Source organism: Serinus canaria, chromosome Z (genome assembly GCF_022539315.1).
Source record: "Serinus canaria isolate serCan28SL12 chromosome Z, serCan2020, whole genome shotgun sequence".
NCBI classification, from domain to species: Eukaryota; Metazoa; Chordata; class Aves; order Passeriformes; family Fringillidae; genus Serinus; species Serinus canaria.
In genome coordinates, this window is record NC_066343.1 from 33,929,892 (window position 1) to 34,218,249 (window position 288,358).

Below are 288,358 nucleotides of genomic sequence, written 5' to 3' on the forward strand. Positions count from 1 at the left end.
ACAGTTTATCCTTGAAACAAATTATAGAGTTCACATGCTGTCTAGACAGACATTATTAAACTGTATTTGCAGTAGGCTCAGCTGCAGGAACAGAGGCACCTCCTGTTCCCCACAATCAGCATTGTCCCCTGCCCTGCTGCTGGCTATGGTGACAGAGCAAAGTTTTGCTCTGTCAAAGTTTTGCAAAGTTTTGCTTCCTGGAGAAACTAAAGCCGGCAGCTCCTGTCTCCCTGCCCCTGGCATCTTCTCCCTGTCATGTCCTTCCCCAGTTTTGGTGGTTGTGAAGTTGGTGAGACTGCTTTTAAAGCCACAATTGACAAAACCAAGGAACTGACTAAGGTTAAAATTAGCTCTTAAATAAGCAAATAAAAACCAGTAGCTTTGCTCCGGAGTCAGCTATCCATGGACTCATCACTTCTACAGTGAGTATGGCATATTCTCTACAGTCCTACCACTGCTTCCAGTCTGATATGTATAAACTGCTGATGACCTTAGTTTATATTTTGAACTGAGGAGAATAGGGAGAAGATATATATCTTTGCACTGCATGCTCCTGCAGTGCTGGGATTAACAGTCTGTGGGGAAGGCTTGAGGAAGGAAGAGAAATCAACCACTGGAACTGAAGTTCCTTGTGATGGTGAGTCAGCATTCTTGAGCTTCAAGTAGCAGTGTGCCTCTGGTTCCATTTATTACATGTTTATTTTTCCTTTTCATAACTAGTAGTATGAAAATGAAATTTCAAATTCTGGAGGGCAGTTTTGTGGTAAGGGCTTGCCTAGAAGGCCAAGGAAAGTTGCTCAGTAAATTGAGTAGGAGTCTGTAGTTGGTTGGTTCTGCAAATATTTTATTTCCTATCACTTCAGAATAATTCTAACTTGGCACTGTGTAGTTTTTGCCAGACTTTTCCTTTAGAGCAATGAGATCAAATTTATCCTAAGCCACTTGGTTGTGGTTCTGTACTAGTTTCAATACAATCAATAATAATCAAGTAATTATTCTTTCTCACTCTCATGACTAATCAGTAATCTTTTTTTTCTCATTATTACCTTTACATGAGAAACTTCAGCCACTTATACATTTCTCAGGCATCAGAAGTTCCTGTTACTGTCCACAATAGGTAGGTCAGCAGAGTTTCCTTTTGGAGATACTATTATATTTTCTCTTGTTTCTGCCAAAGATGAAAACTTGAGAGAGAAAAAAAGGGAAAAAACCTACCTTTTTTTCCACAAAATAACTTTCTATTAAGCACCAGAGGAGTTTTCATCAAGTAATATATACCCTTTTCTATAAAACCTGATGCTTTTAATATACTTAAGTGTAACTTCTTTATTTTTTGGGAAGAACTGTTATCTACTTTTGGCACATGTGAAATATGTAAAGAGGAAGGAAAAAAAATCCCAAATACTATATCAGACTTCTATCAATAACTTAAAAGTTTTAATAACTTACAAAACCAGATGTAATTTTTATAGGTAGTCAAGTGACACCGCTAATGAATTTAAGGCTTCAGATACTACTCTTGGGAGTGCAGCATAAAAACGAACATTTCCTAATGAATACTAAGCAATAACATCAGCTAATCATTTTCTGCAGTCACATAATTGAAAAGGAAGGCATTCACTAGCTAATTCTGGTATATTTATGACATCGAGCTAGTTTTACTTCTGTAAAATTTGATCTGCTTTGACAATGTCTCCAGATTTCCCTCTGCTGGGATAATGAGATCATTGCTCACCACTAATAAATCACAGAAATAAACCACTGTGATCTGTTTGTCATACTTTGGTAGGGAACACTATTGGAAAGCTTATACACGTAGAAAGACAATAGAGCTTTCCTTATGCATGTGCAGAGAACTGCAAATAATCAGACTGATCAGGTATCATAGTCCTGTCTCTGCTAACAGCTTAGATGGAATCAGTCACTTTAGTCTTCCCGGATGTAGCTGTTTAGGAATTGAGAGCAGATGTAACAGATGAGGTGCTGGGAGAGACATCTCAATGCTGCTACTTCTTTGAGACTTTTAGCTTTATATATTCAAACAGGTGTAGCATTGGCTGCTACCCAGTAAAACATTAAATCCTTGCTGTCATGACCTTAGCGTCCAGCCTTCCCTATTTCCTGACCTCCCATGGGTAAACACTTGCTCTGAAGGCCCCTTATTCATATCTATGCCAGCAGAACTGGCACCAGCAGCTCTGTCTTTCTTCCCCACTGAAGCGATTCACTACTGGTACAAGAAGGTAACATTATGCATCAAAAGACTGATTGATCTGAAAAAAACCTTAACAGGCTAGGTCCTGTTCTGCTTACTGGGGTTAAAGAGAGAAGGGTAAAAAGACACAGTGTACATCTTTGAAACATGCATTTGTTTGCTATGTTTGCACACAGGGTAGTTGATTAATTCAGATGAGTGAGACTTTCAAACTTTTTTGGCTCAGCATGATTGTAGATGGTCTCATGTTTGAGGATATAACTGTGTGGGATAAGGAGTAGCTAACAGAGTTTATTAAGGCTTGTTTGACAGCTCCCAGTGAGAAAAATTCTCACTTAAAATTCTTTGTGCTGTCATGAGAGATCAAAATGAGTATGCTGTAGACACAAGATGAGAAGCTGCTATTAAAATTAAATATTAAATTGGGACCTCTACATATATTCTTTAGGTTACAAAATATTTTGCTTCACAATAATTTGCAGACTATTTCAGACACGTATTTTTTTTACACATACTCCAGCATTTTCTACAGGAAAACATGTAGATCACTGACAATCCCAAAGAAATCAGAATTTTTTATCTTGACCTCACTCATGTATCAGCTAGAAAGTTCCTCTACAGCTCTAGGTCCCCAGTGCATACTGTGGTCCTGCTCTGCTGAATGCAGACTGCATTTGCATTTCCTGGAGACTATTTCAGTGTTCAAGCATATGGACAGTATTAAGTTTGTACAGCTAGATAGCAATTTGGTCCAGATACCACCACATTACACAACATTTCTTTAGTTGCTTACCGCAGTAATTTTCCCATGTTCTTGGAGCTGCTCTCAAACAAATAACAGAGCTCACATGGTTACAGTGTGGTACGTTTGACTCCTGGATATGAATCTACTCATTCTTCCCTATACTGCAGCCTGTTACAGAGCCATGCTACTTCAAATAAAATATGTAGAAAACACTATTTACCGCTAGTTTCTCTCTCCTTTAAGGGTGTATTCATTTTATAGGCTTAGATTAATTTTTGGATTTTCTAGGAATCTACTTTGTCGGAACTGCAAGGGAGATTTCTTCTTTCACAAGGCTAGGAGAGTGGAAACTGAACCAAAACTAGTTCAAACAATACTTACATCACTAACTCATTGTGGTATCATGTCTGGTTTGTGTATTTGGTCTGTAGGGGGTGGACTTAATTTTCTCTACAGCAGTCCTGATAACGCTGTACTTTGTATTTGGAGCTAGAAGAGTGTTGATGACATACCAGTGTTTTGTCTGCAGGGCTCCCACAGCATCAAGGATGCCCTTCACTCAAGGCTGCCCTTTGCTCAAGGATGTCCTTCAACAAGGACAGCTGAGACAAACTGACCCAGGAATAATCCATAAACTAATACATCTGTTCAGAATAAAAGGTAAGAGAAATGGGTGGGAAGCATTAGTTCTTTGGATGTTTGTCATATGGACCAAGTACTATGTGTTCTGAAGCCCTACTTGACTGGACATAGCTGCTAATGAGATAGAGAGAATATATATTTTGTTCTCCTTTGCTGCCATGCATAGCCTTTGCTCCATGTTTATTAAACTACCTTTGTCTTGATCCACAAGACTTTTTGTCATCTGATTTTCTGACCCACTATCCTGCTGAGGAGGGGAAGTGATAGAGCATCTTCCTGGGTTATATTAATTTTCCTGACTTACTCACTCTTTCATCATTCTTCTTGGGTCATTCAGGAGGTTTTACAGCTCAGGTGTCTTGCTCAGGAGAACTGAGTTTGCTCAACCTATTCAATTCATATTGGTTGCAGGGTCACCCAATATCACTGGTTACACAACATCAACATCTACCCACCATAAACTCAGACAGACACATCCACAGAATCCTCACAACTGGCACTACATGGTCTCCTCTGGATCATTTTACACTGGTTCACAGTTCTGTGCTCAACAGACAGAATAGGAAATATATTTCTCTCAACAGAGAAATATATTTCCTATTTCTCAAAAACTCATTCTCTACAGACAAAGACTCACTATAGTTCAACAAAATTTCTTTCAAATTCTGTTGAAGTGTTTATTGAAAAGAATCCATACCACTGCAGTAGGCAATTAATTTCTGGTTGTAAGGCCTAAATGCATTCAAGAGAGTCTGAAGCTCTGTGCTCCAACCCACTAAGTGGATGTGCTTTGCCAAGAATGGAAATGTTCCACATTTTTATAATTGTATACCACATACAGCATAAGAAACAAAATCCCTGGTGTGATTCCTACCCATGTTGCTTAAATGTAATAACAGGTCTAAGGTGAGCAGGATATTTTTATGTATAGAAAGCCTAATTTTCCCCATTTAAAATGTATATACAAAGAACTACCTCTACTCTGCCATCATTCATAGAGGCTGCCTAATTTGTATAAGTATGGCTTACGAGAGCTTGTAGTAACAAATCCCTCTTGGTAAAGAATACTTTTGCTCCTGATCAGACTGAGGAATGGGGAAAGAGAGTTATTTTCCCCTGCAATGTTAAGAGATCTCCTATAGCACAACATCACCATGTGTGATCCTGAGGAACTGCCACCTGAGAACTGCCATCTGAAGAAACACTTGGCCAGGGTTATAAAAATTCAGCATTGTGTTGTAATATTTTCTTCTTCTGCTTCATTATTTGAAAAAAATCCCAAATGGCAGTCTAATTCACTGGAATAAGAAAGGAAGTTCATAACATTAATTAAAACGTTACAACATACCATTGTAAATGTCCAGCTCTTCACACAGATGCCTGAACACTTGAGTTACCTGGTATTTGATGGAAAATTAGTATCTTGAGTGAGAAGGGGGGGGGGGGGAGGGGCGGGGGTTTGGGTTTTCTGGTTGTTTTTTTTTGAATGTACCTGAAATATACAATTTTTCCTGCCTGTAGGGCATGCATCAGGTTTAGCATAAGATTGGTACTCCATATAACATATAGCAGTACATAGAAAATCAGTAGTGCTGCACAAGCACTCTTTGACGCATTTAGACTGATACTTACAATCAAGAAAGCTGTTATCTGAGCAACAATGGGAATGGCATGGGGCAGAGACAGAGGAGATCACCATTTCAGGTAGGGATTTTCCTGCCACAAATAGATTCAGGTAAAAGGCATTTCTTGCCTACTAGTTTCACTATTTAGTTACTTTTAAATGGTTTTAGTTCAAGGGCTTTTATTTGCTCTTCCCATTTCCTATTCCTAAAGCTTCTTTTTGGTCTACCTTCTGTGCACCAGCGAAAAGTCTAAAAAATCTGAGTATTAGAGTGCTTTCCAAACTGGCAATGCCAGGCTTCAGAGCTTAGTGCCAAGTAAGGGAAAGATGGAGACAGTACTCAGTTATGTAGTATCAAAGAATATTCTGAGTTGGAAGGGACTTCCAAGTCCAACCTCATATCCAGCTTAAATCTCCCCTGGCACAGCTTCAAGACATTTCCTTAAGCCCTGAAACTGTTCCTCACAGAAAAGAGATCAGTGCCTGCCTCTCCACCTACCCCCATGAGAATGTAGAAAACCCCAATGAGGTGTCCCCTCAGCCTTCTCTTCTTCAGGCTGAACAAACCAGGTGACCTCAGCCACTCCTCATATGGCTTCCCCTTGAAGCCCTTCACCATCCTTGTAGCCCTCCTTTGCCCCTAATTACTCCTTTATGTATTGGTACCCAAAACTGCCAAAATAGAAAGCCCCAGCACCTGAGGTGACGTGACCCCAGTGAAGAGCACAGCAGCACAATCCTCTCCATCACCCTGGCTGGCAATGCTGTGGCTGATGCACCCCAGGACAGGACAGGGTTGGCCCCCCAGGCCAACTAGGGTGCTGCTGACTCTTGTTCAAATTGCCCTCAACCAGGACCCTAACGTCCATTTCTGCAGCGCTGCTCTCCATCATGTCATTCCCCTTTCTGCCAGTTCATCCAGGGTTGCCCCCTCCCGGGGCAGAATCCAGAACTGGCCCTTGTTGAACTTCCAACAGCTGATCATTGTCAAGCCCTCTGATTTGTCAAGTCTGCCTTCTGCAGATTTATTTAGTATTCCTTCAAGTTCACATGTATTCTGTGTATTAAGAAGTATCTGAAGGTAAGGAGCACACAATTGTAACCCAACAGGTGCTATTGTCTTCATTTACATTAAGAAAGAACATTTGCAGATTTTAACAGACACCGGTTCCTGGTTTATGTGACCAGTAGGGAAAAACACTATGTACTATAAATAATGAAGCAGGACATGAATGCAGCAACTGAAATTGCTCTATGTAACACATTGTGAGCTACAGAGCTTGAGAAGACAGTAGAAATTGCCCAGATTTATTCTTAGAAAGCCAAAAGACACTTGTAAAAAAAATAAAGTGCTGTAAAAAAAAAGTCAAAATAAGTAAAATCTGCTTAAATCTGCTTCAAAATAGTGAAGACTGAAGAGCTGAGGCTGACAAGTTGCAGGACTCCCAGGCTTACATGTTGCAAAGTGGCATTAGAGGGGAACAGCATGGTGGTTGGGAATGCCTTGATGCTCCAAGGAAAGTAAATTTAGTGCAAAATGCAGCTTCAAGACGTACATAAATACTGGGAGTACCAGCTCTAAACTATGACAGACAGATACCTTGAAAGTCTATGTGGACATGTGTGTGTTGATACCTTTTTTGCAGGGAAAGGAAGAAATACATAAATTAAATTTAAGGATCAATCATTTTTGTCTGACCAAATAAAGTTCTTAGGTAAAATCTCTTTTTGGAAGAAAATAATTAGAATATTCTGTGAATAATTCTGTTGTTTTCCTGCATCAGGACATTGAGGTGCTGCACCTGAGGCAAAAAATGGGTCCTGTTATTTTACCTCCTTTATATATTTGTACTAGGCAACTGAGTAAACTCTTCTTGGACAAGAATTCTCTCATTTTCTCTTTCCACTTTCCACAAATACTACAGTAAAAGGAATTAGTATGCAGGCCAGATTCCAATCTATTAAAACATGGTCTACCTGGAATGGCTCCATTGTGGCTGACAAAATCCATCTGGGTTCGCACTTGTCACCAAGATCAGTAGTTGACTGTTGACCTCAGAGTTTTTGAGAAGTTGGACCCTGAAGTCAGTGGAGTGAGGTTTCCACACTGGTTTGCACACTGTTCAGCTAAACACCAGCTAAGTATCTGGTGTTTAGCTGAACAGAAACATCTTGGGAGACTGCCAAAACCAACCAAATAAAAAACCAGGGAGAAATCTAGAGAAGAAAAACAGTTGCATCACTTCTCTTGCCTTTTGTCTACCACTGTAATTTCTGGGCAATCTATGCCACATTCTATAGCTATGCTACAATTTAGGAAATTACTTCACCATTGAAGAGCTGAGTCATCTTTGCTGAGACAAGTCTGTAACAAAATGGTGGCATAATTTAGGGATATCTTGATTCAGCATTTTAATCCATCCTTGTATGTGGTTTGCCTAGAATAAGTAAGGTATAGAGAGGCAGCCTTGTTCCTTGCAGTATCATATGCGGTGGATTATGCATTAAACAGTAGTTACAGTATTGTGCCTGGTGGGAAAGGACATGAGTAGTTTAGCCAATAATCCTGACTTCATCCGGGGTAGGAAAAGAGCTTGAGTCATCAGTAGAAGCTGAACACACAATGTGAGACGGTTATGTTTGTTTTATCAGTTTCATCAGTTTTGCCTCTACAGACTTACTAGTATTGAAGAGTTCCTCGCAGATTGTTACCAAAATTGACAATGTTCTGATGGAGTATTTTGTCAGTAAAATTTAGCAATTACCTGTGGAAACTAAGATAGATAATAGACTTACTGACAGTTTTTAATCTTCGTCTCAGAGGGACAAAGGTTCATTAAATACTGCTGCAGGACAAAATTAAATTTCAGCCAAATAGACTTTCAAAACCTGCAGAGGATGAAAGGCTGCCAAAAAAACCCACATGTATTTGGAACTCAAGAAAGAAGAAGGGCCTCCAGGTCTGCAATGCAATAAAATCATACTTTTGATCATTTCTCAAAGGAGTAGGCCAGAGGATGCAAGGATGATCCCATCGGTTTTTCTGTAATAGATGAAAAACTACTAAAAAGTAGGATTTCAACTAAAACTCCTCTCAGTTCTTAGTTCCTCTGGAACCTATCAAGACTCTAGCATGTCTTCAAGCTTACTTTGTCCTTCATAGAACATTTTCACATTAAAATTTGCACAAAACTTCTAAAAACAAAATTAAAAGCAAACAAATAAAAAAATTCCACTCCCGCCCTGCCCACCCAAAACCCAAAGCAACAAGCCAAGAAAAATCCCAATCAAACCAAATAAAAAAATTCCCAGAGGTTGGAAACTGGAACCCTAATCCACAGCTTTTCACAATCAGGATTACACAATCAGCACCAGACACAGTGGAAGAAGAATGCTTCTGAATTCAGTTTGTCATGATTATTTTTATCTTCCAGTATCTACAGAAATTGATTTGGTCCTGTATCTCTTGCTTCTTGATGACAAAATTCACCAGCACCCAGTACACTAAGCACAAGCAGCACCAACAACCCATACAGGTTCACTGCTTTTGTGCTGGCAGAATCCTCTTCCCCACTGATGCCTGTAGTGTAGATCCTGGTTCGGTGGGTATTTCAGGGTATATTGCTATGCTGCACTTCACTCATTTGCTCTCTGTCCTTATCAGGGGAGGTAAATAGGACCAAGAACATATTTTTGTTATAATTCTAAAGTTCAGGACTTGGGAACAGTGGGGGGATGTGAAGGTGGACCTCCCTATCACAAAGGGTTTCAGATGAACTGACCCTGTAGTTTGCCATTAGCCCCAAATGCTGCATTCAATCTCCCCTTACCAGGCCAGGCTTTCCAGTTCATTTCAACACACAGCTGAGCCATTGGCACTGTGTGTTCCTTGAATGCACATTTTACTTTCAAAGTATTTAATTGTGAAAACGTCCAAGTGAGGTAGCTTTTTACTCACACAACATTCAGATAAAGAAGGCACTGGATTTTCATGCCGATTACATATGATGAAAAGCTAAAGCATGGGTTCTCCAAAAAGCTAAAATATTTGAGCTCTCTGGTTAAAGTGATCTCAATGGTAAGAGAATAAGCATTTATCTTCTCTTTTCTGGGTTTGCATAAAGAAATTATGATAATGAATCATTCACACTGCACAAATGTAAACCATTTAATTAGTAAAGGACATTACTGTCCATAAAGACTTTTTTTGGGCTTTCTTTGTTTGGTTGGGGTTTTTTTGTTGTTTGTTTGCTTGTTTGGGTTTTCGGTCTTTTTTTCGTTTGGTTTTTTTTTATATTTAGGGTCCTAAGCACAAGTTTTTATTGACTTTCCCAAAACTACCCATGTAGAGACTTGCCCTTCCTCATCTTCTGGAAGAAGTCAACTGGGCAAGACAAAGCAGAACTGACTCTGTGACACAGAAATTTTAAGAGGTGTCTAAAAGTAGAAAATTGTTTTCAACTTCGGTTCTGGTTATGAATGAACCTCAGGAGGCAGAGGGTCTTTTATTTTATGCAATCACTTTCAGAAATCTAATGCATTTCTTCAAAAGCAGCATTGCACAATAATAAGTATCGTAAATCATGTGTCTTTAACAAGTGATAAAAAGAACAGAAAAGTTATGTGATCAAATTAAACTGGAATCATTTGAAAGCAAGTTCACAGTGCTTTTTAATTATGTTACTGGTTTAAAAATAACTATTCCATTATCTTCAAAGGAAAAAGACCATGATATCTGAGGAGTTCATTAGCTCTACATCAAGAACCAAATAACTTCAAAACTATGCAACTGTTTAATTCTAAGACACAGGGCAAAACAATGGCCTTGATTCTATTTTCAGAGGAAAATGTATATAATTTAAACTTATAGAGGTAAGTGAATAAAGGTGAATAAACAGTGAATTCAAAGAACTTTGCTAGCAATATGACTGCTTGTAGTAGCAGAAAACACTACTTATTTATTTGAAATTGTCCTAGGATAGAAATGTTTCAGAAATACTTCTATTTTTTTTTCTATTAATATTTGAAAACATTGTGAAAATATACTGGTATGTCAGATAAACAAAACTATAATTTTCTTTTTGTATGCAATGAATACTAAGAAAGTTTGTAGGAAATATATAATGTGTGGGTATTTTTCTTCTCACATTGATATAGGAGGCTTATTTCACATCCTTGAACATCTGCAAGGTAAAGAGAGAATAATGATCCTCTGCTAGCTCTTCTGTGCAACTATTAAAATTTTGCATTCAATATTAAATATTTTTTGCTTCTTCTTTAGCATGTGAGTACTTTAAAATCCTATGATGTATCATACCAGAGAAATAAAATTTCTTCCACTTCTCAGAAAGAGAATTAAGATTGAGATACTTAGAAATATTCATTCATGCTTAGAGTCCACCTTTGTTCTCCTGAGTTCCAGGCTAATGCTGCACAGCAATGAAAAGCAGTATCACATACACAACAAACCTTCTTTCATCTAACATCAACATAAGGTTAAAAAAAGTCATCAGTGCTGTAAGAAAGTACTGCACTAGATAAACACATTTACTATGCTTGAAGTCAGAAGACCTTTAGAGAAGAGCAAAAATGTCTGGGATCCTTACTTAAGTTTCTGCTGGAGTCTTCCCTAGTTTAAGAAATTAACATACATTACAATCTTCAACCAGCATAAATAATCTGCATAAATACTATTAACTAAATTTTATCTATTCCAATTTAATTCGAACACCCACAACATATTTATATAATACACTCCAATATGTATACATCATTACATTTCACTGCCAGTGTATCTTTGCAGTTTGGCACCTTAACATTAGAAATACATCAAGATGCCTTAATATTAGCCACTCTTTGAAGGTGCTCTTGATGAGCACTACTCCACTAAAAAAAGACAGAGATATAATTTTTAAGTGCTATTATTCAGAGGCTGTTTCACATACTGTTTCACATACTCTTTCACATTGTGAAACCATATGTCTTAAGAGAGAAGCACAAAGTCAATACTATGGCATATTCCTAGAAATTTCTGGCACACAGGAGAAGCAGGGGTTTATTAGAAAGAATCAGAAATAAACTTTGATACTGTTCTCAGTTAGAAGTAGTTACTGGATGGTAGCTTTTGATTAACATTACAACGTTTAAAATAGCCCCTGCTATTTTCCCCCTGAATCTCAAAGATCGTTCTGGCACAGCAGGAGTTGACACTACAGGAAGAATCACACTTCCCTGCAATAAGCAGAAGCTTCTGACTAGTTACAGATCTATTTTTCAGAAATCTGTGGGTGTATGAGCTTGGTATTTCCATGCTAAACAGGAGGAAAACTATAGTAAGGAGGATAGAAGAAGTTGCATATGGATTAGAAGGAAGAGATGCAAGTACTCCAGTCAGCTTCAAAACCTACTGCATATGCTGGTCCACTCTCCATGATCCACTGCATCTCAGTGCTTAGCATCATCCTGTGCAACAACCTGCTTGTCTAGGCCGTTAATTTGAGTATCTAAGTAGTCAATTAATCTAACCTGAATTTTTTTCAATCAAATGGTAGAAGATCCATTCTGACTCCTATCAGCCTTAAAAAAAGTTGCTGTACTCTGTCAGCAGAAGTAAAACATAAGGTTTAGCATATTAGCTTCTGCAAAGCTGCCAATATTGGGAAATTCAGTTGGACAGACTAAGGCAGGAGGAAGTTGTGTTTTGCTTCCTTTTTTCCTTTCTGTGATATGAAAAATCAGAATTTCCCAAAGTGCTGATGGCAATAAATAGAATTGTAATTACAAAACCACTGATCAGAGAACACTTCATCTTGGTCCCACTTTCTTGTCATTTATGATAAAGTGGGCAAGAAGTGGTAGTTGCACATACTGTAATTACAATTAAGCCCAGTAATCCACTGCCTACTCAGCACTATAAATCTGACTTCATTAGTGCCCAAAGAAATACTGCTTACACCTAACACACTTTCATACTGTGATAAAGTATTTCAGGGCAACAGTTGTTTTCTGATCAGCTGGTTTCTGATGAGTTGGCTATGCTTAGGACCAGCTTCTGCCTTCCTTGTAGCTGGGCTGAATGCACGGCAATTAACAAAAGATATAATACTTAAACTATACCATGTACATCCAGTTGAGAGTTCCAGCATAGCTAAGTTAGATATAATAGCAGGCACAAATTCTGCAGAATCTTCTCTCCTTACTTAATGTTTATAATGATGTAGCTGCCTTAAAGGAATAGAAGCAGCCATGACCTGAGTTGCTGAGCTGGATTCTGCCAGCAGCTGTTGACAAGTCCAGTTTTTGTCTCAGAGAACCCTAGGGGACATCGTCAAGGTGACATCAGCAAGGGTTATGGTTGTGGTGCTGATTGTGGAATTCTCAGATTCCCATCATGGATAGAGAAATTGCTAGAAAAGGACAGTGACATCTCCTAGTGTATTTGAAACTCTAGGGAGATCTAGGGAAATAAACCACATGGAGTGACAAAGTGAACATACTGTTTGATTATTTAGGAAGAAAGTAAATGAGACATCATAATATCATTGCACCTCATATGACAAGACAGAGCCATAGCTGATCATTCTCATATCTCCTTTCTAAACGCTGAAGAGAACTGGATTTCACCATTCCAGAACTGGATTTCACCATTCTTCTCTTTTACTCATAGGAACCTTCAACCCTGCTTAAATGATGTTAGGTTATCATTAAGCTTAAATGATGTTAGGTTTTCATTAAACCGTAGTATTTAAAAAACAATTATATAATTTCTATGTACAGTACAGCAGCCAAGAAGTTGTACCTGTCTGGGTAGAGAGAAATATGTTTTCTGTTTCCCATCATCTTGTTCTCCAGCAGCAAGTAGATATCACAAAGGCAAAAATAGTGAGAGTATAGTTTGGAGAATGGATTCAGTGCAGAAGCATTTTAGAATATCTGAGTTACATAAGATTTTATGGTTGAAGTTTTCTGAGGACATGCATTTGAATTTCTCTTCCTATTCATGTTTTACACATCTCAGTTTAATTTGTTTTTCCGTAGTCAGTTAAGCCAAAACAGAGAACAAGCATATGGTAAAAATGTCCAAGAATATATTCAGCCATTTTTTGAGTATAACAAGATTAAGTGAAATAAATGTTTTTCTCAATCCCCTCACAGAACTCACTGTCCCCTCACATAACTCAGAGATGATTCAAATTTAATTTGAAATTTTTGTGGTTCTTAACATTCAAGCCACACCTCACAAGGCGATACACAACTGCTATATAGGCTAGATTCTCTGTACTTAGAACCTATAAGATAATCTTAAATGAGACCATAGGACACTTAAAACACTCTCTGCTTCTAATACAGATGTTTTTTCAAAACTTCAGAGCTATAATATCGCCTTTTATGAACAGATCCATTCGAGTTGACAGAACACAACAAAGGAAATTGAGTAGAAAAATAAGTTCTTCGAGCATCCTGCTGTAATCACAGGATATTGTATGTTTGGCCTCTAACTCGGCTAGCAAACTGCATGTGTAGAATATGTACTACCTAATACAGGAGTATGTACTACCACAATAATCTGTAAGGGATAAATCACTGTGTGCTCCTGAATCTTGGCTGTCACACCGACCATGTCAGTTTGTAACCTTGTTCAGTGGCACTTTTTCTCCATGGTGTGCTAGTGAAGCAATAAAAACATCTAAGGTGTTTAAAAATAAACATTTTTATAAAAAATATATGTCAAAATATATATCAAAATAGTGTCTCTAAGTATATACAAATTATATACCAAATACCACTTTTGATATCTATTAAGTGTCCTCAGTTGAAAGATGCAACATGTGTAAGGGTATCTGCCTGACTGTAAGTCTTGGGTTTACACCTTTTTTATCAAGGAATTAGCACAACTACTGATTTTAACAAACTTAGAATATTACAGCTCTGTGGTGTGTTTGGACACACAACAGGGTTCTGAGCTTTCCTGTTCTCCTTTTGACAAGTCCTTGCCCATTTCAGATGGTCAAAAAGCTTGAAAACAGAATGTGAAAGCCCTGCCCTGCCTCACCATAAATACTTTGCAATACCTCAAAAGCCAAAAGGTGTGTCTAAGTTGTTCCTAGATAAACCTGAAAAGAAAGTCCAAGTAAAGGATTTAAGAGAGTGAAATATTTAAGAATTAGTCATAAACTAATTTGAGCTAATTATTTTCCATCAGTTCATAAAATATCTACCAGGGTGTATACTTGAAACAATATTAATTAATGTTTTATTCCTTCCTGAATTTCAAGTTAATGTGAAGAGAATTGTAGAATTTTATTGAAGTGCTTGAACACATGTAACTTTTAACCACTATAAAGAGAAATTCTTTCTGAAAGAAACAATTTATAATAATTAAGAAGAAATCTAAAGTAGCTTTCAGAAGAAGATATTAATATATGCATATTACCAAGTTCTATTCACAGTATGCTGTTCCCTACCTTTTGAAATCTCAGGGAAGCATGCATTACTCTTTATAGTGCAAATCTGCTCTCTAGTGGCCAAAATTGCCAGAACAATTTTATAGAAAAATTCTTAGTTAATCCTGAGGGAATTAAGTAAATTCATTGTTGTTTTAAGGAGTGGGTAATAATTAAAAAAAAAAAAAAAAGAAAAAAAAAGAAATAGATATTTGAATGACTGAACTTGAGAGTATGTAATTCTGTTCTGATCTGATCATTCCAGTTAATTTTTCTATCAGTATTAGATCAATCTCTTTTAACATAGCTTAAAATACAATTGAGGAATGGTGGAAAATCATAAGAAGAAATATAACAAATTAAAAAAACCCCAAAAAGCTAATGTACTACTGGCATGAATGGTGAATGAGTTTAGCAGATTTGAATCAGCAAACTTGAAAGCTTGTAAGTTAGGAATGTCAACTGTCAATGCACATACAGGTTATTACCTGTCAGTAACATTTCTTCCTCTTCAAACTATGAAGTAACCATAGAAATAGGAGATAACAATGTCATTAGATAATTTCAATAATTTCCTAATTACTTCTTTCCTTGCAGAAGTTTCCAAGGGAGACTTTTAAAAGAAAGACTGTGAATATAACTGAATTTAGAGTCTGCTTATTTCACTATGCAGACTCTTACACCTTGTTATTAGCTCCTGATATCATGACTGTGTTTAGGTTAGACTGGGTAGCACAGCCCTTTACAGCTTGTCAGCTACTTCATTCTTCATTTCTGTAATTCATACATAGATTGTCATGGTTTGAGCCTGGCACAATGCCAGTGCCCCCACGAGATCACCTCCTTCCCTGGCACCTACTGTGAGATGTGATCAGAGACAGAGCAAAGCAGGCTCCAACTTAAGGTTAAAAGGAAAAAAAAAACATTTATTAACCTACAACTACAAAGGAAGACACACAAAACACATAGAACACAAGATGAAAACCTTCCAAATTCTTCCTCCTCCCCCCACCAAATTCCCAATTCCATTGCCACCCTTCAGACAATCAATTCTCAGTCTCTCGAGAAGAGAGGAGTCCCTCTTGCGCCACATGCCTTCCATGTCCAGTGCTCTCACCACTGCACATGGATCAGAGCTGCTTCTAGGGTTTTTCATTTTAAGGATACTTTGACCAGTTCCAAAGGGAGCACAGTCCTTCTCCTTTTGGGACACTTGTCCCCCCCAAATTTCACCCCCTGGGGCCGAGGGGTCTCTTGAACAGAGATCGTCTTCTTCTTCTTCTCTTCTTCGAAGCAGAGGGCACCACCACCACCCTCCTCGCCCATCGTCTCTGTTCACTCCTCCACATCACTGCACTCTCCTGGCTCTGAGCCATCGCCTCCCCCTAGAACGCAGTCTCTGTGTCACAGAAACACCCGCGGTTCTGCTGTGGCTACACAAAAAAAGTCCAGCCCAAAGCCACTCCATCATCTCCTCCCACCTAGAATTCTTCTCAACATCTCCTCAATCTCAACATCTTCTCAATCTCATCAACTTCAGGAAGACTCGGCTTTTGCAAGGTTCCCATCTTCCTCAGAGGGGTTAAAAGTCCCAAGCTCTCTGCCAGTTTACTTCGTCAACTCCCACGCCTGGCTGCCCTGCTGGGCACCCCCCCCTTCTCCTTCACGCCGGGCCACTATCACCGGCACCGGCTCTGTCTCTCTCCCTCACTCCGGGGTGGAGGGGGGGGGAAATGGAGGATGGCTGCCCGAAGCCCTTGCAATGTAATCTTCTCCTCCACCCTTGGGCCCAGGCCTGGCCTACCTCTCTCTCCGGCCACATGGCTCCCCTCCCCCCCCTGCCCAGCTCGGAGCCGGGCAGGGAGGGTTGAGGGTCTGCTCACTCTCAAGCGGGACTCCAAGAGGAAGCTCTCCTGGGCGATCACAGCCTTTAACCCCTGTGTTCTCAGAGGCCTATCCATGCCCTCAGTGGACAAACCAGGTGCCAATATTAAATCTGAACACCGATTGGCTTGCCCACACCATCACAAAAAAACTTCATTTCCTCTTAAACCACGACATCGATGAACACTGGTATGAACAATGGTAGATTAAACTGCAGCAGAATAACTAAATTTACCACTACTTCCACAGGTTAGTACCTGGCTGAAATAGATACATGGGTGAGGAATGAACCACTAGTTTCCAGTCCAGGAAGTAAAGGCTACCCAACACTGGCCATTTTAATATGCAGAAGTTCAGCAGGAGCTAGGTGTGCATTTTTCACTGGCACAGAAGAGAGGGTGATGACCAATTCTGCCCCAGCCATAGCCTCCAAAGCATCTGATATTTGAGAGCATATTGGCAGAATAAAACTAAGCATATTGCTAGGATAAAATTGAGTTTTATAAACAGTTAGGAGGATTTAAATGTCCTAGGAAATATTTGGAGTTCTCCTTATATCAATGAAGTTGTATGGTATTTGGTGGGTTTCTCAGATGTTCAGTAAAATGAAAATAAAAAAGAGTGAGAAAAAAGTGGGTGAATACAAAAAATGAGGCTGTACTTCATAACAAGCAGAGATTTAGTAGAGCATGCTGACTTTCTTAATTGCCAGCCCATACATTAGGGAAGATAAAGAAGACCAACAGCTTTTGGAAGTTCTCTTATTAAGCACTGCAGTAAAAGGTTAATATCATCTGAAGTCCTGAGTCTTGTTTTGCAAAAGAGAAACTAATTTCTCATCTACATGTGTAAAGGCACGCAGACGCCTAACCTGTGCAGCTGTCTACCAAGAACAGCTACAAATAGCTGATCCTTTAGCACTTTCTCTTTGATAAATTTCTGCACTGCAGTACTGCACACAGTCTTTTGCTGCACACTCCTTATAATACAATTAGAGAAGACACCCAAATAAAACCACCTGATCCCTGCCCCAAACAGGTAGCAGTGTCAAGCACTGAACATAATTACCAGGGTGAGGGAGACAGACAGAATAGTCTCTATAACCAAAATGATCACAGAGCAGCAGCTGCCTAACTACCAAAAACATGCTGCGCTGACACAGTGTAGAAGATGCTCTCCATGGAGACTTAGAGAGGGCAAAAAAATTGCTTCATGTTTGCATAAAACGCCTTGCATTTTGCAGTACTTGCAGATTTCTGCTGTGACAAGGCTGCTTTACAAAGCTAATCAAAGGCCTAGACACAGGTATTTTGTTTAGTGTTAAGAAAAAAAGTAATTACAACAAACTAGGTTCTGGAAAGCGAACTGTTCAACTGTGTAAGAACCAGACACCTTGCTGTTCTCCCCCAGATATATCTTAGATGGCCCCTGTCTAAGTGTCTGTTGCTATTTTCCAGAATATTACATTCCAGCATGAAAAAAAATACCAGCAGCACTAAATTCAAACTTATCTTGGCTCAAAGTTATACTATAATGCCAAAGGCTACCAATTAAATACAGAAATATTTACATGAGGATGGATGTTAAATTCAAAGACACAATCTTTTAATACAGTTTGAGACTTGAAATTTTAAAAAAATCTGGAGATTACTTCCTGTGGAATCACTGCTACAAAACAGTTCAGAAAAGTTACCTGAATTCTCTGATTATACTAGCCAGAACAGTTAAGTGGTAAGGAAACATATGTATCTGCAGTTTCCTGGCTGATCTGTGCACATACACATGGGAAGTGTACAAGGAAACCTCATGCTCTGCCCTCATAAGGTGACAGTGTAGCTCAGATCTGAGTTATACACATCACCTTTTGTAATTAACCAAGGATTTCCACCTCTACTCACAATCTTTGACAATGAGATATTACTTTGTAATTTTTCTTTTGTACAGTATTGTTTAAAAGCACTTGCACAGCAATAAAAAATTTGCATTAAGCATAAAAGGCTGCCCTTAGCTAACCAGTCCGAAGTTAATATATTTTTAAGTCACTGCTTTGCATATGTAGTATCCCATAACTGTAAGATTAGTACTAATATAACTTGATGCTTTTAGGAAGCATTGGGTCAGACATACTTGCACCACTTCCTAAGGACTTGAAAAATAGTCACAGCACTGTTGCTCACAGCCTAATTGAGTCCAAAAATTGCTGTCATCCTGGGCTAATGTTTTGCAGAAGATCAAAGAGAAGGAAGCTGGAAGACATACATACATACATGAGAACTAAGATTTTCAGCTTGGGAGTCAAGCTGTAGTAAGACATTTGTATCAAACCTGAGAGGGTGAGTGGTGATCACAAAAAGTAGAAACATTGCACATCGAACAGTGGAGGAGTGAGGGGAGACCTCATGGTTAAGATAACATTCTTCACAGGGGGACAGTCAGGAATAAGTGACTAGCCACAGGAAGAATCTAGGATAGTGTATCCTATACAGGAATGATAATTTTTCCAGTGAAGTAGTGTCAACATTTAAACCTTTCTGGCTTGATATTTTTCCATAAATTAGTTGGTTTTTGTTATTAAACTCTGATAGAAAAATTGATCAGCAGCATATTATAATTGCAAGTTTGAGCAATAACAAGAGAGAATCTTTTGAGGGGTATTCATTGCTTTAGGACTTGCATGTTTACTGACTCATAAGAAAATATAAAGCATGTTTCATAAGAATGCAAAACTGTCTTTACTGTCTAAACCCCTAAAACTGGGCCCAGAATGATAATCTGGCTTTCCTTCTGGCATCCACTCAAAATATTAAAAATGAAATTTGACAAATGCAATCTTTTCCTCACTAGCTAAAATATTTACTAATCCCTTGACTTGAACATAGATCTATAATGCTAAAAGCGAAAACATCCAACCTCTTCTGTTCCTGCAAAAACTCACAAACTTCTCCCTCAAAAAGCCCAACAATGAAAACCGAGAAAAACCTTTCATTTATATTAAATTTAACTGCATTAAACAGCTAATAAACATTTGAGGGCCAACTGCTGTAACTTGAATAATAAAAACCAAGTAATGGATTATTCACCACATGTTAAGCTCCCCATTCAACAGCCTGTTTCCCTAAAATCCTAGCAAAAAATGTTTTCTGCAACATCAGTGTGTCTTTCCATTTCAACACTTGCAGCCCCCCTCAGAAATTACCTAAAGATCACTGTTCTACTGTTCGTTCTCACTCAGCACCTATTCCCATGCTATCTGAGCTTCTGCTAGGGCTTCAAACAGCATGGCTAACATCAACCATATGTTGTTTGTACTTTCATCTTTCCCCCAGGGAGGAAATGGGTTGTAAAGAGTTCTGTTTTCAAGGTGGTTTGCTTTTATTGTTGGGGTGGGTTTTTTGTGGCCCAGGTGAAAAATTATCTTAGCCAAGATTTGGTCCAAAAAAATGGAAATTTGTTCAGACTCATCCTGACAAACTGCGTCAGGAGTGTTCCCTGGTGGGTGGCAGAGCACATCTCAAGGGTCTTCCAGGTGCAACTGCAGTATTACCTTGTAGGTGGGAAATGGTCTAACCCCTTTCACAGCACTGTCAGGATCAGAGATAAAGGTCCAATAGCCAGTTTCAGGTGGAAACCAGAGACATCAACTGTGGACTTGGTGCAAGGCACCAAGAAGAGAAATGTTAGATTGCTGAGCACTATTAAGATTAAGATCTATGTACTGCCATATAGTTCAGAACTCTGGTATATTTTTCACTTTTTTTTCTGATCCCCATAATTATTTAGATTTGCCTTCTCTGAAATTGCTTTAACTAGCTGAGCTTGAGCAGCTCCCGACTGCTACAATATTTTAATCAACAAAGCACATGAGATAGTGTTTATAGTTGTTTATAGTGAACACACTGACAATGTGCTGCACTCAGAAGTCAAAAGATGTTTGAAAAATCCTTTTGACAGACATGAGCAACACAATTATATTTAACATTTCAGTTTTTTCTTTACAGTACATTGTCTGTTTCTTGACTTTTAGGCTAAATGTCCCAAATTAATAGGAATACTCTTACTGATCAGAAATGCATTTTCTTAGCCTCCTAAAGAATAAAACACCATAAAAATAGATAAATGTATGTTTGGAAGAAGCTTCAGCAGCTGTTTAATATGTGGTACAGATTTTCCAAATGGAAAACCAGCATACAGTGTTTCATTAAAATTACACAACTAAAAATAGACACAATATCAAGAATAAATAGTAAATAAATTTTTTCCAGTGAAATATCACTGTGCCCCAATCTAAAATTTCCCTGAAAATTGCTCTGACACACTTTCCATATTTTTAAGAATTATGTTAGTATTGCTCTTGCCTTTTATCCATTGATGTATTTTCTAGGTACTGGATCAAATCTGCTAACCAATCCTACACAAGTTCCTTATACTTGAAAAATAATTTAGTAGCAATGGTTGATGACATCTGTAACTTTTACATTCCTTCAACATTATTGTATGAACTCAATGTCCAAATGCCCTCAGTGCACTCCCTCTTGCTGGCAGTAGATGTCCCCTGTGCCCAACATTTTGCATTTGTAAAAAAGGCTAGTTGCAAAATGGCACGAACAGTTTTCATCGGCTGTGCAACATGTTTTTACCTCACTCATTTCCACAAAGGTCTGGGAATAGGCAAAATGTGTTCCTTCTATGTTTGTGTAAATGTAAGACTGAAGGATTGGGAGAAAATACCAAAATTCTGCAAATCTCGATTCAGTTTTCACTTCATGCTTTCAAACAAACATACAAACAAACAAAAAAGGAGGAGGATTATTCTTAGATAACTTTTCCAATTTGCCACAAAAATAACAAGTCAGTCTTCTTCCCTGGAATTCCTTGGTTGGTATATTTCATCTCTAACAAAGAACCTGAATTTTTGTATTTGATCCCCTAGATACCCATCCTTACATCCTGGTTTTGGCAGATTAGGGATCCAAATCAGAAAGCAAGTCCAAAGATTGGAAAAGTTTGAATTTTACGTCTTTTACTTAACCTTGAGTTTTTGAGAATAGCTAAATTTCCAAGAGTGCTCCACTTAAGTAAGCATAAGCTTGCTGCTTTGGATACCAGGACACTATGGCTTTTCTAAGATAGTGAGAGCAAGAGTAATCCTCCTGAGTCAGTGATTGCAGACAATTGGCTGCTAGAGCTACTGCTAGCTGCTAGAGCTACTTCAGTGAGGTTATAGAAGTCTGTAGCACTCATCACTTCGTTGGTGAGATCTCAGGATCTACCTAGCAATGCTATTCTTTTAAACCCTTAAACATATGTGTGGTTAAGGGCAGAGAAGGGGGGCAGTGACAAGCCTTGTTTCTGTAGCTAGCCATATAAGTCTGATTTTGGTTAAAATATTTAACAGAAAAATCACTTGGAAAATATACTGAAATTTTGCAAACATTTTAAAGCATTTTTTTCTCCATATGGAATAAAGAAATGTGTCTGGGAATGCTGGTGCCACAATTCCCAATTCTTATTGTCTCATTCACTTCCTGATGAGATCCATATACAAAAAGCCTTGAAATATGAAATGACTGTAAAAGCTCCTATTGCAAAAGCCACCCATTTCATGATAAGACTATTGACAATTAAACAATGTGTTATTCTTCTTTCACCAGCTGTGCTTAGAGCAGAAAGAAACATGGGTAATGTTACAGCATCGCAAAACTGAACACAGAATCTTCAGCCACTACTTAAATGCCACAGAATTTAACAAGTGGCTTTCTTTTCTTTCTACATAACTACAAACACATTCCAATGAATCATGTCAAGACTTTTTACCTACTAGGTACAGAGGGAACTAAGATTTGCTTAGAAGTACCCCTAAATGTTATCAATTGTTTTCTGGCTTTGATTAAATGTAAATGTTTTATAATTGGAAAATGTGGCAAGCCTAGGAAGACAGAAAGTGATTGGGTTACTTTACTTCCTGGTTTCGATAGCAATTAACAGAGATGGTAGAGTTGATCAGCTTCTTTGTATGGAAATTTAGTAAAAAGTATCTTTTCCAAGGGTAAATAATTTACCAGACTTTTCTCCAAATTTTTTGGCCCTCTCAAAGGATTAACTATTTGCATTTGGATCAGTCAGTGGTCTCTGTTACAGATACTAGTTGAAGAAAGTAACCTCTCATCTCACACTCTTTTCTACTTGTGAACTGCCCTGAGAGTGAACATGTTCGTCCTTTCCTGTCCTCTGGAAAAATCAATCATTATAATTGGAGTTGTTCCATTTACTATGTTTAAGCAAAGACCAACTGATTATAAGCTCCTTTTTCATCTTACATATTAATTGAGACCACTGTTGTCTTTTAAAATAATCACTAGGAATCTAACTCAGCAGTACAGAAATAAAATTTGCAAAGAAGAATTAGCAACTGAAAATCAGCTTGCTTGTTTTCAAAACCAAAAAGGCACAAGCTAGGTGAGCTCCAGTTCACTGCATTTCTCAGAACTATTCTAAGACATCAGCAGTCCTATTTGTAGTGTGAATTTTAAAGTGAAACAGTGGTATAAATGGGAATTTATATTAAAAATATTCTACCATTAGAACAACAAAATTGAAGCCATTTTCTTCAAGAGAAGGAGTAAAATTATCTGTTAGTGTAATTCAGGAATAATTACGAGAATATTCAGATGGAGCACAAGCTATGTTGTGGCAATTTTTTCACTTGAAATTGTTTACTAGCTTCAGCTACTGGCATTAATAATTGCATACAGCAAACTATTTTCCAAATATCTTAGAGAAGCGAAGACGTAAACCCACTGTTTTGTGATGCACTTTGAAATTCTGAAAAGCTTCAAAAAACAAGATATTCTTCTTTGATTTCGGCAGACTTAGGTTTTCAGAGGTGCCAGAAAGGTAAGATTCTGTCTTATAAGGGCACCAACATTCACCTATTAACAAGGACTTCATTGTGTTCTCAATACCCTGTCCAGGTCTCCCTGAAAGCTGTATTTCAACAATTACCCTATGTTTGGGGAGTCTTTGGAGGGGTTCTCAGTCACTTTATTCCCCAACATTAAAATTTTCTCTAGTTTATTTTATCTTTTAGTTGTTAACTGCTTACAATAACTTAGTTTTGTGAAATACCTGGGATGACTATAGAGAACAGAGATTGTATTCCACTAATTTGCTACGAAACAGTTGAATGCAGAACTGTGCTCAGGCCTTTCTCAGGTAAAATCTTATGATTTAAAAAACAGGTAAGAATTTCAGTGCTTGAGAGGGCATTAGTCTATCAATTAAAAAATGTTTTTAGCCACACCTGATCTGAATTTGTAGATGTGGCAACTCTCTGAGTAACAAATATATGAAAGGTGTTGCCTGTCAGACTAGACTAGCTCTGCCAACACACGCACACACGTTTTACCTATAACCTCAAAGAATTTCAACTAGTGCTCTGGTATGCATTACGTGGATCTGCAAACAATACAGTGCTTTTCTGTGCTTCAGTATATTGGCAAGAATGATGATCTGGCAAAGGAGTTCTTTGTATTTTTCTGGATGAAATTTACTTGCCTCTTCCACAGGCATTTTTACATATGTACCTTCAGGGAAATAAACTCTGTGGTGGAAAACTGTGCATTAAAAAGTTGAAGTTTCCATGACTTTTCAAACTTCTCTCTCTTCTGATAACATCACCAGAATGCTGTTATTTCTAAAATCAAGTATACTAGTAAGACACGCTGCAGACATCAATTTGACCATTAAAATACAGAGCCACCTAAACAGCAAAGGAGCTGAACTGAAGAAGACACAAAGACAAGAAGTCCCGCCACTGTAGAAGGTGTCAGGGAATGCACTAGTAATCAATGCTTGCCTTAGTCAGCACAGTGGTGTTACTGAGAGCATGTTATTCTGCCTACCTCAGAGGCAAAACCCAGTCATTATGGAGAAAAAGATTGCATTATCATAGACAGCTTTATCTACTCTAAAGCTCCTGGAAAGAGTTTGTGAAGATTTACAGTTTGCTTAAATGCTTAACTTCAAACAAACATTTAGACTGAGGTGATTAAGAGAAAATGGGATTCTAAAATGCTTCAATGCCCTGCAGTGTTACATGGATGTAAGAAACTACCAGATATTGAGCCATGTGAGCCATAGTGAAGGTATGATCAAAAGCTGGTTTTGCTTTCAGCAAAGTCTGCAACTATCTGCCATCTTTATATTTTTTCCCAAGGCTGACAAAAATAGTCACTACACAGAGCACAATTTCATCCTGGTTTTGATCCGAGTTCTGCAATATGGTAGGCCTCAAGAAGTTCAATAGTTCTTTTCCTATTTTTCATCACAAAGATTTGCTGTCAACTAACTGCGGCAGAATGAGAAGGCTAAATCTGTTGCTAATATTTAAATATGATCAGCTTACTGAATGAATTTAACATGCATGTCTGCGGTTCCTGAGCCAAACCAATTCACTAAGATTGGTTCTGGAAGATAGGTATCTATTGCATTTCTGTGTATCAAGAGGACAAAATCACCACTTTAATCTTAAAAATTCAGCTTTAAATCCACACACAGTTCCCATGAGATTTGCTACATCTGAACCACACTCAAAACCTAATTTTGGGGAACACTTACAATCACAGTCCAGTACAGGAAAGAGCTTGTCTCTGATATGGATACCACCTTTCACATCCTGTAACCTTAGTAGGATGCAGGCACTACCTATAATATTACGATTGTATAGTCAACTATTCATCTTCCTATTATTTGCAGGCAAATGAAATCTACAATACACACTGCAGCATTTTTGGAAAAAAAAAATCTTGCTTCAAAAGATACCTGTATCTGACAACAACAATGAAATTCTCACTTCATCTCACCTTATTTTTATTGTATCCTTCTCTGAGGCATCTAGCTGCAACTATGTGAAGACTGCATGCATCACATTTTCATGTTTCTCAGTACAGAGATTACAGGGTCTATGCCTCATAAAACCTTCAAGTAATGGTTCCACTGTTTGTTGTTGCAGGAGAAGTCATTAGAGACCCCACTTTTATACCTGACAACTAGTGGATAGCAGTGCTGTAAAAGTAGAGGGGTTTTGTATAAAACCAGTGTGACTTTAATGTAAACACACAGAGGCTAAAGGTCATTTTGGATTCCATTAGCACATGGCCTTTATCTGGTCAGAGCATCAACCTCCTTGAAATTTCTACATCAAAACAGTAAGTACGGAAAACACTGGTGACAAGACAGTTTCTAAGACACTTTGTATGAGGCTGGAGTCTAACTCTTCAGGTAAATAAATGTAATTGACACAGGATTGCTATTCCTTTGCTTCTCTTCCAGTTTCATTCTTATGAGAGGAGGCCTGCATGACAATAACTAGAAGATATGTAGAATATGAACCTTTGGAGCCAAACCTCATAAGCTTCTGTTGGACACCTTACTGACCGAATTTATGCCAATTGTGTTTTTATTTCTTATCTTGCAGGCCTCAAGCTCTACCTTGCCTACAGCGCATATTATATGTGTTATCCAAAATTAATATCCGATTAGTCCATTATACCACTTCAAAATAGCATATGAAAATCACTTTTCAGCCTATAATATCATGTGTCTCATGCAGACACATGATATTATTACTTATCACTCTGCATATTGAAGTTTGGACATTTTGTATTTGGTGAGATGACAGCATTTCAAAACATGCTGCACTATTTATTTTGGCTGAATTACTTTTGCTGTGGTGATCTTGACTTCATTATGGTCATCCTGTTTTAACTCCATCAAAGTGATTTTGAGTACAAGTCTGCTCATAATGTCTGCTATATTTCTAATTCAAATATGCTAAGAGAAACAACAATTAGTCAATTCAGTAAAAGCAAAAAGTGGGACAAGAAGAAAAGAACACAAATTGTAAATGTTCTATTAATACAATGCTTATGTTTCTAAAATAAAAGAGATTTAGACTGACACAATTTGGAATAAAAATGTGCTGTTTGGACTAAGGTTTTGAAGTAGAGGGTGGACAGCAGTTCAGTTGCATATTGAAGTGAGAGAGAGAAACAAATGAGTCACACATCACATAGTTTGTTCTGCAGCAGGGACAACCAACCCAGGTGGAAGTTCTGGCTGCAAATACCCAATCTGAATATGTCTGAAGAGAGATATGTGAGATCTAACCACACAGGATACAAAACATATCTCTGCAATAGAAATACTGCAACACCACACATGGTAATCAGTTCTCTGCAAGGGAAATACTCTCATTTAAATAGTGTATGTTCTGTCAGTGGCCACCACAGCTCTTCCAAGTTCCTAACACAAGTTTTCTTTAGTTATCACAGAACTAGGCCTACCTGGTGTCAATTCCATTTTAAGATGGTTAGTTCAGCCACAAACTGGAAATTTCAATGCTTAGTCCAGTGCCGCCAAGCCCACATGGGGAACAAGCATTGAGAAGAGAGAAGACAGACTGCTATGCCTATATCCATCTTTCTGACAAGTGAGCTTTTCATTGCAAAGGTCCACCTTTGGCTGAAAATACTTTAAAAAAGGAAGATTCTGGTCACTCTTACATGGTTCCAGTAGTCGTTAAGTCCAAACAGTTGAGGTTAAATTTGGTCCTCAAGGTATGCCAGGAAAACATTACAGCAGTTCCACTTTATGCCACTTAGTCACTACAGCTGTTCAAGGTGCCATGGAAGACTTAAGAACAGCTAGAATGCACCAGTGCATTGACCACTAGGCACTCTTTTTCTTTCACAAATCTTGTGTCAAAGGTTGAGATCTCCAGATGTTTCCTGTGCAGACCTGAGACAGGTTTCTGCTTTCTAATTTAATAATTAATTCAGAGCTAATTCACTATAGAACTTGGATTAAGCACATTTCTGAAATGCAATGATGCACAGATTTAGATAACAAAATTTATCCTGTGCTCTGCTTGCCTTGTGCACAATTGCTCCTCCACATATTGGGTAAATGACAGAACCTGATATTCCAGTTCTTCTTGGCACTTGCACAGTACTCTTGCAACATCTTTGGGCTTCCCATTAGGAGCTGGGACACAATTTCTGGCTTAACAGACAGCTTTCAACTGACTTTGAAAGTTTTCTGTGCTTGCTGCCAGCATCATCTCAATGGAGAATCAAGTTTCAAAGACTAAAAAAGACTAACTAGTATTATCCTGCTATTCCCCTTGCCATTTTGAGATTGCTTTCCCAACACTTTATTTATTTTTTCTATAATTTTTTCAGGGTAGTCAACATGTTACAACAAGGAACACTAAAACCACAATACTCTAAACTAAGTTTTCATCACCTAGAATGTGTGAGAATAGCAGCAAACACTCCCTTGTGTCCTTAATCTCCAACACCATCATCCATCTTCTGTGTGTGTGGTTGGAGAAGGCAGGGGAGAAGTAAATGACCCTCAGGAACTTTTTCCACCAGTTCCCTGCCACATTTCTCTGCCTACTGTACACATATCTCCAACACAGCAATACAACTAAGATTTCAGCAAGTACCATCATCCCTTCACAGTTATGTGCCACTTCCCAATGCCATTCTCCCCTTCTCAGTTAATACCAGCTCAATAAAAGCTCTGACTGTTTATCTCATACTTGACAAAGCAAAAATGAAGAAGCCAGAGGAAGAACTATTAGAGCAAAGAGGACAGAAAAATAACTGGCACTGGCTACATCTATGATATGAAAAAAGTAAAATTCTTAGCCATACTAAGTCCTATTTTTCAGTTTTTGGAGTGACCAGAGAACTACAGCAGATAGCTGGAATTCCAGTGTTGACCCAGGGGAACTGAGCTGGGGATTCAAAGCAGCGTGTGAGAAATGAGTGGGTTGGTGAGGAAGATCCAGAACAAGAGTGGTTTAGAAATACTGTGCAAATGGAGAATATGGGGGGAATACAAAATTTGAAACATACAGACCAGGAATTCTTACAGGGCAGTATCTCAGTAGCTTCCATCAGGTCTTTAATTTCAGAGATATTTTTCCTCTCCCCTTTCTTTCCAGTCATAAACTGCCATTGTGAAGGACTTATCCCTTTACCTCCCTTGCTTTGTTACTGTTAGAAGTAAAGCAGCCTTAAGCCATGAGCAGCAGTGGCCCTGTGTTGAAACAATGAAACTGCTGAGCAATAGGGATAGGCTCATTGTTATGAGAGACTCAGCACTATGATATTCCAGACCAGGATCTCTGAATCCACTGCCAGAAGAATTACTGGTTAGTATGTTATTAACTTCACTGCATTTCATGCTGGAAACGATTCATCCAGTGTTTCACAAAATCAATTTCTTAGTCTCCCAATGGTACATATTTATGTCAAATACTGAAAGTCCCAATCTGATGAGAGCAGAGATGTGACTCAATCTGCTGCCCACCAAAACAACTCGTGGCCCACTCTTCTGAGGGCAATTTGGGTCTGCATACCAGACACATTTTCTGAGGCTGGTACTAGCAGCCATCTCCCAAGAGTCCAAGACTCCAGCATGACACAATGGCTACAGAAGGATTAAACAGTGAAGACAAGAGTCTTCATGCAGCTAAAAGCCAAAAGACATATTTATTGTCTCCCTTGACTTTTCAGATAGCCTCAAACCATATGTTTCTCTTTATTGTGCAGAGATTGGAATTTGACAAGTATATCACTAAGTTCAGAAATCAGGGAGATTAACTACTATGCATTTCAAGTAGTGTGAAAGTGAAGTTCACTGATTTTAACTACCCACTACTGTAAAATTGTAAGCTACTGTTTGTCTGTAGTTAGCAACAGCGAAAGGTTTTTGCTGTCACCTGTTTCATTAACTGTTGCTCCAGGTTTCTCTCACCCAACCACAGTGAAGACTAGTGAGTGAAAACCCAAGGGGTGTGCTTTCATCGTGTTGTCCAAGATGACCACCAGAGACACTCCACAGTTGTGTAGCCCCACAGAAACCATTCTCAAACATTGCCTTTAATAGCTACTTCACTTCCCAATAAGTCTTCTTTCCAGTTGCCCCTCTTCTCCACTGACTTTTAGCCAGTTGTGCAGGTCCTGCACAGCTATGCACAGTGACTAACTCATCTCCCCACACTCAGGTGCATCTGTGGGGAGAGTTCAACACTACTCTTTTTCTTCATGACATTTATCTCTCCCCAACAGTCTTTGGCTTTTAGGGCTGCTCACTCTGGTAAGATTCTTAATGTAGTAATTTCTGCTCGTATTTGAACTTATCCATTATTTCCACTATAGGTTTCACCTTTGCTTAGCCAAGTATCTGAGCAATTGGTCCTTCCAGCAATGAATTTACCAGTTACAGATTCAGAGGTGACAAGTGTAATAGTTGTGTATGAGACACGAAAGCACAGGATCTGCCCCTTACCCCATTCCACCTAGGGCAGCATGGGGCTGAAGAAGCCTGTGTGTGTGGAGGGATCAACACCAAGCTAACTCCAGCAAGTTCAACAAATGGGACCAAGTTTGAAATGTGGTGAGGAAGTGCGTATTAATACATACATGTTTATCTTCTCAGGCAAGTCCAGTTTGTAGATAACTTTGCTTAGTCAACACTGAAGGGTGCACCTATATATATAAGTGTTTAAAAAGGGTGACAGCAAGAGAATGGAGTCAGGCTGTTCTGAGAGGTGCTGAGCAATAGGACAAGAGGCAATGGGTGGAAACTGAAGCACACACAGGTAGTTCAACCTGAACATGGAAAGGAAACTTTACTGTGCAGGTGACTGCACACTGGAACAGATTGCACAAAGAAGTTGTGGAGCTTCCCTTATTGGAGAGATCCAAGAACTGTCTGACATAACCCTATGCCAGGTGCTACAGGTGGCCCAGCTTGAACAGGGAGGTTGGAGCAGACGCCGGCTGTGGTCCCTACCAATCAGACCGATTCTAAGAGTCAGTGATTCTCTGATCTTGCCAGTCTAGCCTCGCTCCCTGACGAAGCTCGCCACAGGACACAGCAGGTCGGAGCGATGACGGCCCGGCACGGCCAAGGGAAGGCCGCGCACGGAGCCCACAGACACCGCCTCCCTGAAGGCAGCAGGGGCCGCGCCACCCGCAAGGGGGCGCTCTGTGCCGCGCCGGGCCCGCCCCGGCGCGCGTGGGCGGAGAGGCGGAAGCGGCGGCGCGGCCATGGCGGCGGTGGCGGCGGGCGTGGGGCAGCAGTGGGTGCTGGTGGAGATGGTCCAGGCCTTCTACGAGGTGCGGTCGGGCAGGCACCCCGAGCGGGGCGGCCTGACAGTGGCTTGGGGCGCGGGGAGCGGGGAGGTGTCGTGGGGAACGGCGGCGGTGGGCGGTGCTGGGTGGTGAAGCGGAGCCGGGTGCGGGTCGGTGCTGCGGGGTCGGGCTGCGCTCGCTGAATCGTGAGTACGTGTGAGTGCGCCGCGGCTGTATCTTGAAAATATACACGCACGTCTTATTTCTCCAGGCTTATAAAACGACATTTAGGGCGTGTAGCAGAGCATTAAGCTTTAAGGGTTTTAAGGATTTTACTGGGGTCAAGGTTTTTAACTTAGGAATGTCGTTTGCAAAGGAAGAAACGGCGTTTAAATGTTTGGGCTTGAGTTCCCTTCTGGAAGACATCAGCTGTGCGTGTTTGTTCTCAGGCTTTGTTTCGTGGTGTTAAAAAGGATGTCCTGATGATAGGCGGTGTTTTTGTGTCCCTTCCTTTGGCAAAGGGTGGTAACTTTTAAAGAATGTGTGCAAGATTTGCAATCCAAATACAGAAGTGCTTAGCTAATGAAGCAGGTAGCACGGTCTAGTGCACTGAATCCAGGATAACTGTAGGCACTGAAAAGCAGTGTACTCTGTGTTCTTTAGGTGTCGTGTCAAACGTGTCGTGTGCGTATTCTTAATATGTTTGGTAAACAGAAAACTACTCTGCAATAGGTAACATCTGTTATTTGCAGTTTGATCAGGTATAAACCATAGGTTTGATCCTATGGTTTGATATGCCATAGGACTCTTTACTGGTTTTAAAAGCTTGCATCCAATTTACTTTAGTTTCTGAATGTATGGTAAGTTCTGTTTTGTTGGCAGGTCAGATACCACCAAGAATGTTGATATGTGGGAGCAATTCCCCTGTCTTGAAGAGGGAGTGTGCTCGTTTGTGTGCACTTTTATTTTTTTAAAAATAATAGACAGGAGCCTTTCTAAAATGGAATAACTAAACTCATCATTAATACTAGGTGTCCAATAATTCCACATCTACTTCAAACTAGCTGTGGTGCCAGAGCAAACTGATTTTCATCCCCCAAGCACCCAAAGAGGATAACTTTGACTTACACAAAGCAAATCAGAGTTAATGTATTCCCACACTTTTTGTCCACACAAGAGAGTAAAGGACACAGGGACAAAACTAGTGGAGCTGACTCAGTTGTTTTATACCTGATCAAAGTGCCTGTAAAATGGACAGAAGCTGCCTATAAGAACAGAATTGTCTTTTCTTGTAAATACTGCTAGCAGACTGTGGGTTACAAAAATGAAAAGTTGAAGTGGCTTTGTATGGATGACACAGACATTCAGGCTCTCAGGATACTTCCACTTGTTTTGAAGGCTGCTTGTCTTCACAGGTGCTGACTGGTGCAACCTGTATGACTTAATGGCCTTTACTCTTGGTATTCAAATTATGTGTATGAACCACAGAATCAATCCATTTAAACTTAATAGCTACAAGTAATAGCTGAAAAACATTCCACTTTCCTACAGTTAAAATTTTTACTGATTTAGAAATATATCAGCTGATGATCAGCTTTGGGTTTTTTCTGGGTGTGCCAATAGGGACAAAATGGTTGTGTTGTGTCACACGGCTTCAAATAGAATTGTCTCTAGACTAATTTTTGTACTTTTGTTTTCAGGCTCCAGCTTACCATCTCATTTTAGAAGGAATTCTGATACTATGGATAATCAGACTTCTTTTCTCCAAGACATATAAGCTTCAAGAGAGATCTGATCTAACACTTAAGGTATGATGAAAAAATATTTCTCTTTAGAGAAACAGTTTATACCAATCAATGTATTGAGTGTTGAACCACTGCTACATTATAAATGGTCCTGCTTTTTTTCTTTAACTTTCAAGGGTAAGCTTACTTTGGACTCAGAAACTGCTTGTTGCTTAAACATGTCAGTTTGTGCCTTAAAAGTAGCGCTGTGTTTGAGAGTCTGAGAAATAAGAAAACTGATATGACAATGACTGTTTAGCTGTGAAAAGCTGTCATTACCTCTACTCAATGGAGGGCTTTATTTTAAAAATGAAACTGCTATATTAAAAACGCCCACCAAGTCAAATGAACTGTAAAATTGTAGATGGTAGGAAAATGCTCAAGCTATATTCGTGGTGCCTGTGAGTAATAACACTGAGAGTTTACAATGGGTTTCACAAAAATTGTAGTTTAGCAACAGTTTTCTTCTTTTGCAATGTCATCCCTAGAAAATAAAAAAGCCATACTGGTGAAGACTGGAGTTTCTTCCTGACTTCTGGCTGTAGGCTATCACAAATGAATAAGATTTGTTTTGAAGATGTCCCTGGACTAGTTTCAGAGTACTGATATCCCTTATAAATAGGATAAAACACTGAAATTTCTTCATGGTCCTAAGAAAGAGATTTATGGGTATTTGTCATAGGTATATGTAATTCCCATCTATGTCATGTATTTGCATGCTTTTTGATCTTATTCTCACTAATGATGCACATTAAGGATTCGTACTTAGTGTCATTCATCAATGAACAGGATGCAAGGACTGTAGGCACAAGTCTGTAGTTGTGAGCAAAACTGCAGGCAGTGTCCTTGTTTGGGGAGCACTTATTAAACGAGCTTAGAGTGTTCTAGAAAGCACTTCAGAGGTATTTATTGAGACAGCTGGCATGGCTTCACCGAATGCAAGTCCTGCCTGACCAACCTAGTAGCCTTCGGTGATGGAGTGACTCCACTGGTTGACAAGGAAAGGGCTACAGGTGTAATTTACCTGGACTTGTGTAAAGCTTTTGACCTGGCCCTCTGCAACATCCTTCTCTCTAAATTGGAGAGAAATGGATGTGGTGGTAGGTAGATAAGAAAGCAGTTGAACTGTCTCACTCAAAGGGTAGTGGCCATTGTCTCTGACTCCCAGTGGACGGGTGGTGTCTCTCAGGAATCTATACTGACATCACTGTTATTTAATATCTCAATTAATATTTTAATTTAATATCTTAATTAATGGCTTAGACGATGGGATCAAGTGCACCCTCTGCAAATTTGCATGTGACACCAAGCTGAGTTTGTGGCTGACACATTTGAGGGAACAAGGCAAAAAAGTGAGTCCATGGGAATCTCATGAGGTTTAACAAGGCAAAGTGCAAGGTGCTGCACCTGGGTCAGAGCAACCTCTGGTACCAGCACAGGCTGGGGATGAACAGATGGAGAGTAGGGGAGAAGGACTTGGGGCTGCTGGTGGATGAGAGGCTGCACATGACCCAGAAAGCCAAATGTGTCCTGGGCTGCATCCAGAGCAGCATGGGCAGCAGGGCCAGGGAGGGGATTCTGCCCCACTGCTCTGCTCTGCTGAGACCCCACCTGGAAGCCTGCATCCAGCGCTGGGGTTCCAGCACAGCGAGGACATGGAACTGTTAGAGGTGGTCCAGAGGAGGCCACCAAGGTGATGAGAGGGATGAAGCACGTCTATTATGAGAAAATGCTGAGAGAATTACTTGGGATTGATTAGCCTGCAAAAGAGAAGTCTAAGGGGTGACCTAAGTGCAGCCTTCCAGCACCTGAAGGGAACCTGCAAGAAAGATGGAGGGACACTGTTTAGAAGAGTGTGTAGCGACAGTGCAAGGGGGAATGACTTCAAAAGTGGCAGGTTTAAGTTAGATACTAGGAAGGAAGTCTTTACTGTGGGCATGGTGAGGCACTGGCACAGATTGCCCAAAGAAGTGTTGGATGCCCTATCTTTGGAAGGTGTTTAAAGCTGAATTGCATGGGGCTCTGAGCAACCTGGTCTAGTGGAAATTGTCCCTGCCAATGGCAAGGATATTGGAATTAGATGTCCTTTCCAACCCAAATGCTTCTATGACTGGAGGCAGGAAGTGAACTAAGCAGGAATCAAGAATGGCTGGTTCAGTTTTGTGCATGGAAGAGTTTGAATTGATTGTGGGATACTCAAAGTTTACCACCTTAGATAAGAATACAGAGGAGGAATGAATGCAAAAGGAGCTCCAGTGTGGTGCAACACTAAATGCTCTGCCTCAAAGTAGGCCCAGATTGTCCATCCAGAAACTAGTACAGATCATCTACTGCATCAGGTAGTTTTAATTTCTAGGATTTTGGAGGATATGGTTTTTTTTTTTTTTGTTTTAAGGGTCATTCTCTCTGCAGTAGAAGGCAGGAAAATCTCTTTGCAGGTCTCGGATAATTGGTGAGCCAAAACCTGTCTTTTCCTTGCAAAGTAAGAAATTGGCTCATATAATTGGTGAGCCAAAACCTGTCTTTTCCTTGCAAAGTAAGAAATTGGCTCATATATCTCTATGTGCGTCTTGGATTTTATCATGCAGTTGCAGGTCATCATCTTAATTTGTGACTGACCATTTTGCTGAAGCTGAGGAAAGTATGCAGACAAATCTCTAATAATGCTGTGTGGGGAAGAAAATTGTTCTGTGTCTGTTTAACTGAAAGCAGTAAACAACTGGGAGATTGCACATGTAGCCAGTCCGCTAGAGTGGAAGAAAGGGTTTAGAAGGGTGTCAGGAAGAAAAATGTGTAAATGGCTTAGGCTTAAATAACCTTACTTTTGCAGGTTGACATTTATCCATAGTATTAGTATTAAAATTCACTGTCAGGACTGCTGTTAACAGGCTTTTTGAAAAATAGAAGCATGCAAATATGTTATTGTTGTGATACTTTTGTTGAGATTTATAAAAACTTTTCTGAGGTTGAAGGGTGAAAAGAAATGTGAATACTAGCAAAAATGCAACCGGGCATCAAGAACTACCTTGTATATAGATTAGATACATTGATTCACACTGCAGGTCACAGACACAAAAAGTTACAGGGTGCTGTGAGCCTGTGAGCTTGCAGCAGAGGGTTTGGCTGTTAAAGACACCACTGGCTTGTTACCTTTATCTTGATGGCAAAAAAAAAATATAAATAGCATGGGTGAAATGCTTTTTGTTCTGATCCTGTGTTCAAATTGGCTAACCTTGAAGATGGTGTAAGTTAGAGTAGCTGAGTGTCATTGAGTTAGAGTAGCTGACTGTATCATTGACCTTTGAAGACGGAAGTAGTGGTTGCTTTAGGAAGAACTGCATTTGGAAGGGAAAGTCTCACTGAAAGTAAACATAATTGCAGCAGTGTGAATAGTGTGAATACATCTTCTACTGTTAGAGCAGTTAAGCAAACTGATATATCAGAGTCACGGAATGATTCCATTTCTCTTTCTACAGTGTAGATAATTCTTGTGAAGAGAGCTCATGTATTTTGTGTAGGGGAATAGCTGTGAACACAGAGAGACATGCCTTCTTAAATGTCATGAAAAATCTGCACCTAATTGGCACTAAATTTGCACTAGTCTGTCTTGTGGATTAACCCCAGTGGGCTTGAACTCAGCTGCTCACAAAGCAGAGGAAGAATAAAAGCAAGAAAACTTGTGAGTGAATGTAGAATTATTTAAAAACTTGTGAGTGAATGTAGAATTATTTAATAAGCAAAGTGTAAGAAGACAGAAAACAAGACAAGTAATATTGCACTCACCACCTCCAGTGGATGGACCAATATCAGACAGTTCCCAAACAAAAGGTGGCTGAATTCCTTAAAGTCCCTCTTCTTCTTTTTATTGCTTCATTCATATTGTATGATGTGTGACATCATACAATATGAAATCTATTTTTCATTAGTACAAGCCTGATTTTTGTTCTTTCTCAATCTCTTGGGCATGCACCATTCTATTCACTGTAGGAACAGAGTGTGAACTGTGCAAAGGCTGTTCAGCAAGAGATACAACTTTAGTGTTTTACCAACATTGTTTTGGCCACAGCACTGTGTGAGCTGCTATGAAGGAAATTCCCACCATCACAGCCAGACCCAGTACAGTCTGGTTCATCCAGTACAGGATCCCATACAGCCAGACTTCCATGTGTGTGTGTGTGAGTTCGTCTACATGTAGAAACACGCCAGCTGTTCAGCAAGGAGAGTGCTGCTGGTTTGCTTTCTGTATTGTTCTAGTTTGAGTCATGCTGTGGTGTCCAGTCTTTACCACACCAGGAAGAAATACTGCCTTATTCAGGTACAGCCACTGGAGACAGGCCTGCTCAGGTGGTAGAGCACACACTACTTTTGTGCCAGCCACTCATGTAATGGTACTGGGAGTTTTTTTGTGAGCTATTGCTGGGAATGCTGCCACAGCAGAGCTGGCTCCATGTGATAAATATTAATGAAGAATACAATTACTGCACAGCCATCTTAGTGATCTGTTAGAACAAGTCAGTCCTGGGAAACAAGAAGGAAATTACATATTGTGCAATGTAGTGCACTTAGGAGTCATGCTTCTAAAAGCATGAAGAAATCCACCCTGAAGGTGGATTCTAGGTTCATTTAAATGTGTAGCAAGAGTACTGTGAAATCCAGTGCAGAAATCACCTTTCAACTGTCTAACTCTTATGCTTTGGCAATAGTGTTTGTAAGTATTACTACTGCTTCTTTTAGAAAGTAGTATCTCCCAAATCTTTAACTAAAAGGGTGTAGTGTTTCTTTGATACTGTAAGTTCCTGATAGTTCAGTGTTTTAGGAAACATAAAAAAGTGTGTGGCCATACAGGGTGCTAGACATAGATTCTTATGGGCTTTCACACAAAGTAAAATGTGTGGAAAGTGACAGAGTGACAATGAGGACTGGAGTGGGCTGTAGAAGTTTGCATGGCAGCATTGGAAGGAAGGTGCCCTACAGGTCTGTTTGTCTTTTACTTTGCAGTAAATGGTAATGATACTGAGCTTTCCTTTCAAAATCTGTGAAGAACTAACAGTCACATTTTCCTATTTGCAAATGGGAGGAATAGTTTTTTTCTTTGGTTTTAGAATTTCCACTAAATTGCTGTAGTAGTATGGGATGCATTTTATTTGAGTGATACAAGTCAGGAGGCTGGAAAATTCGTATTGGAGACAAATCTTTAATGCGTGGCTGAGAAATACATCGACCTTGAGAGCTGTTTTGCAGGAACAGCATAGACTAATCAGATATTGTTCTGTAGGGAATAGCAGAGGTAGTCTGCTCTTGTTAAGGTTTTCAGTAATTCTGAGCCAAGAGTCCCTAGGTAGGTACAATTTCTCTTATGTATGGCATACATACCTACTTTGAAAGAAAGAAATTTCTAACTGGCATGCCCATTATTTGCACCAGTTACATGGGTCTAGAAATACTGTGAAATTAAATACTTATTTGAGGACCAGTAAATAAAAAGCTTTATTAATATTTTGATATTAATGTAGAATATGTATGCATGACATCATTTCAGAACACTAGTGCTAGCTAAGAACTGTTTTCTGTTATGAACAGAATTGCTACCTTTTCTTAAGAACCTGGGCAAACAAGGCAACTTTTTTAATAATTTGGGCTGAATGTGTTTACACCCAAATAATTTCCTTACCCAAGGTATATGGCAATTAAAAAGTAAAATCCACAATAGAATGCAACCACCCAAACCCATTGTACATGTATGTGAGGGTATCTGTGTGTATTTAGATAAACAGATTTTTGATGTTTTTATGTATAAATGTGCACAAATGAATTCAAGATTCTACTGCATGTAGGGTTAGGCTTCAGAGAGCCAGAAAGTTCAGAGTCCAAGGGATACTGAGGCTGGAAAAGTCATGCCTAGGAGATCACAGCAAGGTACCAACATTGCTGCCTCCACACCTGTCTAATATGGGACCACCCATGGAGGTGGGGACTTCAGCCTCTGCACCAAGCTTCCATTACGTTTAGGGTTCAGAGAGCCAGAAAACATAAAGTTAAATGCATAAAAAGGTATGTATATTGTAATTTATAAAATATAGTTATAAATATTTTACAGATTATATTTTCATGCTTATTATGTATTAGCCATAAAATAAAAGAGATACACTTTATAATGTTATATATATTTTATTTATTGGTTATATAAATAAAAAGTAATTATAGAAGGGCAAGAGGAAAAGCTGAGGGATGAGTTCATGTACACTGCAGTCCAAGAAAGTGGAAATGGAAAGTTTTGAGTTCATTCGCTTCATCAGGTAAATGTTTTCAGTGCAGCAAACTAAGTAGAAATATGCAAATCAAGTATGTATTGAGGATGTTACAATGTGAATTAAAAAGATGGTTTCTCTGTGTGTTTGAAAATTAACTTTTTTTTTAATATTGATGTGAAATTTTATTTCTTTAGGGGTTGATGTTGGGTTACTGCATGAAAGTCTGCTTCTGCCCTGTCTTTTTGTTGGGAGGAAGATGGTCATGTTTACCCTCAGAAGGGCGGGCCAGTGTACTGAGGTATTTGGTGAATGGAAGGAGGTGTTGGAACCCAGAAAATTCCTCTAACTGCCCTGGAGACTCGAGACCCTGACAGGGGGCTCAGAGACCTCGGCGCTGAGCCCAAGACCCCTGTGCCTTTGATTTTGACCCATGGAGCAAATTACCATCTTTATATGAAGAATTACAAGTCAAGAGCGTTTAAGTAGAATAATAGTTAGTTTGTCACGGGGTGAAAAATAGATTTTTGGGGTTTTTATAATGGGGGTTCAGGAGGCAAGATGGAGGAATCTGGGCGTGTCCAGTCTTTCTTCTTGTTCTTCTTGGCCTTCATCTTCTGCTGTGATGTTGGCACTTTTAGATTGGTTTAGAGTAGAAGCTCACTGTCTAACATATGTGATGGGTATTGGAAAGTTATGGTGAATAATGTACACGTAGTTTTTAGTATAAAAAAGACTACACCACCCCAGGGCAGCCAGTGTGCCTCAACCCAACCTGACAAACAGACCTCAGGGGGTCAGAAAAAGAATGTTATAGATAAGAAATAATAAATAACCTTGAGACCGAGAACTGAAGAGCTCTGACTCCTTTGCCTGCCGGGCTGGGAAAAGAGACTTTCTAACATATCTCGGGGTCACTCTGACCAGCAGAAATCCTAAGAAGGAGGAAAGGGTTTGCAGTGTCTAGTCTGCAGTGGTGGGTGGATGGTTTGGATTGAGATTGGTGCTTGTTTTAATCATCAATATCTCCAGTCCCCTCCTCTGCTAAGAGCTGGTGGAAACAAATGACATAAGATATGAGTATGTAAATATTTGTCTATGTCCATGAAAAAGCAAAATGCTGTGTAATGGATGAGGAGAATGAATGTGAACTATAATTAATGAAATGGTGTTGTTTGAAAGACAATTACACTTCTCCTGTATATTCTCAGAGAATATACAGGAGAAGAGAAAAATTAGGATGTTGCCATGTCTCATCTGTGGCTTGTAACCTATGCTGTTCAGTTTGTGTGCAGCAAAGGTTTTAAAGGGAAGAGTAGAAACTTCTTAGAAATGAATGTGAGGGGGGGATAGGAATACTAATTAGGAATTGCTTGTTATCTTTGTGTTCATAGATCTTAACTGTAATTGGAATGTGCTAATTTACTGTACTTACAGTGTCCATCTATACATACTTTTTTCCTTTCTGCTAAACTCCTTGACAAAAGTATTTTAATTGAGCTTGTGTCCTCAGTAGCTAAGCTGTTTGATGATATTTTGCACACTTATTTCAGAAATTTGACTTTAATGAAGAAGCTAGGTACATGCTTACACACTTTTAATTCTGCTCTCTTTGAAGAAAATGAATTTTATGTTGCCTCCTCTGCCTTAAAGCTGTTAAAATGTTCTGTGTTCAGGTCCCAAACAGAAGCAATACCATGGAGTTCTGAAGGACCTGAAGTCTTTCCCTCTAAGGCATTTGATGTAAAAGCTTTTCTTATTTATTCTTCCATAACTGAAAGGGTGCACCCACTTCTCACCTGATTTATTCTGCTGCCTAATAAAACAAAACCCAATAAACCTCCCCTGCTAAAACCCCAAACCAAAATGAAGCACAACGCCAGCCAAAAGCCCTGTGCTCCAAAATGAATGCAAAACTCTTGATTGTAGATACATTATACATTAGGGATTTGGGGCCTTTCAATAGCTATTGCAGGAGTAGAGTGAAGGCTGCATGAGCATTTGTCCTGCTTTATGATTGTCAGAGGTCTTTTTTGGACTCTTTTGGAAAGGTGTAAGATACTACTGGGCAACTGTAACACAAGGATGTGTTTTCCCAGTAGCATCAGCCAGTCTAGGTTGGGATTGAGACTCTTGTGGGTTCTGGTTTAGATATATATCCCATCCTGCTTTTGCTGACTTAGTTTTCATCTGAATGAGGTTTTGTCTGGTTTTTTAATTGATTCTGCTAGCACCAGAAACAGGAATGTTTGGGTGGGAGAGGACTGCGCAGTAACAGTTGCTGGCTTGCAGTGTGGTGGATCAGCACCCTTAGTGTAAAATTATGTGTTTGATTTTTTATTTTTCACCCAGATAGTAATATGGTATAGAGAAGCCCATTAATGCTGTGAGGATGGAATTTTCTTTCTTGGGCTATGGTTGTGGTTCCACTCTGAGATTAACCTGAATTTAGGTGCTATTTTGAAAATCAATGTGACCTCAGTATTCCTCCATGGTTAGGTGTTTAATATGTGATTTAGTAGTTGTTGTTACCTTTTCTTGAGCATTTTACAGTTTTTGTCCAGTGTATCCTTCTCACATTTTTGTTACTTTGTTAAATATTTTTATGCCAGTGTTCTTGAAACAGCACTGTTGAAGACTTGAGAATGTAAATTGAGGCAATCTGTATAAAATTTTTATGTAATTCATATTCAGTTGCATAAACTGTAGAGGAGAATTTTCATATTTAACAGGTTGAAGGAAACAGTATTGATTAAAATTTGGCAGGGACGTCATGTTGGTATCTCATCTCTTGATTATAGTGTAAGATCTTTACAGACACATCTGGTCTGTGTTTCTTTATATCTTATTCCCATTCTGATTTCATAATTTTGAGCCTCACATTTAAAGATCCTGAGATAATACCAATTTTAAGTGTCTCAGAAAGGTGACATGTACTAGTATACATGGTTTTTAATATAATTGTTTTCAACTGTTTATTAATGCATAATGTATTTTCTAGAGGAATTCCCCTCTTAAACTGTATTTCTTTTCTCCTGATTAGGAAAAAGAAGAGTTGATTGAAGAATGGCAGCCAGAGCCTCTTGTACCTCCTGTGCCAAAAGATCACCCAGCTCTCAATTACAACATTGTTTCTGGGTAAATGTAACCAAAATAAATTCTGTTTATTTATTTTGACTCAAATACTTGATATCCATATTCAGCAGCATATTGCTCATTAAGCATTTCCATGTCCTTAATACCTTTGATAAATGAATTGCGCTTGGAGAGAGCAGGCCTCTGGAGATGTATTGGTTTTTAACATTATCAGGAGTATGTTACTAAGAAAATCTTTCTTACTTTAAATGTTGTCTTTGGTTTGCTTTTTTTTTTTTTTTTTTTTTTTTTTTTCCCCATATTGGGGGTGGGAGAAGGAATGTTGTATCTTTGCCTTCATTGTGGTTCTCTATTGTTTGGTATTAATTTGTTTCACATTTCCTGAAAGTGTAGACTTAGACCTCCAAAAGTGGATACTATCTTCTTACATCATCACTAATCACTGTGCAGCCAGTGATTACATCATCATCACTCATCACTGTGTAGCCACTAGGCACTTTTCTGTGGTTTAACCCCAGCCAACAGCCAAAACCCATGCAGCCACTCGCATCAGTGGGACTGGGTAGAGAATTTGAAGGGTCATGGGTTGAGATGAAAAGTTTTATAGGGAAAGCAAAAGCCTTGCAAACCACCAAAGCTAAGCAAGGAATTCATTCAGTGCTTCCCATGGGCAGGCAGGTGTTCAGCCATCTCCAGGACAGCAGGGCCCCGTCACATATAACAGTTACTTGGGAACACAAATGACATCACTCTAAATGTGCCCTCCTTGCTCCTTCTTTCTCCCACTTTATATGCTGGGCATGTCATGTGGATGGACCCTTTGGTCAGTTTGGGTCACCTGTCCTGGCTCTCTCCTCCCAACCTCCCATAACCTCTAACTTCCATGGCAGTATGAATAGTAAAATAGGCCTTGGCTCTGTGTAAGCCCTGCTCAGCAATAGCAAAGTAATCTCTGCATTCAGCACAAATCCAAAACATCCCTATACCAGCAGTCATTGTAAGAAAATTGACTCTACCCCAAGCCCAGCATACACTTCATGAAAAGCTGTTTTTCCTTGGACAATCAGAATTGGAAATGCTGTGTGACAAAGCTATTTTGTCAGAAAATTTATGGCTCAGTGTTGCTTTCTTCTGTTGCAAGGCTTTTAAAATGTCTGATGACTTAAGCAAGTCATACTATTTCAGAAATTGCTTTGAAGCTTCTTTTTACAATCTTCAGATTTGCACATCACTAGCTTTTACTTTGTAAGTATTCATAATGTCTTTTTATTGACAGTAATGATTTGAAATAATTTAGTGTCATAGTGAGGTCCATTTTGATGGTTCCACTACCACAGAAAAGTGCCATGTAAAAGTGATGTCTGTTCTAATTAACTGTGATGTGAACAATTCTTCTGTTATTCTTCAGAATTTTGAAACAAGCTGTACCATAGAGTTAAAGGAAGTGTTGACTGTTTAAAAAAATGGAACAAATATGTCTTTTAGAGTGATTCAGAAAGTGTTAAAATTATTAGAACTTTCTAGTGCTTATAGCTAGGAAATGTATTGTGACAGAATGATAATGTGTTGTGGCTATTAAACTCCAACAGTGGCTGTGAGGAAAACTTGACACTTGTCTTGTAATATTTAAGCTGCCAGCTGACTACTTCCCCACAAGTTGTTCAACAGCTGTAACTTTGACTGTAAACTTAAAACATTTTTCAGAGTTAATACAGGAAGAAAAATGTTTGCATCCTGATTTCAGCTCAAGAGCATTTCCCCTTTTTAACCAGTATTTTAGGGAGACCCTATCTATTGAGATGGTCTTATTCCAGTTATTTTCATGTCTTAATGTCTATCATGAGTGATGATTTACAAAAATCCTAATCATAAACTAGTTTATATTTGAAGGAACCTTTAAAGGTTATTTCATTTCTACTGTTGGCACTAGACCAGGTTGTTCCAAGCCCCAGCCTGCCTGGTCTTGAACACTTTCAGGCATGGAGCATCCACAGCTTCTCTGGGAAGCCTCTTCTAGTGCCTCAGAACTCTTATTTATCTTTATAATACTGTGTGTTTACAGTAATATGTGGGGATTATAAAAGCTCATAACCACTACAGAAAAATGAAGTACTTCAGTAAAAATTTTGACTTACTGTCTGGGTGAGGCAGATTTTCTCCTATCTCAGCAGGCTGTGCATTTTGTATCCTGAGTTCATATTCTCCTTTCTGCATAGTCAAATAATGTTGCCAGATGAAGAGGAAAGCCAAAACCTCAGACATGTCCTAATCAAAAAAGTGATCCATCTTGAACCAATGCTGAAGAAGGTACCCACAACAGCTTTCAGCAGTTCAGAAATTAGTTACTCCTTGTGGTAGCCTTTTTGTGAACTAATCTGTGCAAAATAGCTTAGTTGTATGAGATCTCACTCAGAAAATGTAAATCTGTTTCGTAGAACAATACATCTGAAAAATTGTCATGCTAATTCTTCTTCTGCTTTAAAGTAGAAGTCACATCATCGGTACCTTCTTAACTTTGTTTTCTTCTGTGACTGATTTTTTCAGTATATGAAACACTTAAGTGAGAGGCCCAAGAACAGGAGGCATGCTCTCAGTCCTGAAGGATTTGCTTGCGTGTTCTTTGAATATAGCTTGAAATGATATTTTAATTTACTGTTTAAGCTGGATCATTCATATCTCATAACTGTTGTTCCTAACTATGATACCTAATGAGCTTACATTAGGGGAAGGGAGATACATGAAAAGATAAAAAAATTAAATGGTTCAGGGTTGGTTTTCCTTTTCCAAAGACTTACTCTTGTAAAGCAGGGTTTGTGATGTGGTCAATATCAATGCTTTATATATTATTATATATTATATAAATTATTCACTGAAATACCCTTTTCCATTTATGTTCTTGTTATTGTTTCTTTAGGAGTTGGAGTAAAATTCTGATAGCAAAGGATGGCCAAGTTTTCATGCAGCCTACAGCTTTATAATGACCAAGTTACTGGTGAACATTGGTGTGTTTTCTAGGTTTGAGAGATGGAGCTGTGAGAGAAATTGTTGTAAATTTACCAGAATGACAGTGTGCTGGGAATATACTGAATCTTATATTAGTGACAAAATGTATATATATGTAGAGGTCTGCTCTGGTGAATATCTGTGAAACTAAGTAATTATTTCACATATTAGGACATCCGGACTTTGGTACAGCTCATTGATAATCTAGACAGAGGAACAGATACAGGTGTATTTTTAATGGCAGTCAGTTCCTCAAGACAGTTTGCTGCGCATTTCTATAATGCTACTACTGTGCAGAAGGTGCACCACTGTAATACAGAACAGCTCCTTTGTGGGGACAGGTTCAGCATTCAAAAGATGAACATGTAAAAGATGAACTGTGGTAGTAGAAGGCTTTGCAAAGCTGTTTAGTAAAATTTTGCAGTTGTTTAGTTGAAGCAACATGTGCTGAGTTTTGTCAAGTGAACAGATATAACACAAAATCATGGAATTTTTTAAGTGAAATTCTGGCAGTTCGGAGTTTTTCTTAACTTCAGTGAATAGCTTGGACTTAAAATTTATTTGCTCTGCACACCAAATGTACCCATTGAAATATTTTCAACCACCAGATTTGGAACAGCTGTGCACAGACATTTGACATTTGAGCAGCCCTGTTTAATTTTGGTGAAGAAAATTGCCCAGTGCTAGTTTTCCACATGGGAAAAGCTTGTGGAAATTGCTGTGTCTGAAGAATAGCATAGAATCTCATCTGTAATATTTGACAGCAGATATAGAAATGGGCAGACATAGGGTTTTGTATTTCACTTAGATTTGAGACTTCTTAACACTCCAAGTGATTAATGAAATTTTTGAACTTATTTGATTGATGTGTATAATTGCCAAAACAGGTTTGCTTATAGAACACAGTATACAGATACGATGCTTGTATTTAAAGGGATAATATTTTACTTATAACAGTTTTTTTTTCTTTGTTTTTGTTTACCTAAATCACAATTTTTTTAGGGCAGGGAGTTTTTGCCCTTTGCTTCATGTGTACTATACTCTTGTTCATTTCATTGTAGTGTGTGTTTTCAGACTTTCTCTGTTTCCTGATTACACAAATTACTCAGACCATTACAGATCAAACTGAATTGGAAGCTTAAGATGATAGCTAATACAATAGTTTCATCTGCTTACATCTACTACCTATATTTCAATAGCTATATCAGTAGAAGATAGGTATTCTGGGGTTGCTTTATGACAAAAACATTGATTTTGAATTCATTTTTCATTTGGAAGTAAGAGCAATGAGGTTTCCTTTTCATTTTTAGTACTTCTTGAAAATAGATACCATTTTGCTTTTAGAAGAGAAGTTTTATGTATCTCTTAAGGGGTCATCTTTCTATGAATTAAGTTTTCAACAAGGAATCATTAAATATCTCAAGGAACTATTTACAGTTTCCTTATTAAATTACAGGAATATAGGTTTTGTTGAATATATTTGTGTCTTGACCTTGAACTTAAATACTGTTTGGCAGCTGCAACAGAAGTAGTAGAAACAGGGTATCTTGGAAAATTTGTGTGCCTTCTGTTGTTGAAAAACAGAACTCCTGTATTAACTGTTTATGAAAATGACAACTCTTCATTCATAACAATAGGTCTGTAATTTTTTTCAGTCCTCCCACCCATATAATCACTGTTAATGGCAAGGAATGTATAAACTTTGCATCATTTAACTTCCTTGGACTTTTGAATAATGAAAAAGTTAAGGTGAGTTCTTCCAGTTATTCTATTTGTGTGACTATTGCTCTTTTACTTTGTATGTTATCTCTGGGAAAAGAATACTGAAAGCTTGAACTTCATCAATAACATACTGCTAAAGCAGGAAGTAAGATTATAAATCTCATAATGTGCTAGTGAAATCTTGTTTTTACTGAAATTTAATCCAGTGTACTTACTGCACACCTAGTTGATTATCAAGTTAGATTAGTATTTAATGTCCTTAAATATTAGAATAAAATGAGTGGTGCTTAAACAGTTGTCAAAAGTAGTTTTGAGGTGAAATTAGTTATAGAATTCAGTACATTATTATACTTCCTGTGAAGCAGGTCATTTTACATGATGATAAAAGTCATCTGTGTACTACATTGGTGTAAAATTGTCAATGTGAAATGTGTAGTAAAACTAATGTAGAAATATTTAATGTAATTCTTTCCTATTAAAGAGTGCAGCACAGGCTTCTCTGAAGAAATATGGTGTTGGCACTTGTGGACCCAGAGGATTCTATGGTACTTTTGGTGAGTAACTTTCTTTGATCTGCCTTTAAAGATGTTCAGACTAGTTTGTTATGCCAGCCAAAATAGTCCAATATATAAGCAAAAAGTTATTTCTGTTGCTCTGAAGGACAGTTATCTTCTAACACACTTTTTACTGCAATTGTTGAGGATTGGCAGTGTTTATTCTTTCTGGCTTTGTTTCTTACTATTTTATCTCTTTTCTTACTCTTCCTAATGCTGGTCTTTGAAAAGATTTGCAAAGATTACAATCTGTTCTAGTTCTGGTAACCACAGTAGAAAGAGAAAATAAACCTATTAGAATTTAATAGTTCACGGTGACTGAAGTGTAAATCTAAGTGTGAATTAAACTTTCTACGCGCACCACAAGGGGGCAGTCTGACTTCTGTGAAAAGTAATGTGACTGCTTCTGTGACTATGAATGCTGTAGCCTGGATGAAGTTTTCCACTACTGATAACTTTAATGTTGTAATTGAGAAATTTTATTACCAGCGCAGGTGTTACTAAGGAAAGGGGTTTTTTTTTCATTCTTTTTAAGAAGCAGTAAGTTCTTAAATATTGGGTTCTGGACATAGTTCTTTATAGGCATTTATATTTTGAAATATTGCATGTAAACCAAAGAGTTATAGATTAATTGCTGCACAATTACAGGCTAAAACCATCAATGCATTTTGTGAACTTTCCAGTCTCTCCCCAGAGATGATAGAATTCTGAGGGGGTGTGTACTCAAATAATTTCATCGAGTTAGCTTCCTGTAGCCTTGATTTGAATTCAAGACAAGCTTGAGCTTTTCTTGGTTAGTCAAACTAGTTCCATAAGTGATCATAACTAATTTCTATACCTAATTTGATTTGATATAAGCCTATCTATCAGAACAGGGTTGAATCTTGATCTCAATCTAAGAATTAGTTCATTAGCTTAGAACCGTAATTTGTTTCTAATTAATGTACTGGTGGCCCACTGATTAGTACAGAGAGAGCTTATAGGCAACTAGATTCTCTCAGTGATCAGCAGTGGTCTGTTGGAATTCATATAGGCTTTTCCCCTCCCTCCAAAACAGTGAAGTGCTCAAAAAACCTTGTGGAATAATAATCACCTTTTGAATCCAAGCTGATTTTAAATTTTATGAAGTCTTTTACTTGGTTTGTTTCTAGTAATTGTTTGAAACAGACAGGTTAAATTTGATTATTTTTTTTTGGTAAGTAAGAGATTCTTTGGGTTGTTTCCTGCCCTCTTTGGAGGGCTAATCCTAAGATGCAAACTATAGCTTTTGCTATTCATTGGCTCCTGAATTTTTTCAGTAAGCTCTCCATTTCACAAAGCAAGGAATCTAATCTATGGCATTGCTACTTGACATCAGTAGAGAAGAAGTGATATTGTACTCTCCCATTTGAGGTATCATCTTTTACACATAAAATAATGGAGGCTTCATTTTAAATGGTAGACTGACTTTTGCTTTGCTTGTTGAATCTGAAATTGTCTTCCCGTTTTCACCTAACTTTAAACATTTGAGTGTGGCAGGATTATGAATCTATGAGAAGAAACACTTTTTGCATCATTGTGTGCCTTAAACATTTCACACAATTTTTCATGTACTGGGACTTTGGTAAATGAGTCATATCCTGTGCAAAACTGCATACAGTTTCCTCTTACATTCCTGTGTGGAATTTAACTGATTGTTGTTTGTTGTTACTGCTCAGATTTATCCCCTCTTAGGAGCTGATATTTCATATCAATATCAGAAATCTCTATGTGAAATGTAGATACTGTGTTATAATTTATTTTGAATGGAGATTTGGTTCTTCATATCTATGCCACTTTGAAGGTAATGAATAGATTTAGTGAGTCCCTTGTAAGACATTTTTTATTTTTTCATGTATCCCTGAAATATGTATGTGTGCCTTTATCCTGTAAGGAGCATGAAGTATTTGTATGTTTACATATACCTACCATATAATACCTGGGTATTATCTCCATAATTCTCATTTCTTTTTGACTTCCATGTGAGCAAACACTAGGCATTAAACAGGCATTTCATAACAGTTACTAACAATATTAGCTTTATTAATGTTTCATAATTGCACAAAAAGCTGTTTCAGTTTTGTCTTTCTCTGTACAAATGTACTTCAAGTGGTGTTTGCAGTTTCATTTAAGCTAGGCTAATCAAAGTGGAGTAACCAGACTAAAGCAAATCATTGCAATAAAGGAGACTCAGATAGTATTTGGGTTTTATCGCAATGAAACCTTAATATTGTCTTAGCACTTTTCAACCTCATGATTAAACAAAGCATTCATATCCTTATGTAATAATAGGCCAAGTGCATGTAATTTTGAATTTACGTGTTCTTGCCCTTGACAAAATTTACTTAGGCTTGCAAAACTTTTTTCAGTAGCACAAACCTGAATATATTTGTTGGCTGCCCTTCCTGACAATACTTGTTTTGCCCACTGTTTTTTATCTAGACCTTGCTTAGTGTAATGGTGGTTGTTCCTGAATAAGGCTTAGTGAGAAGGATGCAAGTTCTGATTTTGAACAGTGGTGGTCTTGTCTTCTCTTTCACTTAAATTGTGTAAGTGGTCACTTAAAACATTTTTCTTCACTAGGTATCCATAGCTGACCACTCAAAAATAGTAGTTCAGTTCTCTTATTTCCCTAATTATTTTTTCTCTACTGATGAGGCTTCAAAAATAAACATTTTGGACTGAGTGTTGTTTATATTGCATGTTTTAAATGCTGTGTGGCCAGTCTGTTTTTAAAATTTTGTTATTGCTGATTTTTGTTGGGCTTTTCTTTCAATAAACCAAATGTCATCCCACCTGTTTGGAAGCCTGATTGAAGATTGTTTATTGATTCTGAAGTCCATGTAGCAATGACACAAGAAAAAGACACAAATATTCTGGAAATGGACTATTTGCAATCTCTGTCAGAAAGTAGATGAGAATTCCAGTCAGTATCCTCCCTTCTGAAGTCTTTGGAGGGGAAAGGCTATTCTAGATATCCCTGAACATTTGGTGTATCTAGTGCAGCTGGATCAGAATAATAGCGTGCAAAAGAATAGTTCGAAATAATGAATGATTAACTGTTTGTTTTCATTTAAAAGCAATGGGAAAACCAAATTCTTTCTGGTCTATTTTTTAATGCCCAGGTAAACATCAGGAAAGGATTGTTGAGGATTTATATGTTGCGTGCTATGGATAAAATTGTTCTTGCTGTGATTGGCAGGCTGTTATTTGAATAAATACCCTTTCCTTTAATTAATAAAAACGTCATACGGCTGTGTCCTTTAGGGGAAAGATTATGTTAGATATGTTTAGTGTGGCAAAATTGGGATTTATACAATTTCCTTCCTTTTGCACCCTTTCTGTTGGTGTCTGGTCAGAAAGAGCAGCACATATAACCATGCCCCACAGACTATTGGAAGAATCTGTACATATAACTGATGTTGCTTTATTTTATTTTATTTTCAGTGAACTTCCAGTAATTGCAAAAAGGTAACACTTGGCCACTGGTGGTCTTTCAAATCACACAGTAATGATCTCTATTTGCATTTTGATCTTACTTATTTCCAGTTGACAAGAGGCATAATTATCTGTCAATTGCTAGCAGAAGCAGATAGTGGCAAGAGTGTTAGACAATGAAAATATTTTGCTTAGGCAGTATACTTAATGCTGTGGTTACTTTTCTGCAGCAACAATCCAATTACTATGTGGTATTACAATTTTTAGTATTTTGATTTAACATGGGTCACTTTGACCAAATTGGTTTGGGACATGCTGTGTATTTGATTGGGTCAATATATCTTAAGGGTGAATAATCTCTGGCTTGGAGGTTTGACCTTTTCAATGGGCTAGAGTGTGTTCAGGAAATTATTTATGACTTGTAGTCTGTCAAGACCAGTGTTCTGTTATAATGATAGCTATGTTTATGTAGGGGAAGCATCAGCTTGGAAGGACTGATGGTCTGCCAACAGGATCTCATTAATTGCTATAAATGACATAATTTGTTTTCTGACTGTAGTAACTGTGCTTCCTAGTCTCAGTCCAAGAACGCCGCATCATTTGTGGTCTAGTCACAAGTAGATTTTAAAAACTTTTGTGTAAGAGTATTAGAGAAACATGTTGCATAAACATTTTCAGATCTGCCAAAACTTGTGATTACTAACAGGTTACTTCTCAGTTTAAGTGAAGCTGGACTGGTTGCAACTGGGTTTTGGGAAGTTACTTGTTTTAATACTATTGCTACATATAAATGTTCTGTTTGCTTCAATTAGATGATTTCTAAAAGTAATGACAGATTTTTTTATATGAAAACAAGCTAGCTAATAGATTTTTGATTTTTCTCTCAAATAGATGTGCACTTAGAATTAGAAGAACGGCTAGCAAAATTCATGAGGACAGAGGAAGCCATTATATACTCATATGGATTTGCAACAATTGCCAGTGCTATCCCTGCATATTCAAAGAGAGGAGACATCGTGTTTGTGTAAGTACTGTTTTCTAATTGCTTTCTTCTTATTTTAATGATTGCTAAATGTATTGTTGGACGTTTTAAAATATTACTGGTTTTGATCAAGTAGTACATTTTGTAGTACAAAGTTCAAATATTTTTTCCATGCCAAATATTACAAATGACTTACTGCATTCATTGTGAAAGCTTAGATGTGGGGACTCAGCTGCAAAAAAAGCAAAATAACTGGTGCATTCAAGTAATGTAATTCTAATAATTCATTTTTTTCTTTAATGATACAGTAACATGCTTTTCTCCTGTATACTTCTGGCTTTTCACCTTTCTTCCAGGAGACTTGTTCCCCTCATGTCCATTGGCAATGAAGTAGTTGGATAAATATTGTTGCATATTAAAATAACAGAAGCAGAAGCAAATAAATTATTTGGCAGGTCCAGTATCTGGTACCTAAGAATAGCCAGTCATGATTTGTCTGGGGAAGATTCAATAGCTGGGAGAAACAATGTAACAATATTCAATTTGTGCCAAGAAAGAGGGTTTGGATTTAGTAAGAGCTGATGGATTTTTCTTGTCTTCTGGTTCTTTCAGACCTCAGATCTTTAATATCCTCACTGTTTCTATGACATGCAAATAGTTAACTTGAACATTTTATGAAAAATATGAAGAAATACCTGTTTCAAATATAATATCTACTAGTTTCTGTCAATGCATTTGCTTTTTAGACAGGGATTTTCCCCATGCATTTTTGCCCTGGAAGTAGGGAGTGTCAATGTGGGGCTCAGCTGCCTGCTGTGGTTAAATTAAAACACAATGGTACTTTTGTATTTGTCTGCCAAAATCTCTGGTGCTCTCTTTTCTAAGTGCAAGGCAGGCAGCCTATTTGACCTCCTTACAGAAGTTCTTTCATAATTTAATAATGTTTTTGATTGTTTTTCACTGTCTTTTGGATCAGTGTTTTTGAGACAAATGCCCAGGATTGTGCATACACTACTCAAGGATGCCACTGTACCCGGGATTCAGTTATCTCATACTGTTTCAGCTTCTCATTGACAAAAGATCTAACTGTATTTAAAAGCAGTTAAAATTACTGCATTTAGCATGTACAGATTTGGTTTAGTTGCCACTTATGCAAGATTAATTCACCTAAGCAGCTGTGAAATTGCATACCCCAGCATAGTTGGAAATTTGCTGTTCCAGCACTTAAAAATGGGAGTTAGTTCTTTGGATATATTATTTCTCAAAGGATATTAAAATAGACATTTTGAGTATTTGGAGGACTACAGTAAATGTTACAGGCACATCTTTGCACTTTATTTCTAAGACACAAAGAAGTGAGAGGTTTCTAGGATGATTACTGGGGTACTCTACGTGGTCCATAGAATGCCGTGCTCAAACTGCTGTCACGTACAAACAAAAGGATGAGAGTAGATTAAAAAAAAAATACTAGAAACCTGCTGGCTTGCTTTTAGTGTCTGTAATTCATATAAAATTGAGAAGCTTTGAAATGAGTTTTCAAAATGTCAATAAAATATACAGTGCTTTAAAACATCTGGTTTTGTCTACACCTAGGTACAAATATCTGCTCAAAAGAAAGATAAGTCCTAATAGTCAGCTTTTTTTGAATAACTGCACCATGTGTAACAAACTTAGAAGGGTTTGCTGTATTTACAGAGATGAAGCTGCCTGCTTTGCTATTCAGAAGGGATTACAAGCATCTCGTAGTAACATCAAGTTATTTAAGCATAATGATATGGCTGACCTTGAACGACTGTTGAAAGAACAAGAGAGTGAAGATCAAAAGGTACCATTCCTTTGAAGAAATATTTGTACTCTTTTGTGCCACCTCCCCCACGTTTTTTTACTGAATTGTGTAATTGAATGGGTGCAGTGCTTAAAGGCAGTTACTTGGTTTTCATAAGTCTCTATTGAGCAGTTAATGTTGCTTATTTAATTAAAAAATTTTTTTTTAAGAAAAATATTTATTTATTTGCATTTTTCTTCTTAACTCTTAGATCTAAGTTCACAGGCACTAGTAGCATGGGAATATCTTTACAGGCAGATGACTGACATGAGATAATGTCAGTCATCTGCCTGTAAAGGCAGGTCTTTCTTTAAAAACTATTGAAGAGCTTTTTTTTTTTTTTTATCTCTGAGAAATTTATGTAACTGTATTTACCTAATACATCATGCAAGTTAACTGTCACTTTGAATGCCACACTGTAAAATCAGCACAAAATGGCTAGTTCTTTATAGAATCAATATGGTTGACTTTTTTCCTCAGTCTTCCTCTATCATGCATTCAACTCTTAAGATGTTCTCTTGTGAAAAATTTGAATCAGTTTGGTGGCTTGCTTCTCATTCTGACAGTAAAGCAAAAGGATGTCCAAAAGCAGTTACTAAGATCAGGATCAGAAAGTACAGATAACTTGATGAAATGAGTTTTAAAAGAATTAATTGAGTAGCTATCATGATTGTATGGTTTGTTCGCAGAATGCTGGCAAGTTACAGACAATTGAAAGAATGCTGATTTTGTGATAAGACCTAGAAAAATTAAAGTAGATACACTGTCAATAAACAACATCAGTGTAAATCAGTAAAGGATCTGATTAACAGCAGATTTATAGATAACATACTAGTTAATGTACCTTCATGGAAAATACATTTTGTCAGATAATCTTTACATGAGTTTTTAGATGTGGTTTTCAGATAGATTTGTGTAACACATTTGGTTTGTTAAAGTAGAGTGCTTTGAGTTAGCTATATGGTTAACTTTTCTTACTGTAATTAACTGAATGTGAACACGTAATTGGTAGGCATGAGCTTAATACAGACCATGTGTGTATAACTAAGGCATACTGACTAGAAAAGGCTAGGTCATATCATTAGAGTTGGTAAAGCCAGTAGAGCCTACTGTGACTAGTTTGGTACCTACCACATAGAAGAGTTAAATAGATGTTTCTGAATCTTTTTACAAGAACGGAAAAATGAAAGAAGTGTGACTAAATATCCTTGATCAGAAAATACCAATAAGGTTCAAAGTAAATAACAGAGGAATGACATTTTAAAATAGCAAAAGTGAAATTATACCAATTGAAATTTAGCAGAAACAAGTGAGAGATATTTTAATGGTCTGTATTGTATCCAGAGATCAGACAAGGACTTTGTAACATGAGTGTTATGAATACTTTTACATTGTGTTTTACAAAGGCACTACTTGTAAGAGGTTTGTGCTGCATTGTGAATCCTGGTGCTCAAAACACTTGTTGAAAAGTCTTCCAAATGCTTAGAATGATGATGAGAGTAATAGGGACCAAGATTTGTAGTATTTGTTCTGTAATTACATTGGTTGAATTTTATTCATAAAGTTCAAATGGATTGGTTATGATTTGTTGCAAAACAAGTCCTCTTAAATCATGTGTAGAAATCAAAAGCTTTGAAATTATTACACAATAAATAAAATAAAAGACAAACGTAGTCCAGTGAGTAATTTCAACTTCTGTTACAGATGAAAAATATTAAGTTTAAGTTACAGCTTGTTTGAAAAAGTGGCCATTCCCTTCAGAAAAATCTTCTGTATAGAAAAAGTGTTTAGAGCTTTGCTTGTTTAGTAACAATATAAACTAAAACCATATCTTTCCCTGAAGAATCCTCGCAAAGCCCGTGTAACTCGAAGGTTTATTGTAGTGGAAGGATTGTATATGAACACAGGAGACATTTGCCCTCTTCCAGAGTTGGTAAGTGGTTTTAGTTTGCCTTTTGAACCTCACAAGAAAGCATGTGGCTCATGAAATAGTAGTGTTGCCTACACAGAAAAGTTCTGCATGATTTTTTTTGTTTACCTTCCTGCTTTCTCACATGTTCATGAAATGGTAATTCCAAAGCTTAACCTTGTTTTGAAACTTCTGATTGGATATTGAAGCTATTGAGATTTAAAAATAGTGTATGGCTGTGGTCTTAATTTTTATCCTGTAAAAAATAATGTGTTTTCAGCTACACTGTATGATACTAGACAGTTAAATTGGTTATATCTAAAAAATTTAAAAAAAAATTCAAAGAAACCTTCATCGAATTGTCAGAAATAGACTTCAAGAAAAATATTTGCTATTCAGCATAAGACGGCTTTTTATGCAGGCTCTATTCTTGTAGATGATGGAAGAAATGGTGTAAAAATGCATTTACTTGAAAGTACTTGAGAACCTATTAAAAAGGATTTTTAATATGTGAACATTTATGAAATTTTAGTATTACATGGTGGAATAATTTTGAAGGTTTTTAAAATGTCATAATCACAGAACAGAACTCTAGAACTTTTATGCAGTATTCAGAATGCTGTCCTTGTCTTTATCTCCCCCGAGCATTTTGCCACCATGTGCTGACTTATATTTTATAAAATTTCTTTTGTTTTAGATAAAATTGAAGTACAAATACAAAGTTAGAATATTTTGGAGGAAAGCCTTTCCTTTGGAGTCCTTGGAGCACATGGAAGAGGAATTACTGAGCACTTTGGAATAAATGTATGTACTTTTTTGTTGTGAATGAGAGATTTGTACAGAAGCAAGTTGTGCAATTTTTTCTTAATATCTGTACTGTTAACAGATATTTTTGTAGTGTACAGTAAACATTTAAATATAGGAGTTTTAAAAATGTGTATATATATTTAAATGTAGTATTTTTTAGCAGTCCTAGAGCTTTCAGGTCTTGGCAGTCTTTTATGTGCTTACTTGAAATAGTTTTACTTATCTTTAGTGATGAAGATAACATAAGAATTTTTACAATGCATAATTCTATCCTTTTTTTGGACACTCCATGAGATAATGAATACTGTCTTTTCCGGCTATTTACACTTAAAAGTGTCATGCTGTCACAGAAATATTTGAGGTCTTGGTGTAAATAAGAAAAATCCTTGCAGTACATAGCCATCCTCTTTTGCTCTATTGCCTTTTATTCCCGTGGGGAAAAATAATATAAAGCTTCATATGGTTCTTTGAAAGGTGTTATTGTAGTACTGTACCAGCAGATTCAGCCAAACTATTTTTCCAAGGGTCTACTTTTCATGGTGTTTATGCAGCTGAGGAGGACTTTGGAAATCCAAAATGGTATCCTTGCAGCTGCTTACTACCACAGTCCCCTGGGCTGGGGGGAAGGGAGAAATGCTTTTTGTTTGCCAGTGTTTTTGTGGAGCATCTTTCACTTCATTTTCACAGTCTGTATTCAGCTTGGAAGTGAAACAACAAATTCAGAAAATTCATTTTGTCTTTCCCTTTGTCCTGTTGTTTTCACTTAATACCAAACTTGGAAAAGAGACCTTAATTTAGAAAAGGAAACAGTGTTACTGTGAAACATGCCAACTACTATCTGATTAGCTGATAGCAGCTAATTAGCTACGTTAAATCCTTTCCAATTAATTGACTTTTAAATTAAATTCATTTACAGACAAAACCTTTTGAAGCCTGGCAAAAGAAAATATTTGCAAATAACAAATGAAATAACACAATTTGGTCTCTAATATTCAGACTATTTTAATTAGATTTATGCCTAATTTTTATCACATTCTACCTCCTAACGACTACAGTGGGGCTACTTATACTCTTAAAGGACACTGACACACTGACTGCATTGTGGAATTGTCAGCAGCATCTAAATAATTTATTTTATCTGTTTGTGTTCTTCACATTGCAGTGCCTGGAAGAGAAAGATCATATGCAATTTATTTACAGATCCATAAATCTCAATTTCTCAAATGTCCTTTCTGTATCAATTAAAAATGATTATTTCAGTTGTACTTTCATTTTATTATGTCATAGTTTGGTAAATCTGCTCTAATATTCATGGTAATATGAAACAAGATGTATCTTTAATAAATTAACTTATAGTCTTGATGCAGTTAAAAGCATCTTTTAATAATTTGTTAATTTAACTGACAGATTGATGATATAGATCTTATTAGTGCAAACATGGAAAATTCACTGGCTTCTATTGGTGGATTTTGCTGTGGAAGATCCTTTATTATTGACCATCAGGTAAGACAGATCTCTTTATAAATAGTCTCGCACTATTAGTTACTTATATGTGAGAGATAATTATTAATATCCATTTGCAAGTATGATATAGATGATTATGCTCTATTTGATTCTACACAGAAACTGTCAGGTTCCTGTGAAATATTGTAGAAAAATTGGGGACCTAGTTTTATATCCTTATATGTAGTTGTAGGTGCGTAGGAGAGGTTTTTAATATGTACATGAATTAACTTTTAAAACATTGTTTACATTATTATAATTTTTTTTTTCCTTTTCTCCCGTAGCGATTGTCTGGTCAAGGCTATTGCTTTTCTGCCTCCCTACCTCCTTTGTTAGCTGCTGCTGCTATTGAGGCTCTGAATATTATGGAGGATAATCCAGGTACTTCAGGAAAATGTTATGCTTCAGCCTTTCTTTACCCCAAACTAACTTGTCCTTCTCCCTACTTTGATGCCTCACCATTTTATTCTGATGTCCTCTTTTTTTTTTTTTGTTAATTAATTTTACCTGCATGTTTTTTCTTAATGGTATTTCCCACTCTGATTTTCTTCTTCAGTGTTTCCATCTCTTTCCGTCTTCTAGCTGAAAATAAACAAGTTATTTGAAGCTAAGAGGGACACAGATGGTTTTTAAAAAGCAAATAAGACATTTTTATTCTGCTGTTTAGATCAGTGATATGCCTCTTTGCTTCTTCCTTAAAAACATATTCCTTCAGCACAAATGAAGGAAGGGAAGGTTAAATAGAAACAAATGATAATGTATTTCTTCAGGACAGAGCAACCCTCTCCTTTCCATTTGCACTATATAATTATGGTTTTTTCCTTCTCTAGATAAGTATTCAGGCAAGAATCTCAGGAATCATCAGGGTACAAACTGCCTTTGAATTAAAGGACCAGATACAGGATATTTCTATAAAGTTAGCAGACAGAAGATTCTGCTCTGGGAGTCAACTAGAAAAGCCCTTAAAGATCATTTAGTTCCAACACCCTTGCCATTGGCAGGCATACCTAGACCACGAGCTCCATCCAACCCAGCCTTGAAAAATCTTTTTTGCTGACCAGGAGTTGAGGCCAGACCACAACAGTGCCAAATCCCAGCCACTGGAACACTTACTGGGAAAGAAGTTTTTTGGTTTTTGTTGTTTTTTTTAAGGAACTGGGGAGAGACGCATGAGGACAAAATTGGCCAAATTGTGAAATTGTGTGAATTTGGTTTTAACCCTCATTTGCATCAACAGATTGAAGGACATCTGCAGAGATAAACTATTTAATTTTTGACAAATAAATGAAAATTGCTGGGTAGCCCATGATCAGTTGTCTGAAGTGAAATAGAATCAAGAAGAAATTAAGAGTAAGTTAAAAGACTGTTAGGTGTAGTGGAGGGTTAGCCTTCACCAAGGAAAAGAGCCACAGTTTGCAAATCCAGGAGTCAGCTTTCTCTTAAAGAATGGCAGTGAACTGGGAAAAGGCTCAACGAGCGGAGTCTGCATGGCAATAGATATCTATGGATATTTATAAATTGGACCTGCCATTTCAGTCCCATTACTAAGTGTTTATGTCATGCCTTCCATATGGTCATGAACAGCAGCAGTTCCATATGCAGCTGGAGTAATGAGATAAAGGGAAAGAGTGCATTTGTCAGGACTTAAAAGCTTGTTATTTCCTGGCAGAAATAGGAATAGGGAACATTAAGAAGAGTAGTAAAGAGACTTATTAAGTTCAATGGATATACATACCTTAGTTTGATTCCAAATGCTATATTTGAAATCTTAGAGAAATGTAAAGTAGAAAAAGGAAATCTAAGCTTTTTTTTTTCTGTTTTGTTTTGGGGTTTTTTATGATGGTTTTTTATGATGGTTTTTTTTGTGAACAGACATTTTTCAGACTCTCCGGGCTAAATGTGAACGGATTCACAAAGCTTTACAGGGGTAAGTATGGGATTTGGGGCTTTTTGGCTTTTATTTGGCTATGCCTTTATAATGTGGTTTTTAAAGAAACTCTTCTTGCCCAAATCTGTTTCTGGTTTTACAGATGCTTAGACTGAGATATGCACGCTCAATTGTGTATGTATTAAAGGAGAAAAATTATTCTTTCCCAACTGTCCCTGTTGTGCTACTAAAAAGAGTCCAAGTTTTTTAAATTCTTTACAAGTTTTGAAAAGAGATTATACCTTAAGGCTATTGAAGAAGGCTGCAATTTCTTGCACATTAAAATCGTTAGGAAAGTGTGATAGCTCTCCATGACACAAAGTATTGATAAGCATTTTGAAAATAAAATAAACAAATAAAAGCATTTGGGATGAAGCTTAGCAGATACTCTTTCAGACAACTCAATGCACCTTTCAATCACCGTGAATACAATACTGTTCTTACATATTTGACTTAAGTGTTAAAATGAAACAAAGTGCCCATTGTTTTGGAGGCAGAGAGAAAATGGCTAGAATTCATCTGAAAAATAAGGTTTAAAATTTCCTAATACTATGATGTTTTAAAAGATGGCTGTCATGATTTGATCCTGGCGCAATGCCAGTGCCCCCATGAAAATACTTCTTCCCTGGTATGTACTGTGAGATGTGATCAGAAACAGAGCAGAGCAGGCTCCAGCTTAAGAATGAAAAGGAAAAAAAAACTTTACAACCCAGGACAACAAGAAAAACACACAGAACGCAGGATGAAAACCTCCCAAATATTCTCCTCCTCCCCCCACCAGATTTCCAACACATCACAATAAGACAAAACCTTGTATTTTCAATTCAGTTCCCACCCCTCAGATCACCCACTGTCAGTCCATCACCACCCTTTAGATAATCAATTCTCAATTCCTCGAGAAGAGAGGCGTCCCTCCTGCACCACAGACTTCCCCAGGAAACAGCTGAAACCTCTCATGTTTCCATGTCATGTGTGGCACCGCCCGGAGAACATTTGCCATCGTGACCTCTTCTTTCCATGTCCAGTGCTCTCACTGCTGCACATGGACCAAAGCTGTTTCTAGGGTTTTTCCCTTTAAAGATGCTTTGTCCAGTTCCAAAAAGAGCACAGTCCCTCTCCTTTTGGGACACCTGTCCCCCCCACATTTCACCCCCTGGGGCCAAGGGGTCTTAAGAACAGAGATCATCTTCCTCTTCTTCTTCCCTGAAGATGGAGGGCATCCACCCACCTCACCCGTCGTCTCTGTTCATGCACTCCTTCAGATCACCGCACTCTCCTGGCTCTGAGCCATCGCCTCCCCCTAGAAGGCAGTCTCTGTGTCACAGGAACACAAGGGGTTCTGCCCATGGCTATACAAGAAAAGTCCAACCAAAGGCCACTCCATCATCTCCTCCCACCTAGGATTCTTATCAGCTTCTCTCAACGTCTTTCACTTGCACCAACTTCGATCACACTTGCCTGTTTCCTGCTATCCCAAACTCTATCTCATCAACTCCAGGATGATCAGCATTTGCAAGGTTTCTATCATCCACAAGAAAAGGGTTAAAAAAAGGGTCCATGAACTCCCACGGCTGGCTGCCCTGCCAGGCACCCCCCTTCTCCTTCACTTCTCCTTCACGCCGGCGGCCGTGCTATCGCAGGCACAGGTTCTCTCCCTCTCTCGTAGGCACTCTCCAGGAGGTGGTGGGGGGGGGGTGGGATGGCTGTCCGAAGCCTCGCAGTGCTCCCCCACCCTTCCATCTCACAGGGGCCTCCTCCCTCCTGGCCTACCTCCTCCAGCCGCATGGCCTCCCCTCTCACCCCAGCTCGAAGCCAGGCAAAGGAAGGTCTGTTCTCTTCACCAACCAGAACCCAAGAGAGTTTCCCCCGGGCGTTCACAGCTTTTAACCCCCTGTGTTCTCAGAGGCGTATCCATGCCCTCAGTGGACAAACCAGGTGCCAATATTAAATTCTGAGCACCTATTGGTTTGACCACAGCATCCCAAAAACTCACTTCCTCTTAATCAAACCACGACAGTGGCTATACCAACAATTTTGTGTTGCATATTACAGAAGTTAATAACTTTTAAAAACACACAAATCTTTAATGCATGATTGATTATATTAGTTTCTTTGGAATGATACTACCATAAAATGAGCCTGATATTTTTAAAATGTGTATTATGCAAGCTTATCAAAATCCGGAAGTCAAAATTACACCTGATAGTTGATATGCATTTATGTGACCTGTTAATTTTGGGGACCAGAGGTCTTGCTTGGATATTGAATACAGATTTTTGGATGGGAATAACTCAATCCTAAGTGTGTGTGATGTTTAGATCAGTGTGATGTTTAGAGCAGTGATCAGGACCATGACAATCAAATGTCAGTCGTTCAGTCAAATTCTAGAAACCCAGTTAACAACTGTTCCTATGTACAGATGAGGGAACAATTGTAGGCCTATAACTAAGTTAAGAGAACCTTCTGACTGACACATGATGCTGTAAAGAGTTTCTACAGGAAATAATTTAAAATCATAAATCTTGACAAATCTTGCAAAACCCCCAGCAGAACATTTGTTCTTTGTTATATCTTAAGTGATAAAAAGGTGACTTGACCCAGCTAGCTGGGTTTTTATCAGCAAATTACAGGCCTAAGAGACATTTCTCTTACATCTTCATAAGGACTCTTTAAGAATTTCTGGGTTATTAATCTTTTTTGCAAAAGTATGAGTAACTATTGTTATATAAACTTACTGAAACTCCTTAGAAAAACATTTGCTTGATAACTTTGATATCTTTATGTAATGCAAGCTGAAATACACGTGTTTTGTCTGCATTAGTATCAGTCAAGTGAAAAATCCATCTTTTATCAGCACCTAGAAAGGAGAAACGCTTATCTAGAATTTCAAAATATCTCCAAGTAGGATGTACATCAAAGACTTTTTATTTGTTTTAGGATTTCTGGTTTAAAAGTAGTGGGAGAATCTTTTTCTCCAGCGTTGCACTTACAGTTGGAAGAGAGCTGGGGATCCCGAGAAAATGATGTGAAGTTACTCAAAAGAGTTGTGGATTATGTAAGTATCACCATAGTAATTAAAATATATCATTGCCTTGGAATGTTAATAATGAAGAAAAGGTAGGGAGGCTTATTGGGTTACTTGTTGAGAGATCTTGCAGGAATGCTGCAAGAAACTTAGTTTCTGTGCTGATTATATGGCTCTGTTAAAAATCGCCTTCTAACCATTTCTTGCTGCCTATAGTTAGGTCTGTAGCTCTGGATTAAAAAATATATATTCGACTATTTACTTCAGGAAATAGTAATTTCCTGCTGTCTGTTTTAATGCTCAAATCTGCATATAAAGTTGTTGGTTAGACAACTTTTATGTTAATAAGAAGAGTGTTCTGGAGGTGCATTTTAACCATTTAAGGTCAATTTGTTCTTCTTTGAGTCCATGAATTTGCTTTTTTTATGTGTGAACAATCTCATATTCTATATACAGTATTTTTCCCTTCTTTAATACACATTGGGTTTTTTTTGTCCTGCATGAAAAAGGAAGGTTGGATATATCTTTATATATACGATGGCAGGTAAACAAGACTACACTACAAAAAGAAATTCTGAAGCTAACTTCCTTGAAAATATGTTTAAATAGGATTTAAATGCCTGATAAATCTGGTATGTTTGCCTGATTACATGGAGGTGAAAACTGAAGGCACTGCATCCTAAACTGTTTTATGTGTAAAAGCTGTATTGAAATTAAGAGATGATTTTGCACACCCTTCACAACCTCCATTTGGGAAATAACTTGCAATTATCTTGACACCAGATTAATAGAAGTTAGTTATATGTACTTGGTGATCAAAAGGATATGCTATCAGAAATTTCCAGGTTGACTTGCTGTATTTTTTTTATTTGTAGTGCATGAATAGTGGTATCGCATTAACACAGGCTCGCTATTTGGAGAAAGAAGAAAAATGTCTTCCTCCACCCAGGTCAGCAGAAAGTTAACTTGTTACTTGATTTTTTTTTGGCTATGGCCATCTCTTTTCCATACAACGATGGAGTTCTGTTCAGTAGATTGGATCAATAGTTGGTTCTTGGAAAAATGGGAGAGGCTCCAGTTTTGAGTTATATTTTCAGTGAGTGTAACAAGATGCTAGTACCATGAAATAACTGTATCAAAACTACCTGTATCTTGGGGATCAGCATGTAGCCTGTTAGCAGGCACATTTCCATGAGGAAAATTGCTCTTACTCTGTAGGTAAAAAAAGATGACAGTTTTCTGCAGTGTGTATGGTGGGGCGGCAGAGCAGGGGCAAAGAGTAGTCCAATCACATCTATTTTGTCATATGTCTTGTTCCTGGTTGAATTTGAATTAGTAATAATTTCCCTACATAATAATCTTAATGTGTTGAAATTAGTACAATACAATTCTACATGGAAGGCTAGGAGGAAAGTTTACTCTCTGTGTTCTGGTTTTCTTTTTCTAGTATTCGAGTAGTGATAACAGTGGAACAAACAGAACAAGAACTGGACAGAGCTGCATCACTTCTTAAGGAAGCTGCACAGTCCGTGTTGAATTAGACTGCTGTTTTTGGATTTCTCTTTTCCCACATTATCAGGATAAGTGTATTACACTGTACAGTGACTTCCAGATTCTTCCACTGATGGCATTTAAAGCTGACTAACAAAATTGTTCTAGAGTGGTTCTAATGCAGTCAGGGAAAGAATGCTGAATTTTGGAGTTAGTGAATGATACAGTGTTGTTCCAGTTCAAACTCTACCATTTACTCGCATTACTTAAAATGGGATTTCACTATTGAATTCATGACTCGTTCATAAGTTAGTATAAAAAGTTTTAAATGTATTTCTTCAAAACCTTAAACATTCTCAAAAATGAGTGTAAACATTCAGTTTCACCCCAAACCATGTAAAATGTGTTGTTTTCTCTCCATTTACTCAGAATGTGGGAACTTAATTTCCATTATCCCTCTCACCTTCCGAATGAAAGTACACTGTTCCTAATATTACCAAAAGGATAACACATTAAGAGATAATTTTGTGCTGTATTATGTCATTTATTATTGAGTTACAGGAGGGATGACCTTCAATTCTTTTTGTTTATATATCTTTCTCTTAACCATTTTGGCAGCCTGGTTTTAAGAAAGCCTGGCCAGAGAGTAAATTCATATCAAATACTATTTAATTTTTGCATTCCGTATGTAATTATATGCATGTTTGATATTATGGGTGAGGTTTTTCATACTATTATCTTTAAAATATCTGAACTCAAACCTCTGAATTGTGAAACTGGTGTAATTCCAGTATAGTATGTTCAGATAAGCTTTGTACCAATCTTAAAGAGGAGTAATAGGCAACATGGAAAAGGAACCATGGCTTTGAAACTGCAACTAAATACTGGCTTAGTCAAACTACTTTTAAGCACAAAAATGATGTGTCCTTAGTTTTCTGCAAACATCTATAGAAGGGAAGACTCACAGATAGCTACTAAGAGTTTAGATGGTACAAATACTACTGAAACATAAGTCAATCTGTGCTCATAAAATTCCCAAGTAACTTGAAAGTAATGTTTCAAGATTGTGCTGTCAGGATTTTAAGTAAGCACAGATGGACATTACATATATGGACACTTTACTTCAATCAGGAAACTGGTAAGGAATTACGCATCTTTTTATAAAACAGAAAATACAGCTTTTTATTTCACAATTTTGCTTTAAGAATGCCTGTCTGAAATTTTTGTATTCTGCCTAATATGTGTTGAGTTGTTTTGTACTTATGTGCCTTTTTGGTTGCTACTACAAGGATTACAGGATGATTTTTGAGAAACATCATTGTAAAATATAAAGTTAATCATGTTTGATTCAGATTTTTACTTACACAATTGGATTTTTTAGAATGGTCGACCATATATTGTTAAATATTCTGCTTTAGGTAAGCAGTAGTCTATGCTTCCTCCAGGTCACAGGGACTGTTTCTGTGCTGGCTTTCAAAAGTTTCATCTGTGTACGTTCAGATAGAGCACCTAAAGTTGTGTAGGAGCACTTCTGTGATTGCTGTTTGACATTTGAAATAGTCAAATCATTATCTGTGCAATGTAGTAAAAGAAATCCCAGTGTGAAAGAGAATCCCTATTTCAATGGCATTTATGTTTTCTCTGTTAACTGTGAGTAAAAGCCAGTGAGAAGCAAACAGTTTAGAAGAGAAAAAAGTGCAGAATGAGACTGACTCCCATTTTACAGACTGGAACTGAAGTGCAGAGTAGTCATCTTGAAGACCCTCAGAGACTGCGAGAAATGGAAATTTAATTTTATGGCTCTGCTTTGAGCTTTTGAGCCATTTTAGGCTGGATAATTGAAAACTGCAAATTCGAGTGAAGTCAAGCCTTTGATGCATAAATTTTGAACAAATGAGGTACTTTGATTCCAGTGCAGCATATTAAATGGTTTTGGAGTTAAGATAAGCCTGGGAAGGTAAGCAAATAACCTTTGGCATTGAAATCCTATGTTGCAGAATCTGTATTCAATTCTCTCATTTTATTTTAGGTTGTCTGCAAATGGGGTGGAATTTTTGTTGTGCTTAGAGAACTAGCAATAATTTTTAGATACATGGATTTGTATTGCTACTTTTGTTCTTGGTTTTTTGGGTATTTTTGCTTTTAAATGAAGTGATGGTAGAAGCAGAGTGAAATGTCTAGCAATTTCAAATCTGTGACTAAGTAGTTCTGATGAAATAAAAGTTAAAAAATGTTGCTAAGAGATGCCATAATCTGAGTCATTTGACAAACACATACCCACCATTAAAACATTGGTAAAACTGCCTTTGTCCTTTGTTGTTGTTTACCAGTATATAGGAAAGAAGCATTTAGATCACAGTAAAGTGAATACCTTGCTTGATAGCAGCTGAAGTGCTCTTGTAATATGTATTTTACTGAGAGGTTATATGCATGGTCTATTTAAGAAATTAAGACACTTGTGAGATGTAACTGATGGAGAGGGAAATCCCTGATCAGTTTAAGCATATCTGGCTCCTCTTCATTTTGACTTTTTTGATAAATGTCTCTGTTATGGCAAGCAGATGAAGAAATGGATGGCTCTGGAGAAAAATGTTGATTGGGGTTAGGGAGACAGCAGGTGATTCTGATTAAACTTCTGACATTTGAAAAATCAGAAGCTTGTTAAGGTCCTTAACTGCCCAGTGCTCTTGGCTGATAAATATATTAACAAATCTGTGTTAGTTGCTTTGTAGTTACATTTGGATGAATTGGTATTTTTTCCATCCATTTCTTCAGATGTGGGCGTGAGACTGGAGTTCAGTGTGAACCGATTAGGTAGGATACTGTGAGATGAATCAAACACAAGGGACCTTATCCCAAACATCAAAGTATCTTTTGAAAATAAATTTTGTTTCAATTAATTTATGTATTTCACTTTGCCACATACTTGGAGCAGAGTTGCAGCTAAGTGGATAATAAATCCAGTATTTTAAATAGTGAAGAAGAATAAATGTTGGTAATTTTTTAAATTGACTATTAATATCTGACAGTTGAGAAGGAGGGCATTTTAACTGTAAAGCTGTTGTTAAAATGACTGTTCGTCATTTATTGAAATAGTCTTGATGAAACAAATTTTTACAATATATGAGGACTGGGATGGACTGGAAAGAATTTATACTTTCAAAATATTTTATCTTGAAGAAACATGTCTACATGGTATATATATATATATTCATATTTTAAAGAGATTTATTTTCCTTGAATATTTAAAAATAATTGATTGCTATTTGTGTAGTTTCATGGTTTTTATAGGAAAAACTACAGATGCCTTTTCTGTTTATTATAGTAATCATTATTTTTGGAGAGGAGGTGAAGTGCATAAGGAGGGTATTAAGAAAGAAAGAGACGTATGGCTGAATAACTTTGATTTTATTTTTTTTCACTTTTGAAATATGAATCCAGTGAATGCACAGAATGGTGTACTGTCTCCTTTCTGTCACTCCATCTGGACTTTATTATTTTAAACAGTGTTGTGGAGTGTTGGCATTCACTGATCTATGAAGTTGCTACCACAAAAGTGTCTTGCATCTTAAGATGACTAGAGAAGTGCACATGTAAATGTACAGAGCTGTAAATGCTGCTTTAACAGAGGAAATATTTACAACTAACACAAAGCCATTTGTACATTAAACTGTTTCAGTGTCCTAATAAAAGGAAATGTCTGGATAACATTTCTTCTAGTGTTTTTATGTTCTTTGGCAGTTTTCATGGTAAAAAGGTAAAAGACTTACTCTGTCTTGCTGTTGATAGATTTTCCAGATTCTAGTTTCTTGTCCATTATGTACTAGGTAATTGCAAAATATGTGTAGTAGAAGTCACAGAAGCTACTAAATCTGCTGAAGAGTACCTATCAGGGAAGGACAGTTTATACATGTCTAATTTCTGATACTTCGGTGGCACACACTTGCTGAAAACAGCTATTGGAAGCTAGGCACTGGACCGGATACAGTTTTGTTGTGACTCAGAATAAAATTTCTGGTGTATCAACAAACTTGAGTTTGGATGACATATGCCCCAACTTTGAGACACCGTTACAGAATAAAGTGCTGCAATTTTGCCTACCATATTTTATGGATAAGATTTCTCTATTTTCCTCTGCTATTAGAGGTGTTACCACTTAGCTCAGAATGCTATTTGTATAATGGAGTTGTATCTTCCAGCAGAGGATTCTGAACTGGCAAAAACCAGTAAATATTGGAGTCGAAGGAACAGCTTAAGTAGAATTGGAAATACACAATCCACTGTTTAACTTACATTTTACATAGGCCAAAAAAAAGTGATTGTTTCACTCTAATCAGCATTTTTCAGACTGTGCTTCTGTTCTGGTAACTATAATTCAAGGAGAACAAGGACAGATTGGAGAACGTCCAAAGGAGGACCATAAAGATGACATGGAGAACATGCCCTGTGAAGAAAGAAAAACTGGAGGACAATTTTCTAGTTCTTGCAGTGTCTACACAGATGGCAGAAGCTTTCTTTACAAAAATCCACATGAAGAATGGCAGTTGAATCATAAAATGAGTTGGGTTGAAAGGGACCTTGAAGATAATTTTAGTATTAGCTGTCATGAGCAGGGATGCCTTCTGCTAAACGAGGTTGCTCCAGCCCCGATCCATCCTGGCCCTGAACAGAGCCAGGGATGGGGCATCTACAGATTACATGGTCAGTATAATGGAATAGAATCATTAAGGTTGTAAAAGGACCTCTGAGATCAAGTACATCCTTTGACCAAACGCCACCATGTCAGCTAGACCATGGCTTTAAGAGCCATATCCAGTCATTTCTTGAATGCCCCCAGGGATGGTGACTCCACCACCTCCCTGAGCAGTCTGTTCCAATGTTTGGCAACCCTTTTCATGAAGACATTTGTGCTGATATCCAACCTGAACCTCCCTTGCCACAGCTCTTCACCAACTTGGCAAGCTAATGAGCAAAGAAAGATGCTTTTCTTCTTGTCTGACAGATGGACCCCGTGAACCTCTGGTAGACGTGGTTTCTCAAGGTGAGTCACATGGAACCTGATATGTACAAGTTGCATAGGGAAAGGTTTCATCTGTTATGGTGAGGAGAATAGTCAATTACTGGAAAACCACCTCCTTGTGGATTATGGGAGATTTTCAAGATGTGGGTGGGCAGGGTGCTGGATAATTTCATCTAGGCTTCCCTTCTCAGAAAAGGTTGGACCTGATGATCTTTTGAGGCCCCTTCCAACTTGGCCTGTTCTGGGATTCTGTAGTTCTGTGTCTGTAATTCTGATTCCTGTTCTGTGACACTCGGAACAGGAAGTGGAAACAATTTTTCACCTTTGGTCTAATTAAAATTGGATTTTTGTTGGAGCAAGCCTGTTGTTGATCACCAGTGTCACAGGCAGTGTTGGGAGAGTGCATGAGCAAGACAGTAAATACAAGTTAGGCTGATGACTGAGAGGATAAAAAAGGTAATGGAACACCAGTACTTCCTGATAACCTGAGTGGTAACTTAGAATTCCTCTCATAACTTTTAGTAGTTTGGACTTTTTCTGTTCTTTCACATAATGAGGGAAATGGCTGTTTTCAACAGGTAATTAATGAAAGATCAAAGATTATTTGTTTTGTTTTGTTGTAACTTTGTCCAGGATTATATTTTTTAATAAACTAGCCTCAGTTCTTTGTATCATGTTTGTACTGAGTTAAGATTTGCCTGAGTGTCAATAGTGAATTCACATTCCCTTTAGTTACAGATCTAAACAGGCAACAATACTCCTTTACCTTTGTATTCAACCTCTAGGCTTGAAACATGGGAGTATTTAAGTGGCCTTTAAAGCAGCTGATAGTAAGGAATACTCAGTGATAATGAAATCCCTACCTATGACAGTTCTGATCGAATATTTTATTGGTGAAATACTATAGGTCTTTTTTTTAATCCAGCTTTAGATTTTCAAAGACAGGCTAAATACAAAGAGTCGCTACTAAACAGTAATCAGCATTTGCAAGAATAAATCTCCAGACTTATGTATGGATAAGAGAACTTGGCATGATAGTTTTACTAAAATTTGCTTATTAAAATTTTTAATAAACAAATTTTAAATCCATTACCTGCTCAACTTTAAAAACTGCTTAACCTTGATTACTATTTTGAGAATAAGAATTTTAATGTTTAAGGATTTTAAAATATTAGAACTTTTAAATAGGTTGCTTTCTTGTTTCTTTAACCTTTTTGATTTCCTGCATTTTTGTTTTCCAGTCATCTTCCTGCTTTATTTCCTTCATTTTTCAGGACAGACACCAACACTAAATGTATTGCTAGATGCTTGAAAATAACCCAAGTAGTGAGTGTTTGCTTTAATATGATTGTACAAATTAATTTTATTTATTTGATGATGCCAATGAAAATATAGTGACCTGTTTTCATGGTGCATAGTGCTGGTGACTGCTAAGTGTAAGTTGAAGTCTGTGGAAACAAATACTCAAGGTGTCAATGATCACTTCTAGGTACAGAATATTTTAGTATTTTTTCCCAATTTGAAACCATAGAGTGTGGTTCTCAGCTGTATTGTCAGTTATGCTGGAATTACAGGTCAAAAATGGAAACAATTTTTAAGTACTATAAGGTGAGTATGATGGAAGATGGTGTTTTTTACAAAGATGGAATTTAGAAGTATTTGAGGAGCCTTCAATTTGAACACAAAATACAAGTGCTTATTAGATGCTGGTTAAGAGTAGTAAGTTGACTGCAAGGTGCTGCAGTAGAGCTGCAGCAGATTCTGTCTGCAGAAGTGCAATTCTGTCTGCAATTTTCCTCCAGAATTGTTGCTCACCCATTGTTGGTCCCTTCAAAGTCTAGGCAGTAACAATGTACATTGGAGAATGCTGAGCTTGTACTGAGAATTGTCGCATAATCAGAAGCTGTTTGCAAGATAAAATAGTGTCTCACTTCACAGCAAAATTAGATCCAGATGCATCACAAAGAAACCAGCAAATTAGTGACATTATATATATGTTTTGCAACCTGGGGGAAGAATTTGGTGTGTGATATCAAGGGGAATTTATTAAGTATTCATATATCTTTCTATAAATACATTTTCTCTGCTGGGTTAATAAAAGAGACTACAGAATCGTAGAATACCCTGAGTTGGACGAGACCCACAAAGATCATCTAAGTCCAGCTCTTTAACTTGCACAGGACAGCCCCAAGAATCACACCATATGCCTGAGAGCGTTGCCCAGATATTTTCTGAGCTTTTGCCAGGCTGGTGCTGTGGCCACTTCCTTGGGGAGCCTGTTCACCAGCCACCCTCTCAGGGAAGAACCTTTTCCTAATACCCAGCCTAAACCTCCCCTGATACAATTTCAGGCCATTCCTTCAGGTCCTGTCACTCGTCACCACAGAGAAGAGATCAGTCTTCCCCTGCTCCTCCACTTACAAGTCTCCCCTCAGTCTTCTCTTCTCCAGGCTGAACAGACCAAGGGACCTCAGCTGCATTTCGTATGGCTTTTGCTCTAGATTCTTCACCTTCTCCATTACTCTTCTGTAGACACTCTCTAATAGCTTTGTATTCTTTTTTATATTGTGACACCCAAAACTGCCTCCAGCACTCAAGGTGAGGCTGAGCAGAGCAGAGCGGGACAATCCCTTCCCTTGCCAGGCTGGTGATGCTGTGCCGGACTCAACTGGTCCTCCTGGCTGCCTGGCTGCAAGTTGACTTAAATTCAACTTGCCCTCAACAAGGACACCTATGTGGCTTCCTGTGGCACTCCTTTCCAGCATCCTGTTCTCCAGTTTGTACATCCTGGGCTGACCTCTCCCTGGAGCAGAATCCAGCACCTTTCCTTGTTAAATGCCATACAGCTGATGATTGCTCAGTCCTCTGATTGGTCAAGGTCTCTGCAGGGTCTCTCTGCCTTCAAGGGAGTTGGCAGCTCCTCCCACTGGCAGACTTAGTGTATCTTTGAATCCTGAATGCAAGTTGTTCATGGAGATACTGAAGAGAGCTGGGCCTAAGGTGGAACCTTGAGAAACTGCAGAGGCAACCAGTCATCAGCCTGGTGTAAGCCCACAAAAACTGTTGAAAACTAGACAAAAGTATCTCCATAACCTCCTAACAGTTTTGCCCAGAGATAAAAATTGGTATCAGCACGGCAGGGTTTGAACAAGTTTTGGCCGCTTCAAGCCTTAAAATGGAAAAACCCTAAAAGTTCAGTGCATGTGTACTGCTTTAGCCAAACAGATTCTTTTTGCAGCCAGCAGGACAGAAAAAATATTTAGTGACCTAACTCAAGGAGGAAAGAGTTTTTGTTGTAACAGGTGATAAAATAGCAGCAATTAATGTGGAACTGTTCTTGAGCAGCATGAAATTTGCACAATGCCCAAGCTCTGAGTATGTTACTGGATGACTGAAGGGACTGACGGACACAGCCCTTTACTCTCAGTGAACAAGAGTAGTCCCAGCAGAATCTTAGACTGCTAGAACACAATGTTCTCTGTTTGTCTATCACCACTTAAAGGGAGTATTGATGGATTTCAGGAGACAACTGGAGGAAGAGGACATAATGCATCCATGAGGACAGGCTACATGAATTCACACAGAAGTACTTAAATTAACAAGCTGGATTTTTTTGGCTGCTGATTGATTGTGTTGATGGTGTTTCCCATTTGTCTGCACTCAAATGTCTAAGCAATATACTCAGCACCTAGTATAGATATTTTGGTCAGTTAAATTTACTTATTTTTATAAATCCTGCCTCTACTTGAAATGTCTCAGCTACATAGAGGTGACTGGAATGGAAATATATATTATTTCTTTGAAGTGGCAATTGTTATCCTCTCCAAAGCACAGCCTATTAGGAAGAGTGCTCTGCAGCAGAAATAATATCTTTTTTGTGTTAAAGGAAAAGAATCCACTGCTTGTGTTAAGTAAAAATAAATAGAAATGCATATTTTTGTGATATGAGAGAGAAAATACACCTTTTTTCCCCTCTTACTGCATCTCAAGTTTTTTTTTATACCAGCAAAGATTTCTTATGTGAATGACACCACATGCAGATATATGTTTAGCATTGAAGCAAATGCAGTCAAACACCTGCAACTGCTTTTTTGAAGACACATGTCTTTAGAAGTCTTATGTGTATTTTGTATATTCAGAAGGCATTTGTATATTTTGCTTATGGATCTGCAAAAAGAAGCACATAGTCTTGTGTATTATCAACAGTTAAAATTTGTGATATTGAATTTGTGTTATTGAACCTACATCAGGGATGTAGGTTTGCCAGAGAAGTCCTCATTGAGTGATTATACCGATCTAGCAGGCTGTTACTTCAGTCATATAGGGGAAAAGAAATTTTAAAGTTTGTAATGAGATCACATGTTATTTTCTTTGTATTTATGATCAGTTAAAATAATAGGTATGTGTTTAAATTTTGAAAATATCCATGTCTATTTAATATTAGCTTTTGATTTGTGTTGAAGCATATTTTAAAGTACAAATATTGACCAAGTTTATCATTAGCGTGGGAGAATCCTTAAAACAGAATATAAGCAAATATTTTAACATTCTGAAAGAGTTTGACTTTACTGCTTTTTTATGTGTTAGCACATAAATGTGATAAATGAAATAATTTTACTCATGCTTGTGTCATTATCTTTAAAATTTAGATCCTGGATGGGTTTCTGTCTAGCACAGGGGTACTGCTGTCCAGAGTTTGTGAAGACTCATATGATTCCCTGTGGCAGAACTTCCTGAAACTAGTAACTTGCCAGATGTTTTTTTAATTAGAAGAAATATTTTGCTCATTTTTGGTGTTATCCAGGTAAACACTCTGGCACCAGCTCTATAGAGAACAACTGAATTAGGAGGTACGCCAGGCAAGTTTGGTGCACTGTGTAATAATTCTGAGTATATAGATTCCCTGCTTCATGGAAGTGACAGTATTGGTTTCCAGTGAAGCTGCAGTTTCACTGGTTTTGTGTATTTATTACTGCTGAGACTCACCCCATAAGGGAAGTAAACTGATGATCTCATTGTGTGCATAAATTACTATGTTTGATCTGTCTGTACACCCTTTAGGTAAACCACATACAAACTTAACACTGTAAGATTGGAACATTTTTTAGTATTTTAATCCATAAACTGTAGCTAAGACCAATTGTGCTGAGCACTGATGTTGCATTTTACCATCAGTGGATCTTAATTCTGACTGGGAGGTGTGAGCCCTCTTGGCCAACTGAACAATGCTGAATCTCTCAAGGTCTATCCAGTCTACTTGCTTCCTTTTCCTTGGGTTTTGGTCCTTTACAATTATTTATTATCCTGAGTTAGAATAGCTTTTCACTCACGTAAACAAGACAAGACTTACTTTTATGAGATTTGTCAAAAGATCCTGAGAAACTCGAAGGATAGGAGCAAATTGGTGTTGAATATTTTGTGCAGTCCTGTTATTAACTGCTGCAGTGGTTGGCTTGAAAACTGTAGTATGGGAGGCAACTGTAGTATAACAGCTAGATCAAGAAAGCAATTCTTTTACCCTCAGGCAGGTGGTTGTGTCTTTGACCCAATATAGCTTCTTTAATCATTGGGCTACACAGCAGATCTGAGAAGGCTCCAGATGGAGACTGAACCTACGACCCCCTGACATAAAAACATCTATGATACCAATTACACCATCTGTTGGTCATAAAACCACATTCTCTATCTTTTCTTGGCTCTTGTGTTATACAAAAGCTGAAGGGTGATATTTGGAGCTGTTTGAGTTTATCCATGCAATTTAATGCAGAACACATTTTTTCACAGAGAGGGAGAACAAAGCACAATAGCACTAAAGTTCAATTTACATTCTCAGTCAGTGAAAACAAAAATGAAAATAAAAAACAGTTGTCTGAGTCATTATTTATACCCAAACTATGGCTTCAATTGTAGTCTTTTCACAGTTCTTGTGATTTAAAAAAACCTACAGAATAACTTCGACCACCATTGTCCCAGCTTCTGAGGGCCCTGATTTGAAACAAGACCTTTAATTGTAAATAGGAGATTATGGCAAGACTGAGGAATATGCAGATCACATTATTTGCCAATATAAGCCTAATAGTATACTTAGGGATTTGGTGTTGGGTGGTAGTGTTTAGAAATGTGTATTATCTGAGTGTGGAGTACTGGAAAGTGGGAAATTTAACCAGTACCCACACACCACATACCCCACAGAATCCCACTGGATATAAGTCCTGCCTGAACTTTATGCTCTGGCTCATCAAACTGTTATTCTGAAATATTTCAGAGACTTTGAAACCTCAATTTTTATCCTTTTATCAGTATAATAGTTAGCTCTAGGTGATTTATTGTGGCCTCAGAGCAAGAAGTGAGATACTGAAATACAAGGTGCCATGTATTAGGGATAAAACTGGTGCCATAGGTCCATCAAAGCAAGGAAATGAGAGGAAGTTTGTTACTGGTGCAAAATGGGTAACTGTGATGAGGTAGGATTAACAGCTTTAGAAAGAATAGGAAGCTAAATCCAGAAATACATGGCCTATGCATTCTGATAGCATGTCTGACAGATGGTTCTGTGCTTCAGTGGTCACTGAAGTCCCTGCAACCTTGCTCTTTAAGAAACTTTGTGCTCTAATACCATCATTTATCTGTCTAACACAAAAATAAATGTTTGCTATATTATATCAGTAGTCTAGCTGCACAGTAGGCAGGAAAAATAATTCTTAAAAGAAAGCCTAAAATCCCCACACCTGGCCAGCCCTTTGATGCTATGGAAGCTGGCTTCTGAAAATGAAGCAGTGAATAAAGGACAGTGGACTTTACTCTTACTACATTGCTGTTTTCCTATTATTGCACATCATTACTTTTTAATAAACCATTATTTTTTCTTTAAGAAAAAATAAGTAAGCCATACAAATAGAAGGGCAAGAGTTGAGAACTGTAGAATCTTTGCCACTGGTTAAATTGATGAAAATATTTTAGTTTTCTATGTGGAGATATTCTTTTTGTGGACATCTCCATAAGGATATATCACCACCTTGGCAAATAGAATTGGCTGTGTTGAGGCCAAAAAGAAGAGGTGAAAAAGGGACAAAAGCACAGTTCAGATGTATTTTTCTTCTGCCATCAGAATAATTGGTCATCCTCTCATCAGAACCTTTATCCTTGGTTAATTCTGACATGTCCCTTAAAAGTTATTTTCATGATTTGTGATAGAATCTATATTTGATGGTGACATTTAATGAAATAAAATAAAAATAATGATTGTCATCAGTTCAGACTCAACTTCATTGTATTCATCTTCATAAACAAACTTTGATTCTTCACTGTTTATTTATGTGAGTGAAAAATACTTTTCTGGTGGTAGAATTTAGCATTTTAATGTGGTCACAGAGTGATTTTGTATTTTTTTATATATTAACAATTAGATCCATCTTGCTGTTTTTATAAAAATTATCTTGGAAAGGATCTCAAGAGGCCCTGTAATCTGTTTTGAAGCTGAATCAAATTGAATCGAATACATATTAATAGTTTTCAGGAAAGTCTAGTCTTAATCTGATACTAAAATACTTCTGCTGAACATAGTTAATTAAAGACTAACCATACTGGATCCTGGTCTGTCTGCCTAGGAACTTAACAGTTTGCTGTCTACAGCAGACCAAGGAACACCTATAAAAAAGATGACTTTAACCTCATCTTAAGAATATCCTTTCTGCTTCCTAAAATAATAATCTTAAATAATCTTAAATAATCTTAATCTCAGATCTTTAATAATCTTAAATGTGCAAAACAACATTTTTATTAGTAAAATCCCGCAGTGCTGGTCTCATTTCCTTTAATTAGTATCACTATAAATAATGCAAAATATCTTTTACTATCTCAAATACCCTTCTGGGAGTTCTTTCCATGTTTATAAATATTGTCTGCTATGCATTTAGGTGTTCCCTTATGCTTCCACATTACTTTTTAATCCTCAATATGTTAAAATTAATGTAACTGGAGCTTGGCAGAGGAGACTTCACTACTTGAGTGGGAAAGGAAGGATTTTTTTGAGTGGAGATGAAGACCAGTCTTCTGAAGCACCGACTGAATGTCAAAGTAGTATGCATTTTAATATCCTGATCAGAGACACAGGTGTTATTTCTATTATTGTCACATTTTCTCTAAAATGTTGATCAATGTTCCAAAGGATCCTTCATCTCTAAAAAGTTGTTAACACAGCTTCTTTAATTTTGCCTTGTAAATAGTCATGTTTTCATAAGACTTTGAAAACCTCTGGACCAATAAATTACGTAGTATAAAATATTTAATATGACACAGTTGTCTATTTCAAGTTCTGTATCAGCTGTGTAATTCATCTTTAGATCTCTTTTGGAAAGAACTGTTTCATCTGAACTCCTTCATAACTTCTCATAGACCTGTCTAAATATCAAATTAGAGCAACATCAATAGTTAAACTTTAAATAAATTTAAATATTGCAGGTTGTGGTGGTTATGCTTTTCAGTGTACGTATTTTAGAGAGAAGAGTTTCTCATAAGGTTTAAGAAGACCAAATAAAGGTAGATGGAATAAAGCTGTTAGAATGACATTGTGTGAATGTCAATGTGAATACAGATTAGAGAGTGGAAAATAGTGAAAAAAGACCTGATAAAGAGATATATGTCGGAAACCATTTTGCTGATTGGCTGTACATTTTTTTCTAAGTTTAATGCCATCAGATTTACCAAGTATTCCTATATATGGTAGCTGCAAAAAATGTAAACTGCAGTATTTAATCCCTTTGTTGTAAGGTAGGAATGTTTTTGTTTATATAGAAGTTGGTTGTATTACTTTGTTAGGCGTGTCTGATTAAAATATGCTAAGAAGGTTTTAGAATAGTTCCCATGTGGATACTAAGTTTCTTTTTATAACATTTCAGATTTTATTGTTTCCATAAGTTTTCAACTTCATTCAAACCTTTGTTTCATGTCTTCCCAACAAATTTTAGTTATGATTGTTCAAATCTTCTTTGTAATATATTGCATCAGATTTTAAAGCAAATGCTGACAGCAGCAGTATTTATGCCCTGCATACCAAGCAGATACCACATGGTTTGAATAACGGGCACCCCTGCTGAGTGTGGATGAAATCAAAATCTTTCATAGTCATGTAAAATGCACTGATAGAAATCTCTCTTTAAATGTGCCTTTTTATTTAAAGATTAATTCTTTTCAAGTTTGTCTTGACACTGATGCATGTATGTTACTCCCACGAATGCTAACGAAAACTGAAAAAGTTGTAGGAAGTCATCCCAGAAGTCACCCCAACCTTACATATCACTGAATAAATAAAATAAACTCAGTGGAGTTTATTGTAGGTAATAGGAAGGCTAACTTTAAAGCCTTAAACATTACACTTCTTTGGCTATTATCAATGCTAAGGGCAGCAGTTTTTTGATTAGGCTTTGCCCCAGAATTCTTAACATCTTCTTTTGTTTTATTTAAAATATTTGAAATTGTAGCTAAAAGTAAACAGAAAAAGTTAAATTTCCAAGAGTAGGAATAACTCAGTCATATTGTAGATGAGGAAAATACTTGTGTTCCAGCTAAATTTTTTTAATAAGAATTTTATTGCCTAGGAATACAATAACAAAATTTTATAAAATTCCAAATGTAAACAGAAACTGGTTGTAGAACAAATATATGCAAACTCTGTTTTAAGTTATCTTCTCCTTTCTGCACTGTTAATGCTGTCTTCTTCCTTTTGATTTAATGGCATTGTTTCCAAAGAATTTAAACAAAAAGGGGGAAAAAAAAGTGAGTTTAGGATACTGGTGGTTAGTTGCATTAGAAGGTATTGTAAGATTCTTTATTTCAATAATATACAGATCAGTATAAGACCATGCCTCTGGTACATCATTAATAAATACCCAGTATAAGGTCTGTGTGTCCTAGGAACTCAAGCTCTTGTTCACACAGAAAATTCATCAATGAGGTTGATATCCAAGGAAAGCTGTCAGTTTCTTACTCATCTCCACTGGCTGCAGTTTTGCTGAAAAATACTGAAGCTACACACACATGGGCACACATTTTACAGTGGAAAAAAAATATTTCTCATTATTCCTTACACCCAGATATATTTATTTAGTTCTTTTTACTTCTGAGCCATGTGTGGCTCAGAAGCCCTCTGCTCCATTGAGGTTCTTTTCAGTATGAGCAGCCCTGTGAGTCACAAAAGAACAAAATCTTCTCCTACCCTTTTAAAAGTGTGTGTGTGTGTGTGTATATATATATATATATATATAATCTATATCATCTACATCATCTACATCATCTATCTATCTATATCTATATCATCATCTATATCTATATCATCATCTATATCTATATCTATATCTGCTGTCTTTCCCTACTTCCTGTTGAATTAAAAGCTGTGCAAGGGTAGAAGTGCAGAGGTTAAATAGATCACCTTCATATGTTTTATGTTACGTACTAGAGCAAACTTTCTGCCAAACCAGTCTACGCCTTCTTGCCTGATTTAGCTGCTATTAAATACCAAGTACTTCAGAACAAACCACACAGAGAACTAATATTACCCTCCATTGTCTTTTGCTTTTCCTATTATCCACAACTTGCAGGCAACAGAAAAAGTGCTATTCAGATTCTTTACATTTATTTTTGACATTCTCAGAGGACTTTAGAGCTGGAAATGAGCTGTCCTCTTTCTCCACTCGGTATTTTTCTTAGGTGGGTTGATTCTCACACTGCTTGGTAGGTACTGAGAACCTGAGACAGGGGACAGTGTTGCACAGGGTCTAATTTTTGCTGGGCCAGCATTGCCTAATGTTAGCTGTTGCACAAGACAGAGACTGGCACATGCTGGGGACTTTTAGATGAACTCTTCTCCACAAAAATTACAGTGGTGTCTTAGAAATATCATCAAGTCTATGCAATAGCTCAGAGCATCTGAGTCTAATTTAACTGTGCTATTTAAAATAATTACAGATTTTTTGCAAGAAGTTGGCGGCTGCTGCTGCTGTGGTTGGTTGAGAAAGAAAGATATTAAGAAGTGTTCATTTGAGAGGCTTTCTGATAAGGCAGATAGACACTTGTGTAGCACAGCTGCTAAAGTGGGGCAAGTAAGATAAGCCTCTATCAATATCTATGATATAGGAATTTCTGAACAACATAGAAACCAAAGTATGTTTTCTTTCCTGCTTGATCTTGGTAAAATTATAGCTGCTTGGGACAACAGTAGTGACTGAACTGATAATCCATCCTTGCCTGTTTGCTTAAAGTGGGGATGTTGACTGATGCCAGATGAGGGGTACTGATCCCTGTAAGCAGACCCTCAGATTAGAAGAAATTCAGTTTCATAACTGTGACTTGGACTCCAAAATGTATTCTCACAAGTCTGGAAGTGAAACAGAACATGGTGTCATCAAAGCAGCAGACCAGCGACAAAAATATTGATTCCCTAATAAAAGGTGAAAAAACTTACTGACTGAAATCCCTTTGCCTCTTGTGTATGGGGATAATCTGCCCTTAGGCTGAGGCAATTGCCTATCTCCCTTGGTAGGTCAGACTGAGTTTGCAATCAAATGTAAAACAAAACGTGAATCATTTTTCTAACCATTACTTGTCTTTAGTCTTGTTGTGTCTCTTTTGTGTATGAAGGATACAGAATGTAAAAGGTATGATGATAAGATCATGAAGGAAAAACATATTTAGATAAAGTTTCTATCCTTTTACACAGAAGAGATGGGACAATTAGATATTAAAAAATCACTTCAAAGAAAACAGGCAGTTCTAAAAGAGGGCCAGAAAAGGAACAAACTCCTTTTTGAAGTTGTTTAGCAACTAACTATTCAGTTTGCTTTAATGCCAATAAAAGGAATGAGAAGAGGTAGCAAGCCTCTTTAAGTAAACAGAAATACCTCACTTTACTGTTCTGTTTTGGTGGATTTTTTTCTTGTAAAGTCTTTATATTTATGGGATTGCTGCACAGACAAAAAAGAAGGAAAAAATACTCTATAGAAGGTAGTAACACTGCAAAATCAAAGTGATTTTAGACACAATTGAGACACAAGTAAACCTTGCAATTGGATATAATGAAAAAGTGTATTTTAAAATAACTTTACTTGTTAGCACTATACTGCTTTTAATAGAAGTGAACCTCAATGATTCACGTAGTAGCTGGGAATACAATATTTGGTTTTGTTCCAGGTGATTGGCTTTGCAAATCTCTCTGAGGAGGAAAGTTGTCTTTAAAATGTTTTAAAAGTACTATCCAATATAATCACATATGCTTTAGTGTACTTCAGTGTGAAGTCTTTATTGTCTATATTGTTAACTAGTTGTGTGTGAAGCAGTTTTATTCAAGCTTGTAAATCTGTTAGAGCCCAAGTCACTCTCACAGGTTCCTATTCTTTAGGCATAATGTTATGTGAACGCTGTGGAATACATTATTAGCTTATGGTATTCCAAATATTTTAATATTCATCAATATACTGAATGTTCTTTCCACATGTTTCAGAATTCATACTGTAGGTAAAAGAAGGGAAAAATGTTGCAGACTGTCTTCGTCAGGATTACAAGCCAAAGGGAAAAACCTGGGGAATGTGTACTGAGAGCCAGCAGCACTCACCTGCTCCATGCCACAGAACACAGCAGCACAGAAGGGATTTTAGCTGTATTCACGTTCCTGTTACTGTTTGTGTGCTGTCTTTTTAAAGCTCTTTCTGTGGCTGCCCTTGCTCCCTTGTGTGTGCATGCAATATGTGCCCCCAAGTCTGGGGGAGAAGAGGGAAGGTTTTTGTTTTACCACATGGCTGATCCCTGCTGCAGTATTGTAGCTTGCCTCTGCTAGACTGTTTGTTGTCTCTCTGGGGGCCTTTTGGGATTCCAAAGGCAGAGGAGTTGCCAGAAACTTCATATCTAAAATATAAGAGAAAATAAATTGTGATGACTGCTTTTGGTTTCCTTACAAATTTCACCTCTTTCCCAAGCATATCCATCTGTCTGTGGGCCTGAACCTCCATGTTCCACTCCTGAAGATTGCCTGTTCCCTAGCTAAGGCTACCTTTAAAAAGCAAAACAATAACAACAACAAAACCAAAACCAACCAAACAAAACAGAAGCCACACAAAAAAAACCCCTAAACCTGAAAAAACACCAAAACCAACAAAATGCCCCCAAACCCAGATGACATGGAATAGGGAAAAAAAAATCCTCGTCTTTTATTATCTGCTCTCTCCCAACTTCCCCCATAACTGTCTTTTAGAAAGTGACAGGCATGTCCAGGCTCTCAAAAGAACATTCTCCATAGTCAGTACCCCTTGGATGCTGATTAAAATTCTTGGTTCAGTTCAGGTTTGTTTGATACTTTCACATCTGGATGATCTTTCAAAATGAAATAATATATAGCTTTGTAATGACTTGCAAAAATCGGATGCATTTTTAAATTGAACTGTATTTTTATCCTGCAGGGTGTATGAATCTTTGGTGTAGGATCCACTGACATGGTTGTGTCTGTCTCACTGACATAATGATGTATTTTTGCTCTTGCCTTGTAAACTGCAGCACTCAGCATTTTATTCCAGCACTTGAGCTTGGGTGGTACATTTATAGTTCTTTATGAACTATGGAAGTAACTTAGGGTGTCAGGGATGACTAGACAGCCTTTTTTTTACTTTGCAGTCAGTCAAATGTCTGATGGTTGGTGCCCCAGTCTGACAGCTAGAACTTGCCTTGAAGTTTACATAAGTTAAATAGCTACAATTTTAATTGTTCACATGCTATTTACAACACTGTAGCATGCTAGTGACATGGGATGGCTGACATAAATGACTAAAATAAATATACATAAGTAATTCAGTACACCCAACAAGATGATAATGAAAACTGCATGATAAAAGAACATTGGTTTTATTTTTTTGAGCATAAGACTAAATGCCAAGATTGCCCTTTACTGTAATCATAACAATTTCAAGGAGTATTTGAGTCCTAAATTAAATTAAATCGGACACTTGTGTTCTTGTTTAATTTATATAATGAAAACCTAAGCCCCAGTCATTATTCAGATTTTTATCTTCAATCAGTTATTCACATGTCGGAATAATGGATACAGAAGAGAGATGCAGCTTTTTCCCCCTTTCAGTTTTTATGACTCAAGAGGTTTGGGGGTGCACCACTCTGAAGATAATGCAGGATGCTCAAACCATTGGGTGAGTGTGATTTTACAAGTTAGGGCAATTGGCTCGGTTTTGGGGTGTGTTGTCTGCATCCTAACTTATGAATCAAATGAGAAACTTTGTTTATTGTTTCCTGTGGTTCTAGACATGAGAAATATCCATGGTGATCTTCTTTTAATAAGACTGTTAATGGTGTGAATGCTTCCAGGTTTGTTATTCTGGTGTGTTGGCTCCTATAGCAGTACTACTTAACATGTTTGTGTATCTTGACCTGGAAACAAAAGCAATGACACGGCTCCTAAGAAATGGGTGAGATACCTTTCTCATGGTAGAAATGTTCTGGGGTTTTTTTGGTAGGAAAACATTTTCTAATTAGTGTTAAAAAAAAAAAAAAGGCAACAAAACAACAAACCACAGAAATATGCAGGTAGACTCTAAACATGCAGTTCTTTTTTTGAATAGCTGCTCCAAACTATTTGCTTTTTATTTTACTAACTGTAACATTTATCAGGTGACCAACAGTCTCATCGAATTCCTACATTATGCTGAGCAATGTCTGAGCAATCCAGCTTTCCTTTGTGCCTTCCCACTTCCATCCCAAACTCCAGTTTGTTTGCATACACTGGCAGAGCTCCAGTTAGTGGAGTAGAATGTGTCCCACTCTTCTGCACAGTGTATTGTGACCAAGTCATTCCCTGAGGACCTAGATGTCAAGAAAGGTCAAGAGCCCAGCTCTCCATGGGTTAGGCTGGTATTTGCTGGGCTGATACATAACACTGAGCACGATCACCTCAGTTTTCTTCCAAAATATGCTCTTCAGAAGATAGTGACTAAAACTGTATGTGCGGTCAGAATCAGGCACAGTTTGTCAAGAATCTCAGGTGCTGTAGCAGGAATGTTTCTGGATCTCTGAGCAACTCTGTCGCTCAGTTGCTGTGGCTGGGGCAGTTCTGAACATGTATAACTGATCACATAAGAAATGTTTACACTTAACAGGATTTAGCTAAGAATTAAAGACTAAATAGGTGCATTTTTGCACTAAAAATTTGGATTTTAGTGTCTAAAAATCCTTTGTTTTATGCCCAAATCCTTTTTTTTTATTTTTGGCCAATGTTGGGAATCTATGTAATGTATTTTAATACTGAAGAATAAAGCCCAAGAGTTGATCCTGAAAATGTGAAACATGTAGGTAATGTTTTCTGTGCTGCTTTCATCACAAGAGTAAAAGGACCAGGTGAGGAATTAATTTTTTACTAAAGATAGTGTACCAATTAAAGTTTATCTAAGCTTGCAGGATGTTTATAGACACACTGAGACCTTCAAGTTGTAACCACATTTAATCTTACACTTTCTTTAAAGTCATATTTTGTCATATTTATTATTAAAGCAGACAAAAATGGCATAGGAAATCCACCCAAATTCTGTCAGGGATTCCCCAGGAAGGTTGTGCTGAATTCCAGCTTTGCCCATTGCTTTTAACTGCTCCTATCAGGCACATACCATATGGTCATGCAAACAAATACGTGCACAGCTTTTTTTTTTTCTCAGCTAGTGACAAAACAGTTTGAGACCATATGCTGCACAACACATGTGATCTCTCTAATGGCTTATGTGAATTGGGGAAACCAGCTCGGAATGTGCAGTTGTTCCATGTGTCTTTGCTGTACATGTTTTTCTACAATACAGAGTGAGAATTCGTGCTGTGGTTTCTTCACTGTAGTGACTTTACTTGCAATGTGAAATATGAATAGCAGTTTTTGTGGTTAGTGGCAAAATAATTTGTGGGACTGAAGATGACTTAAATTCTCAGTAGCAAACTTGGCCAAGTCATTTAACCTTCATGAAACAACTAGTTTCCCCTCCCAAGTCAGAAAAATTATTCTCAACCAAAGTTTCTATCAAATGCTAATTTATTCCCAAATGCAAAAAGTGGCTCTATATCCTAGTTATTTTGTGAGATATTTGAGACCGCAAGAGAAAAACCCAAAATATTATTTGTTGGGATGATTATGCAAAATGTAGACAAATTTATGTAGACTTTTTTATTTCCTATTAAGGCTGGAAGGTAAGTAAGACATATGTACAATCACAAATTTCAGAGGAATGTAGAGTTTGAATTTGTAAAACTTTAAACAAGTAATTGTTACAGTTTTTTAACCACCTAAACTTTGTTTTAAAAATCATAGCACTGTCTCTGCTTTAGTTTCTTGGGGACACTTCTTCACACTGGTTTTATTTATCAATGTCCAACAAAATTTTTTTGTTGATGCAGAGCTAATAGGTGTTCTTAATAAAAGAAGGTGCAGAAGGAACTTCTCTTGATGAACTGAGCTACAAAAAAGGGGGGGTGGGTGTGGGGTGGATTAGTGAGATCAGAATTTTGATGCAGGTCTCTGCTGTTAGTTACACACTGGAAATTATAAAGAAAGAGGGAAGTAGATTTTCTAACACATCATAGTATACCTATAACTGGCAAGGTGCTGTAAATCACTGTTATGCATCAGTCTTTTCACCACAGAATGGAAATTAAAAGTGCTCTAATAGAAAAAGCATCTCCAGCACTCTGTCGACCTTAAGCTGCTAATCATTAGAAAGATTAAATCAGAATCCCAAAATTTTGGAGAAATAGGGCATATTCAGTTAGGTGGGAAAAATAATTAGGGCGATCAGGGAACACATAACTGATCATTTCAAAGGGAATTAAAATATTTAGTTTTTTTAAGTGTAACAACATAAAGGTTGAGGCATGAATCTGTCATTTTATGTCATAAAGAGGGGAAGTGGGAAGGGTAATAATAGTGGCACATGAGAGAAGGAATATAAACTGATCTGAATATATACAGTCTGGAAGTAAGGAGCATGCTTCTAACTATCAAAGAAGCAAAGTCTGGAGCAGCCTTTAATCCAAGGAATGGAGTTTATTAAAAGGATCATCCCTACTTTTCCCTTAGGTTTCATAAGTTTATGAAAGGGATTTTAAAATGTGTTGTTGTGATGGCAAGAGCCTGAATCAGTCAGTCCTACATTCCTGCCAAAGAGGGATCAGGACCTCCCTTTGTCATTCTTAGGTGCCAGAAGAATTTTCAAGATGGAACTGAAAACCTGAGAGGAAAGAAGTCGGGTGCAAAAGGAGAAAGAGAGAATATGTTGTAAAGTTTGCATTTGTTTCCGTTAAAAAGTAAATTTCATGGAAAATTAATTTCACTAAAATTATTGTGAATTTAGAGCTTGATTTGGAGAAGAACTTAAAGGGATTTGTATGTATTCAGCATCACTCCGCATCAAATCTTTAGAATTGAAATCTAAAACAATAGAAATGTATTTGCAGAGAAGACATCTAATTAAATATGTTGTTTAATTATAACTTTAAAAGTGCAGCAATTAATTGGCTGAACTGTATTCTTGGAGCTTATATGAGGCAGTTAAAAGAAGCCTGCTGACAGTTCTGCATTATCTTGGAATACTGATATCTTTGGACTGCAAATGCAAACCAGGACAACTCCTTCTTCCCTCTTTCCCCCCATCACTAAAACATCAGCTCGAAAAGCTTACTTAAATTATGCTCAGAATGCTCATATTTCTGGTAATAAATAACTTGGAAATATTTTGAAACTACTGGCAATAGAATATTTTCTGCCTGCTGAACATAGAAAGCAAACTTTGCTTTTGACACCCCATCATGAGAGAACCGGTAGAGCACAAAGAAGATCTCAGCTGCACTGGTTCTTGCCTCCCGGAGTACGTGCGGCGGGGCAGATGCCCCTGGGCGTTTTGGGGGCAGGAGAAACTGTGTTCGTAACTGTTTTTAACGCTGCAGGGGTGCAAAAACTCTTCAATTGTGCAGCGAGGAGGAAGAATGAAAAGGAGAAAAGCCGTAGCGGTTTTGGCCGATGTGCCTTTCGCCAGCTCCTTTTTGTTTTACTAGGGATTTTTGTGAGGAAGGTTGCAGGCTCCTGAGGATTCTGGGATCAGGACTCGCCTTTCAGCGGGGGCCCAGCTCCTGCTGGCACCTGGTGATCGTCGAGTGAGGAGGGAAAAGTGTGCGCGGACCCGCCCGGGGCCGGGGCTGGGGCCGGAGGCTGCTCCCGGCAGAGGGTGCCGGAGCGATGGGACTGTCCCTGACCCGTCCGCGCCCCGCCGCCGCTCCCCTCCCCTGCGTCGAGTCCCGGGTGACGTTCGGATGCTGGGGAAGGAGGAGGCGGAGGAGGAGGCGGAGGAGGAGGAGGGGAAAGGAGCGCAGCTTCCTCCGCCCCCAGTCGGGGACGGTCCGTTAGCGGGAGCGGAGGGCCGGGGCGGCGGAGCCCGGGACGAGTTTGCGGCAGCGCCACCGGACCCCTGTGCGCCCGCAGGCGCTGCTCCCTGCTGCTCCCTGCGGGATCTGTGCGCGGCTGCCGGGAGGGCAGCATGGACCCCGCGGCGGCGGCGGCTGCGGGACGGCGGGGGGCGGCAGGCCGCCTCCTGCTCCTGCTGGCGGCAGCCTCGCTCCTTCGCCTCCGCGCCGCAGGTAAGGAGCGGGACTCCCGGCTGGAGGGGAGGATGCTTCTGCTCTTCGAGTAGGGGTGTATGGGGAGAGGGGAGGCAGGGAAAGCTGCTCTTGTTCCTAGGAGAATTGCGCGTATCCATTTGGGACCCGCCAGCATCCCCAGGTGGTGATTCGTTGGCTACTTTTCCTTCTTTTATTACCTTTTTCCTTTTTTTCTTTTCTTCTTTTTTTTCTTTTTTCTCTTTCTTTTATTTTTTTGTCTTTCTTCCTTTCTCGCTTTCTTTCCGCCATCCTTTTTTTCTTTCTTTTTTTTTTAAATTTCCTTTCTTTTTTTTTTTTTTTCCCCTCGGTTCTTCTTGGCACAATGGAAACCTGATGTTGTGTTCTTTACGAGGGGGCGGGGGTTGGCAGGAGGCGAGGGTAGCTACAATTTTTACCCCGAGCGCATCTTCGCGCCCCTGCCCCGCTCGAGGGACAGGAGCTTCGTGCCTCTTATCGGCCGGCTCAGCGCTCCGAGGCTGGTTGGTAGCCACTGAGGGGGGGCAGGGTGGAGGGCGAAAGAAGGAGAAAACAAAGGAAAAGTTCGGGGTTTTGTTATTGCCGAGGGTGGATAGCAATGAGCGGAGCTTCCTCCTTCACTCTGCCCGCCCTTCAGCCTCTCCTCGGAATGGTTATAGTAATGCGTTATTATTTGGGACGTTAAATGTTGCCGGAATCTCAGCGGGAACCAGGAGGGGATTAAACTTGAGTGGGCGAGGGGGCAGCCGCCGTGCTTGCAGCTCACGGAGGCTCGGCGGGGTTTCTTTCTGTGTCTTTTTGGGCTTCAGAGGGTCCCATTTTCTCTGTGTACCTGGCCGACCCTCAGGGACTGAGGAGGTCAGACTCTGGGCTCAGGAAACACTAGGACGCGCGGTTCAGTGAGCTCCGCCGTTGCTTTTAGGGCTGAATAAACTGTTCCTATTAACATCTGACCTTGCTCCGTGGCAGCAGCGGCGCGGCTGCTGAAAAGATGCCAGTTTGTCCGGCATCTCCGAGGGTAGCGCCGTGATTTAGAGGCCTTAAGGGAACGTGTGGGGTTGGAGAGCCACGATGGTGTAAGACAGTTCCTGTAAAAAAAGCCGCATAAACTTTTCTTTTTTTCTTTTTAAATTTTTCCCTCCCCCACTCGCGCCTAAGTTCTGTGGAGCTTTCAGAACAGGAAAGGGGAGGCTTAACGTTTTCGTTTTCTCTGGGATGTGAAATGCACCGTCGAGGTAGGAGCTGCCGGATCCAGCTCTTTGATCTTTCATGAAGCCATTCTCTGGAAAATTGCCCTCTCCCCCTCTGCAGCAGATAAACTTTACTCTCAAAGTCCTTCCCGCGAGTCTTTGCCCAGGCACTGAGGAAGCAGATGACAAGGCTGCACCATTTCCATGCCAGGTTTGTAAACCTCCCGTTCTGTCCTCACCGGGCAGCACGGGAGCTCGGCGGGCTAGCAGTGCCTTCCTCCCCCGTTTTCCTGGCTTTAACTTAATTGCACCGACGTGCTGGAGAAGACCGATGATGTCTTTAAGGAAAAACAGTGATGCTGCAGATTAGAGGGGACTTGTTAATCAATTGCACGTTTGAAAGAGCTTTTCTTCCCTTTGTTGCTTTCGCTAATCCATTTAGCTCTCCCCGGGAGGTGACAGATGCCTATATTTCCTGTTATTCAACTCCGGGGACCGAGGTCTTGCCATTTGTTGCCTTGCCGTGAAGGGAGAGGGTCAGCAGAAAGCTAGAGGTCTGGGAGCTTTCCGGGGCGAGAGCAGGAGGCGGGCATGTTAGAGCTCGCGGATTTGGGGTCAGTTCCCGTCGCCTTTATTTTTCCTAGAGCCTTTATTGCTCCCTTTGAAGAGGCTGCCCCGCTGCTCTGCCCCTCCTGCGGGGTCCCGGGCTCTGGGGATCCCCCGGGGCCGCAGGGAGGATGGCGGTGGTCCTTCGACGGTTGCGAGAGGAGATGCCGGATTGTCTGTCCCGTCCCCGTTTTATCCCCTTTACCCTGAGCAGCTCGCTGTGTTTTCCGAATGCAGCGGCAGGGAGGTGTGCACAGGCGTCCCGTGAGCTTCTTTCCTTTCTTCCTTCCTTCGTTCTCTTGCCCCCCGCTGGAGCTCGAGAGCACCGATACTGCTGCCTCTTCACGGCCAGACTCTGCTTTCCCTCAGCCTCCCCAGGACTTCCCGGAGGGTGGAGGGGAGCGGGCTCCCGGGAACCTCTGGCCGGGCGCGGAGCTGCCCCCGGGTGGAGCGCCCGGCGATGGGAAAACGGGCCGGAAAGCTGCTGGGAGTGTGGCAGCGTACCTTCGTCCTCTATGGTGGGCAGTGTGCTGCCCCGTTCCATGTATTGCCATGCTCTCGGGAGACATGTCAGGTTTCAACCTTCTCGGAGGCAGTATAAAATCATAAATTACCATTAAAAGTGTATTTGGGATTTATCTTTTTTTTTTTTTTTTTTTTTTAGCGCTACCTCATAAACGGGCTTGTGATAATCGTCTCAACCACCTGTGGAAAGTGTGGATTCACTCTAGGCGATAGGCATGAAGTTTGAGACTCCATTTTCTTCTCTGAATAAGCAGCACAGTGGTTGAGAGCCCATAATCACAGCAATAAATTCTTGTGTACTTCTATTGTTGTGGGGTATTCTTCTGTTTAATTAGATTTGCTTAATGGTAAACAGAGTATTTGTTAATCTACATTTCATTTAAAGGTTTATTTTTGAAAATGTTATTTCAGCCTTTACATTGGTCACTTTTAAAATATGGCCAGGTGAGAGGCAACGTTGAAAATGGTGATGCACAACGGACCAGGCTTACAGACTTTTGCCCCCTTGCCATTAAATAGGAAAGGACGTTCAATTAGCTGGAAGTTAGTACTCATGTGACTTGAGAAATATGCAGAATGCAGCGTTAAAAAAAAAAAATCAAACAAACAAACAACCCCCCCCAAAAAACACCAAAACTCTGTCAACAGAATGTCTAGGAATGAAAACATAATGGTGACTCATGCCTATGATTTTGAAAGCCCTGAAGTTTGTAAACTTCTACCTAACTTCATAAAGCAAAAAACCCCTCTAATTTCAACATTTTTACAGTGTTTGTGTAGAAATTAATACAAGTGTGGATTACTTCTGAATGCCTTTAAATGCTGAACTAGGAAAAAGTTGTAAAATACTTAAATCTTGAAAGTTGCATAAGATTCGGCTATAGTTCTATCCTGACTTTAGTGCAAGAGATTCAGCTCTGGAAACTGAACACAAGTCATCTGGTAAAAGTCAGTACATCTTTGAGTACAAGGAGTTTGCAGATAGTTTTTAATAAATTATATTTTCTACATTAACTATTTTCAGGTCAAATCTTGATCAAACCTTTCTAGCATTAATTAAGTTGTTAGTTTAGTGATGAAGTTTATCTTTGGGTCAAGAGCTGGCGCTGATTTTTTTTTTTTTCCCTTGAGTGTCTCGATTAAATTAAGCATTTGTAGTGGAATTGGACTTTATCCCTTAATCTCTTTGTTGCTATAAACAGCACACAAATGCAAGATGCTGGAAGAAAAGGATGAGATGAGAGACAAGGCAAATTAATCCTGTTTACTGAGTTTTCAGTTGTTTGCAGAAAAGCTGATCTTTTTTTAAACTCACTGCACTTTGTCTAAGGTGTGAATAGCTTTCAGGCATTGGCCTGGAAATATGTTTGATCACTAATTAGGAAACTGACAGTTTTAGTCCACCAACCAGTGAGAAGGAAGAGTAAAAGGAAAGAATGGTAAAAAATACTGCATTTTGTTAGATAGCTGCGAGAATCTTCTTTATAGAAGACTTGTGGAGTTCTTTTCATAGCATATTCTCAGAGTCTTAAATTCGTATTTTAGATTCAATAAAATATCTTTTAGAAGTAGTCAGCATCTCAAGCTTTTAATCATAATTCTGATTGAGACAATTTATTTTAAAGGTCTTTTTGTATTTAATTTTTTAACATGCAGAAGAAGAAAAAATATTAGGCAAACTTTTTCTTTTTTTCAAAAATAATAGCTCTTTCTATAGATGTTCTCTGTTGCCTTGTGTGGTTGCTCAGAAGGAAGAAATGCTACTTACAGTATTCCATCTAATTTATAGCATCTGTCACTATGTTCTCTTTGCAAAGAATGGTTTGCTATTTAAGTTTGTTTATTCATTGTGAGGCTGTTGCTTTATAAAGGAAGTTGTCATTAGGCTCAGCATGTCTGGAAAGCATGCAAGCACTCAAGTCTTCTAATCCAGTGACTACAAAGTAGTTAACGCTTCAAAGAAAAGGAACGACAGGATTTTGTTGCACTGAAAGAAGATGCATTGTTTGTTAATCCTACTTTTAGTCCTTACTCTACTAAAGACTGCTACAGCCTTGCTAGTAATCATTTGAGACAAACATGGATTTTGCTTGAATTACTGTCTTTTCTCTTGGTTTTGTCTAAACGTAAGTAGTGACATGTCTTTTACCAGCTTTTTGCATTTACTTTTTCTGGGCCTTTGCCATACACAATATTCACTTGCAGCATCCTGCTAGATAGTTTTGCTGATGTTTTCCACAGACTTGACTCACAAACAAGCTTTTTCTCTTGACATCTGTTGGTCCTCCTTGGCCAGCTTGGGAAAGGACTTCCTCTTCCAAGTGATGCCAGCTGGTGATCATTTTTTAAAACTAAAAATGTGTGTACATGACTTTCCAGGCCATACGGTGTACTTTTCAAAACCACAAAAGGTGATCTCTTAGCTGTAAATTGTGACTTTGTCTTTTAGATGGCAATGGGGAAAAACTTTCATTTAAGAACACTAACAAATCTGCACTGTACTATCACTGAGAACAAGAAATCGCAATAGAAATGCATTTCACTAAGTGGTGCACTGTTTTTGTGATGGGCACAAGTTAATTAATTCCACCAGTGCTGAAGAACCTGTGTGGGTATCCTATGGACAGTTCCATCCTTCTGAGCAGGTGTTAAATCAGTCTGTGTGTATCTCCTTGAGCCATTGGGCACAAGCATCAGTAGTAGTGTGTTCTTCCTCATGAAGCACTGGGAACATACTCCTCTGTGCTAATTGAATTAGCTCTCATGTACACTGGTGCCTTCCAGTTTTGCTGTAATGTGTGCCTGTGTTTGATGGGGCAGAAGGGTGGTATAGCAACTGAGGGAGAGTAGGGGTATCACAGTATTACTCGTTCTGTAGAAAGTATTTAAAGAATGAGTGTGCCTGTCCCTCCGAGTCTAGATCAGAGTTCACTGACATCTCCTAAAGAGAAGGCTGTGTGATTGGTGAGGGCATAGTTTCACAGACACCTGAAGCTCTTGGTTTATTTAGTTAAATCAGCAAGCTGGCTCCATTGGAAAGTAGCCATAGAGAAGTGGAAGAACACACGGACAGAGAATTAGCACAAGAGATAAGGCACTTTTTCCTTCCACTGTAATGGTTTTTGTTGAAGCAACAGAAAGGTGTTTTGTCTGGGTACAGTTTGCAGAAACAGTGAAGTGAAATTATTGGGGAACTGTTTGGGGTCACAATTTTCCAGAGTTTGGTTTGAAAGTGTGAGTAGCTGAATCAGGAAATTAGATTGGATCCCCAATTTGCCATTTTTCCTCTGAGCAATCTGTCAATATCACATGGGAGAAACATCTAATGTACCTTTTGGATCTGAAATTTTTCTTCAGATGTGATTTTAAGACAACAACAAATAGAATCAATATTCCTTCTTGACCAAAAAGCACCATGTGTATATTGTCATACCTATGAAACCTCTACTGAACTTAGGTCTCTGTCTTGCACTTCCTTTGTTAGACTTCCTTTTATATGAATGGCATAAACATTCAATTCTGTAAATTCAGGTTACCTGTCTTCACCCCTTGCCACTTGTCTTCATCAGAACTGCTCTTGGGTTCAGTTTAACAGTTCATCTGGTAAGTATGTTTTCAAGGTGAAGTAGTTTCTGTAAATTATTTTCCTTGGTTTTCACAGTTTAATACCTTAGTATTATTTTTTTCCCTTGTGATGTTGTCTCTATAAGAAGAATGACTTGACTGCTTGTATAAAGAAGAGGTAAATTCTGTAAGAGTTCTAAAATTCTGAAGGCTTTACTTTTCAAAACAATCTGCACAACTGTCTAGTTGAATCACGCATGAAACTAACAATGGATTATTCTTTACCAGACTAGTAACACAGTCACATATTCAGTTATTGTGTAGATAGAGAAAACAGAAAATGTACCACAAAAGACAGGAGGAATTTTATTGATGTGTCTTTAAGTAAAAAAATTATGGTTTGAAAATAATAAACTTGATTTCTACTGGTCAGAAACACTCTCTTAAGTCATATGAATAAAGAAAAACCCAAAAATTATAGTATATGAGTCTAAAAGAGGAATCACAGAGCTCTACTAAAGGCAGGCTAGTGAGAGTGGCAGGCTGCTGCACAAATGGAGGAGATTGGTTTCTTCAGTGTCTGCAACAGGATAGATGGATGTCATATCTCTAACTTGGTTCTAGAGGAGACACAAAAGATTTTTTTGAAGAACAAAGTTCAGGGGCAGAAATAAGCAGCCTAGGGAAATCCTAGGAGCCGGCTAAGTCCGAGTACATGCACCTCAGGTGTTGGAGCCATGTTTCACAGGAAGATCTTAACATTGCACATTGAGGGTCAGGAGGTCTGAGATGCAGCAGTGCCACCTCAGATTGGATTAAGATGTTGTGGGACCTTGCTTGTTTGTTCTTCTTCTCTTTGGAAGCAGAACAAACAAAGGTCTGATTGTATCAGAATGTCTCTGGAGGAAAAAAGCCAAGAGGAACTGTTCTAGAAACATTAATTCAGTTTGCTTGGATTTGCATGAGAAATTATTCAAATGAGTATATCAAAAGTATTGTTGAATAGAGCAAGGTCATAAAGTGAGAAAATGGGGAAAAAAAAGAAATATGGTGTTTCTTGGCAGTCTTGGACTACAGCAGCTAAGTAACTTTAAAGTAAGTTCTGTCAATCTCTTGTATGAACCAATAATAAATAAAACTGCTTGAAAGCTTAAGATGCCCTAACAATGTATAAAATTTTCTGTGTCATTCATCTTCTGAAAGTTTAGGAAGAAGTTATAGGATGTAAAGAGAATGCTGAGATTTCTTAAAATGAGAGAGCATATACTCTGGGTGATAACTTAACAAATGGTTTTGCTGTGCTTGTTTCTAGTTTGGAAAAGTGACACAGCAGAACTGTGTTATAGAAAAAGCCAAATAACGCCGGAGCTACTCATGTTGCAGCAGTGTTTCTGTATATAATAAAATGTGTCCCTTCTTAAAAATCCAAAGGTATGAATAGGCAAGTGAAGGCGGTAGTCAGAGAACCCAGATATCATATTATATATCTAATATGATATATGATGTACCCTTTTATTTCAGGCAAGAACAATTCTGTTCTGGTCCTAAATATGTGTTGATTTCCACATTTTGCTGATAAACTAGTAGAGCATTTTTTAAATACAATATCCTTTTGACATGTGCTGCCCTGATGTATATTTGTCAAGTAATACAAAACCATGGAAGCTGCATATCAGAGAGCTAACTGGAAAAAAATTAACCCTGCAGGATTCAACCCAGTTCTGGCCAGGCTCCGTGAATTGGCTTCCGTCCAGTCCCATGGATCCCATATCCACCAGCATTGGTGTGGAGGATGGTGGGAGGGTGAGCACATGGCAGACCTGGCAGAGCAGCTTAAATTGCCATGGAACTTTTTTCTTGGAGACAGAAAATTAGATATGCAAAAGTACCAACATTGTTGTGTGAGCTAGAAATTTTAGAGACACTTGCACAATATTATTGTAATTGAAGGCTGTCCAAGGTAAGGATTGTGCAGAGTGAAGCTGAACCTGTGCATTTTAAATAAGAAAATTCTCACCCATGTCAAAAATCTAGTCTGCAAACAGGTGTTAGATTGGTTGTCAGATTCTCACCACAAACCACCTTAGCCGTTTGTCTTTGTGTTAGAACTCTTGAATCTTCAGCAGTTGTTGCTTAAGCTGCATTTTAGGAGTCCACTAAGTTTTTCATTGCATTATAGGTAAGAATAGATGAGCTTTGAAATTAAAGATCTTAATAAAACAACAGAGTTTTTTCAGTACAATAAAGAAGGAAATGGAATCTAAGTTTTGTGAAAATTCAAAAGACCTGTTAAATCTTCTTGAATATTCTGTAAGTTGAAAATGCCAAGAATCTTGTAGCATCTACCTGTAATTACTTCTTTAGATCTTACAACTTCCTGTGCAGAAATACAGATCATGCTTCTTTTGAGTAGATGTGAAACATTTCTTTCAGCAAGCTGAAAAGAAGAAAGGGGAAGAGTCTATGGCAGAAAAAGCAGAGAATTCCATTCATATAAGAATTTTCTTTACTGGGGAGTGGGAAATTAAAATAATTTATGATGCTCTAGGAATTCAGTAGTTGAAGGATGAGCTTAAACATAAACATACAGTGGTGGTTAATGATGACTCCTTCCATGGTAGACCAGAATACCTTACAAAGGGAAAAGTGGTAGTATGTAGATAAAATTGCAAGCTTGAATAGGATCTGAACCAAACCTACATGAGAAAAACATATCTGCTGTTGTTTAAATTTTAAAAATAACTGTGCTTCATAGCTCTGCCTGGAAACAATTTAATACAACAAATTGGGTTTTTTTTTAAAGTATTTCCAGCCAGACCAGAAGCAGTACTTAATAAATACCTTGAAAGGGTGAGTCTGTTCTTTGGACTTGGTTTTGCAAACTCAGTGAATTTGGAGGTTTATATCTGAAATTACGGATAGTAATCCAACCCATTTTTTTCTAAAGCTGATCTCACATTTATCTTTTTCTCTCTGGGTCAGTGTTGAAATATGATTCAGAAACCTGTTCTCCAATAGAGGTAATAGAGAAACTGTTACAATGTTCATGGTACTGTGGTTTTCAAAGCAACAGAGAAAACCCAACCCAATTTGTGGTTCATTCAAATGTTTTGTGTAGAGAGGTTTTTATCAAGAGCAACAGATAATGTTGCTCTTGACAAAAATACACTTATTTTTGTTAGTGTTTTATTTAAGAACATATCACATGTAGAAAATGTTTTGAAGAAGATCATGCTAGTCAAACACAAGGGCATAAAGAGTTAGGAAAGACAGGTTTCAGAAGTTAGGCTGGTGTCTAATCCAAAAGCCAAATAAAAAGTCAGGAGCAACTTTGATTCTGGAACTTGAGGATGATGTGTTTACACAGGTAAGACCTGCAGAAACAAAGGTGTTGATTTATTTTTTCATATTTTCAGAATTACAAAACCCAAAAAATGTTTTCTCACATTTACTGAACACTTACTGTGTCCATAGAGGCAATTAGTAAAAAGTCTTAGTTCAGTGTGAAACCAAAGAGTAGATGCAGTTTTCTTCCTGCAGACAAGGCCTTATTGATCAGTGGAATACTTATAATGTCGCCTTTACTGGTACTAAAGCATGCTGGTGTGGGATTTATCATTTCTAGAAGTACAGAGAAATCAAACCTCAATACTGTGGCATTAGGCTCTGTTGAAATTTTTCTAGTGCCTTTACCTCTGTTACATTTTCTAGGAAGTTCAAGGTCTTCTGCAACCACAGTATGACGGGGGGAAAGGATCTAGAAGGACTTTGAGAGGTTGGATTGTTTATTCTTCAGGACAGAATCAACTTCAGCCACCATAGCCTATTCTCCAGAGGTGCCGAGAGCAGAGATTCAGTGACTTCCACAGGCAGTCATGCAGGATTAGGGATTACTTACACTTGTTTGCAATCCAAGTGCATTTCTTCCTGTTACAATTTATTCCTCTACTTTTTGTCATTGTAGTTGATTTTATTTTTGTGGTTTCTGAAATAGCTCCTCAAACTTTTACAGAAATTCTTCCCCAAAATTTTCTTGTCTCCTTGTACATATCTCTCTCAACATCCTCCTCGCCACTCCTGTGTTCTCAGCCTCTCCTCTTACGTCATATTTTTTGAATCTCTTTGTTGTGCTCATTCTTCTCTACTGAACCTTCTCCAAAACATATTTCTTGAAGGATGCTAACCAAAACTGGTATATTCTAGCTCATGCTGTACCAGGACCAGCTGAAGAAAGATGATTGTTTCCTATATTTACTGGATGACGTTTTATTTCCCAGGTTGAAGCCTGACTGTTTTGTGGCAGGGTGGCCTTGCTCAAGCTCTGATCCACTCCAGATCTTGCACAAAGAATTGTTGCTAAGTCCCTGTTTGGTACCAGTGAAATGGTTTAAGCAGGAAACTTTCTGCCTATCTTCACTCTATTGCCTGTCTTTATTCCCACCCTCTCCATACCATTTTTTTTGCTGGTGTTTTATTCCGTTTACTAAGACCAGAATGTTGGCAGCACGTAGCAGCTTGGTGTTGCCTGTGGAGTTCTGTAAGGCAGATATCCATAGCACTGAAACTTGCGAAGCTCCATTGTTTCAGTTAACCACTGAGACTTAACTCCAATGGTTTTCTGAGGAGCTGTCATTTCCCTCTATATAAAATTTCATGTTTCACCTCTGAGAGTATTTTAGGGAACAGCTCCCTCCCCACTAGCACCTTCAGGATATCATTCCATGGAGCATAATAAATGCCATATTTTGGTCCTCAGGAGTTAAACTGCAAGCAGCAGAAGCTCTTGTAACATGTGTAGGTCTCTGCTTCCGTGGTTTGGTTTCTTCTGAAGTAACTTGCCTTTTTGTAACTTTAATTTCTATAACTCTGGTAACGTACATCTTCATATTGTACCAGATTCATCAGTTTGAAAGGTGTAGAGTTCAAACCTGCCTATTTTCAGAAACTGATTTTTTTTTTTTTCAGAGTTTGGATAAAGCCCATAGAAGATTTTGCAAATGACAGTTTTCTCTCTCTCACTCTTTATATCATGGCTGCATCAATTTCATGGATTAAAATTGTACCCTTTAATCTCACACTGGGTCATGTTTTCCTACTTCTTTTACTCTTCAAAGTCCCATGTTGGGTAAGCAGTTGCATATTTCAAGACCAAGGCAATTAACTAAAACTACTCTAGCTTTGGAAGCATATGATATAAATTAATTTTTAAGCATTAATACTTGCATGAAATAAGTTATGGGTTTAAACTTCTGGAACTGATGTAAGAATAAATAGGTGTAGTTGTCATTGTCTCTACAGGGTTCTCCCCATTTCCTCTGCATCATCCAATCCTCTTCCTTCATCTTATTTTTCTGTTCTTAGATTTAATAATTTTGTCTATAGCATGCTTCCTTCTGACATTTGGGTGTTTTGTTGTTTGAATATTTTCTTTCTGACTAATTCTTTGCCCATTAAATAGTACTTTGGATCTTAGGAATTCACAGATGTGCTGTGGTTGCCACTAAGTACTTCAGTGATCCACAGTGGCTGTTCCTAGCTGTCTGGGAAAAAAGTCCCTGGTCAGCAGGTAGGAAAAATGCCTCCAAAGAGATGATTTTCTGTGACTGAACGATTAGCATGCTCCTTTGTAACTCTTGTAGCTTGAGAAGCTGCTGGTATCAGCACCTGTACTTAATTTAACATGAAATAGAAGGCTAAAGTTAGGAAAGAGTGGAATGGGAGCCGGTGGTGTGGATGGACATGTCTGAGCAGAGCGTCTGGACTGTGATCCAGTTTGTGAGGAAGATAGATGTCTGTGGGGTGTAGAAATGGAGTTAGGATTGTGAGAATGTGTGACAGCAAATTCAGGGGAGTTTAATGTGCTCCTGACTGTGGAGTGGCAGGGAATTGGAAACTTTAGCTGCGGCACCGCCACCATGGCTGCAGTGCAGACTTCGGGAAAGCCCTACCTTTACTGTGGTTACTTTTTCCTTCTTCAGGAAAAACAGTGTAACAATGGCTGCATCTGTCACCCTGTTTGTATAGTAAGCTTAGCTTAGGAAAAAGAAAGGAAGTTAAATTGAGCTTGCTGTGATGGCCAGGCTGTATTTCAAATACCATTTTGAATTTGACACACTCAAAGTGAATAGAAGTACAAAGGAAGATTTTTACCATCTACAGGTTCTGGCCCTTTGAGAACCTTAATAGTGTAGGAAAAACAATGGGCTCTGCTTATTTAGAAAAAAAAATGCTTTGTTTTTCTGCGTGTCAAAACCATAGTTTTGAAATAGTGAAAATCATTACATCCTTTATTATTGTACATGTCTAATGTATAAAACTGTTTGTGGGGTCCCCCCCCCCCTTTGCTGCTTTTCCTAGTGTAGGGATTAATTTCCCCTCACCCTTTAATTTTTTTTCTCCCCCCCTTTCCTTTCTTTTCCTCTCCCTTCCTTTCTTTTCCTCTCCTTTCCTTTCTTTTCCCTCCCTTTCCTTTCTTTTCCCTCCCTTTCCTTTCTTTTCCCCCTTACCATTCTTTCCTGCTTTCCTTTCTTTTTCCCATTTCCTTTCTTTTTTTCCATATCCTTTCTTTCCTTCCTTTCTTTCTTTCTCCCTTTGAACTGATGGAACCACTCTCATTGGTAATTCTGAGTCAGTTGGGTCAGTTCTGGGCTTTTCTGTGCAGAGACTGCCAAGATTTTAGAAAATATATGGTGGTTTGGGGATTTAGTTATATGTCCAGAAGGGACAAGATTTGAGACCTCCAAATGTCTTTAATTTAAAACCATAATTTGGAAGGGATCTTTCCTGAGTCCCAAGAGAAAAAAGCCAATACTTTCATTTATACAATTAGTCATCATTCTCTTCACCATTAGGGTTGTCCTCCCTCCTGAAATGGCTACAGTTTGTTTTGCTGCCTTTACAAAAATGAGTTCAGTTGATTAAATGTTCTGTTTCATGATGAAGTGTCTTATCTAGGTCATAGTTTAGCTGTTAACAAGATATTTATGAAGTGGTAAGAATTCTCTGCTCTGTTGTGAATTTAGTCTCTAGAGTGAGGCAAAATGCTATTTAACTAGCAAATAAAGCAGTTCAACTTCAAATTATGTCAAAGTTGACTGCAACAATTTTAATCTTTTAGTAACCCCCTAAATATGTAGAATGTCTGGAACTGCTCAAAACTTCTGTAATTTGACCTCTGCTGTAGAAAAAGCATTTCATATAAATTAATATTGTAAGTAGCTATCCAAGGAAGGGATTTTTTTTTTTATTTAGAAACCAAGTGAATACTTTTATAGTATGCAGACTGTAAAACACAGCTAAAGACTAAGAACATACTCCTAGGCTCACTTTTTTGGTACCCAAGACTTGTTTTACTGGCTTATCAATTACTGTGATAAATCCTTGTAGGTATTTGAAGCTGGTATTTGTGACACTCACTTGGGATTGTTTTGTGTGCCATGTAACAATGTTGTCAGCAGATATTTCCCTAATTTCTGCATAGTTTTTATTGGTGTTTAACGTGATTACAGCCATATTGGTGAAGGCACAGGCAGTAGAAGTATTCGTGTTCTGTGTGTTTCCCAGACATGCAGTGTAAATAGAGTGTTTTTAAAAGGAATTCTGCATGAGCCACTGCTTCATCATAAAAAGTTTTGAAAGTAACATTGTTTGGTATTTCATTTATTCATTCTACTGAAGCAGTTGTGGTTTGTTTCTGCGTCTCTCATGTTTACTAAAATAATTGTGTGTGAGCCCTTCTCTCTTCAGTTGTGTATCAGTAGACCTTATGTCAGGCATGATTTTTGATGTATTGAATTCTGCAATAAATACAGACTAGCACTTACATGATAAGTGAATAATTAGTGACTCTGATTACATCACTAATTCATTGGCCATGTTTCATTAGCTCTAGAATGCCACCCCAACTCTGTGGAAATAGTTCTGATTAGATTCTCAGAACTTAATTTGCCTTGTATTTAATTTACATGAACAGCCATTTCTATGGAGTCCATTTTCCTAGCTTCATCTAGACAGGCAGATCTTTGTAGAGTGTAACAGAATAGAATGGAATAGGATAGTTGCTTTAATCTCCTATCTATATGTTTTCATTTGTATAATTATACATATGAATGAAAATAAGTCTTCATGAAGATTTGATTTCCTGAATAATGTGGGTTTTTGCATTAAGATGGTTTATAGTTCACTGTAAGTTTTTGTTGAACTGGACAACAGTGAGTGAACCTGAACCATCTAAAGCCAAACTTGACTATGACTCCATGAGACTGCTCAGTTAAGGAAGAATGTGAACCATGAGTTGTTCATACCTAAGATCCCACAAAACTGTTTTTGCAAAAACCTATAGACTGTTCTGCTGTTTCTCCCCCAAGCAGCTCTCTGGAGGGATGAAAGGGATGATCTTTAAAAGATTTGGTTTCATGAGCATATTTTCCATTTTATTTCACTTCTACAACAGTTATCTTCTAGAAGGATGCAGACATTTATTTGTCTCTCATGTAGTGACATTATAGATTGCATAAGGAGCAGTGCTGCTCTGGAAGCAGTCTCTGCCTTTTCTATAAGATAGAAAATTAAACTTTATTAATTAATGTAGCATTTATACCTCTTTGATAAAGGTAATAATGAGTTTTTAACTCTGAAGAAACCATATTCTCTTCTGAACATGAAGTGGTTTTTTTACCCGAATAAAAGATTTCTAAATGATTTATAAATTAATAAAATCTTTTAAATAAAAGATTTTAAATTATTTTAAATTACCTAAATGATCACAGTATATCTTTAAAAAATTTGAACTGAAAAACATTTCACTTGCCAGACATGCCTTTTTGTGTTACTTCTGCACCCATTAGTGTTCAGCATCTAAAACGGAACAGGGAGTCTCATTTCACTGACACAGACATAGCTGTTGGTGGTATCTTGTTTTGTAGAGTCAGTAACACCTTCTGAAACTCCTGTTGCCAGCAGGAGTTGACGGCAAACAAAATAACAAAGGCTATTTAATTTTAAAATTATACGAGAAAGTGAGATAGTCTTGTTTATGAGAAAAATGGGGCAGGAGGAATTGTGACATGTGAATTGTGTTGGGGGCAGAGAAGGTTTGGTGTGAGCAAGAGTTTCTGTACAGCGTGTCCATGCACACTTGGCAAAAGTCTGTGAAGAGAAAATGAAAGATCAAAATGCTAAAATAAAAGCTGTATGTCAGACTACTTGATTTAGATTCAAGTAGACAAGTAACTAGCTTGCTTGCATTTCTATCCAAGGAAATATAAAATTTAAGCTCTTACTGTGTTTACATATCATGGAATACACATACCCTACTGCATTTAAGTAACTTTGACTAATTTCTGTGGTTCATTCAAAATGATTACTTGTTAAAGGGAGGGAACAGATAACACAGCAGAAATGGCAAAAACCTGACAGCATTTTATGAACAAGCAATGTCATGAACCAGTTATTATCAATCAGAATTGTAAAGAGACATATAAAAGTCTGTTTTTAAAACAGAAAGGATAAAATAAAACTAATTTTGAAACTAAAATTTCCTGATTGGATGGAAACCAACAGCTGTTTTAAAGTGACTGCATCTGACATCATCTCTTGCTAAAATCTGACATCATCTCTTTATTAAAAGATAGGGAAGTGTACATGAACAGTTCTATCAGTGAATAGAAAGTTAAAATACTTTATCTACTTGATTTCCATTAGTAATTATTCTATACTCCCTCATTAACTCAAGCAGGTAGCAAGCTTTTAAAGTCTTTTTGTGAAGGACAGACTTCCAGGCTTCAGAAGACACCGACATTTTTTATAGTCATAGGAGAAGTGATTTGGTCTGCAGGAAGAAATTGAAATAGTGGAGAGTTTTTTAGGAACCAGAAAGCCAAAATGTCATCCAGACACTGCTGCTGTAGAAAGAGCTTGCTTACCATAATTGTGTATAGGGTTTTTGGGGTTTGTTCATTGTCATTATTTTTTGGACTTTTTTTTTTTTTTTGCTTTAGTTTGGTTTGGTTTGGTTTTTATTTTTTTCAGTTTAGTTTTTTGGGCTTTTGTTTTGTTTTGTTTTGTTTTGGTTTTTTTTTTTTTGTTTTTAGTTTGGTTTGGTTTGGGTTTTTTTTCCCCATTTTCTTTTACAGGAGACACGGCACATCTTTCTCAAAATGAATCTTGAGATACTGCTGACCCCAGGAGTACAAAACACTGCCAGGGCATTTTGTCTGCGGTTACTTTTTTCCCCCTCATCCTTTATCCTTTTTTATATGATTGTACAATGCAAAGGCTGATGCTGACTGTAAGGTAATACTACAAAAAGTGTAATGCTCATCCTCAGGTCTTATAAAATGGCAGGATTCTGTGGCAGGTAAACTACAGGGAGGGTGTTAATAAACAATTTAGACCATTTTAGACTTGACTGATGATGTTTCTGTGTATTGAAGATAGCTTAGAAAGCCTGTGTTCAGGCAAACTGGCCTTCCCTAGAAATATTATAGTTGTTGTAAATAGCAACATTCCTCTTGCTTCTTGTTAAAATACAGGAAAGTATTTAGTCTTGCACTTTTGCATGTCTTTGCGATTGCTTCCTGCTGGATTTCAAGATATACGTTGGTTTTTGTTTCTTTTGTTTTTCCCTTTTTATTTAGCTAAATGATGGCCGAATGATATTGTTTGGATTGACTATAGTTTATAGCCATTCACTATTTGGTTTGGTTTTGTTCCACCCCCCCCCCCCCACCCCACCAAGGGCAAATCAGAAAGGTGGGATATTTTAGACTACTAGTAGGCTAGGGATTCTTTCTAAAGGCAAAGGCAAACTGGTTAAAATGAAAGAAATATTAAAAATTTTGCCATGTGTGTCTAATTTATACTACCTTGATAGAAATTTTAATGGATGTGTATATTTTTATATATGTAGAAGTGTGTATAAACTAAGTGTAGTCTTCTCTGAAGTTTGAAAATTTTCATTTGTCTAAGTGATTTTTTTTCTGGCTTAGTTCAGTAGTGTATTGTCCTATCCTATTGATATAACCTGATTTTGCTTTTTATTTCACTGGAATGAGTGTCCTTGGAAATTTTACTCATAAATCTGCTTTAATTTACAGCAGTTTGCTTATCTTCAGGTGGATCTTGGCATTTTTACTGAGGGAAGGCTTTCTGAGAGTACTGGAGCAGTCAAATACACTGCCCAGCCAATGGTCATTTGTGTGGTTTTGCTTGAAAGACTGAATTTACAGTGTGGCCATCCTGAAGAGACTCATGTTCAGCTGTGAGATGGATAATGGGGCAAGGAATGACAGAAAAGGAAAAGAATCGAACATTAGTTAGGCTAGACACTGAATAGGAAAATGAAGTGGAAATACACAGCATTTGGGGAAAATTGGGGTTGGAAGGGACTTAAATTCCTCGTGGGATCCAGGCCTCAAAGCAGGGCTAACATTTCTGTGGCTAGTCTGCCTTTTAAGTTAAATCACCAAAGAAAACCCGATATCACTAAGGCATTTTTCATTTCTGTTGGCAGTCATGCTTTACAGCGTCTTTCACATCTCCTTTTTTCTGACTCTGCAAGAATTGCATCTTGAATTAAAAGAAGTATGAGTCAGATTTCAACCTGTAATGCTTGATTGCATGAGGACTGATTTGACAGCCTGAGGTTGCCATCAGCATTTAATTTCTCTCTCTATGCATAATAGGAACGATACTCTGAGTCAGTGGGGAGTGGAGATCTTAATTGTTTAGTGCTTTGAAGATGAGGTTTAATTGCTGATAATACCCCACCCAAGCCCTTTCCCTTTAGCAGGCAATGCATCATTTTTGTGATTTCTTTCATTTGCATTGTATACTTTACATTTGAAAAAGAGTTGTTTAAAGTGTTGTCTGGCCTCAAGAGCTCTTGCTCTGTTTGAACAACAGCTCTTTTTGATTGCCCTTGACCAGCAGAATCTGAGCTGTCATCATATTTTCCTAATATAATTTAGGTAAATGCCCTAGCTCCTAGCTCCTGTGTTTCTCTGACAAATTTGAAAATGTTTTCAGGTTTATTACTCTACTCTTCAGCCTTTCAGAAGAGTTTTCTTCTCCCTTTTTCTGTGATCAGCAGACAGTGTGTAAAGTTGTGCAGTTCAGACTGTAAGGACAAAAGGGTATAATGACTTCTTTGCATTTCATTAAATGTGTGGTGTTGTGATTTGTGTTGCATTTTGTAACAATTTGACAAGCAACATTTGCAAATTTGGGAAACATTTGCATTGTAGGCAGTAGTGAAATTTGGCCAAAATTTTCTAACTCGGATGTTTGAAGCTGCTTGTAAAATTTAAGTAACTCCAGAAATACAGAGTATTTGTGGATTTCTTCAGAAAAAAACACATGCTTTTTAAATTTTAAAGTATTTTTTATGGCTTTTTTATTGTGACATACCATGCACAAGAAGAATATTTCTGGTAGAGGATTGTAGTCTGCATAGGAGTCAGCACTCATATTCTCCCTTCAGAAAGATGGCTCAGTTCCAATAAACTGTTGCAACTGTGACAAGGACGTAAATGTAACACAAAATATTCCTTTTTCTTGTGTATTTACAGTACAGACGTATATACGGTATTGTTTTGATATTGATTTTTCAGCTATCTTTTGCAGCAAGGCCCTGGGTTTTAGCCTTGAGTATTAAGGCTCATTTGGAAACCTGTCTTGTGGATTCTTGGCCAGTTAATAGTTCCAAGTGGATGCAATTTAATAACCCTTGTGCTGTTTTGATTTGCCTCTCACACCATCTGGTCTATGTCTTTCTCCTGTTCTTTTTTTTTTTTCTGTCTTAAAGGATAGTATTTTTTCAATAATTCAAACTTTCAAGCGTGTCATCTGAAAGTGCAGCTTGCTCTGAAACTTCCCTGTGCAATGTGTATTCCCAGAAAGAAGGCTTTCTGTATATACAGGAAAAAGAACATGAACAGGAACCTGTGGACAGGTTGGAATGGCAGGAATGTAGTGCACACTAAAGATGTCTGTTTCTTCACACTGAAATATTGTTTAAACACATTTCAAGAGTTAAATTATTTCATGGCTCCAAGGTCTCCTGGATGGCTCTCTGTATTTCTCTCTAGTGGCCTCCACATTTAATTATTAGAGAGTGGCAAGAGATGTCTTCAAAATACAAAATCACTCAGCCTTTGCTGAGATGAAAGTTGTGTTGTGATGAAGCTTGTAGTCTACTAACTGGGCTTATTTGTACTTGATTTAGTAAAAATAACTTAGAGTAGTGCTAATTAAGCTTAGCTATGTTTGTCATAATGTTTTGAAAATACTGCGTGAAAAAATTGTTCATGTTGTGTGAAGGCATAAATTCTTGACAACATTTTTTCAAATTTTGGATGATCATTTGTCTGGATGCTCGTCCTTTAGCCTTTATGTTTAAAGAAGTTCCTTTAGCCAGTGTTCAGTTTATTTCTGATTTATGCATGTTTTTTATTAATCTGATGTCTTTGTTGTGTGGACTGGATAGACTGAAGGGGTGGGTTTTGCTCTGCCCCCCGCTGTGGGTGTTGGCTGGGAGAAGTACTGGAGAAGCACCAGGTGGCCAAGCAGTGGCACCGGCTGTCTGTGTGCAAAGGGAGAAGGGAGGGCTGAAGGTGTCCATCTCAGGTTTGGCTGGGTTTGTGTTGCTGTCTTCACAGCAATTCAAGTTCAAATTGCACCCTTCCTCAAACAGGTGACGGTGGTGTCTGGCTCTGGGGTGGCGTGGGGGCTGCCCACAGCCCCGTGCCCAGCTGTGCCTGCTTGGTCTGTGCCTGCACGGGTGCCTGATTCCCCTACAGAGAAAGCGAGCTAGCTGGGTCCGGGTGACTGCGGGGCACTGACTCCTGCTTCCTCAAGGGTTTCACTAACCTGTTGTTCCTTTTTGCACCTCTTTACCTTATTGTCAGGTCTGTATTTCAGTACTGTGACATGAACTCTGACCTTACACTTTCCAGCCTTGCTCCCCTTCTCTCAGAGGAGGAAATGGCTGTTCTGCAGTAAGGTGCCCAGCAACTCCTTGTCATAGATGCTGATATTTGTGAGACAAATGTTCAAGCAGTGCTTAATATTTTCTTCTTTCCTAATCCTGGGTGCTGTTCATATTTCAGAGTTCTATGTGAAGATTTTGTTCCTTCTTCCAGAGTTGTCCCTGTGATGATGGATGGGTGATCTTGGGGCAGGAAGCCAATGTATTTACAATCTCCATTTCACCTAGCAGAATGGCATTTTCACGCAGTCCCTTCTACTTTTCCCCACCTTCTTCTTCTCCAGCAGCCTGGTTTTCCTCATAAAAAGTCAGTTTTTTGGTTTGCCTGACTGGTGTGTCTGTCTCTTCAATCACCTAGTGCAAGATAAAGCTTGGCTACCCACTTCGGCTTCAGTGAAGTTAGTTTATCCCAAAACCAGATCTATAGATACCAAAAACTGCATCTGAGCATGTGCCATTTCTCTAATTTCACTGAGACTTAGCACAAATTATTTTGCCATTAAAATAAGTTAAGGATTTTATTTAACCTTTTGTATATTCAAGAGTTTTTAGCATGTTACTCTTATTAAAAAGAATTAATGATGCAAGGTTACATATATGTATGCCTTACATTTTATCAATCAATTTTGCAATCTCTTGTAGATACCACACTTGTATCCAAAAGAATAAAAAAAACCCCAAAACCTACGTAAGTAATGGAATTTTTGAAAGACTGTGCTATGTATTATTTCGAACCATTTTCTTCAGTACTGAGTATGATAATTTCAGCTTAGCTGGGTAAAGAACCCTAGTAAATATTCCCCAAAAGAGGTTTGCTAATTGATTTGTCTTGATAGAATTCAATAATTACTTGGTCTTAAGGAAAAGGAGTGTTTAGTTTTCATTTTAGAGAGAGTGAAGAGTGAGTTAGGATCTTGCTATTTTTTTTTTTCTGGTGATTTTTACACTTCTGGTTATCAGAATGGTGGTTTGATTGACATTTAGTCCATATATGTGACCTTTGGAAAGAATTTAAGAGATTCTTTTTCCCTAGTTCTGTCGCTGTTTCATTCCTCTCAGTTGGGTAGTAAATGTTTAACTTCAGGTGTATGGGAACAGTGTGTTCATGCAAAATAGCATTTCAGGAGAATCTCCATTCCAGAAAGCTTTGCAGTCTCACCTTAAATTTTGACATCCCATTTTCCATAAGTAGAAATAGACCACAGCCTAGTTAAGGTTATCTGAATTTTCAGCAGTCAAATGATTTTGTTGCCTTTTCCTTTTGCGTTGTTGCCTTCAATGGTTGTTTATTGTACATGGCAGCAAACACATTTCAGGACATCTGTGCTCCTTCTGGTCTCCTGATGTGCCTCTCAGGGTGCTATTCAATGTCAGGATCAGACTATGCGCTGGTCCTGTGCATATCTTTTGGAGAGGTTCTTGGGCAGGGAAGAAATGAAGATGTACATCAAATGTTGTGCTCATACTCAAGGTGCTCACAGCCAGAGAGAGTTCTGCAGAGCCTTCATTCCCCATGGTGCAGGGAGATCACGCCTCCCTCCTGCGAATTGGGGCTGGGGCATTTGCATCGCCCCAGTGAGCCACATAAACATTTCAGGACCAGCTAAAATAAGGACATACTGTGTCTGTGGCACTGACACATGTGTGACTGTGGCACTGTTTCTCATAATTTCTGTGGATGAAGCTCCTGCAGCAGTGGTCTGTCTTTAGAGCTGGGAAGGAAAGGGATGAAAGTGAGCAAAGGAGCCCTTGACAATGGATGCTGATTTTAAATCATCTGGTTTTCTTGTTCCATGAACTTCATTAGAAAAATTGTGACTGACCATTTATTAATACTCCATTTTCCACCATCTTCTCTGTGACGGAGTTACTGTCAGTTTTTTATCACCACGATAATCAGATTTCTTTTCTCCTAATGAACTTCTAGCTGCAACTTGTAGTTTCAGTGGAGTGTATTACATAGCAATAGATCAAGTTGTCCATCACCATAACAGTGAGACAATCTGAAAAGAAGATTAATTTTGTGTATTCTGAAGAACTTGGCTTGCTGGGACATGCAGTACTCTACAGAAGACAAAATATGTTGCTGTGGTGTTTTTGCGGTGAAGTCCTGATTCTACTCCCCAGAGACTGTCAGGCTCTCCTGTTAGTAGTGCAGGAGATGGAAGAGTGCCCTTCTCTCTTGTTTGACAGGCCATCATTTGAGGCTGGGAGTTTTGCCAGCTAGTGACCTAGTGTATCCAGTTTCTAATTTGGGTGAACTGTTACTGAGAAGGTGGTGGCCTGACAACTCTGGCATTTCCTGAGGTTCTCAGATGACTGTGACACCATGTGATTGGTTTTTCAGGCTGAGTCTTACTTGAGGTGAACCATTTTTACTTCTTGTTCTGCTAGGAGTTTACCTGTGACCTGCAGACTGAATTATTTTTTTTTAAATTGTTACTTACCAGTTATTAGTTTTGTTGTTGAAGTTTTTGGGAGCTCAAGAGTCTTTATGTGTAGATACCTTACATTCTAAAGAAAGCCTTAGAGGAAGACTTTAGCACTGCTTGCCATCTGGGAGCTCAGACTTTTCTTCCTCTCTTTTTTGGTTTGAGCAGTACGTATGGTGAGCTAGATCCTTTTGAAGCATGATATTCTTCCATCACCTTTTGGAACATTGTTGATGAGTTATATAGGATCATGATGGAATGAAATAGATTAATGTTTCTCTAAGATTAGGTCTAAATGAATCCAGTTGTTTTGTTTTGGCTTACTTTTCCTGAGGATCACTTGAAAATGGAAAAAGAATGTAGGTGGCCATGCAAACTTACTGCAAGGATGTTCCATGGTATTCCTGTGGCATCTTCTCTGGTTCTACCTAAGCCTTCAGATGATAAGCATCACCCTTCAAAACAGTCTATAAAATAAGGAAAAAGCTTGTTTTAAAAATCTGGAAACAAAGTTTTTTTCAAGAGAAGTGTTTAGAATTGGTGGTGATTCTTGCTGACTGTCGGTCTGAGTCCAGACTCTCTTCCTGGGTTTTAAACATGTTACAGGGAAGAGGACCTTGTGTTCATAACCTGCTTATTGCATTCCTGACTGTAGTACAGAAAATATTTAACAGAAAAACAAAACATTTTTTAGCTTAATGTAGGTAGCTTTTCTAATTTTTTTAATTCCATGATCATTACCTGTTGTATTACCTATCTAGTTTCTTTTATATTTCACATTCTTATGTGTTAAAAGTTTTACTATTCTGCTTTGAAGGTATTTTAAAAAGAATTCTTAGCAAGTTTCATTTAGTTCAGAGCAAATATAATGGACCTTTTATTGCCTTTATTGACCTTTGCTTTTATATAAATCCTGTAGCAAAAGTTAGCATAAATTGGCTCAATAAAGTTAGATATCTAAGTCACTTGGCTGGTCCTCCTGATTAGGGTCAAACATCAGGTTTGGAATTCTGATAATTTATCTGAACAAGAGCCATAAGGTTTATCTTTAACCTGAGTGAAAAAATGTTATCTTTGACAAAAAAGCAAATTAAATATTAAAGATTTTCCTAAACAAAAAGTATTGATGTGTGCATTGATCTGTTTATATAATCAAATGAAAATAAATTAGTCTCCATTTTCTTATGTTTCTAAGTATTTACAGTTGCTTAACAGCATTAGAAGTAGGTTTGTTTTTATTGACTTGTCAAGGCAAAGAGCAGTTTTCTTATTCTTTTTGTTTTTCTAAGGACAACCTTAAGAAGTGAAAAGGCTGTGATCAAAAGAGATTTCCATTCAGCACCAGACTAAAGTTTGGCTTGCCAAATATTGAAGTTACTTAGTCTTGGAAAGCATTGCAAGTAATGCTGCACATATAAGGAATGGTGAGCCATGTCTTCTATTCTTTACTTGGATACAAAATCTGTGAGAGGAAATGGATGTGTCCCAACCTGACCAGTCTGTATGACATGACTCTGTGTTGCTGTTTGTTCGGCTAGCTGCTCTGTCAAGTGTGCAAATGAGGCACCACCTATACAGGACATGTGTGGCTTACCATCTTTTATCCAGGAGGAAGAAGACCTTTAGAGAGGACATGTGCAACTCATAAACAGGAGATCCTTGTTTCCATCCCTGTTGCCTGGAGGGGGTTTCTGCCTCCCCTGTCAACGGGTGTGTAGTGTCAGTTCTGCCTGTTGCATTATTCATAAGATGTGCATGCTCCTTCCTGTTGTTGATGCATTTCACCTTTTGTTGCAGAGGCAACATACAGCTCTAAACACATTAGCCACATGCTTTAAGGACTTAAGGCTCTAGAGCCTTAGAAAAAGGATTTCATTTTCTCTAATGATTCACATGTATTTTGTTGGGAAAACACTACTCAAAATATAAGAGACATTCAATTTATTGGTTTGTACAAATTCTTAGGGAATTATTAAATTTCTTCCTCTGGCCCTGAATCACAGGATGAAAGTGTTATATAAGTGTAAGCACGAGTAGACTCTCAACCCACTTTTTTCTAAGCACAAAAATACTTCATGAGCATTGCTTCTGAGATGGATCAAGAAGTTATGAATATTTCTAAACGACATTTTTAAAATTATTGTTATGCAGAAATAGAATTATGGATGCTTTGTTTGTAAAAATCAGAGTTCCTGTGTAAATCTCATGTCTAATATAACCATGCAAACATTCTGGTGTAGAGCAAAAAAGGATTAGTAACACTGTGTATTCATGACTATGAGCATCCATCACATTTTCAGCATGTGACTTGCTGAAGGTGTGGATTGTTTATGTGCTCCAGACTGCAGCATTTTTGTGGAATGATGTGAAGGATTATTATAAAGGCAGGATCACATCATAGTCTGCTCCTATTCAAGTTCATAAAGAACTGGTAAATTTAAGTCTCAGTTCCATTGTGTTGTGTTTTGGTGTTTTAGGTTTGTTTTTGGGTTTGTTTTTGGCTGATTGTTTTTTCAGCCACCAAGGCAGTTGTTAAAGACTGTTCTGACTTTGATTAGGTATTTTCAGAATTTCTTCCTTAGAGCCTTTCTGTGAGTCTTGTAGCTATTGTGATGTACTTTTATCTATGTGCCTTGGTCTAATCTGAGTATGAAAGAGCACAATATCATTAAATTAGAACTAGGGGATGCTGTTAGCATGTTACAGTTTCAAGTTCAGGGTTTCAGCTTGGAGGATGAAAAACAGAGCCCTGAAATTTCACATAATTTAATATGTTGCTGTGACTAGTGGCACTTCATTTAAAGTTAGAGGAAGGGTGACTCCTTTTAATGGATTTTGGTTCAAGCCCATTGGTGTAGGAAAGATATACATAGGTTTAAGTATCCCTATTCTCTGAAATGAGATTTCTTTATTTTTTTGTTTTTCCCTTTTTTCCCCCCTTCAGTGTTAGAAGACTTGCCTTCTGAAAGGATGTGCTTCTGCACAGTAATTCATCATCCCTGGGGGTATTTGAAAGACATGTAGATGTGGCACTTGGGGACACAGTTTAGTGGTGGACTTCACAGTGCTCAGTTAACAGTTGGACTCAATGACCTTGAAGGTGTCTTCCTACTTTAGTGATTCAGTGATTCCATGATATATTGGCATTACTAGAAAAGTATATGTGAATCTTTTGATTTGCCAGTGGTGTGGTGCTGGAAAATTACCTATGTTTTCTACCCGTGGTGTTGAGCTGACATCTCAAATGGTCATACTTGCAGCAGAAGTAATATTTAGACTTGTATTTTATCTATTTATTTTGTAATATTTTTTGTTAAATACCACATGAGAGTTGATGATCCTCAAAAATAATTGATCCTGGAACATACTCTTGAGTTTAGGTATTTTAAAAAACAACAAGATTTCAGTAACAGCCTATAGCAACTGATTAGGCAGACTAAAGCTTGGTTTTGCAGCTGGTTTGGCCAAAATTCAGATTGAATGAGAGCAGTATTTCTGAATGAAACCAGAATTCTGCTTATGCATTAGTTATCCAATCTCTAATTTAAGCCTTATGGAATAGTGAAGGTTTGAAATGAAGTATGTTACCCAAAGGAAAACAGGTTATGGAGAGAAATGATGTGTAGTAGAGCACAACTGTGTTTTCTGGGGCTGGGCCAATAAAAAGTAGATACATGTCAGGGCTGATTAAAGAATTCCATATTGGAAGAGAATGGTATTTTAGGATGACAATGGAAGGATGAGAAAATAATGAAAAGAATGCAGATGGACACAGCATTATTTTGTTTTAATCAATTCTAAGTCTAAAGAAAAACAAAATTGCAGCAGGATTAAAATAACTTTTTTTTTTCCTTTTTGCAAAAGACATTCTTTCAAGTATAATTTAAACTTGAACTATTTAAAATTATATGGTATAGTATTTATTTTCCTCTTACACGAAAATAACATGGTAGTGGAGATGATGGGGGTGGAGGGAGGAAATCTGGGGACCATCTGAAAGCAAATGCTAATTTTTTTTTTTTTTGTAATTATGCGTTCTCTGTAATAATAAAAGACTTTAATATTCCTGTATGTAAAATGAAAGCAGCTGTCAGAAACAAATATCTCTTTAAAAGAAGCCATGAGTAGTATTATTCAAAACATACTTTTCGTAGGAAAATTAGAAGAACTAGACCTGTGATTACAATAGAGGTGTTACCTTTGATTTGACATCTGCACTCAATTCTTTAACCATCTTGGGGGATTTTTTTCCTAGCAAATTACTCCTTTTTTAATATTTGTTCCTTAAATACAGGCAACAGCTAACATAAAGCAAAACAAAACAACAAAAATAGCCAAAACCAAATGATTAAAAAATGGAAGCATTTTTATTTATTGCTTAAAAGGCCAGTCATTCCAAAGGGTTGCAACCAAACTGCAGCCCTAAGTTCAGAAGTAAAAGTGTCTACAGGTGTTTTTTGCGGAATAGGGAAGCATAGTTAACCATCCTAGGAAGAGCATGTTTCTGTGTAAATTAGAATACTATGGAAAACAGCAAACCAGAAAATAAATAAGTTTCTCTTAAATGTATTTTTGAATATTTTTTTATTAGCTAAGACAACCAGCATATGCAATTCTGTCAAGTTTAATGCTTTCAGAATGCCTGTGCATGTAATTTTTTCTTCTATTTTTGTATATTTTGAAAAGTTTGGTCTGTGTCTGTTCCTCTGTAACAGAACAGCTTCTTACATTCACTCATTTGCTGCACTGTTTTTCTTACTATCAGTAGTATCTCAGTGAATCCAATATCTAAATGCAACTTTCTGCTCATGATCACTTGGAAAAAAGATTTTCCAAATACGACCCATTTGTGTTCCCTCTCACTGTAAGCTTGAGGGTTTCAGAAGGAAATTGAATTGGCAGTACAAGGACACAGAGGGTTTTACTTTCCTTGCTGTATAGATCCACATGGTTTTTCATTTTATGAGGTAAGGAATCTCCAGCCTGTTGAAGGGTGGCAATGTCAATCCTTTTGAGCTCTGCTCCTAGGTTGCCATGCTGAGAGAAAGTGCTGTCGGTTTCAGAAGCTGTTGCTGGGAGCTGTGTGCCAGGCACAGGTACTGCTCACTGCTCGTGTGTAGCTGAAAGCTCGCTCTCTTTTCACCTAGGATGATTACATTTCTAATAATACAGCTGCTGCTGCTGCTGGGGGAGAATGGCTAGCACATCTTCCCACTCAATACATACCTTCAGATACCTTCTTCAGGTAATTCATCAAGTGGTGCTGCTGAAATACATTTTTCAGTTGTTCTCAGGGCTGCTTCTTTAATGCCCTGCACAAACCAGGCAGATTGATCCACTGTGGTGTTGTTGCTGTACGTTGTGATTTACAGCACCGGTCGAATACAGCTCTGCCCAAAGTCTGCAGAAAGCAGTGTTTTAAAGGTGATTTCTTTGAAACTTGTTTCACTCCAGATATTATAGGGGGCAGAGCAATGGGAAGAAAACAATGTCGGGAACATTTATCCTTTATTTCATTAACAATATTTTATGTAAAATCAAAACCAAATCTGTAGGGGCTGAAGAGCTGTAAGCATTATTTCTTAGACCTACTTGAATATCATACTCCATGTTTCTTTAATGGAGAACTTTGCATCTCACTTTTAAATTAGTATGACTTCTTCTGTGATTTTGGAAACCATCAGCAAACTTTCCGTCATACACTTACATCCTGCATTCTGCTTTGAAATGTTCCTTTGGCAGGATTCTAAATACAACAGGAAATAGAGTTAGAAGGTACATTCCTGGATAACTCTATTACAGTTTGCAAGCTATTTCAGAAAGTTAACTGGGTCTGGGAAAAGGGATTTATAAAACTCCTCCAGCTTGCAGGCAGTTGTCAGTATCAACTGAGAAGTGAACAACTCAGTATTCTTGGGATATAGGAGTTGAAGTATGGTGTGGAAACTTGATAGTATACAATATGTACATATGATAGTCTATTTCATATATATGTATATATGATATCCTAATGTATATATGATAGTGTACAGACATTGGTGTCTTTGTTTTAAATGCTATCTGAGGTGGAGGTAAAAACACATTTATGATCCTCCACGTCTACAGCAATTTTAAAATATGTTGAAAACTTTAATTGAAACTGAAGTGCCACGGACTTCCTGATATATTAATAATAAATCATGCTATATTAACTTATTTTCTTAACTGAAATTATCAACCTGATTTTGAGCCCATTTTGTGAAAACAATGTGCATTGTTCTTTCATACAGTGTTCATTTACATAATTTTCTCTTTGGTGGTTTAAAACCAATTAGATATGTTTGGTTTACGTAGTTGACAAAAATTGTTTACTTTCATGATGTAACTTCTTGTTTCAAGTAGAGATTCTGTCCTTGTAAAAGCTTCAATAAGATTTTTGCACGCAGAGTATTTACATTTTTAGAATTTTAAGATTTTTCTCAATTTTGCAGATTCTTCTTTTCAACGTGTCAAACTGCTTTCTTCTAAGCATGTCTACCTATCACATTTTTCCATGTAATCATGGAAGACCATAAGGATATTTTTACCTTCACATTGTTCATAGTTAAGAAGATATGTCAACATGACACAAGGATTTAATAATATATTTAATGAAATCAATATGTAATAGAACCCCTCCAACCCCTCTTCTGTTTTTGATATGAACATTTCGTTCTGAATATCTGTGGACTAAGAACGATAAATACCAAAAGCTTGCTTGTCTGAGTTGATTGCCATAGAGTTGATCATTCCTGCACCTAGTAAAAATCATACAAATTTTTGCCAGTTTGTTTGTGGGGTGTGGTTTGTGGGTATTAGCTTTTTAAGATTTTTTGGGTTTTTTCCCCCAACCCAGAAGACCAGCTTAGTCTTGAAGTGCTAAGAGCTACAGAGAATTGAAACCTACAGCATATACTTCTAACTCATTTTCTTTTCAGTTTAAAAGAAACCTTAAACTGTAGTTGTGAAAAGCTGAATGGGTTAAGTTTGATCAAGAATTAACTGTATATGTCTGAAGGTAGAGAAAACATTTTTGGAGGTGGGTTGTGGGAAATGGTGATTTTGTCTTTTCTCAGTCTCATCCCTTTCTATTCCATGAACGTGGGCACTTCTGTTGGATGATGGTATCCTATTAAAATTGTAAACATCATTTTTGTCTGCAGGATTTGCAGGAGAAAGAGAGTATCTGTGTGGGTGAGCTAGAAGTTGTACAGCTCAATACATGTCGGATTGCTGGCACATGTAGGATATTGATAGGCTCACACAGATAAAAAATTGCTGCCCCCAGCCTGTATCTCTTGGGTGTTTCTTCTTAGACAGCAACTTGGACTCCCTGTTTCACATCTTTGCACAGCTTTTGTAAACTATGGGACATTGACTTGGCTCATGTTGGTTTATGTAACCACTTAAACTTTTTAAGACTCTAACTGATATAACTGTGTTATTGCAGCTGTGAATTTGGGGTGCAAGTACGGCTTTTTTTTTTTTTTTTTTTTTTTTTTTTGAAATATTACCTTTGCTACCATACGACTGTAATTTTGCAAGCAGAAGATGAACAGAGAAGGAAAGGCCAGTACACTTTAAAATGAAAGCACAAAACTTTCAGGAAAAAAGAAATACAATAGGACACCCTCCCCTCCCCCCACAACAAAATACCCCAAACCCACAAAACATCCCAACCATATTTTATGGACTTAGATAGGATGTTGGTTTCTCTTCATTTATAATTGATGTAAAGAATTTCTGAAAAAGAAGATAATGGAAGTGAGGCTTGTTTGGATTTTTTTCCTTTGGTTGCTTTTTTTCTCAACAATGTACTTATGTTTTCCATTATTGCACTAGAAGTGACTTCTTTGGACCATTCATCAGATTTCTAAGTGTGTTCCTCACTGCCAACATTCAAGGCTTCTTTCTTCTGCTAAATGAATCATTAAGGCAGTAAAAAGAACCCCAACCAACCTTTCTTTGCTTCTAATCCAACAATTTCTCGACAAATAAAGGTGATAACAGATTCAAATGTAATTTTAATATTTCTTTCCCAGTTGACCAAGGATTTGAAAAGGCAGCAGACAGAAATTTATAATAAGAAATAGCAAACCAGACTGTTAATACTGGACAGTTCTTTTTTCAGAAACTGTTATGGTAATATGTAAGAAGTAGGATGGGAGAATTAAAAACAATAGGGATGTTCAAGAACATTTCTGTCCTGATTATTTTTGATAATAACTTGTCAGCAACTTTTGGTTCAGACTTGCCAGTGTTAGCCATTGCTCCCTCTTGCTTTAAATCCAGCATTTCATCTGTCTGTTGTAAACAGTATTTTTTGTGCATCTGGTCCGGTGGGGTGATGTTTCAAACACACATTTGATGGTTGTTGATGCATCTGGTCAGGGATAAGTGTCAGCCTTTAAGCAAAACTGAGAGATGAAATAAGGCAGTGAAATAGTGGAGATAATGGTCACCCTCACTTTGTAGCTCTCATAATTTCTGTAGAGTTTCTGCTGAATGTTTTTTAGAACATTACCATAAAAGATAAAATTATATATGTATGCAACAGTTTCTACTCATGGGTGAGAGAGGGTGAAATCTGAGTTTTCCATATCTTGGGATGTGTTGATCTGCTAATGCTTGGTCAGCCTAGTGAGTTATCAAAGCGTGCTCACTGGCATCTCCTCACTTTTTCTAACTTTACACTTCTGGACTGTGTAATAGCACTTTTATGCAAGTAGCCAACATAAGAATCCTTCTTCTGCTGACATACTCTAAAATTAAAGGAGACTAAAGAGCAGAAGCTGTAAGTTGGTGCTTTGCATTTTGGACCTAGCATGTACTGAACACAGTGTGTTCTGCACATAATAAAGGATGAAAAGATTAATGGAATTCTGCTCAGCAGCAAAACCTTCATTAGTGATCCTGTGATGAAAATTCACTGGACAGAGGAGGAAAAGTCATACTTCTCACTGTGTTGTCCAGCCCTGCACCTCCCTCAACTTGAAAAATATCAGTTGGTAAAGCATTGTCACTTTGGAAAAATGAACCAATATTTCAAGCGTCCACTTTGTCTTATTTTTAGGCTTCTATAAATTACTGTGGCTGTATAAAATGGATAAAAAACTTTGAGATGAATTGGTCTAAAAGGATTTTCATACATTTAGTAGTGCTTACAAATTTTTGTAGATTAGAACTGAAATTTGAAAGAAATATTCTTGCTTAGAATTTTCTAATCTCATTTTGCAGTGTTAATTTCTGGAACTAAAGACATGTTTCAGTTAACAGTGTAAATGGTAGAATTAAAAAAGATTTTCATTTTTGACATTGCATGTTCTGGAAAATTATATTGGTTTGGATGATCTCAGAATAGACCTGCTGCTGCACCAAGTTTCCTCAGAGTAATTATGACTTTCATTTTTGTATTTGTCCCCTAAAACTTTAGTATGTTTTTAGTGGGCTTTTTTGATGGTTTTCAGAGTAGAACTGTTATTGGCCCTCCTTTTCAAGTGTCCATTGCAATTTTCTTCTGCGTCAGCTTGGGTTACCTGTGGATGTAAAATAAATTGCATGTCAGAAAGTAGGAGAAGATGGCTTGTATACTGCATTTGGCATAGTCCAGGTAATGTGGTCCCTTGGGAACAAGAAATAATCTATTTAATGTAATTTTAAGTGGCATCTCTGGTCTTACTACTTTGGGAGACAAAATGAAAGTCAATTTGTCAGAGGTGATTTATAGTCTTAGCTCTTTCAAAAAGCTATTACTCCAAGGAGCATGTGGCTAAAAAGCAGTGCAGTGCTGATGATGTGCTGAGGATGCTTTTTGACGTGGCTTGAGGCAGCTGTGCTCTAGTGCATAAATCATGGTTCCATTGGCAATTCCACTTTTGCTCTTGTTGAGAAGAAGTACTTTTATTTGATTGGGAAAAAACTCTGTGAATGACGATGGAAACTTTGTAGATGCTGTTCAGAATGCAGAGGGCATGTCCCCAAGAAACTGATTACAGACTTAGTACCTTATTATGTTAGCAGATTTTAATTTTCTCAGGATTAGGAAGGTAACTAAATGCATTTGTGCAACAGACGATTTCTTCAGGAGAGTTCTTTTACAAAGAGAGCTCTTTCAACATGTAGGGAGAGGGACAACATAAATTGTAATTTAGCTCTGGATGTATTTGAAATGGGGGTCATATTTTATTTTATTCCAGGAAAAAAAAAATAGATGGTGAACTGTACTTGAAATGGTTCAGATTAAGTTCGTATTAACTAAAACTTCCCCAGTGCCTCAAATAATGTAATAGTTAGGGGCAGGAGCACACTAATGCTAACAGGGAGATGTTGGGACTGCGTGGAAGCAGTAGGAATGTATGTTAGTTTATATATTAATCTTTCTGTATAAACAAAGAATGTTGGTATTTTAAAGTGTCTGCTTTCCTGATAAGGAAGTATGCTGATTCTGTTCTTGATTCTGTACAACATCACACAACCAAAAAGTTCAGTATTTGGATGCTGAGTTATTGCAAAGCTGGTATGCTTTATCATGAATACTTGCACTAGAAAAAAACCCACTGGTATGCTTGAGTAAGTCTGTATAGGACTTTTAAAAAGAGTAGATTTACACCAAGATATGAAAACCCTAAATCCATGTTCACATTTTTAAATGTACTAAATGCCTAATAGGGTAAAACTAATTATATATGTGATGTTAGTAAACCTAAATTCTAATTGTAAAAGCCATACTGCAAATGCATACTATGAGAGTGACTGCATAGTAAATTTGATTGCATTGTGTGATATCCTAATTGTTAGTTCAGTGTGATATTTCTTTTGCCAATTTTTGTTCCTGTATTTCAAAGGTAAGAAACCTGCTTAAATGCAACAAGTGCCTGTTGGTGTGTTTAAGGATTCCATTGAGAATAACACAAGTGAGTCCTCAACAAGTTTGGTGGCCACAGATCTGACTGTTGCTTGGATAAATATTTTTCTCTAGATGCACCAAATACTATGCACACCAACACCAGCTTTCATTTAAAATCTACTCTGTAACTATAGCCAGAGGCAGTTCCATGGTGCCTGAAATAATGCACTCCAGATTGGTCAGGGAAAAAAAACCCAGACCAACCAACCAACCAACCCCCAAAACTCAACCAACCAAAAAAACCCACCACAACATAAAGAACACCAAACAAATAAAAACCCCAAAAAAACAAACAAAAAAACCCCTAAAAACTCACCCACCCCCAACCAAAGGGTTTATCCAATCTGTAATTTGAATCTGGAATGTTTCATTCAGAAATGTTTTTAACTCAATAATTAAACCTATTTTTTAATCGAGAGATTGAAGTCTCAGAAACTGTCTCCCTGCTAGTTAAGCAAAGAAGCTACTAGCTACAAACCAGACATAAGAGATTAGAGAAACTAAGAATGAAATCTCACTGTGGTGATTGTGGATGTTCATTGGTGATAGCAGTTACTGCTCCTTGCAGGAGGAATGAAGCACTTATGTGTTTTGCAGGGTCTGCCCAGTGTCCTTGGTGTGTAAATCTATGCAAATCCACTTATTCTGCCCACCAAGGCCTTTGTGTCTGATCCTCCCATTCTACCATATTTAGGGAGCTCCTGTGCTCTTAGATTATTCTCAATGGGGAGATTTTGTCCCTGATTCCTTTCCCTAGCATCGACCACTTTTGAACAGCAGCTTGGCTACCTTCTTACCATAAACTAGAGAGGATCTGTTTGAATCTTGGACACCAGTCTGCAGTTTACTGGGGAGATTTTTGCCATGGTTCTGGCCTGTGGCTCTTGCTGAGGTGCCGCAGTTGCATGATGGGGAGGAGGAACATGTGGCATGCTGTGTTCCCAGGCTTAGCTTTGATGTGGCCAGCCTTTTTGGGGGTGAGAAGGGAGGTTGCAGATACATAGATGTTGAGATAAGGCACGAAATGATGACACAGACACTGCTGCTCTCGAGGGGAACAAAAAAGAAAGAGGACCTTTATTTTCTGACTCCAACATTTATAGTTTTCCAAAGGTGACAGTGGATTGGAGGGTGACAGTGCCACCTCTCCAATGCCACTGGACAGACCAAGGGTCCATCAATTCTCTCCACCTCCATGAAAGAATGCAAAACATAGGTTATTTACAGAATTGTGTGTGAGAAAGTTTGTTGAGAGAATATAAACATCAGAAGGCTTTACAAAGTTTTACAAAATCAGGGCGACACATAGACATGACCACTGCTGTTCCATTTGTCCTCAGGGCCAGCAAACTGTCTCTGGCCTTTTCTGCCTAGAAAGATCCAACCTCTGTTCAGTTAGAATACATTGGGTACACACTATCCATGTTTCCAGTGGCTTCCAAATTTCAGCTCTCAAATTTCTTTCCTGTTCTGTCTCCTCTTTGTGTAACACTTTGTGCCTTCCTCCCAAAAATGTCCTAATGCCCTAGTTTGTCACACTGTCTCAACATGTCTTTCTAATACCTCCTGTTCACCTGTCCCTACTTCCAAGCTTCCTTGTACACCAAGTCTGTTGGTGTATCCTCTCACTTTGTCCTGCTGAAACCATGCTTTCCCTTTTCCACCATGTTCAGAATCCTAAGAGGCGAGTCATTTGGGTTATTGCAATATCTGGTTCCTCAAGAACATGGGTGGACGTGGACTTCTGCTTCAAGCTGCTTCATTGTCGTGAGTTAAAATACAGGCTGCCTGTTCACATCTTGAGAAGTAGCTGTGTCAGTACAGAACAGTCCTGCTGCAGTTGAGCTGTGTTTTGCTTCCAACAAGGCTGGGATTTGCTTCCAAGTTAAGGCTGCAGTTTACTGTGCCAGTCCTTGGACTTGATAACGGGTGACAATAGTGGCTGTACTCTGAGGATGCTGATCCTTCACGTGCATCTGTATTACATGTGTCAGACAAGGAATGAAGGCAGTATCTTTCCTTCCTGGTATCAGTCCCAACATCTTAATTTGTAGCCAATTTATTTGGCACATTGAGGTGCTGGTCTCCAGAGTTTCTGAAATAGCATATTAAAATGAAAATGTTTTTCTTTGGGAGCAACTGTGTGTATAGTTATGCTGTTGGAGTAAAAGTCAAGATAATTTTAAAACTGAATAGGTATATATTGTAGGCAATCCCTGTTAAACGAAATGAACATGATTGTGGGTTTCTTTAATTATTTTTTCTAGCAATACTAGTGCAAATCTGAGAAAAAAACCAAATTTTCACTTGTCAGTGCTTTAGTGGTTCATTATCTACATTTGTGATTGAGAAGTCACATGTCTAGCATTTTGCCTCCAAAGTTAACCCCTTTATTTTCATGTGTTTGCTTGAACAGGATTTATGCCTGATTAAGTTACTGTCTTTTATCATAATTAAAGAAAAATGTTGTGGAGGGAGAACTAAAACCTCTGTTCAATGGAAAACAGATTGTTGTGCCTGTAGTGAAACAAAAGGGACCCTGTCACACAAAGTGGCTTTTTTTCCCCCCCGTCAGAATAATCAGCAGTCAGAAAGATTTATCTGCTGTGAGAATGATTCAACTGTCCAGACTAAGGGTGTGTGGGGGGAGGAAACATGTTTAAGCTTTTCAGAAAGGAAGCAACATGCTTCAGAGTCTGCCTGAGATCACAAGAATGGCAGCTTTAGCAACAGTGCTTATAATCTGTATTTGTAAACTATATCGCCTGTTTGCAGTTCATGCCAAAAATGGATTAGTACATTTTAACAATCTCTCTCTTCAGGACTGTATGTGAATTAGTGTATACAGTGTGCCCTTGATTTATAAAAGGTTTCTTCTTGTGGTGCCTTAGAGTCTCATTTTAAACAGCATAGCGTGCTTGCAGAAATTTTTTTTTTTTTCAATGTATACTCCTGGCAGAGAAAACTCCACTGTTGCTGTCAGCTTTCACCTATTTGAAGTTACTCTCAGGCAGTAACACACTGGATAAAAAATTTTAAGAGAACAGTAAAAAGGGAAGAGAAAATGTAAGCCAATAATGGCTGGATTATTCTGTCCTTATAGCAAAATGGTGTATTCTGACAAACTGTAATAGAACTTCCGTGTCTGATCACTTTTTTTTTTTTTGGTAATTCAGAAAAATCTTGTGTTCTGCTGATTTTAAAAGTTTGAAATAAGTTTCTAATTTAAAGTTTGATATAATTCCTTTCAAATAATAACTGTTTCAAAGTATAAAATCAATGAAGAGCTGAGCAAATAACAGATTCTAAAGTCTTTTTGTAGGCAGATTTGGCTTCATTGTTTGTACTTGCACTACCTGGAAATTTAAAAAGAGATAAATACATCTCTTACACATTTTCTCTCTTTATATATATCAACAGTGTTTGACAGAGGTACAGTAGGGCCCAGACCATAGAGGATGGGTAGTCTCTGTCAGGGCTTTATCAGCTCCTGACACTGAGGACAGCTACACAGTATTTCTCAACACAGTATGACCTAATCTATCATTAGAAATTATAGACTGAGTCCAACTGAGCAACAAAATTACCTTAAAATTCCTCTAAGATATAATAACCTCTCTTTCTACTCATGAATGTGCAAATCTGGATTGCCACATGCGCATTTTTGAAACTCTGAAGTACAAGCAGTACAAGGTTAATTGAGAGGACCACTGTTGATAGTTTTTTCATGGATATTCCCCTTTGCACTCTGTCATAGGTGTTTGGTACATATCTGACAGCAGGATATTCCAGTTCATAACTCATTTAGAGATGAGAAAGTTTTTCCAAAAAAAAGCATGGGGGAGACAGATTAGATTGTGTTTTTTCAGTATTTTTGATGATTTATCTTTGGCTTCAGAGGAAAGATTTTGGTACCTTCAATCTTTTCTTCCTGTAGCAAAAGTAACAAATTATTAGTAGTTTATATTCAATTTGTTCCTAAGAATTTATATGGCTGAGTCTTTTTTGGATGCAAGATGGACTGATGTGGTAGAACATGTAATGATTTAACTCATCTACTGTCTTACCTCCTGGAATCTTAACATCAGAGATGGTTCTTTCTTCTCGAGCAGTAACACCCTACACTTGCAATTCTGTCATTCACTCATTTACCTCAGCTGATTTTATCTTCTTTTTGGTTCATCTTTCACCTGGCTTCCTGACAAGGCAGCAATTACAGTATCTGCTGTGCTGATGGTGGTGGTAGGTTTTCTGTCACTACAGCAGCATCTTGCTCATCTTTGTTCTTGATTTTTATACAGGGATGAAGTACTTCAGTTTTATGATTGGGTTCCAATTCAAGTTTACAGAGCAGGAAAGTAAACTGAATAGACTGCTTTGGAAATCATTAAGGCAATAACTCTGGAATGAAATAATGCCTCTCATGAAGTTGCCCAGAACGGAGCCATAATTAGTATCAAAATGAGAAGATTTAAACCACCTGTACTTATGTTCCAACATTTTAAAATGTTGTTGCATTTATTGTTTTTCTTGTTAACTCGTTCTTTAAGGATTTACAAATCTGAATTGTCATTTGATTATTGTAAGAGTTCTATGATTAAAAAATATTCCTTTCCCCATCACAACCACAGTTTTAATATCCATACTCAGCTTTCATTAATGGAGAGTGACAGGTGATAAGTCAACATTAGTTCTCAATTTGACTGAAAGACTCACTGATATTGATAGCATAGCTATTCAGTGATACCAATAACATTCTTTTAAAGCTCATCTGTTTCACATTTACCAGAGAGTGTATGTGCTATTTATGAGATATTAAAAGTAGGAGTTGCAGTGGAAAGACATGTGCTTCTCCTCTTATGAATTAATTGAAAAGCAGATCTCCACCAACATCAAAGGAGCTCTGAGCCATAGAGGGCTACTCTGATAGTATTGGGATATAACTGGTAGTAATTGTTCAGCAGTGAAAGATAATATCCTGCTGGTGGTGTTTATCATGATGTTTTTGAATTAAGGGTGTTCAGGTTTTCTTTCTAATTGTGTTTGCACAGTCACTGTTATGTTCCAAAGCAATAAAATAAATCGGTTTTGGGAGAAGAAACCTTTTCTGGCTTATCTTTGGCTCAATGTGTAAACAGAGATATTGCCTAAATAAAAAAAGAGAAAAAAAAAGAAAAGGAGGGAGCCTGATTTTGTTCTGGCATGGGTAGGAAGATAACTGGCCTCTTTCCCCTGCAGTTCAGGAGTATTTGACTTAGAATTGAGGTAACTGTAATTTTATTTGCACTTGCCATAATAAGCATGAAAAAATTGGTATCCTGTTAAACCTTTTGCTTGGAGGTGAATAAGTTTCTGGAAGGAGGTGGATAGAAAATTAAGTCTTATTTCTTCTTTTCCTCCTCCTGTGTCCCTTGTTAACTGGTTCCCAGTCTCAAGCAGATTGATTCCCTTGTGAACAAAGGGAATAAGGATGTCTTCTTCCCCAAGATGCCCTGCTAGTGACTTTGGGGAATGTTTACTCTCCCATGGGCTGTGGGATTCTACAGCTCATTATTAACCTAAGTTTCAGCTGCTCATCTCCAGAAGCAGAAAAACTGCACTATGGCTTACTCAACTGCTCAATGTCTTCACTGGCTCTTTGCTGTAGGGAGGGGAATTGCTTCTGGTGAGACATAATCAGCTTCAGCCCCTGCCCAACTTTGAGGGGCTACAGAAGCCCAGGTCAGACAAGCCTGAGTGGTAGAAGTGTGGCACAGCTTTAGCATTGGTGGCCATGCACAGCAGCATCGCTGCTTGACAGCAGCGCTAATGTGGTTGTACACGGCTCTAGAATTGGACAGAGTTTGGCTGAAGAATGTGGGGGTTTAAGGTTGGATTTCTTTTGTGTGTTCTTACACTGGCATCATTCTTTTATGGTATAGCTACTATAATGGTAGTGGCTCAGTAACCTTCATCTTCACCACATTAGAAGATGAGACATCTCCATACGTATGGGCAACAAATAGAGAAATTACTTAAAAAAACCCAACTTCGCTGATTTTTGCAATTCATAGCCAACCTGCAGCGTTAGTTTTTTTTATTAAGAAGGGAATTGTGCTTTTAAACTGTCTAGCACAGAGTGTGGTTTGGAGATTTGTAGTTTGAACTACATGGTGTTATCAGATGTTAGCAGACAAATGGTAAGTAATAGATTAATCTTGGGGGAGGAAAGAGAGTATGTCATCATTTCAGGGTTACCCACTCTGCAGAGAGCAATTATTCTAATGTTTATTAAGTGCTCATGACAGTGAGATAATTAGCCACTTTGACAAATTAGATGGGTAGAAAATCTGGGCTAAAAGCCAGTAACTTGAAACAAAGCAAAGCATAATGATTACTACCATGTAATACCCACACATTTATGGACACCCCTTCCTTCTGGGTGAATAGTAGAATTTCCCTTCTGAATATGTTCTTAGTGATGAATTAGATATGTACTGAAAGTCTTCTACTGGCAGTAATTTTAGAGTGGATGAATGTGGGTAGATCATCATATGAGAACAATAAGTTTTTTGAGAGGGAAAGGTTTCCTGTCCTCAGATTCATGGAAGTTTTGTATTTCAATCTACATGTCTTAGAAATAGATATGCTTCAGTGAAGTGTTTTCAGATTGGGATCCATGTCCTTTTAAAAAATCTCACTAGTTTACAAAGAAAACTCTTGGAAAACATTATAAGAGATATGTCAGCAACTGAGAGAAATTAACTGTATAAAAAACAGTGAATGGTAGGTGTCAGGTCACATGCTTCCTGTTCTGTCTGTCCGCCAGACTGTTGTGGAATGTGCCATCATGTAGCTAGACCACCCATTGATCAATTAGACATTAATAAAGTGTGCTTGGGAGTAAAATAGCATATGGGATTCTTCGTGTTTGGATCACTTAGAAGAAGTTTCCTCAGCTTAAGAGCAGCATAGCAGAAACACCAACTTTTTTGTGACTGCAGTTGTATTTTGTTGTTAGTATGGAAAATATAGAAGTATTAACTAGGTTGTGGAGGAACCTGATGTACCAACCAGGTAGTTTTGACAGACTAATCTTGTGGAAAGAGAACTGGTAACAGAAAGATAGGACAGAACTTAAACAGACTCAGGTTTAACTTATTTTCTTTGGGGATAATGCCTCTGTAATAATCATAGAATCTCTATTATGGTAGGGAAAGTTAATTTTAAAGGTTTTCAAGGTTTTTGGAGAGGCAACCAAAATACTAGAGTGATGCTTATTGATGTAAGTGCAGGTTAAGTACCTTTAGATATTATTATTTTCCTATTTAATTATATGACTTAATGTTGCAAATGTATAGCCACTTATATAGAAGACAATCACAGTTATTTATTTTCTGTTGTACTACTGTTGGTTGTATTATCTTGGTGTATAATTTAATTTGTCAGTGGAGGAATTCTGCATTAAAGACACTAATATTCCACCTTTGCATTTTCAGATAAGAACAGACTTAGTGTGTTTTCACTTCTCCCTAGTCTGTGCAAGCCTGCATTTTAAGACTGAATGCTTTTTTCTGAAAATTGATTCATGTGCTTAAACATTTTTTGCAGTTTATTCACCCATGTTCTTCCAGCTTCGCCTCTTTTCTGCTGCAAAGATGAACAGAGAAAACTAAATTCTGGAATTAACATGCTCATTTAGCTCTGCTCTCTTCTTCCAGATTAAATCAGCCTCTGGACTGTGACCAGAATTTACTTTCATCTCCTGCCAGTAAGACTTCAGGCCTAATCTAGGCTCAGTGGGTGTCTACAGGCGACAAATGCATATTAATTTTGCTCTTTTAGGTAGGGATAGGAAATGGAAGAGACAACAGATTATTGCTTATTGGAAAAGACACCTCTTGACAGCACCTCTTTAACAGCTATTGAAGCTGAATTCAAGCATGATAATTCAAGAAAGTCTATACAAGAAGGTCACTATCTTCAAACATAAGAAGGAGACATTCCAGGTTGTGGCTTTTGTTTTAAACTGCTTCGCGTCTCTTCAGGCAGCACAAAGACTCTTTTATTGATTGCTTTGCTTATGTCCTTTGAATGAAAGTGATCTGTCAGAGTGCTTTTCTTCACGACCTGGGAAATGGTACCTCAGACCTGTCAGTTCCACAGGTCCCTCAGATTATCCATAGTTGAGCCCTACTCTTTCTGTTACCTTCCTTTTCCTGCCTTTTCCCTTGTCCATGAGATGGCTACTTTGTATCCAGCAATTTTTGCCTATATCTTTTCTATTTCTTCCTTCAACTTCAAGAAAAACATAAGTAGCTGTTTGATTTCTTTCAAGCTGTTACCTGGAAAGAGAAGGTTGAATAAGAGAATAATAATTAGCTAGGATTTTTCTTAGAAGGAACTTTAAAAATATTAGGAACTTAAACACCTTATTTTAAAATAAAATTTTAAAAATATTGTCAGTTCTTCACAGAAATTTCAGTAGTAGGATAAAAACTACAAGAAGTAATTAAAGGTTTAGGAAAAATGAAAATGTAAAAGAGACAAGAAGCGATGCTGTTCAGGCTTACGTTCTGCTCAGTCTTTGTGTACTGCAAAAGCAAGCCCTCACAATCCCCAGTGAAGAAACTGTGTGTTCCTTTGCTCACCTGTCCTCAGAATAGCATATCGTCTCCTGGTTTCTAAGCCAAATCCTCTAGGCTGCAAATTGCTTTGATTTCACCTTCTTGTTAATACAGAAGAAATTAAAATACATACTCTCTTGTATTCTTTACATCAACCTTTTGTACATTGGACAAATGCTTACCTGTGTCTTTTTTATGCTTAGACTTGGTCATGAGTTTTCTTTTAAGACTCATGTTTCTTGTTTGCTTTTGGGGCTGTCAGGTGATCACAGTTTTTCAGCGATGCCCAAAGTCGGACAAGGACTTGGCACTTAATCAGGGGAGTAACTATTTCCAATTCTCATAAGCAATTAGTAGAACAAAGTAATCCACCCAGATACCTCATTATGATATCTTAGTAAAATTTATTGGGTTTTAAGGTCTTATTTACAGCCTACCTTTCTGCAGTAGCCAGAATGACTCTTTGGGCAGACAGTTTTTCAATTTGCTGTGAGTCCCCCCAACTTACCTACTTGCTTGTGCTCCTGTTGCCTGTTTTGAAGAGAAGGTCAGAAGCTGTGCTACTAAAGGTACATTGCATGACTGCCATTCAGACATGCCTTCTGTATTCTGACATCCCCATAACCCTGTAAAGAGGCAGCTGCTGCTCTTCTCACCTTGTATGCACACATGTAGTCCTGCCTTGTGAGGTCATACCCATTGTATGAGGTGGGAACCTGGGGACACTGTCCTCATCTGATGGGCCCTTAAGAAAGAATCTGGTGGGATAGGACATGACAGATCAGATAGAGATGAAGACTTGACAGAAACTTCAGTTTGTATAGCATTTGCTTATTCAAGCACTTGATCACGTTCCTTAGTTCAAAACACAGCTCACAATCAGTTGTTATAAACTGATTAAGAAATCTGCTGTTTGAGAAAGCGATTTCTGCCTCTTTATTCTTATGTTTGTTTTCTTTCCCACTTAATTAAGGACCTTAATTTTTATGTTTTCTTTAAACATACAGTTTATAGAGAACATGTTTTTACTGTCTTTTTGTATCCATGCTAACTCTAACTCATTGTATGCTTTGGCGTTTCTGATTCTACCCATATGTGTTTATGTAATTCCTCTATACTATGACTAATCATTCATCATAGGCCCTTTTTTTTGAACTTTATAAAGAATATTCCTTTTATATTTCCTTGTTCTAAAGAGGCCCTTACATGGCTGCATTGGTCCCATCAACTGTGCTTCTCGTTTCTTCCATTTTGGGACAAATTCTGTCTTCTTTTTGTTCAAAATTCTCATCACCAGGCACTTACTAGTATCCTTAGAATGCTGTTCAATGTGTTTCTGAATACAACATTCCTTATTGTACCAGTTTTGGAGCTTGTTTTGGGGTTTGGGTTATTTAATTTTTTTTTTAATTTTTAAGGAAGGTTTAATATATCTGTCAATCTTGGGGTTTTTTTGCCGCTACAGAATAAGGAATTTGTCATTTTATGACAACTAGTTTGACTTCTGTTTCTTGATTAATCTCTCTTTTACTCATATTTATGTCAACCTCATGTAAGAAACCTTCTCAAATATAATATTGGATTATCTGTATATTCTTTTTTGTCTGTTTTCCTCATCCATGGATTTCTCAGTGAAGACCCCACACTGTCATCTCTTTTATTCTGGATACTGCTTCTAGTTACTTAAAGGGTAGGCACAATGCATTCCGGTCTCTGATTAGTGATATATAGTGATATATAGCAGATATATAGTGATTAGTGATATATAGTGATATATAGCAGATTTTCAAGAGCATGTTCAAGTTTTCACTCTTTTCACACTTCGCATTTGTTCAGAGATACTCAGTAATCTGCTTCTCAACTTCTGAACTTCAGAGCAAAGTCGTCTTATATCGTCTTGATTAACAATATAAGACCTTCTCTCTATTTATTCGCAAGTTCATTCAACCCATCCACACCAACTCCAGCTTTGTGATTTATCTTCAGTCTTTGTGGGGTGGATTAAGTGGCAATTTCTGTTGATTCTAAAGAGCTTAATGTTCTTCCTGTATATTCTCCTTATTACTGATGTTTCTGTTTAAACATCTCAAGTGTTTAACATGCTGCCCTGTTACTCTCCCAGTTGTCTCTCCTGTGATTCTCAGACAATATTTTGTCTGAAGAATCTAGTTACTTTTTTTACTCAGTAGGAGTACTTAATAGTATTAGTATCCATTTTCATGAAGTAGCTTTTACAAAACTAAGCTTTCCTTAGAATGTGTCCCACTGATTATTCAAATGTGGAGGTGTGCAACATCATTAGATTTGAATTGCCATCTACAAATCTGAAGTGAACTCTAGTTAATTTTTTTAATGTTAGCTTTGTTTTCTGCAAACGACTTATAGTTTGGGAATCCAGTGGTTTAATTTAGTGTATGTCAGCTCAGAGGCAGAAGCTGGAGCTTTGATAGTAATTTATTTTGATGATTATTGGCTCTTGAATGTCTGCTGTGGTTCAGAGTGTATGATTTGTGTTCAATGATGAGTTTTCAGTTACTGTATTATGATTTGCAGTTTTCTGGGTTATGGTTTTAAACGTTCCCGTGAAATGCTCATGGTGACTTGCCAGCCAAGGAGAATTAGCTAAGCCAGAGCAGCATAGGTGGAGCTCCATTGGGTGTAGCTTCCCTTCTGGGTAGAAGATAGAACACTTCCAGGGGATGAATAGTAATACGCCTACTGTTTTCTGCTGACTTAATGTTCTTTTGTGGCTTGTTTGTTACAGATTATTGGAAAGCAAAGTTGATTGGTTTTTTTTTACCCCTTTTTCTTTCCCCTGATGTAGTCTTTGCTGGGAGGTTGCTTGGCAGTGCAAGTTAAAGGTCCGGTAAGCAAGTAGGGATGGGTGGAAGAATGAAAGCCAACAAAGGGAAGTGGTAGAAATCCAAAAGACTTAACTACATGAAAATAATACTTCTGCCAAAGGGCAGTTTTATCCTTTTCGTTCATAATAGCAGACTTTAAGTCTTACTCATGTGGATGGATCTGTATGGAACCTGGAAGTGATTACTTAAATGGGAACATAAAAGGACTATATTTGTGCTTTTTTTCTAAATAAAAAGAAATGGAAACTTCGCAATATTTATAGTAGCTCCTGCCAAGTGGGCTTGTCATGAGCCTAAGCCTTTTAGCTTTTTTCTTTTCTTTATTTTTTTTTTCAACTCAAGAAGATTTATGAAAACAGGGATTTAAGGATAAATACTATATGGAGTAGCTGTACGAACACAGTTGTCTCTCTAGCCTGAGAGACTTAATGTGTATTAATTCCTTTATAATAAACATAACTTTTAAGGTTTTTTCCCTTTTTGATTTTTTTTGATTGTGGCAGTAGTTTTTCAGAATGTTATTTACTAACACCTTACCTCAATTTCCATATGAGTGATTCTGTCTTAGTGTCAGGGTACATAGGGATATACCTTTGTGGCTGTCAAAGACAACTCAGGATGTCTGACTTGATTTTCAAACATGTGATACTTACCAAAATTTGGTTGTATATGGATTTCCTCTTACAGCTATACTTTCATGAGGATCATGCATACCCATATTTCATCACTCAGAAATGCCTTCTGAAATATGATTGCCTTCTCTTAAACACCATCATGTACCATTTTGGGATGAATTCTGGGATGAAAAAGCCCAAAAATATATCTGCTAACCAGGCTTGTACAGGAATCAGTGATACATTATTTTACTTCTCTGTTCTTTGCATCTCTAGTGAAAAATATTCCCACTTTTCTTCGTTGATCTCTGAGCTGTATCACTTTACTTCTTTTTATGGCAGTTTTATGACCAGTTTAGGGGATTTTACAAAGAGGAAATTAATACAGAGTAATATAAACAATGTAATGAGAAAAATAAAGATGTGAATGTGAAGCTTTATTAAAGGTATATAGCTGCAGTATGCAGTGTGTGGGGTAGATTGAAGCCTCAATTTAAAGAAAAGGTTCTTGGCTCTTGCAATGCAATTGGGAAAGCTTGCTGTAAATATGCTGTGCTTGTGGTTCCTTGTTCAACCAGTGGCGCCAGGAATCAGACCGAAGGCGGGGGGAGGGAGATTTTTTTTTTGTTTTGTTTTGTATTTTTCACTAAAAGTTGCTTGATATTTTATTACATTCAAGTTTTCAGTGTTACTGTTCCATATTTGAATCATTTTGGACTTTGAGATATGCCTTGCTTGTGAGGAGTATGGATATCACCAGGATCCTGCAGAGTGTGATTTCTGTATCTGTATTCTAATGTATTTTTTGACTCTTTGCCTGTGATTTACTTACAAGGTTTTCCTCTCATATTGAAACAGAAGTTAATCTAGTTTCCACTTCAGATCACACAAAGATACATCACCTCCTGTAGTTTTAGTGAAGTGCTGTAAAGGATATAGCTGTAGTTGAGTGGCTTTCATTTATACACACTTCTTTTGTTTGAGAACATGATATCTGTAAATATTTCATTTGCAAAAGTGGCTTACAGATATGGTGTCTGTAATTATGCTATCAAAATTGCATTGATCATATATCCACTTCATGAATTTTGAGGTGTTTCTCTATCTGAAATGTAATTTTTGTTCTACATTTCACACTTTAAAGAAATGTGACGTTGTGTTGTTCATTCTAGGCTCAGAATATCTGAGGCATAAAATAAGCTGTCAGGAACCATCTCCTACCAAGCAGGAGATGTATTGTCACACATCTGGCAGTAGAGGTTGAACCTCTGCTGAAAACTGCTGCCAAGGGATGTTGGGAATGTTATTTGCCAAAACGTAGTTACAAGTGAAGCTTTGGTCAAGGTTATGGATGAGAAATCCCTTGAGGGTTACTGAGAATGCTTCCACCTCAGGAAGCTTCTGAGACTGAAAAGAGTTTGAAGGTGGAAGACTTAAGGAAAAGTGTCATATATGAACATATGAACCTGATTTTGCCTATTTTTAGGCACAGGGCTAAATGTTCATTTGATCTAAGGTAATGTGGCCAGTTGTATGCCTTCATTCTTTGTTAGAGATTTTCTTTCATAGATGTAAACTGGAATAAGTTTTACCTTTTGCTCCAGGTCTGCACATCAAGGGGTCTCCAGAATTTCCAGAAGCTATTAAACAAGAAACCATATTTAGCTCAGAAGCTTTTCAGCTGTAGGCAGCTAATCGGTGTGAGAATGTACTGGAGATGTCATTATAAACTGCCTTTTATTTTTTAATGCTCCTTTCAAAGTAACTGCTGTAGACCACTGAGGGAGAGAGGGTATTCTAGGACATGGATCCTTTGTCTGACATGGCCTGGCCCTTCATGTACCAGAGTCTACCTGGGCAGTGCCTCAGTAGTGATAACTGTGTGGTTTTCAAGCGTGTTCAGCAGTCCCTCTTCTTTGTATTGCATAGGACAAAAATCTGAATTTTTTTTTTTTTTTTTTATGACTGAAGATCATCTTCAGACAAGTTTTAGGATCTTCTGCAAAAAAGATCAGTGTGTCAGAAACTGCATGTTGTGTACCAGAGTGATAAATTGCAAAAGTTGATGGAGCAAGCGCTTTCAGAAAGAGAGCAGTTTATGTTGCATTGTAAGAACCTTGTCTTACGTTGGATTAATTTTCACTTTCTGATGAAAAAATTTCTGCCCTCCATGTGAAAGAAGCTGCACTATTATCTAGTGATATTCTTTTTGTAGTGATGAATCTCATATTCTTCACTGTAAATAATTCATCTGTTAACACCAGTCATGAATGCTCATGCATGGGCTGAAGGAGAAGAGCATTCTAGCAAGAAGAAAAAACATTTATTTGTATTCCTGGTGAAAGTATTATTTCTTTCCCCTAAACATGGGGACTTACCTCACAAACAACCTCAAAAATGGTTGTCTAGGGAAAAAACTGTAGCAAAAGGGAGGAGTGATGTTTCCCTACCCTTTTCATCTTTCTTATTGAGTAACGGGGTCTGGAATGTTATTAACTTCTTATCTAGCTCTTTTTTTTTTTTTTTTCCTCCCGCCAAAATTGCTTTATGGCTCTTTCATTGCTTCACGCCTTGTTCATCATCAAAAAAACCCTTCTGAATGTTCTGAATATTAAGCCTTTGCTCAAAGCCAGGATATAAGAGCCATGACCCCTCAATATAAGGCAAAATATTGTAAGAAAACAGTATTTACTTTGCAATACTTGCCACAACTCAGTAGTGAGAAAATCAGCAACACAGGAAGAGAAGAATGGCTCCTGAGTATCTCTTATTTTTAACATGTCTAAAATGTGTCCCATTCCCTTGTCTTTATGGGAGAGCTGTTGGAGTTGGTATGTAGTGTGGAGGTTTCATAGCACTGCACTTTTGGCAGAGGAGTTCTTTGTGTCCCTTGAGCTCCTGGAGATAATGATGTGAAGTAACCCTAGCTGAAACGGTGAGGTGTGTTCTGTGGGAAACATCCTGTCCTTGTCCTTAGGACTTACCAGGAACTGCCTGACAACTGGAAGTAGGATAGAGTAAATTTTCTGCTTTGTCACTCAGGTCAGTAATTCCTTGCACAATTTGGTTCAGATGTGTATATTTTCATAGTTACCAAAACAATGCAAGTAGAATTAGCTACTGTATAGTAAAGTTTCTATGCTCACCTCTTATACCACACTGAGGGATTTACATCTCTATTTCCAGAAATGGATCTCGAGTTTCAGGTGCTATGATTTTTTTTTTCTTTTGAAAATACTGGCCTTGGGAGCACTGCCTTCAACATTGTCTTCACTTTTTCAATTTTTTTCAAAATTTTTATGTCTTTTTAATTTTCTCTTTGAGTATACAGATAAGCTCTTTTATTTAAAGTCCTGTTGTCATAGAGTTATTTCCCTTCTGTGCTGAAACACTGTAGTTTCTTTCTGAACAGGGAGGGCTTTTGAATGGGTGATTTTGGTCTTTTTAAATATGATATGTTTAAAGCCTAGAAATTAAGTTGTAACATCAAGTGAGTTCAAAACCAGATACTGCTTTTCATATAATCAGGTTTGGGTTGGGAGGAACCTTAAAGATCATCTAATTCCAACCTCCCTGCTATTGACAGGGACATATTCTGTTAAAGTGGGTGACTTGAAGCCCCACCAAACCTGACCTTGAACACTTCAGGGAGGAAGCATTCACAAATGGGCAACCTGTTCCAGTATCTCATCACCCCCCTAGTAAAGGATTTATTCCAAATTCATGGTCTAAACCTACTCTCTTTCAGTGTAGTGCATAATATAGAGAATAAAATCTTCAGTTTATTTATGGTAAATTCTCAGTTGCATGATGGATGGCAGTCTGATAAATCAAACTAGAAGGCACAAACTTACAGCTTCTCAGAAGACAGTCCTCACTTAAATGTGGTGGTATATTATAAAATTCTGTGTTATAAAGTGACATTGTGCTGGAGAATACAGAGACTCTCCTTTCTGGGTAAATCCAAGGCTAACACAAGACAGTAAAGTAGGCACATCATGACTATGAAGACTCTAAGAAATTGACTGCTCACAGTTTCCATGTGAAATCATATAAATCAGTGTCATGAGATAATCTCTGAAAACCCAGCCGTGTGCACTCATTGTTTCTCCAAATGCATACTAAATTCTTTAGTTGTGATAAAAGTCACAGAAATTACAGTAATAAATTAGCCTTAAGTGTAAGTCAGTACAAGACAGTATTAAATTCTGTCAAAAATGTTTGGTTGGAAATGAACTTCTGCATTGAAAATCTGTGCTTTGTAAAATGCTGTTGCATACGCTTATGCTGTGTGCGCACACATGCCCACACCTCTGCCATCTTCGTACCTGCAGACACAACAGCACTGACCCCCTGATGCTTTCCCATCTGCACGCACACCTTTGCACCTTCCTGTGATACCCACACCTGTAAATGCACACTGAATTCCTGGGTGCTGCACCGCACATCCCCGGCTGGATGGGGATCCATCCCCTCTGTGTATCTCCCCCATACTCACTACACATACATGCAGCTGCACGTCTGTGTACACCAGTCCCCTCACACACTCGCACAAAGAATTCCACAGTCTCGCCTTCAAACACGTAGCTCTACATCCCCCCACTGACTCCTGAACCTCCACGCAGTGTTGCAGACATGGACACCCCTATACCCACACATACTTGCACACACACCTACAAAAACTCACCCATATATACTCCCTCCTACACATAAACACACTCCACCTCCCCAGCTGTGTGAATACAAAAAAACCCCAACCAAAACATGTGTGAGCATCCCACCACACTCATGTGTATGGGTCCAAGCAAAGACACACAAACATTTATGAGATCTGTGAGTTTGGCTCGGGTTTAGACTGAAGCATAGGCTTTACATTTCAAATGCTGTTGAGAACAGTGTGTTATGCTACAGCTATATCTGCCTTTAAAGTTTGATGCAGCATTTACTTATAACCAGGTACTCAATAAATATTTGGTGGGCATTGAGGAAAAAAAAAATCCATCTTTTGGCTTGGTTTTGGGGGACAGCTTGAACTCAAAATGAGAGCTTTTGTGTTCTTCAGCAGTGTGAGGGGACAAGTCTGTGATTACATGCCTACAAAACACAGCCTGAGATGATGCCGTAGAGAAACACCTCCGGCAGCCCTGATGTCTTTCCCTGCCCTCTGCCAAAGTGAGTGATGCAGTGCTGGGCTGTGTGGTTTTTATACTGGCCACTGTGTTGTGTTGTCTCATAGGTATGTCTTTGATCACCCGGGGAACTAAACTGCTGAACTGAAATGTCCTCTGTGCTGTGGGGGAAAACACAGACGCTTCTCTGTTAAGGTTAGAGCAGAGCCATGCTTCAATCCTTTCTGATAAGAGACTGTAATCAAGGGTGTTCATCATCACACATAAAGAGTCAGACAGAAGTTTTACAAGCAGCACTGGAAAAAAGAGAACAGGGTGCAGTGAAATTACCTACCTGAGGAATTTCAGTAAAATTTTAATGCTTATCACTGAATAACTTATTTTTTTCTTACATTACAGACGAATATAGTTCAGCTTTCCAGAGCACTGTGCAATTTAAAAGATAAGTATTTATATCTTGAGTCCAGAAATTTTCCCTGCTCCTTCATGGGTGCAAATGAAGACTGCAAAGCAGAGGAATAAGTCCATGTATTCTGAAAGTCCTGAATGCTGTGACTTCCTCCCCCAGTTCTCTGAAGTGTAGCAACCTATTTTAGGGGAAAAAGAGGAATTAAAGTGTTTCTTCAGTTCTTAGTGGTGTTTTATAGATGGTAGTTGCCTTTCAGAGGAGAGAAGCCTATAACTCACTGTAGGCTTTTCATTAAGAAAATTAAAAAAACATGGAAAACTCCAGAAATATCCAAGGTGTGTTCACATAAGGAGTTCACATAAGTAATGTGAGGAGGATGAAGGGAATTTTCAATTAAGAAAGCTACATTTTTCTTTAAGCAAAGAAATGTTCTTAATAAAATAGATATAACTCAAGAGGCAGCCCTTCTTCAGTGCATTCTGCTCAGTTATGCATGAATTTTGCCAGTAACACAACTGCTTTCTTCAGGATTACTTATGCTTTTAATTTTTGCTAGGATAGTTGGAAGTTATCAATATACAGTTAAATTTAACATCTTTTGTTATGGTGTGCAAAAATGGCCATTTTGTGTGCATTTGTTCTCTTTTACTGATGTTTTTTTTCTTGCTGCTAGGTTCTGAACATCTTCATGATATAAAGATGTAAACATGAATGCAACTAAAAGTACAAAAATTTATTGGAAGAATTTAGGTCCCAATTCTTCAAACCATTTCTTCTGTTAGCTTTGCATTGTGAACATGATATTGCAGGAGAAAGGCCTTATTATGGAGTATACACTGAAAATGAAAATAAGCAGTTTAAACTTAAAAAGAAGTACTTGGAATCCAGCTCTAAATTTATCATTTATCTTCCTTTCAGTTCCTGGCCTGTTCTGTCACCAAAATAAGAAGAAAATTGTTTATGAATATGAGCTTTATTTCCAAAGCCAAAGTGTGACTGAAATTTTTATTGAAGAATTTTGCTTTTCTTTCAAAAAATAATTTTCTTGGTCCCAAATTATGATGTTCATGATTTCCAAAGAAAGAAAAATGAAGTGAGATTAGGAAAGACTACTTGTATTCTTTTCCACTCTGATTTGCCTAAAGTTATATATATTTTTTTAAAAGGAACTGCTTTCTAAATTTTTGTGTTTGTTTTTTGGAGACCTGATTATATAAGAAAAATCTAACTCAGGGAACAGGAAAAACTGTAGAACAGATATTGGGGGAAGACTAAATAATTCAAATGGGGAAAACCCCACATATTTCTGTGTTAAATTTTCCCTGTAAGTTTGTGTATTGTGGAATAGTTGAAGTGCTCTTTAAAGACCTACAAATTGCAACCATTTAAATTATTTGAACGTTCAAATGGTTTACCATTGTTAGGAACTAATCTTGTATTAGTTCTCATTTTAAATTTTTTGAAATTATACCCTTTACAAACATAAGTCTCAAGGAGATTTTTAAGTTTCTTTTTCTAGGCATCAGCATTTCAGAACTCTGCAGGAAGAATTCAGCTGCTGTAGTACAAATAATAGCCTTTTGTAGGAAGTTTCCATGAAGTTCTTATCTGTTACATCACCTGGGATTTAAGAAATCTGTTTCTGTAAGAAATGCAAAAATCATCTTTTGTTTCAGTGCTTCTTTATTGTGTGTTCAAATAACTTAATTAATCAAATTAATTGGTGATTCCATCTGCTGTGAAATTGTCTTCAAGGTCACCCAGTGTCACAGTTTAGCAGTAAGACTCTTTGGCTGGGGAGATTATTGAGGAGGGGCAGGTTATATGAATTTGGCATAAGCCCTGCTGAAGTCAGTAGCCAAGTGTTAATACACACTATCCAAAATGTGGAAGGCATCTCTGTATCTTATACTTCCAAAGAAGTTCACTGATACAAATGCAATTCACCACACAAAAAAGCCAGGTGGCATTGACAATGTATTTATTAGATGCCCAAAAGGTGCACTGCATCTTTTATCTTATCGTAGTCCTACAGGTAAAGTTAATATGAGTTGTGTCAAGTAGTCCTTCCTTCAGCACTCCCTGCTGTCTCGATCCTTCTTTCTTTTTCTCTTTTCTTTTTTATGGTCAGATGCCATTATAAGGGGAGATTTTAAGAAAGAGTATTTACATCTGAATACGATGTAACTGTATGATCTGCTGTGATAGAGAGATTTAGAAGTAGCGTTTAATATTTGACAAAAGATCTGATGAATTTCTGTTGTGTGTGTTGAGCTCTCTATTGAGAGAGGCATAAGTTAGAACTTTAACTTAATCCCAAAATGAATAAGCAGGCAATGAAGGCTCAAGCTGCTTTGATCTCGTAGGCATCCTTGCTGATTCATGAATGTGGTTAATGAGTTTCACTGGTACATATCCTTAGCTAAAGAGAATGAAATAGTACATAATAGAAATGAAATGTAAGATAATTTTAAAGACAGTTTCTTAATTTCAGAACTCAGTTAAATTTTTTTTCCCTGTCAGAAAAGAAAAAGAAAATGTACCTTTGCTCTCTATGGTGTTTGTGTATGTTGTATAGCAAGACTTAACAAGAGCTTAATCAGAGGATCACAGATTGTTTTAGGTTGGAAAAACCCTTTAGGATCATCAAGTACTATTTTAAACCTAACCAAAATAAATCCACCATCGTGGATTTACACCATATTTATGTAGATTTTATCTACATCTACTACATGTCTTTTAAATACCTCCATGGATGGGGCGACCCCTGTGCAGCCTGTTCCAGCACCTGTCAACCTTTTTAGTGAGGAAATTTTCTCTAATGTCCAATCTAAACCTCCCCTGGTGTAATTTAAGGCTCTTTCTTCTCATTCTGTGTCTTGTTACCTGGGAGGAGTGACCAGCTCCCTCCTTTCAGGCAGTTGTGGTCACCCACAAAGTCACCCCTCAGTCTCCTTTTCTCCAGGCTAAACCCAGCTCCTCAGGTGCTCTTCATAGGATTTGTGCTCCAGATCCTTCACCAGCTTTGTTGCTTTTTGGACACACTCCAGCACCTCTCAAATGAACAAGCACTACCTTAGTAAATTTACTGAGTATTTTTTCCGTCCAAGCAGTTATTTTTCTACTGTCTTTCCTAAGTTTTTAGTAGCTGCCCTTAGGCTAGTATTTATGGACTCTGTAACATAGACTGCTCATAGTGGATACTGGGTTGATGACTGAATTATAAACCTGAACATCATCTGGATATTCCTCATACCAAGCGAAAATTCTCACCTTGGGCATATTTCCACACTCATTAATCACAGAAATGATAAACTGCTGTCATTAAGTGTTACATTTGAGCAACCTTCAGCTGGGAGGAATATTTGAATGTGATGTGTCCCTATGTAATACAGACATTAAAACAAAATATTTATATATATATATATATATATATATATATATATATATATATATATATATATATATATATATGTTGTTACAGAAGTTAGTTTTCTTACAAAGATTGTTATTCCATCCACTCGGGAAGTCTTTCAGGTGTACAGCAATATCCTGACACAATTGCTTGCTGCAGGAATCTGATCAGAGCTCTGTACTTGGGAATGTCAGTACTTGACTGGAATAACCAGCAAGCTCTTACAATATATCAGAAAGAAGCTGAGATTAAAAATGTAGGATGCCTATAACCACAGGTTTCTCTAGGGACTCTGACTTTACTAAAGTTGCCTGAAGAGCAACTAAGGAGTGAGAAGACCTAGAACAGTATTGTCCAGTTTTTCAACAGCAAACATTGTCACATTAATGTCAATAGCATCTAATAAAAATAAACTAAAAATCCTCATGCTTCCCAAGGCTCTGTTCAAATACTTTTGAAACATTTGATTATTTTCCTAGTTAATTTCTAAATATTTCTATTTGGTAGTACTGTTAGTGTGGTCATTAGATCAGATTACCACTGTTTACTGAATGGAGCTTCTGACATCTCTTATGGCTAATCTGCTGCCCTTTAGAATGGTCTAAAAAAAGGCCTTATTTTCTTCCTTAAATCCTTATAATTTCTCTTCACAGCCCTCCTTCTTGTCCCCTTCTCTTCAGTTTTGTCTTTCTTTCTTGATCCTCCTCTGCATCACATTCCAGATACATTGTTACATTATCTTCTTAAAAGGTGCTGAATTTTGAGATTATAAAGTGTGAACCTGTTTCCTGAGCCCATTAAGAGTCTTTACAAAATAGATTGATTATTCTCTTTACCTTGAAAGCTCTTCATACACTAGAGATGCCCTATTTTTTCAGTCTTTATTGTCATGTCTTGGAAATTTATTATATTACTTCTGTGGTGGTTTCCTTTCCCTCACAAGTATATATTTTTATATATTTTTGTCCCTGTGCTTGAAAAAGTCTCATTTCACTTTGCCTAGTTATTCTAGATGTAAACCCTCATGGTTAATGTATTAATTTCTTTGAAAGTTGGGTCTCCTTTTAGTCTCTACATCTTCCTTTCTCAGAAGATACTTGCGTCTTCTGCTATTAAACCCTAAATTCCTTAGGCTAAGACTATAATATGTCTTTCTTCTACTAACAGTCTTTGTACTCAATGCTATTTTTCCCTGTTATTCATTTTCAATAACAAGATTTCTGTTGCAAACAATTAAAAAAATTCTAGCGGCAACTGAGGCAAGATACTGTCAGATGTGTGCCCAAGCAAGGCTTGATTTAAAGAAAGTCCTTCTTCTGTATGAGAGCAGCTTCCCAAGGGTAGTCTGTGTTACCAAGTTGAATAATGCGGAAGAGCTTGTAAGTAAACTGTTTAAACTAAATAAACACCTCCCAGTATGAGTTCAAGAAGGCTGGTGTGTGCTTGAATGGCAAGATACATCTCTCTTTAGATACATCTCTCATCTCTCAAATGTCTTTTATGTCTTTGTGTTACTTCAAGAATCTGGGATTTTTTTAAATTTATAAAATTTTTTAATTTTTAAATTTTTAAAATTTTTAAATTTTTTTTTATTGGTGCTATGTCCTTGTAAACACAGTTGTTATAAATCAGGTCAATTCTGTGATTTGATACAGATTGGCATAAAGATATTCTGATCCTTTTTGCTTTAATGCATCTCTGGACTATTTCTAATAGTGTTCTCAATTCTGAATAAATTGTTAATGAGGCATACTTTCACATGTCTTCCTGCAGCTGTAATAAATTGTAGGAAGTATTTCTTTCCGGGGTAGACTTGCACATCTGCTTCATTTGTGAGCAGTCAAAAGCAGAGATCTCAAGAGTTGTGAGGATGGAAAGATCGCTCCTGCTTTCCCCGGTGAAACTACTGAAATTGCTGAAAGATCTCTCATTAAGTTTATTTGCTTGGGTTTTTTGGTCAGAATATGAAGGTAAGCCTCGCTACCCTGGAATTATTTTAGAAGTTGATTCTGATATAAAAAAATGATAAATTCTTTTTCTGATAGATAGCTATTGACATGTTTAGATTCATATGTCCAAATCTTGTCTTTCTTTGTAGAAGTTAATTCGAGCTGTTTTCCTCTCCTCTGTTGGTCTTGCTTAGACATTTCTGTGTGTATTTCCCAAGCTGTACTTTTTATTATTATTTCTGTTATCTATCACTCTTCTTGCAACTGTTCTGGCAGTTCTGCCCAAAATAATTCTGCTCCAAAAAATACCTAATAAAAATGTGTCCAGGCTCTTAGGATGTTGACTCCTGTTACCAAAGGTTGAAGATGTTCTTGGCAGTGGTGGGGGTGGTAGGTTGGACACAAATGTGTCGCAGGCTGAAATAAGAGGGGATGGTAGTGGTGCAAGATCACTCCTGGGGAGCCCATGGGTGGCCCCATGGAGCAGGACACCCCTAAAAGACTGCAGCCCACAGCCAGACCAGGACAACCCATGGTGGGGCAGGGGCACTGAGGAACAGAAGGGTAGACACAATAATGGTGAAACAAACTATTTAGCATCTGGCAGCAGAAATCCTAAGAGCACAGAAGCAGACTAAATCTGTCATGTGCACCCCTTCAACCTCTTAAACTGCTTTTTGCTTCACTAGATCCATGTGAATGGGTCGAACTTAATCTCTGGTGAAAGTCAGGTAAGTTGGGACTGGGGAAGGAAGAAGTTATTTCTTTATGTAAATGTAGTAGTTTATGTTGGTTTTCTCAGACTTGAAGTCAGTGATGAGAGATTTGTGTTGCATGGCAATAAATTAATTAAAGTACACTTCCTCAACTGCAGACAGTTTTGCCTGTAAGAGAATTTTTTTATTTACCTACTATTTTTTTTTCTCCAGGTGAAGAAGTCAGGGTACAGGTAGAACAATAAATGAGGTGTGGCTGTGTAGCACAATTTCTTTTTTATCCTAGCTGATAATTACATGAATCTTTCAAGCAGGGAAGTATAACTTTTAACTCTTTGTCTTACATTAAATTTTCTTTATAGTTCCTCAAACCTGGACAATTCCTATGAATGCACTTAAAGTATGCAACTTAATGTTGAGGCGCTATGCTTTTGGGTGCACAATTTTAGTATTCACTCCCTTTGTTAGGGGTGTGGGGACGACTGGCAGCATGTTCCACCACCCATCTATGCCATGGGTGGAGTACTGCAGCAGTACTGCTTAAGTAAATCCTTTTGGGAGGAACTGATTTCCCTCTCCTCATTGCAGTGCCATGGTGCACTGCAATACTTCTGCCAGTTACAGTGGTGGTTTTGAATTGCAAATCAGGAAGAATCTTCTGCAGTAACGTACAAGGATTTTAGTTAAAAGAAAGTCGGTGACTTTGACAGAAAAAAAAATGTGCTAGTGCTAATACAGTGTAGGAAAATCAAATCTGCTAGCGGTTTAATTCGTATCGTAGATCTGATTTTTATTTCTATGGAGATGTACTGAAGTAAGTGTAAGGAGAAGAAAAACAGAAGGATAGTGAACTATGCTTTATGTTACTGTAACTTTCTTGTTTGTCTGCATGTCCTCCCAAACCAGCATGTTAGGTATGGTAAAATATAGGACCAAATCTTAATCATAGCACCATTAGCTGAGGCCTAAACTTAGTCTTTGAATCCTCCTTTTTTAGCCCACCCATAAACAGAGAAGTTGTTGCCAGCAGACATAAGGCAGAGCAGCATTCTTGGGTTGAACTGGAAAAGCAATCATTTCCTGGCAGAGAACAAACTTGGTCAAGTTATAAAGTGGTTTCACTTGAACAGAGCCCGTGCTATCAACTTTTATTAGGGTACTGTTTATCTTGGGCCTTGTGGGAGTAAAGAGAAATGGAAATTTTAGGTAAACGCTTGTGCTGCATCTAAAGGTTTTGCCTTTATGAAGTATGGGACTGGGGAGAAATGTTTCATTTAATTTTGAAATCTCTTTCTTGTCAATTCAGAAATTCACTCTTGACAAAAAAATGTGTTAAAAATATAGAAAATAAAGAAGAGTAAATCCATTTCAGAATCCCACTGCTGCTTTGATAGATGGGCTTAAGAATTATGTGATGCATTTTTCTGAAAGTTAAGCTGCACACTTTTGGAAAGAGAAAGGCCTGTGTACAGATTTTATTACAACACTAAAACCAGTGACCTATGTGCTCTACAGCAGTGCTTGCTCTGGCCTAGCTGAGGAAAACACTGGTGCTTGAGATTCACAGAATCGAACCCTTTTTTTTTTAGCCTCTTCACTCCCAGGCCCAAAAGTCATTACATCCAGCCAAGGTTTTTATGCCCAGATGTGCTGCATAGATCTGCACCAGGAGTGCTGAAATCAGCTGGTAGACTCAGCCAGACTGAGCTGTGACTTCCCAGGGAAGTGTTTGGGTGTCTCCAGATGCCACGCCCCAGAGCACCAGTGCTATAAGCATGGAGCAGAGACGCCCAAGCTGGTCTTGCCCTGAATTAGCCCACAATCAGCACAACTTTAGATCTGATGTCGCAGTTAAGCTGATCTAACATTGCTGCTGCTAGAACAGGCAGTCATATTCCCTCTGACCCCAGCTGTCTTGCTCCGGTGCGTGTTTCAGAGCAGCCTTTTTCTAGAGTCTCATATGAAACAGGACCCTGTGGCTGGGGTGACACACTTGTCACCCTCTCGGTCAGGAAAGATCTATCTGGGGAATATCCTGCTTGGGTCAGCCCACATCTGCAGGATGAAGTGTGAAGCGTATTGCTGGCTTCTTATTTCCGCCTCATTCTGGCTTTAATCATTCTGGTTCTTGGTGGCCATACTCTGTACTGTCTCAGGAACTCCTTTTTCACAGCCAATAAGTTGTAACAGGGATCAGCTGGAAGGGAAAGAGTAGAAGTCCAAATTCTTTATGAGCTGTTGAATCCAAGGGGAAAAAGAGCAAGTTTCCTAGCACTATAAGGAACCCTTTGCATCACTGAGCCGTTTTCTGCTGTTGAAGGCACTGTGCCATATAGTCCCTTCCTTAAACTTATCAAAGTCAGTATGAAAACCAGCTAGTGTTTTCTTGCCTCTGTTACTCCCATTGTAAAGGCTGTCCTAGGTTTTGATTGCTTTAACAGGTAAGAACCTTCACTTTTGAGCAGAAGTTTATCCACTCCTCATTTTATCTATTTATTTTTGTGCAAGCAGTTATTTTTCATCCTGTGCTTACTTTCCCTGAACTTCCCGTGAAGACCAGACATGAGTTCTCTTTGGTTTTGTTTTGCTGTGGGAAACAAGCAAATCTGGTCTTCATGTACTCCGTAAGTTCTGTCTCTCAATTCCTTTTTCTCCATCATTCTATTTTCGGTTTCATTCTTTAATATATGTGATAAATTCAAGGATCTATACAGAACTTCATCTTATTCTGTAGTGAAGCAGTGTTTCACCTGATACGTTTAAGAATTTTATTTTTCTGTTTTACATCAGTGTTACTAGAGCATTTAGACCAGTCCTTAATTAGATTAAATGATGAACTCCCAATAAACTGTTAAATTTTATGCTATTCCCTAATTCATTGATCTCATTATTTTGGTACTGATTCATTCACTTCGTCTGATCCAGACCTCAGGGCCATTCTTCTTAGGCATTTTGTGTATCCATCACTGTGCACTGTGATTAAGTGATTTCGCATCAGTAATGATATTTCTTCTAGCTTGGTCACTAAAAATATTAAGCAAGGATTGACCAAGCACCAGTGAGTGCTGGATCTCTCTAATGATCTCCTGCCAGTCATTTTATCTGTTACTTGTCTTGCTCCTGTAGTACCTATCGTTCATCTGACACTGAATATAAATTTCCATATATCAAATGTTTTACTTAAGCAAAACTAGGATATTGTCTATAAAATATAGTGCTTTTATTAGGAAAGGCTACGCAGTAAAGCAGATAGAATGATTATAGATCCTGTTATAACTTGTAGTTATAATTTATTTTGTTTGCAATTGATCTGCATAATAATTATTCTTTCCTTAAAAGTCTTTTCTGAAGTCTTGCCTGTTAATGAAACCCAGGTCTGGAAATTCTTTGATCACATTTTGGTTACTTCTGATTGTTTACACCCTAAATCCTAGCTATATAAAACACAGCCCTCTGAATTACTTCTTGTGCATACCTGATTGCTTTTCTCACGCGTATTAGGACTTGCTTTCTCTTCTCTACTTATTATTTTTTATTTATTATTGCTGTTCTCTTGTCTGCCAGATTTACCATTTATTGTGTAATAGGTGTAGAAATCACAGATATATCTCAATCTTTCCCCCTTTTCTTAGTGCAAAGCTCCTCATGTCAGCCATGCCAGCCTTACTTAGTGAAGACTGTATCCCCAGGCTGAGCTGAGCCTCTTGTTCTGCTCATGTTTATGTAGGGCCTCGCTTTCCAAGGCTGGCTTCCTGTAAACACAGAGGTTATCCAAATTGCACCAAAAAAATGTAACTTCTCTTCCTATAGTATTCAAGCCTCTATAACAGGAGAATTGCAGAGCCTCTCTGCTGTTCACCCTGTTCAGAAAAGAAAGGGTAGGAGTACCAAAATAAATTTGATCAGAGCAAGGGTTTTGTTGTACTGTGGCATTGTCTGTGTTTTGTCTTTTGAACCAGTCCTTTGAAGACTCAGCCTGCTATTTCTTGAATTGCTGTTTTCCTTTCCCCATGTCCTTCAGGAAGGGAAAGAAGGTGCCTGAAATGCAGGTAATGCTGTGAAAACTGCAGAGCAGATTTTCACTTTCTGTGTTAAGGTAAATGTAAAAATAGAGGCGGCAGAATTTTGTAGTGCACAAGTAAGAAGCCACATGCAGTGAGAATTTCAGGTTTTCTAAAGGATATTGTCAAAACATGGAACAAGGAGCATAAAGGGAAGTGAAGAAGCTACCTCTGCAGGGTCAGCAATGATGCCTTGGCAATATTTTTTTAATCCAGATTTGTCAGCAGTAGGATGTGTTAGATCTTTACTAGATGATTCCTCCTGCACATCATTAAGTTCATAGCATTTGCTTTCCACATAATACAGATGAAGGTTTGCAACAAGAACCGGCAGATTTTTATGGCATAGTTTACCTTGTACTCAATAATCACAAAGCCCTTTGCATAATGTTCTGTCTCCTTTGGGTGGGTGAGGCTATGTCATGTCTCTACTCCCTGTCAGGTAAGATATTGCTGTGTGCTGTGCTTGGATCAAAACTGATGGTTGTTTCAGCTGGTGCAGAATGGATATCTGTCTTTCATTTATGTTTGATCAAGTTGTGGTTTTTTTTTTGTTTTTTTTTTTTTTTTTTTATACAGGCTGTGAGTTCCTGTAGTGCTGTCCTTTATTTTTTAACTTTTTAATCTCTGATTTGGACATCATTGGATGGGGCATCTGACTAAAGCAAGGCTTTTGATCCCACTGCAGATTTGAAATCAGTATTTGTTCAAATTTACTTATAATTGTGTACTTTAAAATTGCTTCAAATTCTCTTCCTTACAAATATATATTCTTTCAAAAATCCTGTTGAGAAAGTCAGATGTCCTTGAATGAGTGTGTAATAAAGTTCCCTTAGTCACAGTAGAATTTTGGTAGTTTTCAACTGCAGAAAGTAAAATGCTTTGTCACAGTAGTGAAATGAATATTAAAACTTATGGTAGCAGAACTAAAAATCAGTCACTACCTTTTGGGGGTCTGAAGTGGAGAGATTAAATTGTCCTTGTCTAAGTGAAAGGATGCTTAACAATAACATTCTGTTACAAATAAAATTGCTAATTTGCATGGTGTGGACTTAAAAAATATTCAGCTTTCCACATAAAGATGATACTTCCTATCTTGGTCATGTTTTCTGGTGGGAAGGGTGAAGGACAGTCAATAAGTTCAATCACATTGAGAATTTGGGTGGTTAAGTAGGCTCTGAGCATTGATCTTCATTTGGAAGGCTGTGCAGGAAGGGCCACAGAAGGAATTCTCATGAGGGCCCTGTAGTGAGAGTTTATGAGAGTACAGAACAATATATTGTAAAGAGTGAAAGAAAAGCAGAAAGAAACAGAAACTGTGATGTAAATGGAGAATATAGTGTCTAGAGACCTCTGAAGAGAGGAGAGGAATCTGGCAAAAGGAATGAGAGGCATGGCAGGAAGTGTGAACAGGGTAGCTGCCTTCCTGCCAGATGAGGGCATGAGGTAGAAAGGGCACTGGCACCTGGCCACTTCCTGAAAGACAGCCTGTGCAGGTGACTTTTCCTTCCGACAGTAAATCTGTACTTTGTGTAACTTCAGGGTCCATTTTTAACCTTAAGGCAATGAGAGGAAAGTGAAGACCTCTAGGTTCTCAGGTCTTTCTCAGATCAGGTTCTAATAACTGAAATTAATTAATCCAGTGTGAATTATTATAGTTTTGGTGTCCTGTCACTGGAAGAACAATCTCCATCAAAGTTTTGCTGTATCCAGTACAGTCCATAGACACTTGGATCACAAATTACATATAAATATATAACTATGTTAATGAAACCATGGGAAATAGTGGGGTTGGTTTTTTTTGTTTTTTTTTTTTCTCAAGGTTTTTGGGGTTTTTTGAAGGTTATTAAAATAGTTATTAAAAGATTTTTAAAAGAGGTTAAAACCTAAAGAGGTTTTAAGCGAACAATGTCTTTTCTCAAAGTTGGGATGCTTCTAAGCCATTGTTTCAGTGATCCAGCTTGCATGAGCATAGCTGAAATGCCTGGAAAATATTCTGTGGAGAGAAAGAAGAGAAATTCTTACACTAACTTTACTGGCGGTGAAAATATACTGCCTTATTCTACTTTTGAAGATATACATTTCTTTATTTGGAATGTAGAATAAAAATAGACCTGATTTCGCCAGTATCTCGCTCACACCAATGAGTGTTTCTTTGCACTTCATCACAGCACAGGACTCACTGGGCAGGCGATGATGTGCAGCTCCAGGCACGCCCTGGCAAGAGGTTCTTCACGGGAAGGCTGTGTAGTTTCATGGCTATATCCTTTTCTGGCAGTGCTGTTCTGCACTACAGCCACTGCTTTCCGCTGCTTATTCCCGTCTCCAGAGATCACATCATCAACTGGCACAACAGGGTGTGCGGCCATGTAGCGAACTGGACTGGGAGACGGATTTGCGTTAAAAATAACTTTTTAATCTTTTACTGAGTTATTTTTAGACTGGTTAGTCGCTTGACCTAAGTCACAGCATGGCTGCATAAACTGATACACTGTTGCCATAGTCCTACTGGGAAAAGGAGTTAGGATAGGGGAGATAAAGACTCCCCTGAGAAGGGCTGGGCTGGCAAGCAGACTGCACAGGAGTGTTGTAGGTTGTTGCAGATGTGAATCTGCCATTAATAGAGAGATCTTAATATGGATTCAAAGAAGCTTGTAGAAAAGCAGGAAAAATAATCAGATCTGTGGTTTTGTGTACAAATGCATGAAGAGGATTGGTCTGGTGTGAGCAGCTGGAGGAAGTGAGGGTGGCCTAGGAAGGTGTAAGTGCAGAAATACTTCAATGGTGTAAGCATCACTGATGACAAGGGCTATAGTAAAATAATGGAAAATAACAATAAACTTACCTGAGTTTGGGTTTGGTTGGTTTGGTGTTTCTGGGCATTTTTTGTGTTTTTACTGACAATGAAATTTATTGTAGCATTGAAGGTTTCTGTTTCTGTCAGGAATAGTTTATTAAAGGAGGTTCAGTTTCTTGGAACTCATGAAGCTGAGTTGGATAAATACTAGAAAACGTACTGTATGAAGTAATTCCCCATTGGCAGAGAGATGAATGACTGTGATCTGTTACACATTTACATCTCAGCAAGTGTGAATCAAACTGTTGAAGACCACAACTATATCTCAGATGGGAAATTCAAGAAGCAGAGTGTGTTGTGCAATCATATTTTTGGCCATACCTACTACCTTTTATCTGCTTGCTTGCTCTTACTCCTTCATATTGCTAGCATTCCTTCACAACAGTCAATTATGAATGAGATGCTGGGCTGGATTCCAGTGAGGGTTGTTGAATTGACTTCAGAGGTCAGAGTGTTGTAGTGAAGCTGCACTATCTGTTTATAAAGCAGTCCTCCTTGTGTAGACAGAGTTGCTGTAATTGGAGTATTTTGAGACAGGAATTTTCAACTAGTTTCCTGCACAGTGCTGAAATTGTTTCTAGCCTTTTATAAAAGAGTGGACACAGAAAAGTTTAGTCCTGTACTGACCCAGGAATACAGATTTTCTCTTCTCTGTGGAGTACTTTCAGTCTTGGTAGTCTAGGACTGTAAATGTCTTGTACGTATTGACTGATCTTTTTGTACATGAGGGGCATACTTTGATTTTCTCTTTTTTCCCCTTCCTTATGTAATTAAAGCATTTTTTAAAAAAAATCACAGCTGTAAATACTACTAAAAATACAATTCCATGTAATGTCCTTATATTTCCAGTCAGGTTTATTCCTGTCATGTACTTAATAATATAAATATTGGAGATGAAATTGAAGGGACAAATGGAGTGATACTTCACCTGTGGTCTGTTCTCTAGCAAGCCCAAATCCTGATTTTGGTTGTGCCTGGCTTTAATTATGCTGAATTCCTGGAAGCTGCTATCAGACTATTCCATTCCCCAATGGTAAAAGTATCTTGAAACCGAAATATCTCATAAGGTTATGTCTGTATTTGAGTTGGTACTAGAAGAATTAGATTGCATTTGGTCTCTAGATCAAACTTTTATTTCCTTCCAGGCACTGAAGAGGACTAGGTGGTAGGCTTGCTTTTTAACACATCTCTATTAAATATAATAATATGGAGATATGGTTTAAATGTAATTGGTTATGGTTTATGTATAGCTATGGAATTTGAGAATCATCTAATGATCTTCTCTTTAACAGACTTCTCTTTAAGCAGACTTTTTACTGTACCAGTGTGATGTGCTTGAGGATTTCATCATTTTAGAGTCCTCCCTTTCATCCAGCCTATTTCTCATCCTTTTTGTGTGTTAGCTAATTCTGACATTTTCTTGATTTAAAACAAAACCATGACATAAGTTTTAAGTAGTTGTGTGAGTAATTCTACTGATTGCAACTCAATGTTAGAGGCCTTTTCAGAGCCAACTCTTTTGACTCTGTTCTCTCACGATAATCTTCTCTAAAATGGATATGGATCAGTGATGCTGTACAATAACAACCTGTTTTATTCTTCTTGTGATTACTTGTTTCTGGCCTAGCTTGTAAGCATGAGTATGAAAGGAGAAACATGTTGGACTTGTCCTGACTTTCATAGCTCCAGCAGCACAGGTATTCCTAGTCTCATATATTTTAAATTCCTTCTGATTTCTATAAAAACTGAAAATTGTGGGGCTTATTAGATATTTAAATAGTTCCTGTAACAGGTAAAACCACATGAGTTAATTCTGCTACTTCTGGTTGTATGTATTATTGACTTTCTTTGTTCTGCATTTAAGAGGCAGACTCCAATGATAGGATGATGTGGACGAGAAATAGTGGTTTATATTAGCTGTTAAGTTAGGTTTATTCTAATTCTCTTTGGATGCTCTTAGCCATTTTGGGACTGTGCTCTCTGATATGAGAGAATCAGTCACATGGTTATGCTACATCTTCAGTTCTTACTGTACTGAATTCATGAGCCACACAGACTGCAAAGGGTGGTTTGGATGGTAAATCAGTAATCCCATAAGACCTTTCTCTTAGACTGTAGCCCTTTACTCTGCAGTTTGTTTATTTTACCTTTTGTATCCAAGGATTTTAAAGTAAGCACTATGGTTTTAATTTCACTGAGGAATAGAATCAGCCTGCTGAAATGCAAACATTGTTTACAAAGGTACTTAATCTTGTTATATTTCTTTATTCAGTGCTAGTTCTGAATTCAACATATTCCCTAGTATTATAGTGGTGTTTTATGAATAATCCTGAATGCTGTATGTGGTTGAGGATATTTTCTACATATTATTCCACTGTTATTCATGAAAGAAGCAATTAATGGGACACAAGCTGACAGATAAGTTAACATCTAATGTAGAACAACATCAGTATCTTGATGTATGTGTGGTATGTCATGCCATGTGCTTCTGAAGGCTGTGTTGATTTACTCCAGGAGGATGTGGTTCTGTAGCACTTCTGTCAGGCACAAAAGAATGTTTTTCTGAGATGTGACTTCAAATGTATAATTAGCTGGGCAAATGCATGTCTTGGAGGGCAATACTTAAATAACTAAATTTCTTAATGAAACTATTAATGCAATGAAATTTCAGATCAGCAGGGGTCAAGTCCTTCCCCCTGTTCAGTGCTCTCCAAACATTATGGCAGCTCAAACCATGTTCCAGAAATCTTTCCCCTTTGTGAGGCTTCCTTTTCACAGGTTGCTAAAAGCTTCACAATTGCATTCTGCAGCCCTCTGGATCTAAAGCACATCCAGTTTTTGCAAGAGAAGGCAGATAAACTCTTCCATGTAAGGGTTTTTTTTTTTATATATATGTACAGGAGCCTACTGTTTGGCTGGGTTGTTATTAAACATGCTAAGGTTTAGTTTTAGTTGTACAGACCGGGAAAAAAGAAACAACCCACTTCTGGAAAACAGCCTTCAATAACCTTTGCTGCCAGAATAGCCCACTAACTAATTGCAAACACATGGAAATATTTATAAAGAGCAGGGCATGGACTCAAAAATGACTGATCTGCTGCTCGGGTTTAGCATATATGAATGACAGCCCTTAGTAACCCTGCTCTCTGTCAAAGCAGGTCTGCTTTATCACACTGTGACAAAGTACAGCTGCTCTGCAGGCAGTGGGCACCCCAAAATATTTCAATGAAAATAGCTCATGCTAAGAGGAAAAAGATTTTGAGAAGCAGTTGCCTTGCTAAGAATTAAAAAGGACAGTTTACTTTTGCTTTCTACCAGTGCATTGTCTGTGTTTGAGGAAATTTGAGGAGAATTCAAAAATCTTGTGCATTTCTGTTATCTTTTCAGTGTTACTTGAGTAAGTAATGGCTGTAATACAAATGTTGGCCTATGCACAGCAGGGCCCTGACATCACAGCCTTAAAGCACGGAACACATAGCTCATTTTCTCTTCCCCTGTGAACTGTTCTCCTGCAGAAGGGTCATGTTTGTATAAACAGAACATGGGGGGGAAAAAAAAGGGACTGTCAAGTTTCTAGTAATTTTCATATAAATATCAGTTTATTCACTGTTCAGTGGCTGGGGGTTTTGTTGTTTGTTTCTTTGTAGTTTTTTTTGTTTTTTCATGTGAGATGATGAGCAAAATATAGATGTATAGGCACTATTCCTTTGCCACAATGCTGCTGAAAAGTGAACACAATTTCCATTTTTATTAATCTCCAGTATATTCTGAGGACTATTTTCATTAACTCTTGGAAAAAATATAATTGTTTATTACCAGTAATTTCTCTTGTAGCCAAGTGCTCAGAATTTGGGTTGTTGTCATGAGCAGCCATCCAGGCCCCTTTTGGTGTCTGTGGAACCAGTTTTGAAATCTCCGGAGGATTAGAGATTTTGAAACAACTCTTAATGGTATTTGGCATTTGTTCAGCTACCTCTCTCATCACCAGAAAGTACAAAGTTCCTTACACATGTTTAACAGGAAAAAGAGTTTTGAGAGTTTCAAGCTGTCGTTTTAGTGAGGGTCATTTTATTTTATGCTTGATGAAAAATCTTGACTATCTGGGCTGAATTTCCTTACAGTTAAAAGGCAAGTGGTATGTCTCCTGTTTTACAGAAGATGTGAGTGTATGCTTTCAATCAGAAATATGAGTGACTTATGAATCAGCTTGTGTTTTGGGTATTACTTTTTTCCTGGCTGTTATTTTTCATCATGTGTGATGCATATGAAGAAGCAAAGCCCACATGTCCTTCAGGTCTGAGGTACTGACAGAAAAATGGCATGCAAGAGCTTGGGAAGAAGGGAGTATAACTGTCTCTTTTCTGAGTCCCAGAAATTCTGGCTTTGAGCTGCCAGTTTTCCTGAGAATTGGATGTTAAAGATTCCCTGTTGTGAGGATGGATCGAGCTCTATCTGACTTCAGGCTTGGTACTTTCATTATGATGAAATAGCTTCTGTTTCCAGAGTATGCTACTTATGTTTCTAGAAAGTACATAATTTTAATGCAAATCTGACACTGAGGACCTAGCTTAATCACTGTCTGCCCAATCTGTGTCACGTACTTGTTTTTCTTGTAGTGTCTGAAGTAGCACTACAGTATCAGGAACTTTGGTGTCCCATATACTGCCAAGTCAGTAGCAATTATTTTAATTTATTTTAATTTATTTCATAATATTGTTGATTTAAATTAATAATATAATTTATTATATTAAGTATTTTCTGCATACAACCAGGAAGTTCCTCACTGCCTTCAATGCCTTGGTTTCTGATCTGATGCATTAAAAGAAAGCTGGAATTTGTGGTAGTTCAGAGCATTTATTTGAGTGCTGGACTATGTAGCATTCGAAAACCACAATTTACTCTCAATTTACTGGGAGTCTCGTAATTTTTCTGTTTATTTTGACTTTTGCTATTGGATATACAGTGACTAAATAAATCAAGTATATAGACAGAGAAAGAGAAATAAATGCTCTTTACTCTTTACCTTGTAGAAGAGAGAAAATACTTCATTTGTTGGAGGAGAAGCTTGGGGCACAAATCAATTCCCAACACACAGCAAACTGATTAAGGGAGACGAAAGCATTGTTTCTAGACAAATTAATAAGGAAAAATAACAAACAACAAATTTAATTCCATTAATGTTTTGGAATTAATTAAAAAGAAATGTGTCTGAAAAGGGTTGACCGCTGCATTACGCAGAGTAGAAGAAGAATTCCTGTTTGTTTTCCAGGATGTGTGCCTTTTCTGTGTTAAAAAAAAAAAGTGATGTGGTGGCTCCTGCTCTATGCGTGGGATCTGCTTTGGGAATCCCCACTTATGTGAGGGTCCTCACCAACATGGAATGGGAATTTTCTAATGCTGTTTTAATTTTGGTTGTTTAGAACATATAATTCCAGAGTATTTGACTAATTTATCTGTTTTTCTCCTACATTGCGGTCCTGTTCACCACCATTAATTTACTACTATTAATTTACAAAAGGTTGTTTCTATAGTGAACACTTTCAACATACACATAAATGTGGGGCTCTGCCTAGCAAGATTTTTTTATCACATCATTCATAATTTATCAGTGTTGTTTTCATTTACCACCTGCCTCCCATTATGCCTGTTAAAATGGGCTAATGTTTTTCAGAATTCGTCTTCTCATGTGTAAAAGGCATAAGGTTGGAGATGAGAAAGCAGAACATGGAAAATGCCATCAATGTGTAATGTACATACATCATTTATATTTGTTTTGAATTTTTTCTCTTCTAACTTGTGTCATTTGTCTCATTCAGCAAATGTATAACTCTCACAATAAATAAGAAACTTCTCCCATAACAAGAGTCTCTGTGACTTGGGAAATAACAGTATTCTGATTTTTAAACATTTTAAACATATTTAACATTTTTAAGTTCTGTTTTTTAAAAATATATTATAGCTCTTCAGGAGTGAAAGAGATATTTAATTAGGGAGTCTACTTTCCTGAACCATTTTTACTTCATATAGGGACTTAAAGGAAGAGGAAGGTCTATCAAACATCTGTGTTGTCAGAAAACTGGATCAGAGTTTGGAAATATGATCAAGTTTTAAATTATTCATTAAGTAAAATGCTCCCAAATGCAGATGAATAAAGTTTTAAAATAGGATTCTGTACTCTTAAGTTACATTTGAATTTCAGAATGGACAGCTGTATTAGCATTGCTTGATATTATCTTTAGCAAATTAAAATAATCAGCCAACCCAACCCAGTTAAAAACCCCAAGTAATGAATCGAAACAAACCAGCCAACAAACAACAACAACAAAAAAAATACTCCTAAACAATAAAGAAATTTCCAAATTATTAAGTAAAATGAATTTATTTATATGTGGAAGTTTTAAGAATTGTAACACTAAGTTACTGTTGTAACAGTGTTACACACCTGAATACTTAAGAATTCATAGTTGAGAGAGAAAAATTCATACACATTTCTGGTGGCATTCTTGGATAAAAACTCAGACTTCAAGTATGGCTGAGGAAACTACGATTTCTTTTTTTTTTTTTTAAGGGGCTTTCAAAGACTGGATTCATTTAGTTTGGCAAAAGCTACAAAATTAATATGTATTTAAAAAAGCAAAGTCTTAAGTGATCACAGCTTTTGGCTCTTACAGAGAAGGAAATGCCTTTAAAAATTCCATATTGCGCCAAAGTTCATTCTCTGCCTCCCCCCTCTTTTCAGCCTCTGCTTAATGTTGTGTGGAACATCTGTTTGGGGAAAGTAAGGCTAGCAACAGATTTGTTAACCCTTCATGTCATAGATGTCCAGGTTTATTGTGAGTGGGTTATTTTCTTACCAGACTACTGTCTGTTGGGTACTTTTTATTACATTTATTTTTTTCTGCCTCTTTCTCACCGCCTTGTTGTTTGTTTTTGTTTAATATGGAAAACAAAACAAATAAGAGCAGAAAAGCAAACACGGTTTTTCACTGTCTATTAGAAAACAGAACAGACCATAAAGCCAGTGAGAAGTAGGTGCAATGATAGCTATCCTGCACCTTATTGTCTTCATTTGGATATAAAGGTCTAAAGAAACTTTTCTGCATCTCTGAATGACATTTTTGTGAAGAGGTGCCTCGTGCCTGCATTACAAGCATGCCCTGGATTTCAGTGGACGTGTAAGGGCAGAGGCACTTAACAGGGAACTGAAAAATGAGGCTGTGACTTTGTTTACAGAAGCAAATTCATTATAGGAGCAGAACATGTCCAGCGGGTAAGCATGAGGCAGCTCTTGAGTCTTCTAGGTTGTTTCACAAATTAAAGGGGTGATCTGGATCTGCAGTCTCAATCTGTTTTTCTACGCCAAGTGTCTTCACAGCCCTTGCACAGTTTCAGTTACACAATTGTCTTTAACCCCGGTCCTTTCGTAGAAGAGCTGGCTCCAGTATTTCTTTCATCAGTTTCTGATGCCTGGGACTTGACAACCTTTTGCTGGGTGTCCGTGCAATGTCTTTTGCTGCCGCTCAGGAGATAAGCCTGAGCTGTCCAGGGCCTCCCCTGCCTCAGACACAGGGTTTTCTTTTTGATCCCTACAGATGTTAGCAGCTGAGTGCTGCTGTTCTCTCCGCTCCAGGGACTGAGGTCCTCTCATCAAATATCCCCAGCTGAATTTGGGGAGCAGAGGTGTCTCTGAGTCACCAAAGATGTCACTTTCCCAGAAGGCTTCTCTTAAAGCACCTTCTCTTTATTCACCCAAAACAGCTGAAATCCCCACCACTTGTGTAGTGCTTCAAGTTTTGTTTGTTTCAGATGGTTCTGCTGACAGAGTTGTGGAACAGAACAGAAAGTCTTCAATATCAAGATAGATGCCTTAAGTTTTCTTTAACTCAAGGTCACTTTTCCACCCAAGTTTATAGCTACTGTTGATTGTCGCTGAAGGTTTAATTAAGTTAATCTTTCTGAGGCATAACTAATGACATAAGGAGAAAGAGGTGGATAAATGGCATGAAAACTCACTCTTTCCTGATATTAGTCTAGGGTCTTGCCTTTGGCTTGTGAAGAACATTTCTAATATATATTTGGGATGGGTTCTCTGAAAATGTCTGCCTAGCAGCATAAGGGTTAGCTGGTTTGTTTCTTTCATTTCACAGAGGTAGTGTAGCACAAAATTCATAATGTTTTGTTTGGTCTTTAGAGAATAGATGAGCAAAAATATGCTTAAAATTCTCATTTAAAATGCAAAGTAGCAGAATCAATATTTAATAATGATGTTGCTGATTAGCCTGGTCAAAACATTTAAGAATCTATTTATCTAATAGATTATGAGATCTTTCTAAAAAGATCTCTAATAAATTTTCTAAAATTGTTGAGCATCAGTTAAAACACATTTCAAACACCAAAACTCTGTTTCTGTCTATTGAGATTTCTTGAGGTGGTAGTGTGTTACAGATTCCAAAGCTTGTCACTACCACGTATCTGTGCTAAAGACAGCATTCAAGAATTTCGAAGAAGTTTTGCTCAGAATATAGAAACATAAATCAAAAGTATAAATGAGAGCAAAATTAGGGGCACTGTTGAATAGAAAATCTCCAAGAAACTTGGTTTAGCATCAGTTTGAGCCAATAAATCTTTATTACACAGCATCATTAGATCCTCCTGCTTTTATTTTGAATACAGATGCAGATGCAGTGCTTAATTTTACAATTGGAAATAAAAGCCCTGTGGTAAGACTGCCATATTCTCAATTCCCAGCAGCTGTAAAAATGGAGTTTAGTGAGGCTGACTTATTTTTAAAGTCCAGCCTTTAGCGTCTGCAGTGTTTACCAAGGATCAAGTTTTCATTTGTGTTTTGAAACATTCTTTTTAAATAGAGAAAGAGAAATTAAGTCTGAATAACTAGATACTCTGAAATCTGCATTAAATACAGTGAACCGAGTATATTGAAAGTGAGTTCTAGTCACGTCTTCTGGATTGCTATGGCATGTTCTGCTTGAATGATAGAAGATAGATACAACACTTACGTTGTTGGATCCTGTATTTACCATTTTGTTACATAAGGATGGTTCTTTGCCATTTCTTTTCTTCCCCAGAACTGCCCCTGCTTGGTTAGTGCAATTATAATTATATTGTTGCTACTGCATAATTACTGTGCCGCAGGGTTTGTATGCCTAGAACCTACATGCTTGGCAAAACACTGAGAACTGAAGTGTGATGGTTCACTGACTGTTAGACCAGTGTGACATCATCGTGGACCCTGTCCATATCTTAAGTCATGGGTAGTGGTCACTGGAAGAAAGTATCACATTTAAAAAATAAAAAACAACACATGAATAAAGACATTAGTTAGTAGAATGTGTCACAGACATTTCTATTTCAGCTCAAGCATGGCGTGAATTTTTTTTAATGTGAAGGTGGTGGAAGAATGCATCCTGCCTCAGCTGCAGGCCATGTAACCACAGTAACCTGGCTTTAGTGGTCTGTATCTGAGCCACATAGGGTCTGGGACTAAGCAAATACTGCTATCACTTCTGATTTGTGTTTAACAAACATGGCTGCATTTCTCAACTGAGTGTGTAGGGTTTATTTCATTTGTACCCAGCTGGAGATGACTTTAACCTTCCCATCCCAAGCAGCTCTCGGCTATTGCAGGATCCATGTTTCCAGATACTTCTGCTCCTTGTCTACTTTTTTCAGTACAACGGAAGACTGTTTATGTTATTATTGTTCTATGCTGGATACTGGAGAATAAGGATGTGTCTCTGGGTACCAGAAAAGATGGCTGTTCTCCCTTGCATCTGGCTCCAACCAGTTGTAGCCGTGATCACTATTAGGTCAGATGCTGTGTCACCACTTTTCACTGCTGTGACCATCATGGTTTTCCCAGGAAAGACTATGACTTGCCTAGCAAGCTGAGTGGGTGCCCAACTCCCTGCAATATGTTCCTGTCAGCTTCTGGAACCCCAAGGTGCAGATGGCCACCTTGCACGATACTGATGGTGAGTGGGAGAGTGAGGCTCCTGTGTTGCCTACAGTTACTGCTGCATGAATTTTAGTAAGCCAGAGTTTCCTGACTTAGATGTTTCATCTGCTCAGCCTTGAGTCTGAGGATGGCCAATGCATTGGTCTCTGAAAAAGAAGATGAAGGGAAAGATGATTATGAGTGGAAAGCAAGCTTAGGGGCAGGGGAAAAGGTGAACAGGCAGAGTTCACAGAGAGCATCACTCAGGGCCTTGCTAAGCTCTTCTGTTCCTGCATCCTCTGCCCCAAAATGCCAGTTCTAATGCTGAGCCATCTCCTGTCCTAGTGGAGATTAATGCCTGGTATTGTGCAGTATCTGCAAAATGCCTATTGCTGGGAGCAGCCAGACTCCTTTGAGGTCAGTTCAATTCATTAGAACATGGTGCTAACAATGCCAAGGTCACAGCCTCAATCTGTGTATGAGTCTTTGACTTAAGAGCTGGACTCAATGATCCTTGTGGGTCCCTTCTAACTCGGACTATTCCGTGGTTATTGTTCTGTGATTTTAGTATGTACTTGGGTCTCATGGTGGAGCCGAGAGGAAAAGCTTAGAAAGCCAAAAATATAAGAACTTTTACTGCTGCCATACTGCATCTATCTTTGGTGCAGTTTCATGTGTCCTCAGTTTCATCTTTTGCTGATCCTGTGAGCAAATAGCTGGAAGACAGGGGTGGCTACGTACAGGCCACTAGAATATCTACAGGGCCACTGGTACCTGAGGAGGTCGGGGCTACAAATGTACACTCTTATCCATTTTGAAACATTTTTACTACCTAATATGGTATCAGAGCTCAAGCAACTGTAGCTAATTATATCAGCAGAGCCAAACAGGATAAGTTTCATACCTTTCAGGTAGCTCATTCTGGTTTGTGAGCAAATTAGGCTTTATAAGTTATTTGCTTCTCCCTGATAACTTAGAATTGTTAAAGTTTATTAATATATGATTGTAATAAACAATTATAGATGGTACATACCTATATTTGTGGCTCAACAACGTATTTAGAGAGCACATCTGCAGTAAAAGCTTTGGTATTTTTTATTCTGCTGTCTGTATGGACTTTTTTCATTTGAATAGAAATAACTTTTTAAAAAGATACTGAATATTTTCAGTGGAACTGGTGGAACTGTACATAAATTGTATGATAGATATCACATGCTATCACAGATCAAAACTGTGAGGAAAACCTCTTGTTAAATAAGTGCCAGTAAACAGTACAACAGAATAATATGTTCAAATTTGCTACCAAGCAGTATTAACACAGAAGTGAATTTTGGAGGGGGAAAGTTTGATTGAACTGACAGAGTAGCTGGGAAAAAGTTACTGCCTTTATCTTCATACTGTGGTTTTGGTCAAGAACACCTACATTGCATTACAACATGCTATTTCCATTCTTGAGCAACTTACATTTTGCTAAAATGATGTAACTGCCTGGTTAAAATATAGACCTTCAGACTGGGATGAGGTGTGTGTCAAATTAACTAAGCCAGTGATATGGGTTTTTACATAATTACAAAGGTGGCTAAGCTAGGTCTGCTTCTGCTGATAAACACAGCTGTAGCAGTTTGTTAGGTGTTTGTACAAAAAAAGAAAAACAAAAAAGAAAACATTAGTTTCTGCCATTATTTTACATTAAATTGTTCTCCTAACATGTTTTCTTACATTGGTTGATATCAAACTCTTTGAATCCAAGTGCCAGCTAGGCATCTGGCCCATAACATCAATTTGAAGTATTCTGACTTCACCTGGACAACTTGATTGCTGCAGAAAGCATCTCCTTGTAGCCCAAATCAACCCTTTCAACTCCCTCTTCATTTCTCTTAGGGAAAGAGAAAATGAATCCCTAACAGTAAATTACTTAATTGAAAGCTACTTGATGAAGTCTTTTCACTATACAATCTTTGTAGTTAGGGAGGTGTTGCTTTATATAAAAGCAATTATTATGCTCCTACCCCAGGGCTTTAGAGCAAGTGGATTCTGTGGCCTCAGATGGAGTAGGTAGGCTAGCACCTCTCTTGTCACTTTTATTGATGTATTTCAGTTTTGGGGAAACTCCCTCTTATCGTCCTGCCTGTACAGCATGCCTTGCTGTTGAAAGATAAAGTGAAAATACTTCTCCTATACCATGAGAAAGGGAACAAATTTGTCTTAAACCAGAAATGAACTCTTTTTATTTTATTTTTTTTTCAATTTGAGATAATGGGGAGGGTGGTGCCGACTTGCAAATTGCGCTGTCAGCTCCATGCCACCATATTTCATTAAAAGAAGAAAATGAAATCCTGTGCCCTTCAGTTCTAAGCAGTGTAACACATTCCCTTTTCCTCCAGGTACTAGATAATGAAAAACAGGGTGGAAAAAATTTAATATAAATGCTTCTGACTATAATTGAAATTGGAAGGTTGGAAAACTTACTTTCTGTCTTCTTTTTTTTTTTGGTTTGTTTTTGTTAGGGTAATATTTGTTGTCTTTGGTAATTAAAACAGCTTAAAGGTTTATGAGTATGTTATTAGTATCCCTTTTTTCTGATGGAGCAGGGCACTTCATCAGTAGTATGGTTTAATATACATTTATTATGTTTTCTCATTTCCCAAGACTTAAACACTGTTAGTGTAAGCATTTATTATCCATGGCTGTGCTATTTGTGTATAAAACAAGGCTTGGAAAAAAAACGCAGTAAAATAAAATCTTTTTAACATTCATATGAAAGAGAAAATTGCTTTCCTAAAATATCTTTTTAATTTGAAACATATTGACTTAGTAAATACAGTTTTATCTGTAGTGGTGAATTGAACTGATTGTTTCTTGTTACCATGGACTTTGAGATTTTAAATCTGCATCTCAGCCGCTCACCTCGTTTTTATTCATGGATTGTAAGAGAAAAATAAGGTTTTCAGGCTTTTAAAATCCCAGTTGGTTTTTCAGCTTTGAATGAAGTAGTTGAAATTTGGAATGAAGCAAAAACACTCAATGCACCTGTGGAATAGTCTGTTTCTGTCAGAAGCTGGTTTAGCATTTCAGCTTATTCTAGCTCCAGTTCCTTTGTCTTTGGCTTCTGCTTCTTCAGAGATCTGTTTTTTCTTGAACTATAAAATACTGCTGAATATTTTTGTAGCTCAAATTAATTGTTTGTACTAGGTCACTGCTTTGCACAGAATAAAATATTTTAATATTTAAATAGAAATAGCATGCTTGAAAACAAAATGCTTTAAAATAAAGATCTGAAAAGTAGCTGTTTAAAAAAAAAAACCAACAAACTGTCCTGCCCAGACCCCTCAGAGATCTGAGAAAGTGTCATTTTGTAGGAAATAAATTTAATAGAAAGGACTGATAGATTTTTTTCTGCTTCAGTAAACATAGTTCTGCTCATCACTTTGAAAGAAGACAGATGTGGGATGGAATGTAGTTTTATACTGCCAAAGTACCATTTATACAAGAGAATTATTTTGTATGAAAGATAAAATAGATGTTCTACTTGAGATTATTTTGTGAATGACTCCTGCCATGGCAAACTTTCACTTGAAAGCACAGAGCACTAAATACACCATGTTTTTGCTCCAGATACATGTTTGAAAGAGACATGCTTCATCAAAGAATATGTGATCTTGGCCTTGTACAGAAATAAACAAGCTTTGCCATATACTGCAGGTGGTACTGCTTCCCTGCCAAACATCTAGGGAGCTTACCATTGCAAGGGCAGGTCTTATTCCAAATACCATGCAGAACTCTAACCTCTTATGAGTGAGACACCAGTTTCAGTGTTAGGCATCTTTACAGCCTGTTAGAACAGGATGACAGGCTTCATTTCTTCTGCAAAATAATTACAGCTTTACATAATCTTTCTTCCTTCCTTCACTGTGTATTTATGAAAGTATTTTTCTCCTTTGATCCAGAGTATAGAAAACTCTTTCAAGATCTACATTGCTAGGTAGGGTCTTTGTATGTTTATGACTTCTATCACATAATTTTTCTTTGAAACTCTGTGCTTACAGAGAGGCAAGCTGGAAAATTGAGTGTTCCTAGAAGGCTGTCTGACAATCAAGGCAATTTCATATTTTCCAGCAAGAATATCAGATCTATGTCATGTGTGATTTAACCAGCAGTTTCTGCATGAAGAACAGTGTTCACTTTGTTTATTGGAAGATTTCTGAAAATCCTATAATTTATCACTAGTCCATCAGAAACAAGCTTTGGCTAATTTAGTGCCTCATTTGAAATTGAAATGTACATATTTTTTCTTAAATGATGATTGTTCTGTTTCAAATCCTACATTCTAGCTTTGTGTAGAACACAGATAGCTTTAGTATATGTTTTTGTAAAATTAAAAACTGTATTAATGAAAGAAGATGCTTTGAGGCATGCTGCTATGGGTTTGAATGTACTGTTTAAAATATACTGTTTAAAGTATACTGTTTACCTATTATAAAGTTCTTTTTCAAAAGTAAATAAAGGTCATTATAATGGATGATGAAGGTTTGTAGTCCTTTTTCATACATAAACTAGCATGTGTAGCTTTAGAGATCTGGGCTGGTTGATTTAAAAAGAGTAAATACCTGTTTCTCACATCAATGACAACTCCTTCCTCTATGTTAAGTGGTGAGTATAGGATGCTAAGGATTAAAACCATTTAAAGTTTCTACTTCTTTAAAATCCTTTTGTCTTCCTTGCTCTCTGCTTGCATTTTGGTAACATGGTATAAGCAAGACAATTAACAATTGTGTCTACCTGGCTGTTTCTCCAAAACAATGTCTTCTCTGTTGGTAACACCATAAGCTCCATTATTCTGATTCTTAACCAACTGGCATGTGTAGGTCTCATGAACTTGTAGATTACAGCTAAAACCCTGCTCAGAACTGAGGCAGATACATAAACAAGCATTTTGACTAGAGTGTAATTTTTTCTATGTGCAGATTACATTTCCTTATGACAAAGGCTGAGAGATCAGATAAAAGCCATATGTGGTTTCCTCATTCCCTGATTCTGGTTCTGTTACTGCCAGACTGTTCTCAGAAAGAGTGGCTGGGAAAGCTTTGCGTTGGCTTATGTTTCCTCACATGCTACCAGGAGGCTGAATGACTTTATAGAATTAGCAAGCTGTTCTTTCAGAAACAGGAGTTAATGACATAACTCTGGCACTTAATGGCACTTTACAGCTGCAACAAATGAGTTTCAGTTAGTAGCTTTTCACAGATATTAAGAAATTAAAAAGTTCCAGGAGGAGGATTAGCCATTCAACCTTTAATTGTTAAAAAATAATTTACCTGAACATGTCTCATTCTCATCTATAAATTAGGCTATTAGTGTATTCTTCTAGAAACCATCTCAGGGTTAGTGTTCATGCCGATTCAATCTTTTCAGCCTATGTTTAAAAATAAAACAATGTACACTTCAAATTATGAATGTCTTTGTGCAAAGAAGTTGTGCACTTGATATTCTATGTCTTATCCATCAAGAGCTTTCTATTTATAACTACATTTTAGATTATATTTCATATGCCACAGTTTATTTTTCCCCTTAACCCTTGGTTTCATATATTTTCTAAAGTGCTTTCCAAGACTTGGGTTACTTTTAGCCTTCATGTCTCTGATATGTGAGAAATGGAGGCTCAGGTGGAGCCTGAGTTAAAGGAGCTTATGTTACATTAGGCATGTGAATAGGTGTTCTGCTTAGAATTCTGTTTATCAGCTGATTTCCTGTTTTTCCCAGATGGAACATTTTCCCCTCTTCCCATATATCACTACATCTGACCTGTTCTTCTTGAGTCCTGCAGTCCCTCCATCCTGCCTGTCTTTTAATTCATCTCCATATGGACTTCCTCCCCTTTGCTGTGTTTGGTTTGCCAGAGAAAAGTTGCAGTACCTGCTGCTGGACAAGGAGGGTGGCTGCTCAGCCAGATGTGGACTGTACAGCTGGTGTATATGCTCTTCCTCACTCAGCAACCAAGCTCCACTATCCCATCAGATTTACCTGCTTTGTGATCCTTTGGCTAAGCACCACATTCTGCCTCTCAGTGGGGAAAGGCAGAGTTTTAACTTTGCCCACACATGTTGTAGGTTTGATGTGTGTCTGTTGACTTCAGGAAGAAGCAAGTGAATAAACAAGACACCTTTAAATACTCTACAGATGATTTCTGGTACAGTTGGTATCTGGTTTTACTGTCTTTGACAGTATTAAATGTTTTGACAAGGAAGCTGAGGCAACATGCATCTGCCATCCCACCAAACTCAAAACCCAAACAGCTCTGAAAAATAAACTGTGCTTTGTGCCTTTAAGAGCCATTGTTCGGAGAGAGCAAATTGGAAAAGAGTATGTTGCTGTGATCAGATCTACTGACAGTGTCAGCCTCTGCAGCAGAAATGCCTGCAGTGCTACCCAGGGGTGCCACCATCAACTCCCAGTGCAAAACTTCACAGTTGTACTTTCTTCCTCTTCTTTCTGGACCAGAGATCAGCTGAGCTACAGATGCCATCTCTGTCTTGGTTTGGTTACACAGGTCCCCGTCCCCATCTCCCCTTCTCCCCCCTTCTCCACACCCACTTTCCTGTGCTTCCGTATTGTCCCAGGGGCAGGTTCTATGTTTGCGTGAGTCAAGAGTGTGAGTCTGATGTCTTGGCTCATTAAAGGACATGGAAATCCCATCTCACCAAGGTCATAAACACTCACCTTTGTGCGAGGTGCATGGTCATTGCCAGTGTTTTATCATTAAACCCTTGACTTCTTGTTAAGTTCATGTAAGGTCTGAAATGTGGAATCCAGAATGCTGTGTTATTAATTTTTTGAGCTGAAATTCAGAAAATTACTCAAATTTCTACACTGTTGAATATCTATTAAAATGTGCATGCCTAAATAATGCTGGAGGAGTGGGACTGCAGAGAAAAAAACTCTGAATTAATATTTACTGTGTGCATATTTATGCATATGCAGGTTATTCCTACGTTAATGCTCTCTTTGCAAAGTAATACTGACTACCTTCCATTCGCACATTGTTCAGGTTTCCAGTTGCTTACAAATAATGATCAATTCTCTTGATGCTGTCAATTTTGAAAGGAAACATGCATTGAAAATGTTGGAGATAAGAGATGTAAGAGTTTCTACTTTGGTGGACTCTTGAATCACCAAGATCAAAAGGCTTCCTATTTGAAAAAGTTCACCCATTTCTATTTTTGAAGGTCTGCAGAGCACCAGTCTCGGTTTTAAGTTAAGTTAGGAGATTGTTTAGTGTGTAGGTAATAACTCTTCCATAACATGTCTCCAGAGCTGTTTACACATGAGCAAAGTTACACATTTCTAAAAATGAAAGGAGAGTTAAAAATGTAGCGGTGTCTGTTTATAGATTTAAAAATGTTAAATCCTAGCAGTCAAAAAACGTGACTAGTAGATGTGAGAAGTACATTCTTTTCTTGCAAAAACTGTTGCAAAAGATTTTATGGAAAAATATTTTACTCTTATGATTGCACAATTTTAGTTCTACTTTCTTTGTCGAGGAATCTTGATTTCCCTCAGACACATAAAATGCACAGCCCATCTCTGCACAAATGCACAATTCCTAAAACAACCCAGTTACTGTTTAAACAGCTAGTATAAATAATGAACCACTCCATTACCAAGAATATAAATAAATGTAGACAAGTAAGGGTTCTCTAGAGCTGAAAGTTTAGGTTATGCAAAAACTTCGACAGCTGTAATTTGTAGGTCCTTGTAGGCTGAAGGGTGTGAGTGATGTAAACTCTAGAAAGCTGACATTTAATGTATGTCTATTTTGTCATTTTGCCAAAAGGCAGGACTTGACTGTTATGTTTCTTTTGCTGTGTACAAATTTTGAATAGGGTAACATCTGGCAGAAGAAATTCCACAAAATGCCTTAAGCTTTGCAGTAGTGTAAACAGAGCCCAATATTCTACTGCTTGATGAGTAACGCGTCAACATTTTAGAGAAATCTGGTCATAAACATCTTTTCCCTGGATAAAGTAGGAGGGGAAAAAATATTATTTGAAATTTATTTCTTGGCATGTTGATATTTAAAATTCATTCTGAAAACTAGTTGAGTCAGACCTATGCATCTAATTAAAGCATAATATAACAGGTTTGTTGTTTCTTATGCTTTGAAAATTGCATAAGAATCTAAGAAAAATCTAAGACCTTTGGATCCGAGTCTTTAATACCCCATATCAAAGGACATAAAAGGAGGCAGGTCAGTTCTATTCTCTACCCTAAAATTATCACATACATACCTGTTGCCCAAGGGAAGCACAGTGGAAAATGGCTTAACCACACCTTAGAATTCTGTTGATTATAGTGAGAATAAAACTTTCAATGTCAGTAAATATAAATATTTTTCTCTATGGTTAATGCAACTCCTTTGGCTTAAATTGGTGAAGTAAAAATGTGAGGAAAATCAAGAACTTTCCTTGGGTGGGAGGAAAAAGGGAGAAAGACGGGGAGGTAAATTGGGAAAGATGGACAGAAAGGGAGGGAGGGTTGACTGACCATGAGCCTAGCAAGGTGAAATATATCCTTACCCTTGGGAAATTTGAAAATACAAAGAGAATGGTCCATTTTTTTATGGCTCTTGTCCAGGATATTTACAGAAACACAGATGTCTATAGAAAGAATTATAGAATCATTAAACTTGGAAAAGACCTTCAAAATTGAGTCTAATCCATGACTGAACACCACCTTGTCAAGTACATCATGGTGCTGAGTGCCATGTCCAGTCATTTCTTGAACACCTCCAGGGATATAGACTTAACCACCTCCCTGAACAACACACTCCAATAGTTTGACAACCCCCAGAAAGTGAAGAATTTCTTCCTGATGTCCAACCTCAAGCTCTCCTTGTGCAGCTTTAAGCTATGTTGGTTTGTTCTCTTGTACCTTGCCTTGGAAAAGAGGCTGATCCTCACCTGGCTACAGCCTTTACTGTTGGTTTAATCTGAAAATGGCCATACAAGCAATCATAAACTACCAAGGTGCTGTGCTGTGTTACTGAGAGATGGTACAGAATTAAAGGAGGCTGGTCACAGGTGGTAACAAAGCTGATCTTTTTTTACAGTGGGAGGGACTTCTGGTCTCTGGTGTACTGTGGTCTCAAGAGGTGTGGGAAGAAAGGTTGCCAGTGAACTCTGAGGCAAAAAATTTGTTAAGTTACTTTGCACTGCTTCTCTTCCTCTATTGTGACCTGTTTGTCAGCCTTGCTTAGCAGGGCTGGGGAGGGGCAGGGGAATATGCTTTCTCTGACATTCCTTTTCTGTCTCACAGGCTTGTAGAGACCCCTCTTTTTATTGTTTGCATACCTTGCCAAGCTCAGCTCCAGCTTTGCCTTGGTCATCCTCACTGCGTCTTTATGCAACTAGGCGGCATTCCTATACTGTTCCCCAGGCACCTGTCCATGCTTCCATTGCCTGTGTATTCCCTTCCTGCCCTTTAGTTTGACCAGCAGTTTCTCCACTACTCAGCCATGCTGGTGTCTTGCCTTCCTGACCTGATTTCCTACATCTGGGAGTTGAGAGGTCTTGCACTCTATGGAAGACTTTCTTAAAGATCTGCCAGCTCCTTTATTTTTTGTCTGATCTTTGCCATATCTCTTGGGTCTGTAAACTCCACCAGCGCATGATCACTGCAGCCCAGGCTGCTTTCAGTCTTGATGTCCTCAGCTTGCTCGTGCTGGTGGCCAGTGGGTCCAGTATCTCACCCCCTGTGGTAGGGCTTTCTAGTACCTGGCTCCAGAAGTTATCCAGGAGGCTCCTGAATTGCCTAAAGCTTGCTTGCTACTTTCCCAGTGAATGTCAGGGTGGTTGAAGTCTCCTTGCAGGACAAGAGTTTTGAGCATAATTCTTCCTGTAACCTGAACAAGGATGTGCTTCATCCACAAAATGCCCTGGATCAGACAGCCTATAGTAGAGCTATCCACAAATTTCCTTTTTTTGCCTCTGATGCTTACCTTCAGGCTTCAGCCTGCTCATGGCTGTTCTGAGATGTCTCTTCACACTCAGTCCACCTCCTGACATTGAGAGCAAGCCCTGCAGCCCTCCCTCCTCTCCTGTCCCTTCGGACCAGCCTGTAGCCATTGACAGCTGCACTCAGGAGCCACACATGGCATTCGTCCCTCCAAGGTGCAGTGCTGGCCCATAGGTCATAGCTTTTGAGCCCCACAGTGGCTTCTAACTCATCCTGTTTGCTGCTCATGCTTCATGCACTGATCTAGAGACAGCTAAAGCCTTTTTTACTTTAGCAGGGCAGTGGGCCATGTCAGCTTTGTAGAGAAACACCCCTTTAATTTTTTGGAGAAATTTCACTGATGTCAAAAGCTGCAACATTTTGGTGGTGACCCCAGGGTCACTTCAGTCTCTTCACATCTGTCTCTTCAGTGTTGTTTGTTTCTCATAATGCTGGAACACAAAGGCTTCACCTTACTTTATCATTCTGTGTTAAGCATTACTGCTTCTAAGCATTTACTTTTGAAAGTTTAGTCACTGGAATGTGGAGAATCTAAAGGTATTTTAATAATACTTCAATTCTATAATAAAAGATTTTGCTGAATATACCTCATTATGATCTGCATCAGTCAGATCATCATGAGATCCAGTGAACTAACTGGATCTCATGATGATCTGACTGATGCAATGATTGTAGCTGATAAGCTAGCACTCTGAGGTTAGTGTTGAGTGTTGTGTTCATTTTTTGGAAAGCAAAGTGTGTATGAAACTGTTTGGTTATTGGTTTGCTTGTTGCTATTCAACTGAAGTTCTATTCATAACATTCTTACAAATCTCTTTTAAAAAATAAATTGAAAGGCATTAGAATGCAATAAATCAGAATGTGCTATAGCCTTTTTTACTAACTGCAGCAGCAAGGGGCTGTTGCTCATGTCAAATTTCTCCATGAATTTTAAGTCCACTATGGATTACCATTTTATGACTTGAGCCAATAAGGTCACTTAAAATCTGCTTAGAAGCCTTGTTACAGTAACATAATACTGCATGTATCCTACTTTTGTATATGAAGTAATTTCACAAACTCCTGCCAAGCCAAATGCTTGAAAGTTTGTGGTAGCCTTTGTCTCATGGTAATTGGTGGGTGGGAAAGTGGATTATGGTAAATTAATTTAGTCCTTCTGTGACTACCAAAAGTTGAGTGGCAGTGCTGTGGCCAGGATATGTGTTCTTTAAAACTGAGTTTTACAGTCTGTGAATGTACTTCTTCATAATTGTAACTTAATCTTACTTTTACCATTTTGTAGACCTTTTCCAGGAAACCCAGAGAAGTGTTTCATGCCAGTTAAGGACTTCATCTGTTATTGTTCTTTTCTCAAACTCCTGTTTGCAGTTGTAAACATGCATGAATTGCAGTGCCAGATACGCAGTTCTGACTTATTTTCCAATTTCTGCATGCGGTGTGAAATTTAGATTCTTTCACAGGTTTTTCAGGGAAGGCTGGGGTTTTGTTGTGTGCTTAATTTCATGAAGAAGGAGAGAAAAACAGGAGGAAGAAACATATATATGTAATGCAGTCTGTTTTGTTTCTTCTATATGCATGATTTTTTTTTCATTCACTATATTTAGGTTGACATGTTAACTTTACATGTTCAAGTTTACCACTGTGTTAGAGAGGCAAACACAGGGAGAAATGGAGTTTGTTTACCTTGTGTTGTAAATAAGATTTCTCTCAGTTTGACTAACATTTAGTGTTATTCAAGATAGTTATGTTTATAAATATATAGAGAAATTTCTTTTTTGATGAATAAATTAATTCACTGTACATTTTTTCCCCAGTAGGAGAAAATAGAAATAATACATAATTTCTTTGAATCAATATACAAAATGAAAGTAAATAATTTGAGAATATATTTTAGGCATTGCTTTCATTATCCTGTCTCTGCTGTATTGCATAGTCAGGAGATACCTATAGACAGACAAGTAACTGAGTAGAACACTTAATAACCAATTATCTCTACAGTGCTTTCTTTATCAAACAAGAGAGGTTAGATATTTCAGATTAATATATACAAAGCAGAATACAGAGACAGAGCAGAGCAAAACAGACTAGCCAAGAATGACAAGGTCGAGGGTAATATATCAATTGTTTCGCTCTCTGGGTCACAGTAGTTTTAAATATTTGAGAATCCATTCCAAGAGTAATACAGAGTTCTTTGTTATGTTTTAGATCTTTGACCAGATCTTATCTACATTCATGGAGCTGGACTGTAAATCACCCAGTCTCTTTCAAGTTGGCTGCTTTGTAGAAAGTCTGAGAGGCACTAGATAGTGGACATAGTAGAGAATCTGCAGGAGCTTTTTTGCACTGCATTCTTAATTTCATATCTACTGACAGAAAGCGCAGCACATGCAAATAACCACTCCAGACTTTTCAAAGATGCTTTTCTTCAGATGCCACAGCAGACAGCTAATGGTTAGGTTGTGGTTAGCATCTCACTTCCTGCTTTGAACAAAATTTCCTAAATGTTTTCCCAAAGCATGAGAACATGCATATGTACCAGAAAAAATAACCTTCCATACAATTAGTTAACACAATTAGTAACTGCTACCTAATGCAGGTATACCACCAAGATTTAAAATTTTGTTTGTAGTTGAATTTTTGTTGGAACATGTGTATTCTCACAAATCACAGAGTGAGGGAGAGAAAGAATATGTTCACAAAAGAAAAAAATGCTGTAAATTACAAAACATTTTCAAGAGGTAAGTGCTGAGAAATTAGTGCCTGATAATACTAGAGAAGAAAAAGCTTTGTTTTCATTAAACTGATGCACATGTAATAAAGTCTCCTTGTCTTAGGTAACATGACAGATCACTCTGACCACTTAAATAATGGCATCTCTGTGTCTGCTAGCAAAGATAGCTAGTGGTTGCTAATTTTTATGGTAGTCTTTTGTCATGTTAAGGTTATTTACCACAAACGGAGCAGAGCCCCCCAGGCAACAATTAGACAACTATTTCCATTGCTGTGACCCTTTGTCAGGTTAAACTCAGGTGACTGGTCTTATTTCATATCAGGTAGTCTTATACTTTTGATAGGAAACAACTCTTCCCCTTGCATGAATTTTGACTTGTGTGGGCAGCAAAATGGTCAGATGAATGAGCAAAAATGCACTCTGCCTTCAAATCCTCCTGCCAGCCAGCTGCCTTGTACTTTTGTGAGTTTCTCTCTTCCATCCTGCTTGAGTGGGCATGCCACTGTCTCTCCTGCAGCTCCTGAGCCCCTCAGCTGTCATTGGTGAGCTCAAAATACTGTCCTCTCAATCTGTGGCCGTTCCCTCTCTGAATCTGCTGCCGTGCCAAATACCACAGATCACAGCCTGAGCAGGAGTGCAGAACAAACTGGTAATATCTGATGGGCTCTGTACTGGCCAGACCTGGGAAATTCACAGAGCACAGAGAAAGTGGTTTTTCCTGCATGTGCTAGGAACTATGGAAATATTTGATTCTACTTTTTTTTAAAACCAGAGAAAGCCCACTTAGTTTTGAAAGAAAACCCACTTACTTAGTATTTGACAAAATATCCAATATTGAGAATAAAGAGCAATTGCCATTAAGAAGTTGCCTGTTAAGCTTAGCAGTTTTCTGTCTTTACAATGTACAGTAAGTGCCAGCTATGCAAATGTTATTTCCATTTACATCACACAAAATGGGATGCTTTCACTGAAGCTTCATTATCAACAAATTCTCAGATTCCTACAAGTACCTAAAATCATGTCACTTCTTAATGGTACTCTCCATTATAATTGCTGCTTTGATTGTTGTGCAATCAGATATATTCTCTGTCTAGCAGCCTTTCCTTTGTGCTAGAATTAGCATTATGGCTCAGAAGTGTTAGGAATTAAAACCATCATATTTGCCAGTCGCATGCAGTTGCTGTTATCTTCTGTGTGCTTTGCACTTTAGGGGTGGGTCCAACCGATTTTGCAGTGGTAGCTGCTGCTGCTGCTTCCACACAGCTTGTTCCATTCCCATCTATGACCATGTTTGCATGATCAGACATGTGAGCTTTTTGTTTTATTTATTAAAAATAAAAGGTTATAATTTCAAGGGAGTGTGTTTCTGAAAGCATATCTAATGAAATCTCAGCTGTGGTTGTATGTGACTTTCTGACAAGTTTTTTTCAATATGTAGGCATGAATTCAAGGTCATGACATTGGGCTATGAGTTAACCTTGCAATGTAAAATTGCTTCTCACTTGCATGTCACGAAAACACATGTTTTACAGCCGCAGTATTTTTGATGACATAGGAGCAAGGCTGACCATGTGATGTACAAAAACCAATGTCAGTCCTGCTGTCAGAGTAACAAAAAGGTGGCAAACATTGTAGGTTGCAAAATAGGAGTTTATAGATGTAAGATTCAGAGCTCTTTGATGGAGAAGATAAAAGTTTGAAAGTGCACTGCACTTGTAAGCAAGTGTTCCTTTCAGAACATTAAAATGGCAGCATGGCAGCCTTGAATGTTGCTGCTGAAACAAAATACTAATAGAATGGTTAAATCTGATCTTGTGACCAGTTACAGTTATTAAACTGGGTAATGAGTATGATAGTAGGAGCTCAGGAAATTCTTTCCCATTCTAGGGAAATAGGTGAGTTAGGTGGAAACTGCTATGTGCTTTGAGCTTGCTTACTGATGGGTACATGCCTTGGCTGTCTGCACTGCAGGGTTAATGAAGCTGTTCCTTGCTTTGCTTTCAGGCAGGCACAGAAGAAAGGAGTTCTTGTGCATCCTTATGACCATGTTGGCTATTGTCAGTGGGACTGCCCAGGTTTTCATTGAGTTCTTTTGCTGTCCACTCACTGACAGCAGTGTATATTGGCATCTGGAAGCATTCTGAGCACACTCTTTTCCACCTCTACTCGTTTTATTATTTTCCTTTAGAAGAATGTAAGCAAATAATATGCCATCTCTTTTTGTCCAGAAGACTGTTGCTTAGCTCTGTTAATTAAATAACAGAGGAACTGTATCAAAGTCTACCTAGCATCTGAGCTTTTTTCACTCCTCTGTAGAAGAAAAGATAGTTTAAACAAACTCAGGAAGAGAAATAGGAGTTTGTTTCAGAGCAGACAACAATTATAACTTCACTGTATGTATTCAGTTGCAATCCAAGAAGTCAAATAGATGCAGTAGCAAGAAGATATTTCCAGTGTGGACAAAACCTGTCAACAGAAACAGTCTGTGGTTTAGATAGCTACTCTCAAATAAAGACATATAAGTATTACTTAAACTTTACTAGTAGTGTTATTTAAATACAAAACTCCATACTGGAAAATGTAGAAAAGCCTACAAAACAAATAACATATCTTAAAACGTCCAATTAGAATAACTGGTTTTCATTTTTCAATGGCTAAAGTATAGATCAGGTGCTCGTTTCTTTTACAGCCTGGCACACTTTCTTATCTTTTTCTTCCCTTTTCTAGTCACAGAGGCAAATATTCACCCATGCATATGCACATGTGCACACAGTAATGTTTAGCCACAGCAATGCTTGATCCGGTCAGAAGTGCTGGGAGTGTTCACTTGTGGCCTGCCTGGCCACACCAACTGCGCATCAATTTTCTCTCTCCATACTTGCTCCATGGCCATCAGAGTTGTAGTGTTTATTGGGGGAGAGAAGTTAATATTTTCCATGAATAGAAATATACAGACCATAGCAAATTACTCATTATGAAGAGAACTTCCAGTGAAAAATTAAGTGATCAGTGAATTTTAAACCCTTGATCTAAAATCCAAAATACTTTCTGAGGAAGAGAAGTTTGCCCTCTCTAACAACTGAATCTGGTATAATTAACTTTTTTTTTTACTGGTCATGATCCAAACCAATAGTAAGAAATAAACTTCACTTGTGATCAGCTCCTTCTCTCTGAACACAGTATTTGATATTAATTCTAGCAGTGTAATTTTGTAAAATTCCATTCTGCTCTGACTTAAGGCAGGCAAATCCCAAGTAATTAGGTAAAGCTTCAGATAGCCTGTATAGTATTCTGTCTATTTGGGTCTTTAAAAAATAATTGATGCTTTGTGATAGGAAGGACCATGGACATCTATTTGTGATAGCTGGTGGTAGAAGAGAGCATGACCATCTATTTAATGATTTTATTGAAGGATGACTAAAGCCCTGTCATTGGCTCACTCGCCAGCCTTGGTTTCTTAAAGTATTGATAACCTGAATGTCATGCTTAGGTGCCCAGGTTTCTCAAATTAGTGTCAGCTCCTAGTGTTTGAGAATGAATTGTTCTTTGATTTTCATGACATCCTTTTGGTCAAGGAGATGTTTATAATGCTTACCATAAATAATACAAAAAGTGCTCTGATTAATATGAACAGGCTGTTCACTCTCACTGTTTTCCAGAGAGGAGAGTGGCTAGCTGTGACCTCCCTACCATCAAAGACTGGTGCTGCAATTCTTGCTTTTGAAGTACAATTGCGGAATGGAAACTAAACAACCTGTAGGAAGGGGTTTTTTTCACTTATGACAGTTCCTCAACCCAGTCAGAATAATTATAAGAATAGGTGATAAGTTTTACTATATTCTGTTACACTTGATTTTGATCTGTGCTATTTTTATTTTCCCTCTTAGGCTGAGGGAGATTATTATTGTTGCTTTGTTTCAAATATAGGAAAGAATTTAAGAGGGTGCTTAGAAAAAGCCCATTTTCAAGTTTTTTTCTGAGTTGGGATGTTTTCCTGAACTGAAGTGTTAAATATTTCAGCCTAAGGCTGTAGACAGGACTGGCATTTTTGGATTCTACTCCTTTTTTTCTTTCCGGAAAAAAGAGCACTGTGAAAATCATTGTTTATCCCAGTTGATGGAGTGTTATACTCATAAATCATGATTATTTTCAAGCTTTTGGTTGAGATTATTTTGTTTTCACAGCCAGAAGCAGTAAAATAATCAATCATGTAATAATGCCATGGATAATTATCATGTTGCTTGGTGTTCTTTGAGCTACTGCAGGTGTGTTCAGAGCCTCTGCTGGTTGTGTTTAAACTGTGACTTTACAACTGAGGTGGTGAAGAGCTTTGGAATGTACCCACAATTGTTTTTTTTTTACTTTAATGTTATGAAATCCATAATTACTTCTGGGTTTTTTTTCCCTATGATTCAAAGCTTTTATGTGCTCCCTGGTATATTGTCTCTGAGTGTTTAGCATACAATTGTGCAGAAAAGCTATGTTTGTCAGAGCTAGTAGACTTAGTTACATTTCTGCTAAATTAGAAATGATATTGAAATCCATTTGTGGCTTTAAAAACCTCAGGTGTTTTTCGGTATAAATAGCATAGAGTTAATTCTTACTTATTAAACACTTAGAACAGTTTTGTTATTTTAATTTGGAAACAAGTAGTGCTAAATGTTTTGCTTTTATTGCAAAACCAGGGTTCTGGGAGACTGTGGAGTTCCTCTGTCACATATTTGTCTGAAATTCTGTGGCGAGTTGTAGTGATATAAATCACAACAGTCTTCCAAAAAACTCTCTTCCTCCTTTTCTCTGTCTTAGTTTCTTGCTTCCATGCTTCTCCCTTCTTTGTGCTGACTGAAACACTCATGCAGCTGCACTGGGAACCACATCAGGGAGCTAACCTTTTCCCCTCTCAGCCTCTGGGCAACTAAGGCACAAAAGATTAACGGATATTTACTGCAGACATGAGATTCAGGTGCCCACATGCTTTTGAAAACCCTGGTAGACATCTGTCTGCATCTTTTGGCATCAAATTCTTTACTAATCCGGCCTAAGGTGACTTGGCCAGGATTTTGCAGGAAGCGCTAAGAATTGAAAATAGGATTTGGATATTCCTTCATCATGTAGATTGTATGCTGTTAAATGTTGTCCACTTTGCACTATAAAATAAGAGGACCTGGATTTTATTGTAACTTTATCAGAGTGTTTTGGCTGTGAATTAATAGAATAATTTGTAATCCAAAGTTTAACATCTTCAAAACTTAGCTGCACACTGAAAATATTAACTTGAAATGAGTATCTTCTTTTCCATGGGTTCTGTCTGTTTCATGGTAATGTTTTGACAGCTGTTAATGAAGCTTCCTCTGTCACTGTAATCAGAACAAATCTTTATCTCTGGTTTGTCTCACTAACATTTCTGAACTCTCATTTTAAGTGGCAGATAGGACCTGCAGGAGGAAGAATCTAAGTTATTCAATAGCTAAGCTCTATGATGAAAGTTGTGCAATGAAAGGATAAAGATTGACAGTGCAGTTGAAAGTGCAGATGTGTGGTTAATGTAAAATATGCTTTAACAGTATGAGGTGTTGAAATAAATCAAGGTATTCACTCAAGTCTACATTTGAATCCCTGTTAATAATATTTTAAATTACTTATCTGATTTCTTTCTTCTCACACTGACTTCATCGTACTTGCTAAGGCGCCTGGCTGATGATTAAGAAGATAAACTGCATCTTCAGTATACTTTTTTCTGTTTTGAGGGTTTGTTGCAGCTCTGTGTGAAAATCAAGAATCTGTCCTTCTCTATATTCTGTTCTGATGACCAGCTGATCTTTTTTACTGTGTTTTAGAGTGGTTTGATGGTAGGGTAATAAGGATTGCTTAATTAAATGAAGAAGTTCCTGAAGGAACATTGTGAAGTTTTAGAAAGTGTTTTTTTTATCATGAACTTAAGAACAAGTGTTCTGAAACAGAGTACTAGTCTGTCTTGGATAAATCTGTGAATGAACATTCACAGCAACAGAGATTAATGCAATATGCAGATTCCTTCTTTATGCCTTTAAGTGACAAAATACAAAACTTTGAATCTCTCTTAACATGTGTTTGAGAAATGAGTCTTCACTGTGCAGAATGAAAGTGATTAAATATCTATGGGTTTTCTATTTAAAACTGATGCACTTTCCATCCAAATAATGATACTCTTTTTATTGCTACTGATCATACTGATCATAAACCTTGTGTCTGCCTTTTGTCCTGTAGTGTAGTTCCCACACTTTACAATAGACTGTTTTTCCTCATACTTACTGAAATGAAAACATTTTGATATAGCTATTAGGTAAAATAGAAAAAAACTTATAGAGGGGAAAATCCATGCTAATGGAACAAGATGTTTTCTTTAACAGGGAATGCTTATGAATTGTGGGAATGTATTCTGTACAAGTCAACCCTGGCTTTTTTGAAAGGTTTCTTGTCTGTGTTAAATACCAGCTTTCTGAAGGTTCTGTGACTTTCAGGTGGCTGTTGCTTTTACTTTAAATATACTTTTAAAATGTTATTTTGATATTATAACAGAGCAGGCATAGAAGAATTTACTTATTTTCTAATGGTCTCCTGGTGAGAATGTTTTATTACTATGAATTTAGCTGAAAGTAATTTGGAAGAGTTTTGGATGGCCAAAGCACACATTTAATTAGTTAACATGCTAACCTATGAGCAGTATGCTTTGCAAGCTGATAACCAGCTAAGAAGTGACTGTTTTGCAGACTTCAGCATTGTCTCAGTAGAGCAACTGCAAGAGAAAGTGAAGGTTATTTCCCCCACCTTCAGCTTTTTTTATGTGAAGCTGCAGCAGTTAAGAAACGTGTGCTTGTGAAGGTTCTAATCTGCCATCACTATGAAAGGGGTGCACTGATTTTATGCTACAAACTGCATCTTTTGTAGCCTATTCACCACCCTTTACAGGTCTGCCAAGCCCACTCTGCAATTGGTTGCCAGGGGCTGCAGATGTTGGAAAAGAGAAATTTCAATGAAAGACCCTGATTCAGCAACCAAGCAGCCTGCCTCCCCCAGCCAAAGTAATCAGATTGGCAGCTGAATCAAAGGGTACAGTGGGCCCTTTGTTTGGGAGCTCCAGAGGCTAGTAATTGACAGAAGGTCAACAAAGTTTTATGAAGAAAAGAACAGAATATTAGAGGGTATTAGGCTTAAGAGAGAGAGTTTGGGAATTTTGTGTTATTGGAAGAAAGCTAGAACTCAAGTAAAAGGTTACAGCCGCAGGAAGCAAAGGTTGCATATTGATGTTTAAATCTGAAAATGGTTTCAGCTACAGAAACAGGATTATTGATGAGTGGAAGAAACGTCGGAACAGAAATCTTCAGTTTCACTAATTGTAGGGCCGTGCAATTTTTACTGTTGAAGGATTTATTTGTAGGCTTTGGGATTTAAAACACAATGGTAGAGGGATGGTTCATTCATAGAATCATGAGATTGGAAAAGGTCTTAAGAAGTCCTGATTCATCTGGGAGAAGAAGCATCTGTTACCTGTGCAGTATCAAATGCAGTAGACAGTTGCCAAATCTGACACAGTAGAAAATTTCATCTACTGAGACCTCTCTGTTTGAAGGATACTTGCTCTCAGTCCATAGCTAATCTTCTTTAGACCAGGCAGGCTTAGTAATCATTAAGTTGTTTTATTTTCTTAGTCACATTTTGTGGACTATCTTCATGGTGCTAGTAATTGTATTTTACTTTTACTCACGTTTATTTTGAAATGGAACACAGAAAATTGAAGAAAGTAGTCTAGGGCCTTCCTAGCTTTGAGTAAATGGGGAAGATTACTGCTTTTTATGTGTGAATTCTGCCTTATTTGCAGTACCTTGCGGTTGTTGACTTATGTCTGATTCTAATCACTGTCAGCCAAGTCAGCATTGGCTTCTATTTTAGTTATTACTCATCTTTCTACTTTATTGTAAATGCTTAAAAATAACTTCTTTGTTCCATTATTTTTCCAGGAATTGAAGTTAAGCTGATAGCTCTATAATTTTCTGGCACACCTTTTTTTACCCTTTTTAATAAATAATAGGAAACGCTTGTGTGATTTCTCATGTTTTAAGATCTCATCTGTGCTCTGCAAATAATGAAAGACAGTTAATAACATTGCATGGTATTGCATCAGCCAGCCCTTAACTGCTCTAAATCAATCAGGCCCACTCTGTTTGAAAATACCTGAGCACTGTTTTTCTCTTTCTGTGTGAGACTGAAGCCTTGTTTTGTTCCTGGTATCAATTATGGTAACCCCCTCCTTGTGACTGGCTTTTTGATGAAGATTAATGTGTTGTTTTGATGTCTGCTTATGGCCATGAGCATTTTGGAATCTGTTTATTGCACTTATCACTCAAGTAATGAATGATCTGCGAAGTCATAACCATTTCAGAAGAAAAAAATCAGTTATTTTATGATGAGTGGTTTGTGCCCTGTGAGTTGATATTGTGATCAGCTGGGCAACTTAGTTTTCAAAAGTTTAAAAGATCCTTCCTGCCCCAATAACACTGGATATTTTCTTCTGTATTTTGTTGGTCATTGGTGCATAAAATAGAGCAGTGGGCCTACCTGTGTAGAATCTTGTCGGTAAGAAAGTTATCTTCATGTTTTCAGGAGAAGCAAAATTTAAAAATAAGTGGTAATTACTTATATACAAATAGGAAAAGAATTTTCTGTATCACCTGTTCCCTTGTTCACTATGTGAGTCAAAGGAACTTAAAGCATTTTGTACATCAAAAGTATAGATTATTATATTATTTTAAATATGGGTTTTCTTTTGGAGTTGAATTTTCCATAAGTTGAAATGGCTTGCTTTACTGCCTTGAAAAGTTAAATCATTTTTGTGTGGGTGAGCAGTTTAAAAGAGTTACTGTTTACAGCATCTACATTTTACTTGATTGTGTGTTCCCTGAAGAGAGGTTTAATAAGGTATTCCTTAGTATCTGGCAAGTGGCACATCTGGCCATTGGCATTCAGTGTGAGCTCTGGTTCTGTTGAAATCTTGTCTGGTGAGTGGAAGTGGAAAGGAGAACTCATGATCTCTTCTACCTTGCACTCCCACTGCAAACATAAATTAAAGAAGTGTGTCTTCAGAAATAAACTGTGATACACCTAATGTCTGTGGAGAGAATTTTTGCTAGTGAAAAGTGTGAGAATAACCATATAGGAGCAGAGGAGAGATCTGTGCAGTGCTATGTCTTGGCGCTGAGGACAACAGGAAAGGTGAATCTGAAGTAAAAGTGTAAGAGGAGATCCAAGTACACAGTACTACTCTGTGCCAGGTATTTACCCAGCTCCAGCCAGTTTTAGCTCAGGGGCCTCAATATGCCCACACGGGATTTCTGTGAGAGAGGTCTCACTGAACTTGTCCAGTCTTACCTGTAGGTTATCTGAACTCTGCACTCAGTCCAATTACATCTCCTCTGAGAAAACTTTACCTTGTTTTAACTTTGATTTGAAGTTGCTTGTTGCTATTTTTTCCAGCACTGCCATTTTTACCAAGAGTCCATCCACTCTGTAGATTCTCACGATCTGTAGACTTTTACAGTCTGTGAACTCAGCCATCTCCCTCTCAGAGTGAGGCAGCAGTACAAAAACTGGTTTATGAGTAAATATTCTCACTTCTCAAACTCTTCCAACTCTTCTGTACCCTTTTTGAAGTAAGAGAGCCTCAACAGCACACAAGGAGAGCATACTTACTGCCAGAGTGGGTTGGCAAGATCACATGAAGGGTTTAATTATTGAGCATTTGTTTTCTTACCAGTTTTTAATAACAACTCTATAGTGGATTGCTGCTGTTCTTTCAGTTTGCAAGTTTACCTCTTTTCTTAGTGCTGTATGACAATGCTGCATTTGTTATAGATATGAAAAACGATGTGACTATCTGGTGTCTTTGTGACATCTAAAACCAGCTTAATGAACCATTATGTTTTTTCCTAGTACTAATTTTTTACTGAAAACTGACATGAAAATTGGGCACCTTAAATTACTTCATGGACTTTTTTCCCCTTCATGGAGTACAACAGCACATGAATGTTCTTCTAGGAAAAGATACTGGAAGCAAGAAGAAAAATGCAAAATGGGCTACCCTTATGGAAATATTGATTAAACAAAGTGAGAAAAGGGAGTTAAAAATCAGAAGTGACAGGAGCATAGTTGTCTAGGCATCTTCAAACAAGAGTAAGACTGCAGAGAGTTGATCATGGGACATGATCAGCATCCATGTGTACAGCAGTGAGGAAAACTGGGGAAAAAAGGCAAAAATTGCTCACTGTTGAGGTAAACACCATGTATTCACTCCCAGCAGGAAAAACAGACTGTGTAATAGTGCAAAATAAGAAAGCACTGAAAATAATGAAAAGAAAATAATATTCAAGAGGAGTACACAGCTCTAAGTTCTTGACTTCAGAATATTTAAATTCTGTTTTAGTACATGATAAAAAAGACTTAATTTTGTTATAGTGACTTGCTGGTTGTCTTTTTAGTCTTGAAAACTTAATTTTGCATATAGATAATAAAGTTTTTGTTTTAAGTTGTGGTAGAGAAACTTTAGGATTAAAGCTTGGAATTGATCATAAATGTAGTTGAAGTGCAATTTTGCAGTTTATGGAAAATATACATGTTTCTTTCATAAAAGCAAATTTAAGTGACAGATCTGATTTGTATTTATTATTTGCAAAGAATGCAAAGGATTTTTATTTTAACTTTGCTTAGTTTTGGAGATTTTGATGATAGGTGGCATCTATGGTTTGTAAGTGTTCTCTGGTCAAACACATACGAAGATTGATGATTTTTTTCCAGACAGAAGCATATCAAGTACAAGAGTGAATCACATAAAACTATGACTGGAATTTTTTCAAAACAGCAAATGCTTTTGTTTCTTTCCTCCTTTGTTCTGAAAAACTTAAAAAGATTAAGAGATATGGGCTTGGGAAGGAGAGATGAGAGAGGAAAACATTTCTGTGCTTATTTATCTGAACTTCTAATGACTTTTTCTGTTGTGAGTCCTATGAGATTATTGAAGAAATGGAAACAACTATTTTAAAGTTGAAGATGTGGTATTAAACAAAAAGTGCCACTCAGATCTCAGGCAACCTGCAGTCTGGATAGCTAAGTGTTAAGCAATCAATACCTTTAAGAACAGTTTTGTTCCACCCTGTGAATGCTGGTGGATTATGATGAACAGAATAAGATATGAGCAGGTGCCTGTGGATTAAAAAACTGGTCAGTTTTCCTGCTCTTTCTGCTCCGGCCATCTCATCTTGGATTTGTCTTCCTTGTGGCCAGTAAATGCTGCTGCCCCTTCTAAACCCTGTGTGACAGAGAGAAGCTCAAGCAAGAGCAAGGAGTAGAGGTGAACTTGTCTTGCTGCCCCTTGATAAGAACAAGATGTGGTGTATCCCTGCTGAAATTTGACAGAATATGCTTGTCATGCATTCACCACTTCACCCGGAATCAAAAAGATCATCAAAGGCTCCGTACAGCTAAAAGTCAGGTGCTAAGTCTGTACCATGCCTGCAGGGGTATGAAGACACACCATGCTGGGATTTGCAATGGCAAGGTTGGCAGTAGCCAACCACCACCATATCCATTTCTTGACCACCCAACTCCATTTCTCCCTCCAGTCTGCAGGTGGATATTGTCTGTGATTTCCACTGGCCAGTGCTGGGAGTGGCAGAAGATGGAAGATGTCTGCCCAAGCCTTAGCTGTTCCAAATTGAAAGAGTGTTTTACCAAGGGTACAACACACTCTTCAGCATCACTCTAATTGTGGTGTCTGAGAATGAGTGCACAAATCAAGTGGAATCTTCACTATTGCCAGGCAAAGAATCTCAAGCAATGGGAGATAAAGGTAGAGATGAAGTAGTGACAGGTGACAGTACTGTGATGAAAGAAATACTTTCAGACCCAGCCTGCTGTGGAAAATGTCTCTGATTTCCATGTTTTACCAGATAAAGGCAATTTAGCTGAATCTCTTCTCAAATAATGGGTGAAAGAATAAAAAAACAAACAAAAAGGTGTCTCAATTATTTTCTTTTTTGATAATGTGGTGTAAGATAGGGATAAGGTTACTTGTATTTTACATGCATTCAGAGTGGTATGGTAGTTTCAGGAAGGGGTAATGGAGACAAAAAGAAGAAGGAGAGTCTTTTCTCTAGCTTCATTTCAGCTAAAACGATACCATGAACACCCCTAACAGATCTACAATGAATCCCAGATCTTTCACTTCAGATCTTGATGACCTCAGATTTACACATCTTTGTGATATGCTAAGGATGTAAGGAATTTGGATGACTGAATATAAATTAGAAAATATAAAAAAATAGGGGTGTCATTTTAGAAGCTGTTTAGTTAAACATCTATACTGTTATCTGAGTTAGAACTTCAGCTCTGTTCCTTACCTAATATATTTAAAAGGGAGAGCAAACAGGTGATGTATAATGGTTGGAGTTTTGCAAGACCTGCAAATGCAAAGGAACTTCAAAGTACTGTCTGCAGTGTGCTAGCTTGTACTTATATATTAGATAGAAAAAAAGGAGCACATACAGAAGATGTCTGTCCATTTCCTCACACTTTGAAATCCTTGGAAAACAGTTATTATAGTTTAATTTCTAAAGAAATCTTTTAGGGATGAGGCTGAGAGTAGGCTAAGAAAGTCAGTAGTGATTATGAGTCTGACCTCTGGAGATGGAATCTGAATTACCATAGTGTAAGTTTAAAAGCAAGTTTATGCCATTTTGTAACTGAGGCTATCAGTAAAGCTCACATACTGTTTAATTTGCTAAGCCACCATTGCTTCCAGGAAATGTTTGCATTCTTTGTAAAAATGTGTGGACTTTATTCTACTAAGAGCTGGAATGTAGTCTTTAATGCTTTCTATTTTGCCAAACACCCAGTAATCCACAAAGTAGTTATTGTAGAATTTTCTAATCCGCAATGGATAAATCCTGACCTTGTCAATATGTGTTTCCTGTGTGCTGTGTTTTCTTCCATATGCAATTCTGGAAGCAGAATGTGGACTGAGAGAATGTGCTGAACTCACTGTTATAATGCTGTTTAACAGAAAGATTAGCTCACCACCTCAATTCAACAAAGTCTTCTTTTCTTTGTAGGTGAAATGGAAATTCCAGATTCAAACGATCCCTTAGGTCATGTGGATGGACTTGAGAGACCAATTCCAACACCTAAAGGTAAAATGAATTCTAATTTCATTACCCTACCTAAGTATAAACATTCTTCAGAAAGGACCAACAAAATCCTGTTATGGTATGTTCCCTATATTTGCCTATTAAAACAAGTCTGCAAGGAAGGCAACCTTCCTTTCGTGAATTAGCACTTCTGATTCCAATCAGGGAATTCCAAACAACGATAAAGGAATCTATAAAAATTAATTTTGAAGCTTGTTGAGTCCTCCTACATGGAGGGGTTAGATGTTTGATCCAAACACAGTGTGCTCTTATTACCTTCCTAGCATATTTTATTTCACATTGTTGCCATGAAATTGATTTAATTTTGTACAGTGCCACACTTAGCATCTCCAGGTAAATGTCATGTATTGGTGTCTTTAGTTTGAGGTAATTAAATCTAGCCCATTACAACACAAGAATATGTACTTTTTAAGTAGCTCTGAGCATTAATGCTTTGGTTTTTTAAAGTGACTGTAGTGTCAGGATTTTTAGTTATTTATTAGCTAACACAAATTTTGAGACACTTTACCACTTAAAACTATAGATCCAAAAGCTATTCTTGGATCTGAAAATGCACATATTTACTGCAAATTGTGCTACCAATTTCAACTTGGATGCAACTTTCTAAAGCAGAAAATTTTCAGTATTCTAACTGAAGAACAATATTTTTTTCAGTTGCATACTGAATTTATCTTTTTATGGATGCGTTGCTGTAGTAATGTCAACTCTTATGTTAAAGAACAGTGTCAGATAATAATGTCAGCTTCATTAAGGAGCACATGTTGAAATCTACGGAGCTGTGGTATTGACCAGATCTTCTTGCAGTTCGTCTTTCAGAGGAGCATGAATTTTGAGGGTACTTTGGAATATAGTTTCTCTTCTCAGAGATACCCAAGGTTATCTAATCCATATTGTCCACCTGAATATTCATTAGATTTCTTACCCTATATGTGCCTATTAAGAGGTTTTTTATGGAATCTTCCTTTAAATTTTCTCCATAAAGACAGATAACTTTTATGGAATCTTCCTTTAAATTTTGTCCTTAAGATAGATGTATTTCTGTTTGCACATGTAACCACCTTGCTACTGGCGTAGTACACTCTATTTCTCAACTCTTCGCAACTTTCTGAAACTGCTGAAATATTTTAGAAGTTTAGAATTTGAGATTTATTCTGGGGAAAAAAATTTAGTAGTAGTAATTCCTGTCAGTAGCACTGTATTATTACCAGTTGTTTTATTCACATTGAAGTTCACAGTCCTTTTGATGAAAAAGAGCCATGTTTAATTTTTAACTGCATCTGATAGGCTTGTTTGCCAGGCAAGTTGGTCCTACTTCTCTCTTTTGTTATGTTTGAGCTTTTAAGACTACAGACATAAAAAAGGGGTGGTGGCGTGGTTTTGTTTTTTTGGTTTTTTTGGTTTTTTGGGGTTTTTTGGTTTTTTTTTTTTTTCCCTTGGTTTTTTTTTTAGTGGGTTTTTTTTGTTTTTTTCGTGTGACAGTGCTTGGTTAATTTCTTGCTGAAAAAGGAGTTCCAGTTACTTCCTTCCTTTGCAGAGCCACAGGCAATATCTCTCTGAGGAAGTAATTAATCAAGCATTTCTACACCATATGAACTGTATATTTCCTTCAGAAAAAAAAAATAAGGGAGAAAAAAAGAGCCCCATGTTCTTAAGTTATTCACTGGTATACAATCAGTTGTTAGTTTCCAGCATGCCTAGTTTGGAAATGGCCTCATTTGCTCCCTTTTTTTTTTTAATGTGGGCACAAAATTATCCATAGAAGCAAAGCTAGTTGGAATGTTAGCTCAGGTGTTTCTGTGACATAGTTAGGTATCAGGTCTTGTTACAAAAAAACACTGGACAGTTCTACTTCAAAATTTGGGCATACTGTTGAGATCATTAGAAACAGTTCTTAAGCCCTTCCATCATATCAACCTTCTTCCTTCCTTCTGAAAACTTCAGTTATTTTGATTTGCTTGTAATTCCTATTTTTAAATTTTTTTCTTATTTTGGAATAGACCCAAAGCAGGCATGGAGATAACCAGCTTTAAGAATACCCAAATTAAAAGCCACTTTAAAAGTACCAAGTGTATTAGTCATCCTCTTCTCTAGAATCTTCCAGAAGTCCTGAGAAATGACAAAACCAGTTTAAGCAAGGTATTATAGGTAATGCTCATTTACAAAAATGTTGGAAGTCTTCCTACAAGTGAAGCTAGCCTTTTGATAGTTGATGAGAAGGGACAATAGCTTGGCTAGGCCTTTGAGGAGAATTTATTTTCCCTTGTTTCCTTTAAATGAGCACCCGAATGACTAATAAGCACTGTGTCTGAGCAATATTTCACTGAAAACCAGTGCAGAGCAGTAGCTTGCTGTAGAAAAACTTAGGTCTGCTTTGGAATAAAAGTAAAACATGTGAGCACAGCCCAAGTCTCCTCTCAGTCCTGTCAGTCTTTGCAAAGTTGATAGTTTCCCCAATCTTACTCTCAAGTAAGCCTCACTTGGTGTCTTACTCTTTTGCACAAACAATCTGATATACTCTCACTGGGTCATAAAAACCCACTGATTTCAGGGGAGAGGACAGTGTGCACATTGTGACAGTGTTTCAAAGTTAATTCTGCTTCATTCCTGGATTGGCAGTTGTTCATTCCTTGTTCCTAAGGATGTTTCAAGAGAATGTGAACCAAATCAACTTATTTTACGTGTTTCTGGATGGATTTTTGTACATTGAGAAAAAAAAATAGGATGAAGGATGAGATGCAAATTGGATTAAATTAGGCTGTAAAGGTATCATTTCATCTGGAAATGTTGTGTGGCAGTATATAATAGGGTAGTTTCTTTAGCTACTCATGTGTATCTTGGGAGATCTGCCAACATCCCATCCATTTTCTTATGTGACTCAAATAAACTGTAAATCCCTCCTCTTCATATCAGGATTAAAGAAAGCAGAGGAAGAAGAATTGGGGAGACGGGTTTTTATTTAGGAAAATGTTCTGTGCAAGTAATTGTGAGTGTTAGTCTCACAATTATGAGAGATGTCTGTCTCCCTTATGAGGATGATGTTTATCAGTTTATTTGGAATTCTGATTTACTTGTGGAAGGAGTCCCTTTACTGGACTCCCACCACCTGCCAAGGTGTTACGATGCCATTGATGTCCCCTAAGCTCAATACTGTCACACACACCTCTAGAAAGACATAATTTGCATTTCAGCAACTTTCACATGCATTTTCTCTTATTACAGTCTCAGTTCTTTTATAAGCTTAGGAAACTCCATATCTCGTGGATATTTTTTATAGATTACCTGTCAACTTCATGAACACTTTATGCTTAGTACCGAGTTCATAACACAGTGCATTTTGGAACAATGGTGTCTTCCTCAGCATTCCATAAGCCAAAGTATGCATCCTAGGTGAAAAATTATGTCTTATTGTGGGAAAATGTGACTATGCCTATGGTGGAAACATCATTAGTTTAATTACTTAAAATATTGTCCCCAAACCCTTTTGTGTTGGATATAAATTTATATTAGTCTAAAAATGTCAGAGCAGAAATTTGCCATATGAAAGAGTTGTGGTGAGCAAGATCATTCTCTTTTATTTATACCTAAGAAAAAAAGGCTATTTGTAGACAAAAATGAAAAAAGCTCAGAAGGCATTAAAAATGAAAAAGTAAGATATCTTAGGGAAAATAATCCCACATTGATTTTTACATAAAATCATAGTATCTATATTTCCATAAGGGTTTTGAACACGGGAAGTGTTTTATTCCATGAATCTGAAAATGGTCTAAATTTATGCAGTTAGTCAGAAAAAGAGGTATTTGCCCTTTTTTTTTTTTTAATAGGTGATTTTAAATTCTGAGTATCTCAAGCTGAGACTCTTGTAAACTGTAATGTGTTCTGTAATACCAAACGAATGGCTTTATGGCCTTTTTTGACCATTGCATAAAGTTAATCAAATAAGAATTTATATCTAATGGAAAAGTAAGTATTCTAAAAAGTGATAAAACATATATACAATTAATACTACTTGATCTGAAAAGACTGCTGTATCTTCAGGAATCTAGCCATTTATGAATCAGATTTTCCTTTCTTTTTCTCAGAAACTGGGTATTCAGTGGTGGTGCTTCTTGTGCAGTGCAGAAAGAAAAGTGAATCCACTTGGATAGAAGCCAAAGTAGATGACTATCTCAGAGTGTGATTATCTCAGGAATACAGAAAGATGTGAATCTCAGTGTAGTATCATCGATACTGACACTTAGGCAATGTGTAAATTGTCAAATCACTTTGATTCTCCTTGCTATACTTTCTGCTTTTTGGAAATAAGAAGGATGGTTTCATCCCATCTCATGAGTCTTCAATATTCATAAATGATTTGGAAGTTCTGAGATAAAAAGGGTTAAAAAATTGTTACAAAGTACTATTCATGGTTGCCATATTGAAGCTTATTTTAAAATTCTGAATGCATAAATATTTTTAAAATCACATAGAAAAAAAAGAGTAAAAGCAATAAAAAATGAACAGGAACTAAAATTTGAATTGAAAACAATTAAGGCAGAATTTACATGATCTAAAGTAACTAAGGCACATTAAAATATTTTTTTAGAATGAACTTCAAAATCGCAGCTAAGATCTTAAAATAACAAAAGCAGAACAATCACTTTATATTGTGTTTATGCCAAGAATAACACATATGGTTTGAGCCAATAACTTGGACATGTAAGTGCCAGAATAATGTAAATAAAACTAAGAAATATAATATGCATGTGAGGTCTTAGCGACAGTTGCACCCTTTAGGTTTTTAGTTGAGTATCTATTCTTGTGCATATCTTGACAATGATTTGACACACTCTGGAAAAGCTTATTTTTATATTCTTGCCAAAACATGAATAATAGACCTGTCATCTTAATGTTGATTTGCTTTGGGATTCTGTTTGATATATTTATATCAAATTTATTCCATTTAAAAATATGAAGTACTGGCAACCTAACAAAGGTTTTCCAAATATGAAAGACTTTTGTTGGAATTCATGTCAACCATTTCCCTAAGCTATGTTATTCATAGAGTGCATAGAATATGATAGCAAAACATAATATATAGATTAAGTTGCATTGTCCTCTCATAGCTCCTTGACAGAACAGTTTTTAATCTGTTCAAGCAAAATAAATACTAGTACTGGTTTTAGACTATGTTGGAAATCATAATGAAAAAGAAATTTAATTTACAGCATTTTTGCCTGCAGCAAATGCAGAAATATCTACCAGAGAGATTTTCCTTTTGACATAGTTGAACCATGCCAAAGATCACTGAAGGCAAGGGAAGCATTTTCCTTCATTTCAATGACCCTTGGGAAAAAAAAACAGAGTATAAAAACAATTATATAACAATATTAATTTCACAACACAGGAAATTTCTGGACATTTTACTTGTATTTTTTAAGAAATTATATTTGTTATCCATCTCCCAAATAAAATATAAATCTTTATAACATGACTTTTACAATGCAGAACATTCACAGGTTTGGCAATATGTAACAGGAACAAAATATTATATATAGAGTATTTATTTTCTGTTTCAAAATTATGTTAGTATTAAAATAGATTAACAATTCTGTTCCAGTTTTAAAAAATTCTACTTGACTAATGCTTAACACAAAATACAGGACGTAAGTTAAATACAAGTCCTAGAATTTTCACATTTCATTTTCCTTCGTACCTGTCCAAATTAAGATTTACTTAGACAGAAGTAGAACTACATTGGGAAAAAAAATTGCTTTGCACATTATTGAGGTCCTAATTTATCCTGGGAAAATTTGTTTTTTTCCCCAAAGCATTCTGTCAAACTGGCATCTACACTGTGTGGTGTGACGTACATTACCAAAAAAGTAACTGCTGATTATCACCACAGAAATCAAATAAAGACAACATTCTTTAGAACATGGTTGGTTAAATTTTCCACTTTGTTTGAAAGAATTGCAATTATGGGTTATATAAAGCGGACACCAAATAACAGAGCAGCTCAACGAATGGCTGCCCGCCCTGTCATAGAGATCCTTCAGAATCAGTGAGAACATAAACATCACTTCTCAAAGAGGAAATGAAACCAGCAGATGGAGAGTGTGCAGTTCAGGGCAGACAGAGGCAGAGAATAGGCCCTCAGCTGCCCCACTGCTCTTAGAGAACTTTAGAAAACACAAATGCTTAGAAGTTCATTAGGTTAAAATATTTATTACTTGGTTTGTAATAACAAGGTAATATAAAACGCTGCAGAAAATACCTGTAAAATTGGCTGGAGTAATGATGAACTAAAGCTGATTTTTGACCTGCAGGAAATAGATGCAGTGGCGCTGACTTCATGCAAAGTCTGTCTAATTGCACTGGGTCTGAATTAACCCATAAATCTTTGGCTTTCCATGGTAATAGTTTTGTTCTGGTTATTATTAGGATCAGATTCACAGATTCATATGAAATATTTTGGATGGCTTAAAGATATGGATCTAATTACTTCCTGCAGTAGTTCTGTTTTAATTAGTAAAACAGAAAGTTCTAACATGGATTTAATCCTGAGTTAATAAGTCCTAATGAGTAAATTTACTATCTGTTTTCGTCCAAATGTATTTGGATTTAATACCCATGACTATCCCAAAAAAGAGGACTCCACCCAGCTGATTTTAAATCAGAAAAAGTGAAAAGGTGATAAGGGGTTGAGCAAGGTGTAAGCTGACCAATGGCACAAGAACAATGTAGCCCTCTCATGTACTTGCATGTGAAGAGCAAAAACTATATTAAAGAGCCAGACAAACCGCAATCCTTGTCTGTTGTCTTACAGGACTTGAATTGGCCTCACCTTTTAGACTGATCTCTGCTTCTTTCATTCCTTGGGTATCAGAAGCATCTCTGAGCCAGATGAACATACCTCTGTGCTGGCTCCATGCTGGAACAGGCCCAGCTTCTTTGCAAAAATTCTTTAAACTATTTTACCTCCCTTGTATGAGCGCATTCAGCCTGTCCCCCTGATGGCTTATCTTGAGACCCAAAGAGCTACAGAACATTCCAGCCTGGGAAGCACCTCCAAAGATCATCCAATCCAACATTTCTGGGGAAAGGAAGCTTAGACAAGCTGATCTAGTACTTTGTCCAATCACATCTTGAAAACTTCCAGCAATGAGGACCCTACTGCACCTCTAGGCAGTTCATTTTCCAGGGAATGATTGCTCTCACCACAAAAAATTTTTTTATTCTGTTGAAATGAAACATTTCCTGGGTCGTTTCACCTACTGCCCTTTGTCTTCTCCACGTAGCTCCTTGTGACAAGTGTCTCAGTTCTTTTTGTACATGCCTTTAAGGTAGTGAAAAACTGTGATGATGCCCCCCTGGCTGTTCTCTTTTCCTGGGAGAAGAGACTTAACTACTTCAAGTCTTTCCTCATAGGACATGTTGTCTAGCCCTTTGATGATATTGGTAGCCCTCTTTTGAACCCTCTCCTGTCTTTCTGTGTTATTTTTGAATTTTAGGGATCAGAACTGGACATCATACTCCAAGTGTGGCCTGATAGGCACTGAGTAGATTGGGATTGCGGTATCTCTGTCTCTGCTAGGTAACGTCCCTGTGGTGTTGCCCAGTATCTCAGTGGTGCTCATGAGAATAAACTACACACACAGACTGTGGAGAAATAAGTCTCTAAATAACAAGCTGTGAGTGAAGTAGCCTTAGAAAATCCTTTTCTGACTTGTGGTAGGACTGATCATGCTTTCTCTCATGCTGCTAGAAATGCTTTTGTGTGTAAAATGTTGGCTTAAAGAGAAGTTTTAATCAATGGCTTCAGTTGACTGTATCAGGAAGTAAATTTACTGGTTTTGTTTTCCCTGCCAGAATGTCACCATAGTATTTCTATTTTTTTCAGCTATGAAATGTAACTAAAACCATAACAAATTACATTGTTGTGGTGTGACATTGCTGAAAGCATTAATACACATTTTCTCCCTTTTATATAAGTTTCTCAAAAATAAATATTGTTTGTGTTCTGTCAGAATGTTTTGAAGTCTGCTAAAGATTTTTAATTAAAAATAGGGCCAACTAATATAAAATTACATAAGCAATAATTTATTATTTTATGACAAAAAAAGATAAAATAATATTCCTGTAAATTTTCAATATTGTGTGGAGATTTTATATACTTGGATTGATTTAATTTTTTATTTAGACTTATTTATTAATTTTCTATTTAGTGACAAACTAAATTTGCGCTTGCCTACATTGTACGCTCATATTATTCATTATAACAGGATTTCTTTTGAAGGGCCAGTGATAGAGAACAATTTAATACACAGAAAAACCCAGTTTTCCAGCAATATCTGGCTTGTACATTTATTATATTCTGATGTTTCTACTGCTCCCTTCTCCAATGCTACACTTAGATTTTATAGAAGAGCTGATTTTCATGCCCTGTCAAATATAAATCAAAGCAGAATATCAATTTTCTTAAGGTATTTTAGCAATTGGACTGTCAATGTAGACCATTTCTTTACTGGTGTTGGATTGTGTACAATAATATGCTATTACTTAATTAAACAGATGCAAAATAATCTGAGTGATAGGAAAGGTCTAGATGTGGGCATCCATCAAAATTATTTGATATTTCTATCCAGCTGCCATAAAAATAAAATGTAATTTGAATTCCTGATGCTTTATGTCTAGAAGGTCTAAATTCACTAACAAAATAACTACAAAATGTTATTACACAATATCCATACAGGTGTTTCCTTGGCCATACATTTTGACTTGATGTAAAAATGGCAGACTGTAATCAGTTTATGGGTCACCCCCTCTGTATCACAGGTTTCTTCTGCAATTGAGACAGTATTTCTCTAAACTGAATGTGAGACATATAATCTTGAAAATTTATCATAATATAAGCCTGTCCAAATTACCTAATTTTAATATTTTGTTGAGTAACTAACAAGTCAAATTAATATCTAAAAGTAACTGTTCCAGTTGTAGTTCTTTTGAGACAAATCTGTGATCATTTAAGGAGATTATGTGGCAAAATCACAATGATATTCCAATATGGTTACAACTGGGATTATTCTTTTATGGAGCAAGGATGTATTTTGCTGTTGGAACAGAACAGCACTAGATGTATGTTAGGATGTTAGTATTTCAGCATGTCAGATGTAGAAAAAGTCACTGCTGCTTCAAATACACAGTTAGGAGTGTAATAGTATCAATTCATGACTGACCTTTGAGTCTGCGTACCTACCTGCACACAAGCAAGAAGTCAGCAAGGAAACATAAATTGGAGTGTGTTGCTGTGCTGTTCTTAGGACAGTGAATTGCATTTTTTTATCTTGAAAGAAAACTGAAATTGTTTCCAAGGTTCTCTCTTAGAAAAGTACCTTGAGCAGGCTTTTACCTCAACCCAAGTAAAGTTTGATCTTTTATGACCTTTTATCCTCTTAGGTTATTTCCTGACCTTCTTGGAGCCGGTAAACAATATCACTGTAGTCCAGGGGCAAACAGCAATCCTCCACTGCAAGGTAGCAGGAAATCCATCTCCGAATGTCAGATGGCTGAAAAATGACGCTCCAGTGGTTCAGGAGCCAAGACGGATCATCATCAGAAAAACAGATTATGGTTCACGTCTAAGAATCCAGGATCTGGATACCACAGACACAGGATACTACCAGTGCGTGGCTTCAAATGGGATGAAGACAATATCTGCAACAGGAGTTTTGTTTGTCAGGCTCGGTGAGTTCCTGGCTTTTATGAATACTCAGACTGCTTTATAGACTAGGTATTAGTTTTAACCATAGCATAATGAGAAATGAATTTAAAGTTTTAAGAAAAATTCTCAACACAAAAGAAAATAAAGTCAGTGCCTGGGGCCTCTCTCCCAGCACAGAACTTCTCAATTGAACTTGATACCCCTTTAGTGGTAATAAAGAAAGTAAATACAGATGTAGAGGTCTGTAAATACACAGAAGAAAAAAAATTAAAGAAGTGCCAGTAAAAAATACAAAAAGGTAACATTTCATTGCCTGGAGTTTTCACTCTACTGCTGAACTCAGTCAGCGAAAAAAATAATAAGAAGCAGTTTTCTGTGTGATGCTCACAGTTCTGGGCCCATCCTTGTGATTATCAGTTCTGTACTGCTATGTGGAGTGAGGCCTCAAATTCTGTCTTTTGACGTGGGAAGGTACGCCAAACCTTTGAACAAGTTATATTACATTTTGGAGACTTAATAGCCCAACCTGGAAGCCAACCTTTTATTTAGCTTGCCTTTGGAGCAATGGGAGAAAAAATTCCAGATGCATCTTTCTAAAATGTTTTTCTTATTTTGTAATGTAAATAATGGATTCCATGGTTTAGTCTGTAGTGATTGAGTATTGAAGTGCTCAGTATTGACCCTTGCTCCTGCTGTTGCAAAAGTTGATAATCCCTTTGCCACATCCTAAATTCTGATAGTAAAGCACAGTTGGGGCTTGTTAAAAGGTAAGTGATGTGTTAAAATAACACCTTGTCTAACCACCCATCTTTATGGAGGAAAATATTTTATGAAAAAAACCAAGTCCATTCAAGTTGCTGCTGGAGCAGACAGTAGATTCATGTGATTTTTATTTGTGGCTTTGAAAATAACAATATATAATTATGTTCAGGAATGCAGAGGGTTTTGTTTGGATCTTGAGATAAACTTTCCTTAAAGAGACAATTTCCTTTAGATTGCTATTGACTTTTTTTATTATGTTGTCCTTGAGCTAAACTTGTCAGCAATACTTGTTTGTTTTATGTTTGCAGGTCCAACAAACAGCCCAAATCACAATCTTCAGTAAGTACTCTTTGGAAAATTACTTAATGTGGTCTGACTACTTTTGTTCTGTCAGAATTTAGTTCATAAACTCATTAAACGCTGCCTGCAACCACAGTGTTCTTGCTAAAAGTATCTAATTTGACCAAAAACTTCCAGAATGGATGCAACTTTTTTAGACAGGGGTTACAATGGGTTTTGATTTGATTGACTGTTCTTGAGCAACTTCTGCTTGCTTATTTCATGTTTCGAACAAGCAAATTACCACAAAGTCATGTTGGAACAGTAATTGTTTACAGGGCAAGTATGGGCTAGAAGAGTGGTTAAAAATGAACGGGTAAAATGCTTAGCTTGCTGTGGTTGCAAATTTACCCATGTTATATTATTATAACTTGAAGAGCCAGGTAAAACAAGACTGGAATCCTGTCGTTGAGTAGCTGGGGAAAACCTCTGTTTGTTAGAGTGATTTTGACTTGAGTGGTGGTTTAGTGATTTCTGCAAGACATCTGGGTTCACTTGCTGATTCCGTTGTAATGATGAAAAGAAAATCATAGGATAGTGTGGATTGGAAGAGACCATAAAGTCAACCAGTTCCAACCCATCTGCCATGGGCAGGGACACCTTCCACTTTATCAGGTTGTTCCAAGTCCCATCCAGGCTGGCCTTGAACACTTCCAGGGATGAAGTATTTACAGCTTCTCAGAGCAACCTGTTCCAGCTCTTCACCACCCTCTGAGTAAGGAATTTCTTTTTAAAAACCTGCCCTTTTCCTATTTAAAGTCATTGCCCCTAGTCCTGCACTATCTCCCACTACAAAAATCCCCCTCCTTCCTTTATATAAGAACCTTTTAAGGCTGCAGTGAGGTCGCCCCAAAGCCTTCTCTTTCTCCAGGCTCAACAACCCCATCTCTTTCAGTCTGTCTTCACAGAGAGGTGCTCCAGCCCTCTGATCATCCTTATGGCCCCCTCTGGAGCCACTCCAAGAGGTCCACATCTTTCTTGTGCTGAGGACAGCAGAGCTGGACCGAGGATTCCAGATGGGGTCTCAAGAGGGCCATATGGAGTGGTAGAATCCCCTCCCTCACCCTGCTGGACACACAGCTTTGGATGCAGCCCAGGATACAATTGTCCTTCTGGGCTGAGAGCTCACATTTTTAGGTCACTTCCAGCTTTTCACCCACAAGACCCCCTCCCCCGCCGAGTCCTTCTTCAAAGGGCTGTTCTCAGTGACTTATCTCCCAGTCTGTGTTCATCTCTGGGATTTCCCCAAACTTGGTGCAGCATTTCGCACTAGATCTTGTAGAACTTCATGAGGTAGGTACATTTTGCCCTTAGTAAAGCTGTGCTGGCTGCCTTGGGTCAGTTTGTTGTCTTTTATGTGCCGTGGGATAACTTCTAGGAGGATCTGCTTCATGATTTTTCCAGGCACTCAGGTAAGGCTCACCGGTCTGTGGTTTCTCTCATCTTCCTTTCTCCTCTTTTTAAAAATGGAAGTGATTTTTTCTTTTTTTCAATCACCAGGCAGTTCGCCTGACTGCCTTGACTTTTCAAATATGATGAGATTGTTTTGGCAACAACATCAGCCAGTTCCCTCAGGATTCTGGAACATATTTCATCAGGTGCCATAGACTTGTGGCTGCTCAGCTTCATCAAGTGATCCCAAACCTGCTCTTCACTTGGCGGGAGGGATTTCACGCCTCCATACCCACACAGAGGATCAAGGACTTTAATGGAAAGGGTGACTGCCAGTGAAGTCATGGAATAACTCATCTTTCTCCCTATCAGTCACCACCAGTTTGTCCTTCTTGCTTATCATGGGTTACATTCCCCTTGGCGTTTCTTTTCTGGCCTATGTCATACCAATAATCCTGGGAAACAAGTTTTGCATTGATTCACTTCTGTTATAGAAAAAGTAATTAATTTTATTTCCTTGGCTTCTCTAGTATTTTCCAAGTGCTTCTCCTGTACTGAGAATAAACTTGTTAATATTTCACAAATACCAACATAAAGAGAAAATTTCAACTGATACAGTGAAAAAAATAATTACTTTATGACTTCCCTCAAGTGGAAATAAATCTCAGGATGTCCTTTATCCTGGATTTTCCTAGGTTTTTAATGCTTTGCTATGCAACCTTTGCTGGTTTGGAACACTAAGTTAAAATAAAGAAATATCTAGGAAAAAAAAAATTTAAAATCCACTTGGCTTATGATACTTCGCGATGGGTCTTGTACCATTGGTATTGGAAGCAGTAGCGTGCCGTCATTGTTCTGGACCTGCCATTAAAAGATGAAGAGTACACTGCTGGTAGATTATTTTCTTTTTAATATCCTCTAGATGGGACAGAAACCTAAAACTTTAGAAAAACGAGGTCAGGTCAAAGGTCTAGTGGGAAGTCATGAGGGTCTTATCAGGCCCAGGAGCTTTCAGGGATTAGGGATCTTTGCCTTGTTGCATGCTTACTTCTGTTTCAATTTTTAAAAAAAAACAGTCCTTCAAATGAAATGCCATGTTTTGATGGTAGAATTATTTTGTTTTCAGAAACTGACTCTAATTTTTAAAAAATCGAATATTTTGCATAAAATCATGCGGGTCAGTTTGTAAGCCAGAAAAGAGGAAGGGTGGGAAAAGGCAAAGGAGTACCTAACTGCTTGGAAGGAGGTCTCATGGAACAAAGGACTCTTTCCATTCAGTGTCTGCACAGTGCAGCCTCTCACTGAGCCACGCGAGAGCCATTGCTGCTGGTATTAGTGCTTCAAAAAAGACATGCTTCAGTGGAAACCTCAAATATAAAACCATTGTAACTCGGTTTAAGATAATACCTATTGAATATTAAGGGATAAGAAACATTACCTATGTAGATACCATCTAGCAAGGTATTTTTATGCAGTCCATGCTGTGGATTCCTAGAATTAATTGGCAATTAAAGATTGCCAGAGAGAAAATGTGTGTTATGCAGTCAGACTTGCCAGTGCAAAAAAGCATCTTGCCCTTCAGGTAATGCAGTTGAGGTGCTTTCATAAAAATCTAAATGTAAAAACTTTCCACCAAATACATGGTCATAAATTGCTGTGGATTATTTGGAGACATCTTTATTTTCTGTCAAGATCCACATATCTAAAGATTTCTGGGGATTTTTCTGTAGAAATTGGGACAATCCATCTTATTTATCAAAAGTATTAAAATTATCAAAAATAATAATAGACAATCCAGATTAATTTACAAAGAAAATAAATTCAAAACATGGTCGAAAAAAATAGTTTCTGATTAGCCTTTGCTGTCCAGAGGACTTTGCTACTAAAGGCTTGTTTTACTAGAGTACAACCCTTTAGCAACCTGTTCTCTTACTGCATCATGCAGCTTTTGCATCATTAGTATTTTTAGTTTTGCCTCTCAAAAGAGAGACATCTTATCTGAAAGATACAAGTGTGTGAATATAAAATTAATGTTTGACAAATACCAGAGAATGTTTTTTTTACCACAAAGCAGTGGGCATTAATATCTTGTCTAAGAGCAGAAGGGCAGAAGCAGTTGTCTTTCCCTCTAGAAGTGTTGTTCTTATAAGATAACATTATTTTAAAAGACTGCATGTTCTCTAGTCTAATATGTTTTTCTTTTGAATTGAATGGTTAGATTAAATCTTACCCATTGGGAAAATTCCTGTTCTGAAGCAGTTAAACTACAGTAGTGCCATCTTGAAGGGAGCTTGAGATGGAAGATATCTAATATTCAAATATTCAGTTTGTTGGCTCTTAAGGGCTTCTGGAAAATCTGATGAGGCCTCTGTGAAGTGAGGAAGGCACACAGAATGCAGGCTGAAGAAATGCCTCTAAGCTCAGTCTTTGCCAAGTGTATGGGAAACATCTCTGTTGTCACTGCTGCACTTTTCCCTCTGTGACCTTTCTGAAAGCTGCTTTGGATGCCAGGAGCTGAGCCCTGTGCAGGAGAACTGGGTTTTTGAAGAAACTTTGACATGTCCCTGTTTTATTGAACTGTGACTAAATCAGTTATGGGTTTGCAGCCTTTGATGTCTGTATGCTGAATGCTTAGGAAAATTAGGTGAGAAGAAGCACTGCCACCAAATAGAGACAATCATTACTTTGTGGAGGAACTTTTGAGGTATCACTTATTCAGAATAATTTTGGATGTTCTTATGTTTGATTTTCAAGTAGTTTGGGACAACAGTAATTTTTTTAAGATTTGGTCCATTGAAGAAAATTGATGAAGAAACTGTAGTTAGGAAAAAACAGGTTATTTCAAACTGTGGAAAACAGAATGTTTAAAACCAGTAATGTGGCTGTGTTAAAACTCCAGTGAGGAGTTTGGGTTCCTGAGCAATTTATTGTCCATGGTCTACACATTCCAAAGCACACCTTTTCTGTGACTTCAGAGGGAAATTTCTGCATGATGTGAGAGGTGCTCATAAATCTTTATGATGGGAACAAACTCATTTTCATCATGTAATGAATCCTGATGTAATATCAAGGTGGAAAAGAGAATATAAAGTCTTGGGAAAGAAGGTAGAAAGCAGTGGATCATCAAAGCACTTCACCCTCAGGCCACTTCCCTGCCCCTGATTGGGGTCTTCCAGGTAAAGACGCCACTGAGGGGGAAAACAGTTTTGGCAAATAGGTTTGCCAAAGCTCTTTGGCAAACCAAAGGCATCTAACATCACACTAAGAAGAAAAAATGCTTGCCTTACAGTCAAATAGCAGCACCACTTGTATCTTCTTCCTTTTCTTAGGTGGTGTGGCAAATTTCTTTGGTCTCAACGCAGTTTAGCCAAAGATAACATTGTTAATCTTGGAAATTATACAAGATTATCTTAAAATTCACATAAACAGATGTTTTTTTAAAACAATAAAAGGTTGTTTCAACTCAGAAGTTGCAGTGTTTATTCAGGCCCATAAGGACCAGGTGTGTGATGATGTGCTTCCTCCAGAATGACATGCACGCCTTTTGTTTCATCAAAATACTCATGTGGCTGAGACAATCATATTTGAACTATGTATGTTTTTTTAAGATGCTTGTGGTAATATGTTGAAGTTACAGAATAAGCTCATACTTGTGTTTTCATTTCCTGTTTTAATCAGGGGAAAAAAAGAATTTTGTGATTAAAACACAGGACTGTAATTTCAGAGGTCTGGATTTAATTTCTGACTGTACTCCTGTCTCTGTGTGTGATTGCAGCAAGTTGTTTAACCTCTGTCTTTCCATGCTTTGTACATCAAATGGAGATGGCAGATCTCGGGAATTTTTTTGCCTTCTTCTGCTGTGGGATCAGATTATTTCAAAGTGTTTTGGGTACGTTCTTCTCCCCATAAAGCTTGGAATGTTATCCTGTTTTATGAGTGAGGAACTGAGGCACAGATTATCTTGGGCTGGTCTACATTAAACCGCATGTGTTTGTCTTGGCAGATTTCCTGACTCCCTGACAATCCAATTTGGGGATCTGGCTGAAACATACTGCAATTCCCTTCTAGCCCCTGTGTGTCAGTTTCTTTTTTTTCTCTCAAGGCTGAGGGGAAGGCTGTATTTCACCCTCCTGTGGGTTTGGGGCTCCTTTCAGGGGATTTTGATCCACAATCTCAGATCTGCTTTTGACTTCATCATTTTAAATGTCCTTTGACAGTCCTTCAGGCCGAGACAGGAAATTTGGAGGAAGGACTGAACTAAAACCAAGGTTAAACTAAATTTTTTCTCTTTTATCTATTTTAGAGTGCAATTTTTCTGCTTTTCCTCTAGTTATGTTGGATACAGCCTAGAAAGGCTCAGAAGTTTATGACATCACAAATTAACATGTAACTAAAATTTATACTCTATTCTGCCCGGAGAGGTAGGGTGTACTCAGAGGAAGCTGACAGTCTATCTTGTAATAAAACCCAGTTTTTTAATCTTAATGTTACTCATGCATTTCAAAAAGTCCTCCCTCCCCCCCCCCTTTTTAAACCCCAGAACATGTGTTACTCAAGGCAGACTTAAAAAGCAGTGGAAATACTGTTTTGGGTTGTTTTGCACCACACCAAATCCCAGCTTCTTCCCACATGACATTGCTTCTTCAGCTTGAATCTTCCACTTAAATGCTTTCTAATCACAAGTAAATAAATGATGAACAATCTAATGTATTTTATATTATTTAGTGATAGAAGTAGAAGTTCAGCGTGCTTACAGAGTTGATGAATTTTAAAAGCCAGATGTATATTTAAACTAATATGTGCATTTCAACTAATAAACAAGTGTCTGTGTTCCTGCGACTTTTTGTCTGGGGAAACTATTACAAGTGATAGGTTTTCTTCCTTTCTGTTAGAGGAAGGGAAGAACTGAAAAAAGATGTTTACAGGGAATATGTAGGCAGAAAAAAATGCTGATAGTTTGCTTCAATCTGTTATACTCAGTAACCCATGTTGCTCAGAACCCCCCCAAAACAAAGGAAGCCAAGCATATGCACAGGTGATTAAAAATAAATCTTCATGAAAGTTTTACCTTATTTCTGCTGTTGTATAAATCAAATGCCCTCATGTAAATTAGAGTGTAATGCAGATGCACTGCTTTGCTGAGAGAGACTTGTGTCAAAGACAAAAAAGCAACCCTACAGCACTTCGCCTGTATTTGGGCAAGGTTTCTAAATACCTTAGGAGGAAGTAGTATTTAGTTACATTTCTTACAGTTAAGCTAACTTAGGGTCAAATGTCAGAAGCCCTTGCCCACTTGTTATTAGCAGTACTGTCAAGATTCTTTTGGGTTAGCTCAAGCATTGCACTGGATGTAATTCATTATATGTAGGGCTACAAGCACGCACTACGCCAAACACAAACACTTTCTTTCCTAAGGGTTCTTTTCCAAAAATTTAGACCTTTAGAATATTTAAGGGAGTTGATGTTTTCTGTGGGTGAGAATTCTGTGTACTTGGAGAAACTGCTTCCTACTCTTCAGAGTAGTGGCTATGTTTTTGATAGCCAAAAAAGCCTGGGCTGTCATATCAGGCGAGCTGTAGGGTGTGACTCATATGCTGTGCAGTGCATGGCAAAGAGCCAGTGTACAGCTCTTCGTAAATGCGTGACCCCAACACGCCCTCTTCCAGCAAATTCCACATCGGCAGCAGGTGCTTAGGTTTTAGCAGCTCAGAAAAAGTTTGTATTAAACTACCAAAGAAGTTGCAAGCAAAGTTAAACACTGGTTATTCCCTTTAAGGATATATGTAAATTGATATTCAAAGTAGTAATGGCCCTTGGGGTTTTGGCAAGTGGCTAGTGCAGCTGTTGGACATCCCTGATATAACCAGCAATCTTCAGTGTGTTTAGAGTTTACTTCTTCCCCTATCCCTCCCCTACTCTCATTTGTTCAGTAGCTTAAATGGCTTTCAAAGTACTTATTGTATGTCTTACAAAAGGATAGTTATATGTCCCTGAGACTTCCTGTAGGCATTTGATGCCACATTGAGTTTAATTAGAGTTCCTTAGGATGCTGAATAGCCTCTAAGTGCATACAAGGAAAGGGTGAATGTTGTAGTTAGGCACAAAGATAAAGGAACACTATTCTAATGAAAAGTAGGTAATTTAACAAAATGAGATAATGCTGGAACACCACACCATAAATCATCCTTTCAATTTTTATGGCTTTATGGTTAGATTTCTCCCTACTTTTGTATTATTATGTTCTCTATTTCAGTTTGAAACAGCCAAAATACCTAGATGAAGCTAATCTAGTGTACTTAAGAAAAAGTCAACAGGTGGTATGAACCAATAATATTTGAACAATTCTGTTCAAAACTAAATAACATTAACAGCGATGGAGGGAATTGTTTTTTAAGAAGGCGAAAGAAAATTCATTAAGAAAATCTTTTCTTTTAAATTGGTATGTCTTTGTTAAGTCTAAAATCTGAAGTATTTGAGGTATTACTACTTTAAAAGTAGGGCTGCAAGAAGCATGTGTCATCAACAGTTTCTCATACTCCTCAAACGGCTTAATCTTACCTAGTAGAGGATAAAATAAAATAAAATAAAATAAATAAAATAAAATAAAATAAAATAAAATAAAATAAAATAAAATAAAAAATAAACCACACAGAATAGAAAAGAATAGAATAAAATACAGTACAATAAAGTATAATACAGTACAATACAGCACAATAAAATACAGTAGCTCCAGTTGGCTGGTACCTACAATTATCATTTGTTCCAGCTTTCTGATCACTCCATTGACAAAAGTTAAAGGCCATTATTAAGACCGCTGTTCAAATGCCTCCTTTTAAGGCACTGACAGGCACAGGGCACTGACCACCTCTTTAGAGAGCCTGTTTAAATTTGACCACCCTCTTGGTAAGGAAATATTTCCTGATGTCCATTCAGAACCTCCCCTGATGTGTACTATAGCTGAATCCAGGGAGGAGAGACCAGCACTTCCCCCTCCTCCCCTTCTCAGGAAGCCAAAGAGAGCAGTGAGGTCCCCTGTCAGCCTCCTTCTCTCCAAAAGCAGCCAAATCCAAAATCCTTAGCTACTTTTCATGGTACATTGCTTCCAGCCCTTCCACCAGCTCTGCTGTCCTCCTCTGGACCATTCCACGACCTTCTTCCCACCCTTCTCAGAGTGGAGGGCCCAGCACTGCACACAGGACTCGGGGTGAGGCTGCACCAGGGCTGAATCCAGCAGGATGATCCCAATCACAACTGGTGATGCTGTGTCTGCTGCACCCCGGGATGGGGTTTGCCCTCCTGGCTGTCTGGGCACACACTGCTGGCTCACCCTGAGCTGCTGCCAGCCAGCACCCCCAGATCCCTTTTGCAGGGCTGCTTCTCTGCCATAGAATCATTTAAGTAGGAAAAGACCCTTAAGTTCATTGAGTCCAACCATAAAATGCTACATTACATAAAGACATACTGTCAGCTCAAATATCTGCTAAATTATGCAGGAATTTGAATCTTAGAGCTACGGCAAGCTCGTAGATGTGCCATGTTACAGCGCTGAAGCTGTAGTCACTTTTCAGGTTGGAGCTGCTGTGGTGAGACTCATTTATAGATAGTGCAAATTAGCATTTTTACACTGTGCTTGGTAATTAATGTAGAAAAGACAATCTCAGTGTGCAATGAAGTTTAGCTGCATATTTTTTAATAGGGTTGAGGAATAGAGAGAAAGGTGAAAATTAACACAGAATCAGTAGTTTCAGGATTCAGACAGTCCATCAAGGATGTGCTGTGAGTGATCATTGTATCTTTATATACTCTGGGGTTCAGACTGACAGGTATATCAGTATATACAGGATGTCACTTTTTAAGCATTAAGAACTAAATACTGAATTACTAAACTTGGGGAAGGATTTGTTCTCCTAATTGAGTTTGCCACATGTTTTGATTTGGGAACAATTTATTAATGTTAAACCAAATTACATAAACTTACAGAGCTGTGGTGGTGGCACAATTTCTACTCACAGAGTATCAAGCTAGTGATGTTTGCATGGCATCATGGGTGTGGCATCTGAAAATAAATTAATTCTGACTTCAGAATGTGAGCTATTTTGCTTGTGGAAGAATGCAGCCAGCATCCACTATTATAATGCAGAAGGATTGCAATGCAGAAAGATTTAAATGGAAAAGTGTGACAGTCAGGATTAATTGTTTATACACAGAAAAAAAAAAAAGAAAAAGAGGAGAGGGGTCTTTAAAATACAGTCTGATAAACATTCAGCAAGTAATTTTAAGTACAAAAGAAGAAATGCAAGGGGAAAGTTGCCTTTGGGATTACGTCAAGGCTGGATGAGCACCCCAGTCTTCCAGAATTTTTGGGTGATTTAGGGTACTCTTACCCCAGCTCCAGAAAAGGCAAGGTACAGAGCCAAAGTTTGTTTGTTCATTTCCACCCTCTTCCAGTGGCTAAAGCAGACGTGTGTCTGTTTATTTTTAATATTTAAAAATTCTAGAGGCCTTGCTTGAAACTGTCATAGAATTTCCTGCGGAGAAAAAGCTAACTTTCCTAATTTGGAAAAAACCAACAAACCTATTACGTGAAATTATGATGATGCACCAAAATTATTTGATGAATTCTGGATTCCTTAGCTGTGCTAGCCAGACCTCGGCCAGTGGAGCCAGATGGCAAGTGGATAGCACTAATAATAGACTGCTGTCTCCAGTACAGACCAGCCCAGAAGAGGAGACACATCCTTACTCATCCATTGACAGACAGAATTGGCAAGACACAAAAATTGTTAGGTTTTGCTCTGGATTTGTGGGAGACATGTGCTCCCCCAGTCGTAGCCATGGTATGCATCCCTGCCCTGACTTTTCATCCCCCTTCGACAGTCCCTGTCCTCCTGAGCCCAATGCCAACTCCTCAAGCCAGCACCTCAGTTACCCTTAGGAGATAACCCTGAGCGCCAAGCAGTTTTCTCCTGTCACACACAAAGGGTTCAAAGCCTGCCGTAGACACAGTGTGGAGAATATCAGGTGCCCTCGCAGACTGGGCTGATGAGTGCATTTAGGTGGGAATTACATAAAGGCTGGAGAAATTCAGGCAGTTTTTCATGGGAAGAGACAAAGGTCTGTTCAATGTCTCATGTGTCTGCTCAATAGCAAGACAATGTGACAGCATCACAACCAAGTGGCTCCTTCTACTAGTAGTGGTTGTGTTTGGGGTTTTAATTTTTTTTTTTTCTAAAGAGAAATAAAATAATAAAAAATTCCCTGGCCTTATTTTGTGAAGCATCTAACAATTTCCCTAAGAGTAACCAAATTAAAAAGGCAAAAATTCTCTTTGTACTGTGGAAAATTTAATCTCAAATAAGCCTTATCAAAGGGAAGGTATGGTAATTGTTTGTAATATTGGGAAGTATTACCAAACTCTAACTTTCTGCAACATTGCCTAGAATGATTTCATATTACATCCATAAAAAGTAGCAGGGAATTTAACAAATATTTCATATTCTCACTTAGATGTTTTTAAAGACATAATTTAAAAAAGTCAACTTTTTCAAGTAGATAAAATATGCTGTTTTTTCCTTAAGACTTGAAAACCGACAGTTCAGTATTATACGTTCTTAAATACTTGATGTTTCTCTAGTCTGAATGCAAGTGTTCTGCAAAAGGCTTTGAAGATGCACACTTCTACATATAATTATATAGCCACTTTATAGCTGATGCTGTGATCATCTCTAGCTGTTTTACAAAGCTCTCTGCTATCAGATATATAATCTCTGTGGTAGCTGAGATAGAAAAGCTATCTTTGTTCTGTTTAAAAAAAAAACAGAAGAAAGAAGAAAAAATTATGACAGTACAGTTATTTTCACTTTTTCATGTGCTCATATTCTTCCAGAAATGATCACATTTTAATGGCATGGACACTTAAAGCATTTAATAACGACTTTTGACTTTTTTTCTTTTTACAAAAATGTTCTAACTTCTTAACCTTTTATAAAAAGGCAGGAAGTACTTTGTAGAAAGCTTATATTCCCCAGCATTCAAAATTTAAAAAAAGAAAAAAAAAAAAACAACCAAAATGAAAAGCTTTAAGACATTTCCATAAGATTAGTTTTTGTGTTTTAAATTATTCCTTTGTCCTTCTTTTAACCTTCCCTCCTCTTTGGATTGTTATAACTTGCAATTTTCAGCCATGCTTGCACAATCTTTTCTCCCAAGACTTTCTACTTCCTACCTGTCTTCCTGGTATATATATATATATTTCTGTCAGTGGATTTAAATCAGCTGAACTATAGTAAAAATTCTTGTTTGTGCATAAAATCTGCTTCTGTAGGTAAATCACAATGCGTTAAGGTCCACCTGAAAATGTAAAGGATTTTGTAAAAGAAAAAAATTACCATATTGAGCTTATCTCTGGTGGCATTTAGAGAGTAGGGTGAGAATCACACCAGACAAGGTCAGAGTAGCCTCATGGGAGGTGGGCTGCCCTTCTCCCACTCATTCACAGTGTGAGAAGGGACCCCAACTCCCAGACCACCCCCATCTGCTGTGGTCAGATATCCCTTCCCCTTCTCTCGAAGCACCACAGCCATCAAAGTTCTTTTCTCCTCCTTCTCCTTCTCCTTCTCCTTCTCCTTCTCCTTCTCCTTCTCCTTCTCCTTCTCCTTCTCCTTCTCCTTCTCCTTCTCCTTCTCCTTCTCCTTCTCCTTCTCCTTCTCCTTCTCCTTCTCCTTCTCCTTCTCCTTCTCCTTCTCCTTCTCCTTCTCCTTCTCCTTCTCCTTCTCCTTCTCCTTCTCCTTCTCCTTCTCCTTCTCCTTCTCCTTCTCCTTCTCCTTCATGGTTTTCCCATCTTCCCTGGTAGCTGACATGATCTGTTAGCTCTGCCCCCCAGTTACATCCCTCCTTTGCTGAAGCCCAGCCGCCCAGGCAGAGCTGCCTGGTCCCCTGCACTGGTGCCAAGGCACGAGCAGCCCCATTGCTGGGGCCCTCTCTGAGCTGCCCAGGATGGCCCTGCTGGGGTTTTTTTGCTGCCTGATACAGCAAGAGTTAGGACATTTTCAGCTGGTGGGCTTTTCTAAGACCTTTTAGGAGCTTACCTGTGTGTACTCCCTCACTCAGGGTAGCACGGCAGGATGAGGATGGATAACAGCTAAGAATTTTGCTTTCCTCTGTCACCAGAGGGAAGAGGGAGCTGCTTGTTAGAGGCTCTTCAGAGAGGGTCTGTTGGCCCTGCTCACTTTCCTTGCGGATGTCAGGGAAAGACAATTTATTAGACAGCCATAACACATTGAGGGGAATAACATGCCTTGAAAAAAAGGGGTGGGGAAGAAGTCTCATAATGGCTTCTTTGGTGAGTGAGAAGGTGGAATGCTGCATGGCCAGGTTCGTGTTCCCATGTGTTGAAATTTGTTTTCTGAAGGTTTTTCTTTTCAAATTTTTACTAACCGTGGTTGTAACAGAAATGTTTCTGTTAAAAGTACCTGACACACAGCAAAACAGATCTGCAGCCTTCCCTGGATTGCCAGCTGACTCATGTGATTTCAAAATTTCATCCCACCGTGCTAACACCTATGAAAGCAGAGGGAGAATTCACAAAAATGTCCTTTGAGTTAACTGAAAGAGAGAGTTTGTAGGCAGAAGGTAGAATGTTGTTGGCAGAATATTAGATCATCTGTTTGAAGTTACATGTGATAATCAAGAGGATTGTGGCTGGTTATACAGCTAAGGACAATCCCCCATTTCTTACAGAAATTCAGAACATTGATGTCCTTGTTTAGTTTTGCTTCATTGACTGTTTTACATTTACTGTTTTGTAGTAAAAGCAACCCTGCCATCTATGCCTATACTTCTGTATGTGCTGTACTTGGGAACTACAACATTTTTTGGTACACTGAAAACTTTTCTAAAGATGCAAAGCAATAATAAATACCTGTAGATATGATACCAAGAAACCACAGCAGCATGCAGAGTTATCTAATGAGCAACCTGACACCATTTCATATGTTTCTTTCTCTTGTACTTGCCTCTGAGGGCTGTTTTTCGTGTTATAAGAAAAATAGTGGATGAGTGTGTGAAAGAAAGGAATGCAACACCATTTTCCTTTGGTTTTATCCACTTAAATAATTGATCAGGGTACCTTTTATCGAGGACACAGCTCTGCTAAGAGTGCTGACACCCACTTAAAGCAGTGCCTGCTGAGGACACCAGTTTGGGTCATGAGTCAGTGAAGGCCTCTGATTAAACCCTATTGATATTCTCTCTCTTTCTTGTCTTTAAATGATTTTTAAATATTTAGCAACAAGACTCATACTTCCATAGTAACATTAGAATATATGTTTAAAACATTAATTGTACTATGTTTTAGAGACAGACTTTGGAACCTGAGTTTTGTATTTAAAAATACTAATTTCATAATCCATTTTGGCAATATTTTCAGTATTTGGCAATATTTTCAGCCTACATGTTAGGTTGTTTTAAAGTTTACAAGTTGGTCTTTGACAAACGCCTACTCTTTAGTTTGTCACAAACACTAGTTTCATTTGTAGCTGTGTTTTTACTGATGATATTTCAATTAGTAGCTTTATCTATAAGCTGGCTTAAAATGGCTCTCTTGGGTCCTATGTTTAATATGAACAAATCCATAATCTAATAGATCCAGTAGAATAAAAATCAACCGGTTTTTTTTACTGATTTTAAGCATCGAATATGGAGTTTCAGTTCATACTGTATTTTTTAGTAACTATTAGATAAAAATCCAAATCAAATGCAACACAATTATTCTGTTCACTAATTGGAACTTTCAGTAAAATCTTTAACGGGTTCTGTGATGTATTACTTTTCAGATAAAAAGCACAAAATGTTTGTCCATGTTGTGTGCTAAATGTAAAGGGAATCTTTCATTTTGGGTCTGTTGTTACACTCAGTAAGCATCTGGTAACAGAAGTCACGGGCCATATCCATTGTGAGTGTAAATTGTCATAGGTCCATTAACTTCAACTGAGCTATGACTATTTATACAAATTCCCCTGCCTGTTAGCTTTTTATTTTTACCATTAGGCTTCCCTTCTTTTCTAATAGTATTTCTTATGTTCCTTTAGTGCAAAGGAAAAGTTTTACTGTGTTCTAAAGTATTTTGTATTCTAAGCCTCTCTTTGAGGAGTTAAGTACATCAGCATGTATTTCCTGATATCCCAAGAGCTCTGATCTTTAGATACAGGTGAAGATGTGCAAACAATGGTTTTAAGTGCCGGAAAGGTGGGTTATTTGCAGAAACCTTTGGTCAGAGGATGAAACTGTTTGTTCAGAGAATGGATACAGGTAGGGCAGGAGGCCTGTGCCCTTCTCCCATGATGTGGGTGCAAGGTAGCCTCCATTCAGGCAAGGGCCCAGTGCAGCCGTGGAGTTGTCCCTGCCACCCATTAGTTTCTTGGCTGCAGCAGCAAGGGCACAAATGTGCATATGTGGAGTTTTGGGTGTTTTATAGTTTGTGGGTTTGGGGGTTTTTTGAGGTTTTCCTGTACACCTGGGTTTTTGAAACTACACTAAAACCAAAAACCTCTTTGTGTGTGTTACTGAATTTCTGCCCTGTGTTATGGCTGATGTCAGAAGCACCTGGCATTTGCCCAGCCCTTCAATGGACAGTAATAGTTCAATCCATACTTTCCAAAAAAATTATGTTCTTTTTCTCCCTCACATATTTACACCTCAATTCTGTTGCCTTGAATGTCAGTAGTAAAACTTCCATTGATGATCTATGACAATGGGAGGCCTATGAGAATGAGCAATTTTAAAGCCTATTGTTTAAAAGACAGCATTTCTTGAAAAATTTTTCTTCATGGTGAAGAAAGAAATTGAATGCTATATTTGATGTTTTCTTGAAGGCACAAAAAATATACAAACCTGGCCGGAAGGTACCAAGTATTTTTCTATGGTAACATTAATGTATATACACTGTTTTTGAAAGGAGGCAAATCTTATAGATGTGATATGGCATATGACAAGGGTAGTTTGTTTCTTTTCTCTCAAATCTCATCTGTGGCTTATTGGGGGAAGGAGTATTTGGGGGATGTAAAATCATTTTAACCATTGAAAAGTGATCCTCTTGTGAATAGGCTTTGCTTCCCATCACTTTGAGATGATATTATACACATCAAGAGTAAGGGTAATGAATTACAAATACTGTAGGTCAACATTATAAGATGTTCTGATTTTGGGATTCAGTATAAAAAAACCATGAATATATATATATATATAAAATATACATATATACATATACATATACATATACATATATATATATATATATATATATATATATGTATGTATGTATGTATGTATGTATGTATGTATGTAAAAACCCAGAAACCCAGAAATATCTTATTTTTTTACTGCAGCCCTTTATAAGACCCTTCCCAGTCAGAGAAATTTGCCTCTCTTTGATTAAACATAGACCCTTTATTCCTTTCTTCTTTCATGTAATTTCAGTTATTTATATTTATGAAGTAGCCACACACTGGGCTAAGTAAACTCATAATCTGAAATAGGATGCCTATCCTTTTTCCTCTGATCTTGCTGTCCATCATGATCCTTCTCCTTATACAATTTCTGACATTACAAGTTAAAACTATCAGAAATCCTGAGACATCCTGACAGAATCAGCAACTGTACACCAAATGTTGTATTTCTCTAAGAATAGCAAATAGGCTGACATATATAATTTGTCTTTTCCTTCATCTATCATAATCTGTGGTTTTCTGTGCATTTGTCCTTGCTTTGCCATTCTGTTTGTAATGGAACATTAGTGGGAGGTCTCAGTATTTAACAGTTCTTGATTAAAAGTTGCTTAATCCCTGGGCAGCATGGAAAAGGGTCAAAGCTTCAGGTTTATTTGTTGTGGGAAAATTTATAGGAAATTTTAATTCCATTTAGTTTGCTTGTGGGAAACTTTCTTTAATAAAGTTTCTCCTACTTTTTGAAAGCTAACCTTTGGAATATCCTATTACAATCTATGAACTGGTTTATGTTGTTTACTTTGGTAAATGTAGGCTGAGAATATGTCTGTCTATATAACTGCTAGGGTAGGTTGTTCAGTTTGGTTTTTTTTTTCAATGTATTAAATTGAAAAACTTACTCTCTCTGAGTTTTCTTGAGAACTTCTGAGTTTCTTTCTATGGCTGGTGCGTGTTGTTTTGTCTCTTCTGTGTTCAGAAAAATAGTTTTAATTTAGAAGTTTCTGCTGTCTTTGCAAGTAATACTTGTGGTATGCAATCAGAATTAAGGTGTCTCACTAGCAAATTAATATCTGGTACCTCTCAGTTCTGCTCTCATAATTCCCTTTGTGAATCCTTTCTAAAAATAGTTAGAGCTTCATGTGTTTTCTCTGTTTTTAAGGAAAACCACAAGGTCTGCATTTACTGCGCTTTCAGGGGCACTAAATACATACTGAAAACACATCAAATTCAGGTGCTTCAGAAAGTGATTTTAGTACTAAACGGAGTTTCCATGGTTGCCTTTTTTTTTTTTTTACTGTGACTTTTTTGTTTCATATGCCCTCTGGTCTGTTCAGCTGTGACAGGGGCAAACAATAAGTGGTGTTACAGAGGTAGCATATAGTGTATTGTGCCCAGACGTATTCTTCCTGCATTTCAAATTTTCCATGAAGAAAAGCGTCTTTGTTGCCAGTGTGTTTCCTTCTGTAGCATTTTGTTTGGTGTCCTTTCTGTGTCATATGTGAAATTATAGTAATGCTTAATGAGAGGGTAGGGTAGAGGTGTCCACTGCTTTTTTTCCAGGACATCTAGAAATCTCTTTATGTATTTCTAGGGCAGATAGCTATCTTATGGAAGAGTTGCATGACCTCCCTCTAGAGAGTTTTCTATTCATCATAAGTTTTACTCCTCTTCAGAGGAGCCTGGTTCATCCAGTTCTTCCTTTATAGACCCAGATGTTCCTGGAAGTTATGATTTCTAACAGTGGGAGGAGTAGCACTGTATGATTGAATCTGCATCTTTCTTCTACACTGCTTGCTTGGTAGATTCTCCATTTCATATGGACTTCTGCCCACAGACCTGAAGGCAGGCTGTGTTTTATGAAGTGTAGCAGTGCATGTCTGATAAAGAACTTGTAAATGCTTATCAGTGCTTGGTTTGTCAAGATGTTTCCAGACCTTGTACAAATTCCATGTTGTACATACAAATAGTATCAATATTTTGGTTTTATTTATGGGTGACTGAGGTAGAAGGTTCTTCTGCTTTTGCTTTTGATTAGAAACCCTAGTTCTTAACTGATTTGTTCTGGCAGATGGTCACCTTGTGGGTCTGGAAAACTGATAACATTGAACTTGAAGTATGGAAATTGGGGTTTTCTGAACAGAAGGTCTGTTTAGTCATATTCTTTACAATTTTATTTTTAAATCCAAACTCTGCTCAAACATATGTTGAGTAATAAGGAGGAGAGTTCACTCAGTAAGAGAATACCTTACCTCCATTCTAACTGTGTGCTGAGAAAATTCAGTTTCCCGGTGCACTTTGATTCAGCCTTTCAGCAAAGGTGCAAAAAAGACCAACACTTAGCATATGCTTGACTCTGTTTATAAAAAAAAAATTAATACTAAAAAAATGGAAGAAAAACACTGGAGAGAAACCTTAATGCCATCTTGAAACATGCACAAACTAAAGAACAAAGGTAAAAAGTACCTGTGGTGGATAGCTTGTAAGATTTCTGCAAGTGGGACAAATTGAGCTCTTCTGGGTTCCTTTTGTGGAGTCAGATTTCTCTTTCACCAGGGTTCTTGGTCAGAGCAGACATTTCAGCTCAAGCAGCAGGAAATTGAAGTGTCAGAATTTCTGTCTGTTTTCAGCAGCTTTTAATTAATGCTCTGATCAGCAACTAAATTGCTGGCATGTTGTTTGGAGCATGATTCAAAGCCACACATGGTTCCAAGGGCTCCTGTTTGAACTGAACATAATACCACTCCTATGTTGTTCTATCAGACTCTCCCCAGGTTGCTTTTTATTGCAGATTTTTTGCCATGTCCCAAGGGTACTTATAACTGAAGGACAGAATAATCTATCAGGAGACTTTCACTGCTGCCACTTCCATGGCTGAAATCAGTTTTTTTCCTAAGAAGACTAATGTAATTTTGTTCTCCCAATACCACTACTAGTCAAACAGCATTCACCGATTTTCCCGACCTGACAAGGATGCATGTAGAATAACAGCCACGCTTCTGTCAGAGTTAACTGACATCAGGTTACTGTTTACTTTTGCTTGTGTCCAAGGTGATGGTCATATCTAGTTTAGTGTAATCAGCAGTTGACTATAACATGGGAGAGGGGAGCATATGTGTGTATTTATAATATCTAGGCTGTGTTTAAAAGTTCTTGACAGAAATAAATATACGGAGCTAAGTAAGAGATCACACTGCTTTTGTCACCAAACCCATGCTGTTTGGATTGTGCTTTTTTTTTTTTTTTTTTTCATTTTGGTACTGGCAAGAGCACCCTGAGCTGAGACCTGAAGTGTGAGATACAGTTTCAGTGAGATACATTGCAGACTTTGTTCTGCAGGATAGGGGTATGAATTTCTCTTTAGAAAGAGGTCAAATAGAGGTTTCATATTCATTCAGCTCCTTTTGGGAATTGCTGACTTCCTACTGAGGTGGTCAAGGATCATAAAACAGGCACAGACAAAATGCTTTGATATTTTTGTCCCTTCAGGCATGATGCAATGGTTGCAAAATTACAGGTTTTGTTGTAAGAAAGAAAGAATGTCACTGCAGGGAGTAGTTGATCCTATGACTCCTCCTTTACTTCATCCACCCTAATCAGAAACTTACGTATCTTTGAGGAAGTAGAACTTGTTTCAGAGATTGTAGACAAAATGATGCTTTATGAATATTTAACAATAATGGTGTGATAGGAAATAAAGGCCATATCTGGATAAAAACTGCATGATATGCTTTATATCCATGATTTCTCAAGAGTTCTGTTACGTCGTTTTCTTTTGGGGAGGAAAAGTAGAGATGCAGCTCAGGTGGTGATTGCTGGTCTCACCTTTTGGCTATGTGTACTGACAGTCCTGCCCAGTTTTCCACTGCCAAAGAGCCAGAAATATTGGTAACACTTCCCTGAAGAGGTGGGCTTTATCAGGGAGACACCACAGAAGAAAAACGAGAAGATTCCTAAGACAGAGTAAGGTACCAGTGTGAGGGGCTGCAGTAGGCACAGGCAATGTTGGCTAGCTATTGTCAGACAGAGGGTTTTCATGCTGATTTCTCACAGCTAAAGTCATGAAATTTTACATGTAGTCACTGACAGTTTTGTCCTGCTCATGTGGTGTCTGAAGAAAGGGTGGAGGTATTTGTAAGGGAATGGGGAACATACATAACCGAACCAGGTGTTAATATCCAAAGATAATAAAGTACAAAGTGCAGAGGAGCATTGAAGTAATACTTCAAATGTTGCTGGTATTGGAGAGATATCTCAGACTTTTGAACCATTTTGTTACAAAAGCTAATCAAGTTTTTAGATGCCCTACTCTAGAAACACATTTTTTTTAGATTTATTTTTTACCTTTTTTGCAGTATATGGCATGATGTGAATCCATTGGGTTTGTGAATCCTAGCACAGAGGCAATGCCATGCTGGAGGAAACACATGACATACTGGATCTGAGAGTGCTCTCACTCTGAAGTCCCTTTTCAGGGCTCTGACAGTTGTGATCTGCAGATTGGCTCTGTATTATTTACAGGGGCTTTGGGGATGAAGTGTTGAACCACTGAGCCTTTAGGCTTGGGCTTTTGTGCCAAAATATTTATGTTGGTGTAAGGGAGTGAAAGGCCCAAAGTTTCATTGAATTGAAAACTATACTGAAATACATGTTGAAAGAGAAATTTGGCACTGACTTTCACTAGAGAAAAGAGGAAAAGAGGTTATAGCCTTGATTACTCTTATTCCAAGTTTTAATTCAAGCTTGGCAAGATCTTCTGCTATCCACTACAGGAAATGAAGAGCAGGAGAGAGAAGTGGGAGAAGAGAACAAACTACCTAATTTTATGGAGTATGGCTGGATGCCAAAAATGCATGGGGACATGGAACTAGATCTACGTTGCTGTCTCAGTCTAAAGGCTTTTTTAGGAGATTCATCTGTCCAATTCCATTATTAGTTTATTATTTTAAAATTAATGTTGGATTTTGTTTTCTTCTTTCTGTAATGAGCTGTATACATGGTGCCTCATTAAAACTTCCAAGGTAAGAGAGAATTGGAGGAAAAAGCTGCACCTTGGGAATGGGACAATATCAGGTTTACAGTACTTTGAGTTTTTTCCACTTTTATAAGAATATGTTTTGTAAAAATCCATTGGCAGCAGAGAGACATCTGCATATGAAATCCTAACATGTCTTTTGCAGAGAAGATTACCATGAAGATGGGTTCTGTCAGCCATACAGGGGAATTGCGTGTGCACGAATCATTGGAAACAGAACCATTTATGTGGACTCCCTCCAGATGCAAGGGGAAATTGAAAACCGAATTACTGGTAAGCTTACACATCTCTTTAGCAGGGAGTGAAAAACATTCATAAAAGTATCCAATTCTGGTAAAAACAGTGTTATCATCCTTCTAGTTTTGTCAGCCAGTGGCAAAGACATCTTTACATTAAGGTTTCAAGGGGGTGAGCCTGTTTCCCGCTTGGGCAGCTAGTAAAATTTGGAGCAGGGAAGATGAGTATCTGTGGTAATATGTAAAGCTTCTTTCATGTCCTTAAGTAAAATGTCAGAGTACCGAATTTTTAACAGCTGCTGATTTATATTGGAGCTTTTTGCATGATGGATTCAAAAAGAAGACTTTTAGGTTTTAAAATGGATTTGTGATATAGTGAAAAAAGTACTTTTTAAATTTTATTTTCTTGAAAAAGTGTGTGGCGGCCTTTCCCTTGGACTTCTTACCTTTTAGCATAATTCTGGCAGAGTCTGGATTTCACATTGATTTATATAGAAAAAGAGTTGACCTTCCTGTGCTTTGCCTATGTTTAATCTTTCTCTGAACACAGTTTTTGAACAGAGTTGCAAACATGCATCCAAAACCTTAATGATTTTTAATGGGCTGCACGTCAACATGGCTTTTCTCCACTGGATATCAGCTAGCTGATTTTAGCAGCTGTGACTCTGATGTACACAAAGTGGAGCAAGCAAAATGAACCCATGGAATAGGGCAGACTGTTTGTCATAATGTATAGCAAATTAAGTCAGTCCAGCAGGAGCTGATTTGCATCTGGCCAGATACAGCTCACTAATGGACTCTCCAACTTCAGCATAACTAGTTGCCAAAAAGAGTTTAACTTCTCTTTTCGGTTCTAACTCCCTAAAGACATTACCTTAAAGACTCATTGTTAATCCAGGAATCCAGGACCTTTTTTTTTTTTTTTTTCCTGTTCTTGAAATGGTGACCAGATTCTGGGACTGGCAAAATCCAGGTGCTGACCTTTACTTATGCTATTACAACACGTCCTCCTCCTGCCCTTCTCCTGTATACTCAGTTGTAACTCCAGCCTCTTTAAACACTGTGTTATTAATATTGATACTTTTTCTTCTTTTTTCACCAGCTACATAGTCTCTCTGCTGTTTGAATGTTTTTCAGCAATATGGAAGTGTTTGACTATCTGAAATGACTAAATATGTAATTCTGTGAATTAGCTTCATAATGTTATCTAAAAACCAAAACCAAACACAACAACAAAAAAACTGTGATATTATCCAGAAAGTGTTTATTGATTGAGCTGTACTTTTTTCTGGGATATGCAACATGGGCACTGATGACCTGGCTGCTGGTTTCCTAATATTACCAAATATCTGTTAGATTTCCAAAGCTAGGGTGTTAGAACTCTCTGTTCTGCAGCTGAGGAGAATTCCTGATGGAAATGTTCTCTTTCAGGAAGATGCTGAGAACCACCATATAGAGCTGCCCAGTGCCTAGCTAGGCAGTTTTGACAGTCTGTTAATAATATAGCATTTTCAAACTATATATTTTTGAAGATCACCCCAGACATCTAAGCAAAAGTACCCTGAGGATTTCATTGCATTATTGGTTCTTGTGAGCCATATCATATATAAAACAAGTATTGTAAAGACTGGGTGTTCTATACCCATATGACAAGGTACTTTTGAAACTGCAGTAACTTATCAGGTAAAGGAAATAGTTGAAAAAAGCTGAATAGTTGCTGCTGAGATTTTGCTGATAGTTTTGCCCATACTTCCGAACTGCAGTTTTTGATGGTGTGCATGGGAAGTGGGGACACCTACTGTCCAGCTCCAGGAGCATTTAGCCAGGTTACCTCTGTGGGGAATTTTCATTCCGGAGTTTCTTTTCCCTGCTGTGCTCTTGTGAGAAATACATATTCTTTGTCCCCATGGCCCCTTGTGCTTTTTGGTCCTGGCCACATGATTGGGTGAGAATAGCAGCCTTCGGTTAAAAAGTAATTACATTTCTGGAGAAAATCTTTAGTTGTGGCTTGAAAGACTGGAAACCAACAATGAACAGTGCACAGACCTGATGCCTGACCTGTGGATATGTGTTTGGCTAGCAAGGTTTCAGCTGTGCTGTTTAACATCTGTTAAATAAATATAATATAAACCCCTTAGATGCTACCACACAGTACTGCTGGCTTTTGAACCTTCCATCAAAATAAAGATATAATAGTAAATTATGCACTCTTCTCTCATGATGATCTAAGTTCTGTAATGCTATGCCTTCACAAAACTTAGTGTGGGGTTTCAAACAACTGACAATGACTTCTTCAGTCCTTCAGTTTTATTTTTTCCATTTTAGTCTTTGTGACAAGCACATGTTACAACTATCCTTTGAGGCCTGATGTCTGCTTGCACGCAGTGTTCCCAGTGTGACTGATAAATAGTTGTATTCCTGCATTAATATTTTTGAATTAAAATAAGCAAAGGTGTAAACAGGCTAAAAAGCTAGATTTGCAGCTGCTTGTTACATGTTTGGTGTTCAGGAAGAGACTCTGTGGTACCATGTGCCCACAGGAAATAGATGATTGAAAGGAGAGAGCTGGACAAGAGAGAAAGACTTTATTTGTATGTTGTAAATAGACTGCTGAATGACATTTCCTCTCTTTTTACAGTGTGAGTTGGTGGAACATGCAGTCTAGCAACTCTAACTCATAAGTGATGCTTTACTGAGGGAGTGAATGTTCCTACATTTAAAGGTTGATTCAGCACCAGATATATGATGCACACACACATTTGTCTTTCCTTTGCAATGTGCAAGAAAATTTTGAGCTAAATGTTAGTGTGTAGGTGCTGAGAGCTGAAGGGAAGAATTACATTCCTAACTCATTATAACATTCATCTTAATGTGATCAGCATGCTGAGACTGATTACATTAATTTTCCACAAAGCTGCTGCCTGTTGGGCTTCTCATGTCTGTTTAAAGCCATGTCTTCCTAAATATCAATGATACACTTCTTTTTTCCTGACAAGACTTGAAAAACACTTATTTATTTATGAAAATGTCTAGAGAAAGAAGAAGTTAGGAAGAATCCTTGTTCAGATTTTATGTAATTAGGAACTTTGGAAATACATACCGGTAACCTGGCAGGTGTATCTTTTTTTCTCATGCTATGAATCAGTACTTACCTGTACTTCTGTTCCTCTGCAGCTGCATTTACCATGATTGGCACTTCGACACATTTGTCTGACCAGTGCTCGCAGTTCGCTATACCTTCCTTCTGCCACTTCGTGTTTCCCCTGTGTGATGAGCGCTCCCGGACCCCTAAGCCACGGGAGCTGTGCCGGGATGAGTGTGAAGTTCTGGAGAATGACCTCTGTAGGCAGGAGTACAACATTGCTAGGTCAAACCCCCTCATCTTGATGCAGCTACAGTTGCCTAAGTGTGAGGACCTTCCGCGACCGGACACCTTGGAAGCTGCCAACTGCATAAGAATTGGGATCCCTGTGGAGAGACTGAGCCGATGTAAGTCTGTGTGTTTCATCACTGGGAAAAAGTACAGCTTGATGCTTCTTCTGATTGAGTCTGAGAGACAATACTTCATCAGCCATTCTTTTTTGTAAAGGAAGTACTGAACTTTTATCTTGTTGATACTGACCATACTCTTGCATTGTTGTAAGGTAGAGTTAGGATGGCAAGGAAGCCTAAAGGATGCTGCTTGTGCAGCAGAATGTGTTACATCAACCACCCAGGGCTATAAAACTTTGTGTTCACCTGGCTGATTTGATCCAGATTTTCAGAGTGTTGCCTCCACCTGTGCATCAGTCCTTGCCTTTTTGGGTGAGCCTCCCCATACACCTATTTAAGAGTTTTGTTTACCTACTGATTAACTTCATATGGTTTGTTGAAGCATCACTGGAAGGTCTGTCAGGAAACTAAACACCTGGTGTTCATTCTCTCTATATGGGAACCCCCAGGAATACCAATCCTGTAAATTGAACATTGGGTGCAATTATCTTCCTTTACCCACACGGGATGGGTGAAAACATTGATCTTGCATCCATGAATTTGCATTTACACCCAAAAGGAGAAGGGGTGTTCTCTTGTCACTAATTATATACAGTCCTTCTGACTGCTCCATTTCATAGTGATTAATCACAACCCCCTACATTGTTCAATAAGGAAACTCAAAGAGACCAAAGATGTTTAAAGTACAATGTGTAATAAGATTATTCTGACTATCTGTTGGTAGCAGCAGGAGCCATGGCATAATGGTGGACATAAAAGACTAGTTCTGTGGTTTTATAGCAAGTGAGCAGTGTGAAGAAAATGGGAAGATTATGAGAAGCAGAAGTTTTCATTTTTGATATCAGGGGACTTTTCCTGAAGGGAAACTCATATCTCTGATTTACTTTGACATACCATGTTCTGTAACTAAAGGTTCATACATGCTTCTTAATCTCCATTTGAATTCAGAATTTAGAGTACTCATGTGTGTACCATAGAGCTGAGACATTTCAGGACATAATCCAGAAATAACTGGGTGTAAAAGTACAGATCCACACAGAACTGAAATTTCAAAGCGAATACCTTTCATTAAATCTCAAAGTACCTAAACTTAAGTACTTGTTTGTATACATGTTCTGTGGACTTTAGCTGTTTTGGTCATGGTGTCCCTTGATTGTTTTGATTTTTCTAACATTTTCCCAAACCCTGTGTTTTAGATCATCAGTGCTACAACGGCTCTGGAGCTGACTACAGAGGGACCATCAGTGTTACCAAGTCAGGCCACACTTGCCAACTCTGGGACTCACAGAGTCCCCACAACCATGATCTGACAAGCACACAGTTTCCAGAGCTAGGTGGAGGACATGCATATTGTCGAAATCCAGGAGGTCAAATGGATGGTCCCTGGTGTTTTACAAAGAATAAAAACGTACGCATGGAACTGTGTGACATACCTTCTTGTAGTATGTATTCTCTTTCTTTTTTCTCCTACTACTGTTCCGAATCCTGTGTAATTTTGAATGTTCCTGGTTATTACAAGCACAATTCATTTGGAAGGGTTATACTTTTGTATGTTTAACTTGCAGCAGCTTTGTTTTGTGTTGTAATTGTTTAATGTTTTCTGGAGAACAGAATTTGTAAGATATTTTGACACTTTTCTATTATATACTGGAGGCTTAGTCTGAGGTAATAATTAATGATGATGCTGCAGTTTTTATTTTGACTTGTCAAATGTCAGATTGTATGTGGGAATCACCAGTATGTGTTTGGTTTGCTCATGCAGCTCAAGGGTACATTCTCTTGCTCTGTATGACGTCTTGCAGGCAGCAAGGATTTTCAAATCCTATAGAGGGAGATATAGCACCATGCCTGGTTGGAAGGAAACAGTTTCAAGTGCAGAAACAGAGCAATTTGAAGTGCATAAAGCAGATGATCTTATCAGAAAAGTCCTGCATTAGCGGCTAGTTGCTCTGTACAGCACAACTCTTTTCAAAAATGAAAAGTTCAGCTCTCATGGATTGGTACTGTTCTGCTCATTTTCCTGGTGTTGGTATGCAGGTATAGTAGTCCCTTCACACATTGGTAATGGTCTTTGGATATGACAGTGTCTTTGAATATGACAGTTAATACTGTGCTTCGTTAGGAAGAAAAGCATGTTTCCTGCAGCAAGATACAGATATGTCATGGAAGCCATAAGTGGATTACATGGATCTCTAAAACTGCTCTGAACCAATATGAAATTTTTTAGTTAGTTCACTTTTTTGCAGTAACATGATTTGACATTTATAATAAATTTCTACATTGCATGTACCATAGGGTAAAGATAACACTGGGATGTGGTTGTGGTGAAAGCAGTTGCCACAAATAGCAAAACCACAGGTTACAGAAAACATCCCAGAAAGTTCCAGCGAACATTTTTGACATCACTAGGCTTTTCTAAAGTCTCTAAGTATTAAGTGAAAAAATATTTTAGGAAGGTTGCAGACCTAAATGTATTGGTGGCTCTTTCATGTCTTTCTCACTCTTAAGATAACACCTCTGCAATTCTATCAAGTATGGAACAAATAATGTCTCTACCAATGAGAAGTGCAACTTATTTTATTCTGGGCAAAAGTAGCACCAGCAGAGGTGAAGAATGGGCCAAGTGTTGATGAAATGGCTGAATCTATGAGAGTGGGTCAGACTGCGTTGTTGTTCTGGATCACATTGAGTTCACTGGTTTATATATTTTGATAGAGACTGCTCACTTGCTTTTTATACCCTGAACAGGATAATGCAGTGATACCCTGGTCTTTTTTCTATGGTTTCCTTAACTGGAAGTCTCAAAAATAAAGTAAAATTATTCACATACTGTTACGGCCCACACATTAAATGTTATCCTCATTAGTTTAAGTTTATCTTCATGCAGCCAATTGCTCTGTCCATTCAAGCTTTTTTGAAATATGTAATGGGAAATTATGAAGAAAGGGGAGAAGGTAATGTCACTTCTGTTTTCAGGGCATAGATTACTTTTGATTTAAAATATAGTATTAATAATCATTTGTATTACTATCAAATAGCTTAAAAATACTTGCTGTAACTATTTCTGTGCTTGACAGGTCCGCGTGACAACAGCAAAATGGGAATCCTCTACATCCTTGTTCCTAGCATAGCCATCCCTCTGGTGATAGCCTGCCTTTTCTTCCTGGTCTGCATGTGCAGAAACAAGCAGAAGTCATCTGCTGCTACACCACAGCGCCGCCAGCTGATGGCATCTCCCAGCCAAGACATGGAAATGCCACTCATTAATCAACACAAACAGGTGTTAACAATGTGCTTAGACCCACCTATTTTCAAAGTGCAATGATTTTCAGCATGTCAGGTTGTCTGTGTTGAAATTGAGCCATGTTGTTGGGGACCTGATTTTCATAGCATGCGGGCCATCTACTTCAGGGAAAACCAGGTCTTGTGCTTTGTAGGTGTCTCTAGAAATCCTGATCTTGGACAATAGCTTTCAGTACACTGTATTTAATGGCATTTATCCTTACCCATCAATCGCCATTCTGCCTGTTGTCTAAGTGGCTGGAAAAGTGGTTATTTCCGATCCGGTCTTCAGGTTGCAGCTCATTTTTGCTCCTGGTGATGATGTGGCCATTTTGCCTGTTTAAATCATGATGCAGCCTGGGGTTTCTTGTTCTAATCCTTCAGCATAAGACCTCTGGTGTTCTGATCCAAAAGTGAGTTGAGTGCTGAGGTGGCATGCAACAGGTTTCCCAGGCTGTGAATCACAAAGGATGGTGAAAGGAAAATGGCTTCGAACTCATTTCTACATATGTCAGCTCCTGCATAGGATTTTCTGGGTCAGCTAATTGATCTCTGCACTAAAATCCTGTTCGGAGCTAATGTTGAATTTTTAATCACAGCATTTACAAGATGCGAGCTCTAAAAAATAATGCTTACTTTGGAAGCTGGCAACATCTGTTCAGGAAACTAAAGAGTATTTGATGAATATTACCAATTGTAACTAATTGCGATGATTTTGTGAGTTAATCTGAATATTTGAAGGAAATTTTCCAGCCCAGTCTATAGGCTGTTGAACACTAAAATCAGAAATTGTTCTCAAATCACCTGCTAAAACATCTTCCCAGCCTGCCCTGCTCCCTCATGCTGTTTTGCCCTGTATGTGGAGCTGTGCCAGCTGCACCTCATTTGGTCAGGGACTCCTCCATCCCATGCTGGTCAGGACGGATGCATTATATCACCATCACAAACTGCCTTGCTTTCCCTTCCAGCTCCAGAGGGAGGGCTCTGGGGATTTCCCACTCTTGGGTTTGCAACCTTCAAGTACCAAAGAGAAATTCCTTCTCCTGTATTCTCCAATTCCACCCCCATCTTTATTGAAGCTAGCTCAAGGTTCCTAAGTAGTGGTACTGTACACTGCTGCCCATGGGCAGGGGCCATTCCTATAGTGAAACAGAGAAGAAAGGGCATTATCCGGTACTGCAGAGCTAAAAGAGAGATTTTGTTCCTTCTTCTGCTGGAAAGGATGTTTCAGTTCCCTCTGAGACTGCCACCTCCTCAGCCTCCTTGCTTTTCTGACAGATGTCCGCTGGGCAGCTCGGGGCTGGTCTGCAGGAAAAGGACAGCTGCAGTTAATAGATGCCATTGCTTGCCAGATTTACTCTGAACCCAATATTCATTTAGCTTGCAGGAAGTGTGGCCACTCTTTTATAAAAATAATTATATCCATTATCCTGCAGTATGATTCAATTTATACTTCTGATAATAGTGTAACTCATTTCGAGGTTAATTGTGAAATCGATATACTGATGTGAATACACAAAAATCCAGAAAAATCCTTTTGGCCCAATTTATCTTCCATTTGGAGATCTAACCACTGGGAGATTTTCTTTAATAAGAGATCCTGTTGTTCAGAAAACATTGTGATTTTTTTACTGACTGTCTTTTCTTCATTTCAGGCTAAGCTTAAAGAAATTAATCTGTCCACCGTGAGATTTATGGAGGAACTAGGAGAGGAGAGGTTTGGAAAAGTCTACAAGGGACATCTCTTTGGTACAGCACCAGGTGAACAGACACAAGCCGTTGCCATTAAGACACTTAAAGACAAAGCAGAACTGGCTCTTCGGGAAGAATTTAAACATGAGGCAATGATGAGATCACGATTACAGCACCCAAACATAGTTTGTTTGCTGGGAATAGTGACAAAGGAACAACCTGTAAGTATGATATTTAGCTATTGTTCCCACAGTGATCTCCATGAGTTCTTGGTGATGAGATCTCCTCACTCGGATGTTGGCAGCACTGATGATGACAAGACAGTAAAATCCACTCTGGAACCAGCAGACTTTTTTCACATTGTGACTCAGATAGCCGCAGGAATGGAATATCTTTCTAGCCACCATGTTGTCCACAAGGACCTGGCCACTAGAAATATACTGGTGTTCGATAAACTGAATGTGAAAATATCTGATTTGGGCCTTTTCAGGGAAGTTTATGCTGCTGATTACTACAAACTGATGGGAAATTCCCTTCTTCCTATCCGGTGGATGTCCCCTGAGGCTATTATGTATGGCAAGTTTTCTATTGATTCGGATATATGGTCATACGGAGTTGTGTTGTGGGAAGTTTTCAGCTATGGCCTGCAGCCTTACTGTGGTTATTCCAACCAGGATGTCATTGAGATGATCAGGAACCGACAAGTTTTGCCATGTCCCGATGACTGCCCCACATGGATATACACTTTGATGTTGGAGTGCTGGAATGAATTTCCCAACAGAAGACCAAGATTTAAAGATATACATAACAGACTAAGAACATGGGGGAACCTTTCTAATTACAACAGCTCAGCGCAAACTTCTGGGGCCAGCAACACCACACAAACAAGTTCTCTCAGCACAAGCCCTGTTAGCAATGTCAGCAATGCCAGATACATTGGACCAAAGCAGAAAACTCCAGCCTTCCCTCAACCTCAGTTCATACAAATGAAAGGCCAGATGAGACCGATGGTCCCGCCTCCTCAGCTCTACATTCCCGTCAATGGTTACCAGCCAATGCCTGCCTATGGTGCTTACTTGCCAAATTTTTATCCTGTCCAAATTCCAATGCAAATGGCTCCTCAGCAAATACCTCCCCAGATCATTCCCAAACCAGGCTCCCACCACAGTGGGAGTGGATCTACCAGCACAGGCTATGTAACAACTGCACCTTCCAATGCGTCGGTGGCCGACAGGGCTGCTCTGCTCTCGGAAGGCACAGATGACACACACAATGGAACGGAAGATATTGCCCAGAACCCTGTCCAGGAGGAGGAGGAGGAAGAGGGCTCTGTGCCTGAAACAGAATTGCTGGGTGATAACGACACACTTCAGATGGATGAAGCAGAAATTCAATCAGAAGCCTAAGGAATTTGGCCTCATTGGTAAGAATTCCACGTCGCTTCCATGCATGGAGACAGTAGATCCTTAGGCTTAATAGAGGGATTTTGGTCTGACTCAAAGAAACAAAACTAAAAAAAAGCAACATCCATTTAAAAGTGCAGCAGTAATGACATGCCAGGTCTAATGAGCATTGCCACCAGCAGATTTTTCAAATATGGTGGTAGAGACTTGCTGGGTTTAATCTTTTTTACTGTCCTACAGTTCTTGAGAGAAGCTGCTTTTTGAATATGTACTGTTGCTGTGCAACATGTCGCAGAGTAGCATTGCACATCATGTATATCATGATATATGAGTGTAATGTTAGTGAATTATGCTTAAACCAGTAACACAAAAAAGGAATCCAGCTATGGTTGCAGAATTGCTCTAAGCATAAAGAAGTGCCCTGGATGTGATGGACAGCTTAGTTTGTAGTATTTATCTCTTCGACATAATGGACACCAGATTGTTGTTTGTTTTTTGAGTCTGAAGATCTAAGTTGACAATAATGATCTGTGTTTGTATTACAATAAGAAGAAGAGGGGGAAACTGAACATAAAATTGTCTGTGTTGAGTAAGACCACGGGTCTGTCCAGCCCGGTAGCATGTCTTGAAAGACCATCAATAATGCCTGCCAAAGGATAGACTGCAAGGGCAATTTCTCTCGCAGAAATTTCCCAGCATATTGTCCCACACTCCAGCAATTCGTGGCTAAGGGCCTTCCCATGACAGAAGTGGATTTTTTTTCTGTTAAATACTTTGATGGAATTTTCTACCGTGAATTTATCCAAATGATTTTTAACTCGCATAGAGCTAGAGTGTCCACAACAGCTTGTGGAGTAACATGAGAGCAGAAAGGATGGTTTTCTTTCATCAGTTTGGGTGAATGACTGACAGAAGCTTCCAAATGAGATCATCTGACTGCATTTGTGGATGAAAGTATTTCTTCTCTGCTGTGTATTTTCAACAGCAAACAGCCTTAATACACTGTTAACCAAAAAATGGGGATATTGTAGGGGATATTATAGGTGTGCACTAACTTAATAAATCCAACTTTAATTGGTTATCAAGTATAGAAAAGGGCTCCACATGTGTGTTCCTACATTGTAAAAGTGTTGGGTTTTGTGCGGGGTTACAGACTTACTTGATTTACCACAGTTACTGCTGGATTGCATGTGATACCATGTTTTTTTCCCAACTTTTTAGTAAAAATGATCTTTGAACTTTAGAAGACCAAAATAAGCAATAATGTACAAGGTGCTGTTTTTGTGCTTCTATTTGCAGGATGAATCATGTACAGACCTTTAAATGTAATTTATGTTTTACTACATTTTATATACATTTTTTCATTGAAATATTTTGATTTTTTGAATGAATGACTTTATAACTTAACCATTTACAATATTCACATGTGGTGCAGTTTTACGGTACTGCTGTTCCATTTTGTTAAACAGGCAGACAGGTCCATACATTTCATGACCCCTTTCTGTAATACAAGTGGTACCCATTCTCATTGTAGCATTGTAGCCAGCACACACACATATAGCTATAAGTTCTACATCCAACATGGAGTATTCAATAAAGTGATGCAAAAGGTATGATGAAGTATGTTATCCTATAGGCACTGTTTTTCTTATGGTACTTTGTGGAAATAGAAATGGACTCAATTGCTTAAGTTACAGGTTTCACACTTTAAACAACAAGTTTTCATTTTATTACATTGGAATTCACTTGTAAGTCATGTATCATTGTGATCTACACCCTGTGTTCAAGGTATGGCAGCATTACTTATTTCTGGCATTTCACCTGGACTTGGAAATGCACTGGTAGGAATAAAATATGAAAGCTTTATTACTTGTGTTAATATAATGCAGCTTTGGGTGCTTTTACTAAATAAAGGATAAATAAAAAAGAAAAAAAAAAGACATTTATTTATATGACGTTCTTTGTTTTTTTCTAGGTTTCCTTATCTCAGGTAAATGAACTTGATTAATCAAGAACACTGTCTTTCTTTGTTAATTTGCTAACTTACTTCAGAGTAAGTGGAGAGCAAAGGGTTCAGTTATACCACAGATTTGTCAGTGAGAGAAAAGATAAGTAAGCAAATGAATGGCAGTCAGTGGAGGCTTCTGTACAGTGCTGTCTGAAGTTCAGCCTATTTCTAGTAGTCAAAGAGCATTTGACTTTATGTGTTTTCAATATGGTTTGGGAAACTCCTAATGCTGTTCTTTAAGCCTCATAAATTCACTAAAGACAGAAAAAAAGGTCAGATTTCTATACTGATTTTCCCATCCTCTTTTAATGTGGATGTGCTCTCAAAGAGATGACTGAGGAGTAATACATAATTTTCTAGGCCAGCCTTGGCAATGCACGCAGGACTGGAGAGGGGTATTCCCCTTCTGTTGATGTGGGTGGGCTCATCTGAGCTGCCAAGATCAGAGCCGTGATGGCATACAAACACCTTCTGTGCACTTCAGGTGAGCACCTCTGCACAAGTGCCACCACCAGTGTGTTAGTGGCTACTCCTAAGTCATATGGATTGGCAGTAACCTCTTGTTCTGCAACTTCCCAGACTAGTGATATCTGCTGCACAGTCCCAGCCAGTGACAGAGTCTGCCTTTACCCCCCAAGACTTGGAAGCAAGGCCAAGGGAGATCAGGAAAGGGACGAGGATATAAGTAGATGGGACAAGATGGTAAGGTGGCAATAAGTGAGGGAAGGGTTGGGTCTGGGTCCAAACAAAACCAGCACAATACTGCTCACGTGGGCTTGCAAAGGTACTTCCTGGCAGGTCTAGCAAAGCTGGAATTTTTCCAGAAGGCAGAACAGCTTTTCTAGAAGCAAATACTTGTCTGGAGGATGAGTAAAGGGCAAGGTGAGAAGACTGTGAGGTTGCTTCAGAAGTTTTCTCTTGCTTCTGTTACCCTACTCTGTCTATGTGATTTTCATAAGAAGACTGGGTCTGACATTAGAAAAAGTGGGTTGGGCATTGATACTGTGCACCGCAGTCCACTGGTGAGGCAGGAAGGCCCCCATTTGGAAAAGCATATAGGGCATATGGAGAATGGATTTGCAATCACAGGGCAGGAAAACTGAGTAATGGCTCCTAGTCTGAGTGGGGAAGCTGACTATAGATGTGTCCCTAGCTCCAGTTTGATTTCTGTTCTGATATTGTCCAAGACATACATTATTGCAGGGTCTTTTCTTCTGTTTTACCCACTGACACTATAGGGGAGACAAAGCTACAAAGAGTACATACAGTACAGGCAGCTGTATAAAAACTGAGGATTCACCCAGAGTGCTAACTACAAACAGACATTACTAAAACTTTGATAGGCAGGTTCATTCCTTCATCTAAAAGTAACTACTCTTAGTTTTATCTAGTGATTTCCCTAAAGACTCATCCAGAGGAACAAGCTCCCTGTGGAGACACGAATCCTTTGCTTTTGTGTCTGCCATGGCTGTGAGTGTCACAGTGAGTCATACGGAAATTTCTTCATGGTAACAGTACCTTAAACTTCTATTAGTGAGATGAATTTGATTTGATTTTTTTCTCACTTACTATCTGAATTCATCAGCTGTCACTGGTTTTGCGTTCAGAGGAATCATCTCACTTCACCTATGTGGGAGTAAAGGGAAAAGGTCTGACACTTTCTGGAAGAGAGCACAGGAGCATTTGCTGAGTTGGAGAACCTCAAATGATGTCAGACCTTGAGGTGGAAACATCCAGATGCATGGAGAGTAGTATCTTCAAATAAACCCTAAGTCATTGTTTCACCATTGGTAGAAAGTAACTCTGTTTCTAGACAGGCAAATGCTGCTGCAAACTGTGCTCCAAAACAGCATTTCAGTTACCCAAAATATGAAGAAAAAATCAACTGGCAAAACCATCCTCTTTTTGAGGAAGGGGACTAAATTCATACTGTAAGGGACAACAAAGTATGTTCCTGTTCTATGAATAAATCTATAAATCTTAGTGGAATCCATGACTATAATCAAGTTTTGGGGATTTGTTCAAACAATGGAAAACTGAATAGCAGCATACAAATAGTAGTAGCAAATGGCACAAACAATGGCATGGCTCAGTGTATGAGTTCTAGTTCCACCTTACCAGAAAACTGAATTTTGTTACTTGTTTTTCAAAAGGGCCTTTGTTTTGCACAGCTTCCAGATATGACAAGTTTTGTCTCCTTCAATCAGCAATATGAATTCTAAACAACCTAAGGACTGTTAAGAAATACTAAATGTGTTCACTTGGCAAGATAAGCCAAGTGTGTACTATCTGGGTCAGTCAGATCTTTCTCTGGATCAAAATGTACTGTGTCTACTGTGATAAAATATAGGAAATTTAGTCCAGCAGGATTTCCTTTCCAGAAAAATGCTGTAAAAACATTTTGCACCTACTGTTCCTGGCCTGTGCTATGATTGATGTTGTAAAGTTGTGTCTGGACTCTCTAACAATTTCTCCTTAAACCCCCATACAGTGCGTCCTAGCGCTGGGTTGCCACTGCAGAAGACTGGGCCACCTGGCTTGCTTTGTGGCCTCAAATAAAAGGCAACCCCTGCATGTGTTTGTGTGCAGACATGCCCAATTTTGCGAGAAAAAAATATCTGGACTATAAGGCCACAGCGCTATGTTCGGCATCAAATAAAATCAACAAACACATTTGCACGTGATGTGCTGAAGTCCCAGGGCCGTGTGAGATCTTGTGCAGCCCTCAATCCAAATCCAATTTCTCCTGGTGTGTACTGGGCACTGGTTCCACTCAGTGACACTGCTTGGGGCTGTGGCAAGAGCAGACTCCCTGGACAAACTCTAGTGAGGAATCCCGCAGCAGCACCCATGGAGCACTGCCTCCATGCAGAACTGCCGAGAGCGTTTTCACTGTCACTGTGTCTCTCTTGTCCTATCCAGGCCTCATTTCTGATTAGAATTAAAAAAAAAAAATGCTTCTAAATCTTAGCTGAATACCTCAAGATTTCACAAGCAGGGGGAAGTAATGTAACAGAGGTTATGGCAGGAGCTGGAAATAGTATGGGGTTCTGAGGGCTGTAAATCTCCAGGAGAGTCGGAATTTAAAATAATAAAATACTGAGGGAACACAGAATCCCATGTAACTACTTCTCATTTCTATTGATCTAAAAGAGGAACTTTACTTTATCTCGATTACAGTGTACCTGATGGTTTAACTGTCCTTTTTAAAACCTCTGTCTAAAACTGAAATAATCCATCTGTTCAGTAGGTTGTTAAATTTAAAAGAAGTGGAATAAGAGGAGGGAATTTAAATTAAAATTGCTACATTCACTTAATTGAATGTTTATTCCATAGACCAAGTAATAAAAACCATCCTGGAGAATTACAGAAAGTGTTCTTGTTGCTCCGTATTTTATATCTCTTACTGAAGAATAATTTTTTTGCAGGAAACAACCTCCACATAGACTTCTTGCATATTTCTTTTCAAACTAATAAACTAGTCACTGGAGGAGTTTGAAGCTGTTGTAGTTATGATTCATAACAATCAGTTTTTAAAATCTTATCAAGAAATTTAATTCTTAGTCTGCTTTCGAAGTAGCTATTTGATAACCACCATGGCTATGAAACAAAAGAAATTCCTTCCAGAATGAAAAAATAATTAACAGACAGCGCGGTGGATAGGAAAACAGCAAACTGAAGACGTGAATATCTAAGTAACTTAAACCAGAAACATTTAAGGTACAATAATTTAATTTAGATATAATATTACTTCAGCTGAGGCTGATTATTCTCAAATGTAGTCTGAGGCTTTACAGTTATGATAAAGATCATTGCCTTGCTCTGTTGTTAATCCTACGGATACATTTTCATAACTTGATGTGGTTTTCCATTTAATTACTTTCATATCAGATTTAAATATTTTTATGAGAGTTAACCTGAGGTGGTGGGAGAAATACCTTGCAAAATTCTAGAAGCCATATGATTTTCTTACCAAGGAAGGGATGCTATGCTCCATTTTTGTTACATCATCATGTGTCCACACCAAATGCATGTCTCCTCAGTGAATTCTTCTCTTCCCAGCTCAGCTGATAATTTTTACAACAAAATACTGAGGAAACCTTTCAGATTGTTTACTGCTAACATTGAGAGCACTAGGAATAAAAAATTTGTTTCTTTATGAAGGGAAGGCATGTGTCTGAAGGTATTTGTTTCTTCATGAAGGGAAGCAAATGTCTTTGCTTCCTCTGTTCCTTATGCCTTTATTATATCCCTCTCCCTTGTCCTCTCTTAGATATTTCTCAGAGGACAACCACAGAGCTATTCACTATTACATCTCCTCTGCGTGGAAATACTGTTTTTTTAAGGCAGTCTAAAAGACAAAATTTATATATTTATAAATAGATATGCTTATGAACGGACTCAGTGCTGACATTTTGAAAAGCCAGTGGAATAAGAATTTTGTTGTTCGCTAACTTGCAGGCTCAAACATTCCCAATTAAATGGGTGTGTGGATCTTTTGTTTTCAGCACAAGTTTGCTCTTAACTTTGCTGTGTCCTGCAATTTTGCATCTTATTAAATGTGAATGCTGGATGTTCACTGATATTTTTCTATGTCTTTCCTTATAATTAGTGACTATTTTTGTGATTTCTTTACCTGTTCTTTTAACCAGGTATCTTCTGTAGCAGTATTCTGCTGTTGATGTCTGCTACTTTTGTGGAGACAGCTTCTCCAGTTTATAAGAATCAAATTCAACCAAACCAATGAGGAATTCATCTCCAAAACAGATGGAATGCTTTGAGCTCAGGGCTCCTCCTGCTCTGGGACACCCAGGAAAAGCCACAGCAGGGAATGGTGTGAATACTCCTTACTCTCCTCAGCCTCAAGCCAGTCATTTTGGCCGACTGTGTTGGAGGTGCTGAGACACTGAGATAGTGCTGCATGAGGGCAGGGGGCTGGGACTGAGTATTTTCTAATCATGTTTGTTCGAGGAATGGGGTTAATTCTGGACTGAATGCCCATGTCTGTCACTTGGGACCATGTGGGACCCCATGTAAGTTGTTTAGGTTTCTGTTGTTTCTCCTGTAAACAGCAAAACTGTGGGTGCTTCTACAGGCTTTGCGAAGGGAAACACATGGGATACAAGGGAACTCTTACTGCAGGCAAGATGAGCACCCTGATGGTGGGTGAGGCTTCATGCAAGACATGGCGCAAAGGCATTATGAAAGGCATCCTCTGCTCCCCAGGAGATCAGTGATTAAGAGGCTGCTGGCACCCCTGGGCTTGGGGCAGGCTGTGGCTGCATCACGTGTAGGTGTAGCACTTCCTCTGGGGTGCACTGGTCTGAAATGCGGGGTTGCATCTTACAAGGACAAATGGTTTTGAGGCCTGAACCAAGGCCAGTTGAAGTCATTGGGAAAAACTCTGCGGCTTCAAAGGGATTTGGATTAAAGCCATAAGAAATTTTCACTTTGTTTTTTTAAATAAACACTCTCCAACTTGTAATTGACATTGTGCTCAAAGCATGGTTTTAAAAAATCTTATTTTGCTTTTAAAGTTTCTATATCAGACAGTAAATGATTTTCTGAATAAATAAAAGATTTATTTATTAATATTAGAGAGTATGGCTTTCTGAATAAATAAAAAAGTCTGGGGTTTTGGGGGGTTTTTTTGGGTTTATTTGTTTTGTTGGTTTTTTTTAATGTGGCAGTGTGACATTATAATGCCTTAAATTGTTCTGTGCATACCAAAAAGTACTCATGGTACATACTGTAATTTCTTGTAATCATTTTGTTCACTAGCCTATGCCCTTGGGAAAAATATTTGCCAAAATAACATTCATGAAAACCTCTTTTTTTCCGACTTTGCTTGGAAACCCACAAACCCACATACATATTTGCAATTATCTGATTTTAATAACTGGGAGTTATTATACCTGCCCTTTTCATGCATATTAAAATGTGCTAACATAAGAGGGTCTTTTGGAGGAGGGGGAGGGAGAGTTGGAATTCTGCCTCTTTGGAAGAAGTCCACCTCCAGTCTGGCATGCAGCTCTGACAGATAATGCCCAAGCAACGGAGATAGTAAGGTTTTATTTTGTCCCTTGGCAGCATTTATTGAAAACGGACAACATCACAGGAGAGTCTGTGTGCCGGGGAGCCTGAAGGATAAAACAGTGGCTGCATCCCACCCAAGTATCTCCTGCCAGCTTTGACCCTCCCCTGCTGGAGGGGTGAGTCTCTAGAGTCTTTTTATTCCTTTCTTCCAAGGGCCTGAAACCTGGTGTGCCCCATGGCACTGAGAGTTGAGCACTGCGAGACCACTGTGTTTGTGTGGCTCCAGGGAATGTGAGGTGGATGCTGGCAGCTGCACAACCCTGCAGCAAGAAGTCCTTTTGGGTGGCGATACAGACCCTCTCTCAGAGGCTCCTGAGATTCCACCAGAAAAGGCACCCACAGTAAGAAGATTGTCTTCAGTCTTCATCTCATTGTCTTCAACCTGCTTGTCTTCATCCTGTCAGGAATCTGCTCTGCCAAAAGCCCTTCAGGCAGGGCTTTTGGTGCTTCCTCTCTCCAGGACAGAAGTACAGCCCTGCAAACCCACTCCTGCTTCTCCAGCACTTCTGCTTCTGGATGGCTCCTGAAGGCAGGGAAACATGCCACAGTCAGGGCAGAAGACACTTTCTGGGGTCCCAGGAGGCATTTTGTGCAAGTAAAACGCAGGGTTTAGATGAATTAATGATTTTTTAATAAAAATCAGTTTACATTATCTTTTGGGGGCTTTAATACACAAGGTTCCTAGGCTTGTGCTTAATGTGGACCTTACCCTCCACCTAATTTGCCTAGGTTATTATCCTTGACTTCCAGTTTTCCAAGACACTGTTACCAATGTGTGGGCACACATTCACCTAGTGTTTCTTCCAGACTGGTTTTGCTGGGTTGCAAGTCAAGATTTTGTATTTCTGCTAAGCCTTTGAGGAAATACTAAACCTCTTCAATACTTTTTCACAGAAATGTTGCTAAAGCCAAGATAATTTTAAGCATGACCTTGAAATGAATTGCCCATACATTAAATTCTTACTTATTTAGATTCCTGCCTTACACATATGCATGCACATACCTGTGTACTCTCACAGGGCAGAACAGATTTTTGAATGAATACATACTTGCAAAACTGGCCAATATTTCTAACTGTTTCAGAAGCTGTATTAAAAAGCTGAATGTAATTCTCGCAAAACACAGTCCAATACAATTTTGTTTTGGTAAAAGATGCACGTTTCAGCACTTTTTAAAAGGGATTTTAAAACTAATGTTTTTTAAAATTTATATAAAAATTAAACAATGTCCCTGGAAAAGTTTCAAGGAAAAGAGTGAGCTGTAACTTTCAAGAAAGGAATCCAGTGAGGTATTGGCAAAGAATTTCTTGTGTTTTGAGCAGTATATTGACATTTCACCTGACATTATAAATTCTTCTGAATTATGGAAATTTTAAATTTTTAACTTGGCCTTTTGTTTTTATATATCCTAACCTCTCTTTTCAGTGTAGTTTTCTGCACTGATACTGATTAGAAGATAAAAATAATATTTAGGAACCAACTTCCAAAATAATTTAGGAACCAACCTCAAGAATAGTTTTCTTTTGTATTGCATTGTTTTGCTCATGCCATGGTCTCATCTCTGCAAGGAGATGCCAGTCACATTTGACAAAGCAAGTGAGAAGCAGCAGTGAACTGTGCTGATAAACTTTGCCAGAACTGTTCTGGTTTTGTTGAATGCAGGGAGAGATTCTCTACCACCAGTTCTTTATAGTGAATCCTGACTGTCACAAGGTTTGGCTTTTCTGGTCAATCAGATATAATTTGAAAATCTTCCAATTTTGACAGCTGACTTTCCTTTATAAGAAAACATAGTAGAAAGAAACTGTGCTGGTTAATTTTATTGCAGTTCAATTTCCAGCTGGCAGTGAAAATCAAATAAAGGAAAATCAGTGTAAAACTTGGTTTGGTCTTGGACTCTGACTTTGCCCTCTGCTTTGTCTTGGCTACAGCAGAAATTCAAAATACATCTTTTCTAAGGGCCCACAGTTATTAAGACATCTTACATTTCAGGCTTGCAGATGCCCAGGTCCTATAAAAATCTTGTTAGGTAAGAGAAGTGAGATTTTCAGTTTATGCTAAACAAGAAAAAAATTGGCATAGAAGAACTAAAATAACACTAAAAGATGTGATAAAAGACTCTTTAAAGAAGTTACCTTGGTGCTCCACCAAAACCATGTGTATGTCTCATTTTTCAAGAAAAAAGATTAGGAGGAAAGGGATTCCTTGTTATGTTTGACATTCACTCTTTGCTATTTTTTTCCATATGAGTCTGCATCTGGTAAGACTTGTAAGTATATTTTTAATAAAAGACAAAAAATTAGTTATTGGTGCCAATTCTTGCTACAAATTCTAAACACAATCTTCAAAACTGAGACCTGTGATGGAATGAGAGGGGACAACGTCCTAAGAGTCGTATTTAAAACAAAATTTTCTCCATTACCTTAGAATGTTACTGAGCATTACTGAACATTGCTGCCAGTGCAGAAGTTACATCTCAAAAAAGGTAATAGCCATGCTTTCTTGGCCTTCCCTGTTTACTGTGTCACAGGTGGCAGCATGGGCCATTGGTCACATAAGCAAAAGGGGGAAAGAGATGTGTAGCTAGTGACAGTAACAGCTTTTGTAGCAACATTTTATTTTTCTGCTGGCATCCCTAGGGAATGTGATTACAATTATAAGTGCAGCTTTGACCTGTGATTTTTTGGCCGGAGAGGATAAGCATTTACTGCTTATCAAATGAAGTAGGAATGTGGGTGTCTCTAATTACTTCTGAAACATGCAGATGAAGTTGTAGCAACAAGGGAAAAGTTTCACTGAAACTAGTTTTCATGGAAATACAGACATGGTTTGGACATTGTTCTGTGTCTGCAGGGGCAGATTTTGCAAGTAACTGTAGATGCAATGAAGAAGATGTGATTCTAGAAATCATAAATCAAAAGAACACTTCTAAGAAATATACCTGTTCTTTTTGCAAGTGTGAGATAGGTTAAACAAGATACAATGTGAGATATTTCATGACTGTATTTTTGAAAATCAGTTGGCACATAAAATTGAGAACTCAAAACTTCTGCAGTATGGTGTTCCATAATGGGATGAAACAATTTATATAATTGTGCATCACTGTGCCTTGATCTACCAGCAGATTCTTAGTAATTTTTATAAAAGACCCAAGTTCATGCATTTTTCTCAGAAACTTAAGCCTATTATCAGTAATCCTGAAACTAGACACTGTTGGTAAAAACAATTAAATAAATATTTATATGTTTTCAATTGATTTCGCAGTCTTTATAAAAAAGAACACTTGGAACCTCTAGTATGTAACAAAATGAAGGGCACTGAACAAGGCAGATGCTTTTTGGAATATCCCAGAGTTGTGATAGTAAGACAGATTTGGCCATATGTTTCATTTCACACTTTCTCGATGATTTTTATTGATTTGGGTGAAGTGTTGTATGAGCACAGCGTTGCCAACAGCGGAGTATTAAGATATGTTACCCATGATGGCACTGTAACTATGAGTTTATTTGGAATCCTTTGTTATGTAACAAAACATCTTGTGTTGACAATTGCATGACAACCTTATGGAAAACTAGGTAATTGTGTTGATCGTTTGCTGCCTAGTTTATCTCGTCTATAATGAAGCTCTTTTCTTGGGTTAATACAGTTGCTTCAGAAGTAATTTTGATTTACCTGTACACCAGGCTTCCAATCTTCCACCTCTGTACCTTGTCTCTCATGCTAGTGGCAGTGGTCTGTTATTGCAGATGACACTTTGGTATCTGTTCACCTTTATTGCTAGTCCCATAAATTTCGTTTTCATCTATGTACGCATTTTACAATCCACATATAATCTATTATACCTGATGTTTCTTCTGCAGTTTTTCTTGTATCTCAATTAGGTTTACTTATAAAGCATTTTTTTTTAATATTTACTTCTGTTTAATTAAAGAATTTGTGTTTCTACCTCTTGACGATACGCTTCTCTGGTGGCAAAGGAGCATTCTGTTAAGCAGTTTCAGTGCACATAGGAAATATAACTAAAATGCAAAACTAAACTCAATAACTAAAATGTAATCCAAAAGAACACACAGAGATATCAATACTCACACACCTATACAGCTAATATCTGCAGTTTTTATTTTTTATAAATTGAAGTACACTTACAGCGGTGTCATATTCACTTGAAACTCTTGGTTTAGATCTGCCTTCTTGCTTAAATCCTGTGAAATAAATGGAATATGCTGCTCCTTCTTTATATTCATGTCCTTTTAGTTTTAGAAAAGGTCACATTTAAATTCACATCAGAGATAAGTGTGTGATGCTCCATTTTTTCAACATAGTCATTAAATACCAAATAATGACCTTGGTGACACTATTGCACAGAAACATTCCCCTTCAGCATTATCACAATCAGAAACAGTAAAGGTGCAGTGTTTGTCAGCTTCCACAGATGGAAGCTTTAATTAAAGTTCTTATCTGTTACACTAAATAAATCTTCCAAATAAACAGATATTGACTCATCAATGTTTTCTGCAAGTATAAGAATTTTTCATGCCTACATTCACAAAGCTTTTATTTTTCCCATTATCCATAAATGGGTCTTGCATTTAAATGAGGTAATTCTCTAGAGAGGGACAAAGGAACTTAACAAACTTTGTTTTCTTTTATGCTCCATTAAGTCAATGTTTTCCTTCCCTCCTCCCCCCTCCTTTAAAAAGCAAGTAAATGTTTATTTTGGAGCAAAATGAAGGCAGCCCCTCTACCACACTTTCTTTTCTTTTTTACTTTTATTTTTCTGGTGCATAGGTCAGGGGCAGCAAATTTGCTTCTTGGTTTTTGGTCTGGGGTCATAAAATACTCATTTTGTAGACCTTTCCCTCATCAAGTAGGCATAAACCAGTTAAGAAAAACAAACCTTTTAAGAGTATGCTGTCTGTGCTGTGCACTAGTATTTTGTGCTTTCAGCTGTTGACTATGAAATGTCTGCTCATGTGTAGAAAAATAGGGGTGCAGAAGAATTAACTCCACTCTTCCCCAAGCCTTTTTAAAATGAGAATACTTTAGGGAGTTCACTCAGACTGAGGAAACTTTTTGGCTTTTCTTGGAAAGTCTGTCAGTAATTCCAAAACTTCCCTGAAGCTTCAAAAACCAGCTGGATAAAAATTTTAAACTCTATGGAGTATAAAACCTAATTGAAGTCTAAGAATTATATTGCATATTAAATTTAAATCTAGTTAGTGTGGATCTAAATAATTTTTGTTTTGCATTCTGTTTTCTATATGTTCAATAGATCCCCTTTGGTTAGCCTTAGCATATCTTTTACAATTAAGACACTGAAGCTCCATGCAAAACAATGCTTAAATTTGCAGCTGCAGGTTTGAATCTGTGCGTTACATATCAGTTTCTTTAAAATAATTCTGAGGAGATGAAAAGTATCTAAAATTTAATTTGTGTTTGTTTCCAACCTTTCACTGTAGCATTTAGTTCTCAGCAATTGTTTGTTGTTCTGACAAAATTTTACAAAGTTTTTACAAACATAGCTTTTCAGGCTTATATTTCCCTTTCATATTCTGTGTGGTAAAATAAAAAAAAAAAACACCTAGCAGGTGCTAGAAAAAATATGTAAGTTGAGCAGAGGCAAGTTCCTGAACTAATCATAATAGTGGTCTCCAGAGTTTAGTGTAGGCCATTGGATAGTTCCTCTAGATAGCATTTTGCAGAAAGACTAACACAAGCAGCCTCCTACTCAAGTTCAAATCCTCTGAACTTTGTTTAAATATAATTTATAACTGTATTTGAAAAAAGAAAGTTATTTTTTCATCATTTGTAATTTTCTGTTTCAGCTTGAATATTCTACATGGCTGCCCCAGCTAAATAGCTTGGATATTTAGCCGGTTGTCTTTTCTTTCTGACATTGCACTTCAGACTTGCAAATATCCATGTGGTTATAAAAATTGGCAGTCCCATATTCAGAAGTAGTTTATTCCTTTTCTTTCTCATTTCAAAGGATTGGATTTTATCAGAAAAGCAAACTTTATTACAAACTGTAACTTCTCATGTGTGCTTCATATTTTATCTTCCAACGTCTCTTTAAACACTGTGCATTTTTTTACAAGTTTTATAATTGTATTTTTTGTGTTTGGTGTTTTTCTTTTCAATATGAACATGTCATGGTTTTTCATAGAAAGTGCAACATATCTGCTTTTATTCTTGACTGGCTTTTTTCTCTTAGATGTCATTACTGGAAGTTTTTCAGAGGTATAAGACTGAGACTGTGGGTCACTGCTCAGATCTATAATGATTTAAAATTTTTTTATAATATGAGCTTAATGAATAAGTTTAAATTTTAGAAGTGTTGCAAACTTGTATATTCTCACTATGTATAAACTTGAGTTTTACATAACTTTGATAGAGGAGTTCCACACAATTCCACAATTTCAATATATACCTTGTGTTTTCTCAGTTCTGAAATGCATTTTCTGTTTAAATGAAGCCTTGAGAATCCTGCTTTGATGCATTAATTTCTTCCATTGCCTGATTTTGAGAGTCATGGAGGGATGATGATTTATAATGAAGTTCATTTAATGTGATTAATTTCTTAGTAGTCTCAGAGCACTTTATAGTTGGAGAATTATACTTCAAATTAATTTAAAAATTAAACAGTAAAGTAGTGACAATCATCTGCTATTCATCAAGTATAAAAAGCTCTCATCTAAGAAATAATTTATAACTGTCTGAGAAAGGATCACCAAAACATTGAGTAAATATGCATTACTGTCCTGTCATTGCGCAGCCTTATAATAACAAGAATGTTTAACTTTGAAGCTGACACCATTTCCACTGCAATAGATAAGGACATTGTGGCCAATGTCATATCCATGGGAACAAAGGTGGTCATATCCTCTTCTTTATTCACACAGGTTAGACACCAAAGGGAGTTGTAGCTCCTTGTGGAAGGAGCTATAGAGGAGCTGTATGTCACTTCCATGTCCTCTCTGAGGCAAATGATGACATTTTGCAATGCCACCATAGCTTTATTTACAATGAGATTAAACAGAAGAAACAAAACATGTCAAGAAGAAGTGCAATAATAAATTGAAAAGGAAATGCCTAACAGTAAGTAAGAGAGTCACTACAGAGGAAGAGTGAGGCATTGTCTATAAAAGAAGTGTGAATATGGAAAATTGGCAGGCTTTCCGAGGCAGAATTAAATTTGTAGTACTTTCCACTCTGTTAACCTTATACAACTGACACAGCTGGGAGGGTGGAATCCAGCTTTCCTCCCTTTCTTCCCTATCAACAAAACAGTTTGGCAATTTCCATTTAGGTCTGTGTGTGTGCTCCCTCTGACGACAGTGCAGTTGCACAGCCACTACTAATGACGTAATCTGAATACCGTGGTTCTATTTACATGTTATTAACCATCTAATTTGTCTTGCAGAATTGTTATTACTGCTGATTATGTACTTGAGTTCCTTGAATATGAGTCCATTAACATAGCTACCAAATTGTCCTTTGGCTCAAGCTGACCTAGGAAATCTTCATTGACTTCACTGTGTTAAGAGTACTTATATTTAATTTTTTATGGGTTGTGGGAGCTACAGTTTTACCAAGTCTCACACATAATATCTGGCAGAATTCTGAAACCTGAAGGGAAGAAACTGTCAGTACTTAATCCTTCAAAGACAGCTTGGAAAGCAAGATTTAACAGGATTCTCAAACTCAGACCCAAGAAAGCCCCCTTGAATCAACTTCATTTTTTAAACTCTTGCACTTTTCAGTGGTTAGGGTTTCTGTATGTTTAGGGCTATCAACACAAGAAACTCCAGGTAGCCAGTTCTCCTACCCAATCCATAAGCCATCTGAGTCCATGTGGTCAAGAGAATGGATCCAATGTCTGGAAACTGCGCTGAGTGTTGTAGGAATCCTCAGCATGTATAGATCTGGGGCCACATGTGAGATAAGGCAGGAAAGTTTCTTCAGGAGATACCAGAATAACGTTTTGACAGCAGGTTTTACTATGGTAATTGAATAATGGGTGAGAGAATTTGACCAGAAAACGATGCTATTTCCAACGGATGTACAGCAGCAGCAAAATATACAAACAAGAAGCATGCTTATGTGAACCCTTGCTACAAAGGAACATACATTACACATTCTGAAAAGAGGAGAGCATAATCTTTTGTACTTGGTCAGCACTTAATTTTATAGTCTCATTAATTTTATTGTGACTGGAATATGACTTCACTTCTCCTCCTATTAGGAAAGAAGTCAACAATAACCACTTACAACAGGTCCAGTTTTGATAGTGACGCGAAAGATAGTATTGGAGCTAATATTTCCATAGGCTTATGGTATGGAGAACAGTATGTAAGCTGTGACCTATGTTAAGAAGCAAATGATTTGTGTCAGAGTAAAACTGACTCATGTCAGCTCTTGAATTATTGTGACTTGGACTAGGCCTCTACAGACAGTTTGCAATTCAACACTTTGCTGTTTGCAACCTTGTGACTGAGATCACAAACTCTCTGGAAAGAGCAGCATGCCATAAAGGTGGTGAGAGCATTCAGGTAGGAGCTCAGGGCTGTATAGTCTCAAGGTACCACGTGCTTGAGACTGAGATAAACAGGGGCTGGGACACCACCTTGTTTCTTGTCTGAGACACTCCCAGCAGTGGGTTAACTGTTGATGCTTCTTTGTTTCTTCCTATTGTGACTGACCTACATTAAATGAGAGCTTAACACAATCAAAGTAACTGCTCTCTTCCAAAGTCCCTCTGAAGAGTCACTGTGCTTTATAGCACAGGTATTGCAGCATTATCAAAGCACAAAACAGTATTTAAGAGGCCAAAGGAATCTAAATAGTACAGTTTGAAGGAGGTCCATGGAGCAATATCTTAGCAGTAGCTTTCACGTCAAGTGGCTTTTATTTAGATAATCACTCAATTCGTTGGTCTTGACATTGTCTGTAGCAGATTCTTGACCAGTTGAAATATAATGCAGAAGTGTAAGAGAGCAATATCTACTCTAGAAAGAATCAGAAATGTAGCAAAATGGCCTGTTGAGTCTGAGTGTGAGATGGAGTAGTTACTGAAATGTTTGCTGGATTAGATTGCTCCCAGACAATTCTTTTTCATTTCTATTGCAATGAGTAAATGGTGCTGAGCTCCACTGTCATCTTGTTTGCTGGCATTCACGTGCTGAAGGACATCAAAGGATAACTATAAAAAAAAAGGAAATAATTCAAACCCTTGCACACATAGTTTCAAAGTGGAATAGAAAAATTAACTTTATTGATGCACATTAATGCTAAAAAGAGCTGCATGATTAAATCCTCAAGTATTGCTGTTATTCCACCACACACACACACTGGGATTTCCTGGAGCTTATCACCTGTATTCTTCTGTGAATGTAGTTTAGCAAGTGGTTATAGATCAAAGATACGGGGTCTAGAAAACTGTTTCAGTTTCCTACAGCCAAAATACTATGCCTGTAGGGGAGAGGACAGAAAGAAGATTCAGCCTGTGTTTCAAACTCTCATGGACTGCAAGTGGACTTACAACCCAAAAGTATCCAAACCCCCTTCCAGAATAAAACACTATCATCTTCTTCTGAGCTATGTAGGAGGTAACTCATTCCTGGCTAAGTTTCTGTGGCAAAAGCTGTTTTCAGACTTCTTTCTTGCTTTCTCGTTTTCCAATTATACTTAATTGGCATTGTATTGGATAATGGAAAAAGTTAAATCTGATCTTTTATCATTGTGGTAATATGTTCTTTTTTAATTATTGTCATTAGTTTTGGATTTTAATTTGCATTTTAATAAGTTTAATTAACCAATGAGTGAATATTTATTTTCAGAACAATCAGTTTGTGATTTTCAAAAAATTACTGCGGGAAAATAACCCCAGATTCCAGCCAGCAGTCCAGATGAAAATAAATGCTTCCCTTGTGCAATGAACTTTGAAAGAAGCGCAGTATCTTTCTGTATAAATGTGAACATGAAGGAAGATCTAAAAATAGTTTGTATGTACAGTCCACGCAGCATACAGAAAGATCAGCCACCGAGTTTAAGTCAACTAATTGAAAATATTTGACTATAAAACATTACCAAACGAGATTACTACTTCATAAGCAGCAGATTTTTTGGTGTAGGAAACAAAACTGTCTCGAGCCACATTCCTCAGGTTTCTTCACATACAGAACCGTGTGAAATATTTAGGATTGTCTTGCAATTAATAACTCTTCCACGAGATGGCACAAGAAATCAATCTTTCTCTACCCATATTAGGAGAGTTAATTCCAGTATTTTGATTCTGACAGACAGGTATGCCGTAATAACCTACTAAGCAATTACAATATAATGTTCCCAGCTGAGAGTTTGGAATTTGTTATTGTACATTAATAACTGAGAGATAAGCATGTGGCAAGGGGAGCACTTATTTGTTGACGAGGGAACACAGAATAGTCTTGCTGTAGCAGAATTGTTTTTAACTAATATACATAAATATTCATGGAACTTGAATGAATTAAAACACAAAGGCATCTGTTACACCATGAGGGACTTAGTGCTACAATGGGCACTTAATGCTCAATTAGAAAATGACATCTTAAAAAACCCTCTCAAGCCAATCCCTCCTCATGTGGCTAAGATACTAAAATTTGTAATAAATCCCTAGTGGAGTCCTCTGAAATATTAAGCATAATAAGTTTATGAGGAAATAAGAAAAATTAAGGGATAAGTAGTACCATTTTCAATCCAAATTCTTTGTAAGTTCCACTGAAAGATACTTTCTTGACTGGCTACAATGAAATTTCTTGGTTTTCCTTGTCAGATAAGGTTTGAAGGAATAATAAAGAATACGGTAAGAGTACAATTTACAACTGGAAATCTGCAAGCATGGCCTAAATGACATCTATGAGAAATCACAGTGTGTTGTGATCAAGCTTTGTCCAATCTTTCTGAAGTGGACAGTCTGAGCCTTCTCTTCAGAGACAGAAAACAACTGGGATTTGCTGATATATTTGTGCCTTGCGTGCTGGTTTTCACCTCTCTACATTCCAAGTTGTGAAAGGACTTTTTTTTTTTTTTACAGGAAACACTAGAGCATCAAAATTTTATTGTAACTGTTCAAACTAAAAATAATTGCCATATTGGCAAAGGAACAAATCTGCCTCCCTTTTGTTCTCTGATCCAGGAGCAAGCTATTTTGTCCTTTTTCAGTCCTGCTGGTATTGCTGGTCTGTTTGCAATGCCTGAATGGGCCACAAGCCCCTACCATACCTGTGCATACTAAAAATGCATGTCTCTCAAGAAATTAATTTTGTCATGGCTTATATCTGGCCACTATGGTGTCATATTTTGAGGTGCATGAGTAAAATTTAAAATCTTCATCCTCTGAAGTGCAGTAATTCACTTACTATTCCTTTTTTGAAATAAGAAAATTCAGACTTTAGTCTCCTAGTGGGAAGCATTACCGTGTGTATTATTACAAATATGCCCAATTATGCTAGTTTTAGGTAAATTGCTGGTCTAAAGAGGATTTATGAGAAAGTAAAAGCAGGACATGCCTGAACAACAGCAAATGCAGTGAAGTGTTTCAGTTTATTAAAATCTCCAGATCTTTTGAATTCCTGAATTACATTACATTAATTACAGAGTCATTAGAGAAGTTTTGTTTTATTACAAATCCTAAAATTCTTTCAGTTCTCTAGACATAGTCTTTTTGTTCTGATAAATTAGCAGTAAGTAAATATCAGAACTCTACAAGAAGCCAAGACAAAACCATCTTGCCGCAAGAATGGCATTCAATGCTTAAATTTGATTTAAATTATCGTTGTAGTGAAATTCATTTTCACTGCAGTTTTATAATATTGTAGTGTGTTAGACTTGGGTGCCTTACCCTATATCTTGGGATCGCAAGGAACTTTACAATTAAAGCTTGGGATTGGGAAGTGAAGTGTCAAGAGTCACAATAAACGTAGATGGATTAATTTGCCTTACTAGAAATGAAAACATCTCTGTGTGCCTTCCCATAATATTTGCTGTCTCCTCCTGTGAAGGTGATGACTTGAAAAACACCATTTTTTCTAGCCGTACTCTGCAGAGTCATAGTTTGCTGTCTTACTCTTTATTCCAGTTTTGTGAAGATTTTAATTTCTAAATACCATCTATAACTTTTTTTAAATCAGGATTTTTATAACCCACCAAACAGACAACATTTATTGCATACTTAAGTGACTGACAGAATTTTCTAATATTTCAGAGCCTCTAGATACCCAAATAATATAGTCTTAGTGAACCATAGTTGTTCTCAGAACATACCAAGTGTGTTTAAAATACAGATTGCTTAAGTTAGTGGCTGACTACAGGTCAGGCCCACCCCATATCTCATTCTTTCATCAAATTGTTTCTTGCTATGCTTTCTCAGGTTATTTAGATTTTTCTGCCTTTTACCAACTCTATTCTTTAGTATGGAGGGCATGTCACTACCCCTCGGACCTTCCCCACTACATTTATTACACTGAAAGCTGCTTTTCTCCAGCCACCAGCTTCTGACTTCATTTAGTTTGAAAATGTGTGTGGGGGTGGTGGTGGGATGTTTTTTCCCCTCTTTGTTCAATCTAATAGGGAGTTGCTGTGGTGGCTGAGCTTTGGTGCATTCATGCTGAACTCTACTTGTAAGGGGTTTGTTTACAAGAGGGTGCAGTTAGACTATAGATGTGAGATCCTTTAATGGTGAAGACTGGCCCAGCTTATGGAAGGATTTCACCACATCTCTGAATATTTTTCATTGCTGTAACCTGACCAAATTTTATCCAAATCCTTCCTTCCCCACAGATTTTGCCTTTTTTTGACAATGATGAGATACAAAACCTGACACTTCATTTATTGTGACAGATCTTTTTTTCTTCTTCATTAAAGAGAAATAAGATAGAGAGAGAAATGAATTTTGAGGAAATGATGTGAAATGAAAGCAGGTTTTGCATAGTTACGGTAGGAGCTATGTTTGTCAGGCAAAAATCAAAAAAGGGGAACTCAAAGTGAGACAGAGCAAGCCTGCTGGAGTTGTAAGTTACACTTTCTGAGAATAAAAATATCCTCAAATTAACCAGTTCAGCTAACATGAACAAGGGTGTGTGTGTGTGTGTGTGTGTAAACGCACATTCATTTCTTCTTTGTATTTGGAATGTGTAACCAAATATACCCTTTCAGTGTGTTTTAGAGATAAGGAGTTTTTCTAGGACTTGCTTTCAGGGGCACAATAGAGCACAAGGGTACTTCAGAAGACTCCAAATATTTTAAGACTTTACCTAAGATTGAACTAGACTGTCTGGAATATGTCTACGACCAGTTAAAGCTTTAGTGAAAGAGATTAGAAAAGATATGTCTGTGTTCTTTGTGTTTTCAAATGAAAATACTCTCCAGGTTTCCTTTGTGCAGGAGTGTTTGGCCAGAATCCTTAGGGGATAACTGAGCAGCCAAACCACATGCTAGTTTACTGAGATACTAGTAGGAGAATGAATAAATAATGGGTAGATAAATAATTGAGTCATATGTTTTTGGGGCTTTTTTTGGTAATGTTGTAAACAAAGATTGAAGGTAGTCATTGGGGAAATCTTATCTTGTACTTGGGATTCATTCCATTAAAAGTATTTTCTTCCCAAGTGACCATATGAATAAGACCATACAAGCTTTGTTAATTCCACCTGTATCTCAAAGGTGTCGATCATGCAAGCTGGGTGTTGTTCTGGCTGGGCACAGAATATCTTGGTTCAGGGCAGTTGTGAACACTAGCCTTTTATCCAGTCTCCCTGTATGCCCTTATTAAGGGTTTATAAAAAGTAAATGAGACTAACATGCTACTGTGCTCCAATACAGTTTAATATGGAATTGGTTACTTGTGTTGCATTCCAAGTCTGAGAGCAGAACTGGCAGGAAGTGCTGTGTGTTAGTGCATGCACCGATGTGAATGACCTTAGCAGGGTGAAAGTAAGCAAGGGTTTGCTCTCCTCTGGCCTTTCCCCTCTGCATTATGACAAAACTGAATTCTTTTGTGCTCCTTCCCTTTCCACTATAAAGGACAGGAATAATGAGACCTGCTCCACCTAGGATCATGATGCTCCTCTGCCTGTTGTGATCCACAGACTGACATTCATCTCCCACAGCCCAGTGGGAAGCTCTCACCTAAGGTCTACCCTGAACTGATTTTTTTCTCCAGATGCTGCAGGAATGGTTCCAATCAATAGTTAAATATTCTTGGCCACTTTGTGTTAAAACACATTTGAGATCTGTTAGACAAATTTCTTTACACTTCTCTTTTAATTTTATCAGCTAGCAGAATGTAGATTAGATTTTTGGGAACATCTTTGGTGGGAGTGTTGGCTCATCCTATGAGAAGGGGACCATAATTGTGGTGATGACAAGCTGTGGTCTGACCTGGTTACTGCCCAGGTGTCTCCAGCACTGCCTGTTTGTAATCTCTGTGGCACATCACAAGACTTAGGTAAACCCATAGCCTGGGGCATTGTGTGGGAAGAGATTTTACAAGAACATTAGCTCATGATCTCTGGCACCTATGCTACAACCTTGGCACCCTGAGCATTGTCCAAGCTCTTTTGCTGCTCCCAAGCCCTGCATAATGTTGCAATGCCCTGGGAGGGCATCCCAGGGCTTACCTGTTGTACTGACATGAGGTCTTCCCCTGGTGAGATATTGTGTCTTTCCATTTCCAATTTGCTGTTCCCCCTTACAGAAATGCTCCAAGGAAAGATCATTTGAAAGGGAGGAAGCCCACTGCTACCCAGGGTCTATGTAGCTAGTAGGCAATGTCATAATTTCCTAGTCCTTTAATTAGTGACAGGTCATTTAATGATGGGAAGAGGAACCATACTTGAGTTTCAGAATCTGCAGTGTACTCTGTGCTCAAGGACCATGGCTTCTGTTTCTTAAATGAAAATGTGGAAGTAAAAGTGAAAATACAAAAATTGTGAAGCAGTAAAATGTTCATGCATTCAGTGGGAAGCAGTTAAATATATATGGCACATACATGTGTGTATGTCTGTTGACATGTATACATAAAAATACACCCTTGTATAGTGTGTGTTTCAAGCCAGCCAGTTGCTCACCCAGAAGATATAAACAAAAACAAAACATCCTGATGCACAACATTGCTCTTTTTAACTAGAAAAAAACCCAAAAATTCTATTTTGGAACAGATTTGACTTTTATCAATCACTTCAGAGTCATTGCTGTCTTTTCTGTGTAGTATTTGCTATTCCTATTTCCATCAAGCATTCCTCATCACAACACAACTTGGAAAAAGTTTCCTCAAAATGTGTTTCTCTTTGGTGGCTTTCTTCCAAAAAAAAAAAGTGTTATAGCTCTATCCTCTTTGAATAAAATGCTTATAACAATGTGTTTGGAAAAGCTATTGGACTTTCAGCACTCACTTTCAGGCAAAAGACAATGTCTCTTCTGTTACTCACATTTATCTGCCAAGAATCTTTTATGAGAGATCACAGAAGACCTTTTTTTCCAAGGCTGTAGATCACACAAATAGATTGTTTTATGTAATTTTAGAGGTGAACTAAATGGGAGCTGAAACTGCTGAGTGTCTCTGAAAATCATGCCAATTTTACTTAAGTAATTCACTTCCAATTTTTTCACATCTGAAACTTTAGCTTGAATTTTAAATATCATGAGAGCATTTATACAAATCTGAATCTATGTCAGAGTATTTTTTGTGGAGTTTTTCAGCAGTATATCTCAGGTTATTTCTTCATTACTTCTGCATTTCCTGAGAACTTAAGCAGGAACAGCATGTGGAATGTGGTTTTCACATCTGTCTTCAAAGTGACTTAGACTGAACACGGTGGATGTAGAGAGATGAGGTGGGTTTCAGCAAGTGCAAAAAGCATTCCTTCCTGCTTGTACTCTTCTCCCTCAGTATGCAGGTCATGTACAATGCATGGTGCAGAATCACTGATGTAATTTTCAATTCCAACATCATGTTATAATGATCTGTAAGGATTCAGTTATCAGAGAGCATTCCTAATAATATTTTAAAACACAGGAGAGTCTACACCATTTTGTTTTACCTACAGAACAACAAATCTGCATGGTTGTGGGTTCTCTGAAAATTAATATCTTCCTTTGCAGAAAGAAAGGGATCAGCTCACAAGAAATTAAGGCAGTCCAAACCATATTTTTTGCAGATAGATTGATTTAGATCAATGAGCAAGCACATTTGATGTAAGTAGTTTTGGTAGTTTTGTGTTTGATAGTTTTTTTGTGGTTTTGGGGGATTTTCTTTTGTTTAGTAGGTTTGGGTTTCTTTGCTTTTGTTTGGGATTTTTTTTTTAATAGTAATATTAATTTCTTCAAGAATATTAAATTATTGTTGCTTGGTAAGAGCCTAAACATTTTGATTATCAAATTAATGAACTTAGTTTTGAGATTTATATATAAGGCTAACAAAAATCTAATTATGTACCTGTGCATATTTATTAAAGAGTCTGTAGCTAATTTTGTTAAGAGCAATCAATGATGCATTTCTAAGTTACTCTGTGATTATTCTTTTTTTATGGCTGATGCCAAATTGCTTTTGAATAGAGCAGGAATTAACTTAAAATGAATACAAATGGTGTTTGAAAAAGTATTTCTATTAAGTAATAGCACTATCATAAATTTAGTGGCTATGTAAAGCATTTTCTAATGTTAAAATATTATTTAGACACTAAATGAATGTATCTAGTCAAGCAATTAAGCAGTGTGTACAGCAATGAAAATGGAAGAATTGCTCTCATCACCCAGACCTACTACTAGAAGATCTGAGGTTTAATTGCCTATTTTGTACATTCTGAAAAGGTTCTAGATTGTGGTGTTGCTTTTTTTCTTAACATCTCATTCAGACTATCAGTAGTATTGTGCATTGGTCTGAATTAGTTGGATAAACTGAATAAGATGCTCTCTCTTTAAGGGAAGAAAAATTTCTCACCATCCCAGTATTACTAGGGGAGCTGCCTGGCTCTGCAATTGGTTTTTAAAACCTTGGTGGAAAACAAGGTTTCTTACTTGAAAAAGGAAATTTAGTGAACTTAAAGGTTTTGCATTTCAATTTGCAAGCCTTTGTAGGATGTCCACACAATTCTGATATTCTCTTATATAATTTTATTTTGCAATACATAAAAGCTACTTATCTGAATATAGACATGCAAGAAATTAATTGTTTATCTAATGTAAAATTGAGGGTAATATGTATAAGCAAAGTTCAAAATTATTTCATATGCTCTGAGTTTCATGCACTTATAAATCACTAAAACTAGAGAGACTTGGGAAAATATTTAAGTTGCATACATTTTTTGAGAAGTATAAGTACCTTCTCTAGGCATTCATATCATTCACTTTTAAGTGAATCAGTGAACATTAGATAAGATTTAGGCTTTTACAGAAGTAAATTCTGAGTACTTTTGTGTAGGTGTGGCCTTAGAAGTTTATCTTGGTAATATTCAGGTTGCGATGAAGTCAGTTCTATGTTGTTGTATGCAAATGGCTCCTTTCAACTTTGCCTATAAGTCAAATTCTACAGATAATTATTGAGTCAATTTTATGTCTGGACAAGGTAATAACATTGATTCTTATTAAACTGAAATATTCTTTTGAGAATAATTTTTAAAAAATGTAATTGAAATGATAAAATCTGGTTTTTTCTCCAGATAAAAAAATGAAACATTGCATTCATTAAAAAATGTTCAAAATCCCTTTGGTATCTGGTATTTCATATGCTGGAGATCATTTGCACACTCATAATCATTAGGAAATGGCATTTTAAAAAAAAGAAATCTGAAAAACACTTTCATTTTTTTCCTGTGAAGTGCACCGTATTACTCTACATTTATTTGCCCAAAGATAGTTTACTTTGTGCAAACAAACTATGTGTATGGGATATTCTTTGTATTTATAGATGCACGCTTCACACGCATGCTTCAAGTCAAGGACAACCTAAGTACATTTAATTTGGAAATTTTGTCTCATTTTTGCAACATAGGAATAGCATGGGAACTTTCTTGAAAATACAAACAGAATATTTCCTATTAAATAGGCAGCAAGATAAACAGGAGGCCTCTGTTTTAGAGACTGGCCTTTTGCCTTTCCCCTTTACCAAGAAAATATATAACCTACTTGGCATCCTCTCATGATGATTAATTTACAAAGCATTAGTGTGAAAGGGCTATGCAAAGCCGTATTTAAGGAATGAAATATGTTCTGATGAAAAAATGCTTTTGATGCCTTCTGACTGCTGTGTTTTCAGCAGTCACAGAAGTGCTAACTTTTGTAAAGAAGTATACATAATACCTTATGGAGTAGGACTTCTGAAGAGCAGAAATTATGTGAAAATAATTAGCATGAAAATTAATAACAAGATAAAATACTCCTTTAATATAAAATAGCTGATTAAGAGTGATGTCAAAGTATACTGTGGTTTGCTGTCTGTATGCACCAGGTCCCCGTAAGGCATGAGGACCGTGACCTCTCTATCAATAGACTAAACTCAGCTTATAAGAATCTGAGAACAGTTTTGAACCTTGTTTTGGTGTCTTTCACCCCAGTTCTGCTTGCTGGCTAAAATTTGACATCTGGATAGCCATGATGAATATTTTCCATGCTCTAGTAACAAGTAGCTGCCAGGGTGTGGTCTTGACCATAGGGCATGGGAGCAGAGAGGACACTTCTGGTGTGTCTGGGGTCTGAGATCCTTGGCAGATACATGCAACTGCACAGATACTTGCCTGAATAAAATCTTATTTTTTCACAAAACAAAGGAACCGAGGACATGCCAGCCAGCCGCAAAAGCCCAAGAGTAGATACTTTTCCAGAATAATTTGTGGCTTGCATATTATTAGCAGTTTTGTCAGTTTGTCTGATAGCATCTTCGATCATCTCCAGAGAGAAAAACTTCAACCACTGCACTCATACTTGTTGGATGAAGAATCTTCTTCTCCTGTTTGCTTTGAAATTGCCACCTACTAACTTTGTATGAAGTTCACCAGTTTTTAAACAGGGAAATTCAATACATTTCCACCTCTTGTGATCACATAAAATTATGAAGTGCCCTATCTGATCTGTTACATGCTTTATCATAAGCAGGAAGTATTGATTTTAATACCTTGAGAAATATAAGACCCTTGAATTGAGAATAGGTGTAGCAATCTGTGTAATCAACACAGATTTGATATATCTTTGCTATACAAGTATCTTTCTCTGAATTAAGGAGACCAAGAGCATATATGGAATTTGAAATTTCTGCCAGAATGCCTGGGTATGTGACAAATACCATCTAGAATGTTGGTTGAAGACATTATACAGAGAATTTGCTAAGTTCTGCTTTCAATTTGGAAACTGGATCTCCGTGTTTAGTGATTTTGCAATTGCCTCAAATTTAGTTCTTTTTTAAGTGACCTAAAAGGGGTGTAATCCCCTGAAAGTTTCTAAGGTTAGTTGTGTTTAGTGAGTTAATGCTAACAGAAATGTGTATTATGCAATAATAACAGTAATTATTACATCTAAGGACTCAGGAACTTGTTTTTAACATAGTTGCCTGATGAAATTATCATTATGCAATCTCTACTTGTCTGTCTTTCTTTTTTTGCTTAAGAAAGTTGAATCTGTTGACCAATTTTGATCGGCTTTGGAATAGACATTTCAAAGGACTTTTCCTTTACTCTCTGTTGAAATTAGCATCTGAAACAACATAGGAGGAAGATGAGAAGAGACTCAAGTCCCTGTAACAGGCGAGTTTTCCCTGCAAGGACACAGGATATTTGGCAGAAGTGGTCCAGCCAATCCAGGTGCACATGTAGGTGGACTGGTACCATGAGCACACACTCAGTTTCCCCTGAGGAGTTGCAATATGCCCCGTCTGTGGCCCATTATAAGAGATGAAGGAATGAAGGACAGCAGTGTGGGAAAAATGTCTCTAACAGGTTCGAAGTTTTGGCTGGCCTTGGCGAGCTGGATTTTATTCTTTCTATTGATTAACAACTTTAAGGGCCTAATGGCTATATTGTAAAGGTCATTGTGAGACATGGAAAGAAGAAATGTTAGAAAAATTCCAACAACAAAAACTGAACAACAAGAAAACCCACCTGCATCAGCAAGGAAACCTGTAGGAGAATTCTGGTGGAGCACCTCAAGAGAAAAAATTGTTTAAATGAAGATACTGACAATATTTGTGTTCCACATACTGAATGTGCCCATGCTACAGAATTCATAAGTATTTATGCAAAATCAAAGGTGTGTATTTTGTAAACATCAAACCACATCACAAAAGTTTCACCAAAGTAATTTCACTAAACTGATCTACAGCAATATGCTGAATATATATGAAATCTAATATTTATTCTGCAGAGCAATAGCCATAAAAGCACATTTTGCTAGGAAAAGAACTATTTTAAAAGATATTCCATCCACACACCTACTCTGCTTTCCTTGGAATGTGGATTGATGCTATGTGAAAGAGCAGCCAAGCCTGGTGATACTTTAAGCATCTCCCCTGCTGCTCTGGACAGGTCTCATCCTGCACCACGTCTCACAAGACAAGTCTGATGCTTTGCACATGAAACATTAGAGTGTTTAATGAAGACATAATGGAGTTGGACAGGAAAGTCTCTTGGGTTTGCTATTTAGACACCTAATCTGTGGCTAAATTACTGTATAGTTCATATCTTACTGGATAAGGCCTCGAATCACAATAAGCTCTTTTGGTGCATCTTTAAATACAGAGAGAACAAAGATGATTATACTTTTCTACATCCTGTCTTTTCCTTCCCTTTTAGATTTTCTTCAGGTTTTCCTGAAAAGCTTCTCAAGGGCAAGTGAAAGGAGTCTAAAATTATACTTTTGGTATGAATCACACACACAACTATTCAGACGAAATTTGAGTTGTATAAGCAATTTTTTTCCAATCGTGTCATCTTCAGCTCAGGAGCCAGATGAGAAAATATTTGCCCATCCTGTGTTCTTGATATATAAAGCAATGTCACTGCCAGTGTAGAACAGGTTTAAAATTCAGTTCTAATTTTTTTGCATGGTCTGCCTTCTTTAAGAAGTGTTTAACTTTCCCAGGCATTGCTGTTTGTGTTGTGGAAAGTGAAGGCAAAAACCTCTGATGTATCTCTTTATGGAAATAATAATTTTACAAAACTTATCCCCTTCACTAAATGTTTCAGCAATCCCCATGTTCAAAGTGCTTCAGAAGCATGGTCATGTACAATTGATAGCAGCTGAAAATAGTTCCACATATCCTCTTACAATTCTAGAGTTAATGTCTCAATGATGTGTTATAGATTTAAATTTCAAGAAGGCAGTTATTTTGTCATGATAAAAACATTTCTGGAGAGGATTATGGAACATAAAAATCAGCTCAGGATTGTGTTGATATATGATGTGTATAAAAAAGTAAATCAAATCAGGTTGATCATTTCTTTTCAACATAAATTTATAGAAAAAGGAAGAAATATTTTGCTGGGAAAGACAAAACACACTGCATTTCTACCTTTCATTCTTCAACACAGAATGCTGAAAATATAAAATGTGATTTCATAGTGTTATATCTACTGCTTTTGGAAATGCTCATATACTTCACAATATTTGTAACCATCAAAAACTCCACGCCTGTGCATCCCAGCTGTACTTCAGTACATCCAGCTGCATTTTATCGTGTGAATTAGAATTGAGTCTGTCTCATTTTCATCCATGTGCTAAATTGTAGTCTGCAGACCAAAGCTAATCCACAAACATTTATTTTGAAAATTAAATTCACACACCAAAACCTAAAGGGTGAAAATCTACACCACAGAATGTTTAAATATCATGTGCTCAGTCAAAGCATCTCTAACAAGAGCCTGGTTTCCAGCTATGTGCCTAGATAGATACAGAGACTTCAGTATATGCAATCCACAGTGCACTTTAATATGTATGATCTGCTATACCACATCTTGGTTATACTTGAATTTTTAAAAACATGTTCAGACTTCAGGGCGTGTATGAAATATGAATGCTAGCAAGAATGCAAAACCTTTTCTTATTCACATTTCCTTTGAAAACCAGCAAGGTCACTGATGTAGAATTTAATATAAAAGAAGGAACAGTTAACACTGGACTATGAAATGCTTTTTCTCCATGGAGGTATGCTGATTGAATCACTGGGTTTCTAGTAAGCACTGGGTACTAAGGGTCTGTAAAGGTCTTTCTCATTTAGCACCTTCTTTGCCTAGTCTGTTTCTAACAAGATGCTGTTCTGCTCTCCTGATGCCTGTGTTTCAAAGAAGTGGCCTAGGGATAGCTTTCACTTTTAAGTACTAATCAAAGCCAGGGTTTCTTTGTTTTATATGAAAACTGTTTCATGCCTCAATTTTCCTTGAGCAAAATTTTGGGTCATGTGACATTTTAAAAACATGTCTTTTACATCAGGTTTTTGCTCAACCAGCCTCTGTGGAAGAATGTGCAAACATCATGCTTAAAGTACTTGGTGTGCTCTGTGGCAAGCCAATAGTGACTTTCATAAGTTCTGTCTCACAGCCTTGTAATATCATCAGGCTTAAAAACAAGCTTTATTTTATGCTATAAAGTTAATAAGACTAAAGGAAATAAAAAATTGTTTGAAGTTAAAAAAAAAAAAATCAGGTTTGAATTCTTTGGGTTGCTGTTACCTTTGCTCTGGGTTCTTTGTTAATAAAGTAATGCCAACCAACATCATGGGTCCCAGGGGTCTGGGGACAACCACCAGCCAAAAATCACTGAATGGCGCAACACAGAGATCACTTGGCAGGGTCTTGCAACATCAAAGACTAAGTCTCTCTTGCATGTCAGCAGTATCTGGAGAAGAAATACTGATGAGACAATGTTGACAAGCATGACAAGCCTTATGCCAAGCATCCTCACAAAGGACATGGCTGCTGCCCCTTCACTGCCCCTTCACTCCTTCTACCTATCAGACGAGAACCTGGAAAAGCTGGATGGCACTGGCTGGAAAAATAATGCCTGGTGTAGCTGGCTGTGTGTAGGCGGGAGTCAGACAAGGGAGGGATGAGGAGAAGATGGAGTGCAGGTAAGCCAGGAGCTCATCTTAGCCTGACATGTGGGAAGAAGAAAAGCTGCAGCAGGGGTGAAACACAGTCAGCGAAGAAAAATAGGCAGGTCAGAAGGAACAGCTGTGAATGTACAGGAACCATGTTGCAGCATTTGTCAAGGGCCACGAGCAAGATCTGACAGTGGCTGAGCTGTAGAAAATAGGCCGGACACAATTTTTAAGACTGAATGGGTAGGGGAAAAATGTTTCTATATAATAATAATATCATGTAAAAAAACGCAAGCCAAACTGTAGATATGATTAACTGGAACCAGATTTCTTGCTGGTCATTTCATTTTGTAATACAAGTGTTAGGTTGTCTCCACATGAAGCTCACTGAATTTGAATATGTTTCTGTATTGAAACAAAATGGAACAATTATTATGAAAATGAAGATGTCTGTAGGTGTATTGCTTCTAATGAAGTTGTGGTGTGCAAAAACTTGAAGTCTTAAAATTTTTGTCTTTTAACAGTTTAAAAGGTATTTCCCATTTTTACACCATATGACATCACCTTATATTTTTAAAAAGAGAAATTAGTTCAAAGTACTGATATTTTGCAGTATAGGATCTGCTCCTCCCAAACTGCGTGACTAGAATTTCATTTAGAAAGTATGTAACACCTGTACAGCTGGAACAGGTTTGAAAATATTTGTATTTTTGTTTTTCTCTTCTGGAGCACAAGAGGAATCAGTTCTACTGGAACGTCTGTGGGACTGGCAACAGGGAATGGCATGATTCTTTGTTACAGCCAGTATCCTAGCATACAGCTGTAATTCTATTATTTCTCTGTCACTTAGCAGCTTTTGTTTGGATTTGAAACCCAGCAAATTTTTAAAAGGTATAAATTTGTTAGGGAGCTTTAATATTGACTTGTGCTGTGTAGTTCTAATTAAGTATTCCCAGAAATGCTCTAAAATGGCATTGTGTTTTTTGTGCTCCTGGGTTTCCTTGTTAGCTTTTTTTTTTAAGGGAGAAAAAAAATCATGGCTGCTATTTTCCACTCACCTAAAAGCTCTTTTGTGATTATAATTCATATTATTCAGGCTCATACTGACCACACAGTAAATAATGTTTAATTGCCTTTGATTACAAAGAAGAAAAAAAATAACTCTAGCAATTATGTATTTTGTTAGCACTGCTGCAAAATACAAGAAGAGTACTTGCTGATTCCCTAATGACTTGGGATCCCACAAAATGTATTATTCTTCACCATGTTTATCAGATCTAAATTCTGTGTTGGACAGGGAGGAGGAGTGGCTTATGGGGAAAAAGAATATTTCAGGCAGGACCAATTACATTTTTTTTCCTGTAATAAAGAATAAAGAATGTGATACAGTCTAATATGGTTGTTTTTAAGAGGTGGGGAAAGAATGAGTGAAGTCTGGAATCACAGGTCTGGAGAAATGCGAGAAGCTAGAAAAATCATTTGGAAGCTTGAAAAATTATTTTCATTGTGCAGACATTAATGTCTCTACATAAATTTCAAGATCCCTAGGCACCTCTATTCAAATATCCAGAGGAAGAATTTTTGGACTTTTCTGTGAATAGCCAAGGCAGTTTGTAGCGTTGGTGACATTTTAAAATAGGCAGGTCATAGAAAGTTCAGTAGGAATGCTTTTCAAACAGCCCTTTTCTGTGGGAGACAAGCTCCAAAAAGAATTAATGGTGTTCTCACTTTCTAAACACTGTTAAAGGCTTTCTGTAAGTGAAGTTCAGTATACAGATAAGGAGAATATCAACCTGTTCATTTACCTTTTATGATGAATTCTTTTCATTTAGTACATATCATGATGGGGAAAAGGTGACCAAAGATTACTTTGATGGGAAGCCTGGCCTTATAAGTACAAAGTAAAAATCTTCAGAAAATTGAAATATTTTCCTGATTTCTCTATTCTGGTACAAGAATGCTATGGTACAAGCATATGTACCATAAACTATAGTGTCCACAAGGCAGCTATACAGACAGTTCAAGACATAATGTAGAGAGAACGGCAATACTTGTGTGTTCTCTCCATTTCCTATTTTGTATTTAATTTTGAGATCAAATTAGGCCTTTCCAAATAAAGAGGAAAAATCTGTAGGGGCAGAACTTACGGGGCAAAGAAGAAAACCTCAGCACAGGAAATTCTCTAGAAAAATTAATCCTTAAAAAACCCAGCAATGGATATGACAAAGAAAAACCTGTTGGCAGCAAAGACAGACTCTATAGGCCAATAAAGATAAATGTTTTGATATTCTTATTCATTTAAAGAAGTTCTCCTAATGATAATTATTAAGAAAGGCAGACCAGAAGTGTTTAATACTTTCAGATTCCCATAAAATAAAAGAGTAGGCTATATGGTTGCATATATTTTCATTGGTTCAGTCAAACAGAGGAAAGTATGCTTATTTATGCTAGTTGATAATTTGAGCCCTAGCTCAAATAATCCTGTTCCCTTTTCAAGGTCCTGAAAGAATCATGCGCACCCAAAACAGGAACAAAGGTAATTCAAGTTATGGCTGGAAAAAGTTTTCTCTTAGATGTAAATTATGACAAGTTCCTCCTGTAAGAAGCTGCTGTCTTGATTTTTTCATCAGCAAAATAGGATGATGAAAAAACCACCATTCCCCAATACCTAAGGGGATATTTTTAAGATTATTTGTTTGCAGTGCCAGAAATATGAACCGCTGTATTTTTATTAAGATATAGATCACTTGAATAAACACATCATTTTCTCCTAATATACTATAAGATTAAATTTATAAGTAGCCACTAGTCTGTGAATACACATCCCCTCAAACAAATTTTCATGTTTGCTTTTAGCTGCAATACTTAAAACTGCTGTTTTTGTATATATGAAAAACAGTCAAATTTCATGCAGCTGCCAATGACTTGCTTATTCAAAAGCATAAAGCCTGAACATTTCTCCTAGATCAAGCAGGAAGTCTTGTGTAGGAAGTCATAATTCTGGGAATGGAAAATTAAACTGCAGCTGAAGTTGTCTGGCCAAGCACTTGTGGATGCTCCAGGAGCAAGTTCAACATGCAGAGGCAGGGCTTCTTGCTGCCATTATGCATTTCAAACACCTGTCCCCAGTGTTGAAAGCTCTGTGCTGGCACCTGTTGAATAGCAGATTGTTTGTGGGGTTGTATGTCATAGGCTTAGTCCATCCCAGTTTTGATAATCTCTTTATTCCCTGCATGCCTGACATGATTTGAGATTTGATGACACAGGATTTCTGTGGTGCATAATATGTATCTCAAGACAGAGAATGTGGCTTTAGGGTTTGTGCTTCTTTCCTGTTTTGAACTTCATTACCACATGATGAGGCTAGAGCTTGATGGTTGTTTTGACATTCAAGAACTTTCTGGCAAAGGCTTATAGTTACTGCTTACTCTTCAGTATATGGACACAAGTTTCCAAATGCTGTTGTGGGACTGGGAACCAAGAATACCTAATGTATAATCTCAGGTATCATCAATGTTATCCATTGCTTAGGCTTGAAATGTCATGTTATTGTATAAATTCTACCCCCACAGTTTCCTTCTTAGTAAAATAGGCATTGAACCTCATGCGTATTTAGATGATCTGATTTGCCATTTTTGGATATAAAATTTTTTTTCATCTGCTGGACAATAAATGTCGCTTTTATATTGAGATAGCATCAGACCTCTGAGCTTCAAATTCACATGCTTGTTGAATATTTTCATTCTTTTCCTTGGATGGGTTGCCCAGAGATGCTTGAGAATGTGTCTTTTAATATATTTCTATCTTTATAACATTGCCTGAAATCTTTGTGCATTCTTTTCTGATTTTGTAATCTTTACTGCATTGTTAAGCAGCCCTTTTGTTAGAAGATTAGTAATCCTGACCAAAAGAATCTCACATAAACAGAAATTCTTTTAATTGTCCCCTGGACCAGTGTGTAGCCTTTTCATGTATGACCTACTTAGTGAGGGAACACTCTGATCTTAGAGATATATAAATATATATATATATATATATATGTACATACACATTTCTCTTGGCAGATGAGGCTTTGTGATTTACGTTCCTAGACAACAAAAAGTATCACTGGGAGGTTGGGGGCAGAACATGTTTCAGAGTCAATGATTAATTATCTTCCAGGGTGTTTCCCAAGACAGCACATAGGGAACAAAAATCCATGACCGTGACTCCTAGAACAATGCAAAAAATAATGGGAAATAAAAAACATGAAAGGAACATGACTATTAGCTTCAGTCTGAACATCACAAATTCAAGAAATTCAGGCTTGCTCTTTAGATGTCCTGTACCAATGTCGTAGTTTTGTGATCTGTCTGAAAAATTGAAACGCTGCTATGTGTTTCAAGACTTGCTGTTGCAAAGCCTACTAAGACCTTCACATTTGCAATTTACCCTATAACTGCTGCAAGAAAAACTAAGTTAAAAGAATTTAAAATAGTTTGTCTGGCAGTATCCAAACATAGGTCATGAAATGCTAATGGCTACAGAAGCAAGTGAGCAAAAGGAGGATAAAATCAACTTACTACTAAATTAGATCCAAACGTTTACTTGGTATTGTCTGATCAGTTGTTGGTATGATGCTTTGAACATGTACAACTTATTCCATGGTTCTGAGGCCAGTGCTTAATCTATTTTCCATGTACCAGAGATCACAGATTTTGGTAGTGATCTGAAAGTATGCTATGTGCCTGTAAGAAATCCCTTGGTAAAAGTAAAAAGGTAAAAGGTAAAAGTTTCAGAAATCCAAACTATTTTATGCTCCCTCCAGGAAAATGTTAAGGACTCTCATCATTGATAGGTGTGGTGAGTACCTGCCCATTTAGTAAATGGAGTCAGATAACAAACACCCTGGTATTGGGCTGGTAGTTAATGTATTGCAAGGCAGAAAAGCAGAAAGCCTTTTTTTCTGCGTGTGGTAATGTTTCAATGCCAAAATGAAGCATTTTACATATTACGTAAATGTACACTTCCAAAATGTTGGTTTTACCATTAACTGCTCTCATTATCTGAATGTGATGAATATAACATATCATGTGGTCCTATGCAGTAGGAACCAGTGCTTCACACAGGAGTAAATCAAATTTTCCCCACCTACTTCTCACCTTTTTTTGAAGGCTATTATGACAATACCTGGCTTAGAGTCTGCCATTTCTGGCTAAAAGGAACGAGGTTTTTTGCAAATGGGAAGTTGTTTTGTGCATGTCTTTGCCATTCTAAGAATACTGTCTCCCTTATCTTTCTCAAAAAAACGTATGAAGTATGGGAGAGAGGAGGGAAATGCAATAAGATGAAATAGATAAACTGAGGGGCTGACACTAAACATAGGAGTAGGGGAATTAAAAAGAATTTGAAAGCTAGGCCTCAGTATAAGATAACAATTTGAAGTAAATGGGAGCAGAATGGAAACGAAAGGTAATGGATATTAGAAGAACAGATACCACTTTGAAGAGCTACATGAGAAAAAAAAAAACAAAGACTATGATAAGGTGGAATAAGATTGGAAAACAAAGCAATCCAGTAGGTAAGAATGAGAAGAAAACAGGGAGACGGAAGAAAATGAGCATAACAACATGGGTGGAAAAAATTAGAAAAACAACAGCACTGAGTTAGTGTGACTTAATTCCTTTCTATTGAATGTTAAATGTTTTTAAAAGTTCATGGCAGGAATTGAGTGACCTTTCTCACTCCACATGACCCACTAGGATGTGGAGAACTTATGCAGGAGCTGGTCTTTTCTGTGTGGTAAATATTGACTCTTCTCATCTATTGCTTCTTTCTAAGCCCACACAAACAGAGTACAGGTTTTCACAGAGCCCTGAAAACTGGTTTATTGAAGAGATCAAGGACGATGCAAAAATGAGACTCCTGCTGGTATTGCAGCATTGGGCAGTCATGCTCTCCATTTTGCAGGTAAGAAAACAATGTCTACGCCTCCCCACAGCTAGGACATGTAGGAAATGTAAGAAATGCAGTGAAGAGGGAGGCTGGAATAGGATCCTGGACCCTGTCAGGGCAGCTTTTCCCTTCCCATGTGGCCACAGGGAACAGCCAGGCTGCTGTGGTACTTAGATGTGAGCATGTGTCTGGGAGATGTAATAGTAGAGTTTGGACCAGGAACTTTGAAGGCCTTGGTAATAATGGAGTAGCTTCTGCTAAGGATTAATCAATTTCTGCACATAAATATCCTGGTAAATTAATTCAAATAGGCAAACATTTTCTAAAACCAAAATTAACTTGTGTCTGTCCTGTAATTGATGGCTGAGAAATGTCAAATCATCCTCTGTCTGAGACTAAAATATAACACTGGGCCTCTATTTTTACTGTTCATTTCATACTGCAGACTATTTAGCAAAAAAAAAAAAAGGGTGAAAATGACATTGGAAACTGAGATCTAAAGTTGGTAATTTTGTAGTTTAGGAGGAGAAACAGCGGGGGTGATTTTTATATAAGCCGCCTTCCACTCCTCAACATAGCTTCATCAAAGTGCTTTATTATATTATCGCTCATGCTTTTTTGTACTGTTTTCTAATATTGTACTGACTTGTCTGAATCACTTTGAAAATTAGGGCTGCCTCCTTCTGAGACAAATCCAGGCCTCATTAAAATTCATAAACAGACAGCCAAAAGCTTTGAGCACTTTTCCATTGATGCTGAGAAATGGAATTGTCTTTATTTATCCTGATAGCATATAATTTCAAAGGGTGTCCACATCCATAGGAAACTGGATTTTGATTGATAACATTTAGGGCTCACTGTGAAAGAAACTGATTTTTATTAAAGACTTCTTTGACACAAACTATTCAATGGTATCGCCAATCAGCACTGTTTTAGTTTTTAATAGCCTTCTTTTGGTTCAAAAAACCTTCATGTTCGAATTAATAGCAAACCTATGCTCTCACATAGCAGTGGTGTGATTTTTTTCAGGTAGCATACATACAGATCTGGAACTCTGCTGTATACTGTCACTGCTGATTGCATCAACTGTCCCTCATGTTTGAGGAGCAGTGGGGGAAGAAAGGAGATAACCACTTGTCTCTGTGGCTGAGCCCAGCTGAGCTCATGTGACACAACTGGATGCTAGTTGTGAAGTATGTTTGGATATGGTATTGTTTTTCTTTGTCATTCTGCCAAATATGCACTGAGAATAATGATATTTCTCCAAAATCTTTCTCAAATTTAATTAGGAAAAAAAATTACGTGCTTTAATCAAAGACAAAAATCTAAAAACTTTGGCACAGTACAATTTCAGAAATACAAGAATTTATATATAGAAATTGTCAATCACACCAATGATAATCAATCAGTGAGCTTTTGCAGGGCTTTGATTTGGAAAACATCTAAAACTTCAGCAGATAAAATCAACTGGCTAACACATTTACTTGGAAGTTTGTGTAAATGTCTGTATGGTATGGACTTCATTAAAAAAAAAGAAAGACTCCATTAGACAAATTTAGCACTTATGGCTACACTGTATGAACTATAATTAATTGGCATGTTGGCCTTCAGTTTAGAGAGGCCCCTAGTAGTATCACACAAATATGACGCATACTTTAGTTATCAATGTAACATTTCCTTTGATAAGAACTGACATTTTTCTGAACCTTGAGGCTGTTCTAGGAGAAGTGTCTTGAAATTAAAATAATTCTTGGGTTTAATCTGATTTTTTTATTTCATCCAGAGAGTTGGAGTTTTATGTGCAATGGAAGATATTTTTTCTGCTATTCACTTCAGCTAGGGCAGATTCCGGTGAGAACCAAAATACTTGTGCTTATCTGGAGTGGGATATCTTTCTAGACAGACCTTTTTTCAAAAGATGGGAAAACTTGTAAGATCAATTGATTTTATGAGATTGCCACACTTCAAGAAATTTGATCTACATTATAAAAAGGAAATTATGTATATTTACATTTGGTTTCAGCAGCAAAAATCCAAAAAGCTTGAATCTAAATGCTACTTCTGCACTAGTTAATCAGATCTCTGGAGTCTGTCCTGGCCTTCCTTAATGTATTGTATGCATACAAAATGTTGCTTTCACATCCTTCTTTTTTTGAATTCTAAGAGGTAGCAAGTGAAAATCGCTAAAGTAAGAAGCTAAAATCACTGCTGTTCATTGCAACTTTGCTGTTTATAGCCACTGACAAAATGCAAGTTATAAAAGGGGAATTTCAGATTTTCTATTAAATTACTCTTTCATAACTAGACTCAGAACAATGCCATTACAGTAGTAGAGTTGATGGTGGTTTCCTTTTATAAAAAAAAAAGTAGTAAACATGATACTAATGAATTCTATTATATGTCTCTTCAAAATAACGGTACGTACATGACACAAACACTTTGTATTTGGAATCCCTGTTCCTTCTAGATTTAATTTATTCCCACAAGTGAATTTTTGTAAACTTGTGTTTAGTAAATCAACATGAAGATGGTAGGAACTTTTGGTAAATGGGCTTCCAGACAGTTTGCCATACAGCAATGTTTACTTACTTACTTATCAGCCTTTTTAGCCAAATGTGTTGGGGTTTTCTGCCACAAAGTTGTGATTTCCCAAGGAAATCCTGCTACACTCTATGTATCCTTAGAAATATGTGATTTTTATTTCTATTATTAAATGTTTAAAATTAAATCTTTAAAAATTTTTAGCATTTTACCTGAGTTTGTCTAGTTCTTTCACTGAAATACTGAAATGCATTCAGAAATCAAAAAAGAGAAACTCAGTACAGAAGTTCTGGACCTGTCTCAGATGCAACACTCTTAAAAATATCTAGGTTGGTACTGAACAGCCTTTGCAGTATTTTTTGTACTGACTGGCCACAAAATGGTCAGAGATCTTTTGATTTGATATCTGGGTTGAATAATGCTTAGCTTAGACCAAGTAGATTGCATATTTTCCATGTAATACAGCCTTGTAAACAGAAGTTATTTTAAGTCAATTGTGTATTAGCTCTATGAAGTCAGTGAATACTTGATGAAATGCTTTTTCCATACTGAAATATTCATGAAGCTAATTTTCAACAATCAACAAAATCGAGTCATGTTTTTGAAAAAGAAAACAACATCTTTCCATATCTGCTTGTTGAATGCAAATCAAAAAACCTCCTAAAATAGAAGCGATCAAATTCACTTTTTGTATTTGCTCCTGATTTGATGAGAATTTGGAGTCCCAATCAGACCACAAGTGAACAGCTCCTTTATTATTATTTTGATTTTAGTTATCAGCCATCCTCTTTTGGGAGTCAGTACAAAGTTCTAAATTTGATAATTAATCTGAAACACAACCCTGACCATGGTGGGCACTAACATTTCAATGAGGGATTTAATTTAATCCAATTATCTAATTATCAAACTCTTATTAATATTTCTTATTTCTCTCTCTCTCTCTCTCACACACACACACAAAAACACACACACACACACGCACACATGCCACATGCACACACACAGAGTTTAGCTGCCTTCAGCACAGTGGTCTGCCTAATATTTTATGCTGTCCAGAGTAAAACCCGAACTAGTATTTATCATTTTTAAGTCCACTGAAATCTACCAAATCACTGCAATTTGGTCTAATCACTATTTTAGGGGTGGTGGTTTTAATTGTATGATATATCAAATTCATTCTGAGGAGAAGTTTAATTTGTTAAGGATTTTTCTGTTTGTCAGTTTTAGCTTTGATCTCAAGAATGTATTTTGAACTTTCCTAATAATGAAGTTCACAAATGCCTTGAGGATAAACCTCTCATTTTTGCTGAGCAATGTAGAGATTGAGACAGCTGCAGTTCTAACGGAGAAGGATGCACAGCTCTAACTGCATGGCTTGGTGTGGAAAAATTCGCGATGACAGCCAGTCAAATGGGTGGAGATGGAAAAGACATGGTATGGTAATCTTCTCATCCACCCAGCAGTGAAGCTTGTCTGGTCTGGGAAAAACCACTCAGGACTTTACATAATGCATATCAGCTCTCTAAGGCCTTCATACTGAGAAACATGCATTTGGAAGAACTACCTGGGGAAAATTGTAGCCTTCCTACTGAGCAACATGCCTACTAAAACTACCAGAAATGTTCACAGAAATCAAGACGCTGGAAATCCTAGCCAGGCAGGGAGCAAAGGCATGCTATTCAAGCACCTACTTCTTAAGTTGCCCTCAGATTCACAGGTTAGGGCTCTCTTCAGAGAAAAGTGGCTGTTTAGAAGGACTTGAAACTTAGATGGAGAAAAAGGAAGGTGGTAGCTGGGTTTGCCTTAAGCATGGCAGTCAAGTGGTTGGAATGTTCTTTTAGGAAACAGGAGAGTGTATGTACTTACCCTACTTAGCCTGAGGCTGCCAAAAGCCTTATCTCCTACCTCTCTCCTATGAAAGTGCTGTCAGCACCAGACTAGCTCTGAAGTTGGCCAGAGGCAATCCCCACCCTTTCTGTGTAAGCTTTTCTCCTGCAAAACAAGAAATACAAGAAGCATTAGGAACAGGAGAAACACTGTAAGAGGATACTGTAATGTGACTTGTTGCCAAAGGTCCGGTGAGCTCCAGGAATGCCTGCTGCAAGGTACATATCACAGAAGGCTTGGGTAGAAGCAGAGCTTATTCTTGATTTCTGATTACTTTGGTCAGCAGCTGAATTTGGCACCAAAAAATGGGTAGTTTTGGCCATCCACAGAGTTACTGCTGTACATACCTGGAAATGCAGGAGTCAGAGAGTGCACTAGTCAGCTCCAGGCTTTGCTGATGCCTGACTTGAGGGATTCAGAGTTGGAGCTCCAAGCTCTGGCATCTTGGATGTTCTGCCTAAATCCTGGAGGGTGTTTTCCAGTAGTCTAGCTTTTGCAAAGTTGTTTGATTATGAAGTGTTTCAAGTAAAGATGTATTTTAAAGAAAGGGCATGTCAACTCCCTTGTATTCAAACCATTTTGCATGCAGAAAAAGCAAAGTTAGAATATAAAATGCTTTGGAAATAAGAAAAAAATATATCTAGTCTACAATGAGCCCCCATTGAAAACAAAAAGTCAGGTGTGAAATGGTCATGTTACACAAGTCAAGGGTAATGCTGGCTTGTGCCTCTTTAGATGAACAGTTCACACATGATAGATCTGAACAGGCCTGTGTGTGTGGGGGGGTGGTACATGTCAACTTCACTCTTGGCTTAAATGGATGACCTTTTTCTCCCTTGGCAGGATTTCCAGGTATCATTTCTTTGTGTAGAGAAACTGTTCTTTTGGAAAACTTGGCTCTTTAACAACTGAAATATTTTGGAACAGATACTGAGCACAACATAAATGTGAGCATGTCATAAATATAAGTGTAATTTACGAAGGGCACCCCATGTCAGACTGAGTCAGCTGCCTTTTAGTTTGGATCCACACAGTCCAGTAGATCTGATTGGTTCTTTCTTCTGAAACCTGGCTGGAGTCAGGGCCCCTCTAATAATCCTGGTCATGGCACTCATTACTCACTCCTTGTAAATACAAACTAAGGTCCCTTCAAGAGGATTGTAAGCAACATCAGCCCTCCTATTCTGTCTGAGGTCTTGCCTACTGGAAACTAGAGTGGCATTTATCCAGAACTTCCCATGGTAGCTCATCTTCCTTTCAACTCACATACCCATGCTGCAAGAGCAGAGATGTGTTTTCCATCCCATTTTCTCATGTCCTGTCTCGGATCATGTAGGTAAAACCACAGGTTATCTTGTGGCACGGACCCTCTTTCTCAAGCAAGGGATGCTTACTCCCAGTGGAGAAGCAGATCCTTGCTCCACCATGCCAGTTTCCAGCCTGCTTTGCTCAATTTCCTAGACACAGGGTTAGAGAGAGGGCTCCTGTGCTCTAACTGTCCCTAAAGAGCTGCCAGCTCTGGTCAGTCTCTCTGTCCCTGAGGACAATTTCCCAGGGGATGTCATTTGCCAGCTCATTAAATAACTGAAGTTTCACTCTCCTGAGTTCCAGATTCTGGCTTTGCTCCTCTCTAGGCTCCTGCTCTTTGAGATACCAAACTCAGCCAGGGCTTAGTCACTTCAGTCTAGGTGGTCTCAACTCCTTTAATGAGCTCATCCCCACTGACAAGCACCAGGTCCAGTATCACCTCACATTTGGTTGGTTTCTCTAATACCTGGACCAGGAACTTTTCCTCCAAGAGTCTCCTAGATCACTTGCAGCCAGCTGTATTGCTTTCTTAGCAAATGTCTGGGTGATTGAAATCCCAGCTGAGGTTGGGATGAAACTTGGGAATGCAATAGCTTTTTGACCCAGAGCAAAAGGTCTCTTCAGCAGGCTCCCCTTGGTCAGGCAGCCTGTAGTAGATCCCCACCACAAGGTGTCCATTTCTGGTTTTGTCCTTGGTTGTCATCTGCAGGCTCTGAACCTGCTCCTGTCTGGTTTGTAGATGCAGCTCTTCACAATTTATCCCTTCCTAAACCTGGAGTGCAATAACCCTGCACCTCCTTCCTAGCCTACCTCTTCTGAAAAGTTTGTAACACTCAATTGCAGTGCTCCAGTCCTGTAACTCTTTCCACCATGTTTCTGTGACAGCAATTAGGTTATAATTTTCTAATTGTACCAAAGTTTCCAGTTCCTCCTGCTTGAGACCCATGCTTATTGGTGACAAGGCACTTCATCTGGGATGGCAACCTCTTCATCTTTTGGGAGGAGCCCTTTCTAATTCCTTTGGATTGATCTACAAGTATTTCCCAGCTGTTCTGAAGCCCTGAGCAGGCACTGGTCTTGTCATTCACCCTATCCACTTGTCTAACCACCTGGGTCCCAGGCCCCTACCTGGGAAGATGGAAAGTAATACTATCTGTGCTCCAGTTTCTTTCGGCATCTTTCTGAGATACACTGAAGTACCTTTGGTGTTTTGGAATCTCTTTGTCATGGCATCATTTGATCCACATGAAAGAGTAGGAGTGGGTGATAGTCCTCAGCTTTTAGCAGGCTTGCCAGCCTCTTTATGACATCCCAAATGCCAGCTCAGCTGTGTTCTGTAGGCAGCAAACTGCTCTAGAGAGGTTATCCAGATGAAAAGTGGCCACTAACATGCCTGTCAGCCAACAATAACTAATGGTTTTTTGGTGGCACTTGTTCTGACTTTATGTGGAATGGTATTTTAGGGTGGAATAAAATATTCTGGTTTATATATTTTAATCTAGACTGGCTTTCACATAAAAAAAAAAATCATAGTTTGGCTCAATTTTGCCCCATTTGCCTATAAAATGGTGTCAGGACACCAAATTACTTGTGTAATCCTGATAGATGACATCTCTCTGCTAGCACACTGGTTTCTGCAAGGCATGCCTAATTCTGTTCATCTCATCCTCATTCTGAAAAGATCTCTTGGTATAAGCCAGGGTAGCTTTATCTGTGTGACATGTCAGGATTAGATTCTGTTATCAACTGCATCTCCAAGCTGCATATCTGAATCCAGTTTACATTCTGTTGTTGGCTTGATGCTGCAGCTTCAGAACACTATAGAGCACAGGATTTCATCCTTTGGTTGATTGTTTTATATACCTTTGTTAAAAATCAGCCATTGATGTCCTGATTTAGAGTCTAGTCCATATTCTGCATATCTTCTGCATAACTCATGCAGAGGATGTACTGTAGCATTGCAAAGAATGACTAATTCTTTCTCTATTGTGATGACTCACTATTTGTTGTTCTAAGAAACAGGCTTCTCAAATGATGTCTCTCAAAGTTCTTTTTCATTCTTTTTATTTTTTTTAATCTTTTCATATTTACTATTTATCAGTCTAGGCAGATAAGCAACTCCTAAAATTTTATATAAATTTTCCTACGGTATCTTCCTTAAAGTATTGTCTGTAGAATTTTTACCTTCTACATGAACATTTAAGAAAAGATCATTCAAGAATGTAATACGATGAATAATTTAACATTTGAAAGACATATTCTCTCAATGCTACAATTAAAGCACAGTTGCTCCTTACATTTATATGCAAAGAAATTTTCTGTCTAATCCTGTTGATTAATCACGTGTCCCTTTTTTTCCACTGACTAGCTGTCTAAATTTACATGCTTTCTGCAATTACCTTAGGCACAGACATACAAACTTCTGCTCTTGTAGCTGTCTATAGGTGATTAATCAGAGAAACAAACAGCTATGTGTCGATCCTTTAGTGAAATTTGGGTAATTTATTTCTGTATTTTGTATTTTGTTTGAACTGTTTCATGGCAGAGGCCTGCAGCAGAGATGTTTTGGTATGCAGATTTTTCTTCCTTCTAAAACCCTGCAGTTCTTCCTCCATTTTGTAGTACACAGAGAAGTTTACTGTTCACTAAGAAAATGTAATAAAATTATTGTATCTTTTGGCAGCGTCAGCTACTTTGAACAATAGAACTCTTTTGAAAACACCAGCCAGCAGAACATACTTGTGGCGCATGCTTCAGTTTTGTGAAATGATTGGTTTTGTTTACTTTGGGTTGGATTGGTGATTGTAAGTACATTTTTAAAATTGCCTTGTCATAACTTATTTTCTTTAAATCATTACATTTTTAATGTCTGTGTGCCTTGTGATACTCAGATTGGCTGCATCATTAACTTCTGGTGAAAAGAACTGCAGATTTAAAATGTACTATGTCTTTCTCTTAGATGGATGCTGGCACGCATTTAACTTTGGAAATCTACCCCCTTGGTAGCTATGACAACTTGTGACAGATTCTGGGGTATTACAAGCAAATATGAAAGGTGGTGAATAGCATAGAGGCTTAAAAGAATTTTTCTGCAAGGTTAGCTACTGTCTGTTACCCCACTGAATTCCTTTACAGCCTGGATAGTGAAGGCACTTTACAAATATCTCAAGCTTGTTTACAAAGCAGATGCCATGTGTTTATGTGCAGTAGACTACAAAGAAATAGAAGAAGTTAAAGAATATAAGCATTATGTGCAACAAAATTTTTATTTAGGGCCCTTGTTTGTTTTTCTGAATACACCTTCATCTTTAATGTGTGAGGCTCTCTTTTTGGCAAAGGACTGAAATGTGGACTGCAGGCTGTGGGAATTTCATTGTTCATGTGTGCAAGTATCTCCTTCCTGCTCAGCTCCTATTCAAGTTCAGGAACTGAAGATGGAAATAGACACTCACACAGTCTTGCAGAGTGCTAATGTCCTTCATGTGTTGAAAAGGAGGAGGAAAGTTGTCTTGACCTCCAGCAAGTGACCCAAGGTTTTTCTGGCATTTATGATCATTGAAAGAAACTGCAGAACACGAATCACCCACTAGAAAGTGCCCTCCACAATTCAGATATTTTCTTGTGATATTTATGGTCTGGAAAAAAATAGTCTTGCTGCCTGTGCTTGTTATGAAGACCAATTTCAGCTGCTTGGGAAGAGACAAGAAGAACCCTAGGACAGATCAGCTCAGCCTCCACTTCCCTCGAGAACAAACAGCTTCATTTTTGCTATTTAGAGACTTACTTGTCAGGCAGTGCTTTAAGAGACAGGAGGAACAATTTAACCTTGAAATACAAAAACATTGTTTTTGTATTTCAAGGAAGTACCCCAGCAACATGGATCCAGCTCCAAAAAGGAGAGGAAAGAGAAGAGAAAGAAGAGAAGGGAAGAAGAGAAGAAGAGAGAGAGAAAGAATAGCAAGAGAGAGAAGAAAGGAATAGACGAGAAAAGAAGAAGAAAGAAGAGAACGAGAAGATAAGAGAAGAGAAGACTACCTATCATCATACATCTACATATCAGCTCCTAGACTGCCCTCTTACCTCCTCTCCTATGCAATTCCCTCCTCCTTCTCCCTTTGCGCTTTCATTTCCTTCCTTACCTTTCCGTTCATTTCCTTGCCGTTAATTTCATTTCCGTCCTTTCCCTTCTCCTGTCGTTTTCCGTTCCTTTACTTTCCTTTTCCTTTCCTAGCGATACTTGGGAATCATATGCTCGAATAAAGGTCTCGCTGGGGGCGGTGACAACGAATCGAGGACTAGTGCGGAAAGGGAGGGGGAGGAAGAGAAAGTGTAAGGGGGATGAGGGCAGTTAAGGGGAAGGATGGATGGTAGGAAGCAGGTGGAGAAATGATAGGGGGGCTTCCCTTTCCTTTCCTATGTATCCGCCGCCTACCTCTCCTACTATCTCGCCTCTCCTCTCCCTCCTCGTACACGCCCTCTCCCTCGCTGCGCCATCTCCTACCTATACGCTCCTAGAAGATTCAGTAGCCGCCATCACTCCTACTTACTCTTACTCACGGCGCAGATACCTCGCCGATTCTCGCTCGCCCTCATCCGCTACTTCACTCTCAATCTCCTAGTCCTACATCATCCTCTTCCCGCGCATCTCCTCTCCCCCCACTCGACTCCTCATAAAGCACATCTCGATAAGAGAAATAAGAGACGAGCCCGACGCCATCTCAATCCTATAATTCGCATAGAAGCAGACGCCCTCTCCTCTCCTCCTCCTCATCAGATGCCCCTATCCTCACTACTACTAAGCTACTCTCCCGCTAATAGCCTGCCTTCCTCTCCATCCTCTCACTACCTTCAGAGCTATCATACTAATAGACTCGATAGCCGATCATCATCCGAGAATACTAGCGAATAAATATAAATACTATCCCCTAATATACAAAAGCAATAGTAATCACAGCCTCTACCTAATCAATCACTCATACTCCAGATAAGCAGAATTAAAGAATAAGATAATCTACTGCAGGCATAAAATTCACGACTCCGACAGAATATAATCTACTAATCAATCTAATATCATATATAGCTATCATCTGAATCTCATAGTTCCTCCTCCTCTCCCTCCTCTACCGCTACTCGAAGACGCAGACACGTACTTGACTGGCTTCTTTGAATAAATTGCTAATCTGTAAGAAGTGTTTATCAGATGAAGAAAAATAACTTTGTGTGCTAGACTTGTTGATAAGGCAAGAACAATATTAGTGTGTCTTCATTAACTGAAGCTTAGACATACTAGTAGCAAGCCAGACAAAATAAAATGGGCAAAGTAGTCTCAGTCTGTGGAGTCAGCCACGATCTGGAGTCGCTCCAACCACTGGAAATCACCCAATGAAACCAAACCAGAAATACCAACAGCAGCCAGGGCCTTTAGGTGTGTACAGAGGATTGGGATTAGGGACCAGGGAGGTGCAAAGCAACACTGAAGAGTATGGTACAGGGTATTTATTTTCACAAGCTGAGCAGTGCAAGCACAGTGAAGAGAAATTTTAAAGGAGGGGAGAGGGCGTGATTAGGATAATGGGATGTTTAGTATCCGAAGCCTCTTCTTGTGTTCCAAGGGCTACAATATTTACAAAAAAAAGTTGAAAAGAGGAATTGGTGTGGTTTCTATAATGGTTTGTAGAGTTGATTAATAGTTGTGAGCATTCCTAGTGTAGTGAGAGCAAACCTGCATGGCCAAAGTGCTTGCTGCATGTATGCTCGTGTCCATCCAATCCTCTCTTCCTAATGGAGCACGCAAATAACAAAAAAAAAAAAAATCTGTAAAAAGTATCTTGCATATCACTCTCAAGTGTGACCTGTATAAATGGAAGCTTGCATTTCCTGGGAAAATACTAGGCTATACAGATGACAGAGTGACTTTGTCAGAAAAATTCCTTCAGATCTGTTTCTGCTTTTCATGCTGTCTTCTACAACATTTAAAAATATTTTGTGAGCTTAGGAGGATGAAAACATTGAATAAGGCCAAGGGTATGAACACTTCAAAGTATATCAGTGGAGAAAGTACAAGCTGCAGACATGCCTGGTGAATGCACTGGAGTTCTTTGAGTGCCCTCCAAACTGGCTCTCAGAAGTGAAACACCAATAATCTTATTTGGAAGACAAAGGTGTGAACCACAGAGGAAAAAACAGTAACTGTCTTGCAAGACAAATAGATATTTTTAAAACAAGTGTCTTTTCTATATTTAACTTCTTTTATTCTTTTCCCTGCACATTTCAATTTTCATTAATGAAATAATAAGATAGAAGATAGAAGCAAAATAACAAAATAGTACTGCTTGTGATGGAAATAATAATTTTTATTTGTATCATGCACCAAATTCTAAGATTTTGCTTCTGTGTTTGGTATCTTCTTGGCAGCCAATTTTAATTGAATTTAGGATATTTTAACATAGCCCTGGTTTGCTATCTTTGCTCTCCTCTGAGTCAGCTCAATCTGTGTCTCAATACTTGCTTAGGTTTTGCGTAGCATGGATGTCATCACAATATCCCATGTGTTTATGTGCACTGCAGGGTAAATCGTTCTCGGTGTACTGCACATATTTCTTCTGTTAACGCAAACTGATTCCATATGCCCACAACAAAACCTCTCTCGCTACCATCTCATCAAAATACCAGAGGAGGTTTGCATTGCTCTGATATTTTTCCTTCTCTAGAAGAGAGCTTTGAATTGCCATCTATGTATCCAAATTTTCAACATGCATGCTAAATGTCCAGAATTAATAAATTTTGGCTTATTACTCACATTTTGTTGCTAAAGGCAATTCTTTTTGTGGCATATACTCATAAGTCTTATTATAGCATTAAATTCAGGAAGTGATAATTTACCTTTTATCCAATATTGCATCATTTCATCATCCAATTAAAGTCCATATGGCCTGGTCGAATCTTCATAAAATTTACCTGCCTTTCAGCCTACACTCTCTCTGATAGCCAGTGATACACATCTTTGAAGAATTTTTTTTGGTGCTTCTGAATTAATAACTTTTAATTGTTTTCTTTCACTGCGAGGAAAAAATCTTGCAGAGAAAGCCAACCTCCTTCACTTTAGGGGTCCAAAACTCAATGGGAATTTTCTTATCAGAAGTCTTTCCCCTACTTATTCCTATAATTAACTTTCATCTCCTGTATCAGGCTTATTAGGTTCACTGCTGTGTTTTGAAATTATGTCTGTGGTCCTTTCACAGAATTAATTATCACCTCTTTGCCTCTGCATGTGGTCTGCAAACTCTACCCTTTCTCTGAGGTTTGAAATAACAGCATTCAGAAATTAATTTTATATAAATGCTTTTGTGATATCTCAAAATCCAACTTTCCCTTAGTTAATTCTCTTGTGCTTTGGAGTCCTGCATTTTCCCATTTATGAAAAAAAGAAGGCATACTGTTGTTTGGGAACTGGGAGTTGTTCAAGAGGTTGCTGCATCCTGGGGCTAAAGTAAAAAGGAAGAATTTTTATTACAATTTGGATTCTGTATTTGTCTCATTATTCTTGGTCCTCAAAATATTTTTTGGTTGAGTTTTTTCTGTGTGCTTTTTTTGTTTGTTTGTGGTTTTTTGTTTTGTCTTGTTTTTTAATATGAAGAACAACACAAAAACAATCTTTCCAACCATAATCTTAAAAAAAAAAGGTAAAATATTTTACTCTAAGGTTTTTCTTCACCATTTCTTTAGTAAAAAATTCTGGATATCTTCATTATATCAGTGCTAGTACTTTTCTTTAGGAAGGGACTAAAGCGTAACTAATATGTTTGTGTTTTAACTTTAAATCTTGGTGAAAATTAAATTCTTAATGCATGACTTTCAACAAAGTTCTTAACTTTGAGGAGAATTTAAATTGAAATGCAACGTGATTTTAAATGAAATTGGAAAAACAGAGTAACTTTATCCCTCTGTACAAAATGGTGGAATTTTTAGAGCCTAATGGAGTTATGCAGAAAATTTAATAGGATCCGGACACTTTAGTTCATTTGGCTCCCCTGAAAATGCCGGTTAATACTGTTTATCCTGTATGAAATATTTAAGGACTTTCTCTACCAGAATAGCAGAGCTGCACTATTTGTATTTAGTCTGGTATGAGTTCAATTGGTATCTCAGCCCACCTCCCTCCCTCTAAGAGATTCTGGGGACATCTTGAAAATGCCATAGGGTGGATTCCCTTGTTTCTTATAGCAAGGTAATCAAAAACTCCTTAGTATCTTAACAAGTGTTCAGCATTTTCTTTGTCCAATTCTGCTCTTATTTTTGCTACTTAAAAATACTTGGGAATATGAGAAAGATATGATCATGGAGACAACACTGGCTGCATGCAGCCAAGATGTACTTGCCAGAGAGTCAACAGGTTAGTCACTAGCGCAGTTTTGTATCTTGGATAACATCAGCCTAAAACAATTTGGAGCAGTTCAGCCATGTCAGGTGTTAGGGTTATGGACACACTTATGTCCTATGCCAGTACTCTAAAAAAGGCAGCTTGCTTATTCTTCAGTGTTAACCAGCTATCAGTCCATCAGACAGCTATCAGTAGATATTTGTCAGTAGATTTTTCAAAGCATTACTATAACGCACCTGTTACACTTGCATTGGTGCAGTAATCCATTTATTTGGTTTAACTAATTATTACTGTTTCCTTATTTATTGCTCTCTGGATCTGCTGCACTGGTCCTTTTCTAATAGATTGAAAACCAGAGGTGTAAGGGAGAGGTCAATGTTGCTTACATGTTCTTTCCAAAGTGTACAATTCTTCCTTTGAGCAAAATAGTTAGCCTCATCTTACTGCTGTCTAGCTGTTCAGATCTGCCCTTTCTCGGTTATCTGTCATGCTTATAATAATTATCTTCATAGACTGTAACAAAAACTTCTACAGCATTTAATTGTGTCACTTTCATCCCTTTAACAACTCAATCCATAAGCTGCCAGATGTTATCCACCCGCCAGAACTTAAACAAAGCTGATCTCTGCCAATCAAGTGCTTTATGCAGTTTTCCAATCTGTTTGCCAAATTATCTGCAGGTATTTTTTATATTGAAATAACTTGGCAAATGGCAACAGGCTCACTGGTTTATCTTCATTAAAGGTGACAGTATTTCCATCAGATTTATTCAGTTTTAACTGCCCTTGACTTCAAAAACATCATTAAAGATTCTAAACAGCTTAGAAGATGATATTACTTCCAAAAGCTTAAAAATCTCAGTTGGGAATCCATCTGTGCCTGTAGGTTTTTTCCTGTTGACAAATACTTAATTAACTGGCTAATTTTCTGATGCAGAATTTCTGTCTCCTGTCTAAGCTGCTACATCTAACTTGGATGGGATTCTGCCATCAGGAGTGACCCAGACAGGTATTTCTACTAGTGGAAAAAAATGTAATCTTTGTACAAGGTGTAAGTTTAGTCAGATGGCCTCAACATTAGCCCAATTTTTTCTTGTGCTGGACTTTTACTTCAGTTTCATTTTAAAGTTCTTTACTGCAATTGTTTATTTCTAATTTGTCAAATCTGCTTTATTACTTTTCCTAAGGTCATAAGAAATGTCCTAAGAAATGTGTCCATGTGAATAAAATGAAAAGGCTTGCTTTCAATATTTTTTGATGTTGCTGATCAGTTTTGTTCTCTTTTTTTAGATTAATTAGTCACATCAATTAGTAAACAGCCATTTTAAATGATGGCTGTTATGGAATACTTGAAACACATTGCTAAAAATAACATCACAGGCTTTATTTAGAAGTAGAGAAAAACCAAGCATGGATAAACTGAAATGAAGTCATATCTAATTTTACAAGTCTAGTTTACAACCTGTGTGCAAGTGGTAACTATCAAGAATAAGTTAAAATAATTCATGGACAAGTCAGTGTGAGCTGTGGTATCTGGAGCATAGGTCTCTATTGCCATTTTGGGCGATGTTTCTTCATAGACAACATTCCACTGTTCTGGGCTGCAAAAGCTGGCCAAATTGCTTGTAACTACGGTGTCTCATCTACTTCATGAGGAAAGGGGGGATCAGAAAAGGTAAGACTGAATCTTATTAAGCTCCAAGAAGTGCTGTGAGTCTTGGCTATTTCATTAGTGCTCAGCAAAGTGGTTTGAAATCTTTCACTATAAGGTGGCACTAGAATGAAAACTATTCAGGATGAGTTTTGGCTCCAGTGTTTGCACATCCTATACTGAGAAAACAGTTGTATTAACTTGTAGTGATCTTATTGAAAATAAACCTAGATACTGAACTTTTAAAGACAAAAGGCAACATCAGAAATCAGTGATTTAAATACAGTCTTCCAGGATTTTTGTGGATTACACCAAATCTTTGGGGATTTTATTGTGCAAAGTGTGATGCAGGAAGGCTGGCACTGATCTGATCATTGCTGCTCCGGCCTCTGCCAAGAGAACAGAAACTAGAGAACAGCTTCAAGTATTAATCAGATCTTTCTTCATTTCTTCCATATCTAAGAACTGATTTGTACTTAGAAGGTTATATGAAGAGATGGAACTAACAGCCTGCACACCAGGGAATATAGCATTCTTTCATTTTGTGTCCAAAGAATTGTGGATACAATTAAGATATTAAATGGGAGAAAACTGTATACTGTAGCTGGGAGAATTCAGTAAATGCTTCACAGGTCAGCTAATCTTTCTTTTATAGTAGACTTCAGTTATCTCTTTACATACAGGTACAGTTGTTTTTCAAACAAACACCAGTGTTTTCAATAGTGGATTGAATTGGCTTTGAGCAGTAACTGCAACAACACTTTTGCTTCTTATAATAGTTCTAGCATTGCTTTCCAGGCTTGTGGTTGGACTACAGTATTTAGAAAGAGCCTCATGGTAGGAAGGCTGAACATTCCAGTTGTGCCAGAAGGAGAATGGAGTTCACTGAGTAACCTCCACCAGCTGGGAGACTGTGTGCTCACTGCAGCACCAAAACTTCTTCCTCACTTCTCTTGAAACTTCTCTGCAGAGATCAGTGACAGCCCTTGGGTGCTCTACCTGGGGCACTGCAGTTGGAGCCACACATCTGTAAACACCCTGTGTGTGCATGCATGCAGGTGCACAGAGATCATCTGGAAATTACAGTCTTTCCTCATCCTCATTTTCTGCTCAAGTTCCACTTCAGGAGAGGATGCCACTGTGTTTCAAATAATTACAAACCAAACAAAACCAAGCATGGCATTAGACCTCTCTCTTTGATTTTGTTTCAAAATAATGAACTGGGAAGCTTTTGTTCTAACATCTTTGTGAATCTGCTAGCTTTTTAAGTTGGTCTGAGCATGCTGCTGTTGCCCTTGATTTCCAGAAAATGTCATAAATTGTTTAAAGAAGAAAAAGAAAGAAATTTCCCAAGAAAAGGATAAACATTCAGCAGAAATATGCTGTGGCCTCTTTCCACAGTGAAGTCAGAGGAAACTGGGATTTCACCCTTCCGACCTCTTTCAAGGAAAAAATGTGCCCAACCCATATAAATATACTTTGGTGTCAGTCTTCAAGAAAGTTAAAAAAGAGAGACGCGAAGATTCCCTTCCACTTCCCTGTAAGCATGAGTTTCAATTCAGAACAGGAAAAGAAAGCTATTGTCATTGTGTCATCATCATACGAGAAAGATCTATTTTTAATTTTTTGAAGTTCCTTCTTGGAGGCATGTAAATATGACAGCCTATTTTAAAAAGCCCACCAGGGAATTTTCTGAATCCGAACACCACAGTTAGTTCACAGGAAAGCATGTATTTCTTCTAATGCATAGCTATATTTTAAAATCTAGATGTTAAGCTGGCATGCATGTTCCACCAGGCATCTTGTCTGTGCTGCTTGCTCTTACGGTACAAGTGGCACAAGCCGCAACTCAATGAGATTCCAGTCCCCCATGAGCAACCAGTTTCTGCCAAAATAGAAATATGCTGTTAATTTTCCTTTGTGACAGCACTGCTACACTGCCATCCCACTTGACATCTGATACATACCCAGGCAGACTTAATGCTTTAAACTACTAGACATCAATGAAAACAAAGACAGAGGTGGTGGTGGGGACAGGGGGTGGGGTTGACAGCAGGATGGCAAGACTCCAAGTTCTTAAGGCCAGTCCCTAGCAAACAGTGAGCAGTTTTGTTACAAGACCAAGCAGAACAGTCCTAAGGCCTGCATTTATCTCCAGGAGGGGCAGTGCAGCAACTCAGGTGAGGGGGGCTGTTTGGGACAGGAGGAGGTGCCTCTGGTGTCTAACACAAAGATGGAAAAGTTCCTAAGTTACATAGGAGCAAGCCAATGCAGAGGCCAGCAGTAGTGGGACAAGGAGCAGGCTAGAGAAATGAGAAGAAGAGCAGGAATTCTTTAAGGCAAAACAGTGTGTTGCTGTGGAGATCCATCTTCACACAGATGCCATGTGTCTAATATGCCGCTGTGACTTGCTGTTGTCTTGAAAGGTGGTCCGGGACAAAAGATGTCCATGCCAGAAATAGTATGGTATTGAGGCAGAGTCCAAAACATTGGGACCTCCTCCATGGCCTTGGGATGGGGTTGTACTGGTGAAGTGTATCTGCTGGCATACAGCAAAATGTATGACCAGCCCTTTCCGTAAGGTCTCCTCCATAATTTGAGAGCAGAGCTCATTTTACACTAGAGTTGCCAGCAAGTTGTTTACCAGTGTAAATAAGGTCAAATTTTGAAGGATCAATCAAAATTCTGTGACTCAATTATCCCTGCTCTATTTAATAATATCCAATGTTAGGTGCTTTAATAGTACATGAGAATTACAGGCATGTGTTCTGGAGTTTGCTACCCTATAGTAAAGATGTCATTTACTTCCTAACTTGCATTTAAACTTCAGAATCATTTATAAAGGGGGTGGAAAAGCCTCAAAACTCAGGATCTTTGCTGAAAATAAAGTCTCTATGTCTTTTCCTGATAAGGACATTAAAAAAATCCAGTGTCAAAGCTTACAACTGGAAGGTTGCATCCCAAGTGAGGTGGTACCACAAACCACAAATAATAATCCTAGAGAATAAGGGAGGATAATAATACTTTCCATGCATTTCTTTCTGCTTTTCTTTTGTAGACTGATGTCATCATTATGAATTGTCAGTTCCTGGGATTACAGTTGACACTCGGGTGGTTTTGTTAGAAAGATAATTCATGTAGTGGCAGAAGCTAACTGTTCTTTGGATTTGTCCTTCATTGTAGAATTTTATGAATAAGTTTGTAAGTGAATTTGAACCTTATCTGTGTCACTTGGGTTTGTGCCCTGGTGTTGCTAACTTTATTCCCAGGTTAAAACCATCCACCTAATAAAAGTCCCTGCTTCTAAAATTAGCTAAAGGGCACTAAGAAAAGCATTTGACACTGTAAAATAAAGAAGGAAAAGTACAGCAGAGGCAGCCTTAGGTTTCAGAAATGCTTTCATTGTATTATCGTCAGCTTTTCCAAAGCTGCAATAGCCTCTGATGACCTGTTTGCAAAGAGTTCCACTGCAAAGAATAATAGGTGAGGCCATCCTTTGTCTGTTCTCTTTCAACATGCGCTTAGAAAAATAGCAATGTCTCATCAGACAAAATAGAAGCAAGGAGAAGAATAAAGGAATGTTACCAATAGGCACTAGTGTAATAGTTGGACAGGGATGATACTGCTTACAATTCTGATTTTCCTGCAGTTGCCTTCAATCCCAGCAGCCTCATTTTCAGCAGGGTCCAAACCTAGTGCTATTCAACACTTTTCCCTTTAGTATACGAGGTAATTTACCATTTCAGTTGGCCTTGCAGTGACTGAAATATTTAGGGGATTTGTGTAGTGACAGAAATAGATAAGATGTTTGAAGCAAATGGCTTAGCTCTCTTTAGGAAAATCTCAATGGGATTTAAGAGGATGCACTGATGTAATACAATTGGTGATATTATTAAAATTCTTTCTGTATAACATCTAGCATAGAAGTATAGCCTATTCTCATTGCAAAGTCCTCCCCATCTCCTAAACCTCCCCTATAATATCCTTCCTGAATGAATTAGAAACCTGTCTAGAGAAGTAAATAATACAACAACAATGAATACAGCAATATTTTGAAAATCTATTTATTTTCTGTGTATAGTTGTTCATTGCTGTGAAAATTGCTAAAAACCTGATTCTACAGTGTAAGCTAATGCTTGAGTCACCTTCAGGGAAACATAGAATTATTTAACTTGGGAAAGACCTTTCAGATCATTGAGTGCAATTATTAACCCAGCACAGTCAAGTCCACCACTAAATCATATTCCTAAGTGACATGTCTGCCATTGCTTATAAAAAAATGCCAGAAGCAGCTGATTATCTTTGGTTTATATACTGTTTCTATCTTGCTTAATTGCAGTACACAAATGAAAGTAAGAATGCTGACAGTTAATGCAGTCCCATATCCCAGCACATCTGTTTCTATGTGCAGTTGTCAATATGAACACATCTGCAGTCACTGATATGGATCCAGAATGCACACACACACACACTGGTAAATTATTTATATTATTATTATTATGGATACACTCTAAAGCACTTAAAAAGCTAAGAAATACCAGAAAACAAATGTTGGAACAACCTTAATTTGGTTTCTTGGCGTGTCCTTGTTGCAAAGGGAGCTGTCTGGGAATTTTTCTACACAATGCTTTTGTCACAAAACTCCAGTCTACAAAACAAAGACACTCATGGGCACATTCCAGTTTTGACATAACTTTTCTTAAGTCCAGACTTTAGAAAATTTCTTTGGTATTAGAAATTTTAGATTCTTTAAGGTTAGAAATTCAATTTATGATTGGTTCAGACCAGTTTTGTAAAACTGGATTATTCCAGAAGGAAGCCCTACCTAGTCAACATCTAAGTGACTTCCCAGGCCTGGCCATTATTTTTTCCCCTCATATTTCTTGATCTTCTGACTTGAAGGCTGTAAGACTGTGCTGCAGAAATGCTGAATGCTCACTGCTGTAGCTGTAGTTAGTGGAAGATGAGCTTTGAAAATACTAAATAATCAATGGAAAATTTGCAGACATTTGAAATTGCTTACCAGGTTTTAATGTCTCTGCCTCACTTTTTAACCTTTGAAATGATTCATTAACATTTGTGTATCATTGTGTGCAGCACTGTTATGGTAAGCACCACAGAAAAGCCCTTGAGGAAACTTTATGTGGTTTTTTTCAGAGTAGGCTTGAATAGTGTTAAATAAATAACGCATTAGGCAACAGTGTACTGCATGAGGAAAGAATTAAATATTAAAAACCTACAGGGCACCGTCCTTCCTAAGTAATTGAATGAGGCAGAGGTCTTGTAAAAAGAAACCACTATGTGACTGTCTCACCATACATGATGACAATACCTATGTGCCACAGAGGTTGAATTAAGGTTGCACAGGGAGCCTTAATTTCCAGGATTTCCTAAATACTGGATGCTTAACATTGTTGTCTTTTAGAAGAACAGTTTTAAGGTGGGCTTTAATATAACAAATATATAATCCATAGAGAAAATACATAGCAAATGTTTGATTGAAAGATTTTACTGTGATGAGTTTGGTTGACCTTGTTATTTCTGACTAGTAACTGGAATTACATTTCATTAGTATGCTTATTGAAGTTAAGTACATTGATCGATGCAGGAGTTCGAGAAAAAATAATTTTAAATTGATGTGTTTTCCAGGTCCCCAATCAAGTTAAGATCTTTCTTATATGCAAACATAGTCCTTACCTGGCTACAATGACTGTCTATTACCTGCTTGATGAAAATTCTCACCAGCTTTGGCTTGCTTTGAATTTACAAAGCTGCAGTGGAATTCAGGGTTGAGGCAGACAGATGAAAAAGAGGCAAGGGCAGTCCAGGAAGTGAAGGTGCCTTTTAAATTCAGGAATCAGTGGCTCAGTCTCTAAAGTTTGACACCCTTCTGAGAAAATCACCTCACTGATGACTTATGAGTATTTGTGTAGCATTGATAGAACCTTCAGGATTTGCAACCAAATTTATTGATATCTTGTGAAGTCCAGCATTCTCTATTCTTCTTACGACTAATAAATGAAAACTTCCCTTCCTGTCAGTAATGAAGAATGACCAATCAAGTCCTAAATATGACTCTGTAGTGTTCTGATGGGACAGAAAGAAAAAAATACATTAGTTTCTTGTTCTGAATAGTAAGATTCACTCAGCACTATAAAAAAACTCTTTCCTTTTTATTTTTTTTCAAAGTGTTCAGGCAGAGATTGATTTGAAACTCTAGCAATGGAGCTCCTGGACAGCCCAAACAGACAGTTTTTCTGTGGTATGCCCAGGTCCCTTCAACCATTGCATCTTAAAAATGGATGCCAGGGTTTTTCTCAAAGGACACAGCCTTACGCCAGCCAACCCCAGACTAATATTCCTTCTTCTATTTATTTAGAAGAAACACCTTCCAGAAGATGGGCAATCAGTGCACAGGCATTTAGGGTGGAGAGAAAACAGACGAGAAAGAGAAATGT

At 37.8% G+C, this 288,358-nt stretch overlaps 2 protein-coding genes and 1 long non-coding RNA gene across 3 annotated transcripts; all 3 read left to right on the plus strand.

The window, feature by feature from the left end:
• The first annotated feature begins 242 nt into the window (after positions 1-242).
• Positions 243-26,202, plus strand: LOC127061020 (uncharacterized). Its single transcript, XR_007780424.1, has 3 exons — positions 243-1,117; positions 3,490-3,620; positions 26,029-26,202. It is a non-coding gene; the product is annotated as an uncharacterized LOC127061020 (long non-coding RNA).
• Positions 26,203-30,632: 4,430 nt separating this feature from the next.
• SPTLC1 (serine palmitoyltransferase long chain base subunit 1) lies at positions 30,633-66,339 on the plus strand. Its single transcript, XM_030237069.2, is given in 16 exon segments — positions 30,633-30,748; positions 32,404-32,511; positions 41,779-41,873; positions 46,490-46,583; positions 47,038-47,110; positions 51,458-51,590; positions 53,244-53,373; positions 55,217-55,306; positions 55,980-56,013; positions 56,016-56,086; positions 57,497-57,592; positions 57,877-57,973; positions 59,465-59,519; positions 62,457-62,574; positions 63,420-63,493; positions 63,992-66,339. Coding segments are annotated over 16 exon segments (1,431 nt in total). The 5' UTR covers positions 30,633-30,679; the 3' UTR covers positions 64,086-66,339.
• Positions 66,340-87,609: 21,270 nt separating this feature from the next.
• ROR2 (receptor tyrosine kinase like orphan receptor 2) lies at positions 87,610-230,980 on the plus strand. Its single transcript, XM_030237407.2, has 9 exons — positions 87,610-87,709; positions 187,391-187,468; positions 196,922-197,209; positions 198,257-198,287; positions 219,079-219,206; positions 222,344-222,658; positions 223,858-224,103; positions 225,739-225,941; positions 227,599-230,980. The coding sequence occupies exons 1-9, from the start codon at positions 87,610-87,612 to the stop codon at positions 229,039-229,041; spliced, it is 2,832 nt and encodes a 943-aa protein (XP_030093267.2). The 3' UTR covers positions 229,042-230,980.
• Positions 230,981-288,358: the final 57,378 nt, after the last annotated feature.

Excerpts from the sequence above, each read along its gene's own strand:
- ROR2 (XM_030237407.2), top strand. The coding sequence starts at position 87,610 with ATGGACCCCGCGGCGGCGGCGGCTGCGGGACGGCGGGGGGCGGCAGGC. Across the intron at positions 222,659-223,857 it reads TGTGGAGAGACTGAGCCGAT|ATCATCAGTGCTACAACGGC; the intron begins GTAAGTCTGTGT and ends CCTGTGTTTTAG. Across the intron at positions 225,942-227,598 it reads TCATTAATCAACACAAACAG|GCTAAGCTTAAAGAAATTAA; the intron begins GTGTTAACAATG and ends TCTTCATTTCAG.